The 288358-nt window shown below is 37.9% G+C and overlaps 9 protein-coding genes and 1 pseudogene across 16 annotated transcripts; 4 read left to right on the top strand and 6 right to left on the bottom strand.

Moving 5' to 3' along the window:
• Positions 1 to 5823: 5823 nt before the first annotated feature.
• LOC306870157 (carbonic anhydrase 7-like) lies at positions 5824 to 14318 on the bottom strand (the record flags this gene model as incomplete). The annotated part of the gene is made up of 7 exons (XM_079417265.1): positions 5824 to 5946; positions 7483 to 7638; positions 8221 to 8283; positions 9478 to 9573; positions 9685 to 9803; positions 11766 to 11963; positions 14282 to 14318. 7 exons carry the CDS (start codon positions 14316 to 14318, stop codon positions 5824 to 5826), a joined length of 792 nt encoding a protein of 263 aa, XP_079273391.1.
• A 3657-nt stretch (positions 14319 to 17975) lies between these two features.
• On the top strand, positions 17976 to 39922 carry LOC306870148 (NEDD8-activating enzyme E1 regulatory subunit-like; annotated as a pseudogene). The gene is made up of 18 exons (XR_013785778.1): positions 17976 to 18059; positions 18389 to 18492; positions 18589 to 18649; positions 18779 to 18809; positions 18893 to 18964; positions 19577 to 19656; positions 19832 to 19883; positions 21459 to 21516; positions 21693 to 21806; positions 21938 to 22000; positions 30350 to 30483; positions 33773 to 33848; positions 33939 to 33978; positions 34233 to 34319; positions 34489 to 34581; positions 36521 to 36635; positions 36811 to 36860; positions 39664 to 39922. The product of XR_013785778.1 is annotated as an NEDD8-activating enzyme E1 regulatory subunit-like (transcript).
• Positions 39923 to 68288: 28366 nt separating this feature from the next.
• LOC306865167 (uncharacterized protein) lies at positions 68289 to 73238 on the bottom strand. The gene is made up of 2 exons (XM_079409609.1): positions 73074 to 73238; positions 68289 to 70815 (listed from the first exon to the last, which is right to left on the bottom strand). The coding sequence occupies exon 2, from the start codon at positions 70807 to 70809 to the stop codon at positions 69073 to 69075; it is 1737 nt and encodes a 578-aa protein (XP_079265735.1). The 5' UTR covers positions 70810 to 70815; positions 73074 to 73238; the 3' UTR covers positions 68289 to 69072.
• A 6920-nt stretch (positions 73239 to 80158) lies between these two features.
• Positions 80159 to 114367, top strand: LOC306886392 (cytoplasmic dynein 1 light intermediate chain 2-like). Of its 2 annotated transcripts, none has more exons than XM_079443457.1 (13): positions 80159 to 80334; positions 80941 to 81014; positions 81500 to 81616; positions 81916 to 82146; positions 100503 to 100669; positions 104739 to 104832; positions 105610 to 105745; positions 105873 to 105984; positions 106073 to 106132; positions 106990 to 107031; positions 107276 to 107393; positions 108533 to 108667; positions 111128 to 114367. In XM_079443457.1, exons 1-13 carry the CDS (start codon positions 80240 to 80242, stop codon positions 111142 to 111144), a joined length of 1398 nt encoding a protein of 465 aa, XP_079299583.1. In that variant the 5' UTR covers positions 80159 to 80239; the 3' UTR covers positions 111145 to 114367. The 2 variants fall into 2 exon arrangements, with proteins under 2 accessions (XP_079299583.1, XP_079299582.1); XM_079443456.1 differs by having other exon boundaries at positions 111123 to 114367.
• A 1863-nt stretch (positions 114368 to 116230) lies between these two features.
• On the top strand, positions 116231 to 133848 carry LOC306872075 (CKLF-like MARVEL transmembrane domain-containing protein 4). The gene is made up of 4 exons (XM_079420435.1): positions 116231 to 116931; positions 122845 to 123021; positions 128881 to 128979; positions 131627 to 133848. Exons 1-4 carry the CDS (start codon positions 116746 to 116748, stop codon positions 131789 to 131791), a joined length of 627 nt encoding a protein of 208 aa, XP_079276561.1. The 5' UTR covers positions 116231 to 116745; the 3' UTR covers positions 131792 to 133848.
• A 740-nt stretch (positions 133849 to 134588) lies between these two features.
• On the bottom strand, positions 134589 to 139732 carry LOC306872061 (CKLF-like MARVEL transmembrane domain-containing protein 3). Of its 2 annotated transcripts, XM_079420406.1 has the most exons (7): positions 139667 to 139732; positions 139244 to 139399; positions 139043 to 139138; positions 137004 to 137159; positions 136794 to 136889; positions 136532 to 136646; positions 134589 to 135656 (listed from the first exon to the last, which is right to left on the bottom strand). In XM_079420406.1, exons 1-7 carry the CDS (start codon positions 139724 to 139726, stop codon positions 135634 to 135636), a joined length of 702 nt encoding a protein of 233 aa, XP_079276532.1. In that variant the 5' UTR covers positions 139727 to 139732; the 3' UTR covers positions 134589 to 135633. The 2 variants fall into 2 exon arrangements, with proteins under 2 accessions (XP_079276532.1, XP_079276533.1); XM_079420407.1 differs by lacking the exon at positions 136794 to 136889.
• Positions 139733 to 140168: 436 nt separating this feature from the next.
• On the top strand, positions 140169 to 143589 carry tk2 (thymidine kinase 2). Of its 4 annotated transcripts, none has more exons than XM_079420372.1 (10): positions 140169 to 140420; positions 140630 to 140667; positions 141166 to 141240; positions 141352 to 141405; positions 141523 to 141612; positions 141785 to 141858; positions 142149 to 142237; positions 142355 to 142434; positions 142683 to 142763; positions 142911 to 143589. In XM_079420372.1, exons 1-10 carry the CDS (start codon positions 140270 to 140272, stop codon positions 142986 to 142988), a joined length of 810 nt encoding a protein of 269 aa, XP_079276498.1. In that variant the 5' UTR covers positions 140169 to 140269; the 3' UTR covers positions 142989 to 143589. The 4 variants fall into 4 exon arrangements, with proteins under 4 accessions (XP_079276498.1, XP_079276499.1, XP_079276496.1 ...); XM_079420373.1 differs by having other exon boundaries at positions 142914 to 143588; XM_079420370.1 differs by having other exon boundaries at positions 142901 to 143588.
• On the bottom strand, positions 143339 to 147337 carry LOC306872027 (uncharacterized protein). The gene is made up of 2 exons (XM_079420357.1): positions 146545 to 147337; positions 143339 to 145821 (listed from the first exon to the last, which is right to left on the bottom strand). Exons 1-2 carry the CDS (start codon positions 146878 to 146880, stop codon positions 144568 to 144570), a joined length of 1590 nt encoding a protein of 529 aa, XP_079276483.1. The 5' UTR covers positions 146881 to 147337; the 3' UTR covers positions 143339 to 144567.
• Positions 147338 to 152549: 5212 nt separating this feature from the next.
• On the bottom strand, positions 152550 to 225114 carry LOC306872629 (protein BEAN1-like). Its single transcript, XM_079421279.1, has 6 exons — positions 224748 to 225114; positions 223957 to 224031; positions 217654 to 217782; positions 182075 to 182275; positions 180515 to 180656; positions 152550 to 153846 (listed from the first exon to the last, which is right to left on the bottom strand). Exons 1-6 carry the CDS (start codon positions 224773 to 224775, stop codon positions 153477 to 153479), a joined length of 945 nt encoding a protein of 314 aa, XP_079277405.1. The 5' UTR covers positions 224776 to 225114; the 3' UTR covers positions 152550 to 153476.
• Positions 225115 to 231821: 6707 nt separating this feature from the next.
• LOC306876363 (cadherin-5-like) lies at positions 231822 to 243847 on the bottom strand. Of its 2 annotated transcripts, XM_079427466.1 has the most exons (13): positions 243543 to 243710; positions 240105 to 240329; positions 239637 to 239919; positions 239361 to 239474; positions 238836 to 239006; positions 238558 to 238739; positions 238164 to 238420; positions 237902 to 238038; positions 237086 to 237198; positions 236884 to 236986; positions 235651 to 235893; positions 234327 to 234412; positions 231822 to 234240 (listed from the first exon to the last, which is right to left on the bottom strand). In XM_079427466.1, the coding sequence occupies exons 2-13, from the start codon at positions 240327 to 240329 to the stop codon at positions 234181 to 234183; spliced, it is 1974 nt and encodes a 657-aa protein (XP_079283592.1). In that variant the 5' UTR covers positions 243543 to 243710; the 3' UTR covers positions 231822 to 234180. The 2 variants fall into 2 exon arrangements, with proteins under 2 accessions (XP_079283592.1, XP_079283591.1); XM_079427465.1 differs by having other exon boundaries at positions 231822 to 234412; positions 243543 to 243847.
• Positions 243848 to 288358: the final 44511 nt, after the last annotated feature.

Below are 288358 nucleotides of genomic sequence, written 5' to 3'. Positions count from 1 at the left end.
CCCTCTACTTTTCCTCTCCGCATGCAGATCAGGACGGCTTCTGAGGCCCAGGGTCCAGCGTTACGCGAGGGCCCTGATGCTTGGGGAAGGGATATCTCTTCGCCGATCTGGAACGCTGTCGAAGCCCCGGCTCCGCCTTTTGCGAGAGCTGAGGCTGCTCCGGTTTCTCAGGCTGCTGAGTGGACACTGGCTTGGGGCAGCTTGAAACAGTCGCCGTGCTGGAGCGCTTGGGCAGGAAATGACGCAGCGCTTGCGACGTCTTCTGTGCCTCAGAGAAGTGCTCCGTAAAGCCATCCACAGCTGGACCGAAGAGTCCTTTGAGCGAGACCAGTGAATCAAGGAAGGCCATTTTCTCCGCTTCCTTGCTATCCGTGAGGTTCAACCTTAGGTGGTGCTCCAGCACCATCAGGTTGGCCATGGCCTTGCCCACCACCCTCATCGTCCCACGGCTCTTCGGCGGAAGCAGATGTGCAGCCACCGCCTCCTTGAGAGGGGGGAGCTTGCAATATCCTTCTTCCTCAGCACCATCAATGGTGTTGAGAGCTGCTGGAGTGGAAGGATTTACACGCGCTGAATAAGGGGCTCGCCAGGTTTTAGTGAGCTCCTCGTGGACCTCTGGCATGAAGGGAGCTGGTCGCTGTCGACGGGAAGGCTGGCGGCGGTCCTTGAGGAACCACTCGTCGAGGAGACCGGGGGCGGGCTCTTCCGGGGCCGTCCACGCCAGGTCCAGCTCTTCCACAGCACGCGTGAGGACGCGGATCAGCTCTGAGTCCACTCTAGGCCGCGTAAACTGCGATGGAGGGGGGGAGCTTTGGGCTCTTTGCCAGAACACGCCCACTCATCAGCGTCAGATTCCATCAAGGACATTCTATCATTCTATCTCCTCTTCCTCAGACGCGTCGAAGGAAACCAGGCCACTCGCGAGGGGCTTCTCCTTCCGTGTGAAGCACACTGGCGGTGTGAGGCGTTGCAGGGAGAGCACGGGTGCTGGGCCGACGCAGCAACGCTCGTACCTGAGAGAGAACTTCTGCTGTTCCGCTGCTTCTTCCTAAGAGGAGACAGGGGAACGGAGTGGGGAGGTTCACCCTCGTGGAAAAAGGCAATCCGCGAGCAAAGGCGAGTGCAGCCTCTGCGTGGGCGACACCCAGACATGCAACGCACTTGTTGTGCCAGTCCACGTCGTTCAGGGGGTCCACTCGAGCTACACTCGCGAAGTGGCATTTGTAACAAACGTTAACCAATCTGGCTTCAGTAAAAGAGTAAACAGGAGTTTCCCATTAGCAGTCATCAATGAAATTTGACGACGCAACGGGAGTTCCCTTTCGATAGGGAACCTCTATGACTTTCTTCTACGGAACACAAAAGGAGATATTTTGATTGTTTTGGTGACCATTAGCATACATTGTATGGAGGAGAAAGAAAGAAAGAAAGAAAGAAAGAAAGAAAGAAAGAAAGAAAGAAAGAAAGAAAGAAAGAAAGAAAGAAAGAAAGAAAGAAAGAAAGACAAAAAGAAAAAAAAAAGAAACAAAATGTCTTCCTTATGTTCCACAGAAGAAAGAAAGTCATACATCATTTTTCGGTGATCTATCCCTTTGAATCTCAGTTAGATTGACAAGTCAAGTTACTGATATCACAGTCTTGCACGATCTGTATTCCAGCTGAATAAAACATTTGGTGCTTTGAATAGCTGTGAATAAAAAAAAGAAATCCTATTTTACATTAAATGTCAGTGTATGGTTGTCTGATGGGGTATTCTTAGCTTGTGAGATAAACAGGATCAGGAGCGTGAGGCCGCATCCAAAACAGCATAACATTTCATTAAATTTATTTTCGTGACCATGTCTCTTATTTAACAACTAACAAAGAGCAATAGCTTGGGTTTGTGATTGTATCTACAGCCTTTGGTTTCCCTCGGGCGATATTGGTTATTTCTCAGATTGAGACAGTGGTTGATACTATTATTGATATCCACGCTACCAAAAATATCAGCTTGCATCCATGATATTTATGGCATCCATGCAGTTTACATTACATGACACATTGATTGCAGCCGTATATTTTGTGCTTGCTCAGGTATCCTTGATCTGTACACAGTGGCTATTCTGGGAATTCTATTTCAGCAAATATGTTAAATATATACTAGACATACAGCCTCATTCATTGTTAATGAAGCTGCAAACAGAAACATTTCCATAAATCAGACTGCTCAAATAACAGACAACGGAAGCAACAGAGATATGGCTCCACCTGGGATTACTTAGCAACCAAAAGCATGACATCATCACTTCATGCAAAGAATCAGATAATATGATGTCATCAGGAAATGCATGACCTTGGAGAAAGGAAGTGTGTGATGTTACTGATATTATTAATACAGAATGTATAAGACACAGGTTTGTTGTTATTTTTATTAGTGCAAATGTATAACAAAATATAGTCCACTAATATAACATGTCTTGACTATTAAATAAAAACAATTTGATTGTCTAGGGTGCCTGTTGTAAAAATGAAGTACACAGAAGGCTTCTTATAGCGCATGGCTAAAACCTCTTCACTCTGTAGCTATATGCTGCCATCTGCTGGGTAATGATAATTACACCAACAAAAATGTGGTGTGCAATGTAAAAAATATTTTGTTGTGGAATATGTTTTACAAGAAAATTCTATTTCAATCTTTCTACTTTAAAAATTCATGTTCACTTCAATGTGTTACTTGTCTTTCTTTTTTTTTGCATTTTCTTAGCAAGTTCTGAGTGAAAATGGAATCCTGCCACTGAAAAAAGTTTGTGGCGAAACAGTTTTCACTCAGAAATTGCTAATACATTTGACAAATAATTACAAAGATGCAAGTAACACACTCCAATAATCTTGTAACGTTTTATTGTTTTATAATGTTTTATTTATAACTTAAAGAAAATAATTATTTACAGTGTAGACACACTACAGGAAAATAAGTATTGCGCAAAATGTAAGTGTTTATAACCTTTAATGTAAAATAATTTTTAAAAAGCACAAAACACATGTAGTCTTTTACCTTACAGTTGTAGTTGTTCGTGGTTTACAGTAGCCTATATTCATATAGTTTTTAATAAAGTGTTTTTATGAAATCTATTAGTTCAATTATAACCAATGCTGCACTATAGAACTAAAGGTGAATTCAGTTTAATACAGTGCAAGTAAAAAATAAATAACGTAAAAACAGTGCCTGCTGGAAGCAAAAAACTGCTGATTCTGAATGCTTGCTGTATAGATAACATTATTTTGGCATCATGGAGCCTTTGTTTAAAATATTCTGGTACTGTAACAGAAACTCGTTTCATAAGTGAATATACTGTTTCCTACAACACTTGTCACATGGCATTTACAACTCAGGTGATTGGCTCCAAACAATTGTGTCTGGAGATGAGTAATCATAAGCAGACGTGTCAGCTGAGCAACTGCGCTTGAATGCTAACGGATAGCTTTCTCCAGGTATTATACACCTCATTGACACACTGTCTAAAATGTGTCATTCAAGGAAAGACCTAGAGCAAATGTCAAGACCAACTAATTGCAGCATGCAACATGTTCCAGGCTTTTATTATTGCTCGTGTCTGCTGTGCGTATCACAGCAGCACATGACTAGGCAAACAGTGAGCACCCCTCAGTCCTTATTATCATCTCTGTCCCCCTGTAATGAGCCTTAGCCTGATTACCTGGTGGAACAAGTCTGTGCTATTGAATATTCCACACACTTAGACTGCTCCCTGCAGGAAAATAGTGACTCACAGATCGACAAGGTTAAACATTCTCCAGCCTCTGTCAATTCTAATGGCTGCAAACAGAGGCTGAAAAACTGCTGTTACGGGAAAGGTGTGCTGAGCACACATGCTAGAGCTTTTTGGTGAAAGCTTAAGATCTTATGGGGTGTAAATATATGTAGTGTATAAATATATGTCGGGTGATTTCAGGTCAAGTGGGCCACGTGTAATTTAGATACCTATTTTTTTTTTTTTTTTTTTTTTTATTACTTTTGTTAACTTTAATGTGCAGCTATAATATTTCAATTTGAATATGGTTCATATAAAGTGTTATTTGCATGGTATATACCAATAAACATTTATTATAATGCACTCCAGAAAAAAAATATATATATATTTTCTGGGGGCCATCCCTTATTTATCAAACAATATTCTGCATCTTAATTAAAAACACATGATTTATTAAAACATATTATTAGACAAACATATTTAACAACATATTTAACAAATCCAAAAATATAGAACCTACAGGTTATGAGTAAAATAAATGATGTGTAAATCCTTATCTCAATTCATGTGTGAAATTCCCAACAACTGAACGATCATGTTGTGTTGACATTAAATTTGATTAAATCTGGATATCAGAATTGTCAGAAATCAGAATAATAACAAAATGAACTCTATATGTTAAATATATGACTATAACTCAAGCAACAACAAATAGTTCATATAATAATAAGAACATTTAAATTGTAACGTAAAAAAAACTCTAAACACTTTAAATGAACTTTAATTGTGTCCATATTTTAAAGCTTTATATTCTGCATCTACATTTTGCTCCTCTCATCCTCACTTGAATTTCCTGACTGCAGACTCTTGGGATCTTACCGTGCGCTATATGCAAGGTAAAGTATTGTGTAGAGGAATACAAAATAAATGAATACAAACATGAAGAATGTCTCAAGGCACTTGCTACCTCTTTTCCATTTATTGATTTTTGAAGCAAGCAGCAGGACTGAAAGCTCGTGGAGAAAGAACAGAGAAAGAATCAAAATAATTGTAACTTTATCTGACTGCAGTTCTTTTTAGAAGTAGCAAGCATTTTAATGCACAAATATAGTGACAAATAATGTCAGTAACAAAGACACATGGATTATTAAAATAATTTTATTTTGTACATATTAAACATAAAAACTAAATAGAATATTTATGAAACCATGCCAGCCACCAAACACCCAAAAGTAAATCCTTGCCGTTTCAGCTGGATGTTGTCCAGGAGTCGAGTCTCAATACAGCTCTGACCTGTTAGAGATCTTCCGTAACACTCCTACAGTCATGCCAGAGATTCCATTAGGAACTACATTAATAATAGGAACTGTTTTTTAAAGTGTGAGCAGTGTAATCCATTAGCTATTTCAACCCCCAAACATTACCCTCCTATTACTGTAAGAGCATTTATAAGGCTTCACTGACAGCACAAGAACATTCACTACAGTGACTGCAGCGCAGTGTTTATAAAAGAGTCTGTAAAACCTTACTTCTTGGACTCACAACAATCAGGTAAACTGAAATGCTACCTACTTACATTACTGAGACATTTCCATCTATTCATGCAACTTTGAGTGATAATGGAGTGCCATCCTGCCACCACCAGGTCTGTGTTCCTGGAAGCACCATGAGCCTTACTACGAACAGCTTAAATAACACCACACATGCCCTATATCAAAAGTTAACAAGAGCCTCTGGTGGTGACTAACAGGATAAATTTCAGGATCCTGGATTACTAACCATTTCTTTTAGCAGTGAGAAATCAGACGACAGCCATGCAGCTAATCAGACCCCATCAGCTTGGACCCTTTGAAAGCACAAATATCTCAGCCACCTGCAACAAGGCTCTGTTTGCACAAGCCTGAACAAGGATTCAAAGAGCTCAGTGTCAAAGTCAAACTGTGTTTGAGGTCATTGGCCAAAACCTTTAAGCAGCAGACAGAGAATGACATGTGTGTACAAACCCCACACCCTTATAATTCACGTTTCAACCAATTCTAGAGCAGTCTTGAAATATAGCTATATCACAACCAGGCTACTTAAAAGAGGCCCGCACTGTCCTGCCTTTCAGCGGCTGTGGTGGTCGGAAGTTATTCTCCATGCGCGTTCGGCCGTCTTCTTCCTCTCCGTTAAATAGCAGTGTCCGGAACTTTCCCATCTAAGACCAAAAAGCATGAAAAACAGCATGTGAGACAGAACCTGGCAAAGTGACACGCTGCACTGCACAAGAAATCAACTTTGGTAACAAGTCTTATGTAACAGGCTTGGTTCTCCATGTGAATCTCCTGAGCTTTTTCAACTTATAGTTCATCAATCATTTAAATAAGCTCAAAGTCTTGTGGCCTCATGCCAGACACACTAGGCCGCTGTCACGACTGTGCCACAAACATGCCAAACTGCTCATGCTTATTAAAGTACCATGTGACACTGAAGACTAAAGTAATGGCTACTGAAAATTCAACTTTGGAGTAAATTACATTTTAAAATAAATTAAATTATAGTATGTATGTATGTATGTATGTATATATATATATATATATATATATATAATGTGTATATATATATATATATATATATATATATATATATATATATATATATATATATATATACATATATATTTATATAATAATTTTGATATTATTAGCATAAGATACTTTTTTTTAAGTTTGAAAAATTCTTACTGATGTCAAACTTTTGATAGTGATAGTGCATGTCCTTTGCTTTGAACTGTCATATTACTAGATTTGCATTTCAGATCCATATGTCTCTGTCCATCTGAAAGACTGGACTGTGGATTTGGTCTCCGGCTCTTGTCTAGTCCCTCAGACTTTGTACAAGGAAATTGAATTAAAGCTTCCTTATTATTAAGTGTTGGAAACATTAGTGCTGCTTGAAACTGTGATATATATTTTATATGACAAATTGAAAGTTTAAAAGAACAGCATTTATTTGGAATAAAAATATTTTGTTACATTATAAATGTCTTGCTGTCATCTTTATCCAGTTTAATGTAACTTTGCTGATTAAAAGCTGATAAATAATTTATGTAAGTGTGGTGTATGCAGCACAAATCAGGGGCTACAGTTACCTCTATAGCGCTTTGAATGCACGGTAGGATTTCTGTTGTGTTTAATGTTGTCAAGATGTGCACATTTCGTTTGACTGAAACTAACACTGAGCTGAACCCCTGTCATTACAAAAGGATTCTTTCACAAACAGAGTTTTGAGAGTCACTCAATCAGACACTTTTAAACAGATACTGTACATCTACAGATAACAGCACACACTGGTATTGTGCACATATTTATGTGTTATATGTGTATATGTGCCAGTGAGTGTGTGTGTGTGTATGTATGTGGATATTATATACACACACAAATATATAATCATTATTTATGCAAAATCAGTTACAGAAACCAGACATGCAATCATGTCAGCAGATGAGATCATTTCTGACCATATTCACTGTCACCACCAGCATACTGGGATACTGTGGACTATCCCTAATTTACATCACTACCAATGATTTTGATTCAGCGGGATTGCTTCCCACATCCATCTCCCTCCACAACCATTCATTTTCCTAAACCGACATCTGTCAATAGACTAGATGATGGTCATGACAAACACTAGTAATTCAGTTTTTAAAAATAAGGTTAATAAAGTTAAAGATAACCAAAAAGCAACTCACCTGCTTCTCAGATACATAAATAGGTTCTTTCAGCACAATCCAAGTGACGCTCTCATGCAGTGGGGGAGTCGTGAGAGAGCCTGGGTACGTCCAATACTCAAGACTGTTCGGCAAGAGGCACTTTGGGTTAAAGCCCTTAAAATCAGTAACACTTCCCTACAAGAAAAAAAACAAGCATACAATTATTGACTTGTAATGCAGAGCTTTAGGAAATAAAGATGCTCTAAACAGGGCTGTGACAACAATACACTGAAGAAGACACAAGCCACAATATTGTGATTAGTGACTGACTAATATGTTTTTTTTCCAAAGCCCAATTCTCAATATATTAGTTTTCTACACTACTGAATATTTGGTTAGGGTCTTTGCATAAATTCAACTAAAATGTGAAGCATATAAGAATATTGAAGAAAATTAATTAAATTAAAGAATGTGATTCATTCATAAATGCATAATGGGGGCATGGGGGGGGGGGGGGTCCTGAGAGGTGCTAATTTGAATGCTTAGAACCTGATTAACATATTTCAAGACAAATATTTCCAAATGAAATCACATGCAAAGAGGCATCTGGGGGTTTCCAAATTCAATCAGATGCAAAAAAAGAGGACTAAAGTGCTGCATCCGTTTGGCAAGCTACCTGAAGACCTCCGTTGATTTAATTTAATCATTCATGCATTCTCTCAAAACTAGCGTAAATAAATTCATATTTTCATAAATTTACTACATAAATACACATACCTTGAATTTAACCATATACAAGGCATCTGTTATCTGATGAAGAGCTCTGTGTTCATCACCTATCTGAAACAAAAAATAAAAAACATTATTAGAATAGGTACAATATACACTTTACTGTGGATATTTATCTCTTTCTGTACTTGATTTATCTAATATTAAAAAGTATTATTTTACGGATCTGTTTATTTAAATAAATAACATTTTTTATTTTATTTTCCTCCTAATACAAATCCCATGCTCTTCAACTAATGCTACATTATTTTGTTCTTTATCTTAATAGGAATAGTTTGCCAAAAAATAAATACAAAAAAAAAAAACAACATTTTGAAAATGCACATCCTCAAGCCATCCAAGATAAGTTTGTTTCTTCATCAGTATAGATTTGGAGAAATTTAGCATTACATCATTTGCTCAGGAATGGAAAAACATTGCAATAAGCCACAATTTGTATCATCTAAAATACAGCATGCTTCAAAAGATATTAAAGGGATACACTGTAAAAAAAAAAATAATAATAATTGGCTCAATTTTTTTTTTTTTTTTACAGTGTAGTTGACCCAAAAATGAAAATTCTGTACGTGGATATGTTTTTTACATTATTTACGCTTTGATCTGAATGCAAACTACATATCCACGTATATAAGTTGCATATGTTGTTTACGTATGTGATACTCTCCAAAATGGCGCTATAGGGTGGCGTGGAGGAGACAAATTATTGAATAAAGTAGTTATTTTTGTTTTTCTTGCGCACAATAAGTATTTTCGTAGCTTCGTAAAATTATGGTTGAACCCCTGACGTCACATGGACTATTTTAACGATGTCCTTGCTACGTTGGATTGTATTAGGATCCTTGCTGTCTATGGGAGGGTCAGAGAGCTCTCGGAAGTAATCAAAATATCTTAATTTGTGTTCCGAAGATGAAAGAAGGTCTTACGGGTTTGGAACGACATGAGGGTGAATAATTAATAACAGAATTTTCATTTTTGGGTGAACTGTCCCTTTATCTGACGGACTGGATTACTTATGGCTTATTGTGATGTTTTTATCAGATGTTTGGACTCTCTTTCTGACGGCACCCATTCACTACTGAAAATCCATTGGTAATCAAGTGATGTAATGCTAAATTTGTCCAAATCTGTTCCGATAAAGAAACAGTGCACATCTTGGATGGCCTGAATGTGAGTAAATTTTCAGCAAATTTTCATTTTTGGGTGAACTATTCCTTTAAATGAGTCCTGATTCACACTAAGACTAACTTCCAGAAAGATGCCAAGGACAGCCAGGCCATCAGGTGCTGCTGCTGCCTCACCAAAGGACTTGTACTTTATGGCATTCCAATGAACCAGATGAAGCTGGAGAGAGACAGCGTTCAGGCCAAAAATTGCAACAAAGACAGAGTAAACAAATATAATATACAGTATAGATTTCACAGAGCAGAAAGAGTCCCTGTTCTGCCCCCTCACCTCAGAAGCGTAGGTTTTCCCACCAACCGTGTGTTCAGAGCCACTGCAACCCTTGCATCCCCAGTGGAAGTGAAACTGTTTAAGTCTGTACATGTTTTCCAGAGGACCTCCCCGGATCACTGTCAAAAGGAGCAGTTTAAGGGGCCATTCACATTGAATGTTTTTTTTTGTTTGTTTGTTTTTTTCTTTTAAAAACGCAAAAAAAAACAGGACAGGAATGAAAATCAAATGCAAGGTATAGAGACACAAGCTTCTTTTAACTTGAGTGGCATGTTTTAGAACACTGCGTCATGCGTGAGACACGAGCGCAACAGTCAAACACATCTGTCTAGTATTTTTACATAGAAAAAAAACTATGGAAAAGCAGTGCAAAGGAATGCAAAAACATGTTCTGTGTGAACGCCCCCTGACTTCCATGTAAAGTGAATATCGCCTTTTTTTTTTTAAAGACTCACTCAAAATGCAATGAAGGGTAAACAAAACGAGTATCTGAAAAAGGTGAAAAAGGTGCTTGGTGTTTTGCACACCCAATACGTCTAACCACTATAATTCAGTTCATTGAGTCGGAGCACAAAGTTAAAAAAAAAAAAAAAAAAAAACATCTGTAGCCAAGAGTCTGTCTCCAACCTCTCCTTACTCTATATACACCTCTTATTTTCTTGCTTATTGCCTAGATCTCTTCTTACAGATAGGGATGTTTAAGGGAAACTTTGAAAACTCTCAACAATTTCACAATGACAACTTAAAAGCTTCTCAGATCTTTAAAGGGGACTATTAGACAAAATTCACTTTTATGTTGTTTTTGAACATAATGTGTCCACAGCATGTGTACACAACCTATACTGTGGTAATAATCCATGCACTCTGTTTATTCATTGTAAGCATACATCAGAAACTGGCTCAAAATAAGCTGTTCAGAGCATTTAACAACAGCGTTCAAGTAAGAAATGTATTGAATCAACTACATTTTTTCAATCAAGAACAGTGAGTAATTTTCAGTTTTTCTTTTATTTGATTCATATTAGCAGCAGTAGATACTGTATATAATGCTGCTGTCACTTTAATACACACATCTAATATACACATGTGATTTCTTTCCCAGCTTTGATGTTCACAGACATAACCGACTTTGTGACTTTGCGGTTTTTGACATGTGTGTATCTGAAAGAGTGTAAGCGCAATAAGAAGTGTGCGTGCGCTCAGAAAACCATACATCAGAAATTTAAACTGATATGGCTTTAAAGCACATGCAAATAATGCGCTAACTTTCATGATGACAAAGACGGAAATGTCAAGTGAGAGTGACCACGATTGATCTTTGATAATCAAAACTAAACAGATGTTTTGTTTGTTGTTGCCTGAGTGACCGAGGCATGCGTGGGGAGCTTCGGCTCATTTGCATTAGCTCATTAAACATATGCACGAAAACAGCAAGTTTGCTTCCACTCAAAAATGCTGTTTACAGCATGGAATGACAAATGATCTGTGGGGTATTTTGAGCTGAAACTTTGGTTTGAGGGATTCTGGGGACACCTGAGACTAATATTACATCTTACGTAATAGGTTTCTCTGTAAGGGGGCTCAGACCGCAAATTATCTTCCCTTTTAATGACTGCAGAATGAACAGAGTTACTATTTTTGATGTGAGCAATTTCATATAACAGTCATTACATTCCAGAGCTCAAGTGATAAGAAGAGAACTAAAATTTGTGGGTCATTTGTGCACATTAAGCAGATTTTTTTTCTGTGATTGTTTCTTTATAATCATTTTAATCAAATTCAACCTTAGATTTTGATCAAATATTTCTATTATTAATCTAATGTTTATATTTATCTAATTTCAGCTTCAATTACTGAAAACAATTTTATATATACAACAATTTCACAGCAGCTGTGCACAACACGAGAGCTGTGAGTAGAAGAAGCAGAAATTTGTTGTGTGCAAAAACTCAAATATGAAGAAACAGAACTAAATGTTCCCTGCTCAAAGCTGTGTTCTTCTCTAAACATCAAGAGACCAATCAACCAACCATGACAGTATCATTTTAAAGCAACATTAATGTTATGTCACTGATACCAACCTGATCTCTCATCTGAGTCAGTGAACTCCACTACCACAGAATGGCCATTGTTTGTTATGCTGACAGAGGTGCAGTTGTTGTAAGACAGCGAGATAGGAGACAGTCTGGGATCAAATACAGCATCTGCAGGGACTATATCAATAGGTGATTGGCGGTTACCCTCGGCAATGGGATAGTTTTTGCCCCATTCTGATGGACCTAGAAAAACAATATTAACCAACCAGACATTAATGAATGTAATAACAGTGAATATTTTCAAGTAAACATAACGTACTGTATTGTAACTTGTATTTAATGTAGTTATCCACATTACATTAGATATTGTTTTGTGTGTGTGTGTGTGTGTGTGTATATGTGTTAAAAACTTAAAAAGTAGCTTGAAACAACTTTAAAACTTTATCAGTTTGAATTATTTATTTATTTTTTTGTGAAGAGAAATGTGAATGTAAACTAAAATGCATATTTACCCACTGAAATGATGATGCCATTATGACAATTTTTTGGATTTATGGAATTTGTAACTTTACTGTAAAGGAGGTAAATGTAGTATGGGAACACAACTTAATGGTTTATAAAAACATTAAAAATAAAAATTACAGCAAGGAACTTAACACAGTAATATTAAGTGTCAACAATTCACTGTTAAATATTTTTATGCATTTGACATTTGAGTTGTGCACGTGTAACCCAAAAATATTGCTATGTCTTCCAATGTCTGTCTCAGTGAATCGTAGCAGGGTGCCAGTCTAACCCTGCTACTATCCCATTAAAAGATAACTGGGCTAATCTCGCATTAACAGTGGACCGACCAACCAAATATGCTACACTAAATCTAACGACAGATGACTGGACATATATGATTGAGTACAAGCACAAAAACTAACCCACCGTCTATCTTTATGTTACGGTTTAACTAGGGGATTCAAAATCGTTTGTTAATAATATTAACTGTAGTGATAATGAAGCTTGTTACTAATTTGGCTGGAACACTCATCATGATATTCAAATCAGGTTTCTTCATTTGGTGTGAAGTTATATCTGGATGGCATTTTCCAGTCAAAACTCTAGCTAGCCATTCACACCAAAAACAGAAAACTAAAATGATTAGTGGCCACACCAACAGACAACATTAAAGTATGTTTATTCTAAGTGTGCTGCAGTTTACATTCTGTCAACACAACCAAAATACATGCTATAATGTCTTGATTTTAGCACACATTCTCACCATCTCTAGCTCAAAACAAACTGACGGTTGCAATAACCAGCTGCAGGACTGCAGAGCCTTATATCACAGCAGAGCCAGGCCAGCAATCTGAGACCAGAAGTTATGGTGGAGATTATAGCATCAGACTGCTGGCCTGGCTCTGCTGGCCTGAAACCGAATGGCACTAAAGTTGTCATCTGACAAACTGTTGTCATCAGAGGAATGCCATTCCTAAGAGGAAATCTTTTTTTCTTTTTTTTTCTTTTTTATTAAATATTATTGAATGTTATGAAGACAAACAAATTGTTTTGATGGATTAATTTGCAAGGATTATTCACCACAACACTATTGTGGTGTATTGTCAATCAGTCGGATCGATTTTAAAATAAAAGTGTATGCTAAAATGCATGAATGTCCATGGATTTTGGCTGTCAATCTTTTTATTGTGCATTCATTTGAAAAAAAAATTGATTAAAAGTGATTCCAACAATATATGTCCTTGATGTCGCTGTCGTTCTTGTGGTGAGGACTCCTCTTCTTTTAAGCCCTATCAGACAGAGATTGTTTTTCATGTATTTTCATGTAAAAATGAATTTGCATGGCTTCTCTGTAATAAAACTCATGGATTCAGATGACGATGTATTCACAGAAAGGAGTTAGTTTTGTGATCTGATGATCCCGCAAAAGCGCTTCTCACAAGGCCAATCACAGCATGCTCAACACTTATTTAAATAGGCATATTTTATTTCAAAATATTAATAATAGGCCAAATAATAATAATAATACATAATAATATATTAAAAATGGGCTAATAATCATTTAGAAATTTGTCTGTGGTTCAAATGTATTCTCTCTTGCATTTTATCTCTAAAAAAAAAAATACATTAAAATTAAAATCTAAAAGTTAGCAGAAAGGTTAACATTTACCACCTAATTGGTCGACTATCAAGCTAAAATGATAAGTCGTGCAGTTTATATAAATCTATATAATATATTTTTTTTACTTTTATTGCATACCTGTTGCTGTTAAAATAATGTCCCATTTGAGAAGTTGCACAAATATTTTTATTTCTCAACAGCTTCCTCTCTGAAGTGGAGAGGTGACGTAATATTAGCCTATTCTTGAAAGCAGCTTTTCAGAAATAAGTCTATTAAAAAAAAAAAAATCAAGCATTTTACATTGAAACTCAGCAGTTACTCTACTGTACGGTGCTGTGCAGTGGTCAAAACCGATTTACAAAGATATTTGGGGATTGATGCTTTCTTGTAAACTCAGATTCGGACAGCAATTAAATGACTGCAATTAACTTACCGTTGTCCTCCCCATATCCCCAGCGATGGCCATTCATTGCTCCCTCTTCTTTGAACAGCGGATTAGATGTTGCAAAGAGCGCAGAAGTATCTTGAGTGGTGCAGAGGAGAGTTGTGTGTGGATGGAGTCTAATGACAGAGGTAACAGGTGAATGAAGAGCGCTGTGATTGACTGACAGATGAGCTGATCCGATCAGGCCCCGCCTCCTCTTCTGTGTGTTGAGGAGGACGTCTGTCAGGACCTGTTAAATATTTGAATACCTAACGTACTTTGAATTACTAGTATATAATTGAGCTGTCGACTGCAAATTAATCAATTCATCTGAGATCTGAATCGAAAAACATCGAGGGCGAATTCTATTCAAAAGTGGGCATCACTGTGTCCAGCTTTTTAGCTATTTGGAAGGGCACAGCGCTTTACAAGAGAGCACATTACCATCGTTATATGGTTTTGGACATTTAACACTGATGCTTCATTTTGAGTCTGAATGTTACCTTGATAAATGTTGTGTTACCGCTTCACTTAAGGTGCTTAATGACATTATATGTGACAACAAGGAATATTATGTAGCTGCACTTGTTGATCTGTCAAAGGCTTTTGACTCTGTGGACCATGGGATATTGCTGGATAGGCTAAGAGGTATTGGACTCTCTGAGAGCTGTCTGGCTTGGTTCAAGAGTTACTGTTCTGGTCGTTCACAATCAGTAAGGGTGGCGAGGTTTTGGTCAGATCCACTGCCCCTATTTAACGGGGTCCCACAAGGAAGCATATTGGGGCCTATACTTTTTAATATTTATATTAATGATATTGCTCTTGCTGCAGGTGATTCTCACGTACATTTATATACGCTGATGTCACTATCATTTACACATTCAGTTCTTCCTTGACCTCTGCATTATCTTTATTGCAGGCCAGTTTTACTCGCATCCAGCATGCTTTCTCTAGTCTTCAATTAGTTGTGAATACAAATAAAACAAAATGCATGGTTTTCAACAAAAATCTATTACATGTTGAAAATCTGCCTAAAAATTTTTCATCGGATGGCTCTGAGATCGATTATGTTGAATGCTTCAAATATCTTGGTATCTGGCTTGATAGCAAATTGTCATTTGAAACAAATGTATTGCTCAGAAAGGTTAAATCTCGTATTGGTTTTCTTTATCGTAACACATCTTCTTTCACACATTCTTCAAAACAGCTTTTGGTTAAAATGACAGTGCTTCCAATTTTGGATTATGGTGATGTAGTTTACAGGTCTGCTTCAAAAACTCTCCTTCATAAACTGGATGCTATTTACCATGCTGCAATCCGCTTTGTGACTGGAGCTTCATTTAACACTCACCAATGCCACTTGTATTCTTTATTGAACTGGCCTTCTCTTCATTCTCGTAGACAAATTCATTGGTTTCTGTTCATTTATAAAACTCTTATTGGGAAAACTCCATCATATTTACAGTCACTTCTTAATATTCATAATGCAAGTCATAATCTGCGCTCTAGTAGTTTCATTCATTTTTGCATACCTAAAGTCTGTACCTCCTTTGGTCGTTGCTCTTTTCAGTTTTCTGCTGCATATGATTGGAATCATTTGCAGCAGACATTAAAGCTTTGCTCATTTAACTCGCTTTCTTCCTTTAAAAATTCAATTCAGTCAATAGTACAAGATCAGTGTACTTGTTTTTAGTTATTTATTTGTTGTCATGTCACTGTTTATAACTGTGTTATTTGTAACTCTATTGCATTTTTATTGTATTGCACCTGCTTTTTATGCTGCCTCTTGGCCAGGTCGTCATTATAAATGAGAACTGGTTCTCAACCTGGTTAAATAAAGGTTAATAATAATAATAAATAATTATAACAATATAACTAAATAATTTATTTTGTTAGGCTATTTTTAATAATAATAATAATAATAATACGTGTTGTTTATAAAGGTTTCTGTTGCATAAGCTCTAGGTTTACATAAATCGAAAGCAATTGCCCTAACAGACAATTAACTCACAAAATACCTCTACCGTGAATCATTAACACAAGCACCACATTGTCTGAAAATATCCTCATTGCTATATGATCATTATGTGGTTCAGGGTGATTGCCTGCCCATTCTCATGTCTGATCACTGTCTACTTGAGAACCTGTGACACTCTTTAAAAATTAAGGTGCCTGATAAGGTGCCAAACCTGTACAATGTGAGGCAAATCATCCTGGAAAAATGGGTCAAAATAACAATATATATACATACATGTTATTTTGTTATTATTCAATATTTGTAATGATGCAATAAAAATAAGGTGTTTGAGTCAGAGATGCTGTCTAGGAGGCTTACCTCAGCTCTATAACTGTAATTTCCAAAATTAATAACATCAAAATAGCTAGGCAGCTTTTAGTTTTAGAACCAATGAAAAGTTCACTTCATATGCCACGTCAGAGATTGCCAACAGTACAGTTGTAGAGCTGTCAAAACAAGAATAACAATGCAATGCAACAAAAAATATTATAAATACACTCTTAAAAATAAAAGTGCTTAAAAGGTTCTTCACAGCGATGCCAAGAACCATTTTTGGTTCCACAAAGAACTGTCAAAGGTTCTTTAAAGAACCATCTCTTTCTTACCTTTTTATAATCTGAAGAACATTCGTTCACCACAAAGAACCTTTTGTGAAACAGAAAGGATCTTCAGATGTTAAAGGTTCTTTATGGACCATTTTGACAAAAAAGGTTCTTCTATGGCATCGTGAAGCACCTTTATAGGAGATGCCAGAACAGTTACTGGGGTTGGAGATATTGTATAGCCTACTGTAGCCTATGTACGGTTGCAATTTGTTTAAGTGTAATTATTTATTTATGATATTATAGCACTATATATTTGATGTATTTGGCAGATGCCTTTATCCAACGTGACTTGCATTGCTTTGAAGGTAAACAATTAGGCTAGTCCGTGCATTTAGTGAGACACTGGAGAGAAAAAAAAAACAACAAAAAAACAAAACACTGACAACTGAATAGCCTATTGCTGTTTTGATAAATATAATTAAGAAATATTGCTGGATCCATACAAGCCAGTGGCTTTTTATTTCTTGAAGGCTACGAGGAGGTAAACGTCCTCAGAAGTTGCATGATAAAGTGAAGATTTGAGGACTTGAAGTGTGGAAAAGATACCCAGGGTGAAACTTGTTTTCTTCTTTCTTTCTCTCTCTATTTGTGGCTCTCACAGGGTAAAAAGTTCCTCGACTGATGGTAGCTGACAGCTAGACATTCTCAGCAAGAGGACCAGTAGCACAGATAAACCAGACTGTGATTTATTTTTGTTGTTTTGTGATAGACTGTTGTGATTCTGTGGAAAGATGTGGTGTGATTGACCCTGGTGTCAGCATTAGAGTGAATCTGTGTAAACTGACCCACATTTTGACAGAGACGAGTGTCAGCCATTCATCAACGTTTAGAATGGAAAACAAATGTAATCCTTATTGATATTTTGAATAAACCTCTGCTCACCCTTTTCACCTAGTGGCCTAATTAACAAATCAAATCAACTCAAAGGAGGAAAAAAAAAACGTACAAGTCCCCAATGGACAAATAGCTAAAGCGTCATTCAAGCGGCACAATGGCTCCACCTCTTGGCCAAACGGAAGAATAACAAGTCTGTCTGTATCGAATCTGCGAATGTCAATCTCCGACGAGAGGAACAGCAGCAGCGTGCCGCCCGTCACAGACAGAGACAGAGGGCCATGACAGACCATAAAACGAGCAAAGAGCAGAAGTATGATCGGCAGCTCAGGTACATATCGCTCGGGTTTTACAACAGAATGACGCAGTGTACATGCACAGCGATTCTCCTTCAGCCTTAGGTTTAAGATTTCCAGTTGCATTAACGCTGACATACATCGGTCACAGCAAGAGCTTTAATCACTCCACAGTAACCTCAGATTGATCATGCTTTAATTCAATACACTACAGCAACACAAATCAGTCTAATTTCCATATGCTATTAACAGCCTTACTGATCAGAAACCACTGGATGTATTAATCTGCTTGACTGTTGCCTGTCTGTCTTTGATTGTTATATTATAGGCTGGTCATTTATTGGTTGTTATTTGTTTGTATCAGGTTGTGGGGAGATCATGGACAGGAAGCACTTGAAAATGCCCATGTGTGTCTCATCAACGCCACTGCAACTGGCACTGAAATACTCAAAAACCTTGTGCTGCCAGGTATCAGTATTTCTCTCTGTACACCTCAAAACAAAACACTGAGACATGAATTCATGTAGATTATTGTGTTGACATTATGCTTACTCTGCTTCTTAGGAATTGGAGCCTTTACCATAGTTGATGGGCTCAAAGTGTCAGGGGAGGATGTTGGAAACAAGTCATTGGCCTGCCAATCATTGTCTTGTTTTCTTAAGTCTTAAAGAGATTTTTGGTTATATTGTGATGTATGGATTGCACAATATAGAAAAAGCTTCTGATTCTGGTCATGCTTTGATCTTTTCTGCAGCTTTTTTCTCACCAGCGGCAGTATTGGGAAAGTAAGCACAGAATTGTGTGTCCAACAACTCTGTCCAAACCCAAAGTGTCATATATGCTGAATGATGTTGTGCTTATTTTGCAGAACAGGGCTCAGGCTGCTACTGAACTGCTGCAGGAGCTCAATAGTGACGTGTCTGGAAACTTTGTAGAAGAGGTTTGTGTTAATGTAAACAAAACATATTGTATTTTTACTTTTAATATATACACTGCTGAACAAAACCAGTCATAGGTTTGGACACATCTGCTCAAAACTATGAAATTGAAAGAATAGTAAATATATAGTGACTGAAATGCTTTTATTTTAAGGTTTAAAATATAATATGTAATAATATTTTATGGCTTAAAATTAAAATGTAATTTAAAAGAACAAAATCATACACTACCAAAATATAAAATTAATTAATACTTTTATTCAGCAAGGATGCATTGACATAAATAAGTGACATTAAAGACAGCACAACACTGATAACATAGTTTTCAACAACGATAATAATAAGAAATGTTTCTTGAGCACAATGTCATCATGTGCCATCTCAGGAATAAATTACAATTTAAAGTGTAAAAGTACTAAAATAAAAAAAAGTTTCACAAACCTGTGAACGGTAGTGGGAATATAAGTGCAGTATTAATAACTAATAACAAGCATTTAATCATAAGCCTTTAAATTTAAAGGGATTTAAGATCATGAGCCACACAAATTCAGTCAAATGTGTTCATACCTTTGTAAGGTGGTGTCTTTTCAAGTGTTTTTTTTTTTTATATTCAGAGTCCTGATAAGCTTTTGGACAACGACCCTGAGTTTTTTCACAGATTTAGTCTAGTAATTGGCGTCCAGCTTCCAGAAAGGTATTACTCCTCCTATAATACAAATCTGAATATATTGGTCCTTAATTATTTACATGGATTTCTTAACTGCATTATCAAACTTACATGTTAAATAAAAAGACCTATGTTAATAATTGATTGGTTGAATTGCTGGTTCATTAGCTCAATTTATGTCATTGTATCTTAATTTTGAAAGCACACGTTTGAGGCTGGGTAGTGTGTTATGGGAGGCTGGTGTGCCGTACCTTGTAAAGGTCCTTCTCAAAAAATTAGCATATTGTGATAAAGTTCATTATTTTCTGTATTGTACTGATAAACATTAGACTTTCATATATTTTAGATTCATTACAACACAACTGAAGTAGTTCAAGCCTTTTATTGTTTTAATATTGATGATTTTGGCATACAGCTCATGAAAACCCAAAATTCCTATCTCAAAAAATTAGCATATTTCATCCGACCAATAAAAGAAAAGTGTTTTTAATACAAAAAAAGTCAACCTTCAAATAATTATGTTCAGTTATGCACTCAATACTTGGTCGGGAATCCTTTTGCAGAAATTACTGCTTCAATGCGGCGTGGCATGGAGGCAATCAGCCTGTGGCACTGCTGAGGTGTTATGGAGGCCCAGGATGCTTCGATAGCGGCCTTAAGCTCATCCAGAGTGTTGGGTCTTGCGTCTCTCAACTTTCTCTTCACAATATCCCACAGATTCTCTATGGGGTTCAGGTCAGGAGAGTTGGCAGGCCAATTGAGCACAGTAATACCATGGTCAGTAAACCATTTACCAGTGGTTTTGGCACTGTGAGCAGGTGCCAGGTCGTGCTGAAAAAGGAAATCTTCATCTCCATAAAGCTTTTCAGCAGATGGAAGCATGAAGTGCTCCAAAATCTCCTGATAGCTAGCTGCATTGACCCTGCCCTTGATAAAACACAGTGGACCAACACCAGCATCACTGACTGTGGGTACTTGACACTGGACTTCAGGCATTTTGGCATTTCCCTCTCCCCAGTCTTCCTCCAGACTCTGGCACCTTGATTTCCGAATGACATGCAAAATTTGCTTTCATCCGAAAAAAGTACTTTGGACCACTGAGCAACAGTCCAGTGCTGCTTCTCTGTAGCCCAGGTCAGGCGCTTCTGCCGCTGTTTCTGGTTCAAAAGTGGCTTGACCTGGGGAATGCGGCACCTGTAGCCCATTTCCTGCACACGCCTGTACACGGTGGCTCTGGATGTTTCTACTCCAGACTCAGTCCACTGCTTCCGCAGGTCCCCCAAGGTCTGGAATCGGTCCTTCTCCACAATCTTCCTCAGGGTCCGGTCACCTCTTCTCGTTGTGCTGCGTTTTCTGTCACACTTTTTCCTTCCCACAGACTTCCCACTGAGGTGCCTTGATACAGCACTCTGGGAACAGCCTATTCGTTCAGAAATTTCTTTCTGTGTCTTACCTTCTTGCTTGAGGGTGTCAATGATGGCCTTCTGGACAGCAGTCAGGCCGGCAGTCTTACCCATGATTGCGGTTTTGAGTAATGAACCAGGCTGGGAGTTTTTAAAAGCCTCAGGAATCTTTTGCAGGTGTTTAGAGTTAATTAGTTGATTCAGATGATTAGGTTAATAGCTCGTTTAGAGAACCTTTTCATGATATACTAATTTAGGGTTTTCATGAGCTGTATGCCAAAATCATCAATATTAAAACAATAAAAGGCTTGAACTACTTCAGTTGTGTTGTAATGAATCTAAAATATATGAAAGTCTAATGTTTATCAGTACATTACAGAAAATAATGAACTTTATCACAATATGCTAATTTTTTGAGAAGGACCTGTATGTCGAACATATGGACTTATCGGTTACATGAGACTGATTGTAAAAGAGCACACAGGTAACAATCATTATTTCATGAAGCAAATAATTTTTTGAGAGATTAATTTATTAGCAGTGGGACAGGGCAGTTCATTTGTAATCCAATAACTTTGCTAAAATGTAATTTTGCATATCCTTGACATTTATGTAAATACGTCTTTGTGTGAAAATATCTGTCTGTGTCTTTCACTACAGTGGTCGAATCTCATCCAGACAATGCGTTAGAAGACCTGAGACTAGACCAGCCATTCACAGAGCTCAAACACCACATAGATAGAGTCCTACGACCTGGACAGCATGGAGAAGAAGGTCAGACAAAATGTTGATTACTGATGTCCTTTTTATTGTATGTGACTGACTTGCATGTATTTTGTGTTCACATTTAAATCATTGCAGTTTAAAAAAAAAAAAAAATTTGCATGTATTTTGTTTAATTTTAGGATCACAGTCATACACCATGGATAATTGTGGTGGCCAAATACTTGGAAAAGTGGTATAGTGAGGTAATTTTGGACATATCCTTATGTGCTTTCTAAGTTTGAGCAAGCCAGAGGCGACAGCGGCAAGGAACCAAAACTCCCTCTGTGACAGAATGGAGAAAAAAAAACCTTGAGAGAAACCAGGCTCAGCCAGGGGGCCAGTTCTCCTCTGGCCAGGAGATCATTGTTTACTTATTGTTTTAATTAAAATTTTAAATGTTTAAATGTATTTATTTCTATTTTATATGTTGGAATTTCTAACAATGATAGTATTATGTAGTTAGGTATTTTATTATATTTTTAGGTATTTTCCTTTCTTTTTCTTTTCTTTTTTAGTTTTATTGTATTTAAGTTGAGGTCTTCACTGGGGATATGTCCCCGGGGCTCATCCAGGTGTCCCGGCCTCCGCCGACAATCAGGGAGACATCATCTCCTGGCGCCGATCCACTATTTGATCCGGACATGGACTGAGAAACAGAAAAATATTAGCGTAGATGCCATTCTTCTTACGATGTAATGAGTACATTGTGTGTTATGGGAGGTGTTCCGGGTTCCGGTTGATCTAATTAATGCAGCCTAACAATCCTTTAATGGATTTGAATAATAGAAGTGTATTAGTGTGTTATGTGTAAGCCAGGTTAAAGAGATGGGTCTTTAATCTAGATTTAAACTGACAGAGTGTGTCTGCTTCCCGAACAGTGTTATGTAGATTGTTCCAGCGTTTGGGTGCTAAATAGGAAAAGGATCTGCCGCCCGCGGTCGATTTTAATATTCTAGGTATTATCAAACGGCCAGAGTTTTGAGAACGCAGTGGACGTGGAGGACTATAATGTGATAAGAGCTCGCTCAGGTACTGAGGGGCTAAGCCATTCAGGGCTTTATAAGTAATTAACAAGATTTTAAAATCTATACGATGTTTGATAGGGAGCCAGTCCAGTGTTGACAGAACCGGGCTAGTATGATCATACGTCCTGGTTCTAGTAAGAACTCTAGCTGCTGCATTTTGGACCAGCTGTAGTTTTTTGATCAAGCGTGCAGAACAACCACCCAATAAAGTATTACAATAGTCTAACCTTGAGGTCATAAACTCTTGAATTAGCATTTCTGCATTTGACATTGAGAGCATAGGTTGCAATTTAGATATGTTTTTGAGATTGGGAAAAATGCAGTTTTACAGATGCTAGAAACATGGCTTTCAAATGAAAGATTGCTATCAAACAGCACACTTAGGTTCCTAACTGATGAAGAAGAATCGACAGAGCAGCCGTCAAGTGTTAGATAGTGTTCTAGGTTATTACATGTGGGGTTTTAGGTCCGATAATTAACACCTCTGTTTTTTCAGAATTTAGCAGTAAGCAGTTACTCGTCATCCAGTTTTTTTATATCAACTATGCATTCCGTTAGTTTCTCAATTTGGTGTGTTTCACCGGGCCGCAAAGAAATATAGAGCAGTATCATCAGCATAACAGTGAAAACTAACACCATGTCTCCTGTAGTGTTGTCAAAAATATCGATATTTCGATAAATATCGATACTGAAATATCTGAACGGTACCAATATTAATTTCCCGAAGTATCGATACACCGATACTAGCCGAGCTGTCACTTTCACTTCTCTCCAAAGGCGCGTGGACAAGCACCACACGTGACCGCACTCGTCTCCTTCGCTCTGGTTAAATAGCAAAAGTGAAGTGAATAGAAAGATGACTGCTCTGGTTGTTAAAGAACACAGCAGGAGCGCTATCTGTAGGGATCTATGATCTCCGCGATGCACGGAATCCAGTCATAAACACGGAATTTACAGTTTAACGCGGAATGTCACGGAATTTGTCAAAGTTTGGATGAATTAATCAAAAGTAGGTCATTACACTTAAATCAAATCGCGATATGGACTAGTATCTGTAAATATTAAGCTGCAAAAGTGGATTTAAATATGAATCCTGCATGTTCTGCGCGTCTCTGTGTGAATGTGCTGCACGTGCGGTTGTGTTTACTAATGTGGCGCTCGCGGTGATTTCAGCGTCTGCCGTCTCAATGAGGACATAAATACATCAACAATATCTCCAGAACTGATCTGAAAGGCACTTTACCAGCATTTTACCATTTAATTTGAGTAAAACTAGCGTCATATCATACACACACAGAACTTTAGAAGTATTCACGGCAACCCGTCAAAATAAAAGTTCGGTTTAACTATATTACTATTATTTAGTAGAATGTACATAATACTACTACTTACTACTACTGTTAATTTTTTTAAAGAAATAATCACAAAATATTTAAATTTTAATAGTAAATCCCCTTCATTTGCCAAAAATGTAAATGTTTAATTTTCATTAATTCAAATATAAATTAATTAAAATTGTTTTATGCCTTCATCTGATATCCAGTAAAATTGAAATACACAACACAGACTTTCTGAGGGGGAAAACACATTTCATAAGGCTACTGTAAGAATAAATAACAATAGTTTGTATGCATTCAAATAATAGACATTCTAAAACAGAATTTGGTAACAATAAAACATAAGGTGAGAAAAAAACAAAACATTTCATACAGCCCTAAACGTGTCATTTTTGTTACACTTTTAATAAATTAAATGTTAAATTGTATAATTTTCATGATTTTAATGAATTAGACATGCTTTTAGATTAATAGCATTTAATTTGACCATTAAAAAAAAAAAAAAAAGAGTCCAGAAAAATTCAAACGGGAAAAAACGGAATCCAGAAAAATTCAAATGGAAAAAAAACGGAATCCAGAAAAATTCAAATGGAAAAAATTGAATGTAGAAATAATAAAACGGAATTTGGGGAAAAATAAAACTGATTTCATATGGCCCTATATCTGGAAATATTTTGGTTATGAAGCAAATGAGAATATCAACAAATAGAACTTTGGATTTTAATTAGTACATGTATTAGTAAACGTTAGTTTCAATTAACATTTAACTAAGATTAATAAAAGATTAATAAATAAATCAACAAAGGCAGTACCTCAAGACATTTTTTTGTTCATGTAAAATATACCGCATGTTCTCGACTTGTTACATTTATCTTTAAATTAAAAAAATTACCCCCTTAATATTGTGGCAGTTTTTTTCTCCGTGGTATCGAAAATGGTATCGAATATCGATATTTTTCAAGGTATCGTATCGAAGTTAGAAATTCCAGTATCGTGACAACACTAGTCTCCTGATAATATCTCCCAAGGGTAACATGTAAAGCGTGAAAAGTAATGGCCCTTGTACTGAGCCTTGAGGTACTCCGTACTGCACTTGTGATCGATATGATACCTCTACATTCACTACTACGAATTGATGGCGGTCAGATAAGTACGATTTGAACCATGCTAAGGCACTTCCACTAATGCCAACAAAGTGTTCTAGTCTATTCAAAAGAATGTTGTGGTCGATAGTGTCGAACGCAGGGCTAAGATCCCGTAGCACTAATAAAGAAATACAACCACGATCCGATGATAGAAGCAGTTCATTTGTAACTCTAATGAGAGCAGTCTCAGTACATGATACGGTCTAAATCCTGAATGGAATTCCTCACAGATACCATTTTTCTATAAGAAGGAATATAATTTTGAGGATACTACATTTTCTAGTGTCTTTGACAGAAAAGGGAGATTTGAGATCGGTCTGTAATTAACTAGATCTTTGGGGTCAAGTTGTGTTTTTTTAATGAGAGGCTTAATTACAGCCAATTTGAAGGTTTTGGGGACATATCCTAATGAAAAAGATGAATTAATAATAGCCAAAAGAGGATCTATGACTTCTGGAAGCAGCTCTTTTAGTAGTTTAGATGGAACAGGGTCTAACATACATGTTGTTGGTTTAGATGATTTAACAAGTTTATGCAATTCTTCCTCTTCTATAGTAGAGAATGAGTGAAATTGTTCCTCATGGGATCTATAGTGCACAATCTGATGCGATATTGTAGCTGACGGCTGCATGATTACAATTGTATCTCAGATAGTATCGATCTTGGAAGTAAAGTAGTTCATAAAGTCATTACTGCTGTGCTCTTGGGGAATGCCAACACCTGTTGATGCTTTATTTTTCGTTAATTTAGTGACTGTATTGAATAAATACCGGGGGTTATGTTTGTTTTCTTCTAGAAGAGACGAAAAGTAATCAGATCTAGCAGTTTTTAATGCTTTTCTGTAGGATAGGGTACTTTCCCGCCAAGCTATACAAAATACCTCTAGTTTTGTTTTCCTCCATCTGCGCTCCATTTTCCGGGCTGCTCTCTTTAAGGTGTGAGTGTGCTCATTATACCACGGAGTCGGACTGAATGATCTTCCTTAAGCATAAAGGAGCAGCTGTATCTAAAGTGCTAGAAAAGAGAGAGTCCATAGTTTCTGTTACATCATCAAGTTTTTCTGCACTGTTAGATATGCTGAGGAATTGAGATAAATCAGGAAGATTACTTACAAAGCAGTCTTTTGTGGTAGAGGTGATGGATCTACCATACTTGTAACAAGGAGTAGAATTTACAGTTTTAGCTATATGGAGTTTACACAAGACTAGATAATGATCTGAGATGATATCGATGTGCTGCAGAATTTCAACACCACTAACATCAATTCCATGTGACAGTATTAAATCTAGAGTATGATTTCGACAATGAGTAGGTCCTGAAACATGTTGTCTAACCCCAATAGAGTTCAGAATGTCTATGAATGCTGATCCTAATGCATCTCTTTCATTATCAACATGGATATTAAAATCGCCAACAATTAAGACTTTATCTGCAGCCAGTACTAACTCAGATAGAAAATCAGCAAATTCTTTAATAAAGTCTGTGTGGTGCCCTGGTGGCCTGTATACAGTAGCCAGTACAAACATCACAGGGGATTTATCACTAACACGTGTTTCTCTAGATAATGTTATACGCTGTACCATAACTTCAAATGAGTTATAAAGCCTGCCCTCCGAGAAATACTGAGAATATTGCTATTAATTGTAGCAACACCTCACCCTTTACCTTTCGGACGTGGCTCATTTTTATAGCAGTAATCTTGGGGGTCCTTACTACATTTAAAGTAATGTATTCATCTGGTTTTAGCCATGTTTCTGTCAAACATAGCAAATCTAGATTATTATCATTGATCAAATCATTTACAAAAAGTGCTTTTGTAGAAAGGGACCTGATATTCAATAAGCCAAGCTTTATCAATTGTTTCTCTTTATTGCAAACATTTTTTTTATTTGTTGAACATCAATTAGATTGTTACTCTTAATTTGGTTTGGACGTTTTCTGTATTTTCTAGTTCGGAATAGACACAGTCTCTATAGTGTGATATCTGGGTGAAGGAGTCTCTATGTGCTGAGAATTAACTGACTTCTGTGACATAAGACGGCTAGCAGACGGTCAGTTTAGCCAGTCTGTCTGCTTCCTGACCTGGGCCCCAGTTAGTCAAGTACGAACTCTAAGACTATGTGCCATATTTCTAGAGAGAAGAGCGGCACCACCCCAGGAGGGATGAACACCATCTCTTTTCAACAGGTCAGGTCTGCCCCAAAAACTTGTCCAATTATCTATAAAACCTATGTTATTCTGCAGGCACCACTTAAACATCCAGCCATTGAGTGACGACAGTCTGCTATGAATCTCGTCACCCCGGTAAGCAGGGAGTGGATCAGAGCATATTACAGTGTCTGACATCGTACTTGCAAGTTCACATACCTATTTAAAATTATTTTTAGTGATCTCTGACTGGCGAAGTCGAACATCATTAGCATTAGCGTGAATAACAATCTTACTGAATGTACGTTTAGCATTAGCCAGCACTTTTAAATTTGCCAAGATGTCAGGCGCTCTGACTCCCGGTAAACATTGAACTATGGTGGCTGGTGTCTCTATTTTCACGTTCCGTACAATTAGGGGTGGGCGATATGGAAAAAATATCATATCACGTTTTTTTTTTTTTTTGGAAATTTCACGATTTTATCACGATTCTTTGTCATGTTGGTTTTACTATTTTGGTTTTACAAGTTGTCTGAGCATTACAGCCAAACTAGAAAGACAAAGCCTTTCAAGGTAACAAAAAACAAAACATGGCAGATATTTAGGCCAAAGTAGGCGAAGATAAAAAATCTTTGTCATTATTTGATGTTTCTTATTAAAAAATAAGAACAAAGATACACATTACAAATACACATAATATACAAATAAAACAAACTGCTTTATTTTCAGGTACGATAGGTGTATTTAGCAGGAGCATTCAATGAAATTGAATGAACAAATATAAAAATAAAACACTAGATAGACTGATTCCTAAAGCAACTGTATTAAAGTTTTTCAGTCAAGAATAGGGAGTGATTTTACTCTTTGCGTTTTGTTGTTTTGTTAACGTTAAATGAATAGTTCCCCCAAAAATAAATATTCTGTTATCTGTCTGTCAATTATGTCATAATGTTTTATTTTTATACCATTATTTACTCAAAAGTTGTTTTAAACCTGAATGAGTTTCTTTCTTCTGCTGAACATAAATGCTAATTTGAAGAAGGTGGAAAACCAAACAGTTGCTGGTCCTCAGTGACTTCCATAGGATTTTTCTTTCCTACTATCAACGTCAATGTGGACCAGCAACTGTTTGGTTACCCTCATTCTTCAAAATATCTTCTTTTGGGTTCAGCACAAGAAATTAATAGAGGTTTGGGACAACATGAGAGTGAGTAAATAATGACAGAAATTTAATTTTAGGGTGAACTATCCCTTTAATGACAGTCGACAGCATGTTTAGTGTCCTGTCCCTTTAAGACCTGCATGCATCTAATATACGCATCCGTTTCTCTCTTAACTATTCACTTTCATTTTAGAGATGACCAACTGAGTCTGTGTGTAAACCTTGTGTGTTTTGACAGTATTAGTGCAAAATATAACTTAGTTGAGTAATCAGGCTTTTTAGTATTAAACATTTAACCATCAAGGCTTGTATGCAAATAATGTACTTTTGCGATCGCGAATAAGTGCAGTGTCCTGTCAGAGTAATGGCTACTGATGTATGTCGTGTTGTACAGTATATAGAGACGGAGGCGCCAGAACTGTATTTGACATAATGTGCGCTGTAGCACAATACTACGATATTTCTTCAAAAGCAGATCGTGGAGACATTTTTATCGTCCACGATCAAAAATCATCACATTGCACACCCCTACGTACAATAGAATCGCCAATAACTAGAGCACTTTCATCAGGTTTCTCAGTCGGTGCATCACTGAGTTGGGAGAACCTGTTTGATGTTCTGATCGGAACGGAAGAGCGGTGTTTTGACCCGCGACTATGCCGCCTCACTGTCACCCAGTTGCCCTGGTGCACGAGATGGTTCTCACTGCAGAACACAAGATCTAAGGTGTGTGGTTGGATCTAGATCCAACTCCTCCCACCTTACATTTACCTAAACCTACCCATCTCCACCCCCTGATCCCTAAACCCACCCATCCCCACCCCTAAACCTACCAATCTCCACCCCCTAGATGTAGATCCAACCCCGCCCCCTGGATCATTGTTCTGCAGTGAGGGGCTACTGTGCTGCATGGGCTCTACCGGAACCGAACAATGTACAGGACTCGCTGAGCTAGCCGCATCCAAAGCAGTATCTACAGCCCTCACATCCTTACTATCCTCCGTTAAAGTTTGGATGCGTGTCTCTAGTTCTAAAATCTTCTCTGTCAGCCTAACTATATCCCTGCATTTATCACATGTGATTCCCTCATCGTCGACAGAGAGAGATAAACTATACATGTGACATGAAGTGCAAATAAAAAGAGAAGAAGCCATTACTCACCGTGATAGAGGAATTATTTACTTACCACTGTTGTTTGATGAACTCGTGAGATGAAAAGGAGCGAGAAAAAAGAAAACAATAATGGGCGCGAATAGAAACGCGAGTGGAAACACGAATGACAAGCTAACCGGCTAACGAATGCTAACGCATGGCACACGCGTTGCACTCGTGGTTTTAGATTGAAAGCGAACGATCAAATTAGTCGGATTAGTTTGATAGATAATATCAGAAATATGGAGGAAATTAAGTTATATTTACTTTATATAAGTTATATACACTTTAAACAACAGAGAGTGATAGTAAAATTCAGCAGAAAGTGAAGCTACACGGAGCTACAATCGCAAACCTCTCAGCAAACAAAGTAGTTTACTGCACTTTATTCTTCTAGTTATTTACCCATAGGGTCTAATCAGAATCAGTCTCACACATTCATAGGAAATGGCTTACTTCTGCATTGAAAAAGAGAGAGAATATATATTTTAGCACTTTAAAAAAAAAAAAAGCTAAATATATGTATGACTTTCAATAATATCAGTTTATACATCACCAGTAGATTTAATTTGCTTTATCACAGAGCCCATCCTTCTGGGTGATGGCACAAGGAGTGCGGGACTTTATTTGAAACGAGGGGAACGGAAAGCTACCTGTGCGAGGAACCATCCCAGACATGATTGCGGATTCAGACAAATTCATAAAGTTACAAAACGTGTAAGTATTCAGCGTTCAAATCACAAAGAGTCTAGAAACATTGTATTAGTAGTAATGTGTTTGTTTAATTAGCCTGGTATTGCAAAACACTATTTGTCATGACCAACAGCTGAGGAACATACAGGTACATCTAAAAAATATCGTGAAAAAGTTCATTTTTTCTTGTAACTTATTTTAAAAAGTGAAACTTTCATATATTTTATGTTCATTACATGTAAAGTAAAACACTTCAAAAGTTTTTTTTGTTTGTTTTAATTTTGATGATTAGAGCTTACAGCTCATGAAAGTCGAAAATCAGTATCTCAAAATATTAGAATATTTATATTTGAGTTTCAATTTATGACCATCCCTACAGTATAAATTCCAGGTATCTCTTGTTCTTTGAAGCCACAATAATGGGGAAGACTGCTGACTTGGCAATGATCCAGAAGATGAACATTGACGCCCTCCACAAAGAGGGTAAGTCACAGAGGGTCATTACTGAAAGGTGTGGCTGTTTACAGAGTGCTGTATCAAAGCATATTAAATGCAAAGTTGACTGGAAGGAAGAATTTGGGTAGGAAAAGGTGCACAAGCAACAGGGATGACCTCAAGCTTGAGAATACTGGCAAGCAAAGCTGATTCAAACACTTGGGAGAGCTTCACAAGGAGTGGACTGAAGCTGGAGTCACCACGCTCAGACGTCTTCAGGAAAAGGGCTACCAAGCCACTTCTGAACCAGGGGCCGGATTCACGAAACATTCTTAAGAAGAAATTTCTTCTTAACTGCCATTTTCTTCTTATTTTTTAACTTAAGAAAAAAGTTAAGAATATTTTGTATTCCCAAACATTTTTCTTAAGAATATTCTTATCTTTTTTCTTAAGATTGTTCTTAAGACAAAAATGAAGAAGAATTCAAATTCTTGAAAAGAATCTTCTTAAAAATCATCGTAAATAACTTCTTAAATTTAGGACAGCCCCAGACTTGTCTTAAATCCAAAACAGTAAGAATTATTTAATGAATTTATTGGGTTATTTCAAAATAATTGTTATATTTAAGCCATACAACAACGTTAGCTACATATAGCCTAATACATAGTATGACTATTAATAGCGATGTGCGCGAGTTTTCTGAAGCGACAGCGATGACTGATATTGTAAACAATGATCGGTCATGATTAGCCTGTGTGTGACACTACTTTTTGCTAACTTCAAAACTCAGTAGCAACTCTACAAAAACGAGTAAGATAGGTAACTTTAACTGGACGCTATTATTTTAGCTTATAAATACGACATAATCTTTGCAGTATGCAGCGCATATGACTGTGTAACGCGGACACACATACCGGAAGCGTTCACTCGGATGAGAGCAAAAACACAGCACTACAAAACTGAATGAAACAGATCGCTGCGGCTTGAGACAGGCTGTTCAAAAACATGCCGCATTAAAAATGTAAAGCTGAGCGCCAGTCAAAATCGCGACAAAAAAAGTGTGCGTGCTTACTATGATTATTAGGGTAATCTGCAGGAAGCGCAAAAAGACAAAGAGTTTGGACCAGGGATCCTCAAATCTGGACCATTCCTGCAGAGTTTAGCTCTAACCCTAATCAAACACACCTGAGCTGCTAATCAGAGTCTTCAAGATCATTAGAAAATCACAGCTGGTTGAGTTTGATCAGGGTTGGAGCTAAACTCTGCAGCAGATTGGCCCTCCAGGGTAAGATTTGAGGAAGCCTGGTTTAGACTGTCATTTTCTTCTTAAGAAAAAAAATTAAGATGTTCTTAAGAATATATTTGAGAACTTATTAAGAATATTTCAATAATTGCACTTAAGAACATTCTTACGAACTTCGTATAATTTATCTTAAGAAATTTCTTAACTTATTTCTTAAGAAGATTTTCGTGAATCCGGCCCCAGAGACAACGTCAGAAGCGTCTTACCTGGGCTGTGGAGAAAATGAACTGGACTGTTGCTCAGTGGTTCAAAGTCCTCTTTTCAGATGAAAGTAAATTTTGCATTTCATTTGGAAATCAAGGTCCCAGAGTCTGGAGGAAGAGTGGAGAGGCACAGAATCAATGTTGCTTGAAGTCCAGTGTGAAGTTTCCACAGTCAGTGATGATTTGGGCTGCCATGTCATCTGCTGGTGTTGGTCCACTGTGTTTTCTGAAGTCCACAGTCAACGAAGCCATCTACCAGGAAATTTTAGAACACTTCATGCCTCCTTCTGCTGACAAGCTTTATGGAGATGCTGATTTCATTTTCCAGCAGGAATTGGCACCTGCCCACACTGCCAAAGGTACCAAAAGCTGGTTCAATGACCATGGTGTTACTGTGCTTGATTGGTCAGCAGACTCGCCTGACCTGAACCCCATAGAGAATCTATGAAGTATTGTCAAGAGGAAGATGAGAGACACCAGACCCAACAATGCAGATGACCTGAAGGCCGCTATCAAAGCAACCTGGGCCTCCATTACACCTCAGCAGTGCCACAGACTGATTACCTCCATGCCACGCCGCATTGATGCAGTAATTCATGCAGATGGAGGCCCAACCAAGTATTGAGTGCATAGAAATGAACATACTTTTCAGAAGCCTGACATTTCTGTTTAAAATATCCTTTTTTTTATTGATCTTATGTAATATTCTAATTTTCTGAGATACTGAATTTCGGTTTTCATTATCTGTAAGCCATAATCATCAAAATTTCAAGAAATAAAGGCTTGACATATTTCACTCTATGTGTAATGATTCTATATAATATATGGGTCACTTTCTGAAATGAGTGACAAAACATATTGACCTTTTTCACGATATTCAAATTTTTTGAGATGTACCTGTACATACTCTGACATGTACAGTGACTGTCACACTGCAAAAAAAATAAAATAAACGCTTTTCTTACTTAGATTTGTTTGTCTTGTTTCCAGCCTAGATATCTAAAAAATCTTAAATCAAGAAGGATTTTCTAGACAAGTAAAAATTGTCTTGTTTTCAGAAAAACAAGTCAGTATTATTGTGCTTAAAATGAGCAAAATAATCTTATTTCAAACAGAAAAAAATATTATTTAGCTTACCCCATTGGCAGATTATTATGCTTGTTTCAAGCAAAAAACGAGACAAATAATTTTCTGAAAACAAGACAATTTTTACTTGTGTAGAAAATCCTTCCTGGAGATTTTTTTAGATATCTGGGCTGGAAACAAGACAAAACATCTAAGTAAGTAAAGCATTTTTCGCAGCAATCTGCTGCTTTCTGATGATTCCTGTGTTTTTGGTAAAATAGCATTTGTTTGACACTTTCAATTTCAGCTACAGAGACCAAGCCATGAAAGACGCAGCAGTTGTGTCCAAACATGTTGAAGCACTTTTACAATCAGTTGGAAAGGTATTTACGTAATCAGCCCAGTCTTCTGTTACGACTGCAGTTTATCCCTTTTATTAGCATATTAACATTAATGATCTGTTTACTCCAAAGCCTCCAGAAAGCATCTCTGAACAGGAAATCAAACTTTTCTGTGAGTATTGCATACACACTCCCATAGATCAGAATATATTTTCTGTTTTTAGGCTTTGTCAGGAAACTAGACATTCCAACACTTTGCAAAATCCTGTGATGTTTTGCATCAGTTCACCTATTCCATCAGTTATTTGCATATGTGATGTTCATGGTTCCAGCAATTACTGAAAAATCTGAGCTTTGGGAATAACAGCTGGCTTTCTCCACAAATTATTATAATGCCTATGTTGTGTGGTGTTTTGTGTCCCACAGGTAAAAACGCAGCTTTCCTCAGAGTGATGCGCTGCAGGTCTCTGGCGGACGAATACAGTATGGACACTTTCAATAAAGATGAAATCAGTACGTCTTCTCTGTGGTTCTCTGTCCGCCTGTGGTTTATCTCAGTTTATAAATGTTATGGCCACTGTACAGGATTGTTTAGAAGGATTTACTAACATGGCTCATTGTTGTGTATATCCATGCTTGGGTGTTGCTGTGTGTTTTTAAGCAGTTTTTTCTGTCTCCATAGCATCCTGTATGGACAGCACAGACAGTGAGATGGTCCTGTACCTCATGCTCCGCTCAGTCGATCGCTTCTATCAGCAACACTCACGTTACCCAGGTCAGAAGAGTTATCAAAACAGGCAAGAAATATATAATTGAAAAACTCTCAACCATAGCACAGATTTTAAAATATCCATCTAGTCGCAGATTTTTTTTATGCTCAAAAATCAAGTATTAACTCAACTTGGATTTGTTATAGAAATTTTATTTACAGATACATCTAAAAAAATATGAATATCGTGAAAAAGGTCAATATTTTTTGTCACTCATTTCAGAAAGTGAAACCCATATATTATATAGATTCATTACACATAGAGTGAAATATTTCAAGCCTTTATTTCTTGAAATTTTGATGATTAACAGCTTACAGATAATGAAAACCCAAATTCAGTATCTCAGGAAATTAGAATATTAAATAAGATCAATAAAAAAAGGATATTTTAAACAGAAATGTCAGGCTTCTGAAAAGTATGTTCATTTCTATGCACTCAATACTTGGTTGGGCCTCCATCTGCGTGAATTACTGCATCAATGCGGCGTGGCATGGAGGTAATCAGTCTGTGGCACTGCTCAGGTGTAATGGAGGCCCAGGTTGCTTTGATAGCGGCCTTCAGGTCATCTGCATTGTTGGGTCTGGTGTCTCTCATCTTCCTCTTGACAATACTTCATAGATTCTCTATGGGGTTCAGGTCAGGCGAATTTGCTGGCCAATCAAGCACAGTAACACCATGGTCTTTGAACCAGCTTTTGGTACCTTTGGCTGTGTGGGCAGGTGCCAAGTCCTGCTGGAAAATGAAATCAGCATCTCCATAAAGCTTGTCAGCAGAAGGAGGCATGAAGTGCTCTAAAATTTCCTGGTAGATGGCTGCGTTGACTCTGGACTTCAGAAAACACAGTGGACCAACACCAGCAGATGACATGGCAGCCCAAATCATCACTGACTGTGGAAACTTCACACTGGATTTCAAGCAACATGGATTCTGTGCCTCTCCACTCTTCCTCCAGACTCTGGGACCTTGATTTCCAAATTAAAGGCAAAATTTACTTCCATCTGAAAAGAGGACTTTGGACCACTGAGCAACAGTCCAGTTCTTTTCTCCACAGCCCAGGTAAGACGCTTCTGACGTTGTCTCTGGTTCAGAAGTGGCTTGGTAGCCCTTTTCCTGAAGACGTCTGAGCGTGGTGACTCTTGATGCACTGACTCCATCTTCAGTCCACTCCTTGTGAAGCTCTTCCAAGTGTTTGAATCAGCTTTGCTTGCCAGTATTCTCAAGCTTACGGTCATCCCTGTTGCTTGTGCACCTTTTCCTACCCAAATTCTTCCTTCCAGTCAACTTTGCATTTAATATGCTTTGATACAGCACTCTGTAAACAGCCACACCTTTCAGTAATGACCCTCTGTGACTTACCCTCTTTGTGAAGGGCGTCAATGTTTGTCTTCTGGATCATTGCCAAGTCAGCAGTCTTCCCCATTATTGTGGCTTCAAAGAACAAGAGATACCTGGAATTTATACTGTAGGGATGGTCATAAATTGAAACTCAAATGTAAATATTCTAATATTTTAAGATACTGATTTTTAACTTTCATGAGCTGTAAGCTCTAATCATCAAAATTAAAACTAAAAAACTTTTGAAATGTTTTACTTTACATGTAATGAATCTAAAATATATGAAAGTTTCACTTTTTGAAATAAGTTACAAGAAAAAAATATTTTTTCCCACAATATTCAGATTTTTTTAGATGTACCTGTATTTATTTATTTTAGACATGGTACTATGGTAATGCCAACTTTCTTGGAGTACCATGAAAATATAACTGAATTGGTTCTAAATCAGTTTATTTTAAGTAGTAACATTATTTCACAATATTGCAGTTTCTACTGCATCTATCATAACAGAGTTCTTTCAAAACCATTAAAATGGACACCAAACCTTTACACGATAGTGTATATGAACTCTGTCACTCTGATATTATAGAGTATGACTGTTTTTCTCAGGTGTCTACAATTACCAGGTGGAGGAAGACATTAACAAACTCAAGCTGTGTGTAAACAGTCTTCTACAGGAGTACAGTCTGAACATCAATGTGAAAGATGACTATATCCATGAGTTGTAAGTTTAAGTTCACAGTTAAGCCTGTTTGGTTTGAAGCTGTACAAATGAAATATTTATACTAAAAATGGTTTTGTAATATTGATAATAAAGAAGCACATGTTCTCTTGTGCATCTGGTCCCTCTCTTTATAATCAGATGGTAATAGTGTAAATGTTATTTTCATATCTTCCAGCTGCCGTTATGGAGCTGCTGAGCCACACACAGTCGCAGCTTTTCTGGGAGGTGAGTGTTTATGTACTTATTCAGGATCCTGCAAACACACACCTCATCAACATTCATAATGCATATTGTGACATCTGCTACAATATGGATTTAATATTATAAAGGCAAATCATATTACGGATGTAAATATGGTCTTTCTCATTAACCGTCTTCACTGCTTGCATTACTATATGCATTTTCAATAATCATACAACTGCCGGATAGCACATCACCACAATAAAGGCCAGGTGTAAATGACCAAGACACATTGATTTTGAGTGCATCTGGTGATCGCATCGATGGAACCACATTCGGAGGTGGTCAGGGATGGATTCTGACCACATTCAATAGAGATGTAAATGTGTTTTCGTTATTTGTATACAGCTACTTAAGTGAGGTGCTGCAAATAATCATTAAGCCCTTTCACACATACAGACTTTTCCGGAAAATTACCGGTAAATTGCCATAAAGAGATCATGTGTGAACAGGACCTTTTCAAAAATACCGATAAATTCGTTCCGGTTGTGAGAAGTTGTAACATTACCAGTAAATTGCTGGAATTCTGCTGTGTGTGAACGCAGAAGGAAAATTACCGGTATGAGCACGTACGAGTTCAGAACGCGCTGACGCAAGACGTCTACTCCGGGCCAATCATAACCTTCTGACACAGATGACGCATTCACTCCACACTTTCCCATGTATCCGCCCATGTCCGTCACACAGACCTCTGCATTTGTGCAAACATAACTGTTTTTTTTTTTTTTTTTTTTTTTTTAACTGTTCACATTTACTTAAGAAAAAACCTGGATACTCGCCAGGAAGGCCATTTTTGTGTAATTTTGTGTGTATTTGGCCACTTATGTTCAACAACAAACTACGTAAAATAACTCAATATGATACTCGCTATAGTCGGTTTTGGATGTGACTGTGAGCGCTCAGCCTCTGGAGCGTGCAAGTTTTTGTGACGATGCAACAATGACCCGATTAAGCAAATTACCATTTTGTCAACTGTCCTGAAATGCGAGCGAAAGTCTTGGATCGGTGTGCAGCAGCTCGTTGCAGACGAGATGCGCTGATGTGAAGCAGCTTTGATGGAGTGAAAGAGAGAAGACACGGTCCAGCTGAATCACTCACACTGTCTTCAAATGACTGATTTAATCTGCTAGTTTGTGTGGATTTATTTACTCATATAACCTACTTGCTATCTTGAATAAATGTTTGCAGGAATTTCCCTCATTATAAACTTGAAAGCTGCAGGGATGAGCAAAACTATGTAATATACACACAATCCCCCACGAAATTCTGGACATGATTAATTATAACTCTATTACAGAGATTTGTGAAATAAAATTTCATTATTTAGTCGTTTTTTTTTTTTGTTGTTGTTTTTTTCCAGGCCTGGAAATTGCTGTTTTCAAAATGTAATAAAAGCAATTGATGCACGCTGTTAATCACTTAAGCTGGCCCACCAATGTGATCGGCTGAATGCTCCGTTACCTCTCCCTAATCACATGCCGGATCCATCACCCCGCTTTGTTCCCGGACCTCGCAATTTTCAAATTAAGCACTGGTTTGTAGTCGTCTATTACGAGGTCTCTAGGACAAAAGCAGCTGCATGAATGCAAAAGTTTGTAACAAAAATGAAGCCATCAACAAAAACACTGACCGCGTATACCCCTCCATGTTTACAAATACAAGCGCAGCCATTGGAGGTTAATGATGTCACAATTTACCAGTATTTTGGAATGGATGTGTGAATGGTGCTTTTTCAGAAAAAAGACGGACTGTCATTGCCTGTGTGAACAGCGCATTTTTGAATTTACCGATAAAGTCGTTCCGGTAATTTTACAGCAATTTACTGGTATTTCTGTGTGAAAGGGTCTATTATCTGTTACTCACAGTGGGTTGAAATTTTGTCAGACTTTATTTATTTCCATCTGACATTGATATGATTCATGGTTTTCTGTAGCTGGAGCTCATTTAATCTTGCCAAGTGTTATGCTGTGGGTTATTGGCTTCTTTTTATTTACTATCACAATGTAAAAAACAAAGACATTGGGGTCATGTTATCTGGTCACCTTATTAAATGAACAATAACCTGTGAATTATCCGTTTGAATATATCGTTTCTCTATCCAGATTTCCTTGTACATTTGCATGTAGCCACTGGAAATTTTCTTTTTCTTTTCTTTTCACTTCTAATTCCTATTTAGCAACCTTTACTGTAAGAATCTTAAAGGGATAGTTCACCCAGAACGAGAATACTTTTTGTGTGCAAAGAAAATAAAAATAATGACTTTATTCAACAAATTCTTCCCCACAAAAAGTAATCTCGTAGCTTCATAAAATTAAGATTGAACCACTGATGTCACAAGGACTATTTTAACGATGACCTTAACTACCTGTCTGGGCCTTGAGCGTGTCAGTTGCATTGCTGTCTATGGAGGGTCAGAAAGCTCTCAGATTTCATCAAAAACATCTTAAATTGTGTTTCGAAGATGAACGAAGGTCTTATGGGTTTGGAACAACATGAGGGTGAGTAATTAATGACAGAATTTTAGTTTTGGGTTGAACTATACCTTTAAATAGCGAACGAACATAGGGTTAGGAAAAAAAATCATGAGTTAAAATTAGGGCAAACAATTAGGTTAATTACTGAGAATATGTTTGGTTAAAAGCAGTGTTAACCCTAAATGTATTAAATAACCTAAATGTATTACGTTAATCCCAGTTTCCATTGCCATCTTGATCCAATTTCATATCAAGAAATCAACAACATAATAATGCCAGTTGTAAAGGGGCCCACTGTCTGTCTTCTGTTGCAGGATCAGCAGCTCAAGAAGCCATCAAAATCATCACGCACCAGTTTGTACCTTTCAACAACACGTTCCTCTATAATGCCATGTCACAGACCTCTGCTGCTTTCCAGCTTTAGAGCAGTCGTCTCTTCCAGTTGTTTCCTCATTCCTCTATCAAAGTGTTAGTCTCAAATTGGCACTCAAGTTTACTTACACTGATCAGTGGTGTTGCTTTTTGACAAGACCAGAACTGATGCTGCATACTGAATAAACCATATATCTCCAGAGCTTTTGCATGTGATTTGTGTGTTCTTTTCACAACAGTTTGAATGTATATTCACTCATCGCATTATGAATAGAGATGTTTCTTGAGCAGCAAATCAGCATATTAAAATGATTTCTATAGGATCATGTGACACTGGAGTAATGACTGCTGAAAATTCAGCTATGACATCACAGGAATAAATTAGATTTTGAAATATTTTCAAATAGAAAAAATATTTTTCATTGTAAAAATATAAAATATTATACAATATTACTGTTCTTACTGTATTTTTGTTCAAATTAATGTAGCCTGGGTGAGCATTATTTGTATTAAAAAGTCTTGGAATTTGATTTTAGACAGTTTTATATTTGTATGGTCTCACTATGTGTTCAGCCTGCATTATCTGATATAAACGTGTGACATTTTCACATGGCAAATGGAGAACTACTGTTTATGCATGTCATATAATTTTTCTAAATATGTGCTAAGCTGTATTGTGGTGAGCTGCTGCTGTTTGTTTGAGTAGATTACAGAGTTATTTCCTGTTTTAGGGTGGAGTGCTGTGTTTCTATGGCCAGTCTAAAAGCAGACGGCTCTCTGTGGTTTGAAGAGAATAGATAGGTTTTCCTCATAGGGAGTCTAGACAGAGGAAGGACAAAATCAGTGGCACGTAAACGTGTATTTTTACTCATTCTCAAGCCTCCAAGAACCTACAACTTCCTGAATGACCTACTTTACCCACAGAAATGTTTAGGAAAAGTTCAGATTACTCCCGTCAGTGTGTTTTAGAGCCCAAATACAGTGGAGGGCACCCTCCTCCTTCTGCTGGAGCACATTCTGGCCCATGCTTTTCCTTTTTTGCACATTCCACTGTAAAATAATTCATAACGAGGCTCTCCTTATATTGATCTGTCAAGCAGGACAATGTTAATAAGAAACCAGGCCATGTTGTTCAGTTACTACATTGTTTTCACAGAAGCAGAAAATGTTTAAACGTTATCCTCCTCATGACTAATATATAGATGACTGTTACGAAACTTTCCCTGTGACCCCTGCATGAGGAGTAATGCCTATCTGGGCCGTGTTTATGAAGGATTGCTGGGCTCAGCCTGCAGCTTTTCAAAGCTAATGGAAATTCCCCCAAGGTGATTTACTCCTTCTGGACCGAGAGTGACATTGAAAGCTTGACTATGACTTATGACTTATACAACTAGCAGATTGAAACCATCTCATGGATGCCTTGTTTGGAAATACTGCTTATCTGTTTAATATCCACGTCGTTCAATTTACGTCATGGCATTTAATGTAATGGCAATATCTGCTCAGTTCATGAATTAGATTTTCATTTGAGGTCATACTTGCCAGTGGTATTTTAGTGCTATTATAGTATCCTTTAAAATCGCAAATTAGTTTTTAAGATTTTCAGTTTTAATTTTAATTTTGTGTTTTTAAGTTTTACTACTTTTGTGATCCCATTTTATATTTGATGTCTTTACATTTAGAAATATATAATTCTAAATTTATAAACGTATGTACATAAAAATCGCATTGGATCAAATGATTCATTGAAATTTTAGTAATTTAAAATAGTACACCTAAATATAAAGTGGGTCCAGTGTTATGTACATTTGTTATTTTATTCGTTTTTGGGATTTTTTTCTATATTTCTATAGCTAACGCTTTAATTTTTATTTAAATATTTCAGTACTTAAACTTATTTGTAATTTTTGTTCGCTGCCAAGGCAACTTTTCTCATTTTCCCAAGTTGAAGTTTTTCTTTATATATATAAAAAAAAACAATATTGTTGAATTAAAAAAATAATAATAATCGTCATTTTTTATAAATTACATTTAATTATAAATATAATTATTCCATCTGTGCAATTATAGCTCTGCTTGGCTGTACTGGACTGATAAACATTCAGACATTTATCACATACAGGTAACCTAATATAGCGTCTTTCTGAAACTCAATTCTTGCTGAACATTTCTCCTGATGTCTTCAATGCAGAAAGGAGAATGTCTGGAGTTCAGCATGTCATGCAGCTGCATAAACAAGGCCAGAGAAACAAGTGGAGCAAACCAAACATGGTTTCAATTAGATTAATGCATTAGTTTTGCAATAGATAGTTAACTAATGTTTGTCTTTACTGTTTATATTACTTCAGAGGCTACCAATCACATTTTATGAACTTTTTAAGTTAAATGCACTACAACTACACTATAATAAATAATGGTGACATTGCTGTGCCCTAATTCATCTGCAACGATTACATGGTTGACATAATGTTCTTTTGGAAATCTGCAGTAAAGCACTTTAAGCCTTCACATGAAGCTGTATCGAACCTGGATAGCCATGTCCAGAATCCATTCCCTTTGGCAGAACTGCTGAACAGGGCAGCTCTTCTTCATTAATATGGATGACTGAGGCCAGAAGCATCCAGAGGCGACACACAGTTTCTCATAAACACGCCTGCTCTAGAGATAAAGAGACAGTGATGGAGCAATACTATCACCGCATTCATTCACATACATACTGCATTCTTTCTCTGTCTGCCATGTGAGCGGGAAAGTCCGGTACTAACACAAATAGAGGAATATAATGCTGACAATGTGAGAACAAATTGAATGGTAATCAATTTATGCTTGTGCCAAAATAAAAATCTGAATCTGAGACTTCTTATAAATTGTTTTTGATCATAAATAAGGAGATGCATTTTTGTACTTATAATTATTTGTGCTTTAAACCAAGGCTGTATTTTGTTGATCAAAAATATGTTAAAACCGGTGATATTGTAAAATATTGAATATTGAACATTTGATTGGTTGTATACTTGTATTGTCTTGTTGTGTATAATATAGATTTTCACTGTAAACTGTTTGGTCATCAATATTATTTTACCGTTAATTTGCTATTATCTATTTTTCTTTTTTTATACCATTCCAATTTTTATTTTTATTAAAGTTTTCAAGTGTTTTTTTCTTTGCCTATATATATATATATATATATATATATATATATATATATTAATTTTATTTCAGTTTTAGTTATTATAGTATAAGTTAAAATTAAAATGAGCCAACATTCTTTAATTATTTTAGTTCCCATTTCAGTTTTAGTTTTAACTATAACAACCCTGATGGTCACTTAAACGTTTTACTTTTAAAAACCTTAATTGATTAAATTGACAGTATTTTACTGTAAAATAACTATATTTACAGTTAACCACTTGTTTATTTATTTATTTTTATTATAGCATTTGTACATTGGTACTTTTTTTTTACAGTGTGTGGGATCATGACCTCATGGAGTATAGGACAAGGCACCATGAACAACGCTATATGTGTGTATAACCTCTATACATATATTCAGTAACCTGAATGGTCAACCAAACACTCATATCATATGCATACACATACACTGTGTCTTGGTTCCATTCACACGTGGTCAGGATCTGAGCGGAGGCAGTTGGGTGGTGCATTATCTGCACACACAGGGGGAGACAGTGAACAATAGATGAGCTGGCCATTTTTGCATATACGGTCACACAAAATGTGAAAATCTATGAGCACTGACACAGCACAAGTGCTTCTTTTCTATCCATTTTCTGTGGACTAATTTTCCCATGCTGTTCAGTGAGTGCTCAAAATAAATGAACACAACTGTCCATATGCTGTACCTATATTTATATAAATCAGAACTATGCCTATAAACACTGACAAAGGGCAAAGCAAGGGAGAAAGGTGGGGGTAAGGGGCTGGAAAAAGGCGGGGAGGTTGCTGAAATCTGCTGATTATTATTTTGGATATTTGCTTGGCTGTCTGCCAGCGGTGCGCTATGTCTCTCCATCTCTCCTGGTGTCTGGTGGAGCTGGGATGAATTAATACAGCACAGCCTGAGCAAATCATTCCCTGAACATGCTGAGGCCCTTAAACATGCTATGGTGCTGAATTACAACGATAGTCAGATGGTAAATCCATGACATTTTTATATATTCAATAATACTTGATTACCATACTCTTAATCCAGGGTATTTAAGTAATGCATCAAGGCTTGATGTCAAGACAAATCAAAGCATGGTTATATCACTATAGACTTTTGTGCTCCAAAAGCTTTATGGCAGAATAAGAGTCTTTGAAGAGTCAATTAGCATTCTGTACGGTCACTAAATCAGTGTGCAGACTGGATTTTAAAGAACATGTGCAGTAGGAAGCATGAAGCAGCCTATAGTGTCCTAAAAGTTTGCTTTCAGAGCACACTGGCAATTAATCAGACTGGTAAAAGGGCTGTATTTAAGGACAGAGTGAGGCTCCACAGTGCCTGTGATGAGGTCTTCAGGCTCACCCGTGACAGACAGGCTAGTTTATGGAGTGTTTATGTAACACAGCTGCAGTTACAGACACCCAGGCCCCCTTTCTCAGCTCTTCACTCAGGGTCAGAGGTCGGGAGGCCCCATTTAGATCAATTCAGACTGGAACAGAGGATCACAGTAAGCGATAGCTTGTTCAAAAATCTTCAGTACTGCTATGCAGAGAGATACAACAACTGTGCTGTTATTAGAAGGCCAATATCTAGTAATGACACATGCTGTTGGTTTGCCGCTGGAGGATTTATTACGCTTGTCTGCACAATGGAACAGAATTAGTGCTATACGACTGTCCTTGAAATTGGAGACTATATAAATCTGAAATATTTTCTTCATCTATTTGTCTTATTAGGACTTTTTGTTGGACAGATGAGCATCCTGAGTGTCCTTTACAGTAACTCTTATACATTTACCCCTGTTTATTTGTGTTAAGACTTATGTACAATCTGTTCAGTTGGTGTATTTTGCACTTTTTTTTGCCATAAATTGTGTAACTTATGTACACTACTGTTCAAATCCTTGGGAATGGTCAGATTTTTTTATGTTTTTTTATTTTATTTATTTATTTTATTTTTTTGCTCACCTGTTTGATAAAACAAAATACAGTAAAAAAAAACAGTAATATTGTGAAATATTGTTACCATTTAAAATAACTGTTTTTAATTGAATATATTTTAAAATGTAATTTATTCATGTGATATCAGTTACTCCAGTCTTCATTGTCACATGATCGTCCAGAAATTATTCTAATGTGCTGATATGGTGCTGAAGAAATATTTCATATTATAATCAATATTGAAAACAATTGTGTTGCTTTGATATAGTTAACAAATAAAAAGTTTAAAAGAACAACATTTATTTATAACAGAAATTTATTGTGGCAATATAAATGTATTTACTGTCACTTTTGATTCATTTAATGCATTGAACAAAAGTATTATTTCTTTCTTTTTTCTTTCAAAAAATAAATAAATAAATGATTAAAAAGATACAAATACAAATTTTACTAACCCTAATCTTTTGAATATCTGTTTTTGTTGTCTACGGGCAGTGTTGTAAACAGCAAACTCAAGATTTCCATGCATCATTACACTTGTGTATACAGTGAAGTGACCACAGAAATGTAAAGACCTGGTTTTCCTCTTTATGACTCTCTCACATTCTGATTAATACATTTCCGTGTTCTCGTATATGCTCTGTCTCTCTCTATTATATACATACGGAGCCTCTCCTCAGCCAGTTCCCTGTCTGGCCCCAGGTGCTTCCTCTTATCTCCCCCTCTATGGGACTCTGCTCTAGTGTGTCTTGTTACTCTATTCACACAAACACCATCTCACACTGTGACCAAACATGTATCACACCCATGATCACACCCACCAGAACCCTGTGTTCATTTTATCTGTGTGTGTCTGCAAACACTGTATAAACTGTAATCCCTCCAAAGCAAACTCCAGTTAGACTATGACAGATTTCAGAGTGTGGAGAAACCCTCAGCGTCTCGAAGACCCTCATTCCTCAGAGATGTTATCCGTCTGGCAATATTTATCTTTCTAGAGATTTGAAGATGGAACCACCATAGCTCTAATTTTTACAAAATACTTCCTATTTCCATTAATGCACAATGAGAATTATGAATAAACATGTGTGACCTTCTCTGTGAAACCCAGGCTAAAGTCTCTAAATCTAATTATGAGATAACAAGCATCAAAGTTTGATTTCAACCATTAATTTCACTAAGATGTCAGTTTTTGACATGGTCTTAGTCAATATTAAAGATATCAAGGTTACATTTTCACAGAATGTTAATTACCTTATGAAGGATGATTAAACAGTAAATCACAAAAAATAAATTACTTTAGCTGAGTTTTCACAGCTAGGGTCACATCTGTGCAACTTATATAATGTGCAAAAATGAATTTACATAGTAAAATATTATTCTTGCTGTCTAATCTCGTTGGATTTTGTATTTGTATTTTTGCAGTTTACACTGAGTAGTAATGTAAATACACGGAGAGGGATAATGTTAGCACATTTACATGCACTTAAAAAAAATTAGTCCGAGTAAAAAAATAATTTGTCTCTTTAAAATGTCACATAAAAGCTTAGTTCGACTAACAGACCTATAGACACTGTGCAAGTAAATGACAAATATAAGTACTAATAAGTATAATTACAGAGTATAAAGAGCTTACAAAGGCTCTTATAGTGAAAAATAAACACTAAAATGTATTTGAAATACATTTGCATTGCGCACAAACAGTACTCCAAATAAAGTTGAATTATAATTATTATATCAGTAAGTCTCATGCATTATGTCAGTAAATATAGATAAACTAAACCTATATAATTAGTATGAAATAAATGCATTTGAAATATATTACTTTTTTACTAGGGGCTGCATTTATTTGATCAAAAATACAGTAAAAATATTAATATTGTGAAATAATATTACCATTTAACTATTTTAAATATTATTAACAATATATCTATTTTGATGTATTCTCATGTAAGAATTTGAATTACTTTCATCTGGTTGACGTTTTCGTACTCCAATGTCTAGATATAACTGTTATAAAAACTCTTTTGTTCCTTTGTCTACAAGGCAGTTAAACTCTAATTCAAGGGACACAACTGTGTGATCGTTATTATTGATGTTGATGCTTTGTTATGCAGTTTTTACCTGTAATGCCCAAAACAAATTTCCATCACGAGGGACAAATAATGTAAAGATTGATTGATTGAGATTGATTGATTTAGTTTATGATAATAGATTTTTTTATTCTTCCTCTCATGACAAAGCTGAAGTTTTAGCAGTCGTTATTCCAGTCTTCAGTGTCACATGATCATTCAGAAACCATGATAATATGCTGATTTAGTGCATCGAGAAACATTTATATTATTATCAATGTTGAAAACAGTTGTTCTGCTTAATATTTTTGCTTAATTAAAAAAATAAATAAATAAATAAAACTATTAATGTATTACTGACCAAAACTTTTGAACAGTACTCTATATATATGTATATAAAAATCTGTGGTGTGTGTAAGCATACATGCAAAACATGCAGACACGCTCAGCAGCACACGCACTCTCTAGCTGCCAGTTTTATCACTGTCGCCCATTTTTTTTGCATTCCCTTCCTCTACCATCACTGTTATCTCTTTAAAGTCAAAGGCACACACACACACACACACACACACACACCTGTGCTTAGTCACACACATCCTGTTACTCAAACATGCTGTTTGAATTAATCATTCATAATTCACGTCCTGATAGTGAAGCTGTTTTACTTCATCTTTGAGGCTGAGAGCAGTGTGGAGTGTGGGAGAGTGTGTGTGTGCATTGAGAGGGGTGGGTGTAAGTTATCCAAAGCACAAACCCAGTGACCCATACTGCAGTACGCACCTCCCCACTGGGTGGAAACTTTCTGGAGGCCATGCTGGGAAAACAAGAGCCAGAGATGGAAAAGACTTGAAGAGAGGAGAGCTAGCCCTTTATATTACAAATTCACATACTTTGTCTCATTCTCTTCCCTTCATAAGTGAGGCCTCTTATCTTTACTTAAATAGTCTACGGCCTGGGTCATTGTCAACTGCCAAATTTGATTAAAAGATTTCATCAATCCCAGCTATGCATGGAATTCTTTCTAATAACCAACGGCACATCCTTGAGGAAACACTGAGTTTAACAGTGTGCTTCACTGGAACAGCATCCTCTATCTCTCTCTGAAACTGTCACGCTCTTAAGTGAACTGTTGATGAATATGGAAAGATGTAGAGAATACCACAGATAAGTGGTGCAAACTGCATTTTCGGAGGTCACGGATGGAGCACAGAAAGTTGTTGCTATTCCTTCCTATTCAACTTTGAGAAATCATACCAGCAGTGGCCAAATATTGGCATCAGATAAAGGTAGAAAATTTAGTGCAAAGGTAGAAAATAAAAGAGCGGCCAGAAACAAACAAACAAAATGGGTGATTCTTTTAATTTGAACATATGAGTATATTAATGTCTCAGAAGCAGGTTATGACTGAGCCTGTAGCAAATGGAAACCCTCAGGTTTCATGGCATCTTTACCTCCATAGACTGAATAAGCTTGTGCTCTTCCTGCATTCATGCCATTCCTTCTGCTGATTACACTGCCATGGCTGATTTCACTTTATTAGTTTTTCAGTTACTACAAGGAAGGGCATCATCATACCTAGATCCATATCTAATGAGAGAGAGGCATCTGTAAAAATGTGTTTGGTGCTTTCCTGGTCAAAACTCACATAAGACACTATTGTGTTGTGTTTGCTACACAGTTATTAAGGTGTTTAATTGGTTTTAGCATCTGGGGTGTTCTGGTTAGTTGCTAAATGGCTGCGCATTGTCAAGTTTTTATGATGTTGTAGTCTCTATGACTAAAAAGGGCTCCAGATTGCTACAAAATGGACACAATTAAGAGGTTACTATTTTTGCGACAGTAAAAATGATAAAAAATCTGGTCTCTATTTTTATTTTTTTGTACAGTACATCCAGATAAGTGATTGTGTCATTGTGTTGTGAGCTGAAATGTTTGCTGCAAACACAGTGTGAGCTGATGTCCTATTTGTGAAAAAAATAAATAAATTATGAACCAGGGCTCCATACATATACATATACTTCCTTAAGAGAAAACAGTATTTGAAAAGAGTAGTTTGTCTGAAGTAAGTGAAAACTACTTCTGAAGTGCGCATCTGATGGACACTTTACTATCCCATGAGGCCATGGGAGAGGAGTTGTGAATAGCAGCAAAGTAAGTGTGGCGTACTCACAAGAACCTTATCAGAGAGTGTGCGATTTTGGATAGAGCCTAGTTCTTTTAAATGAGTCAGTCAAAAAGATTTATTAAGTTTACTAGAACACGCTGGCAGGTTAGTTTTAATCAGAGGCCCTGTTTACACCTGGTATTAAATGCTTTTTTGCTTTCCAATCACAAGTGGACAACACTACATACAGGAATAAACGGGGGCTAAAATGTTTTGAGCTTGTCCACTTTCAACCACTTCAAGGTAATCAGGACAGAAGTGGTCAAAAGTGCTCAAAAGAAATGGATTAAAACACCAGGTGCAAAACGGGAAAGTGTCTCCCTTGTCTACTTCTGATACAATCAAACAAAAACTAATCTCAATACAAACCGAATTCCGGAAATGTTGGGACCGTTTTTAAATTTGAATGACATTAAAACTAAACGAATTTCAAATCACATGAGACAATATTTTATTCACAATAGAACATAGATAACATAACAAATGTTTAAACTGAGAAATTTTACAATTTTATACTCAAAATGAGCTCATTTCAAATTTGATGCCTGCTACATTTTTCAAAATAGTTGGGACTGGGGCATGTTTACCATGATGTAGCACAGGGGTAGGCAACGTCGGTCCTGGAGTGCCGATGTCCTTCAGAGTTTAGCTCCAACCCTGAAAAACCTCACCTTCCCGTATAGCCCTAGTAATCCTGAAGGCCTTGATTAGCTTTTTCAGGTGTGTTTGATTAGGGTTGGAGCTAAACTCTACAGGACAGTGGCACTCCAAGACCGACGTTGCCTACCCCTGGTGTAGCATCTCATCTTCTTTTCAAAACAGTTTGAAGACGTATGGGCATCAAGGTTATGAGTTTCTGGAGTTTTGGTGTTGGAATTTGGTTCCTTTCTTGGCTGATATAGGTTTCCAGCTGCTGAAGAGTTTGTGGTCGTCTTTGATGTATTTTTCGTTTAATGTTCTCTATAGGTGAAAGATCTGGACTGTAGGCAGGCCAATTCAGCACCCGCACTCTTCTACTATGAAGCCATGCTGTTGTAATAGCTGCAGTCTGTGGTTTCGCATTGTCCTGCTGAAATAAGTCCTTCCCTGAAATAGACGTAGTCTGGATGGGAGCATGTATTGCTCTGAAACCTTTATATACATTTCAGCATTCATAGTGCCTTCCAAAACATGCAAGCTGCCCATACCGTATGCACTTATGCAGCCCCATACCATCAGAGATGCTGGCTTTTGAACTGAACGCTGATAACACGCTGGAAAGTCTCCCTCCTCTTTAGCCTGGAGGATACGGCGTCCGTGATTTCCAACAAGAATGTCAAATTTGAACTCGTCTGACCATAGGACACTTTTCTACCATTTTAAATGTCATTTTAAATGAGCCTTGGCCCACAGGACACGACAGTGCTTCTGGACAATGTTCACATATGGCTTTCTTTTTGCATGATAGAGCTTTAGTTGGCATCTGCAGATAGCACGGTGGATTGTGTTTACCGACAGTGGTTTCTGGAAATATTCCTGGGCCCATTTAATAATGTCAATGACAGAATCATGCCGATGAGTGATGCAGTGTCATCTGAGGGCCTGAAGACCATGGGCATCCAACAAAGCTCTTCGACCTTGCCCCTTACGCACAGATTTCTCCAGTGTCTCTGAATCTTTTGATGATGTTATGCACTGTAGATGATGAGATTTGCAAAGCCCTTGCAATTTGACGTTGAAGAATGTTGTTTTTAAAGTATTCCACAATCCTTTTACGCACTCTTTCACAGATTGGAGAGCCTTTGTCCTGATGTCAATGAACTTAATTAGTTGCTAGATGTTCTCCCAGCTGAATCTTTTCCAAGTTTCTTGCTTTTTCAGCCCTTTGTTTCCTCCGTGCCAACTTTTTTGAGACCTGTAGCAGGCATCAAAATTGAAATGAGCTCATTTAGTGGATATAAGTGTAAAATTTGTTATGTTCTCTATGTTTTATTGTGAATAAAATATTGGCTCATGTGATTTGAAAGTCTTTTAGTTTTCATTTTATTAAAATTTGAAAAACGTCCCAACATTTCCAGAATTCGGGTTGTACCAGGTGTATACAGGGACAGACTCATCGTTCAATCGATCGTTCAAAGGTATTAGTTCACAACTGACTCCATCACTGAACTGTGAATAATTTTTTGGGTAGGCCTGTCTCATACAAAGTGAACTGGTGAATGTTACTGTGGTGTGTATTTTAGGACTGTGACTGGTTGTGAGACAACATGTAATTAAAGATCAAAGTTTTAAAAATCAAAGTTTTGTTGTAATAAATGGTTTTCTCAAAACATGCCAGTTGTCAGCGCTCTGTGTGAAATTTAGAAAGCTCTAACTACTGATAATTATAGGCTTAAATGAGCCTGCTGTGAACAGAAAGGAGCGCTCAACAGACTATTTTCCATAAGATCTACATTCACTGAAAGCAAATCAGCATTTGTGCAACAATGAAAAAGATTAATCCAGGCTGTTGTATGCGTGTGATGCTGTGTGAACATGTGTGTGTAGATTTGTCAGGATGTCTGGCTGTGCTGTTTTGCATGTGTCAGCAAGCTTGTATACACTCTGCCAGCATAATGCTACAGAGACCCACAATGCAGCAGTAAGCAATTGAAGAGAGGGGGAGGGAACAGAGAGGGGGTGGGGAAGAGACAGGTCAGAACCTTGATTTTTTGTTAAGAGGGTGTAGAGATCTTTCTGTAGTGAATTTCCCCAGCCACAGGAGGGCACCACTTCAGATGTGCCACACAGGTTTGAAAAACAACACACATCCTTGAGCTAAGCAAAACATCCTGAGCATATCAAAAGCTGTTCAGAAAAAAAATACTGTCTTACTGCTTATTTAATAATGTGCATTATACTTTTTTTTTTAAATAGTAAGTGAAACAGTAGGCATACTGCAACAAAGAAACATTTCAAACATTAGTATGCTTAACTGTATGCTATATTGTTGTCACATGGCGATCACAATGCATGTTGGTGCTATTGTGCGCAAAAATGAATTGAATTCAGTTGAATTTGGTAGCAAATTAGTGAATCAGGTAGCGAATTAAGGTAGAAAATAGGATACTTGATTCCAATTGGAATTTGTTTTACTTAAATTCAAGGAAATTCCTTTGATTGCTTGGCAAAGCCTTGTTTGAAAGTTTTGAGCATCTAGAAGTTTGAAAGGCTATTGGAGTGGTTCTGTTTACATCTTATTTTTGTGTGTTTTTAGAATTTTAAATTTTAAAGTTTGTCACATCCTGTTGCTCCTTTGAAAATTTGCTGAAGCCCCTTTATAGGTCTTACAGAAAGCCAGATCTTATTGAAATGATGCCTAGAAATTTGTATTTAATTGATGCGTATATTTAATGTACTTTTGTTTTATGGGCCAGACTGGAAGAAGGGTGTTTTCACACCTGTAAATCGATTGCTTTGTTTCCGAAAAGAGGATTAAAATGATTACAATGTTGCTTTTTATTCTTGGTGCAGTTCGCTTTCACACGGCAAAGTTTCTAAACGGACCAAAATTGTTAATACAAGTCACGTGCGAGTAAATTGTCCTCTCATTGGTCAAAGTTCCACGGAGCTGGAATGACAATGATTAATTTGCAAAGAGAGGCAAACAAACTCTCTCTCTCTCACACACATACATACACACAGGATGGAACGGCAACAGCTTTGATGGCTTATTGTTTTTTTTTTGCTCTGTCAATATATTTATTAATTTATCATTTTGAGCAGGAGTCCAGGATTCGTTGGAAAAACATTGTTAAAATGCACCTATATAAATGTGGTCTCGGACGATTGTTTTGCGTGGATCCGAGCGCGATTGCCGTATTCAAATATGCCCAAACGAACCAAGCTAAGGGGGGAAACGTGCCAGGTTCCGAAACAACGGGCCAGGTGTGAAAGCACCCTTCATTTCCCAGAATGCATTCCTTTGTGAATTTCTTTGATTTAAGTAATTAGTCTTTATTTTTCTTTCTTTCTCATCTTGTTTCATTTTGTCAAAAGTGCTAAAGAACATTTAAGCAAATGTGTTGCATTCCCTCTTTGCAGTCTATTTTGTTGTCCCAACACTAAAGAAAACAAGTGAGAACAGCCTATTGACAGTGATGTGTGGGCAAAACATGAATGAATGAATGATTGTGCTGTAGACATATTGTTCTGCAGACAATATGAAGGCTTTAGCTTTGATGCAGTTTTTTTTAACCATGTTTTAAATGCTGTTCTCGTGGTACAGTTATCTCAGGGTTTGATCACTTTGATGGCCAGAACTAACTGCGTAATGCATGTACTCTATTATGTGCTTTTCTCACTGCCAAAACCACTCTAACACACTCACAGGAAGAGGTCAGTCTGCAGTCAGCTTTGTAATCCTAGACTATAGGGTGGATGAAACAACAGCTTTTTTATTGTATGTTATTGAGGAGATGTTATTGTTGATGTTATCGCTCACCTGCCTTTTTGAAAAATCTCATATTATGCAGTTCATCTGTATAACGTCGATCCAAAGAGCTCTCAGCACAGGAAAAATTATCTCACTGAAGGAAATGGTGTTGTACAGCGTAATGCTATGAGCTGGAGATGACCTGCTTTTACTGACAGCTTTTGGTTTTAAAAGGAGCTCTGAAATTGGGTAGAGGGCTGTTATCAGACGAGATGTCGACTTCCTTCCCACCAGGCAGATAGAGAGACAGACAGAAATGGACCTCTGTTTCACCCCGCTGCATCAGTGCTGTGATTGGCATGCTGCAGGGCCACAAAACGGGGATCAGACAGTGTTATGCAAGTGTTTGGGTGGCTAGATATTAGTGTGTGTGTGTGTGTGTGTGTGTGTGTGTGTGTGTGTGTGTGTGTGTGCAGCAATGTCTGTGTGTCTTGAAGGCAGAAGCACTCTCTCGCTGTGTGGTCGATCTGTCCTTGTTAGTGTTTGTGTAAGCGACAGCCAAAACACTCTGTACCAAAATGTCCATCGTCATCAGCATATAGCCTCTTTTTTTAAATGGTTGGCAAATCCAAAAACAAAATCCATTAAAACATAAATTTTTACCTTCTCTCTTTTACTTCCCAGCATAAATAATATATTATGAAAAGGAAAAGGAAAAAAGGGGGTTATTAGTAGCAGGAGGAAAAAGACTGGGATGTGTGGGCCTGTGTTGCAAGCTGAGGCAGCCTCATGCTTGCTTCTGCTGCTGTAGCTGTAGGCCACTGAAAAATGTTTTCAGACTTTTAGCGGGACATGCTGGAATGAGCTGGTCCAGATTTAGCCATTGTTGCACTACCCTAGCAACTTGTTTTTCAAGCAACCAGCAACAAATGTAGCGATTTTATACAAATTTATTTGGCAGCCTTTAAAAAGCGGTAAAGTGATAAAAGGCATGCATTTTATTTATTTTTTTTATTTTATTTTAAACACGCAAGGAAGAAAAATATTGAAACAACTAGCCAGCCAAGCGGCATATCAGCTGGTAACATTAGACACTCTGGGAGAGGTGCCTAGCAGTACACACTTCACATATGAATTAAGTTGCAGGTTGCACTTGTTTAATAATTGTTTATTTACGATGCGCCTTCATTTTTTGGTTTGTGAATCATTTACTGTGATCAACAGTGAAACTTTCCTGTTGGTTTTATCCACAAAATGATCTTATCTATCCATTTATCGAAATACAATGTGTAAATTAAATACAGGTAAAAATGCTGGTGAAAAATATGAAAAGTTTGAGTAATTCCAGTGTGTATTCTAGGCACTTTGCATGGTTACGTAATGACATTAACATCCAATGATGTTGCGACGTCTTTTAACAACTTTTAGCAACAAATTACCTGCCTTTAGCGATTTTACCTGAAAATTATTTGGCAACACTGGTGGTCTACGCCACTAGCATCTGGAAACAGAGGTGGTCAAGGCTGAGCCGAAGCGGGAAGCGAGTGAGGCTTTGCTGCGGTGAGAACTGGGGCGTAGCCCAGGCTCGTTGAAGGCCTGCTGCTGCGACCCGACGCTCGCGGAGAGCGGAGTCTTGTGTGGGACAATGGTGGTGCCGAGTGAGGCGAGTTCGGGGCATTTCTCGATCTATTGGCCTCCTTGGCAGCTGGAGTGGATTTAGGAGTGAGGTTGGCTGGTTTGCGGGGTGACGAATAGATCGTGCAAATCCACTTTGTTTACTCTCCTCGAGTTCGGTGAGTCGGAATTAATCAGCGTTTGCCTCAGGCTTAAATACGATCCACTTTCCAATCGGAGGAATTGTTGGCACGGATGATATCCGTGCATCCGAATGATACGAGGATGGATGTGACGCCGGTGGAGGCGAGGTTAAGCCTCGGCGTCATGGAGAGTATGTGGCTGGTCAAGCAGAGAGCAGCGAGCAGAGGCCGCAGCGAAGCCTGGAGCTCGGCGGCCGTGTCTGGCAGAGAATGACCGATCATGGGGCCGGCAGATTGGCCGGAGGATCCGAAAAAAATAAATACCCAGTATAAGTCTCGTTGTTTGGATGGGAATAGTTGAGTCTGTGATGTAATGGCAAAAGGTGCAAACCGAATGCTGATTAACCGTCAATGAATAGATGTTTGTCAGCTGTATTTATACCTATGCGTTGATTAACTTGAGTGCGTTCCTCTTGTGTTAATTAGGCTAAGTATCTGACGTGCTCCTCCTGAACTTTGTTAATAAAACATCGTTTAATTTAATTATAACATGTCATTTAATCCAAGTTTCTTTACTGGCCTTTAGAAAAGTATAAAGAGGCCTTTGGCAGAAATCATATGTGGGCTTATAATGGCTTTGCGAGAGCTTAGATTTGAAAACATATGCTAATAAAATTACTTTTTGTCCCTGGCAGCCTCACAAGAAGACGAAACAGGATTACATGTTTAGAGACCACGAAACTAAATTTTTCAGCTTCACGTTTCATTACCTCCTTCTCTAGAAAAACTTTCTGGTCAAAAAATTTTCCACAATCCCTGAGGCTTGAGTTGTTTTCTCAGTTCCAAGAACTGTCCCATATTGAATGACATGTCAAATCTCACCGAGACTTTTGCAATTATTTTAATATATTTGGCAGACACTTTTTGTCCAAAACAAATTACAGTGCATTAAAATTATACAATATATGTGTAATTCTCCAAATTACCACAGTAAATCACTGTCATAGTGAATACCATGCAGTATGTTCTAGTACTATATGCTTTAGGGAGTCTGTGTTGTATTACATTGGGAAGTTACTTGTATCCTTTCATTTCCTTTTTTTTGCTTTTGTTTCCTAATTTTCTTTGTTAAACCGCTCTTAGTCTATGTTTTTTTTTCTCTCTGGGAAGTTTCTTTCTCTTTTTCTTTTGCTTGCAAATGCGGTGTATCATGTTTACATACTTCCCTTATTTTTATATTTGACTAATTACAGAACTGCTGAAAAGCACTACCATGAGCTGTGTATGAGGATGTGCATGTGATAACACACTTCAATCTAATTGCTTTATTGTTAGCACTTATGAACTAATGGCAGGAACTGAGCTGCATCGGAAAGTGTATTTTATCACGGTGTGTGAGGGAAGTTGATTATAAGTCCAGTCTATGTATCCACGTACACTGTACCGTTTAAATGTTTGGGGTCAGATGCGTGTGCATGTTTACTTTACATTTGTTGTGATGAACAAAAAATAATACATTTGACTAGAAGTTCCCCCAGCTAAGGACTTTGTTATACTCAAGATAATGCTGGCAGTCAAACATTCCTTAAAGATCTATTTGATATAATTTTGATAATGTTTTGAGACTCCATACTGACATGGCTCCTGGGGGAAGAATAGGAATATCTCCCTTTTAGCAATTTCAGATGAAACACTGTGGGATCAGTAAATATTTTATACGTTTGAAGAGTGTTTTGCGGGGATTTTTTTACATGAATTGTGTCAAACAAACCAGTAGCAGCAATGAGCCTTTGTGACTTAATGATGGATTTGTTTCTTACAAACACACAGCTTTACACTTCACAAGATGTTAATTGATGGACTGGATTCATGTTGATACTTGTAGATAATTGTGATGCTTTCGATGCTTTTATCATCTGCTTGGACTCTCATTCTGACGGCACCCATTCACAGCAGAAGATCCATTGGTGAGCTAGTGATGTAATGCTAAATTTCTACAAATCTGTTCAGATTAAGCGAAAAACTCATCTACATCTTGGATGGCCTGAGGGTCAGTAAATTTTCAGCAAATTTTCATTTCTGTTCAGAACTGTTCCTTTAAGAGGGTCAAAATGACCCACAAAAGCTGAGGAGGAGTTGACAGGAGACACAGACTGCTGGGTTCCAGTGGTTCTGATGGTATCATCCTGCTCATTGGTTATGGTATCAGGCCAGACCAAAAGATTTCAAACATCCAGCAGCAAACCACACATATCAACCTCACTTCCTCTAGTTTCTCCTCTCATAGTCTGTGTAATGATGTGGTGATAAACGGTTAACTAAATGCTTTTGTGTGTCGCCTCCAGCATTTACATTTGCACTTTAAGTGGTGCACTCAAGATACAAAATGTTCTCTAATCACTCTTTTTGTTCTCTCACTTGTTCTGCTGCTTCTTTTTGTGATGCCCCTGCAGGATTGAGTTTGCAGAAGTCTTGACAGACGTGAATTTTCCTGGTTCCTGGTTCTGATCTATCCTGTGCTTTCTCTTTGCACCTGGGGTCATTGCTGTGAGGACATATGGCTGGGCGGCAGAAGAGGAGGTGAGAAGTGTGTGAGGTTCAGAAAGGAAGAGGGAGTGACAGAGAGAAAGGATTTAATGAGGCCCAACCACCAGACTGGTAATCAGTGATCTCCCTCATAGTGGGCCTTTTTGTTTGAAGCTGCACCACAGGATCTCCCTCCCTAACGTGTCACTTGCCTTCCTCTCCGTTTATTCTCTACTCTCTTGCTCTCTATATCCCATTTCTTCCCTAAACCTCTCCTTCCTCAATGACACTTTCTTTTCCTCTCTTTCAGTCTCAGTTGAAATTATGACACATACTCAATGACATATTCCAAAAATATATATGCTACTGTTCAAAAGTTTGGGGTCAGTATGATTTTCTTATTTTGAAAGAAATTAATACTTTAATTAGGGATAGTTCACTCAAAAATGAAAATTTGATGTTTATCTGCTTACCTCAAGGGCATCCAAGATATAGGTGACTTTGTTTCTTCAGTAGAACACAAATTAAGATTTTTAACTCAAACCGTTGCAGTCTGTCAGTCATACAATGGCAATCAATGGGACTCGCGTTTTTGAGAGAAAAAAAAAAAACATACACAGACAAAACCAAATGAAACCCTGAGGCTCGTGACTATACATTGAGGTTTAAAGACACGAAACGATCTGTCTGTGCAAGAAACTGAACAGTATTTATATCGTTTTTTACCTCTGATCCACCACACTGTCCAAGTGTCCTGAGCGCGTTCATATCAGCTGGTGCGTGACACGTCTTCTTCTTCTTGCTTTATGGTGGATTGCAGACTTATAAGTACATTATCGGCACCTAGCTCTCAAATGGACCATTGACACTCCTAATTAAGATTGTAGATAGGTGGCAGCTTGCAGTAATATAGTAAATATAATATATAATAATAAACTAATAATAATGTGCAATAATATAATAAAAATATTAACAATGATATTATAAAGGCATCATGTTCTAGAATAAAAAATAGCTTTCATGTAGTCATTTTTTGCATTTATTTATTTTTATGATACTTGATTACGATTATCTGTTTTCTTTTCTTTTTGTGCAGACATCCTACTACCAGTTTAAAACCCTCTGCTCTTTGTCTCATATGGCACTTTTGAAATTCACCATTGAACTAGTTTATTTTAGCATCAACAATCTTATCTTTCCTAGCTCAATCTAAATGTGGCAAGAGGAAAAATAAACAGAGTAGCACACAAGACTTCAGTTAGCCTGTGCTTCGTGGAAAAACAAGGCCTGTTTTCTCTCTTGAGACATATTTGCGAGTGTCTGTTTATGTGGAGCATGTGGAGTCTGAAAGACTGTAATCATCTAATGGACTTAAATAACCAGAGGACGTTACAACTCACTCTGAGTTTTGTGAATGTAAATATAAGAGTAATTTATGGCATTTGTTTGCCTGTGTGTGAATACTAACCCTATAGTAAAGAACTGTCACGCTCATTTATACTGATTCAAATCCCTGCTGATGTTACAAACAAACTCGCTTTGAGGGGGTGAGATCTTCAAATCCAGTGTTGTATGGATGGAAAAAATACATTATCATGTTCACAGATAGATGTTGTGTGTACTACAGTTTATTGAGACACAGATAAACATAAGTGCTAAACAATAACTAAACAATACTGTTTCACTTACTGTTGATGCACTGAGCAGCCATTTTGGATTCTGAAGTCAGGGTTGTTTTGGTTCCTCTGAAAATTTTATACGGGGAACTCAGAATTCCTGACTTCAAAGTACAAATGTAACAAAATCTCCCTCTCAAACTACCAAACTAACTACTAAAACCGCTGAAAAAGTGGGCAGGGATTAATGCACTCTATTCCAGATTCAATTTATGGTTGCATCCATTTATTATTATTATGTAATATAATTATGTAAATATCTAATCATAAAATGTGTTCTTAAAATAAAATCTGACAGTGGCATCATAAAAGTAGTTTCTTCATTCTAACATAAATGCATTTTTCAGGCAGTTCCAATGAAGTTTAAGAAAAAACAAATCATCAAGTTGTCTAGTTCCTCCAATTTGCTGTATCTGATAAAAAACAGCCTATATTTGTGAAGTTGATTGAATTGTTGAATTGCTTGAGTGCAGGGTTTACAGTGGTGTACAAGGCTTCTGTTTTACTCAGACTGTGCTAGATGGTGAAACCGATAGTGTTGTTGAACTGTAACATCCCAGCTTTATCATTGTCGGTTTGTGTCTGCGTGTGATTGTTAGCATGTTAGCTCAGAAAGGCTACACTTGTCTTGTCCTAAAGGCCTTTCTCTCTTCCCCACATGTGCTCACACACAAACTCTGTACTCTGTACCTGCATCAATGGCCTTCAGCTTGTGTGTCCAGTGACAGGCTGTGACAGACCATAATAAAGTGCCTCTAACAACCAAAAAGCCCTGCAGAACGACAACATGTGCACACACACACACACACACAGAGCATACAAACAGACATGAACTCTTATCTGCACCAACACACCCTGACACATATTTCTCTCTCACAAACACCCCCCCCTCTCTCTTCCCTCTGTCCCCACTAACGGTCATCTAATTGATAAATAATTCAGTGCGACAGATTCTCTGGCAGCCCTGTCTTAAGCAAGCAAAGCCTCTGATTTAACAGTGTCATCCACATGCTCCCAAAAGCCAAGGTCATCTTTTATAGATTAAAATCGCTGCTGGACAGAATCATGCTGCTGTTCTTTGCTTCATGTTCAGAAAATGGGATTATTGAGTTTGCTCAGATAACATAAAAAATATCAATTGTGAAATATTTGTATGCCTATACACGTAAATATATAAATATATACAGACTTTTCAAGTTGGTGCTGTTGTGCCAGTTTTATGGATTATGGTTAAAGTGAATCTGTATTGGTGAAAAGTTAGTTTCAAATGTAAATGTTGACTGTACTCCATGGCTTGAGTGAACTTGGCACAAATGTCTACCTTAAAGATCTGGACTATAGCTGCTGAGAAGATCTCCAAGTATATTGCACAAAACAATGATTAGGACAACGAATGAATGCCTTAACACTGTATTTTATTTTATATATTTATTTATTTTTCTTTTGCATTCTTTATTGCTGGAATTTATGTTTTATGGTTCCTGTGGCTTTGGTTTCCTGTTAACGTTTCTATCCATTAGGTACCCCATTTTAAAGAGACCGCAAGGGAAGGGTGGGAGCAAAGTTGAATTGATATGATATCATGTTGTTATTCTGATTTGTAAATTGTTGTTAATAATAATAATAATAAAATATAAATGTTGACTGTACAGTGTTTGTGTACAACCCGAATTCCGGAAATGTTGGGACATTTTTTAAAATTTGAATAAAATGAAAACTAAAAAAATTCAAATCACATGAGACAATTTTTATTCACAATAGAACATAGAGAACATAACAAATGTTTAAACCGAGAAATTTTTGCACTTTTATCCACTAAATGAGCTCATTTCAAATTTGATGCCTGCTACGTTTAAAAAAAGTTGGCATGGGGGCAACAAAGGGCTGACAAAGCAAGAAATTTTGAAAATTTTCAGCTGGGAGAACATCTAGCAACTAATTCAGTTAATTGACATCAAGTCTGTAAGATGATTAGCTATAAAAAGGATGTCTCTCAGAAGTAAAGATGGGCAAAGTCTCTCCAATCTGTGAAAGAGTGCGTAAAAAACATTGTGGAATACTTTAAAAACAACGCTCCTCAACGTCAAATTGCAAAGGCTTTGCAAATCTCATCATCTACAGTGCATAACATCATCAAAAGATTCAGAGAAACTGGAGAAATCTGTGCTTAAGGGACAAGGCAGAAGAGCTTTGTTGGATGCTCGTGGTCTTCGGGCCCGCAGATGATACTGCATCACTCATCGGCATGATTCTGTCATTGACATTACTAAATGGGCCCAGGAATACTTCCAGAAACCACTGTCGGTAAACACAATTCACCGTGCTATCTGCAGATGCCAACTAAAGCGCTATCATGCAAAAAGGAAGCCATATGTGAACATGGTCCAGAAGCGCCGTCGTGTCCTGTGGGCCAAGGCTCATTTAAAATGGACTGTTTCAAAGTGGAAAAGTGTCCTATGGTTAGACGAGTTCAAATTTGACATTCTTGTTGGAAATCACGGGCGCCGTGTCCTCCGGGCTAAAGAGAAGCGTTTTATCAACGTTCAGTTCAAAAGCCAGCATCTCTGATGGTAGGTGCATAACTGCATGCAGTATGGGCAGCTTGCATGTTTTGGAAGGCACTATGAATGCTGAAAGGTATATAAAGGTTTTAGAGCAACATATACTCCCCTCCAGATTATGTCTATTTCAGGCCTTGTGTATTTCAGCAGGACAATGCAAAACCACATACTGCAGCTATTACACCAGCATGGTTTTGTAGTAGAAGAGTCCGGGTGCTGAATTGGCCTGCCTACAGTCCAGATCTTTCACCTATAGACAATATTTGCCGCAACATTAAATGAAAAATACATCAAAGACGACCACAAACTCTTCAGAAGCTGGAAACCTATATCAGGCAAGAATGGGACCAAATTCCAACACCAAAACTCCAGGGACTCATTACCTCGATGCCCAGACGTCGTCAAACTGTTTTGAAAAGAAGAGGAGATGCTACACCATGGTAAACATGCCCCCGACCCAACTATTTTGAGACCTGTAGCAGGTATCAAATTTGATATGAGCTCATTTTGTGCATTAAATTTCTCAGTTTAAACATTTGTTATGTTATCTATGTTCTATTGTAAATAAAATATTGGCTCATGTGATTTGAAATTCTTTTAGTTTTCATTTTATTCAAATAAAAAAAAAAAACGTTCCAATATTTCCAGAATTCGGGTTGTACTTTTGCTAAGGAATAACAATAAAGCATGCTAAACAATACTTTTTTGCTGGTTTACAAGGCATCAGGATTGTTCAACATTTCCCAGGAGTCTTTGTGGCAGCACAAGAATGATAAAATACACAAATATTGCAAAAATACACACCGGTTGTGCATCATTTGCTTTTTAATGTGCTGGGTAAGTGCTGAAAATCCCTTCCATCTGTATCAGTAATTGAAAAATTGGATCAATGGTGAATGGACCAAAATCATTCACCATTTCTGAGATTGTAAATATAAACTTTCCAGGAGGACGTAAAGCCAGCAAAAATTGGAGTCTCCACAAAAGATTGCCTTGTGATAAATTGAATTTGTCTGGACACATGATAATCTATTCATTGACAACCCAGTTTATCAGGACATAGTTCTGAGTAACCAGCATGTGAATGTGGTTGTTTTGTTATACTTTTAGAAGAAGTACTTCTGATGAGTGTGCATTGATACTTCCCTCTGATTACATAATGACTGTACTGTAGGTTTCAAATGCATTGTAACCAGCAGACTGTTTTCTACATGGAGGGGCAGGAATGTGAGTTTTCAATAGCTTTCTGTTTTTACCCTGCACACACTGGTGTTTTACTCAAGGTGACTGAGCTCAGCATAGTTTTAATATTTAATCTTAAACACACACACACACACTCACACATGCTGCTTACATACCCAGTGCCACTCCTCACCAGGCTAAGTGAATGAGCAATGTAATTCATCTAACTATGTCAAAGTGCTGATTTTACTTATGACTTTGCAAAAAACTATTTGAGTCAAGGTATCTTTAAACCCTTGTTATTGGGGCATAAGGTAATACTGCTGTGCCCCAGTAAAATATAACTGATAAACCCTTTTTGATTACCATAAACTAACCTGAGAATAATTCTCCCAGATAATATTTCAGCCATTATATCAGCTGATCAGAACTAGCAAAATTCACAAATGAATCCCTCTTCTGATATAATCTTTCAGATGGGATTGTAAATAGGTCCAGAATTGTTCATGATTCAGTTTGATTCATTCAGACAGTTCACTAACGCTGGATCACTTGTAGCAGTTTCTCACACAGTAACAGGACACTTTGTAAAAAAAACAAAAAGGTGGATATTTACAGACAGTCCACTGTGGGAAACAAAACTTGCAAATCATTATTAGTTACATCATGGCTATGTTGTACTGATGGGCCCTTTTAATATTTCTAGGGTTCACAGAAGTTGTCATATTTAGGTAAACTTCAATAGTGGTGAATGCAAACTACAAACTTTTTTTTTTTTTTTTTTGCCTTCCAATTTGCTCTTATAGCAAAATAAAAAATCCATTAGAACATGACTAATGACTTTTCCAAAGAGGAAAAAATAGCGAGAGATTGATTATGGTGCTAAGAAGAGAGAAATATGTCAAATTTGACATCACTCTACCTCGGCCGTTGTACTGGAAACACTCTCACAGCAACTAGTTTTATGAAGTTTTATTTGAAGGTAAATTAACACAAAGTATAGTGTCACTTTTTTTTTTTTTTATGAGAATAATAATAAAAAAATACAAAGAAAGTTTCATCATGTTAATAATTGGAAACACATTGGAAACTCATTCCCTCACTTTAATTCAATTAAATTGTGGCTACAATTGAACTAAAATGAAGGAAGAAATTAAAAAAATGTGGGAATTAATTCTTAATTGCAGGCCACAGTATCTTTTCACTCTCTCTCGCTCTCTTCTGCATGTCATGTGCATGGAAAATATGGGGACAGTTTTTGGATGAGGCTACCTGTTCCCCAGTAAACACTCCTGGATCAAGTAAACATGTCTGTATGCATATCTCCACCTAAAGATTGCCATTTACCCTTATAGCAACTGCCTACTATCTATAATGCCTACAAAGAGGAGTGTAACATCAAACACATTCAGTTTGGATCACTGTGCTGTTCACGGGAAAATGAGCTCTGCTTAGCATGCGGCTTCTGGTTCCTCCTTCCTCTGTTTAATGGTCTAGAATGATTAAGTGTCAGGGTATAAAATTCTCTCTCTCCTAATGGCTGAGGGGAGAAGGAAGAGAGGAAGGGGGTTGGGCAGCACGACAAAGACACATCTTCCCCATAGAGACTCCATGCTGGGGCTGTCACCAGCGCACACACACGCAGAACCCCCACTCGTGCACAGTCTTGCCTTTCGTCACCTCTCAAACATGCGTTTGACTGGGTCTGTTACAAAAGTGTGCTGCAGAGGTTGAATAGACAGCAGGCCAGGCCGGGGGACTGTGCAATCTATATACACGGGGGGAGGGAGGGAGGGAGAGCAAAAGAGGGGAAAGGGTAAGGAGGCAGACCCAGCCCTCTCGGTGGCCATTTAGCTAACTCGTGGATCAATATTGGTTGTAAGTATGACTGAGCTCAGGCTGAAAACCTTCTGCACACCCGCGTATAATGGCAGCTGCACAGATGGGCAGAGCATTGCCAGGCCATGAATCACAAAAAGAGTGAAAGAATAAGAGAGGAGTGGTAAAAACAATGGGAATCCCCCTTGGAGTATTTCAATTTTTTTTAACACTTTCACACTCCCTTTCAAGGATTGAAATTGGTAGTAGAAAGAAGTCAGTTCACTTGGGTGAGACAATCAGTCATTTTCTCCAGCATGTACTGTTGCAAAAGTGGCGTGACCTGGACCGCAGTCAACCGCTGAATTTCTGTAAGGATCAACAGGCCTTTTTGTGGTCATGTGATATGGATTTACTAAGAAACCACACTTTTTTTTTTCATCAACTTCTGGATGCTGCCTTCTGTTCACATTTTTCTCTCTATTTCTTTCTCCTCCCTTTCACAATTTATCAGAGTTCAAATTATTTTTATGGACACTTCCACCAAATTAACATTGCAAACATTGAACAATTCTGAGAAAGCTAAAATAAAAATAAAAATATGTTATGAAACACTTCTGCCAAATAACAACCACATCAGAATATCACACAAAGATATTTTTGCTAGTGCAGTTTGGCACACACAGTAAAATGATCAAATGCTCACTTTGTCAGTTTCGTGTGTTTTCCAGAATAGTCATAAGCTATCTTTAAAAACTTAATGCAACAGATTGTTTATTCGGGATTGTGACATATCTGAGTTAAATGGATTATTGAAAAGAAAAGAAAAAGTAGGGAGGGAAACGAAAATGGATAAGAGTTCTATCTATTGGTTGTTGATTGGATGGAGATAGATCTGAATGTGATTTGCAGCTGATTGTAAGAAAGAGGTGGAGTTTAAACGACTGGAGTAAATGACTGGAGAACTCTTTTTCTGGAGAAAATTGCATTATGAAATTTTGATTAAAAATTACACAAAAATTAATGAAATAAAACACAGATAAATAATTCAAAATAAGATGCATTTCAAAAATAGAATTGAACAGGGTGAATTTCTGTTATATGCTAAGAAAGGAATAATTGACGACGGGCTGTTGAATTATTAGAAAAATAACGCACACCTGAGGTGGTGATGCGGCCATGATGCAAAACTAATTTTGTGGCAAAAACACGAATACAATCTGTCGTTTGTATCCTTATGTTTACTATATTTATTTGTTTGGCCAGTGTCATTGTGGGTTTTGGTTCTTTTGCTGTTTTAGGCTGTAAGGACATTTGAAATAACGCAAATCATTTGGTGAAGTGATATGGACATGTAATGCGGTGCCTGGAACTACGTTCGCTGTGTGTTTCCCTATAAATAATTGCACACCTTAACGTTCGTCAGCCAATCAGATTTAAGCATTCAACGGCCCCGTAGTATAACTTCAATTAATGTTTTTAAATAACATAAAACCTTTAATACATGTGCCAGATTTTATCTATACCATTCTTTAGGATTGTTTAATACAAGGAAGGGGATTTTATATTAAGAGCATCGAAAGTGAAAAATCAAATGTCCTCATGAGTAGAAAGGGACAGGAAAGCACGTCGAGTTTTGTGCCAAGGCACCAGTATAGAACACATAGTGCTGGTGTATCCAGGCACTGCAGCTGCGGCTGCACAAATATGCACTGTGTAGAGAGCCTTTAAATCAAGATGCAAGCAGGGCCTCTCATCTGTTGTGCATGAAAGCTAAGAAAAAGAGAGGAAGAATATGGGAGGAAGGGAGCGAGAGAGAGAGAGTGAGAAAGAGAAAGAAAAAGAGAGAGAGAGAGAAAGCCGAAGGAAGGAAGGAACCTTGCTCCCCAAGCACAGTAAGATGGGATGAGGAAACTGGATACCTTTCATAGCAAATTCCTCACACTGGACCTCTTCCCTTAAATCTGTAAACCAGAGATTTCTTCTTGATGACAAACTATAAGACGCATATAAACCATATAGTGCAAGATATCAAGATAATTTTTCAATTTCAATAAACAAAAAAAAAAAAAAAAACGCACTAAAAAGTTCATTATTTGTAAAAATGTCAGTCTTGAGTGTATAAAATGATATACTTTTTTTTTGTTCCACAAAAGAATAAATATTAAAACGTTTTGGAATGACAAGAGACTGAATAAATTAGGAAAGGATTTTCATTTGTGGGGTACTACCCCTTTACATGTGTAATACCACTGTATAATATGTTTAAATAGCATTTTTCAGAATGTAGCACAAAATACATTCTGTTCATTCTGATTCCACAAAGAGAACAAGTTTAACAGAGACTCTGAAAAACACTGAAGCCAGTGAGTTCATTCCCCCATCCCGTCCCCACCCCCCTCAGCTTTAGAGAACATTCCTTTCATAAATCTGTATGCCTGTGATTTTTTTTTTTTTTTTTTTTTTAAGAAACCCAAGAATTCATGCTTGGTATGTGGAGGGGCTCATTATGGTGACTGTGGAGGGCACTTGGGAACGTAAAGATATTTCCAGCATCATCTCTTGCAAAGCCTTTCTCATGCTAGCCTCTGTTCTCCTCTCATGCTAACAGACACAGACAGTAGTACAAACTTACCGTTTAATCAGTTCTGTGCATTCACACTTAAGCGAGACAGTCTCTCTTTTCTTTTAGAGAGTTGGTGAGAGTAGCACATTTGCAGTACTTGTTTTTTAGTGAGTTTGTTAAGCTCTGTTTCTAATTTGTCCATGTGTTTTCCTTTCTATGTGGGATGTTATGTATGTGTACGTGTAAAAGTGTCTGAAGGCATTATCTTTTTTGTCATGGCCGCTCTCTCCCTCTCTCAGAGCTCCTCCTTTCAAGCAAGAGACATTCCCCAGTCTTGTTCCCCCACTGCAGTCTGCTGCATTGTACAGCAGCACCCACTTGTTATACTGAAACCTCTTTCACCCCTGTGAAGAAGGAAAAATGATTTCCCCTGTTCTACCACATCCTGATTGAGTTAAGCCTTTGAACAGACATTTGTATTCATGGCCATGTTCCATGTTACTCAAAACAACACGTGTCTGATGCCCAGCCCCACAGTACAAATTTACAAAGTCAATGACTCTTGGGACATTGTTGGAATGGTGACCTGCCAGTCAGATCTCTACTACTGCACAAAATGGCTGAAATCAGGCCTTGAACATAACTGTTGCAGCCGTCTACAGTATGCTACTCCTATAGTAATTAAGAGCCAACACTGCACATGCTGAGCACATGCATTTAGAACAAAATGGGTCTGCTCTATTCAGGAGATTGCATCATACATTTATTTGAAATACTCTTTTAATTATTACTCGTTTAAGTGAACAAAGAACATATGCATCTATTCAGCACAACATTCACAAAAATGCAAAAAAGAAAGAACCATTTTTAAGGTTTAACAGAGTGTTTTATTTTCTAAGCCAAGCCATTAAGTTAAAATGAACATTCCCCACTGATTCTCCCAACATGAAAAGTTCAAAATGCTTCATCCTCAAATCTCCGTATTACATGGTGACAGAAATGTGGTCTAAATTAGATTATATACTATTAAATGCTGATCCAATAAACCATTTCAGTATGGAGCAGTCTCACACACAAAAGATGATTCTGTTCATTCAATTCATTTTTACTATTGTAACTGTCCAGCAATAATTAAAAATTCTGCTCATGTCTAATCATCATTTCTCTGGCTTACATATTCAACCAGGCCTGTAAGCTCACTCTTTGCAATGACAGCAGGACATCGCCCACAAAGACTTCAAAGACCAGCCGCTCTCTTTCTCTCTCGCTCTCTCATTCGTTCCCTCCCATTTCCCTTTAGGCTTTTACCCTCACTGTTTCATTCTTCGTTTATCACACTCTTAGCTCTTGGGTGGTTGTATTTCTTTTTGGTTAACCAGAAATTCCTTTGCCTGAGAGAACACAACAGGCATTTTTCACATTTATTTTCAGAAAGCCTGTGTTGTCAGACGATTGTTTCATTTGTTTGTTTGCATCAATATGGGATTCACATTTAAGGTTTGTTTCTCAGATTAAGTCGACAGCTCAGCCGACTCACTGTGGCACTTCTACCATGTCGCCAATCGGAGCTGGAGCCTGAAAGTCAGCAGCCAAACTCAAGTCCTTTTTCAGTTCACAGTCACTTAGCTCTTGAGGGGGTTCTTTGTCCTTCACACCATTTGCACATGCCTCAACCGGGGACTCAAGGACATCAGCAGGGGCTACGTCTGGTGCCTGCTCATGGCATTCCCCGTTTACCTCAGAGGGAGACAAGACAGATTCCTCTGCTGAACCAGCACTCTCGTAGTCTCCATTATTCAGCTTCAGATCTGTGACAGTCGAGGCAGGTTCCTCGAGGCAGAGCTCATTGGTTGACGTTGATTCTAAGATGACGATTGCGGGAATGGACTCCTGTGCACTCTTTTGTTCTGCCACAGGTTCGGATTGTGTTGGCTCTGGGGATGGCTCAGGATTTGCTTGTGTTAGTGTAACCTCAGGGGGTGCAGCAGTTTCAGATTCAGGCTCTGTGACTGGTGTGGGTTCCTCTGGGGAAGGCACAGCCACTTCGACCTCTGCTGCACTCAATGCTTCGGAAACAGGTTCAGGCACTGGGGCAGACTCTGCGACTGGCTCTGGAGCTGCTGCCTCAGTAACAGTCTCTGGTTCTGGCGTGACATTGATGATTTCTGTAATTTCAGTGGACAATTGACTGGTATTTGCAACCTCCTCAACCACTTTCTCTACCACATCCTCTGTGACAGGTTCCACTGGTGAGGCTTCAAGTTTAGGCGATGATACAGGCTCTTCTACCACAGGTGCAGGTTCCTCGAGTGCAGCTGCAGAATCCTTAGCCTCTGGGGCAATTGCATGTTCCTCAGTTACAACTGCTGATTTCTCAGATAGTGTTACAGGTTCCTCTCTTACTGGTGTCTCTGGTGCAGCGGCTGGTTCTTCTGTTGCAGCTATAGGTTTTTCTGCCACTGGTGCCTCTGGTGCAGCTGCTGATTCCTGAGGTGCAGCTTCAGGTTCCTTTGTCACTGGTTCCTCAAGTTCAGCTGCAGGTTCCTTTGTCACTGGTTCCTCGGGTTCAGCTGCAGGTTCCTTTGTCACTGTTTCCTCAGGTTGAGCTGCAGGTTCCTTTGTCACTGGCTTCTCAGGCGCAGCTGCAGGTTCCTTTGTCATTGGTTCCTCAGGTGCAGCTGAAGGGTCCTCTGCTGCTGATGCTTCTGGTGCATCTGCAGGTTCCTTTGTCATTGGTTCCTCAGGTGCAGCTGAAGGGTCCTCTGCTGCTGATGCTTCTGGTGCATCTGCAGGTTCCTTGGGTGCAGATACCTCTGGTGCCGCTGCTGGTGTTTCTACTGTAGCTGCTGGTACCTCTTGTGTTGCAGCTGGTGACTCTACTGCTGTTGCCTCTGATGCAGATACTGGTACCTCTGCTGCTTGTGACTCTGGTACAGCTGCTGGTTTCTCTGGAGCACTTTCTGGTTCATTAGATGCAGCAGTAGATCCCTCTGTTGTAGCCACTGGTTTTTCTGGAGCATCATCATCCTTCTTCACCTCTGCTTGTGCTGCTGATGGAGAGGTGGGCTTCTCAGCTGGTGCTTCAGACTTCACCAATGGCGCTGCTGCATTTACCGCAGCAGCCTCCTGCGGTGTAGCCTCCGACTCAGTCACAGGGGTCTCTGCCTTTTTCTCAGCTGGTTCAACTGCTGCCACAGCACTCTCCTCTTTCTTCTCTTTAGGGTCACTGACATCATATCCCTTCTTCCGTTTGCTTAGCTTGCCTCCCATTATGTTCTGTGGGAACAGAAGAGCATCTTATGTAAGCTACAAACATCACTGCATTTCAATATATTTACATTTATGCTTTTGTCAGATGCTTTTATCCAAAGCAATATCCATTGCATTCCTTCATTATACATTTTTTTTATCAGTTCATAAATTCCCAGGGAATCAAACCCATGGCTTTGTCATTGCTAGTGCCATACTCTATTGTTTGAGCTATGACTGTGCAAAAAGTTGATCTAATACTCCATTGGAAAACATCCAATATTCTTACCACCTCAGTATGGATATGAAACTGTAAAATGTAAAACTGCTCACATAGCCCACCCTTTTTCTCAATTTAAAGGGCATTCACTCGATCATTTCAACCAAATGCAATCTCTGCCAAGGACTTTGAATGCAGTCCAACTTTGCTATGGAGGTGGACGTGGCTTAAGGACAAACGGTGACTGGATGGGAACGTCACTTAGTTTTTATAAATTCGTAAAGATATCATTCAAGAACCCAGTCTTACAGTGTGAAGGCAGCAGGCACTGATTGTATATAATGGGGTAGAAGGATTTGGAAGTGAAACTTTTAACTTCTGAATCCTCAGAAAACTAGACAAAATCAACAAAAACTAGTCAACAGGTATAGTTATGTCAAGTATTGTATTATGTCTGCATTTATTAAATTTTTTATTCTATCAATCTGTGTACAGTTTCACTAAAATAAATAAAAAAGTCATATAAAGTCATTAATTTCTCTTAAAATTTTTTCATGGCTGGTTCTGGTTGGTAAAGCAGCTTGGTTTGGGGATGTGTAAAGATAAGTTTCAGGGGTAAGACTAACATGCTAACATGAACTGAATCACATCTGTCAATGCTAATGATGTTACTTAAATTGTTCTTTTTAAACTCCAATGAAAGGTTTTATTATACAACACTTTTCCTTTTAGAAAAAAAAACAATCTTGTAAATGGCAAGGAACCTAATTTGTTCATTGGAATTGGTTTCAAATACATATGGAATTATGGATGTGTGACGTAGATTAAATGTTTTTTTCTTGCCACTGATATGACACCATTTGCGACCTTTCAAAGACCTGCAGTTGTTGCAGCTCAATTGGATAATATCCTTTAAGCTGCAGCATGGTGGGGTTACAATAGGAGCTGTCCATAGTGCTGCACTGGGGCAAACAAAGACCGGATACGCAGTCATGCCCCAGTCCAACCTGCAGATGAGTCCAACTGCTGAGATGTGCTGCCTATGTCAGCGTTCACTAAAGACAGTTTTTATTACAGCCTCTCACAGCGCTCTGTGCCAGTACACTTCACAGCCTCCATTTTTCCTGCAAATCTTGCTTGAAGAAGTTACTCATTAATATGATGATGTAAAGAAATTTTCTTAATGATGGTCTGAAAGTTATGTCCTTGAAGACCGGAATAGCCAGAGCCAATATGGCAAACCAAGTAGCCTGTAGCCATGTCTGGCTGTAGGTTACAATAAATAAGATGCATAAGATAATAAAAATGTTGCGGAATGTGGTGGAAATATTTCATAAAAACACAAATGTTATTTTGCATTTTAATATATTTACACATTTCCAGTGTACAAGCACACATGATTTAATATATTTTCAAAGACACATAGCCCTACCCCAACACCACCACCCAAACTCCCCCACCCCTTTCCTCATATCGACCAGCTCCTTACGTTTTAATAAGAATTTTTATAAGCGCAAATCAATGCTTCCTATTTCCTTAAATCAATGCTTTCAATAGAAAAGCACCAGTAAAGGGAAATCGAAATACAAAAGGGGTTAAATCTTTAACTGAGTAAGAGCTAGCCTACCTGTAACCCACTGCTTCATTTTGAAATATAAAATAAAATAAGGAAACAGAAGCTTTTATATATGACTTATTCTATACTTTTACTCATATTTTAACCTCCCAGTAGCTACATATCTTATAGGACACAAGTCACAACTTCCCATGATAATATTAATCTTATAAAGATTATAAATGTGACATTTTTAGATTGTCATTCAGACATATCTAGGAAATAAAAAAAAATTCACGTTCAGTTATTGAGTAACAGAGATATGGGATGCTTTTGTTGTACCTTTCCTTTTTTAGTTTCTATGAGTGACATATGAAAATTAGTCCTACTAGAACAAAGAATGGCTCGTGCTGTCTGCGCTCAACTATATCTCCAGCCCCAATAAAACGCTTTTGTCTGGTAAGTGATTTTTACCCATTAATCAAAGATCACTACTAACATTTTACTGACCTGCTTCTCTGCTTCTGTGAAAATCCGTGCGTAAGAGTGCGTTGAATGTACTTTCCTTTCTCCTGTAGTAGTGAATGTGATTCAGTTTGAGCCAGTCCTACTCTCTCCCTGAGGTCCAATCTGCGACTGGGCGTTTTTTCTCTTTTCACCCCTCCTGTTAAACCCACGGTTTGTGAGACATCTGTCGTTATCACAGCCTCTCCTGCCCACTGCCCACAATCCATATACCCTCCCTCTCCTCCTCCCTTCCCTTCCCCCTCACGTTGGGTGCATATTTTACTAGATTAGATGGGCTTTATAATGGGTTTTGGGAATAATACCCCCTTTTCTTTCACTTTTTGAAGTGATCTCTATAGCAACCGTATTCCTTTTGACTTGATGTTGGTGGATTTGCCTTTTTTTCCACCTGCCTGATTGGTTTTCGCATGCATTTCTCTTTATGTGTGTGTGTGTGTGTGTGTGTAAGGACAGGGGTTACAGCAATTCTCCACCCCCATGGCTGAAGGAGAGGAGAATGAAGTGAATTGTAAGCAGGCCCTTTGAATTCAGTTGCACAGTATTGTTTTAACAGTGTAAAGTGTCCACGCACCAATCCAGTCTTAAGCAGATATTCTGTTGAAGGAAGAACAACTCAATGTAATCATGACTTAAACACAAAGTGAAAGATATTTCATTCATCTGTTCTTATCTTGACAACACTGAATGACTCGGATTCTTTGCGTGTCTGCAAACCACCAGAATAATGTTTCTGAATCATATATGTGCCGCAGGTCAAGATAGATGCGAGTCATGAGGTCATTCCTAATATTACATTCCACTTAAAGTGGTCTGACACATGGCACCCTTGTGTAATTTGCCTACTTGGTGTTAATAGTACAAGTAGAGGTGCGATGAGATTTTACTAGGCTCATTTCTTGAGCTCTAGAAATATGTATAAATAATGCAAAATACACTCCACAAACTCTTCTTTTTCACCTTTTATAATAGGCTTTCGATTCAAGAAGTACTCACTGTACTAAATGATAGTGCTCTAATATGATAACTTTGTATCTTATGTGCCCTCCAGCCATTGAATATGTTGAATTTGTCTTTATAAAGACAGGTATTCACTATTAAACTGTTGGGTTACTTTTGGCCTATACTATTAAATCAGACACAGAAATCAGAATATTTTAAATAGGTAAATACAACAAGTAGTTAAAATAGACAGTTTTAACATTAACTTTTAAAGAGCAATCAAGTACATTCGACATCATTGTTATGCAAAAATAAATAAATAAATGAATTAGATATGCTGTTGCGCAAGTGTACAAGAAAGGATGGTCCCATAAAAAACTCACCCTGGGGCAAAACAGACCAGCTGTGTGGATAATTATAAGTCAATCCTTATGTAGACATGCCAATTACATTAATATTTTCTTTTTTTTCATCACAGGCTCATGATTAAATCACACTGAGGGAAGGAATGAACCTGCGTGCCCTTTCATCACTGCTAGACACATGGAATGTGATGAAACATGGTCGTGAGAAACTAGTTTCCTCTCCTTAGTTCTGCATGTTTTACAGCACAGCTTGCATTTTTTGTTGTACTAAATGTCAAGATTAGAAATCAAACAACCTAACTCAGGACTTTACTGTCAGATCATTGAAATAGGAGAGCTTGTGGTCTCATGTGAAAAATGTAAATACATGTTTTATTTCTTGACAGTTTTAATGATCTACATTCATGTCTAAAAATTGTGCGTAATGTTTAGATTTCGGTCGCACAGCTGGCATGTTGGTAATTTGTTAAAATGCCCAGCTATTCTGGGCAGAGAGTTCAAGGTTACTGAGTTCTCAGACTCTGTGTGCTGAAAGGTTTATGATCTGTGAGCTTTATGCCCTAGAGAATGTTTAGCAAGCATATCATATGCGTTTAATCATACGTCTCGTGTCAATAAAACAACAACAAAAACGTTTGCTCAGGATGCAGCTTTCTTTGAGGGAGGAAAGAAGAGAGCAGCCTCTAGTGTTTGAAGAATGATGCAACAGCTCTTTGCATTTTAGACGAAGCCTGTGAATAAGAGGATAAGAATATTTATGAGAAACAGAAAGACAAGAGTAACATTTAAAAATAATGAGTCTCTATGAAAGCTAGATAAAAAAAATAATCAGAATCAGAATGAGCTTTTATTGCCAAGTATGCTTGCGCATACAAGGAATTTGTTTTAGTGTCATAAGCTTCCAGTTCACAGAGACAACAACGACACACAGACAATAAGAATGAGAATAAAAAAAATACACATATATAAATATAAATAAACAAAAAATTAAAAATAATTGAAACATAAATGATTGTATATACAGCAGTGCAATAAATGATAGAATGGGACATAATAGAAGGAGAAGCAGGGATGTACAAGGATGGAGGTGGTAGCAAATAAATATAAGGTTATTGCACATTGTTATTGCATAATGGGGGAGGGGGCATTTAATTGTTCATAAATTGGATTGCCTGGGGGAAGAAACTGTTCTTGTGCCTGGTTGTCCTGGTAATTGTGGCTCTGTAGCGCCGGCCAGATGACAAAATTCAAAAAGGGGATGGCTTGGATGTGAGGGATCCGGAGTGATTTTCTGAGCCCTTTTCCTCACTCTGGATGTATACAGTTCTTGGAGGGTGGGCAGGGGGGCACCGATAATCCGTTCAGCACTCCGAACCGTTCTTTGTAGTCTTCTGATCCCTGATTTTGTAGCTGAGCCAAACTAGACAGTTATTGATGTGCACAGCACAGACTCAATGATGGCTGATTAGAACTGTTTCAGCAGCTCCTGTGGCAGGTTAAACTTCCTCAGCTGGCGAAGGAAGTACAACCTTTTTTGGGCTTTTTTTTATAATGGAGTTGATGTGAGTGTCCCAATTCAATGAGATGATGGATCCCAGGAACTTTAATGTCTCCACTGCAGTTACAGTGCTGTCTATGATGGTGAGTGGAGGGAGTGCAGGGGGGTTTCTCCTGAAGTCCATGATCATCTCCCCTGTTTTTAGCGTGTTGAGCTCCAGGTTGTTTTGACTGCACCAGACAGCCAGCTCTTTAACCTCCTGTCTGTAGTCAGACTCGTCACCGTCCAGGATGAGGCCAATGAGTGTGGTGTCATCTGCGAACTTCAGGACCTTGACAGAGGGGTCTTTAGACGTGCTATCTTTGGTGTACAGAGAGAAGAGCAGTGGGGAGAGAACACAGCCCTGAGGAGCACCAGTGTTGGTGGAGCGGCTGTTTGACATGAATTTCCCAAGTCTCACTAGTTGCTGCCTATCTGTCAGAAAGCTAGTGGTCCACTGACAGATAGAGCTAGGGACAGAGAGCTGGGTTAGTTTGGTCTGGAGGAGTGTAGGGATGATGGTATTGAAGGCCGAACTAAAGTCCACAAACAGGATCCTCACATAAGTCCCTGATTTGTCCAGGTGTTGCAGGATGCAATGCAGTCCCATGTTGACTGCATCATCCACGGATCTGTTTGCTCGGTAAGTAAACTGCAGGGGCTCCAGTAAGGGTCCAGTGATGTCCTTCAAATAAGCCAGAACAAGTTTTTCAAATGACTTCATGACGACAGACGTTAGAGCCACGGGTCTGTAGTCATTAAGTCCTGTTATCTTGGGTTTCTTTGGAACAGGGATGACGGTGGAGCGTTTGAAGCAGGATGGGACTTCACACAACTCCAGTAATCTGTTGAAGATCTGTGTGAAGATGGAGGCCAGCTGGTCAGCACAGGTTTTCAAGCAGGCTGGTGTCACACCATCTGGGCCTGGTGCCTTCCTTCTCTTGTTCCTCCTGAAGACCTGGCGCACATCTTCTTCACTGATCTGAAGTACAGGAGTGGGGGAGAGAGGGGTTGCAGGAGGTGTTAACGGTTGTGAAGAGAGATGGTCAGGACGGGTGTGGGGGGTTTCAAATCTACAATAAAACTCATTCAGATCCTCAGCAAGTTGTTGATTCACCTCAGTTCTGGGGGATGGTAAATAAACTTGATGATCTGAGTTTAAAATATGTTTAACTGCAGTGATAAGAGGAGCTAAATTCAGGTTATTACAGTTATAAGAATAGTTCACATAACTGAAAATGTGCTCACCCTCAGGCCATCCGAGATGTAGATGATTTTGTTTTTTTTTCATTAGAATAGATTTAAAATTCAGCATTACGTCACTTGCTCACAAGACGTCACAGAAGCAATTGTTTTAACTTGAAAACATCTTAAAAATGGACTAGTTTCTAACGAACTAGCAGATTTTTGCTTCACATGATGTTAATAGATGGACTGGAGTTATGTAGGATACTTGTGGATTATTGTGATGTTTTACAAGCTGTTTGGACACTCACTTTGACGGCACCCATTCGCTGCAGAGGATCCATTGGTGAGCAAGCGATTCAATGCTAAATTTCTCCAAATCTGTTCTGATGCTGAAACAAACTCATCTGCTGTACATCTTGGATGGCCTGAGGGTAAATGTTGAGCAAATATACATTTTTGGGTAACCTGTTCCTTTAACTAAAACGTCAAGGTGTACGTGAAGATAAAGGCATGATTCAATTATTAATTAAACTTCCATGGGCCACGTACACACTTCAAGTTTCAGGAGTGACAACCGCATTTAAATGCGGGAGTGAATTAAATTATCGGTCCATGTGTGTACAGAACAGCACTCACTCCAGTATTTGTAACCATAGCAACATACTGTCATCTTGCAGAGTGAGTAAAAGTTTAGCCGTTTGTTATGTTTGCCATTTTTTGACTAAAGACTCTTTTTGTCTGTCGATTTTAACTAAACTACCGCTGATAGACATGCTGTGTGTTGTTTATGCTCGGGAGGCTGCTTTAGAGAGCGCTGTCTTGCAATGTTGCCATGTCCTCATATTTACAAGTACTTCCAGGCATGTTGTTTGGTCTTATCTCATAAAGATAGGCACTTTATGAAGTTAATAAAGTGGTCTGTCACGGATATGAGATATATGATTTTTTTGGTGTTGTAAAACAAAGCATTTGGGTGTTTTTGTGGGGTTTTTTTGTGCTTGTCCTTGTTTGTTGTCGTTTTTTTCTATGAAGATCTGGAAACACTGACACTTTACAGCAGGGCTCATGAGCGCAGCTAGCCCCGTGCTAAGTTAAGACTTCTACTAAAAGAGTCTTTAGTCAAAAAATGGCACACATAACAAACGGCTAAACTTTTTCTCACTCTGCAAGATGACAGTATGTTGCTACTGGAGTGAGTGCTGTTCTGTACCCACATGGACCGATAATTTACAGGATTCACTCCCGCATTTAAATGCGGTTGTCACTCCTGAAACTTGCAGTGTGTATGTGGCCCACCTGTATTTTTCGGGAGTTAATCACTCCCGTATTTTAGTTAATTATGTGTGTACACAACGCAATTAAAGAGTAAAAGGTGAACTGACAACTGAATTTAGCTGCAGTGTGTACGTGGCCCATGTTTTCGACAGAGGTCACCTCTTTTTCACTCCTCGTGTCAGTAAAAGAACGTGTTTTAAGACAGCAGGGTGTTCATGGCTAAAGAATAAAAGGAAGAAGGTTACGTTACAGGCCTCTATATATGAGTCAAGGTTTTGACATGATAATTCTCTCAGGAGACCCCCAGTCTTACCCCTCCGCTCCTGCCAGTAAAGCAGTTTCAGTTTGCCCGGCCATATGGAGCAGCCTGAGGGAATAGCCTCTAGACATAATTGTGGCAGTGCCTCAGCTGTCATGCCTCCTCCACAACACTGTATTTGAGTAGGTGGACCACATCTCCTTCATTATCTCAGCACCTATAAGCACACATCCACTTTTTATTCTCTATTTACCTTCTTTATTTTAGTTAGTCCTTGATTATATTTTATATTATATATTTAATATTTATATAGCCTGTTTTAATCAGGTCACGACATCAAGGTTGAATCATTTCTATATATGGTGTGATGCGCACCTTTTATATACATTCATCTACTAATGGTATTTTGTTTAGTCCTGAGACACTTAAAAAGAAACAAGATGACAAAAACTATTTTACAATTAAATTTACAACTCTTTTAGAACTAAATAGATTCATGTGATGACCCAAAAAATATATGCTATTTTTAAAAAATACAATGCCCTTTTTTCCAAGTGTTTACAAAGTTACCAGCAGATGTCGTCACTGCACTTTCTGATAAAGACCTTTTCTCTTCTTCTCACTAGCAAACTTAACCTGGATTAACCTTCCTGAGTAACTATTAAAACTCAGCTCTTGTTCTCCATTATGTTTTATTTTAATGAAAAAAAAATATTATTCTAAAAAAATATATATTATTCTTTTTTTCCCCCATGGCTTGTTTAGGATTAATGCTAAGCATTTTATAAATGCATAGATTTACAAACTTAAAATGCATTTCATAAAAAAAAAATTGAAATTAATTTCATTTAATAATACAGATTTGTAATAATTCAGATTAAAACAGATTTTTTGTTTTTTAAATGAAATTTGAACATTTTATTTCATTGTGTTCGTGGTACTAAAAACTATTTGTCATTTATAGCGTAGTACATTGAAGACTGGCAAAAAAAAAAAAAAGGACTTGAAGATGAGTTGAGAGTTCACCACACATATATTATGCATATATTCCACAGACAGATTCCTGAAGGTTCACCTGAAGCAGATCTCCCTGCAGCCACATGTTGACCAGAGCAAAGCAGCCAGTCACATGCGCGCGGCAAAGTCTGAAATGACATCATTCAAGCCAACGCGGATAGTGGTGCCTATTCAAATGCCTGATCATAATTACACACAGCTGGGCGAAAACGGTCATATGATTTCATGTCTCCTCCATGGTATTTTAGACAAACAAACTAATATATATGAGTTCTGAGGAACTATTCCCGCTCTTTCACGGGATTTTGTTAAGTTGTCTTTCTGTGTGATAATTTAAGACTCGTACTACGATAAAGGCGTTGTTCATGAAATGTGGTCACGCTGTCTCTGCTTTGAAACTTTTATTATACATTCTGTCATGTGCCTAATTAATATTCATGACCCAACCTAGCGTCTGCGCTAACTGGGAGCACCACACAGTACGTATTTAATATTCATAAGACAGGCCTTCGCCGTAGTAGGACAGGTCCTCAGTGTGCGCCTCCCTTTGTGCCTCTCTCCACTCAAGATGGCTCCCGTTTTAGAGAAGAAGCTACTGGGCGCAGCCGGGACAGGCGACACTATGGAAAACAGCAACGAGGATGATGAAGGACAAAACCTTTGGTACGCCCGCACCCTCAAAGTGTCCAGGGGTGCAGCGGAGTTTGCAGGGAGTTAGTTTATTTGACAGTTGAAGTAGTGCTTTGTCACCAGCCGGGTGCTGCCCAGTTCAGACGCCGGTCCCGGATGAGTCCTAAACACTTCGCATAAACTTGTAGCAAAGTCTGAGTCAGGCTAGATCAGACCTTTACAACGAGCGAAATAATAATGAAAGTCCTCGGAGGCGTTAGGATGCTCGTGTCATGCTAACTGGTGTGACTAGCATTTAAAACTCTACGGTTTATGTTGAGTTCAAGTCGTTTCTGAAGAAGCTTTGCTTCTCTTATTTTCTATATGTTCAAATGGTGATTTTTCTTTTTTATTATGATAACGTTAAGTGTCAGGAAAGTGACTCCTGATGTCTGTTTCTGATGGGATGTAACGGTTGACTGGTGAGAGGTTCCTTGTGGTAACGGCCTTTTCCGGATGTTTTGGTAGCATCATAGTAACGTTACATAGTTAAGTTACAGTTATCTGCCGTCAGGACTAACCATCAAACTACTAGTTACCGTATTAAACCATGCTTGTGAGTGTTATGAAGGCGAATTCATTTGTTGTTTTGTTCTTCAGGTCTTCGATCCTCAGTGAAGTTTCCACTCGCTCCAGCTCTAAATTGCCTTCTGGGAAAAATATACTGCTTTTTGGTATTTGCCCTTTTTTCAATTTGATTTTTAATCCCAATTCATGCCTTATTAAAAGTTTTGCTTACAAATGTTGACAAACACATCACTCATTCAAGTGAAACAACCTTTAAATACAGATTAGGAAGCTGATATTGAAGGTTATTTAACAAAATAATGAAAATTCTGTCATTTAATCACCTTCATATTGTTCCAAACACACATGGTTTTTTTCTTCTGCGGAAACAAATATGAAGAATGCTGGTAAACAAACTGTTTTGGTTACCTTTTACTTGTATTGTATGGACAAAAATTATTTTCTGAGGTGTTCTGCTTAAGAAAGAAAGTCGTACATGTTTGGGATGTTTTGAGGGTGAGATCACAGAATTTTCATTTTTGGGTAAACTATCCTTTTAAATTTGTCCCAGTCATAAACTGAGATAATTTTCTTTATCTAAACACTTATGTCATGTTTATTAAAAGTGATGTGATTTCTGCTGATGTTTTAGGGGAGGATGGTTCAGGAAAGACAACACTCGTGTCAAAACTTCAAGGAGCCGAGCACAATAAGAAAGGTAGAGGGCTGGAATACTTGTACCTGAATGTCCAGGATGAAGACCGAGATGGTGAGTGTTTATACTGGGTAAAAGTAGGTGATAAAAGATCAAAAGGATTTGTGAACTAGGTCTCTCGTGATGATAACGCTTGTTGGTTTCCATAGCTGTGATTAACCATTTAACTGCCTGTTGTTTTTTTAAGTCATTTATTTACACTGAATATGAAATGTATGATGCTTTGTAAACAAAATTCTATGAAAAATTACATGATAAATAATTGTTTTAAATAGGTTTTTTTTATTCTCTTTTAGTCTGTGGAAAATGCAGTTTATTCCGTTTTTTTAATTTACAATTCACAAATCTTCCAGATTTGACTCGCTGCAGCGTGTGGATCCTGGATGGAGACCTGTACCACAAAGGCTTGCTGAAGTTTGCAGTGACTGCAGAGTTGCTAAAGGACAGTCTAGCGGTGTTCGTGGTGGACATGTCACGGCCGTGGACCATCATGGAGTCATTGCAGAAGTGGATGAGTGTGCTGCGTGAACACGTGGACAAATTGAAGATCGCACCTGAGGAAATCAAAGAGATGGAGCAGAGTAGTAAGTGCTGTTTGTATTTTTACTATTAGGATGTAGTAGACCAACATCTTGGTCTTAACTTGCACGGGATGTTCAAATTCAAGTGTGATTGTGGGTGATAGCATGTACATGAAGTCTGTCTTACTGCTAGACATCTTATTTGACTTTCTTGTGCATACCATATCAACCCATGTCAGGCAAATGGGAACATGGATGTTGATATGACTCGCTATTTTTTTTGTCAGTCAGTTTTCTAATATTGCTTTCTGCAGTGAGAATTGTTCCTTCTTTGGTTGGTTTTGATCATATGTTAAATGTTGAGATTCAGTAGCAAACCGTGACACTGCTACATTTACATATTGACTTCGGGAGAAGCATTAGCAGCAGAGTAGATTAAATAACAGATTTTGATGCAGTAGTAAATACACAAATTAATTCCTTGGAACACATCAGTTGCGGAAATGGAGGTTTTTGGTTGTTGTTTTTTTTTTTTTTATATATAGTGCAGACTGATAATGTTTCAGTGCCTAAACGACAACATTTTCCATTGTGAATTCAGTATAGGGGATGCTAGTTAGAAAGCCATGTGAATTAATCTTGATCTAAAGTGGGGATCTTGAGGTATTCTTCTTTTATTAAAGTAGTTTTATGTTGTTATTGAGTCCTAATCCACTTTTATTATGAAAGTTACTTGGACCGGCTGCACTGGATGATGATTTATTGACAGTCTGGATATGAGGCACTCTTTGTGCTTTGAATTTGCATGATACATGTTATTAGACTCTTGCTGTTACCACTTCTCTAGTGTTAGTTACAGTGTTTTCATGTTTTCAAAAATCCTTGTAGTTAGATGATACAGAATGGTTCAAAAGTTTGGGGATGGCAAGACTTTCTTTTTTTAATGCTTTAGAAATCATCCTCATGTTCATCAAAGCTGCATTTGTTTGATCAAAAATACAGTAAAAACTGAAATATTGCAATATGAAGTAACTGTTTCTATTTTAATATATTGTAAAATGTCACTTATTTCTGTGGTGGCAAAACGTAACATTTCTTGTCAATGTTGAAAACATCTTAATATTTTTGTGTAAACGATAATACACTTTTTTTATATATATATATAAAACTGTTGTAAAACTTTTGCTTTTGGTCCATTTAAAGTTTCCTTGCTTAATAATAATTTAAATAAATTAAACTTCTGAACACAAGTGTTCAGGTATTGAAGTTAATATTTAGATTTAAGTTTAAAACTCAGTTATTATAAATTATTATTATTAAAGTTATTATAAATGATTTGTTGAAAAATAATGTTAATGTTATGACAAATGATTCGATGACTTCAGACGTTTTACTGTGTGAAGAAGACATAAAGCTGCTCCAGTAGCGTTTGTGAAGTCTGAATGTTTCTGCACTGTGATGTGAGAGGCAGAGTGCTCAAACATGAAGTGAGAGGCTATTTCTGAGGATGACTGTATCTGCGTGTGCCCTATAAACGGGGCTGTGAGAGCAGAATGGGGAAGTGGCTTGGCAATGGTATTGTTTTTTTAGCTTGTGTATGAAATATTGAGACCAGTGGTTTTACAGCACATCTGAACGGTTACCTGAATTGCTAGCTTTGTATGTCATATGTGACCATCTTATTGTATGGCATTCATCCTTCAATTCCATTTTTTTCATTCATAATATTATTAAAGATCTATGTTTCCGTTATTTAAATAAATTGCAATTTAAAATAATTTTTAACAGAAAATTGTTTTACGTTGTAGTAATATTTCATACTATTACTGTTCTTAGTGTATAAATAAATGCATTTTTTTTTCCAAGATCACATGTTGGATGTGTTGAATTGGTATCCAAACACACTAAACCTCAAGCCGCCCATAGCTTTGTAAAACTGACCCGCCCTGTACAAGAGCCGTTGCTTCCTTAAGCACAGCTGAGATCAACATTGGAAACACAAGCAGGCAGCCTCCTCTCACTCTTTACATCTGACTGCACTCAGTGATGTCAGCATATGGCAAGCCGGCTTAGCATTTAATCTATAAACCGTACTAGTATCTATTTTCATGTTACTAGTGCTTATTTTTTAGATACTAGTATCTTTTCCATTAAGTACTAGAACTTATTCATTAGCTACTAGTGCTTATTCATTAGCTACTAGTGCTTATTCATTAGCTACTAGTACTTATTCATTAGCTACTAGTGCTTATTCTTTAGGTACTAGTGCTTATTCATTAGGTACTAGTACTTATTCATTAGCTACTAGTACTTATTCATTAGCTACTAGTGCTTATTCATTAGCTACTAGTGCTTATTCATTAGGTACTAGTACTTATTCATTAGCTACTAGTGCTTATTAATTAGGTACTAGTACTTATTCATTAGCTACTAGTGCTTATTCATTAGACCTTAACTTTTGCTATTTAACCAGAGTGAAGGAGACGAGTGCGGTCACGTGTGGTGCTTGTCCACGCGCCTTTGGAGAGAAGTGAAAGTGACAGCTCGGCTAGTATCGGTGTATCGATACTTCGGGAAATTAATATTGGTACCGTTCAGATATTTCAGTATCGATATTTATCGAAATATCGATATTTTTGACAACACTAGTGCAAGTTATGAGGTAGATGGGGAGAGACTAGCTCAGTGCAAATGACTGTACATACAATTTAGGTTGCAAGGAAATATAAACAGAAGGTGCATTATAAAGAGAGGTATGTAAGTAGCATATGTTTATATATGGCCAATGACCTTCACGGCATCCGGAGGTAGAAATGTGCAAGGGAATGTGCAAATATCAGAAATGTGCAAAAAAGCAGGAAATAAAAGAACATTGTGAGTGAGGAGTGCAGACAGGTTGTTGAACAGTGCAGTGTTTGTGGTAAATGTCTTTGATGGAGGGTAGCACGACACCAGTGGTGTATTGGGCAGTTTTCACCACCCGCTGGAGGGCTTTCTGGTCCAAAACAGTGCAGTTGCCATACCACACTGCGATGCAGTTTGTGAGTATGCTTTCAACAGTGCAATGGTAAAAGTTCAGCAGGATGTGGGGGGACAGGTGAGCTTCCCTTAATTTCCTAAGGAAGTAAAGGCGCTGTCGTGCCTTTTTGATCAGGGTGGAGGTATTGAGGGTCCAGGAGAGATCCTCAGAGAGATGGACACCAAGGAACTTGAAGCTCGCCATGCGCTCCACTTCGGCCCCATCATTGTAGATGGGAGTGTGTGTGTGGTCCTTCTTAGTCCGCCGGTGGTCTACAATCAGCTCTTTGGTCTTCTGGGTGTTGAGTGCAAGGTTGTTGTTGGCACACCGCATTGCTAGATGCTGGACCTCATCCCTGTAGGCCGTCTCATCGTTGTCGCTGATCAGGCCTACCACCGTGGTGTCATCTGCAAACTTGATTATGGAGTTAGAGCCATATACAGGTATGCAGTCGTGGCTGAAAAGCGAGAGGAGGATTGGGCTCAGCACACAGCCCTGTGGTACCCCAGTGTTTAGGGTGAGGACGGAGGAGGTATGGTTATTGATCCTAACAGACTGTGGTCTGTTGGTGAGAAAGTCCAGGTTCCAGTTACAGTGGTAACACTGGTGCTACAGACACTGAATGTTTTTAACATTAATGTTCTGTACAGGGCACATAAAATCCGAACCTTATGGTTTTCAGACAAACATTTTCTTTATTTGGAAAAAAAGGCCAAACATTATTAATAAAAATTAAAAAAACTGGTTTTCTGTATGTGTAGGGCTGCACGATTTGGTCAACAAATTAGTTTTTATATACCAATAAATAAAAACATTAAACAAAATAAGGAATATTACTTTTGTAATAACACTATTTCACTATAATATACAAAACTGAGTATTTAAGTATAAATATAATAATAAATATAGCTGCAAGAAAAGGGAAAAACAATTACTTCTCTACACTGAAGAAAAACGTAAGGATATGTTTACCTCAAAGTTCTTAATTATTTTAGCTATTTTTACTCGTTATTTTGTGAGCAATAACTAATACTCAATTCATGTAATTTCTTCTCATTTATACTCTTCGCCAGAGGGCGCCCTCACGCAGAAACTCCACTAGTGAGACTCACTTCCAGGAAATATGGACAAAAGACATTCAGCATTCGCTGTTTATGTAGCCTAGTAGCTAACATGCAGATAGATGTTTTAATGATGAAGCATAAAGAAAATAAACAATGATTGCGACAATATATGGTTGTATCTGTGTTCTTCAAGCCATCTCGGGTATTTTTATAAGAATAAAGTGTTTAAACATACGACAGCCTTTATCACTGTATATAATATAAAGTGGCATGATTTCTGCTTCATTCTGTTTAATGAAACCATGTCAGATCACAAAAGGAACTTATTTCAAACGCTCGATGATGTTATGATGTGAATTTGGAGTAAAAACATGTCAATATACTTTTGTTGGACAACAGGTTTGTAATCTTTTCTTTGTGTTTTTATGGTAACCAATTAGCAAGGTAGGCTAACATACAAAGCCAGTTAGCCCTACTTAACAATCAAATTAATTCAGCGTATGAATGTATTGTATTACCATGTGGACTCTGATTGGACGGTTGAGAGGTACTCATGTTTATGTAATGACTTGTTTGAATTAAGATATCTCCAAATACATTCTTACTAGTTCTTTATGAGGTTGAAGATATCTCCAAATGAACAGGTACTAGTAGTTATTCTGTTTTAGATATCATCTTTTGATTTCTGACTAGTAATTATTGCAATAGTGACTAGTATCTATTTAAATATTACTAGTAAGCATTCATTAGATACTAGTACTTATGTTTTAGATACTGGTACTTATTCATTAGATACTAGTACCTATTTAATAGATACTAGTAGTTATTCATTAGGTACTAGTACTTATTTATTAGACACTAGTATCTTTTGTGATTACTACTAGTAACAATTCTTATCTTACTAGTCAGATCTGCTTTTTTACTCGTCTTATGTTATGACTAGTCCAAATGGCTACAGTAGAGTTCAATGAAAAAATGTACTAGTAAGATAAAAATTCTTACTAGTAACATTTTGAATAAGTACTAGTATCTAATAAATGTGTACTAGTACCTAATGAATAAGTACTAGTACCTAATGAATAAGTACTAGTACCTAATGAATAAGTACTAGTACCTAATGAATGTTGTCTAGTACCTAATGAATGTTGTCTAGTACCTAATGAATGTTGTCTAGTACCTAATGAATGTTGTCTAGTACCTAATGAATGTGTACTAGTACCTAATGAATGTGTACTAGTACCTAATGAATGTGTACTAGTACCTAATGAATAACTACTAGTACCTAATGAATAACTACTAGTACCTAATGAATAACCACTAATACCTAATGAATAACTACTAGTACATAAAAATTAAGTACTAGTCACTAGTGGAATACTTACTAGTCAAAACTGAATAGTTGATATCTCAATGACGGATCCCCATAGAAGTCAATGGCAAAAATTTAAAAATTGTTACTAGTACTTATTTCAATAGTGACTAGTAACTATTATATTTTTACTAGTATCTAATGAATAAGTACTAGTATCTAATGAATAAGTACTAGTATCTAATGAATAAGTACTAGTATCTAATGAATAAGTACTAGTATCTAATGAATAAGTACTAGTATCTAATAAATAAATACTAGTATCTAATAAATAAGTACTAGTATCTAATAAATAAGTACTAGTATTTAATCAATAAGTACTAGTACCTAATAAATAAGTACTAGTATCTAATGAATACGTACTAGTACCTAATAAATAAGCACTAGTATCTAATGAAAACGTACTAGTATCTACTGATTAAGTACTAGTATCTAATGAATAAGTACTAGTATCTTTACAAAAGACACTAGTAGCTAAAGAATAAGCACTAGTAGCTAATGAATAAGTACTAGTACTTAATGGAAAATATACTAGTATCTAAAAAATAAGTACTAGTAGCATGAAAATAGATACTAGTACGGCTTATAGATTAAATGCTAAGATGGCTTGCCATAGTCAGCACTTTATGTACCTCTATTACAAGACGTTGCATCATGGTCTGCTCAGTTAGACCTTCCTGACATTCGACTCGTTGCTCTAAACATGGAATGAGCACAGCTGAAACATAACATCTCACAGCTCTTAGTCAGCCAACACACTAACTGAATGTTTATTTTAAGTGTAGAGATGACTGGATGTACTTTGGAAATCCTTTTTAGTATTGTTCAAAGGCAAAATGTGGCCAGGTATCTGCTTTTTACAAAAACAGCACTTTTTAATTGGTATTAACTTTTTTTTTTTTTTTTTGGCATCATGATTTTTAGATGCACTTGGCACTCTGATAGCTTCATACCTGATGCATACTGGACGTGTGTATTCTGTTGATTGTCCCCACCCTTGTTTGTGGAAGCTGGTCAAAGTCGACAGTAGAAAGTGATTGTAAACTGGTTCTTCATTTGATTGAGGTTATTACAGTACAGTGTTTCCCACACATAGACGAATCTGTGGCGGTGCGCCACAGATTAAATTCCGACCGCCACAGATTCAACACCGAAAAAAAAAAAAAAATCAATACCGACCGTCACATATTGCGTTTCGTTATTCTTTTGTACGCTATTTAAAACACGCAGCGAATTCGTTCAACTGCATTTCCTTTCCCTGCTCTCTCTTCATCTCTCTGTCACTCACGCGTCTCCCTCACACACACACACACACACACACACACACACACGCACACACACAGCCCCTCCCCTCCATGCACACCACATCTGTCTGGATCATCTGTGGAGAGAAGACGGCTGGCGAAAGGTTGGTATCTCGTGAACACTTTTAACACACAATCACAGATTAAAAAGTGCTATAAAATATTTTATATTCTGAATACAACAGTTTCAGTGTGTTGATGTTACTGTAAGTCCCGACCCTTAGCAAACGCGATTGTGCCTTCTTTAGAAAGTTAACTAGTCGCAAGTTTGCGGTAAAATGTAGGCTAGCCTAGTTGGGTTGTCGAGGTCAAAACACTATATGTAGCAGCTGTGAATCAAATAAACGTATTATAAATTATGTCGTTTCTTTACTCTTACACCGAATGTTTGCTGCTTCAATCCAGATGAGTATTGAAAAGTATTTTCCGCGACTCAAAAAGGCACGTGTTGAGGATGAGGACCATCCTGAACCGGAGGTATCAGTCTGAAACAGAGCTTAGTCTGACCAGTGTAATTAGTTATGTTATTGTTTACAATATTTTCAGGCTTCAACTAGTGCTGCTCAAGCAGAAAGACAAGGTCAGGGAGAGAAAGAAATAGATTTGTTAGGCATTGAAGAAAGAGGAGGAGAGAATTAATGTAATAAAGTTCTGTGTAACCAATTATTAACAGTTTTTTTTAATTATTAACCTTTAGGAATTAGGAAATCCCTTTAGGGGATCCAATCGTATCTCCTATCCAATCGTTCTTTTCATCTGCAACCCCCCCCCCCGGACAAACATCTAACCCCCCCCCCGGGCTGACCAGCACACATTGCCTACGGTAGAGCCCTGCACGGGCCTAAAATTTAGGCCCTAGCCTAAACGCTCAGGCCGTAGCCCGGCCCACGTCCGACAGCTTATCAGAATTACCGACCCGAGCCTGTCTTTTTTTTTCCCCTTCTAAAACAGTTTATACAAAACTGAACTATATTAACAGCCGAAACAGTAGTGTGTAATGGCAAAATTATTATATTTTGTTTTGTTTTTTATTAATTTAATTTAGAAAAACGTTTGGAGCATTTTTGTTTGTTAAATAGCCTATACGTTTTTGTTTTTTTAAAGTAACGACCAAGCGGCCAGCGGCATGAGCTGATCATAGCCTATGTTTGATCAATTTAGCCTTCTCATATCATCTCGACTTGCCTAAAATAAAATCTATAGATATACTAAAACAGTTCAAGTATATAACAATGTTTAAACGTTAAACCTGCGCTATAATAATAATGTGCGCAGCCTAAGTTTGTGCGGAGAGTGGAAGCTAAAGCGTGCTCTGCAGGACATGGAGGCACCAGTGCAAACACTTCAGTGGGAATTAATTAAAATAATACTAATTTTACAATTATTATTAGTAATACATAATTTGGACCTGTAAAGGGTCTACTTGTATTTGTGTGCACTCACAATACCAACAAAATGTAGTTATTTTATAAAACAAAGAAAACAAACATGATGCGCTTTCTGCCGTCTCGTCTTGAACAGGAGTGCTTCACAAAAATGAACCGAAGCGGAGCGAATACATGCCTCACAGACATGATAAATATATCTATAGAAAGCTTTAAATTATTACTTACGAAATAAAAAAATCAAAAACAAAAACTCATATTATAATCTTAATCATAATCAATAAAGATGCATTTCTCTCTAAAGGCGCGTCTAATGAGGAGACGGCGAGTCAGGATCAGCAACTTCATCCTTGCGACACAGACTCAGAACATTAGTTTATTAGTAAATAATTCAAATATCTCCTTACTATTTCCCGCAGACACATTCATGGTTATGTTTGCTGGGGTTTTGCAGCAAGCTTTAGCCTATTGTGTGCATTTGAACGCAGAACTATTCCGCTGCGCTGAAGTCACCTGCTGCTGCTGCTGCTGCGGGACACTAAACACCATCGAGCTGCTCTCAGTCGCGGCAGCATGGTCTCGTGTTTCTTCCACCAGCGCGGCAATTTTTCATAACTAATCGATAGATGTCTACAATATAAAAATAACGAGAAACCCAAAACAGGCCCGAGGCCCGGCCCGCATCTGAACTATGACGTGGAAATTGGCCCGAAGCCCGGCCCTACAGGCATAAAAAAGTCGGGGCCCATCGGGCCCGAGCCGAAATGCAGGGCTCTACCCTACAGAATTAAAACTCTTTAGTGACCTGGGGGAAGCCGCCACTGCACGTGCAATTACTGTTGACTCTGTCACACACAGAACGCGTCATTCTGTACGTGCATTCTCAGTTTAAATGCAGCGATCCAAAACAGTGAATCTAATCACCACGTGCTTGAGTTATTAAAGTTGATTAGATTTATTAATGTTTTGAAAAGCGTGGAAGAGAGCTTGCGCTGTTCCTCAGGAGCATATCTGTGTATTCGCTCCTAGATGGAACAGAGCACGGACATGTAAAGTCATCTTTTAGCTGAATGTATGCGCCTAAACGGTCTAATACACACACAAAAAAAAAGTGTCAAAATGAGGCGCTTAGTGATTATTCACATAAACACTCGTCGGTTATATAAATGAATGTAAACAGATGAGAATGAAAACACGTGTGTAACAGTAAATTGTATCCGTGCGGCTCTTTAATCAAACAACAAAAGACAAGAGAAAATCACTCACTGCTCTTCACAGAAGGTTTTTTTGTAGCTTTAATAAGAAACAAAGGAATTTAAATTCTTACAGTCAAGACTATGCTGTTTTATTTTACATTTGATTACTCAATTTCTACAGTAGGCTGTTAACTGAATATTTAGACTTGCATTCAAATTTTCTTTTGCTTATATGGCTCACTAATAATCGTGTTAAATAATCGTGATTACAATATTGACCAAAATAATCGTGATTATGATTTTTGTCATAATCGAGCAGTCCTAATTTAAAGCCATTATCGGCCGATTCCGATACTGGTCCAATAATATTGTGCATCCCTATCAAAAAGCATTCGTTACACAGTTGTTTATTGGTTTTCTGGAAATGCACCAGATTATCTTGATCTCCGGCTCTTGTGGAAACATGCATCACTCCACATCACAGGGTGTGGGTAATTGAGTGTGATTTATAACCAGTTAAAAGAGGGATTCATGAGTAATTACTTTTGTTTCTGATTATACTCTACTATTCAAAAATTTTGAGTTGGATTCTGTTTTGAGAAAAGTTTTGAGAATATTTATTTTAAATAAATATTTTTTTGCTGACTAAGGCTGCATTTATTTGATCAAAAATCCAGTAAAAACTAACATTTTTACAAATTTAAAGGTTTTTATTTTAAAGGGGTAATCAGATGCAAAATTCACTTCAAGTTGTTTGAACATAAATGTGTGTTGGAAGTGTGTGTACACATCCATCCTATAATGATAAAAATCCACCCAGTGTTTTTTTTTTTTAAATCCCTATTTTAAAATCCCCTTTCTCAAATCAGGCTGTTCTGAGAGCCCTGTCAGAATGATGTAGTTCTGTACAGACCGCTCCCACGAGAGTTGATTGACAAGTCCGTCTTACCTTAGACCCGCCCTGAGTGAGCTCTCATCAGTCCGTCATTGTGTCGACTCCAGTGCAGGGGAAGACAAGATGTCTCCGATTAAATGATTGAGGTGCTTTGTTGTTGGATGTAATAATGAATATAGCAGTCGTTATTTACTCCCGACATCTGAGCCGCTGAAGACGCAGAGGATTAATGTTACTTTCGCTTTGAAGTGAATGCGCCGATCCCCAATCAGCCTAAATGCGTCTGTTCGCGTGAATCGTTTGTGATCCAGCTTCACCTACAGGAGAAGTGAGTATAAGGGTTTTTTATTAATCTTTGCAAATCACCTTTCCTAATAATGTGCTAGTTAGCCAGTTTCTGTAGTTTACGGCTGTAGTTTACAGTACTGCTAGTCACCCCATGGAAGAGTGGGGCAGGGTCAGCGGAGTCATTAGCATTTAAAGCAACATGGTCTATAATGGCTAAAAACAGAGCTGATTTTAACTGGTTTAAAAAGGTGTTTTTTACACTACCATTGAGAAATTTTAACCAAAGTATGTTATAGACTTTTTTAATTAAGACCCTAAATAATCATATCAACTTGTGCAAAATGGGCATCCGATGACCCCTTTAATGGAATTTTGAAATGTAATTTTCTCCTCTGATAGTAAAGCTAAATTATTGAAGCAGCCAGTACTCCAGTCTTCAGTCTCAGTTTAATGTGTCCTTGCGGAGTATTTCTTTAAAAAAAAAAGAACATCACTGACCTCTAACTTTTTAACATTAATGTATTTTGTATTAATGTATAAATCTACTTTTAAGATAGTTGTGGTCTGTTATTCCAGCAGCCCTGGAGCTGTTGTTCTTTTAATAGTACGTTGAAGGAAGTTGTGCAGCTTGCCTGGTTTCTGGTCATCTGGAGCTGCATTCTTAAGGTTCCTGAGGAAGTTTCTCCCCCTTTCCCTCCCTCAGCACCTCCTGAATATACCACCAATTAAAGGCCATTCCAACCACCCACTTCCGCGTATCACCATCATGCCCAACTCCAAATACTCCTGTGTATTAGCCCAGCAGTGAATAGCATTGTTTTTGGTTGCATTTGCATGTTCTGTAGTGCTGTGAGAGGATGAGGGCTTGTACAGGGATCAGACAGGGTCTTAAGAATGTGCTATCAGCTCTGTTCACATCTGAGCTGCTCTTCCACAGGCCTCAGCTGCTCAGGTGTGTCCAGAACAAGTCATGATTTCAGGCGGGTTAAGTTACACAACAGATAATAAACTGTTGGGTTAAAATCATGCTACAAATTCTTGTTTATGCTAAGATTTATTTATTGTTTTTGTAATGAGAATCTTTTTTTCCTGCTTTGTTTTTGGTACAAACTGTCTGTCTTATGTAATCTGACTTGAATGTCCTAATTCTGTGGATGTTCTTTATACTTGTATGGATTTTTGTTGGTGAAGGCTATTTATGTCTTAAAGTGATAGTTGAAATTTGTTAATTTATTCAATCTCATGTTGTTCACGTCAAATGTATGTGTGTTTTTATATATGCATATGTGTTTGTGTGTGTGTGATATATATCATACGTACACGCACACGTACACAGTTTGCCACTCAAAAGTTTGGCTCATTAAGGTTTATGTTTTTTAAGGGAGTTTCTTCTGCTCATCAAGGCTGTATCTGTTTGATCAAAAATACAGAATAAAACCTAGTTTGTGAAATATTATTGCAATTTAAAATAACAGTTTTCTATTGTAATATACTTTAAAATATAATTTATTTATGGGATCAAAGCTGAATTTTCAGCATCATTGCTCCAGTCTTCAGTGTCACATGATCCTTCAGGAATCATTCTAATATGCTGATTTATAATCAATGTTGGAAACCGTTGTGCTGCTTCATATTTTTTTTGGGGACCTCTGTAGGGCTGTAATCAACCAAAGAAAATCTTGGTCGACTGAAGTCCTGAAACTTTCGACTAAAAATGGACTAAAAATGACGTTGTGGAAAAAAAAAAAACGTACGTTACATTAATTAGATACGCACTGTGCTCAGTACTTGGTAGCCTTGTTGTCTGCCTAAATTAATTATAAATAAACATAAAAAACTAATAGGCTATTTGCAGTATGTTAAATAGTTTTTGACCTAATTATTTTGCACTGAAATTAGTCTGACACACGAGTCTGTCGTCTCTGACAGCGGTGCATCACGTGCACCTGCACAATATCATAGCCTGTGATTTCTGAAAACAGTACTATGTTGTCAACTAGTGATATCACACGAACTTTTGAGGAATGTGCAACATAATTTAGAAAATTATTTTTGTCATATGTTATAAGTATAACTGTCAGACACTATCATTTCAGCCGCTCTGCGCAGCTCGCACAGAGCGAGGCTGAACATAAGAGCTCAGCTTCGCGGCTGAGACACGAATAGACTTAAAGCTTTTACTCTTAATAAACACAAAAGGCGCGTCCACTTTAATAAAAAAAGAATATTTATTAAACAAACAAGAGCAGAAACCAAATAAAGTGCATAACTGAAAAATAAAGCATCTTAGGCTCAAAACTAACACAAACAGTGGGCACAGCGCAATTGCGCATTCCAAATAAAAAATACAAAAAATAAAAAAAGTGCCCAAATCCAATAAATAATACTAGAAATAAAATTGCAGTTTGCACAATAATAAAAGGGAACCATAAAAGTAAAGTAGGCTACTACAACATGTTAATCATCCAAATTTTAAACGAAACCAAATAAAGTGAATACAACAACAAGGTAGCTGCACTCAGAACAAATGCAAAAATAAATACATCAAATGCCCAAATCCACAAGTATTTAAAATTAATAAATGTGCAAAATTATAAAATGTTATTAATGTCCAAAACGAAATAAAGTGCAAAAAATAAATAAAGCATAGGCTCAAAACTAAAACAAACAGTGTGCACAGCGCAATTGCGCGTTAGGCTACAACAAATAAAAATATATTGCCCAAATCCAATAATACTTTAAATAAATGTGCAAAATTATAACATTTGATTAATGTCCAAAACGAAATAATGTAAAAACAATTAAATAAACAAATGGCTACATACTCACAGAGAGTACAATCAGTCTCCATTTCACACTTTTTTGTGTTGTGTGCGAGAAACACAAGCATATCCACGTTCTTTGGAAGGAGACAGCTTCTTGCTTTATTGACAATAAATCCTGCCTTGGAGAAAATGCGTTCAGAAGGCGTGGATGTTGCAGGGATACAGAGCAGTCGCTTTGCAACTCGGGCCAGGTTCGGGTATCTGTCTTGGTTTTTTTTTCCACCACCCCAATGGTCCGGAGTCGATTTTGGTTCTGTCCTGAAGATAGTTTTTCACTTCTTCTGTCACTGCTCTTCTCCCACCTGATTCTCTAGAAACCAGATCGCCCTCATCTTCGCACAACAGCATAGCAATCTCCTTCTCTTTGTCGTTTTTCTGCTTTTTTGACACATGTTGCTCCTCACTTCCAGGTTCGCCTGTGCTGAGTGCGCTCAGTCGTTCTGCCAGCTGTGCAACTACTGTATAGGCCTCGTCTCGTTTGGCATCATCCAGAAAAGACAGCTGCTTAAAACGAGGGTCTACTACTGCAGCTGTGATGTATACACTGTTAGTCATCATCATTCGGTTTTTAAACTCCCACCTACTGTCAATTTCTTCGACCAGCTTGCTTTTCATTTTTTTGGCAATGGGGCTATCATCATCCGCGATGGCTAGGTGACGTTTCTTCAAGTTTGCCAGCATGGGTACTGTTGCAGACAGGGACGCGTTGTCCTCTTCAGACAGCAGCTCAGTCAGGGTTGTCATCGGTTTCAGCACATTTTTAATGTCCTCTATCGCAATCCAGTGTGCTGTGGTAAGGTCCAGTGTACTGCTGTCGCTCTTCTTAGTAAAGTTTGGGTCAGACAGCACTGCGGTAATGGGCCAGCGTTGCTCCAGCAGTCGCTCCAACATCGAAAATGTTGAGTTCCAACGTGTAGACACATCCTGAATTAGTTCATGCTGAGGGACATTTTGCTGTTCCTGCTTCTGTTTTAGCCCAGTTTTTGCTTTGTGCCCCTTTTTGAAATGTCCCACCAGATGACGTGATGCAGCCACGGCACGACAAATTGGATCTTGTTTGAGTGCAGAGTTAATGCAGAGCTGCAAAGTGTGCCCGGCGCAACTGACACCCTGCATCTCTGGCCATTTATGTGATTCCTTTAGTGTTTCCACACAGAGTGCCATATTAGCCGCATTGTCACATACAACAGAAACTCTCTTTGGTTCTTGAATTCTAAAGGTATCAGCAACTTCAGATAGTCGCGCAGCAATGTTTATTCCCATGTGTGCCTCTTCTATTTGTTTTGTCTCAAGCACAAGACTTTGTGCTTTCCAGTCTCCATCAATGAAATGGGCAGTCACTGTCATATAGGACTCCATTCTAAGAGATGTCCACATATCTGTGGTCAAGCTCAGTGCCTCGCTGTGTTGTATTAACTCGGAAACTTTCTCTTTGAGTCCCTCATATTTTGCGGTTACTGCATGCATGATTGTGTGGCGTGCTGGCACTGTATATCCAGGTTCCAAAACTTTTAACAAGTTCTTAAAACCTTGGCCCTCCACAACAGCAATGGGCCTCATATCCTGAGCAATAAAGTTAACAATTCCTTCCGTGATATTATTTTTCCGTTTGGATGATAAAGGAGGCTTAAAATCCAGCGTGGTCTGGGTTTGTCTGGGGGATTCTACCGTCATTACGGATGTGTGCGCCTGCAGTTATAAAACGATTATTACACTAAAATATTGAAATATGCCAATTCTGATATGTTCATGTAGCCTACTCAAAAACAGACAGGGCAACCTAACGCAGACAAGTTAGCTTACCGCTTTCAGATGATGCGTCATGTTTGTCGTCGAGCTGTGGAAGGCAAACTGTTGCTTGCAAACTTTGCATTCAAGCTTTTTCCCGTTATTAAGTTTAACAAAATGCTGCCACACTGATGATTTTTTTTTGTTGTTGACATGTTAGAATAGGACTGATGTATATTGATATGTGTTCCAAACCGCTGAGTCCACTAGCTTATTATTAAATAAATAATATTCAGCATCAAACCTTCTAAAGCCTACTTATCTGTCTCTCTTCTCCAGTGGGTTGGGCTAATCCAAAAAAAGTGAAAACAATGGGGGTGTTCTGAAAACAGACTGTTACCTGTGAAACAGGGGTGCTCTGAAAACACCCCCATTAGCAATTAGTGCTTTCCACCTGATGAAATGAGCGCGGCCAAACTGATGAAATGAGTGCGGCAAAAAATCGACCAATCAGAATTTTGGTCGAACCAGACCGTATCGACCAATTAATCGACTGGGACGTTACAGCCCTAGACCTCTGATATTTGTTTTTTTTGTAGGATTCTCTGATTAATAAAAAGTAAAAAGAACAGCATTTATTTAAAGGGGGCATTAACACACACGGTTTCACCCAATCTCATGTTAATCTTGAGTACCTATAGAGTAGTACTGGATCCTTCATATCTCCAAAAAGTCTTTAGTTTTATCATATTTATAAAAAGATACAGCTTTACGATTCTCTCTGCTGTGGGTGGAGCTAAAGAGTGACGAGCACTTGAGCGCCGATCGCGAACAAAACACAGACATTTGATGCCGTTTCACTTACCATCTGCAGTTCTGAATCATGACCAGGATCTTTTATAGCTGGGACTACTTCATCTTTCAGTATCAAACGATGCACAAATCCAGCGTGGATCTGGGCTTTGTTTAGAAAACCTTCGTCAACAAACACGCTTGTGAAACTCCATTGCTGCCCTGGAAAAACAAACTGCATCCACTGTTTACGTAACGCTGGGTTCTTTTGGGAAGCTGAACAAGGTTATCTTTCCCTTACAACCAAAAATACTTCTTTAGAGACATTCTTCCCAAGCGAGTCCCGTGCAGTGCTGCCGGATGAAGCGCGTTGATGGGAGGAATGTCCATATAAGGAGTTCCACCCTCGTTTACGTCAGCAAGAGCAATGATTGAAACAAACTTTCCGAAATTTGTAGGACCCCGGAAGGAAGACTTATGGCACAGAAATACTCCGTCATACTTCCAAATCGTTTTTTGAAACTTTGGCCATGCTTAGCATGAGAATCCAACTCTTTAACAGTGTAAATAACTCTGAATGCACGAAACAGCATTGTGCCCCCCCTTTACCATATACAATGCTATTCAAAAGTTTGGGGTCAGTAATTAAAAAAAAAAATACTGAACAAATTATGTTCTTTTTAAATTTGTATTCATCAAAGAATCAAAGAAAAAAAGTATCACAGGTTCCAAAAAACAATATTATGCAGCACAACAGTTTCAACACTCATAATAAATCAGTATATTAGACTGATTTCTGAAGGATCATGTGACACTGAAGACTGGAGTAATGATGCTGAACATTCAGCGCAGAATTAAATTCTGTTTTAAAGTATATTAAAATAAGAAACTAATATTTGAAATTGCAATAAGATTTCACAATATTACTGTTTTTTTTTTCTATATTTTTGATCGAATAAATACAGTTTTGATGAGCAGAAGAGGCTCCCTTAAAAAAACATTACAAATCTTACTGATCCCAAACTTTTGAGCAGCAGTGTATACAGTGCCTATAGAAAGTCTTTATACCCCTTTATTTTTTTCAGGGTTTCCTTTTTAATAAATTTGCAAAGTTATGATAAATTCGGTTTTTGCTTTGTCATTATGGTGAGTCTGGTGTAGATTTATGTGGGGAAAAAAGTAATTTAAAGCAGTTTAACATAATAATGCAACATAATAAAGTGTGAAAACGATGAATGGGAATGAAGACTTTCTATAGACACTGTATATACATGGATTTCATGTACTTCAAGTGTGCTTGCTTGAACAAACCTCAATGGTTCTTACTTGTTAAGCATGGGTAGAGCTTCCCTTTTTATGAAGTTACCTATTACTTTCAAACATCACTAATTTGTTTTTGAAGAAAACTTACTGTAAATATATCACAACTTTGTTTTTGATAAGTAATATGCATTGCTAAGTACTAGGGCTGCACGATTTTGAGAAAAAACCTAATTGCGGTTTTTCTGACAAATATTGCGATTGCGATTTTTAGATTTTTGCGTTCGATACTTTTAAGTGCATAAAACCCAAAATTATGAATAAAATGTTGTTACTTTTACGACACAGAGGGTTAAATAAACTACATACATAGTGATTGAGGTAATGAGATTGTTTGATGCTTCGTGATTATTAAATACCTGAACCTAAATACCAAAGAATAAGAAGACATAATGGAAATTAACTTAACCACTTGGTCATTTGTTTTTAAATTGTCGACATATTTTACATTTAGCACTCTTTTGCTCCACGTCGTTCTTCGCGAATCCAAAATAAGTCCAAACAGCTGAAGTACCACCCTTCTTGTTAACCAAGTGCTCCCCCGCTTCCTCTCCCGTCACCGAAGAAGTGCCTTCGGCCAGTTACAAGCTTTTTCTATTGGCACAATTTGAGGTACACGTTGTGTGTTAGCTGCTTTGCTGCTGACAGAAAGGCGGTGCACTGCATACAACCTTGTTTCCATTGCCATTTCTAATTGGCCAGCAAGCCAGGAACGCGAGATTCAACCATTTTGATTGGCTAATAGGTTTGTCACTCAAATGTCAGAGGCGGGGGAAAAAACCTCAGACTCCTGAGGTTAGGTTATTGCGGGAGTTAAAACCTCAATATCGATGCGATAAAGGTTAATTGTGCAGCCCTACTAAGTACTTCATTTGGACAACTTTAAAGGCGATTTTCTGAATATTTAGATTTTTTTGCACCCTCAATTCCAGATGTTCAAATAGTTGTATCTCGACCAAATATTGTCTGATCCTAACAAACCAAACATCAATGGAAAACTTATTTATTCAGCTTCCAGATGATGTATAAATCTCAATTTCGAAAAATTTACACAAGACTGGTTTTGTGGTCCAGGGTCACATATGGTTTGTTTAATGCAAACAGTAATGTGTAATGTAATGGTTTGATACTTTTGTTACTGTCGTCAACTGTATGACGTAGCAGCTGAAACTGTTTACTGTAAATATGCTACTGTACGTTTGACCCTGTTTGTGTCTTGTTCTTTTCTCTGCAGTGGTTAAGGCCTTTCAGGAGTATGTAGAACCAGAGGAATCCACGCCAGCCTCACCCCAGAGACGAGCTCCAGCAGCTGGGGGAGAAGATGAGAGTGTGCTGCTGCCCCTGGGAGACAACGTCCTCACACACAACCTGGGCATTCCAGTGCTCATAGTTTGCACAAAGGTAGCTGAAAGTGATAAAATCATTTGACCTGTCATATTGGGTCCTTACCTTAATAAAAGTTTGGTCAGCATATTTGAGATCACCATAGTGAATGTAGTACATATTCCATTACAATCACATTATTAAAGCATGCTTTTTAAGCAGGTCTCAGGAATTGTGCATGTATAAACAATACTATAAAAGTTTGGGGTCAGTAAGATTAATGTTTTCGATTGAATCTATTATGTTCACCAAGGAAAAATGTATTTGATGAAAAAATACAGTAAAACAGTACAAAATACAGGAATGCTGTGAAGTAGCATTGCACTTTAAAATTAATACCATTATATTTTAAAATGTAATGGCAAAGCTGAATTTTCAGCGGCCATCACTCCAGTCTTCAGTGTCACATGATTGTTCAGAAAATGTTGATTTGGTGCTCAAGAAACAATTCTAATGTTTAATTAATTTCTTTTCTAAGGAAACCATGATACTTTGATTCATCATTCTTTGATAAATGGAAAGTTCAAAAGAACAGCATTTATTTGAAATAAATTGTTGTAACATTACACATCTTTACGGTTAAATTTTCATAAATTTTATGAATTATTCTGTCCTGTGTATAAACAGATGTACAATTTGTGAAATTTGAGGGGATATTTTGAGTTGTTTTGCTCTGTGTTTAGGGATTGGGTGTGTTTTTTCTGATGCATCCTTGAGTGTCTTTAGCTGGATGAAAAGCTCTCTTTATGAAGTCTCAGTAGCCCGCAGGTCCAGAGCTGCATACGCACCATGCCCCCCTCACATGCTCTTTCGGATCAGAACACGCTCAATGATCTTTTCTATTGTTAGCCTCCCTCCAGCCCCGGGTGCATGAAAGACAACCCGTTTTAAAATGAGGTAGTTTAGGTCTGAGAGTAAAATGTTCACTCTTTGTTCTGTTCAACGTCAGGAGGCAAAGTGATCAAACAGCCTCACCCTGGGATAGAGGAGAATAGAGCCTTATTGAATTTCAGGAAGCAGTTTCAGTTTACTTGAAAGCACAAAATTCGCTCTTATCAATATGCATTAGTATCATCACTACTGATCTGCAAACAGCAGCAATTCACTGGCATGCTACGAAACCTTTTAAAGGGATAGTTCACATACAACAAAGATGGCGCCGCTGATGGCAGCTATTGTGCATTGCTCTCCAGTGTTTGTACTGTTTTTGTTTGTTTTTCATGTTTTTTGTTTTTAAATACGATCAGTTTTACCAGGGATGACCTACTGAACATTTGGCAGAACACACCACAAAATGTTTTACTGGATTTAGATTTTTCGGACGTTTTGCTGGACGTTGTAGTTGGCAGAGCCGTAGCCCTGGTCAAGCGCTACAGGAGGCACAGGCGGGGGAAGAGAGCCGGCACGCTTGTGAAGCTTCGTCAGCGCGGATTTCGAATGCCGTTGCCTAGCATCCATCTGACTAATCTCCGCTCTCTACCCAACAAAACGGACGAACTCCTTCTGCTCTCCCGGACAAACAAGGATTTTTCTAACTCTGCTGCTCTGTGTTTCATGGAAACCTGGCTAAATGGTGACATCTGCCTAACTTCACGCTGATCAGAGCAGATCGGGACAAGGAATCAACGGGGAAATCACGCGGCGGCGGGACATGCTTTTACATCAATGAGAGGTGGTGTACAGATGTAACTGTGTTAAAGAAGATGTGCTGTTCTGATCTAGAAACGCTCTTCATTAACTGCAAGCCTTCTATTCGCCGCGGGAGTTCTGCTCGTTCATTCTCGTGAGTTTCTACATTCCACCGCAAGCGCACGTGAGCACAGCTTTACAGAAACTCGCTGATCTGATCACAGACACAGAACAACAACACCCAGACTCTGTTTTAATCATTGTCGGGGACTTTAATAAAGCAAATCTCTCCCGCGAACTGCCAAAATACAGACAGCACATCACATGTCCCACCACAGACAGTAATATATTGGATCACTGTTACACAACAATAAAGGGCGCATATCACTCGGTTCCACGAGCAGCTTTAGGACTCTCTGATCACTGGTTCATCTTATTCCGACCTACAGGCAGAAACTTAAATCTGCAAAGCCTGTATTAAGATCTGTTAAAAGATGGACTAATGAAACAGAGCGGGATTTACAAGCCTGTTTCTCTCTCACTGATTGGTCTGTTTTTGAAGCCGCTGCCATCGATCTGGACGAGCTCACAGAGACTGAAACATCATATATCAGTTTCTGTGAGGAAATGTGCATTCCTATCAGGACTCATCTAATCTACAGCAATGACAAACCATGGTTCACTGCCAAACTCAGACAGCTCCGTCAGGCCAAAGAAGATGCTCACAGAAAAGGGGATAAAGTCTTGTACAAACAGGCCAAATACACACTGGAAAAGGAGATCAGAGTGGCAAAGAGGAATTATTCTGTCAAGCTAAGGAAAAAATTATCTTCCAGTGATCCTGGTTCAGTGTGAAAAGGAATGAAGGATATCACCAGTTACAAGTCACCATTACCCCAGCGCTCTGGAGAATCAACACCTGGCAGACAACTTGAACGACTTTTGTCATTTTGAAAAATCACCCCACACCCGCCCTGAACACCTCTCCACACAACCATTAACACCTCCAGCAACCCTCCTCTCCCCCACACGTACAATTCAAATCAGCGAGGAAGATGTGTGCCAGGTCTTCAGAAAGAACAAAAGAAGGAAAGCACCAGGCCCAGACGGTGTGTCACCAGCCTGTCTGAAAATCAGAGAAACCCCCCTGCTCTCCCCCCACTCACCATCATGAACAGCACTGTGACTGCAGTGGAGTCATTCAGATTCCTGGGCACCACCATCTCCCAGGACCTGAAGTGGGAGATACACATAGACTCCATTGTCAGAAAGGCCCAGCAGAGGTTGTACTTCCTTCGCCAGCTGAGAAAGTTTAACCTGCCACAGGACTTGCTGAAACAGTTCTACTCTGCCATCATTGAATCCATCCTCTGCACTTCAATAACTGTCTGGTTCAGCTCAGCTACTAAATCTGACCTCAGAAGACTACGGAGAGTAGTCCGGACTGCTGAGTGAATCATTGGTACAACCCTCCCCACTCTCCAAGAACTGTACTTATCCAGAGTGAGCAAAAAGGCTGGTAAAATCACTCTGGACCCCTCACATCCAGCACACTCCCTCTTTGAACCGTTACCGTCTGGTCGACGCTACAGAGCTCTGAGAACCAGAACGACCAGACACAAGAACAGTTTCTTCCCTCAGGCAATCCATCTTATGAACACTCAACAATAAATGTGGAACACACAACTATAATACATTATCCATTTACCACATTCACTTATTTTATTTTTATTTTCTCATTTCTAATTTGCACATACTTGAGCTGTACATAAATAGTTGTCTATATTATAAATTGTGTCTTTGCTGCTTTGTACATTGCCTATTTGTATATTATTCTTTTATTATCTGTGTCCTGTGCTGTTGCTGTCTTTCTGTTGCACTGTAGAGCTTCTGTCACTATAACAAATTCCTTGGCCAATAAAGCTCATTCTGATTCTGAAAACGTAAATTGTCATCATTTACTTACCCTCATACTCATCCAAACCTGTATGACTTTCTTGCTTTTGCATAACGTGAGAAGATTTTTCAATGGATGTTGAGGTTCAAACAACATTGGACCACATTACCTTTCTTTGTATGGTCAAGATTAAAAACAGAACACTAAGACATTGTATGATATCAATATTAGGTTTAGTTTACTCCAGGAATATATATTGCCATTGATTTATCACATTTGTTTTAAGTGTTAAAGACAGGATGTTTTTAGTATATCCTGTGGTTCAGTACAAGGTCAGCGGTATCTGTGACTTGCAGAGATGAGTTTGCTTTTGCGATGGCTAAGAATCATCTGTCCAAGATATTTTTGTCATGGCAGCCTCCTAGATTAAGCAGCCTAGTTGGCACCTCCTGTTCCTGCCAAAACGATTATGGCTGTCTGTCATTTAAAAGCGGGATATCAATGATTTTAAATGTATGGTTCACCCAAAAATCTGTCTCTATATCTGTCTCTGTGTTTTAGTGTGATGCTGTCAGTGTACTGGAGAAGGAGCACGACTACAAGGAGGAGCATTTTGACTTCATTCAGTCACACATCCGGCGGTTCTGTCTACAGTGTATCCTATTCACTCACTCTCAGCATTTGTGCTGTTGTAATATTTCTAATTTTTCTATGCAGTAAACTTTAAAGAAACATTTTGTTAAATTTATGGTTATAAATGGCAGCTGTGGTTTCAGAAACTCACCATAATATTTCAGGTATTTTGAGATTGTATAATTGGTGACTTGTATATTTTGCAACACATGACTGTATATTTTAGTAAGTGATATAATTTAAATATACCAATCTACTTGAACTACCAAAATCTGCTTTTTACCTTTAAAATGTTCTGGTAACCACCATAATAATACAGGTGGTAAAACAGAAAGTCACATGATGAAACAGCGTTCATTTTAAGTGACCTATCCATAAAACATAGCCAGTAATTGTGAAAAAACGGTGCACCGGGACATATAAAGATAAAACACTATCATGGTAACACATGATGCTAAAATAATGCAATAAACATTAACTCAGAAACAGAAAATGTAACACAAAACACCCTAACGCACATGACTTGCATTAGAAATTAGGACAAACCAAATTATTTACATGGAATATAATCATATGTGATGTCATGCAGGGACTTCTGGGAATGTTCTTTTACTGTTTTTCATCATAAATCATACAGCAGTTCATTGTTTTTATTTGCATAAAACATTTATTACAGTAAAATTGCAATTAATGCAATTTTTAACCATTTACAGTTTTTCTCCATATATATATATATATCCCTGTTAAAAATTACAAGCATTTTTTTTACAGTATACACATCCTTAATCAAATCTCACAGATGGAGCTGGTTTGATTTACACTTCAGTCAAAGAGGAGAAGAACCTGGACCTTCTCTACAAATACATGGTGCACAAAATATATGACTTCCAGTTTACTACGCCTGCCTTAGTAGTGGAGAAGGACGCTGTGTTCATGTGAGATCTCCAAAATCCCCTAAAACTGTTGCATTTCTTATCTCTTTATGTGAGAATCTATATCGTATTCAATTTGGTGTCAGTCTGTCAAACTGGTTTCTTTATAAACATTTTTATCTCTGCATAGTCCTTCTGGATGGGACAATGACAAGAAAATTGCCATCTTGCACGAAAACTTCACAACGGTTCGACCTGAAGATCCCTTTGAGGACTTTATAACGAAACCTCCTGTACGAAAGGTGAGAAAAGAACCTAGTAATTTAATCTTTACCTTAATCTGCTTGTACGTATATAACACATGCCTATTTGTCCCTTGTGTTTCTAAAGTTGGTGCATGACAAGGAAATCAGTGCAGAGGATGAGCAGGTCTTCCTCATGAAGCAGCAGGTATGTTTGGTCTACAAGAAAACAGATTGCAGATTTAATATCAGATTTCTTCATTCAGTGCTGAGGTTACACATTTGAAAGGCAGCCGAAATTAAGTGACCTCCTCTCTGACGTCGACATGCATCCCTCACTAAGCTCTCCCGCTGTCCCTCATTAGTTTGATTAGATACAGTGAAACCCTTTTGACTTGTTTATTTTCCCTTGTGCTTCCAGAGGTGTCTGACCATTTAGATTCAAGATTTTTTTTTATTTGTCACATACACAATTATACAGAGTATAACCAGCAGTGAAATGTAGGGAACTGATGAAGCCAGCCTTGTTTTCATTAACTGACCCAGGATTGATATGCAGTATAACTGTTTACATACACAATATTTGGTCATTTAAATTTTTTTTTTTTTGAGAATGGTCTTTAACACACTATTAGGCTCTATGTGCGCTGTCACCTCTGTTGATATTGTCTTTTTTTTAATGAAAAAAATTACTGTGTGACATTCCATACAAAACAATGTGTTGTCTTTCAGCTAGATGAACAGCAATATTATAGAATATCATTACAATTTAAAATAATTGTTTTCTATATTTAATTTTTTTCCCCTTAAACAGAACGGTCAATTGAACAGAATTTATTTGAAATTGAAGTCTTATGTAACTTTATACATGTATTTAGTTCCACTTTTAATCAATCCGATGCATCATTGCTTATTACATTATAAAAATTCTTAAGAAGTGACTGGCCCCAAGTTTTTAAATAATAGTCTACATAGTTAAAAAAATAATAAAATAGCTTTTGTTATGACCATTTCACACAGCACAGCAATGTTTCAGCTCTCTTTTCTTCTGTCACTTTATTACAGTCACTGTTAGCCAAGCAGCCGGCCACACCAACAAGAGGAACAGTAAGTGTGACTTCAGACACCACACACATCTCACAATTTTAAGTGTGATACTATTATGCTGCTGTGAGGATTCTGTGATAAAGTTGTGATACTAATGTTTTATAATTTTACAAAAGCTACTCAATTTATCTTTTTTAATCAAATTTCATTTCAGATTCCTTTTTATTGGTAATTTCATGTAGTGGGAAATATAAGTCTGATGAATTGTGTCTAACACCTATTTTTTGTGTGTGTGTGTGCATAGGAGTCTCCTGCGCGGACTGCATCTGGTTCACCCCGGCCGACAGGCCGGACAGGGCCCACCAATGTGGCTAGTGTCTCACCCATGACTGCTGTCAAGAAACCAGACCCCAACATGAAAGGTAAGATATCTCACCTCGCAAGATTACACGCACCACTTGATGCAGAACTTAAATGAAGCTTTGTGATCTCATGGCTCTCTATTCTTCAGACTGGCACAAATAGCTCATGATAGCTCAAGCGAAAACACAGAGTTTTTTCTGAGAGTGTTAATATGAGCACTTTGTTCTCTCTGTTTCTCTCCATGTTCTTTTGTTTTCTTCCACACTCATCTCATTTTGCTGGTTCATTCCTGTGCCTTTGCCTCACAGTCTAACCTCTTTAAAACACTGCCCTCATGAGGAGAATGTAGGAATAATTCCCTAAACTGTATATTCCCGTGCATTCCAGTTGATGTGGGGGAAAAATGAAATTTTCCGATCATTAAGCTCAGCTGGTCAGCATGTTTCAAACCAGCAGGAATGGATTTCTGTCACTTTAATATAATCAACTTTAATTGAATTCTTAAACCTTCCCACCCTGTAAGGTAGCAGGTATTATATTTCACATTTGTGACCCTGGACCACAAAACCAGTAATAAGTAGCACGGGTATATTTGTAGCAATAGCCAACAATAATTTTATAGGTCAGAATTATACATTTTTCTTTCTTGTTCCATGAAGATATTTTGTAAATTTCCAACCGTAAATTTATCAAAACTTAATTTTTGATTTCTTAGCAGTGCATATTACTACTTGATTTGGACAACTTTAAAGGCGATTTTCTCAATATTTTGATGTTTTTTGCTCCCTCAGATTCCAGATTTTCAAATAGTTGTATCTCAGCCAAATATTGCCCTATCCTAACAAACCATACATGAATGAATGAATGAATGAATGAATGATTCATTCATTCATTCATGTATGTTATTTCAGTGGAAAGCTTATTTATTCAGGTTGATGTATAAATTCAGATCATGTATAAATCTCAGTAAAACAAAACCCTTATGACTGGTTTTGTGGTCCAGGGTCACATTTAAGTATTTAAGTTTTCACCAGTTTTCAGTTAATAGCCATACTAAGCTTTTTTAATATTGTAGTGGTGGTTATTGTGAATCTGGATATATGTTTTGTTTGCTTTTGGAGACCACACGGGGTAAATGAATATCAGTTGGGTATCCCCATTGTCACCTGAGGTCATTGCTTAATTTGTGTGTTTATAGGAGCAGCAGCAAATGAGGGAGTGCTGGCCAACTTCTTCAACAGTCTGCTGAGTAAAAAGACGGGTGTGCCGGGCAGTCCTGGGTCACCAGGGGCAGCAGCAGGAACGGGCGTACAAGGCTCTGCCAAGAAAACAGGTACATTCTTCCTTTTCCAGCCTCAACCCTAGGAACAAGTGAATCTCAAAAAAAAAAAAAACTGCCATATTTCACCCCAAAATCATAAGGGAAAAAATTTAATTTTGCATAATGTAAGTCTTGAATTACTACAATATTGTATTGCAGTGCTTATGTTTTAAGCAATTAGAGTTTGGGAAAATGTTCTTAATTTTTGAAAATAATGAAAAGTTGCAAACAATCCTTATTGTTCTAAAATTGGCCTCAGTTTCTTAAAGCATGTCCGATTTGCATGACATTTGATGTGCACCATCTTAAGATACTCCTGACAAATATTTATTAAAATTTTAATCTTATTTTTATCTTTAAAGAATTTTAATTACTTTTATCATTTTGGAGAGAGAGGCTAGTGTCTTTGTGAGTGTGGCCTGTAGTGACTAATTGGCCGGTATCTTTTGAATGCCATGTCTTAACTTCAAAACTTGGTACACATGGACAACAGAACATTGAGGATTTTTTTTTTTTTTTTTTTTTATCTCCCCTGTGATTTTTGGTTGAATTAAAACCTGTGCAGTCATTTGAGATTCACTTGATCACCTTTTATCATAATGTTTTTTGTTCCTCCTGGACAATGCTGTTTTTTGGAGTTTTGCCTTTACAGCAGAGAGAGTATCCAGGAGTGACGCCACCATGGATGGTGATATCTCATACTTACTGGCTTTCATACCTAGAATGATGTCACATTCATACCAACTGCACTTTTTATTTTTTATATTTTGTTTCAGTTGTCTATATATATATATATATATATATATATATATATATATATAGAGCTAATATATTAACACATTTCTTTGTTCATTACCTGCTGTTATGGCCCCATTGTGCTCGGATAAAGAACCGCATGCATTTTTTTTTTTTTTTTTTTTTTTTTTTTTCGTATTCTTCTCATTAAGTTTGCATTTGTGTAGCCACACAGCATGCTGCTTTTGAATGCATACCAGCATGCAGCACTCATCCACATCCACCGAACTGGTTCACACATAACCATAACCAACTGGGGTGGAACGATACATGTATTTGTACCGAACCATCACTGTACGGACATCTCGGTTGAGGCCTTACAACGCAAACAGGCAATTCACTCAATCCAGAAGGGGGGCGCCCGCAGTAATGCAACTCTGTTTGATAACCGCCAGCAGAAGAACAGCGAATGCCATGAGTTGCTCACTTGAAAACAAAGCCCTCAGACAGTGGCCATGTGCTGATTCTGAACGTGTCTCTAGACTGACAAAGGAGTATACTAAAGGCTTGTGCACTCAACTGTTTGCGAAATGGAGCTCTGTGCTCGTGTATCCTACCTCTCTCATTCGCCACAAATCCAAATATTCCATAATATTTCTATATTTTTCATGTTGCCTCTGTAAAAAGCATAATAAAGTTCATAAGTGCTTTGTTTACAGCAGAAACCAAGGAAACGCTTTAAGGGCCACCTGCTGGTAGAGAGTGAATCTGCGTCTCATTCAGCTCATCTGCTGTTTCTGTTTCATGCAGATATTTGTTATGTATAGTTTCACAAAACTGAAGTCAGACCATTCTGTTTTTGCTTCAAATTTTACAATATAATTATATAATATAATTGCTTCGAAATTATACAATATAATTTAGATTAAAAACTGTTCATGTTGCATGTATGCAGCATCTTTGTTTGGATCATGATTAAAATGCAGTGGTTGCCTCTAATTTTAAATGGAAAGAGCACAGAACAAAGCCTTATTTTGTTTAGGCCTGTATGAAGAGATTTATTTGATTTGGAGCTTTAGTTTTGTTATTTACATTTACATTATATTTACATTTGTTATTTAGCAGAGGCTTTAATCCAAAGCGACTTATAAATGAGGAGAATAGAAGCAATCAAAACCAACAAAAGAGCAATAATATGCAAGTGCTATATTAGTATATTATTATTGTGTTATATTTCAATTTCATAATAATAAAGAACACATTTAATTTGTCTTAAATCTTATTTTGGAAAAAAAATAATTGTGAATCGTGAGTTGAGTGAATCGTTACATCCCTAGTTTAAACTTTAAACACTTATTGTTTTATTAATAATGCATCACTGTATAAAAGATCTGCTTTTATTTGTGTACACTCACAATGAAAACAAAATAGATTTTAAATATATAACAATGTAATAATATGTAGTATTTACACATCTTGGTGGATTTTTTTATTTATTTGCACTACTGTCTGTTCAAAATAAATGAAAAGAAACCGAGCATAGTAGATTTAATTTTATTTTTTTCCCTGTTTTACTGAAATTGTATCGAACCGTGACCCCCGAACCGAGGTACGAACCGAACAGTGACATCTGTACCGTTCCACCCCTAAGAACCAACCTGTGTTATTTTCATATACAACACAGAAACTACAGGAGATTACTCTGTGTTTTCTTTCTCTTCTTTCTTCCAAGGGCAGAAGCCGGGTTTGACTGACGTCCAGGCGGAACTGGACCGAATGACTCATAAACCCGACTCAACAGTAACGGCCAACAACACCCCTGCGACAGAGAATGAGGCATGAGATCGCCAACAGCATTGTCCACTCTGGAAATCAACATGTAATGACATAAAGGAGAAAAAAAAAGCTATTCATGACCAAAATTCCCCCCACCTTGTGTGTCAATCAGCAAACAGACCGCGGTTTTCTGAAAGTGTTGGGATTCTGTCAGATGTATAGGCTCTGATGTTGTGGGGGAAAGAGAGGTAGATATTTGAAAAGATGCAACTGCTTTTCTTTGTTTTCATTTCCAGACCCCTTTCTATGTATGTTTGTTTGTTTATTTGTGGTGATTAATTTTTGGTGTGGCATAGGGCAGGTCAGGTAATGGGTGCTCTGTCCTTAAGGAGGCAGTCAAACCTCTGAAGTGCGGGACCTTGCTTAGCTTGGGGATCCTTTAACGGCACCCATTCCCCTCCTCCTGACAAAAGCAGAAACACACTGTTGCAAGTGTTGCAATCTGCTACAACTACTGCTAAAAGCCTAAATATATTCATTGAAAACAAGAAATACTTGCAAAAAGTATATAGTGTGTACAAACAGTTAGATTTATGCTGATGTATTTATAAAAAAAGAAAGCAAATCAAGCTTTTATTTTCTCTGTTTTATCAGTGAGACGTTAAGCTTCACTTAACATGTTTAACATCACTGATGTCATGACACTAATGACAAATACCCATTGGCCTTCAGCATACAAGAATGGCATACGCTGCCACACCACCTCTTTGAATTATGTAAATATGCGCTAAATATTTGCTATACAAGCTTTGATTTGATTTTGTATCAAATTGAATTGTTTTAACAATTTATGAAGAACTATTTCAGATGAAACAAGCATTGATGAGTATCAGGCTGAGCTTTTTCTTTTGGCTATGGTTGTTTTTGGAGGAGAGGGGCAGGGCAGCATCTTTCTTAGTATAACTCCCAAGTGCCTGTGTCATAGTGGAGGTGCTTGTCTCCGAAAGAGGAATTGCACTGTAGTATTAACAGTCAACTTTATTTTTATTTTTGGTCCAGTTTCATTTAATTTATTTTTGTTTGTTTTATTTTGGGAATGCATGTCTGTGGTCATTGCTTTTTTTGCTACAATTACACATTTTGCTTACTTCAGTGGCCTAGATCTTTTTTTGCTGCCCTAGGGAGCTTGCCTTTCTTTTTGTGAATGTCAGCGTCCAAATAAAACGTGTTTAGCGGGACATTTCATCCCAACTGGAAATTGTGGCTTAAACCACTAGCGCCATTCCCATGTGGCCAAGTGATAGACTGTAAGTCGTGTCTTTTGTTAGTCCTTACAAATGAGATCTCAGATTTTTTTTTGTTATATGTTACCTGAAGACTGTAAAGTGATTAACGTAAAACATTCCCGATTTCTGTAGATGACCCTGTAGGCGACGCATGTTTGTTTCGTGTGCCCTGCCTCAGTGCCCACTGGAAGTGACGACTTTGCCTTCAGAGTAGCGTTCACTGTTGTCACTCCACATGCTCTGGCCTTGTTTGTCTTCATAGTAAATTTCTCAACATTTTCTTCCACTACTGATACTGTATCATACTCCTGTTTCAAGCTAGATGTTTTCAGATTTCCTTTTTTTTTTTTTTTTTTTTTTTTTGGTCGCTGAAAATGAAACCAAGTTATTTGGTTTAGTTTGACAAATCCATCCACAAACATGTAATGTTTTTTCTAAAGTTTTTAACCTTAGTGTTGTAGTGGAGAAACTGTAAATGGAGCAGCTAAAGTGGCTTTTAAATGATCATTACATTTTCAGATGAAAAAGGAAAACGCAGAGAATTGGAATCTGGAACCAAAGATGTAGAATCCACGTTATGTCCATGTCGAGTAGCTGCCCTAAATTCCTCCCAGGTGGCCGCTCTTGGCTGAGCCTGGAGAAGCCATCATTCCAAAACTGATCCTCTGCTTATACTGTGGTGGTCTATGTTCAATGTCTGATTTTATTTTATTTTTTTTCAATAAGAGCTTGAAGTCTTTGTCCTTTTTTTTTTATCTCTTCAAGGGAATAGACCACGAGACGTGTAGCGTTTACTGTTGTTTTGCATGAATTTGTGTTAGGAATATGATAAGAAAGATCTAATACCAAACTAGAGATAAGGAACCCGAATGAAATTTACATTTATGCTGCATAATATTGCTTAACGGTTTCCATTTACGATGGGCAGGGCTAAAGCATTTGCTGACATTCAAGCACAACATTAAGTCTGGACTATATACCTCTTGTTTTAGTGGTTAAGGTTTTTCATCTATTCAGATTGTGTAAGAACTAATTGGGGCTGCCACTAATGAAGCCTTTGATCACATATAACATTCTACCTGCTTTCAAAACCGCTCATATAACCTTAAATGCACTTCAATATTTCATTGCATCCTCTGCATTTGATGTCTGATTGAAATCTCACCGTTTAATTATCACTGACACATTCCTGAACATAACTTATTTTCCCCTCAAAAACGGAGTTTAATATTATTTCATGGCAGTGTAACATTTACTAGAAATGAAGAACTGTTAATTCATCTTAGTTAAATGATCAAAAGTAACACATTGTTAGTTATTTAAAGTTTGACAGTTACTGATTTTAATAGTAGCTTGGTGCAAATGTAAACAACTTAATGGACTAAGAAACTGAAAAACGAACAAGCTGGTCCTGAGATGCCTGAAGTACTTGAAAAAGCTTAATAACTCAGAACCCATCTGTTTCCCCAAAGGAGATATACAACGGATAAAAGGTCTAAGGATGTCCACCAAAAGAAACAAGTTCACTTGGCTTCAGCTTCATTGATTTCCTTCCCTCGGTTGGGGATGATTGCAATTATATAACAAACAGCACATTTTATCTATATTTCGTCCAGACTAGGATGAAAGTTGACAGCTTTGTTCTGTATAATCTTTCTAATATGCACTTACCCCTGTAAAGAAAGAAAATGTTGAGAAAATGCTCTAGCTTCCAAAATTTGTATACAGGAATTGAAAGACCTTTCTATTCACACAAAGGACTGTGTTTGTGTGCTATACCTTAAAGTGAGTCTGATTGTATGGCTTTAACTTGATGCAGTATGTGGCCATGTGAAAACTTGCTTTTAATGCAAACAAAGATAAGGAAACGTCTTTTTTTCAGTCCTGTCTTAAATAAAATACAAATCCAGACTATAACTATCTTGTGATTTATTATTTTCTTTTCTTTCTTTTTTTTTTTCTTGTCATGTCAGCTGATTTTTACAACATGCACATATTTTTTAGAAGACCACATTACAGTAGCCTACTTCAGACTTACATATACTTAATTTAATACTGATCTTTTGGTGTGTGGTTTAAGAGTTTGCTACAGTTTTCAGATGGTTGCATGATTTTGGGAACCAAACCAGTTGGGGGCAGTGCTGATCTCCCATCTCTAGCCATTATTTTTAGAAAAGTTAAATGAAAATGTGTACATGCATGTATTTGAATATGTAATCTGTAACAGAGTGTGTGTATAATGTGGTTATTATTAGTGTGTATATATTAGTATTTTATTTATACATATTAGTATAGGCAGTATGTATACTATTGTGAGAACCAAAAATATATGACGGCATAGCATTTACAGTATTCCTAAATCAGTCTACAAGTGGCTTACTAATTGTATAAAGCTGATAGAAAGTACAAGGACAAAGTACTTAAGTACCAATATAGGCTGTGCACTAGAGCTTGGAACCGGTGGCAAGCTGAATTAACATTTATTCATTTAACTAGTTTATTTTGTTACAAGTACGTTTTATCATGTATTATATATATGATAAAACGTTATCATTGCGACTTTTTATCTCTCAATTCTGACTTTTTTTCTCATAATTCCGTGATACAAACTTTCAATTCTTTTTTCTCAGAATTGTGATATAAATTGCGAGTTAAAAAGTCTAAATTGTGATATATAAATTCTCAAGTCTGAAAAATTTTTCATTTCCAAAAAAAAGTAGTAAACCCAGTATAAATCTGAAATGTTTTACATTTTTCTAGAAATTGGCATATAAAATCAACAAATTTGGCATAAATCTGAAAATTTCCACTCATAAATGAAGGACTGGTACTGGAGCACAAATGCAACAAGGATGTTCACTCACACAGACACAGAGACAGACAGGTGTTACATAGGTGACCAGGGCATTTTTTAGATTTTGGCAATATAGATAAATAGATAAATGCATAACAATGTGAGGGGGTAGACATAACACAAACACACACTCACACAGAGAGAGAGAGAGAGACATTTCTGCAAATTTATGTAACAAAATTTGCAAAAGCAGACAATTCAAAAGACAACATCAAATTCTAACCTTTGACAAAATATAGATTTTTAATATATTTTAGAATGTTTAAATATATATTCACAAAATATATATAAAGTTGCGAGAAGTTGAAACGTGAAGAAAAATTGACTTGAAACTTAACTGAAAATGAATGAGTCCCTATGGACCTCTGCTGGATATATGTGGTCATTGCACTTTCTGTAATTCCTAAAGTTTTTCCTCTAACCTGCAGATGGCAGTATTCTATCCCTAACACATGGGCCAATACCTAGAAACCTTTTATGTTTAATTTAGGTCATCATTTAAGTGATTTTTTTCATAAAAAAAATAATTTTTCATAAGCCAATTTATGGCATAGTTGAGTAATTGTGCAGTAAATAGGTAAAGAAATACCAAATATCCACAAAAACATAGCATAAATGCATAGTTGAGAAGTAAATAAAAAATATATATATTTTATTATATAAAAAAATATATATTTCCTTATGCAATTGCTCTGTAAAAGTTTGGGGTCCATATGACTCCGAAGAACCTAAGAGTAAAGTCAACTTGGGCGATTAAAAGTTTAAAAATATTTATTCAATAGCGGAAACGGGCTTCCATAAATATACAAGTAATACAGCTTGAATAGTTTGAATTTGAACATATAATAGTAAACAGCATCCCCATATAATTCATTGTCAAAATTTCAACATGAAGGAATAAATGTTAATCCGGCTTGCCATAGCGACACAATAAACTGCTCTGTCGTTTGATGAACCCTATATTGCGATCTTCACCTGCATAAGGGAAGACGAGGACCCAAAGCTTGACGTTTAGAAGTTTTGTGCTTTTGCTTTTCTAAAATCAGTCGTCAAGACTTCACATAAAAGCGTCTATCCTCGCAGGAATGTAGTTTGAGGGCGGAGACTCGCAGCAACATTACATTCTGCATCCAGAAACTGAAATATGGGCTCTGCCATGAGAACAGCCGTGATCATTCGAGAGAGAGCAGCACTGCTCCCAACAGGATCCGAGCACAGCGCGACGAGATGACGGAGAGGTGGATGTAGTGTTTGGGCTCGGTGTCTGTAGATCATACACACGGCTGGAGTTTACGGTGATCGTTTTGTAACGAGGGTTGTTCTTTGTTGAAACATTGTTTTCTGCCTGGCTGCTTTCAGAGGACCAGGGTACCGCTGTTCATTTCAGCCCCGAACCAGCTCTTATATCTGGGCGGGACGTGGAGATAAAAGAGTGCAGCATGAGGAATAACGAGGAGACTGAGGGCTTTGATGGCGAGGCCTCCAACACCTCGATGATTTCAGGAGCCAATAGCCCGTATCAGCCGACCACCGAGCCCGTGCACCCCAGAAACGTGTTCAGGGCCATCAGGTGTGACCTGGACTATATCAAATCACATTTCGGTATTTTAAAAGTTATCGAAGTGGTAAGTTCAAATAGTCCCAGTGTTTCTCTATTCCATGATTAACAAGTTGTATTAGCAACACTTTTAGAGTCAGTAAGGTGACGTCCATCATCATCAACAGTCATCTTTCTTTCTTTCTTTCTTTCTTTCTTTCTTTCTTTCTTTCTTTCTTTCTTTCTTTCTTTCTTTCTTTCTTTCTTTCAGTTAGGTTGTATTGGTGTGAGAAAGACACTTGTCCCATTTTGTGAGCAAGACAGCAGAAGTCATGTCTTCATCAACAGTGTCATCGTTTGTGATTCTTCAATAGTTTTAAGTTTAATTTATTTATTTTTCATTTAGATGCTTCTTCCTGATGACATTCTTTTCATATTAGATCGTATTAGTGCAAGCAAGACAAATTTCCATTTTTGTATTATTATTATTATTATAAGTCATTATATTCAAGGCAAGACAGATGTCTCCATCATCCAAACAGTGGCCTCAAAAAAGCCTTTTCCAGAATTTCCACACAAGATAACAGATCTGCTTTTCACATATTTCAGTTAGATATTCACTCCTGATTACATTCTTCTCATATTGGATTAGTGCGAGGAGAGCAGATTTCCTCTTTTTGGGGTTTTTAAATCAAAATATTTCCTGTTGGATACATGCCGATAGGCATCAAAACCAGTGACGGAGGGGAATGTTGCCTGGAGTCTGAATGAATTGAGTCGCTGGTCAAACTCACAGAAGAGCTTTTTTCGCCTGTGAACCTCTGCCAGATGTTGAAAAAGGAGTGGGAAGTGTAAGGAGAGAGAAAAAAATGATGGCTCTGTTGTTCTGCTGCCTCAGCAAAAGCAAAGCATCTCAGATCGGGCCCTCATGGTGATGCACAGTTAAGAAACTGCATGTACAGGGGAAAACAGAGTGAAACTAAGGAAGTCATTAGGTGAAACAAGGGCTTGTGTACACTGCCAAAGGAAACAACCTGTGTGCCAAGTACAGAAGATAGCTTGTCTGCTCAAAGATTGCATAATGGATCAAGTTTTTCTGCTTTTATGTGCGTCTCAGGGCAGATGATTCTACATCCACAATTTAATTGGATTTATTAAGTAATAATACTTGGGAGCACACACAGTAGCTGAGACAGAGGACATATAGAGTAGATGCAACACTTTTATCTTCATGAATGTAATGTGTGGTTTTCTATCTATGCTGTTTTGTGTGGATCCACAAGCTTCATGTGCCTGTGGAGTCAAATTACAGGCAGGCATGATGAGTAGTATAGTAAAGATCTGTTCATTGCTGACCAGAAACCTTTATATCTTTTTGACTCTTATGTGATAGACTGCAGCTCATCAAAGATTAGCAAAAATAAGTTAACGAACAAGCCTCTAGTTTGTTTGATCATGTGAAACCTATGAGCTGTTACTTTCTTTAGGTGGATAATACAGTTTGGGGCGTTTTGTTTTGCAGTAATGAGCAGGTTAGTGAGAGGGGATGAATAAAATTTAAATACTGAACTAAAACTAAACAGGATATTCAGAAAGTTTCCCACATAACTTTTAAATTGCAGCATTCCAGTGATATTCCTTGGGGTGTTTTGAGCTGCGACCATAAAATCTGAGACTTGTTTGAATATGTGATCAATCATTCCTCAAAAAAGAGATTTCATATTACCCATAAGAGAAAGGCTGTATTAAGCTCTGCTAGTTAAGAGTTTAGTTGGTTTTGTCACATTATCATGTTTTTGTTAGGGATTCATTCGGGTCCTGACTCCCGTGTCACTGGATATGTCCTCATTCTGTCCTGCTAACAATCTGAGTACTTACTGTAGATTGTTTGGAATGTTTTTTGGGGAAAAAAAGAGTAAATTTATCTGTAGCACAGGACTTTTCACATGGCTGCATGTTTCCTGCTGTTGACCTGCCAAGGATATTCAGCCACGGCTGTTTCTCCATGTACTGGCCAATGATTTACCTAAGGCCCTCGTGGGATAAGGAGGAGTCTTTTTGACTGTTTAATCTTTGCAAAGTTTTTTTTGTCCATCTGCAGATGTGACCTTGGCTAATATCGGATCACCCCATTCCATTCACAGATGAAACAAACATAGTCATTCCTGTTGGGATTCAACAAAAATATCATTCTTATCTTAGGGGGAGTTTCTTAGTGTTTACATAACGTGCTTTTGCAAATCTTGACAGAACAGATTGTACAAGGTGTAAACTGGCTAAAAACATTTTAATTCAGATAAATATCTATAAAATAAAATATGTATAACTATATAACTATTGTAAGTAAAAACTGTACACCACCATTCAAAAGCTGTGTAAAATATTTAGATGTTTCTGAAAGTCTCTTATGCTTACCAAGACTGCATTTGTTTGCTAAAATAATATTAAGATTAGTAATATTTAAAAATATCATTACAGTGTAAATGTTTCTATTTTAATATATTTTTTCTGTGATGGCAAAGCTGAATTTTCAGCATCATTAATCCAGTCTTTAGTGTCACATGATCCTCCAGAAATCTGCTGATATGGTGCTTAATAAACATTCCTTATTAAGAAACATTATTATCAATGTTTTTATTTTTTTGGAAATGATTTTTGGAAACTTTTCCTACATTTCTAAAATAATTTTCACGATTATTTGATTAATAGAAACTTCAAACGAACAGCATTTATTATAAATATAAAACATTTGTAATCTTATGTGTTTACTATCACTTTTGGTCAATTTAATGCATCCTTGATAAACATTTTTTTTTTTTAAGAATCGTACTGACCCAAAACGTTTGAATGGTATATAAGTAAAAAATCTAGGTATACAAGATGACCTTGCTGATCAAGTTAGTTGCCACTAGTCATTCCTAAATTGAATACTTTGAAATGTTCTTGGCTAGAGATACTTTATATGGCTTCCTTTCTAAAACCAGTTTGACCAGGAAGCACCCTGTCAATTAGCTTCAGACCTGAAGGGCAAAACTATTGACCTTTAAACTGTCTATGCTAAGTAGAGTTCTAAGAATGAAGCCACCAGATCCAGATGATTCCACCTTATGTTATTCGGATTTAGTTTAGTTCATTATAGATGTTTTTGGTGCAGTCTCAGGCAATGAAGTAGCATCATAAATGTGTCATTTTACCTTAAAGGATAGTTTTTCAAGGTATGTTTTGATAAGGGCCGTTAAATATAATGAAAGAGCTCTCTCTGTAATGTAGCAAGTTTATGGACTTAACAGATGTTTTTTGCCTCTCCACTCCCTCTCAAAAAACTTATGTAATGTGGAGAGCTTGCTTGTCTGCAAACATCTCCAAGGTTAAGGAATAGTGCTTTAAATTTTGTGCAAAGAGCAGTTCCTTTCAGGCGAGGAAAAGACTGTTGGGTGGGAGGAAGGCTCATTTCAGTTTAAAGTGGAGCACTTGGAACACAATGCAAGCTGTCAGCCTCCGACCATTAATGTTCTGGGCACAACAGATGGCGTGTGTAAAAACTGGGGATTTGACTCCATGTGGCCATTGCTACAAGGAACTTGCTGATTGCCTAAGGTAGGGGGCTCTGAAGGATGGCAGAACGAGGGTGGGGAGTAACATATAGTCATTACTTAAAATATTGGGCTTTCTGTATGCCGGACACCTGCTGCCTTGTGGACACGGGCCATGCTGCGTTTATCAAGAGCAATGACCTCATCTCATATCTTTTGGATGGGGCATGACGGCCAACTGAAGTGATGCTGGCTCTGCTGGCACTATGACAGGAACGTCTTGCTGTGAGCCGCCATTTATCTTTAGTTCACACTTCCTTAATGTGTTCAGTGCAAATAAGCCGAATGAGATAGAGAAGGGTTTGCATTGTGTTAGTAGGACAATAAGCTTACATGAGCTCAGCCTTCATTTGAAATTCTGTGGAAAAATTAAAAGATGTTGTAGCTAATAAGATGTGTTGCCAAGTCTAAGATTGGGGAGTATTAAGGCTTCAAACGAAGTTCGTTCTTCGTTTGGGGGCAAAAAGAACTTCGAAATGGCTGAGCGACGGTATACTGTTTTCGAACATTCCAACACCCCTGCGCTGCTGGAGGCGGGGTGTAGATTAACGCAAACGTGTTGCGACGCTCGCAACGATGCAATGAAGGTGTATCTAGGTTTTTTATTAAACTGGATAAATTATTACACGCTTTTAAGTTTTATGTGTTGTCGTAATTTGATAAAAACAAAGGTTTATTATTGTATGTTTTTTTGGCATTTCATTTACTGTATACCATTTAAATTCACTTATTGAAAGAGCAGCAGCAGTATGGTGTAACATTTATTTGAAACGCATGTATTTGGTACTTGCTACCTTATATCTTTACTCTTTCATTTCATTCTTTTCATGGCTTTGGAAAACTTGCATCTGATGTCGCTTTTTGCATAACTCTGGGTTGACAACACCAATTTCTTTTTAGGAATTAAATACTTTCTCTGAATGTTTAAAGTCTCTCTGCGAGCAGTCGTACAGGTGCGGATATATTTGTGGCAGCTCAAAAATTATATTTTGAATAAACACTGTTCTTTTGAACTTTTTATTTATCAAAGAATCCTGAAAAAATTATCACAGGTCCCCGAAAAATATTAAGCAGCACAACTGTTTCCAACATTGATTATAAATCAGCATATTAGAGTGATTCATATATAAATATATAGCATTTGTGCTCATAGACACTCAAAAAATTCAATGTATAATATATGCATTTTGGCTAATTTGTTAAAAAAAGGAAAGTCTTAAGCCTTTTTGCATGGTAGATCAGGTGATTTCTGCCATTGAAAATCTTTAATGCATCTCTTCAGGTCTCATACAGTAACTGCAGTCATGCTGGCTGATGTTCAATCTGCATTTCAAATGCACAGCATGAGCTTAGAAAAAATAATGGAGAATTTTGTTGGGTCTTATTTTCTTTTATTGTCAGACAAGTTGCTTGTGTGGCCCTGAAGATTCAATATTTTAGCCCACAAGTTAAAAATCTTTTTTGGCCCCTAATAAATGGCACCCTAAGTCCTTTACAGTCCAAACATAATGCATAAACTGTTAAATAGCAGACCCAACCATCAAGTTCATTCCAGTGTGGACTTCACAAAAGGTGCATTGGAGCTTCATTTTGAGCATCTTTTAATCCTAATGGACAAATTGGAATCTCTATAGTGCCATGGTCCAGCGGATGTTTTGCTTTTATTTTTTAGCATCAGGAAAATCTGAATTTGTTGGCCAACTATCTCTGTCATTCCATTAGCAAGCCCACATCCAGTTCTTTATTCATCACAGAAATCATTCATTTCACAGGGAGGTTTCCACATTGTGCTTCCATTCCTAGATGTGTGCAACATATTATTTAGCGTCTGCCGTGTGACAGCATCCGGTCCGGGCCAGCTGGAAATGCTGGGCCCCTGTGTAGATGTTGGAATGTTTTGTGGCAGAGGTTCTGTCTCCCCTGTTGGAGCGGGCCAACCTGTAATCTGTCTGAGGTTTTGTGCTGGAGAGTCAAGACTGCATAACACCTAAATAGCACGTTAACCTCAGAATTCTTCCCATGCTGTGGTCTACTGACGAATGCAGCAGGAAAACATCAGTGAACCCTCTGCGACTTCGGTAGGGTTCAACATACTCCGCAAGGCCCTGTTATGACCATGTGGAAAACGCATTACAAAGTAAACCATGAATGTAGATGAGTCATTTATACCTTGAAACAGCTTTTCGAGAAATACTTTCTTGTGGTTTTTTACTGCTCTACACAAAGGACTGCATTGTATTATGTTGTTGTCTTAAATCAGACACCGTGATTTGCACGTGAGTTTTACACAGTCAGCATCAGATGTTACTTAAATTTTCAGCTCGATAAAATAAAGTGAGTTGTTTACTGCTGGGACAAATGCTTCATGTTTTGTTTTAAAAGAGTCGGTTTACTCCTTTCTGTTGCAGGTCCTGGCTCTCATCTCTTTCATCTTCATTGAGACCATAATGATGTGCTCGCCCTGTGCCGGTGTCTACCTCTTTGAGTTTGTCAGCTGCAGTGCCTTCGTTGTCACAGGCGTCTTGCTCCTCATCTTCAGCCTGAATCTGCACACCAAAGTGCCCCATATCAACTGGAATCTAACAGTATGTAGTTCTTATCAAGATCCACACAACCTTATAAAATCCTTCACAACTTTAGACTTTTAAATGGATATTTTGCCCCCATTTTTTTTTTTGCAATTTATTCACCCTCATTTAATTCCAAACTTGTATGACTCATTTTAAATTAATTTATAGTGCTTATTTAATTGTGCTTTCTGTCATTTTCTGATGTGTATTTAGCTGAGCATTGAGAGGAAGTGTTTGCCTAGAAGATATTTTTGCAGTGTAACTATTTTTCCTTCAATTCATTTTTAATGGCATAATATTTTAAGAGGCAGTTGTGATGATAGATTATCAAGGCAGAAGTTATTTGTGACGATCAGCTGTTTACATAAATGGAAGAAGTTTTTTGTTGCCAAGACATGCCAATAACTCTCGCCTTTTTCGAAAGTAAGCCGCTCTCTTGCGTCCAATGCTGCTGAGGAGGGGGTTCATATATTGCTCAGAATGGAGCTTGTGTGCTCACAGCTCTCATTAAACCCGCTTCTAGCAAACATGAATGGATGCTCTTGGGAGATGAATTTACTGATTCACTGAAAGATTAATAAGGCATGGTTCCCTTTGTCTCCCTGCCTATACACACACACACTCACACACAAAGCTCAGCATAATTGGACCTCAGTGCTGTGGATCTATTACAGACCTGATGATGGAAAAGGCTGTAGAGTTTTATTTCCAGAGCTGTGCATGAACCAAGAAAAGTAACAGCAACTCAAATCCAACCATAACTACTGCGTTGCATTATGGTATACTGAAGAATATGTGCTTAACCTAACCTCACATAGACAACAAGGACGTGCTTCTGCCATTATATGTTCAAATTTCAGTGTTTTATTACACCCAGATGTAGATAGAGAAAATTGGACCCTTTTTACAAACTGGTGTAAAAAGGTCATATGTATATGCATTTAACCTCAATTATACATGTATAAAGAAAGCTTGGAGCATCACATTTTGATTTAGGACAAGGCCTTTACTCTAAGTGCTTTTTTGTTTTGGCTTTTTGCCACTTTTATAGAAGTGCTTTTTAAAAATTGCTTCTTTTTTTCTCTGTTTCTCCTCTTCTCTAGTTGCTTCCTAATCTAGTTATCCACTAACCTGCCAACGTGCCATTATATATTACGGAAATTGTTTTGGCTCATAGACAAATTGCTTTTGTTCCTCCTTTGTAAGTCACTTTGGATAATTTCATTTATTTTATTAAGGATAGAATTTCATTTATTTAGTTTTATTTTCAGTGGATAAATGGCAGGAAATGGTGGGGGAAGAAAATGAAATGAGATCAGGAAATGATGAGAGCTGAATTCAGACTTGCTGTAAATACCTCACACGAGCATCAGAGCTCAACTTGCTAGATCACATACAGTAAACCACATTTTGGCTGATGGGAGAGATGTTAAACAGGGTTTTCGGTGCGTGTGAGTGTGTGTGCTTTTGTGTATTTTGAATACTGACGAGTTGGGTTTTTCTTGGTATTGCTATGGCTCATTGGAAGATCTATGATCTTCAGGATCATTTCAGCTGTGGTGGGGCTGAGGTTTTGAACTGAGCATCATCTCCTGCCAGTCAGACCCCATGGGCCCTGGCCTCCCATTTATTCTGGAATGGATGCATTGGGACGGGGGTTTGTTCAGCAACAGCTTGGCTTGCCTCCCCTCATTCGTGTTTGTATCTCCAGCTTGCGTAACTTCACTGCTGTGCTTCAGGAACTTTCACATAACGCAAAAGTAAGCTGTATTTTTGGTCCTGTAATTGTGGCCTCTGTCTCAGTAGAGGGCTTTTTCATTTTGAGATAAAATCCTCCCTAACCCAGCAGCAATTAAACTTCTCTCTATAAAGAGCAGAAATTTGGATGGTAGAACTTTAAATCAGTCTTAAAATCAGATGTTTGTGCTAAATCCATTCTTATCTTCTAAAGTTGATTTAGTTTAAATGGCTGCACATTGGAGCATATACACACAAAACTAGCTGGTAGTTTCTTGTGGCTGTTGGTTCTTGTGGTGGACGGTCTGTCTATTGTACAGCACCCCCTATTCCCTTGATTGCATTGATGGTGTGATCCAGTGCCAGGCTCAAAGGGGGCTAGCATAGTGACTGACATTATTGAAAGTGATAGGTCAGTAGAATGAGCGCATTCAGTTCGCGGTGGTACGCTGGCACCATTGTACCCATTAACAAACCATCTCCAACCACACACACATACATATACACATAAGCATGGCCAGTGTTCATTGAGCTCCACCAAAAATAGACAGGGCATTTTAATAGAAAATGAGGAGAGATTTGACTTTGTGAGGTGACAGGATAATGATTGGTTTTACATTGTGTGCTTAATGGAATGGCACTCTGAGACATGAGAAGCTTTGCAGTGAGCCTATGATTATGTGTCATCACTGTATACAAGCAAGAGGCCAATTGCGAGATGGGTAAAGATGCATTAAAAATGTGTAATTTGGAAATCTGACTGATAAAGACTAAATTATTGTTATTGAACTATGTAAATGTACTATAATTTTTATGTTTTCTCATGTTTTAATATTATCAGAATGATTTCCTATCTAGAACCACCTTTTATAGCCTAGTGATGGGCCTGTTGGAGGATGAAGGTTAATAGTGTACCGTGCTGTCTGTCCACACACACACACACACACACACACACACACAGACAGAGCATCCAAGAGCACCAGCACACCAGTAGAAGGTCCAGGAAAAGCTTTTAGCAGCTTCATTTAAAGCTAAAGTCTCGCTGTTGAGGCGAATAAAGAGATATGACTGAATGTTCAGGATTCTGGTTATTTTACCCAGCAAATCTGGAATGAAAATAGTTTTTGTTTTTTCTTTTTTTTAACATTTCCAAGATCTATGAGCCTCCTGTTGCCTAAAGCAGTGTGTAACTCCGTATTCACGCACCACTGAGAATATTTGGCACAGGCTATATACTGCTAAGACCGCACCTAACTCATGCATATATACATTTTTTACATTGATTCTTTTTTTTTTTTTTGCATCAGTTTGCAAAATGAACTTGGTTAAGTGCTCTGTCCCTCATTAACTCATCGTAATGTGTATGTATATATATGTTAAAAAAAAACTTTATTTTCTTTCTTTCTGTAAATATATTTAAAAATCTAATTTATGCCTGTCATGGCATAAATTACTTTGTGATCTTTCTTCTAATCCTTCATAAATCAAGAAACATTTCTTATTATTATAGATGTTGAAAACAGTTGTTCTGCTTAATATTTTTGTGGAAAACTTGATTAATTTCTTTCAGGATTCTAGCATTAGTTTGACATTCTTTTGTATCATTATACATATCTATTATTATATGTGACCCTGGACCACAAACGCAGTCTTAAGTCGCTGGGGTATATTTGTAGCAATAGCCAAAAATACATTGTATGGGTCAGAAAAATCATTAGGATATTAAGTAAAGATCATGCTCCATGAAGATATTTTGTAAATTTCCTACCATAAATATATTAAAACTTAATTTTTGATTAGTAATATGCATTGCTAAGAACTTAGTTTGGACAACTTTAAAGGCGATATATCAATATTTTTTTTTTTTTGCACCCTCAGATTCCAGATTTTCAAATAGTTGTATCTTGGATTCTTGGCCAAATATTGTCCTATCCTAACAAAACATACATCAATGGAAAACGTATTTATTCAGATGATGTATAAATTTATTCAGATAAATGTATTATTATTTATTAAGGTGATGTATAAATCTCAATAAAAAAAAAGACCCTTATAACTGGTTTTGTGGCCCAGGGTCACACATTAAAAATGCAAATCAATTTAATTCATCCTTGCTTACAATGTTCCAGTTATATTATAAACGGGTCTATTTCAAGTACAGATATCTTCAGTCCTCTGTTAACAACGTGGAGGGCCGCAGTGGCTGTTAAATACATCAGAGATCTGAACCCAGTGTGAACACTACATTTCCCAGTTCCCTGCCAACACACACACACACACACACTACTGAAAGTACATTTTAAGATAACTCATGACTGCTTTTTCTTGTGTTCATATTAGGTTACCTGCATTAAATGCTTAATCATGTTTGTAAACTTCCATCAAGCTAGTAATGTATATTTCTAACTAAATAATTCTGAGGGCTTGGTACTTTTGTTCCACCTCAGGCTTATGCTTTTTGTTCTTACGCTTAGAATGTTATATTTTAAACACATCAGCAGTTTTTAGCATTAAGTGTGTTTCAGTTTGGTTTGGCTTGCATTTGATCCATCTGTTGAAGTATGTGTGAAGGCAAAGGCTGGTTTGGCACATGTTTGAATGATTGAGACCGCATCCTGGTTTTGGCACATAGTTAGTGTTCTATATTGCGTGTGAGATGGGCATGGGTTCGCTTGAGTGAGTGTGGATGAGAGAGAGCGAGAAAGAGTATCATGTGAGACAGTGTGTGCAGTCACTCCCATCATGCATTTTGTCACGCTGAAGTGCTTATTGGCTGCACACATACGAACCACCCAGCTTTATCCCTTCTCTCCTCTAAGAGGTTTTAAGGATAAAGAGACATAAAATGAGACTTTAATGTTATGCAGTGTGAGGAATCTGTATGTTACTTAAATTTTTTTATAATAATATAAAAAATAATGTATATGTATGTTAATTATTTGTGTATTATATGTGTATATTTGTGTGTGTGTGTGTGTGTGTCAACTTTTCTGCCTGTCAAACTGCATCACTGCAGTCAGCATAACCACACCTCACTGTTAGCTCCTTCTTGTTTTGACTCTTTGATCATTAAAGGGTCTACTTATAGTTTGATCAACTCTAAACTTGTGAATGTGTAAATGTTTCTGTTGATATGACTTCCCTTATGGAAATATTATTATTTAATGAGCTAGCCTCTGAGCACATACACACTGCATATAATAGTTGTCCCTCCTTCTCTCTTTGTAGACATCATCTGTTATTTGTAGGAGATTTGTCTCTCTTCTCCTGGAACAAAACATGGCAATGAAAGAATATGTGCTGCTTGTGTGTGTTATTGTGTGTGGAGAGATGTGTAATTAGTTTTTTTTCAGCAGCCATTACTCCAGCCTTCAGTGTCACATGATCCTTCAGAAATCATTCTAATATGCTGATTTGGTGATCAAACACTTATCAATCTTGAAAATAGATATGCAGCTTAATATTTTTGTGATAAAATCCACAGCCATATCACCCTGCAGCCCAAGACCGGTTGCCCACTGAAGCTAAGCAGGGTTGAGCCTGGTCAGTGCCTGGATGGGAGACCTCCGGGGAAAAACTAGGTTGCTGTTGGAAGAGGTGTTAGTGAGGCCAGCAGGGGGTGCTCACCCTGTGGTCTGTGTGGGTCCTAACGCCCCAGTGTACTGACGGGGACACTATACTGTCAAAAAGCACCGTCTTTCGGATGAGATGTTATACCGAGGTCCTGACTCTCTGTGGTCATTAAAAATCCCATGGCACTTCTCGTAAAGAGTAGGGGTGTACCCCCGGTGTCCTGGCCAAATTCCCTCTACTGGCCCTTGTCTATCATGACCTCCTAATAATCCCCATACACTTGATTGGCTCAATGACTCTCTCTCCTCTCCACCTGTATCTGGTGTGTGGTGAGCGCACTGGCGCCGTTGTACCGTGGCTGCCGTCGCATCATCCAAGTGGATGCTGCACACTGGTGGTGGTTGAGGAGAGACCCCCCCCCCACATGATTGTAAAGCGTGAAGCGTAAAGGGTGTACAGCTATACACAATAAAGCGCTATATAAATGCATCATTCATTCATTCATATTTTTGTTATAAACAAACTTTTTTCAGTATGCTTTAATTCTCTCTTTCTCTCTTGCAGGATCTGATCAACACTGCCACCAGCACCTTGTTCTTCTTTCTGGCATCAGTGATTTTGGCAGCTCTCAACCATCAAACTGGAGCAGAGATTGCAGCTGTGGTATCTATCCCCTTACTCAGCTCTTTATTTCATGAATTCTGTCGCTGTGATTGTGGGTGAATTCAAATGTTTAGTCATTTCTCAAGTATTTGAAGTGGGCCCTAATCTTCTGGGGCTCTGCTGCCCTCAAGTGGCTGAAATAGAGTAAGCACAGTCATTCGTGGAGAGAGTCCTGGACAGGAAGTTCTGAGCAGTCAGCGTCACCATCAAGCTAAATGTTTTACATGTTTTTCTTTAGTTCTTTGATTTTTTTTTAAGCCTGAAAATCGAATTGCTTCCTCTTTTCCTCTTTCACCATCCCACTTCTTTTCTTGTGTTTCTATTTCAAAATTCACAATGTGTCAAGTTTTTACTCATTACAAATTCCTACAGAATTTAGTTACACTAACCTCATGCTTGTTTATAAAATATTTTAGCCTATTTGATTGTTTTAGCTGTCAGTAATGCACTCAGCTCTGTTTAAGTCAATTTCACAGAGTTATTGGGAGACTTTTTCCACCTCAGAGTATAAAATTAATAAAAGATAAATAATCATGAGATAAAGTTTTTAAATTAGAAATGTGAGATACAATGTAGCAGGTGGGAGATTTAAAATCATAGTTACCTTTGATTTTTGTTTTACTATGATGCTGGAAACAGGCCATAAATATAATCTATAATCCCCCAAAATCAGCACAGAAAATGGCAAAAAAAAAAAAGGTCCATTGACTCCATCTGGGCCTGTTCATTACAGTGTGTTATAACTGAAGCCACTATAAACATCTCATATGCACATACCTTTCTAGTTAGTTTGTCTGTTTTGGTTGAGGCTGCTGACCTCTTGGGACCGTGAGGAGGTTTGTTGTAGATGGCTCAGTGAAGAGAAGTAATTCCCAATATTGATACAGGATCAGGTTCTCTTACTGAGATCCTGACCTTTATGATTTTAGAATGATCTGAGATCAGCGAATTATCCACCAACACCTTGGAAGTCAAAGGCTGGGGATTTGGGCTAAGAGTTTTATGATACAGATGTTCTCAGCAGGAAACCACTTTAACACCCGGGGATTTTTCTGAACCACAGGACACGGCAAAATTCCTTCAGTCCTTCACGGCCTGCCAGAGAGATGGAGTATTTCTGTTATATATTGCAATTTACTAAAAACATACCAATATTATTTAGATTTATAGTAGATTTAATGTTATATGTACATCACTTAAATAAATAGTTTACCCAAAAATGAAAATTTGCTGAAAAATTACTCGCCCTCAGGTCATCTATGATAAGATTAGAAACTTTCTCATCACTTGCATATCAATGGATCCTCTGTAGTAAATGGGTGCCGTTAAAATGAGAGTCCAAACAGCTGATAAAAACATTACAATAATCCACAAGTAATCAGCATGACTCCAGTCCATCAGTTAACATCTTCTAAAGTGAAAAGCTGCATGTTTGTAAGAAACAAATCCATCAATAAGGCTTTTTAACTTTAAACCGTTGCTTCTGGCAAAAGTCAATTATTCATAATAATGCTTTCTCCAGCGAAAAAGTCCATCACCTGTTTTCCTCTTACATCAAAATCTACTGACATATTTGTTTAGAACTGCTTGGGACTTTTGGTTTTGGCTTATAAATGGTGCGTTATCTGTGCATATTTACTTCAGATTCAGATGAGACAACTTCTTCACTGAAGAAAGCAATATTATATGTAGAGGATTTGTATTTTAACCAAAAGCAACAGTTAAAAACATGTTAATGATGGATTTGTTTATTACAAACACACAGCTTTTCACTTAACAAGGCATTAATTGATGAACTGGAGTCGTGTGGATTACTGTGATGTTTTTATCAGCTGTTAAGACACTTATTCTGACGGCACCCATTCACTTCAGACGATTCGTTGGTGAGCAAGTGATGTAAAATGTCTCCAAATCTGTTCCGATGAAGAAACAAACTCATCTACATTTAGGATGGCCTTAGGGCCTAAAATGTTCATTTTTGGGTGAAATTTTCCTTTAAACCTTCATACACTGAACAAAATTATAAACGCAGCACTTTTGTTTTTGCCCCCATTTTTCATGAGCTGAACTCAAAGATCTAAGACTTTTTCTATGTACACAAAAGGCCTATTTCTCTCAAATATTGTTCACAAATCTGTCTAAATCTGTGTTAGTGAGCAGTTCTCCTTTGCCGATATAATCCATCCACCCACACATATCAAGATGCTGATGAGACAGCATGATTATTGCACAGGTGTGCCTTAGGCTGGCCACAATAAAAGGCCACTCTAAAATGTGCAGTTTTACTGTAATGGGGGGTCCGAAAACCAGTCAGTATCACCATTTGCCTCACGCAATAATAACCTGTGCAATAATCATGCTATCTAATCAGCATCTTGATATGCCACACCTGTGAGGTGGATGGATTATATCGGCAAAGGAGAACTGCTCACTAACACAGATTTAGACAGATTTGTGAACAATATTTGAGAGAAATAGGCCTTTTGTGTACATAGAAAAAGTCTTAGATCTTTGAGTTCAGCTCATGAAAAATGGGGGCAAAAACAAAAGTGCTGCGTTTATAATTTTGTTCAGTGTAATTCAAAGATGAAAACTTCCCCTTCGGTTTTCTTGAGTATAAATAGTTGTTTTGTGTGTGTATATCCAGATTTCCGGGTTCCTGGTGATGGGTGTGTATGGTCTGAACACATTTTTGGCAGTACGGAGATGGCGTCTCGGGGACTCGCGAGATGGACCCCTGCAGACCAGCGAGTACATTCGTGCTCGCACAGCCTCACGGGGAGAGGTGGAGTCACAGCCTGAGCTACAGTAAGGCACACAGGCAGACCAATGAAGACTTTGACATGCAAAGCCCCGTCCACATTCCTGTCACAGTGTGCTCTTTCATATCCTTGTGATGGGAGCCTGATGAGCGCTTACAAACAAACAATTGCGTGAACAGTCTAAAATGGAACAAACCTCTGGCATCTTCATCAGCCTCAGGCCAGCGTCTTTTGACTTTATATTTAAATACTGTATATTTCTGTTAATTAAGGGCTTTACCTTATAATGATCTGGATAATTATTGACTGAAACTGACTCCACTGTGCTCCTAAACTCCCAGCGGGTAAAGATTTTAATAACGCCTGCAATAAAATTGACGAATCCTGTCAGTCGCCCATTTTAAACCCCCTTATATTTAGCTCTGCATTCTATTTAGAATGCAACTATGCCTAAAATGTCTTATCAAGGATCAAAAATAACTATACAGAATGGAATAATGGAAATTGAATGGTTGCTAAATTGACTGATGTAAGTGATCTTTCTGACTGAAGTGTGTAATGGGAATGGGAGAGTTTATGAGCAAAAAAAAAAATAATGTTTTCTCTTTGCCATTGTGTTCCTGTATCAAACACATCTAGTAAACTGCCGTTGCATTGGGCTGTTTTCTGAGAGATGGAGTGACTAGATGTTATGAGCATCAGTATTTATTTTAATGTTAATTATTTTTTGTAATACCACAGCTTTGGTAGCTATATTGTATCAAGTGTAGAATTTCACCTCGTGAATGTGACCCTGCATTGCAAGAGACAGAAACAGTTTTCAGACTGTCTGTGTGGGTGAAGGGAGGAGATTTTATGAAGATTTTGGAGGCTAATCTTTAGATGATACAAATTAGTTACTAAAAAAATTGTGCATAGTCTGTTGGTCATTTCTGTTGTTTGTAATATTTTCTCTACTCCACTGTGTACTCCAACCCTGTCCAGTTATCTGTATATGTTGATTTAAGCAAGGGTAGAGTTTTTGAAGAAGGTGTATATATTACGTATCTGTGTGTGACATTTTACATTTCTGAAGGTTTCCTATTTGTATGAATTCTGACACTAATGGACTGTATTTGAAGGAACAAGTGTACTTCAGTACATATGAATGCATTAGCAAAACTGTGTTTTGCTAATCTTTTTTTTTTTTTCTGTGTGCCTTAACCGTAGAGGCTTTATTAGTCAAAACTCTTGGACACTAATGTTACGACAACATTAGCAGAATAACTGCTTCATGGGGTGTGAAATTCAAACATTATATTTGCACTCTCTGATGAACCGATCTGTGGTAAGATCATCTGTTTTCTGAAGTGCTTTGTTGACCTTCTAATGGTTCTTTTTAAAAAGAGTATCATAGAATGACATCGGGGGGAAATTAAATGTCGTTTACCACAGATTTTAAGGCATAGTGCAATTGTACATGATTTTTTTCACTAGAAAATGCTCATTTGTAATATTCGTTTGTATATTCATACTTATGTCTTATTTTAAGGTTCTTAAATGAAGTCACTTTTATGTTTTGGAATAAGACCAATGTTGAAATGAAGTCATTATGAGGTGTGGATTCACATTATAGACATTGAGCAACACTGTGTGTGCGCTTGAAAATGTTAAAAGACAATCACAAGAATGATTTCTGTCTTAATGAAGGACTCTGATTATTTGTCCTATTTTGAAAGCAATACTGTGTGCTTATGCTTTAATAATGTGTAAGAGCTTTCACTGTGCTTTGACTCTGTGCTAAACTTCTTATTGGAAGATTTTAGCATCAAAATAATTCCTGATTTTGACCTTAAGGTTTGAACTGTTTTCAACTCGCAAATCATCGAAGTGTTTCAAAAGAAACTAAGTTGACATTTTGAGGGAGTCAAATTTTGAAAATGATTGTACTGTTTCTTGCTGACATTTCTCATATTCAAGAAAGCAGTTTTATTCCATGTAACAGTGCTATAAATGTGTATTTTTGTATTTATAGAGTTGTGCATAGACTTGCTAATTGTTTAAGAATATTTGTGATGGCAATCTTTTCCTCAAATAAATGGATTTGGATGGACGATCTGTAAATGGGAAAAAGCCTTACTGTGGTACAGGAATCATTGCATTTACAATCGCTAAGACCTATTTCTCAATACTTGTCACTTTTTGAAAACTCGTCATGCAGTGAACACAACAGAAGTCTACAGTATGTGGGCTAAACTGTGGATCATTTTCCACGGCTTTGGCACAAAATACATTCAGTGGCTGCATATTTCCATTTACTCGAATTCCTCTCTCACTCAGAAACAACAGCTACCAGCATTCTATGTACCTACAGGGCCACTTGCATGTTTACGTCTTTCTTTTGTGTTACATTTAAGTTTAAAATCATAATTACTGAATAAGATTCTACAGTAATACCATATTGAAATATATTCCAAATTTAAAAAGATGAAATACTGTCAACACAGTTGTAGCTGAACACATACACAGGTCTTTCAGTTGAAATGTTATCTATACAAATGGGTGCAACTTAGGAATAATTGGATAATGTAACATATATTGCAGTGACTTCTAAACAGTCTGTCATCCTTGTTTTGTAATGTTAAAAAAGAAAAATGCATTGATACTTGAACGAGTTGATTTAAAAAAACAGTTTGTTCGTTTTAACACATTCTGGTTGTGAAATTAACTGCTGTGTCAAACTGAAAGTTGAGAACGGTGACGAGTTTTGAAAAGTGACCTTGAAGAAGTGTGGCGAAATGTGTCCCAGCGATTGTAAAACACTGTCAATTCAAACCTACGGAAATACACTGCATATCACTAATATCGCATTTTGCAAAATTACTTTATTTGCTAAAAATAAACAAATACTAACAAAATTGCAACCAAATTATTTATTGATGTGGCAATCTGACAGTGCATGTTTCCAAAAGAGTCCTTAAAGCATATCCACTCTTCCTAGAAACACTAGAAAGTGGTTTACACGTGGTTACATGCAGCATGCCTGAGAATACTATAGTAAACCAGGAGAAGCTCCTGAATGCACTGCTGAAGCTCATGATTATAATACAGGTTCAGTAGCAGAGCAGTGGCACTGTAAGAATAATACATCTCTAGGTGAGCATGATAAGACAAATCCTGCCTTTTTTCAGTACTTTGGCAAGACATTGGTTTTACTTCAGCATTAAAAGACTAACACCAATGTGTAGACCTGTGGAAATAAGACAGGTGACTGTGGCCAGCCAACCACCTGCTAATTTCATACATGATGTAAACTTATTTTGTTGCTACTAAACATTAAAACATATTATTATTATTCCCAATACAGGGCTTTATCACCAAGTCTTGCGTCGTTTTTAAAAAAAAGACAATTTAAGAGAACATATTTTGGGAAAATATTATCTCAGTTCTAATTAGTAAACATACACACACACAGCTACCAAAACAGAAAAAAGACTCATACATACTATAAAATCTGAACTGAAAGTGACCGACCACACACACACACACACAATAAGTACACCTAAGCTGTAAGAGGCAGTACAAAAACATCATAAATAGTACAATACTGCCCTTTCTTCCAAAAACAGTCAACAAGCTTGACTGATGTGAAGCTACGTCACTGGAATAATTCACTGCTTTGGGAAAATCAAATGAGAGAGGCTTAGATTGCATGGACGCATGTATATATAAAGATTACTGGAAACTATAGCTTCTATTCTGTGATGTAACATTTGAATAGACTGCTTAATTCTACTCGCAAAAAACATATACCCAAAATTTCAAACAAACAATATAAGGTTATACCAAAGTCTGTTTTGGTTATCAGGCACCGTAGTGGTCACACATCAGGTTTTTGGACACAATCACAGCTTTAGTCAGAGTCAGAGTCATCATCTGTGAGGAAGAAGAATGTGTTATTCTGGAAGAAAGAGTCTCGGAATAACGACAGGAAAGAGAAAAAACAAAATGGGGAATTCCCAGTGAAAATAATCTGCCATAGAAGTTTAATGCATGTGACTCTGCATAACAGTTGCTAGAACAGTTTACTTATGGTGAAAGTTAATTCATACATTTAAATGATACCAAAGACTATAAAACTGACTTTGATGATACTCCAGGAGTTCTGCCTGGTCACTCACAGTAAGTAGAATAAAAGCTACACTGTGGAAAACTATTTATGAAGTTATGAAACCACACTTCCTAAGAAACCACTTCACCTTTCACTTTCTAGTCTCACTAATAGTTTTGATGCTTTAGTTTGATGTGGAAAGCTTCATGCATGTATCCTGTGAATGAAACTCCAGCAGAGAAACAAAAAGAGTAAGTTTGGAATTGTAAAATATAACAATTTAAAATAACTGTTTTATATTTTAATATAGGCTACTTTAAAATATGTATTCTGTGATGGCAAAGCTTAATTGTCAGCAGTCATTCCTCCAGTCTTAAGTGTCATTCTGATATGCTGATTTGACACTGAAGAAGCTTTTTGTTTTATTACCAATGTTAAAAACAGATGATGCTTAATATTTTTTGTGGAAACTGCCATATAACGTTTTGATGAATAGAACATTCAAAAGAACAGCATTTATTTGAAATAGAAATCTTTTTGTAAAAATATAAATGTCTTTATGGTCACGTCACATTTACTGTCAATTTATTTCATCCTTATTGAATAAAAGTATTCATTTCTTTAAAAAAATACAAATAAATTCTTACTGACTTTTGAATGGTAGTGCTAATAAGTGTAAATAAGAACCCAGTATTGATACCTTGTGTGTTTGGTGGTTCTTCACTGGAATCACCTCCCTTGAGGAAGTTGGCCAGTTCATTAAAGATGAAGTAAAAGTCCAGCGCGAAGAATATTGTGGTAATGAAGCCAAAGACCTAACACGTGAAAGAGAAGGAAAAACAGAGACACATGAAACCAGTGCAAACATCACACAAGTCACATGTTGTATAACTAAAAAATGAACTGTGCTGTCACTGATAGTGCCGATAAAAGAGAATTTGACTGAGCTGATGTGAGCCTACCCCAGCGGCCTTTGAGGCTCCATCCACATATTTTGACACAGCCATTATAGAGATGATGAAAAAGACGATGGAAGCACTGACACAGCGCAGGAAGTCCTTGATGAAACGGTGATTTGGAAAAAAGGACAGAACTCGTATTCATGGACAAATGTTATTATCTGATGCTCTATGAAGTTCCAGCACAGCGATTTTGTAGGTCACAAAACTTACCACGAGGGGCCAGTGAAAGCCCTTAAATCTCTCATTGAACTTTGTAGAATAAGCAAACAGCAAGAAGAGGGCAGCCAAGAACTCTATTAAGGGAGCTGTGACGAAGGCAGCTGCTGTTGAAGCAGCAAAGCACACAAAACTGATGAACGACATCACCTGAGGGGACAGGATACATTTTTTTGTTAATTATTATTCTTCATTATTTTGTTCATTGCTGAAAGTTAGTGACAGGGTGAGTGCGCCAGACCTTTTAAAGAGCTATTTGCATTTCATGCCAACATTAAGTTTGATGCTTTTGACTTTTTTGGAAACTTGCATTGACAGAAGAAACTGGCTATTTATTTGTCTAAACTGTAATTATACACTGCCTTTCTCTCTCTCTCTCTCTCTCTCTCTCTCTCTCTCTCTCTCTCTGTGTGTGTGTGAAAAACTATGAGGGGTAAGAAAACCACTACTAGCCTTGATAAAAACTCCCCCTTCAGAAGAATGAGGAAAGTTTGACCTATAGCTGCAGAAAACAGCTCATTTACCCATTTATTTAACAAAGAAGCGAAAACTTTTCAGACAAAATGCCATCAAAGAATAAATAAACAGATCGATAAGAAAATGAAACTAAAATCAGAAGAATAATGTTGCACTTCAGTTCAAATACACGATTTGATCCTTTTAAAGTGTTTCATTTTTATTTTTGCTGAAGTAGCTGCATCCAAATACCAAAAAACAAAACAAAACAAAAACGCGCAACAATAACATTTAGCTGATATAACATAAAAATTACTTATAAGGCCTAGTATTATGGATACTCAACATGGCAAAAGTCGAAAAGCATACCACTTCACCGAGCAACAGTAGTCCTTTTCGGGAGGTGATGAATTCTTTACTCGGGAGAAGAGAACAGATGGTTTTCTCCGGAGCCTCGATGTCCCCCATGATCTCTTCTGTTCCGGAATAAAGTTCACTGAGATGCTCTTATCTCCACTGTGAATCAGCTACTCTTCGCAAATCGGCATAACTTTCCATGGCGTGGAAACGGAAATAATGAAACGGAGCACACAAAAGAGCAACATCTGCATTCCCGAAATCTGGAGACCGTTAATAATAAGTGAACAGAGCATGTGGGCGATACATCTCGACAGATTTAGTCCGCTCTTTGAAGCCCCTTTTATCGTTCAAAATCACAGAATTAAGGTTTCTGATACTTCGTAACTTTGTTGTTCATAATAACAGATAATAACGTTTTCAGAGTGTATTTTAAAGTCTACCATGAAAAAAAAAATATTTGAGATCAGGGAAAAGTCATGAATGCCATAAATTGTATGCACTCGATGTAATTGTTTGGGTTATATTTTTTAATGCATCACATAGCCTATTGTGTTTGAACATGGTTTAAATACATTGTTTATTCTGGGGTCAAATCAACCCCAAATTAGTAGGATAACAACAAGCTTTCAGACAAAGCGCTATATTTTACTTTGTGAAATAAGAAAACAAAATCAGTCACTGTTAATGTTGAGACAATAATGATCCTCAATTTATGGAGGAATTTATTTTGAGTGGTGATGATTTGTGGATAGGTTTCATCTTTTTGCACAATTACATGTATCCAAATATCTTCATTTCCGAAATCTGGAGATATCTGCATAACTGAACAGGTTGATCTCTCACAGGACAGAGTGGCAACCCCTTTCATTAAAAATCAAATGCATTATTATAGATATACCGGAAAGTATTTTACAATCTTGTTTTGGTTATTAAAAAAAGGTCTGTTAGTAAAATGAGAGAGCAGAGCTTTAAGTTGTCCCTGTTTGGGCTTCTGTGGTGGTTGGTTTGTTGAATGTGATTTTTTTGAAAAGGATATAACCATCCAAGGACCACAAGGCTGCAGCCACAAAGCCCACGATCTGTCAACCAAAATACTCCATAGTGAGAAACGTTCACGAGGATGGAATAGGTTTGAAAAAGTATGAAAGATTTAAGGCCTGCATAGTGCTTAAAAAGAGAAAGAGAGAGTTGCAGAAATGAAGGATATACATTCTCACCCCTCCGCTCAGAGTGCCCTTCACTGTGTATGTGGAAACTGCAACCAGGCTAAGAATACACATCAGTGTAGCTGCAAAGAATGAGTTGAACACGTCCTGTAAGAGCAACAGGGCATTAACAGTTGCAGGTATTGGTGGTGTTATACAGAGTTCTCTGAGCAATAGTGCATCGATTCAATCAAGCACATTAGATTCTCTTACAATAAGGGGCCAGAAGAAGAAAGTGAACATCGTGTTGAGTTTCAGTAGGTAGAGCAGAAGAAAACCAAGTGTGATGAAAAACTCCATGCATGTTGCTGCAATGTAGGCCGGCCTAGATGCCACTGCATAACATACAAAAGCCACAAAAACACACACCTGAAAATAAAAATAAAGATGATTTTTTAAATGGAATATTTAGTAAGAATTTTAATAAGATGACCAGATGTCACTTGACTGAACTGTGTAATGTTATTTTAGTTACCAGGTCTACATTGTTTGCCTTTTTAACAATGTTTTATTCAAAATATCAACCCCATGCCATTGCTATTTAAATAAGTAAGTGACTGCCAGTGATTGAGCTTTTCCCATCAACAATATCAACAATAACAATACTATCATGTTAAATTTGTATAAAAGTCTCACCATTTCTGATATTTTCAGTAGACCTTTTGTCGACTTCAACAAAGCCAGATCAACTTCCATTGTGGCATTAATCTTTGTATAAAATAAAATATGATGTTATTTCCTGAATGAGTGTTTCCTTTTAGTCTCAGGAAATGACTAAATGCCCTTTTCTTGGCAGTTGGACTCAAGATCTGAGATAGCATCATGTTTCAACAAGATACAAACAAACAGGTTTCCGAAAAAGGTCAACTAACTGCTTGCTGTAGGCATGTGTCAGTGCCAGACTGCCTTGTTGTTGCAATATATTTACTTTAAAAACGATAGAAATTGCACACACTATAATGGATTAGAATAATAATATTCCCCTATACATTTCTGCGTAATAATAATAATAATAAAATCAATAATAAAAAAAAAAATAATAATAATAATAACAATGCAGGCTTATCTCGAAATAATAACATCATTGTACATCTTACGAATATTTTAGCGACGAGTTAAAAATTGTGGCTTTTATTTTGACATGTTTTGGTCGGTCACTAGTGTGGCTCGTTTTGCGCATCTTGAGTTCATCACACAAATGCTTGTATGTAGCTACTAGACGTCGATAAAACATGCGAGATGGCTGTTAACGTCTTAAAAGAGTTTTGTCGTGTTGTCTTACCTCTGTATTCACACAAATCTTTGTCAACAAATGTGCTTGTCCGACAAACACCTTCACTGGGAAAGCATTTACCCGGAATTTCGCGGAGCAGCACATCTGTGAATCACCGTAAGTCCTGCTTATTTTATTTGTAATGTGTCTCGTTCCGTTCGTATTTTCTTCAGCTTTTCCCTAACCGAGTTATAGTATGCTCAGTCAGCTTTGCATTAACAGCACTGGCATGAGCTCAAGTTGCCTTGTGCATCCCCGATACTTTGACTGTTGTAGATCTGCTGCTGAATCCGAGAAAGGTTTCATGATGTTGTTTCCTTCTCAAGGGAAACTGGCTAGAAACGGCGAGGAGAAGAAATCTGTGGTGAGTTACACACTACTGCATGTATCTGGATCAATAGATCCTCTTATCTGAAGGCTGAGAAGACAGTGAACATAATATGTGACCCTGGACCACAGAACCAGTCATAAGGGGCAATTATCTGAACGCTTTCCATTGATGTATGGTTTGTTAGGATAAGACAATATTTGACCGAGATACAACTATTTGAAAATCTGGAATCTTGAGGATTTACAAAAAAATCAAAATATTGAGAAAATCGTTCTTAACAATGCAAAAAGTTCTTAACAATGCATATTACTAATCAAAAATTAAGTTTTGATATATTTACGGTAGGAAATTTACAAAATATATTCATGGAACAGAGAAAAATCAACAATTTTGACCCATACAATGTATTTTTGGTTATTGCTACAAATATACCTCAGCGACTTAAGACTGGTTGTGTGGTCCAGGGTCAGATGTTGTGTAATGTGTGTATGGGTTGTTGTTGTTTTGAAAGTTGCATCCACTTTTGTTCAGATTTGGATAGAGGGAAATATTGCAAGTGGAAAGACAACATGCCTGGAATACTTCAGCAAAACCAGTGACATTGAGGTAATGTAGTAAATGTGTAATGAATAATACTTCTCACAGTGAATACCTGAAATTCACTCCCACAATTCTTATGTATTTCTTTATTCAATAGACAACTGTCTTGTGTTGTAGGTGCTACCAGAGCCAGTGTCTAAATGGAGGAATGTGCAAGGATGCAATCCATTGGTAGGGATCAAGTAGCACATCATTATGAATATAATGAGCTTTTTCTTTCCGATCCTTCTTGTTTTAAATTTTATTTCATATTGGATTATTATATAAATGTATTTTATTCTGCCACAGGGATTGATGTACCAGGACCCATCTAGATGGGGACTCACTCTTCAGACATATGTCCAACTGACAATGCTGGATCGGCATGTCATACCAATGGCATGTATAAGTCCTCTTTCACTTCCCTATAGTCAGTTTAGTTGAGTTGCTTTTCATGTATTACTTTCTGTTCTGCAGTACAGAAACTAGCCTCCGCCTTCTGTGTGAACAGAGGAAATGGAATGTGAATCACGACTGCAATAACCTGTTGTTTTTCTTTTTGTCACCACAGTCAGCACCAATCAGAATGATGGAAAGATCTATTTACAGTGCAAAGTACATTTTTGTGGAAAATCTTTATAAAAGGTACATTTTCTTATAAAGCTTTTCTTATAAAAATGGGTAATACTTTATTTTGGTGTCCTTCTTACACATTAGATGTACTTATTATAGTAATAACAGTAAATGATGCATAATTACATGCAACTAACCCTAACCCTACAGGTTGTTAATTAATATTGCTTAGTATTGTTTTGTTACACTATATCAAAGACACCATAAAATAAAGTGTAACCACAAAGTGTACTGATCATTAAATGTGTACTAATATTAATTAATGTGAACTAATATTGAGTATTATTTTATTTGGTTGACAGTGGAAAGATGCCCGAGGTGGACTTTGCTGTTTTAAGTGAATGGTTTGAGTGGATCATAAAGAATATTGCTATTCCTGTGGACCTTATTGGTAGGGCAAATGTATCTATATAAGCATGTTGCTTGTTAGATGTATTAATGGCAAATAAATGTTGTTGTGTAATGTTTCTAACACATTTTATGCATGTTCTCATTGGGTTTTATACAGTTTATCTACAGACCTCTCCACAGACCTGCTACGAAAGACTAAATCAGAGGTGCAGAGAGGAAGAGAAGGTTATTCCACTGGTGAGCTGTTGTTGAGTTATAAGTGATACCCTGTGCATGCAAAACAGAACTGAAATGCAACAAACCTGAAACATCTCTGCTGTCAATGGTGGAAGAGCAAATGGCAGCCACATTTGAAGTTTAAAACTTAAGTTTTAGCTTAGAGATGACTTCACTTTTCATGTTATCAGAAGGCTAGATTACAAACATTACTCTTTTTTTTCATATATTTCGAAAGAGATAACACTTTATCTGTTTTTACCTTTTAGGAATACATAGAATCAATCCATAATCTCTATGAGGACTGGCTCATTCATCACAAGTCATTTGAGGTTCCTGCTCCAATTCTGGTCAGTTTCTGCCGATAGTCATTGGTTAAAAAGCCTGCAACATGATATCTCTTGTGACATATTGTATAATCACCTGTTGATGAGCTGTTCCATGCACTACATCTTGGAGTAATTTGTGCCTTCGCTTTGATGGGCAGGTAATCCCAGCAGATCATGATCTTAAGAAGATGCTGCATCAGTATGAGGAGAACAGAGAGAAGATACTTATGGCACATTGCTGAGTAAATGATCAGAGACAACGATTATCATACCAAGCTATATGTATTTCAGCTCTCAAAAGACAGATGAAGCAAGCACTTTTTTTTAACTTGAAACTGGGTTTACAAACATTCCTCCTGCAGTGGACAGTTGATTTACATAGTAGGGTTTGTAAATTAGTTCCTATGATTGGTATTTTATTTAAATGCTGACTTTTATGATTAATATTATGTATTTGCATTTGCAGTCTTTGTAAACTAGTTTAACAAGAGACATAGTCTTTTTGATTTTTAGTCTTGTTTATGGAATCATTCCATATTATCTAAAACTGCTGCACTTGGAAACATTTCCATTTTTTTCTTTCTTTTTTTTTTTTTATGTCTGTGGACATTTTAAATTCAGAATGTCAATTCCAGACCGTGCAAATATAATGTTTGTGATTTAGTCTTGCATTTTAAGACTTAAAGGTTCTTTTATTTTCATGAGTTGTTCATCCTCCCACTTGCAGACAGCGTTACTATCAAATACAAGTACCGTGGTCAGTTTATGCTACCGAAGGTGTTACTGTGACCAATGTAATTTCTACTGCATAAGGCATTGTTTTAAATAAACTGAAAAAATTATTTGAAATTTTTGATTTTATTACATTGTAATTTACAGTCACATAATTATATGACGTGCTGCACTGTAGCCTCAGTAGTATGGCACGATAAGTACATTTTTTTTTTGCACCTTGTTACTTTAAATAACGGGTAGTATAATATAGATGCCCTAGGGGCCTCATTTATAAAATGTTGTATAGAAACCTACATTTGATCTAAGATTATTTCTCAAATGTGCGTACGTGCGATTCACACAATTCACAAATTATCTTGAATTTAGTTTTTCTGTCTTGTAGACACCCTCTAATTAATGTCATTAGCATATTAAAGTGCACCAGTCAACATCTAAATCCTTTACTTGAGAATGGTCAGCGACAAGAATTTTTTTTATTTCCAAATACCTGCATTAATTTTGCTACGAGAAAAAAATATTTGTACACCTGCTTAGAACCTGGCGTGGCACTAAGCCCCTTTCCATGTGAAAGACCTTTTTTTTTTTAAATGTTAACGTTGAGATGAATTTTACCACTAAGATCAAATCTGTGCATATGCATGTTTTATAAATGAAGCCCCAAACACCATTTTGTAACACTTATATTACCCCATTAATACAAGGTTACACATCCCAGCAGAAACAAATGTTCCATTAAGACAAGTGCACATTTATCTGTCTACATTTCATAAGGCACAGTACCTAGAAAATCAAGCTCTAATAATCATTTTGACCCAAGCAGATTCATGAAAGTTATAGCAGCAAAAACCTTCATTCACTTCAAAAAAGCTATGATAGAAGTTAAAAAGTCAAAGGGCACAGCCATTCTTACTGTCACCTTCATAAACTCTAAGATACCATTCGAAATCAGGGCTTCATTAACAAGAAACTCTCTATCAATGAAAATGCTTTGCACATCATGACTAGCACAAATACATTTTTGGAGCACTGCCACACTCAAGACCACTTTAAAATCTCTACCATGGATAAGGAAGAAACAGGAATACTGTTTCTAAATCACCACGTATGTTTGGACTAGGTCGTCCTCTGGTTGCTGAGGTGAGGGACTCTTGTGTCCGTTTGAGCCCTCATTAGCAGTCTGACTGTGGTCAGTCGGTGGTCCAAACACTGGTGTACACACGCTCAGTGCACTGTGGATGTAGATTGACTGAGGAGGCTCTCTAATGAGGTTGTCCTGTGCAAGAGTGCCATCAGACCCAGCACAGCTCCCACAACCTGTGATGTTGCAGACAGGCTCCTGGGATGGGCTGCACAGGATGGGCAGGCTCATGCCATCTGGCGATTTTGTGGGTGGAGCTGTGATGACGTCATTGGGTCCACTGCATGGCTGGGCCTGTGCGGTCTCCTCTATGGGGTATTTAAGAGGTTCATGTGCACTGAGTTCCTTCATCTGCATTTTCTCCATTTGCTCAGTGAGCTCAGCCAAGCAGTCTTCCGTCGAGCCTTCACGGCTGCGTCCTTGCAACAGCTTCTCAACTTGAAGAACCAATGGTTTGTCATCTGAGGGTTGGGCTTCTACAAGTGCATTTGCGATGTGTAGTTTTCTTTGGCCTGGCGTGGTCTCAGCGTGTATGGCTATAGACTGGGGGCCACTCATGTCAGCACTGGCCTCGTAGAACAGGCCTGCATTGTGGCCCCTGGATCCAGCCCACTCCTGGGCCCTGAGAGGCTGCATAGATCTTTGAGACTTTTGGAAAATGGGCTTTTGTCGGATGGCCAGGTCTGGGTAGTTCTTCCGCATTTCTAAGATAGACTTGTCATCAGTCATAAATGAATTGGAGGGTCTTTCAACATCAGAGATAGAAGCATCTTGAGACTTATCGACTTCCTGATCAAGAAGGTTATGACTTTTAAGTGACTCCTGTCGCTCCTCTTCCTCTGGGTTTACCAGAGAGCCACCTTCAACATGCCCATCATCCTTAAAAACATCCTCATTTAGATTACAGATGTCATTGATAGGTTCTGAAACTACTTCTCCAGCACTGAAGGTCAGAGGAGCAGCTCTCATTCGGATGATCTCCAGACATTCCACATGTGATCTCTGGTTCATGAGCTCCAGAAGATGCTCACACTCTAACCGGGCAAGGAAAAGGTCAAATCCCATACTCTTGGCCTTGTCTGGATCAAAACTGTCTGACAGTCTATACTCAGTGTCTGTTTCCACGGAGTATCCAATAATCTGAAGAATACTTCTGGCAAAAGGCAATACTGGCTTGATGTAATAGACAAAGTGTCCTGTAAATGTCTGAGAAGAAGGGAAAAACAGCCCTCATTAATTGTATATTATTAAATTGTATAGTATTTAAGAATGTTTCATGTTTCTTTTTTCACTTGTAAAATAATTAAACCTTGTGCTGTAATGTGGTACTGTATTGCAACCAATTATTACAGCTTTATTACAGTTCTGCTGAGATTAACAGTACATCACTCAAAGAATCTTAGCAAAGTTTTATATATATATATATATAAAAACCCTTCTAAAACCAGAAAACAGATCAGGATAAACAGGTTAGGAGACCAGTGAAAAAGGGCTGGTTTACACTGTTTTTAGCATAATCAGCTCATCAAAAATCAAAAGTCGTTACGTATTAACTTAATACTTAGGTGTTAAAAATAATTGTGCTTGGGGGTCTTTCAGACCTCAAACAGAACATGTGTATTAAAGGAAATCAGAGACATCACCACTGCTTATAATAATAATAATAATAATCTTGAATTAACCATCCTAAACTAGTTTGCTGGTTTTATGTGGCCTTCCAGTGTCTTGTTGATGGTCTAGTTAATCTCACAGCTGGTCTGACCAAATGAAAAGTTCCCCAAACCCTTCTAAAACCATAAAACAGACCAGTCTGACCAGGGCAGGAGACCAGATAAGAACACAAACCATCTGAGGCCTGAGGTTAACTTCCTATTATCATCAGCTGGGAGAGCAGAGAGGACAGACCTATCAATAGCGGATTTTATTTACCTTTACGGTTTTAATCTCTTTCTTCCACGGAAACAAAAACAGGTTGACACAGAACATCTCCAGCAGCCCAGCAGCTTTTTTGAAGTCGTGTACTCGTCTGTGGCAGTCTCTGTACTGCGCGCACTTATAGAGAGTCTGATAGAAGTCCAGCGCTTCGAGTCTCTTGCGCGGCTCTTCCTCCGCGAGCAGCAGCACGCGTCCGGCTTCATCTGTCACCTGTGTCTCTGAGCACACGGTCAGATTGCCTTCGCAACTAACTTTCTCGTAGTACTGTACATACTTAACGAACACGTCTTTTCGCGAAACAGGCGTTTGATCGTCGACGCTGTTGGTCATGGTTGTGACAGAAAGTGATCAAGTTGATCAACTCTCATATGAGGAAGCGAAAGTAGACAGTACATGCAGATGAGGAGTGATGATGAATATGCAGGTAGCGCAAGCGACGCCGACACGGAAGAACCTCAAATATACGTCTTCTTCTTGTAGTTTAAGAACCGACCGGGATTACCTTAATAAAAGGCTTACATGTCCATACATATCTTGACCAATATGCGAAACGGTCCTGAAGGCATCAGCGACGTAACATCGATCTCATATCATTCATCTCAGCCTCAAGAGACACCTGAAATGCATATACAATGTACATTTATAACTACACTTAATTACACCAAGAGGTTTTGTCCATGATTTGTCCGAGAAACGGTTGCTGGTATATCTACATGTCTCCCTTGTTATTCTTCCTTCGAATGAAGGCAATATTACTGGCATCTAGCACTGAAAATAAGTCATTCTCATGATTTATCCAGAGGATGGCGATGTAATCACAAAATCGATGCTTACGCACGTCAAACTCGTTTTTGAGTCATGTCAGAAAGGAAAATACCTGATGGGGGAAATCCAGCTTTTAAACTAGATAACATGTGGAATATTTGAAGTATTCTTGTGTAAATACGTGGCATATGAAATGGTACATATTTATACCATAATATCAAAATACCTTAGTATTACCATCTGATAACGGCCCTAACCATGTTTTTTTGTTTGTTTTTTATCAGTGTGTAATAAAGGAAATGGGTTATGGTCATGTGCATGCTGCTGTCATGACTGATCTCTTACAGCCTAATACACGAGGCGCGAGACTGACAAGCGGTTCTTCTGAACTATAACTTCTATTCATTAGAGAATACTAAAAAAAAAAAAAAAAAAAAAACAGGGGATTGCAGGTAAAATGGGCCACTTTTTGTAAATCGTGTAATTTAGATACCCAGCTGTTTTTTAATTTTTTAATTTATTACTTTTGTTAACTTTACAGTCCAGCTATAATATTTAAATTTGAATATGGATCATGTAAAGTGTTATTTGCATGGTATAACATATACCATAAACATTTATAGATCATGCACTCCAGAAAAAAAAAAATATATATATATATATTAGGTAAAGTACCATTCCTTATATATCAAAAATTATTCTGCTCCTAATTAAAAACACATGGTTTATTAACACATATTATCAAACAAACATATTTTACAACATATTTAACAAATCCAAAAATATATAACCTACAGGTTCCGAGTAAAATAAATCATGTGTAAATCCTTATCAATTCATGTGTGAAATTCCAAACAACTGAACGATCATGTTGTGTTGACATTACGTTTTTATTAAATGTGAATATCAGAACTTTCAGAAATCAGAATAATAACAAAATGAACTCTATATGTTAAAAGTGTGACTATAACACAAGCAACAACAAATAGTCTATAAATAATAATAGGAACTTTTAAAATGGTAACTATATGTGACCCTGGACCACAAAACCAGTGATAAGGGTATTTTTTTTAAATTGAGATTTATACATAATCTGTAAACTGAATTGATGTATGGTTTGTTAGGATCAGACAATATTTGGTCGAGATACAACTATTTGGAAATCTGGAATCTGAGGGTGCAAAAAAATCAAGATATTGAGAAAATCGCCTTTAACGTTGTCCAAAGTAAGTCTGTAAGTTTTTAGCAATGCATATTACTAATCAAAAATTAAGTTTTGATATATTTACGGTAGGAAATTGACAAATTATCTTCATGGAACATGATCTTTACTTAATATCCTAATGATTTTTGGCATAAAAGAAAAATTGATAATTTTGACCCATACAATGTATTGTTGGCTATTGCTACAAATATAGTCGTGCAACTTAAGACTGGTTTTGTGGTCCAGGGTCACATTTGTAAAAATGTTTTTCAGTCTATGTTCTCTAAACACTTTAAATGTACTTTAATTGTGTCCATATTTTAAAGCTTTATATTCTGCATCTACATTTTGCTCCTCTCATCCTTTCTTCATTCCACAGATTGAACTGAATGCCTCGACTTACCTGAATCCCACTGGCCCACTTTATCTAACACATTCAGACAAAGTGGCCCAGCAATATTTAAACACCTTACAAAAAACGAACTAATTTTTAAACAAATTCTTTGCATTTTATTCCCCGTTAACTGTGGAAACAAAAACAGCAAGAACTGTCCCAATAATATTTGTTTCCATTTAGAGAGCAACCTTATAATTTAGAAAGGACATGTTTGAATGGTAGAGTAACATAGTGAGTCTGTTCGGAATAGAACAATATCAATAGATATACCATGAACTCAATATCACATGACACATGAAAAAATGTATCCTGAATATAGACATATCCATATTACAGCATCATAAAATGCACAAAAGCACTTTTGTCACTAAATAAAGAGTTGCTGGTTGTAGAGAATAACAGGAACTGTTTCAATGTAAAATTGGAGGAATCGATTCTCAGAATCTCACTTATGTTACCTTATCTGGCCTGAAAATAGTCAGATGGTAAAATTCACATTAATTACAAGTGTCTCAATCATGTATAAACGAACCTTAAATGGTTGGACTTGTATTTCTGTACTGTAATTAGTGTGACAGAGTTGTGTGTATCACCATGCGTGTTAGCTCTGGATGAAATGAGCATTCCTCTGGTATAGTTTAATAGAAGTGGAGCTCTGGGATAAGAGGCTAATTAAGGGCAGAGCTATGGCACAGGCCATCTGTTCAGGATGCTTTCTTTGAGCCCACCACAAACAGGCAGGAGAGAGATGAACATCCATATCAGAGCTAGCGAGAGGCTCGTAATGCATTATGAATGACAGGAGTCAATGAGCAAAATGGTTCAGGAAATATTCTGTCCATCTGGAAGCCTTTAGTGTACAATCAACATCTGTTACTAAACTGCACAACATTCTCTGAAACTTGCCAGCAGTAACTGAGCACAACAAAATCCTACATTGGTATTTTACTGAATTCAATATATATACGAGTCAGTTTTTCGAAACGTATTTCAACAAAGGATTAAATGGACATCTTGATAGATAGAAGTTTTGTGTTTTTTTTTATTCAGAGGATACAGTGGTAAAGGAATAAAGACTCTAATACAAAACATACATCAATATCTGCAGCTCTATGAAACAGCATTATCACGTTGGACAACTGACCACAACATAGTGACAGAGAAATAACACATTTGAGATGTATTCATTAAATGTAAGTCAACATTTACAATGGGTTTCGATGCTAAGGTGCTATTCTGGAGCAAGAAACATATCCATGTGGTCTAATGAAACTGCTGAAACAGATTAGCATACAAATGTAAGCCAGTTTAAAGTGATTTTCCTGAACGTCAGCTCACTAGATGCAGCTTAAATACACAAAACCCTAAAACCGACAGAAAATAAATACTATGTGACCAATGGGAAATAGATCTTCATTGAGAATTTAGCAATATTCCTTTAAATCTGTACTGTATGTGTTTATATTATCTTTATGCACACAGAGTTGCTACAGCCTTGCTAACAAGTGTGAATTAAAGGAATAGTTTATCTCAAAAATGAAAAACTGCGGAAAATATACTCAAATTCACCGACATATTGGATGGCCTTATACTTTATCAGAACAGATTTGAAGAAATTCAGCATTCAATGAACAATAATCAAGTCGATCGACCTTTAGAAGCAAAAAGCGGCGTGTTTGTAATAAACAAATCCATCTTTAAAACGTTTTTAACTTACATTTATTCATTTAGCTGACGCTTTTATCCAAAGCGACTTACAATTGCTATATATGTCAGATGTCGCACGCCTCTGGAGCAACTAGGGGGTTAAGTGTCTTGCTCAGGGACACATTGGTGTCTCACAGTGGATTCGAACCCGGGTCTCTCACACCAAAGGCATGTGTCTTATCCACTGCGCCATCACCACCACCAACTTCAAACTCTTCTGACTAAAATATGAGTCAACTATCCATAATATTGCACTCAGTGAAAAAGTAGTCTCGTCTGCACTGTTTACAAATGGAAACAAACCTAAATATTTGGTTTGTAAAAGGACTTCGGGGATGGACTTTTTCAGCGTTATTATGGATTCTAAATTAAGGCAGATTTAGAGATAAAAATGCCTTAATGATGAATTTGTTCCTTACAAACATGCTTTTCACTTCATAATATTGTTAATTGATGGACTGGAGACATGTTGATTACTTCTGGATTATTGTGATGTTTTAATCAGCTGTTTGGACTTTCATTCTGATGGCACCCATTCACTGCTGAGGATCCATTGGTAATCAAGCAATGCAATGCGAAATTTCTTCACATCTGTTCCGATGAAGAAACAAACTCTATCTACATCTCTGGATGGCATAAGGGTACATTCTCTGCAAATTTTCATATTTGGGTGAACTATTCCATTAGACTCAAGGGTTTACAGACACAGTATTATTATTACAGTGTGGTGGAAACAGCTAATACACCTCTACTCATTACATCATAGAACATCTGGACCATTTCTTCATCTAAGGTGTTGACCGATACAGCTCACGCATTTACAGAGCTATATGAGCAAAAACGAGACAGGCTCGACATCTACAAAATGACCTTGCAATGCTACTTCAGATGTGTTGTTATAAAAGTAGCCTTTCTTCATAGGTGATGAGTATAAACTTTTAAACTAAACATTGGTGGAAGTCAAAAGTACTATGAGAGTCCAAAGTTGACATCCATTCAAACTACAATAAATAAATAATAGTGGGCCATTTAATATTCATTTCTGCTTTGAGCTGCTTTTCACTACACAAGAAACGCATTCATGCATCAAATTCAATTTAAAGATCCCTTACAGACCCTGTTTTCTGTAGGTATTTACTTTCGTGCTGAGGGAACGTGGCGAGAATAGAGGTGAGGTGTCATGCAGTGTCATTTCTGGGCAGCTTTTAAATATATAAATAAATATATGTATATATGTGTGTTTTGAAATGAAATTTTCTTCACTTTAGCATGTTAATCTAACAGTCATGGTGATTAATAGGCACATTGTATATTAGAAACATGCATGTGGCGAAGCCATGGTGTTACAATGAATAAAGTGGGCAATGTCAGAACAAAAACAGGAACAAATCTGATACATACATGTTTTGGAAGCACAGAATGTGTCCAGCAAGAAATATCTATCATAATGACATCGATGCTACAACAGGTTTGCAACTGAGCTACTTACCAGTCTCAGCTCTTATGTTCTAATGTACACAGCATCAGTGCAGTTAAAAGAACAATTGTTTTACACCCTTTGGCAAAGTGTTCCCTAAATCCCTTTCTAACTATAGTTTGTATTGTCATATGCATTGATATCACTTATCACACATCTGCTGTTCACCTAATACGATCTTCAGATGCATTTGAGACTTTAGGAAAACAGTAGTCTCTGCAAACAGAAGGATATATAAATAAATCACAGTGATCTGTGAAATAGATGTAGAAGCCTCTCCTTTGTCCAAGACAATATTCACAAGATGTTAATTGATGGACTAGAGTCACATTGATTACTTTTGTAATCTTTTCTTGTGATATTTTTACCAGCTGTTTGGACTCTCATTCTGACGGCACCCATTCATTGGTGAGCAAGTGATTGTAATTTTTAAGTATATTTAAATTTTTGAATGAACTATTCCTTTAAGATTATGTTAATATAACAAAATTTAAATCATATTAAGACTTATCAGGAACCTTGGTTTAGGCCCCTAGTGGGCCCTGGCCCTCTGGTTGAGAACCACTGATGTAAAGGAGAAAAGAAATGAAATAATGTGTAAAAAGTATGGATTAAATGCATATTGATTTTCTGATGACATTCAAATTTTCTATTAAAGGTAATTTCTCATCTTTGCTAGTTATTCTATTTATTAAATTTACAAAATATCATCTTAAAAAAACTTTCAGTTTACAAAAAGTAAATATAGCAGTCAACATTTGAAATGGATCGAAAAAGTTCATCAAAGTTGTCCTAAGACACATTTTGGTTTTAGGACAAACTTTGATGAAAGGTTTTGATCCACCTCAAATGTTGACTAGTGTAGTTAAAACCAACCCCCAAATTAAAATAAATAAACAAAAAAACAAACAGAAAAGTTGTAATAGACCTGTTGGACATGCACAGTCACTCATGCAGGAACACACATTTTCACTCTAAAAAGAAAGACAAATTTCTATTCCTATTTAAATTACGGTCCCAGGTTTATTAAGAGGCTTTCTGCTCTTTTCTGACGTCCAGAAGGGCACATTTCAATGGTTGTTGAAATTGGTGTTTGTGATATTTAAATCATCTATCAGTCTACCAGTACGCATAGACATCTAATTACACCATAAGCAAAAGACAAGGTGAGGTGACGCACAAAAAAGTGGTCGATAGCCCTGTGCTCTCATGGCGGCTCCCGCTGTGTCACAGAAAACAGAAGGTGCAGTGTCTGTGTCGGCTGAAGTGAGAGGTAATTGTGGGCTCCAGCAGGTGTCAGTTTCAGCTCTCGACTCAGAAGACCCCAGCCACACAATAGAGTCCCTCTCAAAGCTGGTGCACAGGAGAGGCCCGGATTACAGGATCCTGTGGGAAACGCTGTCCTGAGGACTGCTGTCTGCTGTAGTGTGTTTGAGCAGATCCAGGGGCATCAGAGGAAGAGGCTGGTTTTGTTCACTCACTACTGCCTCGTATGGGGGCGCCTCATCTAAAGGTAAGGCTGACAAAGAGATGGAAGCGATTGGCTGGTGCCTGAAGTCCTGTAGTCTGGTTGGGTAATGGGAAGAGCCACTTGCTGACACCCAAGACGCACCAGCAAGCAGATCCTCCATCTCTCTGTGACGATGTGGGGCGGGATGCTCCCAGCACGGGTCTGTGAGGGAGTAGGGGGGCGGATCGTCCGTTGGAACATATATCTGCGTCCCTTGTCCCACACACTCATCATAACTGAAAGAAAAGACCATTTTGCAATAAATATTATTATATATACACATCTGATTTCAAATAACATCTCAACAATATTATGTAATTGATGTATATATCAATATACTTTACTACAGTCAAAAATTTGATAAAATGCTTTTTTAGGGAAGCACATAGTATGTCCTGTATACATGGTATACTAACCACTAGAGGGCAGAAAATGTATTTATGCTAAGAACCCTGAAATATGATTATCTCCTTACTAAATACCTATATTCTGTATGGGAAAATTATATGGTTTGATATTATAAAGTCAACGTGGTGTTTCCAGAATTAAACAATTGACTTTTAAACTGAATAAAGTCGAAATACTACAAGAATAAAGTCGAAATATTACGAGAATAAAGTCGAAATACTACGAGAATAAAATATTCTCGTAGTATTTCAACTTTATTCTCGTAATATTTCGACTTTATTCTCGTAGTATTTCGACTTTATTCTCGTAGTATTTCGACTTTATTCACGTAGTATTTCGACTTTATTCTTGAATCATTTCGACTTTATTCTCGTAATATTTTGACTTTATCTCGTAATATTTCGACTTTATTCTCGTAATATTTTGACTTTATCTCGTAATATTTCGACTTTATTCTCGTAATATTTCGACTTTATTCTCGTAATATTTCGACTTGATTCTCGTAACATTTCGACTTGATTCTCGTAGTATTTCGACTTTATTCTCGTAGTATTTTGACTTTATTCTCAAATCATTTCAACTTTATTGTCGTAGTATTTCGACTTTATTCTTGAATCATTTCAACTTTATTCTCGTAATATTTCGACTTTATTCTCGTAGTATTTCGACTTTATCTCGTAGTATTTCGACTTTATTCTCGTAGTATTTCGACTTTATTCTTGAATCATTTCGACTTTATTCTCGAATCATTTCGACTTTATTCTCGTAGTATTTCGATTTTATTCTCGTAGTATTTCGACTTTATTCTTGAATCATTTCGACTTTATTCTCGTAATATTTCGACTTTATTCTCGAATCGTTTAGACTTTATTCTCGTAGTATTTGACTTTATTCTTGAATCATTTCAACTTTATTCTCGTAGTATTTCGACTTTATTCTCGTAGTATTTCGACTTTATTCTCGTAGTATTTCGACTTTATTCATGTAGTATTTCAACTTTATTCTTCAATCATTTCGACTTTATTCTCGTAATGTTTCGACTTTATTCTCGAATCATTTAGACTTTATTCTCGTAGTATTTCGACTTTATTCTTGTAGTATTTCGACTTTATTCTCGTAATATTTCAACTTTATTCTCGTAGTATTTTGACTTTATTCTTGAATCATTTCGACTTTATTCTCGTAATATTTCGACTTTATTCTCGTAATATTTCAACTTTATTCTCGTAGTATTTCGACTTTATTCTTGTAGTATTTCGACTTTATTCTCGTAATATTTCAACTTTATTCTCGTAGTATTTTGACTTTATTCTCGTAGTATTTCGACTTTATTCTCGTAATATTTCAACTTTATTCTCGTAGTATTTCGACTTTATTCTCGTAGTATTTCGACTTTATTCTCGTAATATTTCAGCTTTATTCTCGTAATATTTCAACTTTATTCTCGTAGTATTTCGACTTTATTCTTGTAGTATTTCGACTTTATTCTCGTAGTATTTCAACTTTATTCTCGTAGTATTTCGACTTTATTCTTGTAGTATTTCGACTTTATTCTCGTAATATTTCAACTTTATTCTCGTAGTATTTCGACTTTATTCTCATAGTATTTCGACTTTATTCTCGTAGTATTTTGACTTTATTCTTGAATCATTTCGACTTTATTCTCGTAATATTTAGACTATTCTCGTAGTATTTCAACTTTATTCTCGTAATATTTCGACTTTATTCTCGTAGTATTTCGACTTTATTCACGAAACATTTCGACTTTATTCTCTTTATTCTCATAATATTTTAACTTTATTCTTGAAATATTTTGACTTTATTCTCGTAATCTTATTTTTTAACGTGGCACTAAAACACCATTGTATAAAATACACTGTAGGATATAAAAAATAACTTGCTGTCAATAGAACAAAATATTGTGATTAATCTTATGATTTGTCATGATAGGTCAAGTTATACTTCATCCTTTTCTTAGCACTCAGCAGCTGCAATGATGCACAAATAACATTCAAGCAATGATATATGACACACAAAATATAAATTAAACAATGTATGTATTAAGATTAAATTCTCATGTTGTGCATAGCTACCTTTCAAAAAATGTATATATCGTGAAAAACTGCATTTTTTTTGTAAATTATTTCACAAAGTGAAACCTTCATATATATTTTAGTAAATAAATAAATAAATAAAACGTTTTCACCATATTCAAATTTTCTGAGATGCACCTGTACATAGTGAGAATATTTTTCATATGCTTTTATAACATCTGAATGCCAGACCCTCAGTATTACTGACATTTGATTCTCTTTTTGTTCCTTCCCACCACACCAAATTGCCAATTTCAGTTTCTCTGTGCGATATCCTGCTGCACGGCAAACAAAGCTCCAGTGAAGCACATCAGATTTAAAGCCTGATGTGTCCATCCAAGAGAAAAGCAAACAAAAAGAGAGACAAAGGGAGTGAAATGGCCTACTTGTTTGTGTGAAAATGCGTTATGTGTGTGTGTGTGTGTGTGTGTGTGTGAGGTGAGCTACATTAACCAGGTTCATGGGCGCTTCCAGTAAAGTGAAACAGTCTTATGCCTCTGACCTCAGCGTGAGCAGACCACAGAGTGCTAGAAAGAGTAAGAGCGAATAGCAGCAGGGTAATTGGATCTCGGTATGGTTAACCATATCAGACTGTCAGTGAGAGCGGAAACGGGATGCTAGAATTGGTTTAAGCTGCCACCCCAGGCTTACACATGAGAGATGAACACAGAGAGAGGGCTTTGTGGTGGGCACAAAGGTCTCTGTTATATACACATATTTTTTGTCTACATACAAAAGATGTAAAGATGGGTTACAAAGATTAAAAAAAAAATAATAATACTGTTATTTAGCAAGGATGCATTAAATGGATAAAAAAATACAGTTAATATATTTGTAATGATAAAAAATATTTCAGTTTCAAATAATTCATCAAAGAATCCTTAAAAATATGTTTCTACAACAAAATTAAACTGTTTTCAAAATTGATAAGTAAATGTTTCTTGAGCAGCAAATCAGCATATTAGAATGATTTCTGAAGAATTGTGACACTGAAGATTCAGCTTTACCGTCACATTCTAAAACATTAATTAAAATATAAGACATTTATTTTAAATTGTAGTCGTTTTCACAATTATTATGTTTTTTCTTCTTCTGTGTTTTTGATTAAATGAATGCCGCGTTTGTGAGCATAAGAGGCTTCTTTAAAAAACATTGATGACCCTAAAACTCCACTTCATAATTTTCCAGAACTGACTGGAATCCAATATTTATTGACTACAAAATTCATACAGTACCTAATTTTTCTAACACAACCCAAATGTTGACAATTTAAGGTACATGCTTTCAAAATGGTCACTATTGTATGAAAAGGAGCAACATAGAGAAAAAAAAGCAGCACTGCTTTGGAACAAAGTTTTTTTTTATAAATATGAATTATAAATATATTACTTGTAAATATATATATATATATTGGTATTTGCTCCTGATATTTCATTTATGGGCATCTTGTGGGTCATTCTCTCATGGAATGATTTGTTGAATTAAGCTGCCATTTGTGGAGGTGAATTATTTCTGATGCTTCTACAATCGTTGGCTATATAATAAACTGATCTATCAGCAGCAGCTGTATCGAAGAGTCTCCCATATACTCAGAGATCCACTCCCTCACCTCCTCCGTCAGGCTTCAGTGAAGTGATGAGGGCTAATTAACACACCACCTGCTCAACTGGAGGTGATGATACCAGGGAAAATGGCTAAGCATGACTGAGACCCATTAAAGGAGTGAGTAAACACCAAGAAAGTGGTTCAGATAAAATCAGTCTAGTTTCATTCTCCTAACGTTTCTCTGTCTGCTCTTGTTTCTCTTCTCGTGTCATGGTGGTAATCATACCATATCATGAGCACGAAAAACGCCTCTTCATATGGACTCTGAATAACAAGATCTGTGAAGGGGGTCATTCTTTATTTTTGCCTCTGCATCTCTAGTTGGCTGAGATTAGAGACTGCTGATACATCAAGCAGTTGAAGTTATCAACCAAAAATAGATGTTAACAGATACATTTGTTTAAATGTTACAATTATTAGTAGTGCATACTAGCAAAAAATGTCAACATGTCAAGGGTTCAAATTTATATAATTTATAAAATAAAATAAAGTAAATGTATGTCAGTGTAGCAGATTGCAATTAATGTAGACAATGTAGAGTCACAAAATGTTTAAGTGAAATTATATCCTACAAATGTTATATATTAGTGCTGTCAAACGATTAATCGCATCAAAATGAAAAGTTTTTGTTTACATAATATATGTGTGTGTACTGTGTATATTTATTGTATACTGTATATGAATACAAAAACCTGCATTTATATATTTAAGAAAATGTTTATATATTAAATATATTTATATATAATATAAATATATAAATGTATATACATGTAAATATTTAAAAAATATATACTGTATGTGTGTGTATTGTGAGACGTGTCCTGGGCACCTATCAGCGTCGCCCTGGAAACAGAGAAGAATCACCTGCACGCAATCACCGCGGGCTGATCGGACCCAGCTGACGCTACTCAGGAGAGGGCTACAAAAGCTGGGACACAACAGAGCTCGGGGAGCAACGACTCCAGAAGGCAGCCACCTAATGTGTTTCTGTGTTTTCCAGAGAGCAGTTGACCGATCAGCCCGCCACACGAGCACTGGACACCGAACCCACTGCACGCAGCCGGCCGGCGAAGAGGATCACGCACCACGGAAGAATCAGCACGGACACGTTGGCACCTTCACCTCACTTTATTGGTTTAATAAACACACCCTCCGGGGTCTTATTTGCACAGCAACCTGTCGTGTGATTCTTCAGCCCGCCACACTGGTGGAGAATGCGGGCATATTGCTGAAGGATCACCGACAACCCACAATCACTGTCCCCTCATATTTCTTTCCTTGTTTTCTGTTCCATGGATTTCCCAACAGGCGGCGTCTCCTCCCCAGCCATGGAGGAACTCTTGAAACACCTCACGGAGATAAGCATAAGGCAACAACAGATCGTCGAGCACATGGCCACCCGGCAAGGAGAAACGGAGCGTGAGGTCGCCGCACTCCGCTTCGCGGCCGCTCAGCGGGTTCCGCTACCAGACCCCCGCGTGCGTGCAACCCAGCTCTTGCCGAAGAGGACCATCCACGACGACATCGAGCACTATCTGAGCATGTTCGAGTCCATCGCCACACGGGAGGATTGGCCACGAGAAGACTGGGCTCAGATACTGGCACCACTACTCACTGGGGAACCTCAGCAGGCATATTTTTCCCTGTCCGCAAATCAAGCAGGCTCATATGATGAACTCCGTAAGGACATCCTGGCCCGTGTAGGTCTGTCCCCCATCGCCGCGGCCCAACTTTTCAGAGCATGGGAGTATAATGGCCGATTACCAGCCCGCGCCCAGGCAGCCGAGCTCACCCGTCTCGCACATCATTGGTTGCTCGCCGGGAACCCTACTGCGGCCCAAGTAGCGGAGCGTGTCGTCGTGGACCGGTACCTGCACGCACTTCCACGACCCCTTCGGCAGGCCGTTGGTATGCGGAACCCGCAGTCCATAGGAGGTCTGGTGGAAGCCATAGAGCTGGCCGAGGCGACCCAACGACGAGAGGCTGGGGAGCGAGCTCCGCCGTTTCCCCGGAGGGTGTTCCAGGAGCGACGCGCGCCAGAGGGCACCCAGCGCACAGCCAACAGGCCTGCAGTTCCCGGCAGGCAAGATGAGCAGATGCCGATGGAACCACCACGCTCGCCCACTCGTGCCTGGCTGGCAGGCTGTGTGCTTCACCAAGAGCCACCACGAGCGGCGCCTCAGGCCCAAGTGACCATCAATGGCCGGCCATATCCAGCCCTCCTCGATTCTGGCAGTGCGGTGAGTCTGGTCCAAGCCTCGTTGTTTCCCCCGCGGATAGGAGTCAAGGCTCGCCTGCCCCTCACGTGTGTTCATGGTGACACCCGCGATGTGCCAACTCGACAGGTCACGATCTCCGCAAGCCCGGGCACCTGGCCCCTGGAAGTAGGGGTAGTAAAGGATCTGCCGGTCCCAGTGCTTTTGGGGAGAGATTGGCCGGGATTTGAGGAACTTCTCGCCGAGGTAACACAGCCTGCCAGCCCTGCCGGGAACTGCCGAAAACGAAAGAAACCCCGCCGAGGTCCCCGACGGCGCACCGCTCTCCTAGCCTCAGACAGCGCCAGAGATGGTGAGTCCCCCTCCCATAATTCTAACCTTTTTTATGATGTCTTTCAGCAGGTTAGGGGAGGGGGAGACTTTGCAAAGGAGCAGCTTGGGGACGATCGGCTGAAGAATTGCTGGATGCAAGTGAGAGTGGTTGAGGGAAAGGACGTCCAACCGCCACCACATCCAACTCCTCACTTTGTTGTCCAAAACGGCCTGTTGTACTGTGTCGCTCAGCGGAGAGGGGAGGAAGTAAAACTGTTGGTGGTGCCCCGCTCCAAAACAGAGACCATCCTGGAGCTTGCCCATTCTCATCCCATGGCAGGGCACTTGGGGGCCCACAACACAGCTCAACGCATCCGAGACAGATTTCACTGGCCCGGGCTGGATGCGGAAGTCAAGCGGTTTTGCCAGGCATGCCCGGAGTGCCAGAGGACGTCGCCACAAACACCTCCCCCATCTCCGCTGGTTCCGCTTCCCATCATCGAGGTGCCCTTTGAGCGGATAGGAATGGATCTGGTGGGGCCGCTGCCAAAGTCTGCCCGGGGACATGAACACATATTAGTCATTGTGGATTATGCCACCCGGTACCCTGAAGCCATCCCCCTGCGGAAAGCCACATCCAAGGCCATCGCCCAGGAGCTTTTCCTGCTGTGTAACCGGGTCGGCATACCCCGAGAGATACTGACCGACCAGGGCACCCCCTTCATGTCCCGGACGATGGCTGACCTCTGCCGCCTCCTGCAGATAAAACAGCTCCGTACCACCGTCTACCACCCTCAGACCGATGGGCTGGTCGAACGATTCAACAAGACGTTGAAGCAGATGCTCCGTCGTGTGGCTGCGGACGACCATCGGGATTGGGACCAAATGCTGCCGTACGTCCTGTTCGGCATCCGGGAAGTCCCCCAGGCCTCCACCGGGTTTACTCCATTTGAACTTCTGTTCGGGCGACAGCCCCGTGGCCTGCTCGATGTCGCCAAAGAGGCCTGGGAGCAGCAGCCAGCCGCCCATCGGTCCATGATCGAGCACGTGAGAATGATGAGGGAAAGGGTAGACCGTGTCATGCCACTCGTCCGGGAGCATCTGGTCGCTGCCCAAGAGGCGCAACGTCGTCACTACGACCGGGCGGCCCAACCACGGGAGTTTCAACCAGGTGACTATGTCTTGGTTCTCGTCCCCACAGCCAATTCTTAGCCAAGTGGCAGGGCCCCTACATCATCACCGAAAAAGTGGGGCCCGTAACCTATCGGGAACGCCAACCTGGACGGAGAAAGGAGACTCAACTGTATCACATCAACCTGTTGAAGCGTTGGGAGGGGACGAGAACCCAGGTGGCAGCCTTGGCCACCGCGTCTCCCGTGGTTGTCGACGTCAGCCCCCACCTGTCAGCCGCCCAGAAGACGTAGCTCCAACATCTGGTCGGTCAGTTCTCTGATGTGTTCTCCCCACTCCCTGGGCGGACACAGGTCCTCCAACATGACGTCCGCACACCACCAGGGACTATGGTGCGCCAGCGGCCCTACAGAATCCCAGAGGCCCGGCGACACGCTGTGGAGGAGGAGGTCCAGGAGATGCTGAAGTTAGGTGTCATCGAGCCCTCCCGCAGTCCCTGGTCCAGTCCGATAGTCATGGTCCCAAAACCGGACGGCACCCTCCGGTTCTGTAACGACTTCCGCCGCCTAAACCAGGTCTCCGAGTTTGATGGATACCCGATGCCGCGAGTCGACGAGCTGCTGGAGCGGCTGGGGAGAGCCCGGTTCATACCGACGCTCGACCTCACCAAGGGCTACTGGCAGGTACCATTAACAGAGACTGCAAAGCCGAAGACCGCCTTCTCCACCCCCAGTGGCCACTGGCAGTACCGGGTTCTCCCCTTCAGGCTGCACGGGGCTCCAGCTACTTTCCAGCGGATGATGGACATCCTGCTGAGGCCCCATCAGCCGTACGCAGCCGCCTACATCGATGATGTCGTCATCCACTCGGAGACCTGGGAGGACCACCTGGAGCGGCTCCGGAGGGTGCTTCTTGAGCTGCGGCGGGCTGGGCTCACCGCCAACCCCAAGAAATGCCACCTCGCCCTACCTGAAGCAAAATATCTTGGATTCCAGGTGGGCCGAGGTTTGATCCGTCCGCAGGAAAAGGTGGCAGCGATCCTCTCAGCACCGAGGCCCACCTCGAAGAAACAGGTACGGGCCTTTTTTGGGTTGGCTGATTATTAGAGATGTTTTATCCCTAACTTCTCCTCCTTAGCGACTGCCCTGACAGACCTGACCAAGAAGGGACAGCCGGAGAAGGTGAGGTGGGGACCCAAGGAGGAGGAAGCGTTCAACAGGGTGAAGGCAGCGCTCACCTCTGAGCCTGTACTGCGTGCTCCTGACTTTAACTGTCCCTTCTTGTTGCAGACGGACGCATCCGACACCGGGTTGGGAGCCGTGTCGTCCCAGGTGCAGGACGGTGAGGAACACCCGGTGGTCTACATCAGCCGGAAGCTGTCCACCACTGAACAACGGTATGCCGCGGTAGAGAAGGAGGCGTTGGCCGTCAAGTGGGCAGTCCTGGAGCTGAAATACTACCTCCTGGGCCGTAAGTTCACGCTTCTCACCGATCATGCCCCGCTACAGTGGATGGCCCGAGCGAAGGACACCAACGCTCGCGTGACCCGATGGTTCCTGGCGCTCCAGGACTTCCACTTTGACGTTGGCGACATTGCCGCCAACGCGGACGGTCTCTCCCGCCTGTGGGCAGCTTTCGCAGGTCTGTCAGGGTCTTTCCCTCCTCCAGCCCCCACCTCCCCCCTCGCTCGGGGGACCAGGACGACGCTTAGGGGAGGGAGTGTGAGACGTGTCCGGGCACCTATCAGCGTCGCCCTGGAAACAGAGAAGAATCACCTGCACGCAATCACCGCGGGCTGATCGGACCCAGCTGACGCTACTCAGGAGAGGGCTACAAAAGCTGGGACACAACAGAGCTCGGGGAGCAACGACTCCAGAAGGCAGCCACCTAATGTGTTTCTGTGTTTTCCAGAGAGCAGTTGACCGATCAGCCCGCCACCCGAGCACTGGACACCGAACCCACTACACGCAGCCGGCCGGCGAAGAGGATCACGCACCACGGAAGAATCAGCACGGACACGTTGGCACCTTCACCTCACTTTATTGGTTTAATAAACACACCCTCCGGGGTCTTATTTGCACAGCAACCTGTCGTGTGATTCTTCAGCCCGCCACAGTATTTAAATAAAAATAATAAATATATACAGCACACCTACATGTATTCTGTAAACAAAAACTTTTATTTTGGATGCGATTAATCGTTTGACAGTCTATATATATTTATTTAGAGTGGTGGCCAAAATTGTAAGAACACCTGACAGATCTGAAAATATTGACCTTTTTTGCCACCAGAACATGATTTCATTTCATAATGTTCATGAAACATGCAGATGGTTACTCTAAGCAGAACAAATATTAGATGAAGTGAGTCGTACTGTTTTATTTTATTTTTTTTATCCACTTTTAACTTTAATATTTTGTATGTCTACCTTTTGCAGCAATTACAGCAGCACATCTCTGGCATAGTGTCAATATATTTCCTAAGAACTTCAACACTAATGCTATACATCCCATGCCTTCTACAACTCAAGCCAAAGGCTTTCCTTTGAATGTACAATAGATCTGTCCAGTTTATTTTCCTGCTCTCCACAAATTTGCTCAATGGGGTTGAGGTCCAGACTTTGAGGGGGCCAGTCCATCATTTTCAATGTTCCAGCAGATTCCTTCCATCGCAGGTAGTTCTGGCAATAGCTCATTTTATGGGTATATATTTGCTTAGTGCTTTATGTGGAAGCCCATTTCTGTCACAGAAGGAAAAAAATGTGATATATTTATGACTATTTCTTTGTGGTGAAAATGAGCTTCCATAGCTTTAGTATTTTTATATTTCTATACCTAAAGTGATTTGAGGTTTAAAACAACTTTTGACATTTAATTAGTATTTTTTGTTAAAAATAAATCGTTATTTTTTTTGTGAGTGCAAGAAAATTTGCACGTCAACACACACATCAACTCAACATACCAATCCAGATATCAGCACAGGTGGAGACCACCGCAAACAGGACTCCGTGCCTGGACACTTCACACCAACACCATAAGCAGGTCAACCAGTATTGACAGCTTGGCTGAGTGCTGATAACCCCACAATGCTCTGGCACATGTCCCTGAGAATACTGCACTCAGATATACTATGGCACCACTATGTCTAAGAATTACACACTTCAGCAGTCTCTCCATCTAAACTTGGCAATGATGGCCAATGACTACATCCTTTGGACTGTATACAAATGCATTATGCAGTCTTTTCATTAGGTTGCACCTTATATTGTGTTACATTATAAGATTGATTCACAGACATACACAAAGCCAAACAGAAACTCCCCCTGCAGTGTAGCATTCTGAGTCCACTTCAACCCATATACTAAGTTAAACAAAACCACTTGTAATTTGTAATTCACTAAATTGTCATGGCAGACACCCAAATCCACTATAATTTTATAATTAATACTGTTTTTGTGTCATGAAATTAGTTTTTTTTGTTGTTGTTTTTTTGTAAGAATGTACTTGTTTAAACTTCAAATATGCAGTTTGTTAATAAAGATAACATCTATTTGAAAATTTGCTTCGGTGTTTTCGGAGACATGAGCTCCAGGGCGTCAGCGGCTGTTTAGTGCTCATAAACCCACCGAGAGCGCCTTACCTTTGCCAGATCTTCTGGAATTTGCCACTGGCTTTGATGTCTCTATGGTGTCTAAGAATGAAATATAATTCGTTTTGGGTAAATCTCGCGGGTAGTCTATTTGTTCCAGAGCAAATCGTTTTGGCTGAGGGCAAAATCCCTCTAGCAACTTTTATGATGGCTGTTGTTGTTTATTAAATAGTATTATTATTCAATAAGTAATATCTTATATAATATATATATTATATAATAGTAGTATTTAATAATAGTGTTTAGTATTGGGAAATGGTGCGTGTTCGTGATGGTGATTTTAGTTACATTGTTCCACTATTAGATGGCGACAAGTGACTGTTTTTTTATGAGTGAACCAGCACTAAATACTTTTATATTGAAAGAGGCTGAAACACTGTTCTAAACAAGGAAGTTATTTTTAGTTTTAACAACATGATTGTACCAGGAGAAAAGGGCAAACAACTGAAGCAGAAACAACAGAATTATCAGTTAGAATCAGGGATAATTACTTTTCACAAGGGATGTACAGGCAATTCTGTCAGCATTATCACCATTTCTGTCTAAAATGGAAATATTTAAATTTCTTCAAACAGTTATTAAAACACCTTTAGTTGTATTGTCAGTCGTAGCAAAAGAGACCACCTCGTAATATTTATTATTGCATCAATGAACTTCATCCATCCAAAAATGAGCTTTCTGGATCAAAGCAATGTCAACCTATTTTCGTCGTAAGAGTTGTAAAAAACTTGTACGTTTATGGGGGCCATTTAAACCATTGACATTACAACTTATTATATTAATTTCAGTTATTACTATCAAACAAATAAGTGAACTGAACAAATGAAAGAAAGTTTTGCCACTGCAAATTAACTCAAGTCTGCCTTTAAAAACCCATTAACATAAAGAAAACCCACCCCATAAAACTTTTACAGACTGGGGTGAAAACCCCAGCCTGCCGCCCTCCCGTCTTAATCAGTGACAGTAGCATGACAGCCAGAACAATTCTTTAGAACACCGCCATTAGCCCTATTATAAGAGAACAGAATAACTTTGAATTCACACGAGTGATAAAGAATGTATACTGTATGTATGAGAGCTGGACAGCACAGGCTTTGAGGCAGGCTGGAGAGACACCGTCTGGGCCTTTGGCTTTCCTTATCTTCTGTTTCCTGAAGACTTTGCTTACATCTTCTTCACAGATCTTGATTACAGGCTGAGAAACAGTAGGGGGGAGGGAGGGGGAAGGTGTTGATGGCTGTGTTGTGAGACGGTCAGTGGGTGTAGGGTGTCAGACCAGGCTTTTGTATTTCAAATCTGCAATAAAACTTGTTCAAGTCTTCAGCCAGTTGTTGATTGGCCTCGGTGCTGGAGGGAGGGGTCTTGTAACTGGGGATGGCTTTCAGGCCTTTCCACATTGATGTGGAGTCGTTGCTTGAAAGTGGGGTTAAAAAAAAGAAAAAGAGTATGTGTACTTTCCATAACGAGGAAACGAACATAAATAATTGTATCATGTACATTGAAAACTGTACATTAGTGATACCAAGTTTCCTAGCTTACATGAAGAACTGCCAGTAGCCGATTGATACATGAAGTTCTAGATCAGTAAATCAGAAGTCGAGTCACTCGGTATTATCAAACCCTTATGCCACGTCCATCCCAGGAGAATGAGGAGCGGGAATGGAGCTCAGGAATTGACGCGCTTTGTCCAGTGAGCGCATTAGTTTGGTCTCGCCGTGTTTCATGACGATCTTCAGAGTAGCAGGATACTGAAGAAAGGTCTGCAGACCTACCTTTTTCAATTCATTCCGTATTGCACTGAAGGAGCTCCGCTTCTTTGCCGTCGCGGGAGAGAAGTCGGGGAAGAAGCTCAACATCGCACCATCACCCGCTTTCACAGGACCGTGGCGTCTTGCTTCATTAAGAATCAAATTCCTGTCATTGTAGCATAACAGTTTGAAGAGAAACACTCGAGGTTTGGAATGATCCGTTGAAGCTCTGGAGTAAACTCGTTCGATCTCGATATCTCTGCCCGCAAGTGATGTGATCAAAATCGCCAGTGACCGTTTCAGAAAGCCAATCGGGTCATCCTTCTCGGCCCCTTCAGGTAGTCCCAGTAGGCGGAGATTACTGCATCTGCTGCGGTCTTGTAAATCAGTCACCTGCTGCTCGAGGGCATCCAGACGGCCAGTGTGTTCGCCGATCACTTTTTTTCTGCTCTCTCTGTTCCCCGATTAAAAAGTCAACTTTAGAGCATATATTCTGGATTGTAGTCACGTGAGAGGTAAATTCGGTGCGCATTGCTGCTAATTCAGCCTTCAAAATGCCCTCAAATCGCTTTATAGTGACCGCCATATTGTCTTCAATGTCGGCTCAGCCCACCGTGGCTGTTGCTTTTGTTTTCTTCTTAATTAGCAAGGATGATGGTGTGACATCTCCAGACCAAGTACAACCGAAAAAACTACCCCAAATGTAAAAGAAGACGAACAACAGTAAAAGACGGTAATATACACGGAGCTCAGCTAATGTGCGAGTTGGCTCATGAAAGCGTCACGTGATCCCCTAGTTTGCACAAGGTTTTTAAAGACACTCCGTTGTTGCTTCTTTTACACACTCTTGCCGTCGAACTGTTGTATAAAGGCAATATCACACTCGCAGCCATGTGATATGGCTGTATATTGGCACACTGGTATTACCTACAGCAGAATCACAGCCGTACCGATATACAGTCATATCGCACTTCTACTCGTGTGATATTGCTCATATGAACTTTAGCTCCATTGATTGGATGGAGGCAGATCTGAATGTAAGATTGCAGTCAATTGTAAGAAACTTGCAGGGTTTAAGTGAACTAAATATTTGAAAAAAGTCTGGCAGACGTTACCAGAGAGAAATCTTACATTTCACATAAAGATATGCATGAGTGAACTTTTCATAATAAGATCCATAACAAGGATTTAAAAAAAAAAAAGACAGGGTGGATTTTACCTCCATGGTGACTTGAAAAAAACTGATTGATTCTGATCAGGTCATGCTGGATCAGGTCTAAGGGTTTGATTTATAGATACGGTGACCATACGGGCCATTTTTACGGGACGCGTCCTTGCCAGGATTTCTATATTGCCTAAATATCCAGATTTTGGCTGTTTGCACTGTGCAGGTCGATTGTTGTGTGACGTTCATGAGATATGCTATAGAGAGCAGAGCAGACGGCTCCTTATGCTTTCAAATCGCTCTTGCGCATACCTTGGTGTCTTTTGTGATCGGTGCGCAGTGACGCTTCTAGTTAAACGACAAACACGTGCACATATTTGCATCGCTTTGATCATTCTCTGTAGATCTCACCATAGCAGGGCTATGATTGGTAGATTATGTACAATACCTGCATGTTATTGGTCAAACTATTTTGGATGTTTTAAGTAATATTAAAATCCTGGCCAGGACGTGTCCCGTATGAACAGCACATATGGCCACCCTATTTATAGGCTTGGTTCAAGATTCAACTTTAATTTCCATGTCGACCTCTACTCTTACAGCCTGATACAGTTGTGCTCATTTAAAGGTTCACAACACCTGCTGTGTCACCTGTAATCAATATGAATAAGACGTCTGTTGTTACCCTGGTTACCCTCAGCGGTGTGTTCCCCTGCTCCTCATACATAAATAATGACTCTGATCGAGAATCCTCCATGTACGAGTGTGCGCGTGAGGTGCTATTAAGATGAAAGCACATTCAAAATGTCGACGCCTGCCCTGTGATGAATCACAGGAAAAGAATATAAAAGCTAATTTGGCTTTTTGTCAGTGATAAGAAGATATAGCACAGAGATCTGTTAGGGCTTTCTATATCCCTCCGTGTGAGTGTTACATAAAGCTGTTCGCTCTCTTCAGAACAAGGTGAGAACTGTTTTGCACCATCCTGCTTCCTCTGTTAAGGAGCCAGGCTCCTCAGGGACCCCTCCACACACACTTATTGAGATGCCACCTCAACTGACAATAATTCATTAATCAGGCTATGCAAATGTCACAGCCCAGTCATGGCTGTGACTCTAATTTCATCTATCCATATCCATAAATAATAAACATCCGGCATTTGCTTTAATGCCCCCCCCCCCCCCCCACAATTGTTGTTCCCAAGAACAAATATGAGCATCAGTTGTTTTTGCACCTTGGGCTAATGAAGCTCCCACTTCCCCAGAGAGTATGAAGAACAACACCTGCGGATGACAGGAAAATAGTATACAGTCTCTGTCATTCCACACCCAATCTTTAAAATAAATTTGTATAATAAAATAGCTAAAATTTAAATGTAAAAATAAATGTCACAAACAGAGCCAGGACAAACAGGTAAGTAGTAAAAAGGTGAGAGAAGCAGGTGAGTGACTTGAAGCAATGTCCAATACTGAGTGTCACGGCAGGGAACTGAATAGAGTCTCTTTGTGGGAAGTCGTGGCCTAATGGTTAGAGAGTCGGACTGCTCCGGGTGTATGTTCACGATGTGTGTGTTCACTGCTGTGTGTGTGCACTTTGGATGGGTTAAATGCAGAGCACGAATTCTGAGTATGGGTCACCATACTTGGCTGTATGTCACGTCACTTTCACTTTCACAGGATACTTGGAGATCGTGAGCCCTGGAGTACAGGAGTCAACGCTGGAGGATCGTAGGAGAAGTTCTGGGAAACAACAAGGTAAGTAATTCACAGGATAGTGCGAATGGAGTCTGGTAACTGTTCAGGGTAGTGAACCGTAGACCGGACGATGAGTGTCAGAGAGAAGCACTACCCCCTCCTCCAGGGGCGGTTCCAGACTAGGGCTGGGTATCGAGTTCGATACTTTTTAGGCACAGACCAAATTACCTCGATACCACCGAGTATCGAAAAACGTCTTGTCGTTCGGTACCAAATTTCGATACCTAAGGGGTTAAGCTCATCACCGTCAGTGAGCCAATAAGCCTGCAGCACTAGGTGTGTTTGACTAGAAGTTGCGTGGCGTTGATAGATCAGTGTTTGACATCCGCGAGAGCAATTCGAAAGCGTACGGAGCAGTCTGCTCTCTATATCGCGCAGTTTGTTTATTATACATAGACTGAAGCGTCTGCCGCCTAACTTAATGAGGACATAAACACATGAACAACATCTCCAGAAGTGCTGTGAGAGTCAATTAATGAGCATTTTACCGTTTGATTTGAGTAAAACTAACGTCATATCATATACACACAGAACTGTAAAGGTATTCCAGGCAACCCGTCAAAATAAAAGTTCGGTTTCACTTGGAAGACACTGCGGCAGAAATATATTAATATTGTTCAGCGGACAGTACATACTGCTACTATTAAAATTATTAAAACTTTATTATTATTTTTTTTAGTAATGATCACACAACAGTTATTCCATTTTTATTTTATTTTAACAGTAAACCCCCTTTGTTTGCCAAAATAAACTTCGATTTTCAATAATTTAAAAGAAAAATGAAATTAATGTTCATTTAATGTTCTTCATTTGAAAACCAGATACAGAACACAGAATTTCTGAGGAAAAATAAAGCATTTCATTAGGCTATTTTAAGAATAAATTTAAATAAACTAAGTTGTTTTTATGCATTCAAATAATTATACATACTACACCAGAATTTAATAACAATAAAACATATGGTGAAAGAAAATAAAACACCCACTTATGAAAGTGGATGAAGATTTTACATTTCTTGAAGTCTTTAACAACCTAGAAATGATGATGTGTTTTAAAATGAACACGCACTAATGTAAACGTAGCCTAACAGATGTGTAAACTGAAAACAATTTGAACTTTATTAAAATTATTTATTTATTGTGTTGGCTATATTTTGTTCCTTTGTGCAGTGGCTCAGGAAATGAGGCTTTGAGTCTATAAATATCAACATTAAAAAATAGTTTTTTGAGATAATGTAATCTTATTAAAACTGATTTCATAAAACTGGTATCGAAAAAAGTATCGTTCAGGAACCGGTGTCGAACTCAAGGTATCGTATCGGTATCGAAAATTTTTGAACGATACCCAGCCCTATTCCAGACACCCTCATGCGGCGACGGGTGCGACCACGGCCTCTGTGTGCGGGACGATCAGGGTGGACGTGATGAAATTCCTGTAGTAACATTGGATTGAGGATATCGTCCCGGGCCACTCAGGATTGCTCTTCTGGTCCGTAGCCCTCCCAATCCACAAGATACTCCAGCCGGCCACCCCGTCGCCACGAGTCCATGATGTTTCGGTCCTGGTACACGGATGGCTAATCCAGAATCTCTGGAGCAGGAGGCTCATCCGGCTCATGTTGATCTGGAGTGGAAGAGCATGGTTGAAATAGGGAAACGTGGAATGTGGGGTGAATTAGATACTTGGGTGGTAGTTGGAGCTGGTAGGTGACCTCGTTGATCTGCCTCTGGATCATGAACGGACCAATATAGCGGGGACTCAGCTTCTTGCAGGGCAGGCGGAGTCGCAGTTCCCGCGTGGACAACCATACCCGGTCTCCAGGGTGGTAGATGGGAGTTGGGGCACTTCGGGCATCCGCAAAGCTCTTATGTCTCCGCATTGCCCGCTCGAGGTGGATGTGAGCTGAGTCCCACACTCTCCCGCTCGCCCGGAACCAGTAGTCTACAGCTGGAAACTTCGACGGCTCTCCCGTCCACGGGAAGAGCGGGGGTTGGTAGCCGAGTATGCACTGAAACAGCGTGAGGCCAGTGGTGTTCTGTCGGTGGGAATTCTGTGCATACTCAGCCCACGGGAGGAAGCGGCTCCAGCTGTACTGATCTTCCTGGCAGTATGCCCGGCGGTACCGTCCGAGTTCCTGGATCTTCCGCTCAGCCTGGCCGTTCATCTGCGGATGGGAACTGGAGGACAAGCTCACCGTGACTCCTAGCAGGCGAAAGAAGGCTTTCCACACATGGGAGATGAACTGTGGACCACGATCTGAGACAATATCCTCTGGTACTCCGAAGTTCATGAAGACATGGTGGAATAGCTGTTCAGCTGTCTCCAGGGCCGTAGGCAGTCCACGGAGGGGAATTAACTTGTATGCCTTCGAGAAGCGGTCCACTGCCACTAGTATACAGGTGTGACCTTCAGATTCAGGTAGGTCCGAAATAAATTCCCATGTGTGACCAGGGTCGATGAGGAATGGGGAGAGGTACGAGCTTGCCCACCGGAAGGTGACGAGGAGTCGAAGACATGGCACAGACTGAGCAACTGCGGACGTACCTGTTGATGTCACGGGACATACTGGACCACCAATACTGAGCTTGGAGGAGCGAGAGGGTCCGTTGGCTGCCTGGATGTCCAGAGCCCGGTAAATCATGAACAGAGCCCAGAAGGGATTGCCGTTAGGATGATGGGACGAAAGTCCTCCCTTCTGGGCCTCCCAGCAGAGTGGGTTCAGTAAGAGTGGCGGTTCTGATGTCCTTGTCGATGTCCCAGACGATGGGGTTGACAATGAGGGCTGGAGGGAGAATCTCTTACTGATAATAAACGTTTGAATGACAGCATCAAAAAATGTCTGAAATGAAAAAATATTAAGCAGCACAACTTTTTTCGACATTAAACATAATAAATGCTTCTTTAGCACCAAATTAGCCCATTAAAATGATTTCTGAAGAATCACGTGAAGAATCATAGCTTTGCCATCATAGGAATAAATTACAACATTTTAAAATATATTAAAATACAAAAGTTATTTTAAATTGTAATAACATTTCACAATATAACAGTTTGTACTGTACTTTTGATCAAACAAATGCAGCCTTGGCAATTTTAAAAGATTTGGATTCAGTTCTAACGGCAGTGCAGAGAACGAGTGAGCATGATCACCCCTTCCTCTTTATTACTAGGCTTTATTTTTTTATTTTTTTTACACAAAATATACATGAATGAACATCTCACCTCTCACGTAATCGCACAATTCAACTGCAGAAAGACATGTTTAAAACAGCTTGTAAACAAAATGTCACATAGCATTTCATTTACCTCAGACAAGTCATCAGTGTCCACAGCTCCTTATTTGCTAGATAAATTAAGTCTAGTGAAGAGCATTTTGTTAAATATTCGACTATACTTAATTTTACTTGACCTGTTTAAAGGTAAAAAAAGAGCAATTTGTTCCGTAAACCATTGTTAAATTAAAACAAAAAAAGCAATTTGTTTAGTTTTTTTCCTCCTGCTGTACCGAAACCATACCATACTTGTGTACTGTTACACCCCTAATAGATTACACTGTATCTATATCTATCTATCTATCTATCTATCTATCTATCTATCTATATATATATATATATATATATATATATATATATACACACACACAGTATATCCACACACACACAAATACATTGCAGAGTGTATGCGTGTTTCTGGGATCTGCCTAGCTTTCTCCAGCTCTGCGGAAGTGGCACTTCACGGGCTCCCCAGGTGAGCAGTTCCCAGGTGCCATCTGTGGCCATAGCCCCTCCCTGCCAGTCCCACAGAGACACAAGCACAGCCACACAAACACACTGCCATTTTGTAGAAATGGGCTTGCACTTACACCCACTGCGCTAATAGCTCCTCATTCCAAAGTCCTGAAGACATCAAAGAACAGCATAGCAGTGGACTCCAAGTTAGAGTCCACATATGTGCATGTAGAATAAACTGGCAGGTTCCCAAATGTGGCATGTGGAAATGCCTAGGTAGCCCAGTCCCTCCGCAGCATAATGGTCCTATGCCAGTCCACATATACACACACAGACAATTGGCTTCCTGTACGAACACATTTTTTGTAGCTATGTTGCTTTAACTGTGAAGACGGAGAGCCCCGAGTTTGTAATAGGGTGGGCTGCAATGTGCCAGTGGTGATAAATGCACATTATGATGTGACTGGTGGCTCGTCTCCTCTGATCTGAAGAGTGATTCCGCTCCTGCTCATTTCTGGCACAGATGAATGAAGGCCAGCAGAGAGCCAGGCAGTGATGGAGAGCTCCGTTCAGCTTCAGTGTCTTAGCAGCTGTAACACCTCCTCCTCTTTCAAAACACTCCAAATTCACAGATATCATACAAAACACTACAGAACATAGAACACTGGAATTGAAGTCTTACAATGAAAGAAGCCCCCTCTATAAAAGTAGCAAAATCACATTTTAAGCAAAGCATTATCACACAAGCAAGGGTGCTGTAGTTGCAAAAATCAGCATGGCTGTAATTCAGCCACAGGTAATCCACAGCCACATGGCGGAGCTAGGGTAGGCCACCCCACTCACAACTGCTACTTCTGTCTATTTTCTCTTGACAAGAATTACGTTTATTTAAAGGCAGAACATCTTTACGAGCCCATCAAAATGGGAGACTTGCGAGCTGTTATACTGTGCTCATAGCATGTGCTCTGTATTATATTAAAGTGCTAACTACGAGTATGCAATGTCATAGTTATGTCATCAGTCATGTCATGAAGTTACCAAAAAGGCAATTTATGTTGCCTTAAAACTGTGCATGTAAGTATTTGTTATATATGAGTCACTTAAGAGCAAATACAGTGGTTTTCCAAACTGTCCTGGAGCAGCCCAGCACTGTCTCCCTCATCTAACACACCAGATTCAACTTGTCAGCTCATTAGTAGAGACTTTAAGACCTGTAGTGGGTCAGAAAAGGTAAAGAGTTGTGGGAAATACGATGCGCCACGTTCAACAGCGGCAGCTCTTAAAGCAGCCAAAATAACCTAATAACCAGCTGCTGTGATGTCTGTTCATCAAAGAGTAAAAAAGAGGAAATCAATAACATTTGTAGATTTAAGGATTCATCTATATTTAATTTAGAATTTAGTGTTTGATAGCTTTATTTCATTTCAGGATATATCCTACTTGCTGAAAGGCACAGGTAGCTAAATATGACATTCAACATAATGGGTTTATGTAGTGATTGTTTTAAGTTCACTTAAATTAGAAGTTGTTATTTTTTAGAAGTTGTTATGGCTATAGTCAATGGGTAAAATAAGGAAAAAGAAAACTTCCTAGAGACATCAATAGTGTTGGAATCAGCGATACTCACCTTCAGTAATAAAAAAGATGCCATTAAACAAATATTTAAAATATACTGTATTTGTGTTGCTTCTACATTCATTTGAAGATTGAATTTGAAATTAGTGCAATATAAATGTATATTTAAAAACTTTAATGTTAGGTGGGATTAAGCACAATTAAATTTAATAAAAAAATGTGCTTTTTAAAAAAAAAAAAAAATGTAGTAAAAATACAGCAGTAGTAAAAATACTAATATTTTAAACTTATAACTACAAACCATCGGCCAGAAGCAAAGTTTTTAAAAATCTTTGTGGTGAGCTAAGGAAAGATTAGTCAGATATATCTGGGACGGCATGAGGGTGAATAAATGATGAGAGAATTAAAATTTTTCAGTGGAGTATCCCTTTAACACTACATGCCTGTGAGCAACACACAGTAGCTGTGTACCTGAATAAATTATAGTTGTTGAACTAATGAGTTGAACGGCCGATTCAATAACTCATTCATTAAGGTTCACTTGTTTCAATCATGAATGAATCAGTGTTGTCTTTGTTGAATGATTGATTCAATGACTCGCTCAACAAATTGGCCAATGAATGATTTAATGGATTTATATGAGAGCTAGTGAAAAATCCCCAACGCTAACACATAAACTGACACAAACACAGACAAACAAATAATCTATACTCTTGAAACTCTGCTTGGCCAATCAGATTGGAGGACTGGAACTAATTGCACAACAGGGTCACAGGAAGATGTTTTGGGTTGGGGGTACTGAAGCGGCTTACGTACAATATTACGCACAATGTCAAAAGTGTACAGAATAGTGATAAGTCTGATATCGTACTAATTCACAATGTCTATCAAGAAATAAGTGAGGGAATAAACAATAATGAACAATTAAAAATATATATTTTTACTGATTTTAAATGTACCCTCATAATTTCTTCATAGAAATGTGTTTCCAATCCTGTAAAAACAGGGGGGGGGGGGGGCTGCAACACCCCTGTACTTCTCATGCCTCTGCTGTAGAATAATAAGATAGTTTGTTTCCATAAACATTGTTTCATTGGATGAAGACTTTTCAATGCAGAACAAAATATGTTCAAGTGTGTGTAGTGGTAATCTTCCATCATCTTACCGCATCCTCTCACAGAGGTGTGTGGGTATGGACTGCTGGTCTCTAATTAAATTGCGTATCTGGACTGAGGGTTGGATATCTCTCCCAAACAGAATTACACACTATTCAGTAATTCTTAATAGGCCTCCAGGCCAGCACTAATATTCTATATCAGTCATAATTTGCTTTTTAATAGGAGGAGGCCCTGCTCTTTCAGGTAGCTCTTGCTCCCAGGGAGAGGTAATTTCACCCTGTTCAAAAGCCCCTTCACAGAGCTTCACCAGAGGGCTCTGCCAGCCTAATGGAACTGTCATAGAGATGTAAATAACATTGGCACTCTGTGAAACAAGCCATGAAGGGCAGGCAAGTTGAGCACAAGCATGACCCTAACTAAACCTTTCCTCTCTGATATTTAACACACACACACACACACACACACACACAGACAGTCACATGCTTAACAATTTAGAAATTTGTTATGCAACCAAGGAAGCACTTAAGTATTGAGAAAATGATAAATAACTTAACTAGACAGAATCACTTTGAAAGCAGATTAACTGACTCAGCAGTCAGGTCAACCAGAAGTGATTGTTCTGCATGAAGTCACAAGTCAACCTTGACTTTAGTCAAAGTTCGAGTCAACGTCTTTGACAGTGGCACGCAACAGTTTTTATTTAGAGCAGGGGCACATTTACACGCAATGCATTCAATAATGTTTAAAGTATATATCCGGGCAGTGTTTTAAATTTAAAGGGGGATAAGAGGGCAAAATGGGCGGGTTGTGACATCAAACTCATGAATATTAATTAGCTAATGCTTAAATCGCAAGGTATTTTTCCTAGACTGTCTGTTCAGCCATGTAACCTAATATTCATGAGCTCAGCCTTCACCTTGGGTCCATTCATAAAAATTTGGTTCATGTATGCTTAAATTGTACAACCTTGTAGATACGCTGTCAAGGTATGAGTAACTTCAGATAAATTTTACATTTGCTCATATATTTAAACACTAACATAACTGATTTTGATAAGTAGTCAAAATGATGATGGGCTAATCTGGTCTGTAGTTCATATATGAAACCTACAGTATAAAAACTGAAATTTGAAATTTTCAAAAATGAAAATTCTGTCATCATTTATTCACCCTCCAGTAGTTCCAAACCTGTATGAATTTCTTTGTTCTGCCGAACACAAAAGAAGATATTTTGAAGAAAGTTTGTAACCAGGCTGTTTTGGGGCACCATTGACTTCCATAGTAGGAAAAAAAAAATGCTATGGGAGTCAATGGTGCCCCATAACTGCTCTGTTTCCTACATTCTTCAGAATATCTTCCTTTGTGTTCAGCAGAACAAAGACAGGTTTGGATTGGAACTACTGGAGGGTAAATGATGACAGAATTTTCATTTTTGGGTGAACTGTCCCTTTAAATCTAGTCTTCTTACATTACATCTTTTCACTAACATATTGCACTTTTCATAAAACCTGAACTCATATGAAAGGTTACTTTGGCATGTTAAATAAATGGGTGTAGAAGAGCACATTTGACTTTTTTTAAATGTGTATAGGAGATTATGATCCACACTCACGAGAACAGTTTTCTTCTTATGTTTTATTTTACATTCATTGCTGATGGGAAAAGACACAAACGTTTCGGCTAAAAGCCTTACTAAGAAGGCTACAAAGCTACAGTACTGTTAAAAGTTTTAGGCACTTGTGTAAAAATGTTGTAAAATGAGCATGCTGTCAAAATTAATGTCATAAATAGATTTTGTTTATCAATTAACTTCTATTAACTAAATTAAATCAACATTTAGTGAGACTTTCCTTTGTGTTTAAAGCAGCTTTTTCCCTAGGTGCACTTGTGCATAGTTTTTCAGGTAGCTTTGCAGGTAGGTTTCTTGAAGCATTTTGGAGACGTTGCCACAGTTCTTCTGGATTTAGTCTGTCTCTGTTTGTTCTGTTTCTTCATGTCATTCCAGACAGACTGATGATCAGATCAGATCTCTGTGTGGAGCACTGGCTGTTTTCAGACTCCTTGTGCAAACAAAATTCTCCCTGGATTATTACAATTAATGGCAAAACGAATGTTTAGAAATGTAAACTGATATTTCCTACTGACACACTACAGCAAAATATATAAATAACAGACTTAAACCCATTTTTCAGCTGGTGAAAATACTAGTGTTCTAATAATTTTGGTCACCACCAGGGCCGTATTATCCATAGACGGGATTGGGCGAGTGCCCTGGAGCACCAGCCAATAGGGGGGCACCAAATGATTAAGATAATGACTAGACCTTTAAAAATATTTTTCATATTTTGTATATATATATTACTTTGCTGGAAGAGATGCAGATGCATAGAAAATAAACAGTTAATGATCAAATATATTCATATAGAATATAAAATATATGCATATAAAAATTGTGATTGGGTCAGGTCACAGTGTATTTGCCACCTCCCCCCAGTCAGAGTTGAGCATATTAAATTGACAAATGGATAGGCAGCATCAGATTAGAGGTTGTGCGAAACGTAAATTTAAAAAAGAGAAAATATCACGACACATAGCCAGGGCTCTACAGTGCAACTGAAAAGTACTGCGTGCGACTATCAAAAAATATTTAGGAGCAACCTGTGCGACTAACCCGATCAGAATAGGCTTTTTGTGTTTATGTTCAGGGGAGCTTCAAAGATTTCTACTTGCGTGTTTTTGCAGTGTTGAGTAATGTATCGCAGACATATGTTGATTCCTTGAATGCAATGTTAATCAGAATCCACTCACTGCTCAAAATACTGGAGTTTTGTTCATTGCTGAGTTATGCAAGTTCACACGCACTTCAAATGTGGTCACCCTAGGGCACTACACTGTGTTAATCCGGGCCTAGCCACCACTGTATCTTTGTTTGAGTAGGCTAAAGGTGAGAGTTCATGCAATACATTCCACAATCGCAATAACGTCATAAGGGGTATTTGAGTTCTAATATCATCGATTTTTTAAAGGAATTCATTACTTCTCCATCAGAAGCTATACATTCCAAAATCCCTATGACCTCCTAATTTTTGAATGTTCCTAATACCTTCATAATAACTTTAAATTATACACTTCTGTTATGAAGTCATAAAAATATCATATAAAGTCTATCCCAAAGGAGGTTATAATGGTTTTAGAGTTTGCTTAAAATAAAATAATATAATTTATAGACCCCAAATGGATAGATTATAGTATACAGAGTATAGTTATAATGACTCCAGGATGTACAGATATCCCTGAGGTCATAATTTTGAAATGTATCGCCTCAGCTAATGATTTGGTATTGATTTTGTAATGCATTACAAGGTTATGAAGTTCCTTAGTTTACGCACGCAATCAAATTGCTTTTGCAGTGCTCTTATGAGGAATACATGCTAAAAACAGCAATGGCTATCTGAGCTGCTTCCAAAATGTTAGGATCCGGTTTTGAAATCCACCTTAAAATCATAGTTTTGCAATGAGATCTTATAAACAAAAAAACTCTCACTCTGAGACATCCCTCTGTGACGGGCTCCCCTACCCGAGGAGTATTTTATGGGTCGCTGTGTGAAGGCAGGCAGGATAAACGGCAAGGAAGGGAACTGACAGATTCTTTGAAGATGCCAATTAGACAAGCTGCCATTTAGATCAAACACACAAAGCTTTTTCAGTGCAAAGCCATGGCATTTATCAGCAATCTCTGCTTGTTAGGAGAACTGAAAAGTTGAAGGTGTCCAACCTTCCTAACAGGATAAGGGAGGACTGCGAAAGGTGAAACCTTCTGAACAGAAAAGAAGAAAAGGACTGAGAGCTGAAAAGAGTGAATACCCACTGGTCCATCTGGTTTTCTGCAAACTCTTTCTATTTGTGACCATTTCTTTCTCTTATTCCAACTCTAGTTTTAGCTAACATATATACATAAATTTTGTGTCAACACAGAGTAATTCTGCTTTTCCCAGACACCAGAACTAATCTGACTAGAACAGCTTTCATTATTTTCAAACAGACCCTTCAAGAATCAATGTCTGAACCTGATAAGATGGGTGCAAGTTACACTTCAAGTCAGTTTAAAAGAGAAATGAGTGAAATATAGTTGACATATGGCAAATTATTCTGGACTATTCTATCTTTAGCATCTCTATCTGGCTTTTAATGTGATTATCAGCTCATGCTACGCTGAGGCCTTTAAAGACTGACTGTGAAAAGGATGACGGAATGGAATCCATTAAAGAGGAAGTGTGCCTTCTCTGTCACAGCCGATAGAGTGATCTCATTACCGATTACACACACACGTTCCCTCCTCTACCTTCCACTGTACATACAATATATGTTCACATAGACTCAATTCAGAGGTAAAATTTGACTCACTGAGGTGGGGAGTCTTGGTACATGACATTGACTTGAGACAGCGTCTCCACATAGGAGTCAAAGTCAAATGCAGGGGGAAAGTCCTCAACACAAGTGGACCTCAGCTCTCCAATGGAGCCACCATATGAGAGGCCATCTGGAGCTGTAGAAACAACAGCAACAAAACATGATCATTTCTGTTTCTCGTATTACAAGTTTGAGAATGTTACATATTGAGAGTGACACCTTCATACATTGCATATTTATTTATATCCAAACAATTATTGTCATGTTCATAAAAGGAATGGTACGTCCAAATTGTATTCTGTGATCATCTACTCATGTCTTCCAAACCCTTAAGACTTTTGTTTCCTCACAACACAGATTTTATGATAATATATATTTTTAATGAAACCTAAGATATTTTGGTCCATACACTGAAAATCCATTTGCTTGCTTGACACATGAGAACCACGGACGTTTCATACATTTGATCTTCAGTATACCATATTTAATGAGCTCTATGAATGTGTGTTGATCATTAATAAAATCTGTTCATTATATAAAGTAATCATGTCTCTTTATAAAGCCTAAACCACTATGGATTACCTTTATTCCTATAATCTGCTCTCATACCTCTTTATGAACTTTCTGAACCATGAACATTTTGGGTGACTTTCAATGGAGGGACAGGAACCTCAGAAATGTAAAATAAAAATATCTGTCATTTGGGTTTCAAATATAAACTCTTATGGGTTTGGATTGGCATGTGCGTGAGTAAATTATGACAGTGTGAACTATTCCTTTAAAGCGTTGTGCTTATACTGGCAATAAAATGTGTATAAAAGTGTGATTATGACAAAAAAAACATTATATTTCCTTAATTCAAGAGATTCAAGAGTTCTATTTGTCACATACACGATTATACAGAGTATAACCAGCAGTGAAATGTAATGACCGATACACAAATACATCAAGGTAAAGGAACATATGTATGTGCCTCATAATCTGTAAAGATCAGACTCAAATGAGCAAGGATAAAAATAAAGATACAGTGTTTTCATAGTACAATGAAAAATTGTACAGTTGAAAAATTAATTTTTCATGATATGACCTCATTAAAAATGCATAAATGTCACTGCATAAGACAAACTAAGTGACATTTAAAGAAAGATGGCACAAACTGAACAAAACTGAACAAAAATGGTTCAAAACTTTAAAACACAGTGAAACATGACCATGGTTCATGATAAAGTACACCAGAGGTTACTCTGCTAGGACACACAAAGTTCAAAGTAAACCTAAACCTTCATATTTTTGCAGTTTATAGTTTACAGGCAATGCCAAATTGCAGAGAGGGGGTCATGTTGACCATATCACTAACTACAAGGCTACCTTGGACGAGGCTAACTGATAGAAGCATTAGGGCTATTCAAACATTGGCCTTCATTCCCTGAACTCCCAAACAAAGGCTGAATGCATGGAAGGGCTGCCACACTCATTGTGCCACACAGAAACTACAAACAAAAGCCATGGTGTGAATTTGATATGTTGTGGAGCCCATGAAGTTAGACCACTGACCGTAGCTGGTACGCAGGTGGGGGTTGCGCAGGCGGCTGTCTTTGCGCAGACTGCCCACAATGATGGTGACGCAGGAGAGGAAGAGCACCAGGCCGATGACGATGCCAGCCACCACCAGAGGGGACACCAGCAGGCTGGCTTCATTACCCCCTTCTTGGCAGTCTGGGTATTCATGAGCATGACTGCTCTGGTTTGAGCTCACTGTATAGAGGAGATGGTAGATGTGTGGAAGATCCACAGAATGATGAAGATAGGAAGATAGAAAGAAAAAAGGGAAATAGGAGACAAAGATGAGATGGGTGGTCAGTTTTTTAAGCACTTTCAATCATTTACAGTGTAGCAGGTGTTACATAATACACAAAAGAGACATTTTCTTCATTCCCACACAGATAGAGAGATCATACTGGTGTGGGATTATGTCAGTTAATACATAATAGCCCTGCTCAGAGACACACACTCACACTCGCAAACCTACCTCTCTGAGGACCGCAGATCATGAACGCTCCCCAGACTTTCATCCCTCAGTGGATTAGATTCTCAAGTCTGCAGCGTTTAAATTTTAATCCTGACCCGTTTTAATTTTTAAATATGCGGGGTGGAAGACTTTCGTGTGAGCTCGCGAGAAGCCCAACTCCAGCCATTAGCTCCTCTCTGACTTCTTTCACCCTTTCCATTAGGTCCAGAGAGAAACCAACATAAGCCACACGCACTCTCACACATACGCGCATAGGCTACAGATACAGACAGATTCAATAAAGCCTATTGGGAAAGATGATGATATTAACACTCTGTGGGCTTGATGCCTCCAGGCCTTCCTGGAGATAAACAAGACAGAAATCAAATCAATGTATCTGTGGGGCCAGCACAGTGCTTCAATTGTATCCATATTTATTCTGAGGACAAAGGGAACATCAGGAAGTGTTCAATGTGATGTGATAATTCTCTTAAACTCCATAAGCTGCAGATGGAGTTTAACAACAACAACAACAACAATAAATGTTAAAGTAATTTAATTATTAGTTACTGCAGGTTAATAAAAATATGTGGTCACAGACTGTTTAAAATATCCCCTTGTGTGCTAAACAAAAATCATACCACTCAACTAACTTCCATAAGTGTGTCATTCACATCCCTGTCAATGTATGCAATGTGTGTGTGATATTTATGTAGATTATCTATTATTTTTGTAATTAATGGTTGATCGCATAGCTGCTCACAATATGAGAGAAAAAAAATTATAATTTACTTCCTGTCTGGAATGATTGAGCAAAACATCATACCTTCCTGATATCAAATTATGCCACAGTCTGTTCAAAATACTGGAAAGACTCAACACAAAATAATCACAAGACCTTCTCGACATCAACAGTTTTACCATCACATGTGCTTTCTCACAAAAGCAGGTAAGCAAGAGCAATAAAGAAAGTAACATAAAAGTGTGCTGTCACTTGACAGTTTGCTTTTTTGAACTTCAGTCAGTACTGATAGCAATTATGAATATTAATAGATTTGAAAATCGATGAAGTTCCTGGTTCCTTTTCAAAATAGTGTGTAGTTTCGGTTTAAAACATATTGAAAACAGATTTTTAAATATTGCGCTCAGAGAATATCAGCTGTGCTGTGAAGCACATATTTGGCAAACAAACTGAGGTGATAAATGTTGGTCTGTTGTTAAGCTTTGATGGTGGAATACTGAAATACACTGTTGTTAAAATACCTCAAAGCTCCTGTGACTCTTCAGAAATATGCTGTGAGAAACCTGTTTGTGTAACAGACTCCATTAATTATTATCAGTTCACAAACCTCACAATTAATTAAGCAAAGCAATACAGCAATTAAGTAGTGCTGTCAGTCAAGTAGTCATTAAAATGCACATTCAAAGACGCATTTAGAAAATTACACAACCGTTAAAAAGTTTGGGGTCAGTAAATTATATTAAATATTTTCAGCAAGGTTGCTCAATATTGTTCAAAATTGAAAGAACATTTAAAACAACTGTAATGTTACAAAAGTTTTCTATTTCAAATAAATGCTGTTATTTTGAACTGTTCAAAGAATGCAGTTTTTCACACGAATATTAAGAAATTTCCAACACTGATAATAAACATATTTCTTGAGCATCAAATCAGCATATTAGAATGATTTCTGAAGGACACTGAAAACTGGGTGATGCTGAAATTTCAGCCATCACAGGAATAAGTTACATTTTAAAACATTTTAAAATAGAAAACAGTTATTCTAAATTGTAAAAATATTTCACAATATTAGTTTTTAATGTATTTTTGATCAAATAAATGCAGCCTTGGCAAGCATAAGAGACATCTTACAAAAACATTGAAAAGGTTTATCAACCCCACCAACTTTTGAATGGTAATGTGCATTTACTACAGACTTTTTGTATAGACCTGGTTCGAGATGGCACCGCAGATGGCAGCTACTGTGCATTGCTCTTCAGTGTTTGTACTGTTTTTGTTTGTTTTTCCTGTTTTTTGTTACTCAAATACCATCAGTTTTACCAGGGATGACCTGCTGAACATTCGGCAGAAAACACCACAAAATCCTTTACCGGATTTTGACTACTCTGACGTTTTCCTGGACATTGTAGTTGGCGTAGCTATGGCCAGACGCGCAGACGGGGAAAGCGAGCCGGCGCGCTCATGAAGCTTCGTCAGCGCGGATTTCGAATGCCATTGCCTAGCATCCACCAGGCGAATCTCCGCTCTCTACCCAACAAAACGGACAAACTTCTTCTGCTCTCCCGGACAAACAAGGATTTTTCTAACTCTGCTGCTCTGTGTTTCACGGAAACCTGGCTAAATGGCGACATACCGGACAGTGCACAACATCTGTCTAACTTCACGCTGATCAGAGCAGATCGGTACACGTAAAAGCACGTCCCGCCGTTGATTCCCCCGTTGATTCCATCAATGAGAGGTGGTGTACAGATGTAACTGTGTTAAAGAAGATGTGCTGTTCTGATCTAGAAACGCTCTTCATTAACCGCAAGCCGTTCTATTCGCCGCGGGAGTTCTGCTCGTTCATTCTCGTGAGTGTCTACATTCCACCGCAAGCGCAAGTGAGCACAGCTCTACAGAAACTCGCTGATCTGATCACAGAGAGTGAGCAACAACACCCAGACTCTGTTTTAATCATTCTCGGGGACTTTAATAAAGCAAATCTCTCCCGCGAACTGCCAAAATACAGACAGCACATCACATGTCCCACCAGAGACAGTAATATATTGGATCACTGTTACACAGCAATAAAGGATGCATATCACTCGGTTCCACGAGCAGCTTTAGGACTCTCTGATCACTGTTTGGTTCATCTTATTCCGACCTACAGGCAGAAACTTAAATCTGCAAAGCCTGTATTAAGATCTGTTAAAAGATGGACTAATGAAACAGAGCGGGATTTACAAGCCTGTTTCTCTCTCACTGATTGGACTGTTTTTGAAAATGCTGCCATCGATCTGGACGAGCTCACAGAGACTGTAACATATTATATCAGTTTCTGTGAGGATATGTACATTCCTAACAGGACTCATCTAATCTACAACAATGACAAACCATGGTTCACTGCAAAACTCAGACAGCTCCATCAGGCCACAGAAGATGCTTACAGAAAGGGGGATAAAGTCCTGTATAAACAGGCCAAATACACACTGGAAAAGGAGATTACAGTGGCAAAGAGGAATTATTCTGACAAGCTCAGGAAAAAATTATCTTCCAGTGATCCTGCTTCAGTGTGGATAGGAATGAAGGATATCACAAGTTACAAGACACCATCCCCCAGCACTTTGGAGAATCAACAACTGGCAGACGATTTGAATGACTTTTACTCTAGGTTTGAAAAAAACACCCTACACCCGCCCTGAACACCTCTCCAAACAACCATTAACACCGGACTTGCTGAAACAGTTCTACTCTGCCATCATTGAATGCATCCTCTGCATTTCAATAACTGTCTGGTTCAGTTCAGCTACCAAATCTGACCTCAGAAGACTACGGAGAGTAGTCCGGACTGCTGAGCGAATCATTGGTGCTGTTACAGAGGAGGTTCCTGTGCCGCCTCCCTCGCACCACCAGAGGGAGCCATCGCCTGAGTATTAGTTTTGATTCGGACTCCATTTCCCATAATGCCTCATACCTGGGACTGATTGCACTCACACACCTGCATCTCATTAACACACACACATATAAGCTGCCATATCACATAGACACTCCGCGAAGTCTTGATTTGCCCCGGCTGTCATTTCTGAGCGTTATTTCCCATGTTTGTTTTCTGTGAGTTTTGACCTTGGACTGTTTACCGTTATTGATTGTTTGCTGCCTGCCCTGACATGGATTGTAATTCGGATTCTGATTCTTGCTGCCTGCCCCGATCTTCTGCCTGTATTCACAACTCTGGCTGTATCCGAAATCGCCCCCTATACCCTCAAATAGTGCACTATTTGAGGGGACGGCCATTTTAAGTGGTGTTCGAAACCTTAGTGGATGTTCTCGAGTGCACTCATTCAATCCCACAATGCTCCGCAAAAACGAGTGTACAAGCGATGTACACTCAACGGCTAGAGAATCCCCAGAATGCACTGCGAGAGTCGCGCGCTGAGTGAATTCCCGCGTCTCACCAGAAGATGGCGCCCGCAGCTGAATCATCCATTCATTGATTTTAGAAGCGCTCGTCCACGGCGTAATACAGTGGAATACAACAAAGGTACACAATTAATTGTAAATTGACTATTAGGGTTTATACATAATTTCCGTGACAGAGTTCAAGATAAATCCTTCAATCTTACTATTGGAGCTGCCTGTTTCAAATGATTATTTAACAGGAAGCAAACTATGCAAAAGCGGCAGTCCTTCCGGTGCACTTAGTGTCCGAATTCACTCACTCGTTTTCATTCACTCCTTCAAGTGAACTATATGAGTGGACTAATGTAGGGAATAGTGAATGAGGGTATAGGGGGCGATTTCGGATACAGCCTCTGTCTCTGCCTCGCCTACATTGCTCAGTTTGCTGTTGATTGACCCTGCTTGTTTGACTATCCCGAATAAAGAGCTGCAAATGGATCTAACTCCGTCTGGTCCTTCGCAACAGGTGCAACCCTCCCCAGTCTCCAAGAACTGTACTTATCCAGAGTGAGCAAAAGGGCTGGTAAAATCACTCTGGACCCCTCACATCCAGCACACTCCCTCTTTGAACCGTTACCGTCTTGTCGACGCTACAGAGCTCTGAGAACCAGAATGACCAGACACAGAAACAGTTTCTTCCCTCAGGCAATCCATCTCATGAACACTTGTCAATAAAACGTGGAACACACAACTCTTTTTTATTTATCTAATTTGTTTTCAAACTTGCACATATCAGACTTGTACACCATAATTGTCTATATTATATATTGTGTTTTTGCTGTATTGTACATTGCCTATTTGGATATTTTTATATTATTCTTTATTAATATAAGATATTATATAATATAATATAATCTGTGTCCTGTCCTGTTGCGGTCTTTCTGTTGCACTGTGGAGCTTCTGTCACTATAACAAATTCCTCGTATGTGTAAACATACTTGGCCAATAAAGCTCATTCTGATTCTGATTCTTAAACCTAACCCTAAAATTATTTTTGTAGAAGTGAATATATAATTAATTTGGTGTGTGGTACCTTTTTTAAAAAACAAGTGCCCTCCCCACTTTTTAGCATTTGCTCAACTTTGCATTCAACTCATTCATTCATCTATGCATTTAGATCTGATTTATTAGCATTACTGTGTGCTAATACGTTGGTGGTCAGTGCTGGGGCTGGCAATGAGGTCTCTAAAGACCATATGATTGCATCTCCAGGACTACAGCAGCATGGCAACCTCCAGGCATCCAGATGGAGTATGCTAACATGTCTGCGTGCCCTCTCCCTCGAAATGTGACATTATGAGCCGAATGCAACTGAGATTGCATTTGGGAGATCAATTCACTCCAGTTAGACTGAATTCAGCATAAGTGTGTGGCTTATGTAAGTTGTCATGTCCTTCTACTGTCCTTCCCTCTAGTCCTTGCATCCTTGTCCTGTCTAAAAAAAAAACACACAAAAAGAACACATGGTTTTATGCTGAAGGTCACAGCAGCCCAACTCTATTGCATAATCACAACTTATGCTTTTTCTGCCCTTCTTCAGCCTCTCCATCACACACACACACACACACACACACACACACACAACAACAACAACAACATTCACACTTTTACAATTCTTCTCTCGTTTGTCTTGTCACTCTTCCCACTGGGAACAATCCAATTCTGTGCCACAGATTTCTATAACTGCAGCCCACATTTTGTGTTCAACATTAGGCACTTTCTCACACTCTCATTTTCAGTTCTACACTGACAAAATACTAATCTTAAACTACACTGCATGTTTGTCTTTTTGTTGTAATAAATATCTAAACTTTTTTTCATTTTTTGTAAATTTACTTGATAGTTAGAAAGAGAGAAAAAAAAAGGCCAATGGAACAAAATACACTATTCAAAGTACGTTCGGTAGCACTTTAGTATAGAGACCAATTCTCACTATTAACTAGTTGCTTATTAGCATGCCTATTAACATATTGGCTGTTTATTAGTGCTTATAAAGCACATATTCTGCAGGACCATATTCTACATCCCTAATCCTACCCAATACCTAAACTTAACAACTATCTTACTAACTATTAATAATTAATAAATTAGGAGTTTGGGGTTTGCTAATAGCAAAAATTCAGCCTTAAAATAAAGTATGACCACACATTCTCTCAATACAAGTCTTAAAAGTGTCAAACCAAACAGTTGACGGTATAGCCATTCCATTGACTTCAATAATATTTTTTTATTTTTGTGTCCATACAACAAAAGTCAATGGCTACATTCAACTGTTTGGTTAACAGTTTTCTTCAAAATATATTCCTTTGCACTCAACAGAACAAAGAAACCCTTACAGGTTTGGAACAACAGGAGGTTGAGTAAAAGAAGTAAAAAAACCTAACTTTCAAAACTCAAGTCTATTAAAACTAAACTGAAAAAGGCTTGTTCTAAAATGATTTTATTCTGTTATCAGATACACATATTTACATCCCGATGGCAAAGCTTATGTGTATTAATCTAGGCCTACATGAATAAGAACTGAAACCCCAGACTAGCTATAAACTGCTCAAATAATCCAGTATTATACGTGAGTCTTCACTGCAAAATGCTAAAGGCTCTTCCAGCATGCGAGGCAACAATATGCTCAGTGCTGAAACTGTACTTGGACCTACGCTCCTGCTACTCTGCACCACTCTGCTCACGTGGGCAGTGTTAATAACCTGTTCATATGGACACAGGAATAAATACACACTGTTTATGTGCAGCTTTGCAGTGCAGTGTGAAAATGTTGAAGGGTCAAGGAGCGGGTGGAAAATGTTTATATAAAACAGCTTTTTATACAGGATATGGGGTATGACTATATTTATGTAACATGGTCCTTTAAAAAGACTTGCATCAGAACACTAACATATAAAAGCACTGTAGACAGCAGTCATGTTAGGGTAAAATGAGGTTGCTAGGAAGCAAGAAAGAAATAGGTATACACAGTTAAACATGTACTTGAGATTATAAATAATTTCTGGCTGATGATTGGAGTCTCAAAACCTCGCTCTTGATGGATTTATATTAGTTCAGGAATTGATCAGCTTCTCAGTGTGATTACTGTACACATAAATAAACAGCACTTGCAGCAGCATTTACAGAAACACAAGCATTTCATTTAGATCTCTCAGCAACAAGGATGAAAAGTGTGTGAAGAGAAGGTCACTCCTCCCTACACATCCAGCAGCACACAAGACACACACACACACACACACAGATATACAGAGAAGCTTCTAGGGAGCTGATTTTAATAAACACAAGTCCTGATTTGTTTCACTGAATAATAAATGACTTCCAAGAAGAGCACAAATGGTTCTATGAATCAAATGTGATGAATCTAAATTGACTTTCTGATGATTCTCACAACCACAGCTCAATATTAGCATAAGAAAATATATACAGTATATACAGTTTTTTCCCATTTAAACCTGTAAATAAACAATGTTTTAGAATTATGAAAAAAAAAAGAAAATTATAATGTGCGACGATTAAGAGATTCTGCACACAGTATATATTGAGTGTAAGTAATCTGCTGACATTGATCATGTGAACTCTTTGTACAGATGGTCAGATGTTCTTGCATTTATTAAAGCTCAAGACACTAGTGATGGGTTGTTCTTGAACGATTCGTTCATTTTTGAACAAATCTTTAATATGACTCGGGAAGAACGAGTCGTCTCGGGGAGTGATTCGTTCAGTCGCGCATGTGCAACATCCTATAGGTTCTGCACTGAATTAGTTCACCTGTCTCGAGTCTTCGGGTTTTTCGAGTCGTTCATCCATCACGTGACAGCCTCATAAGCTAAACCTATGCAGTCAGAGCCGGAAAGAGAATTGATTAGTTCATCTCTCGAGTCTTTGGGTTTGAGTCGTTCGTTCATCATGTGACAGCCCCATAAGCTAAACCTATGCAGTTTGAGGGGAAAAGACTTAATAATAATAATAATAAAAATAATAATAATAATAACCAACTCTTTAGTTTATTACCTTTGTTACCACATTCAGTGTTATGGAAAAGAACCATCATGACAGAAATTTACACATTTATAAACTGTAAGAAATAAAAATCTACAATTTGAGACCAGAAATGCATCATGTAGCTGTAAGAGTAAATAATAATAACTATGCAGCCGTTTGTAAGGAAGGTTGTAAATTAACTAATTTCTCTATCCAATGCTGTCACATCACGTGACAAAAGAATGAACGACTTAAACCCGAAGACTCGAGAGATGAACTAATCAATTCTCTTTCCGGCTCTGACTGCATTGGTTAAAGGGGTCCTATTATGCTCTTTTCCAAAGTCTTGATTTTGTTTTGGGGGTGTACTAGAACATGCTCTCATGATTGGTGGTTCGAAAATCGCATTATTTTTCACATAATTTACATTATTACAATACCTTTCTCCCAAGCCTGGCACAAATGACTCGATTAGTTCCGGGTTTGATGATGGCCCGCCTTCCGAAAAACTAAATGTGTTGTGATTGGTTAGCTGTCCCAGTGCATTGTGATTGGCGAACATCTTAGACGGTGTTTCAGTATTGCCCCGGCCCTTGCCAGAACAGCAAGTTTGTCAATATTGTCATATCAATTCAGACCCCGAGAATATTGAACAAGAGGATCGTGCAGAACCTTTGCATGCACGGATATTGCAAGACATATTAAAGTGGTAATGTTATTAAAAACTAAATATCTCCCTTTGGAGTGGACTTTGAGATTTGTAACTTTGTAGATCGTTTTATGCCCAAACATACACACTACACACTGACTAAAATTCAAAAAGTGAAAAAGCATAATAGGACCCCTTTAAGTTTATGGGGTTGTAACGTGATGAACGAACGACTCAAACCCAAAGACAAGGTCAGATAAGAGGTGAGGTGAGCTAATCATAGACTAAAGACCCAGGTAAACAATTAATTATTTTGTTTTCTGTTTCTTATACCATTATAGTTTTGTATTGTTTGTAGTTAGATCAACGTTTGCATAAGTAGTAGATGTGTTAGGGAAGTAGCACGTAACATTTTAATTATATTTTGCTGAAATTAACAAAATGACTCGAAAAAAGATTCGTTCATTTTGCTGAGTCAGTAAAATGATCCGAACTTCCCATCACTACAAGACACTCTTTGGATCATCTTAAATCAAGCTGAACATGATTATCAGGTTTAACACAAACTTGTGAAGTTCATGTGGCTTAAGTGCTGCTGTAATTAAACTAAAATGAAGACAAACCGAATACTAAAACAACCTGATTTTGTTCTTTCAATTCAAATTGATTCATAATGTAGATAATTAAAAATGTTCTATTAAGTTACAATTTCAGATTCTCCACTCTTTGTACCACTAAAGCAAATATTCTGTAATCTGTTACATACATATCTAAGTAAAGCATTGTGTTGTTGCTTAGTTATGCCTGGATTACACTTGCAGGAAGAATACCCGTATGGCTCACTACGTCACAGAGTTGAGTGCAAAACCAAGTTTAGAAGACACTGCAGTCCTGTATATGTAATGCTACTGTTTTGGAGCAAAACACAGGCAGGATGTAAACTAAGCAGGTGAAACTGTCAGGATGTCTTGGTCAAAGCATCTGTAAATATCATTGTGATGATTTGGCCTTCTAAGAGTATATATATCTGCCATAATACGACTTGATGGGTTGCTACTCTCTGCAACGATGTGAGGTGACAGCGATTTTAGAGACTAAAATATCACAGAAACAGAAAAATGAAAAATAAGCAAGCTTTGTATCCTAGCTTTCTATCCATCAAAGAATCCTAATAAATAATTGTGGTTTCCAATATATTACTATATTATACAGTAAAAATGTTACACTGGGGACTGCTGCTGAAAATTCAGCTTTGAAATCACAGGAATAAATTACATTTTGAAATATAGCTGCAAGCAGCAATCACACACTACAGAATCAAGCATCAGACCAACTGCAGCAATGAGTAATTGAAGCCAATTTAAGATATTTTAGTGAAAAATGGCTGAAAAATCATAAAAACAATCACTAATATGATTTAATAGCTTATCACTTTTGACCAATAGGTAGCGCTGTTACCAAATTGATGTGGCACGGTCTGAGTGAGGTGACAATGGCACATACAAAGTTTGGTGTCAATATGTCAAAGCTTTGCAGAGATACAGCCTCAGATGCAGTTTGGCATCATTACAGCAAATTTGTTGATGTGTTAAACAAAAAACATGTCAACACAAAATCCATAACTTTTTGCCAGTATGGTCTGAAGATGAGTCAAGTTTGGTGAAAATCAGACCAATGGTCTAGGAGGAGTTTGAAAAAGTAGATTATCAACATAAATTAAAATGACGGACAAGAAGTTTGACTGACTATGGCAAAATTGGTATCTATGTTCTCGGCATGATCCAAAGAATATATTGAGACCATTACAATATATATTCATTACAATAGGTCAACTGAATCAAATGTTATTAGCATTTTTTTTTATTTATTTATAAGGTTGTGCTGCCCCCAAACTTTTGAGTTCTGTCAGGGCATGGCGCCGAAGACACATACCAAGTTTCATAAGGATACGGCAATATTGTAAAATATTGCATTTTATTCCAAAATTCAAAATGGCCGACGCCCCAAAATGGCTGACATGGGAAAATGGGATATTGTTTCTCTTCGTATGCTGCACGGAATCTAAAGAAACAAGTCATTTTTGGCCAAACCATTCAGAAGTTATAAGCAAAAATAGCCATTTTCATATCTCCTGACCAGTAGGTGGCACAGGGCCTGTGCAGTTGCCTCAGGTCATAGTTGTTATAACACACACTATGGCTGTATCGAAATCGCCCCCTATACCCTCATTCACTATTCCCTACATTAGTCCACTCATATAGTTCACTTGAAGGAGTGAATGAAAACGAGTGAGTGAATTCGACACTAAGTGCACCGGAAGGACTGCTGCTTTTGCATAGTTTGCTTCCTGTTAAATAATCATTTGAAACGGGCAGCTCCAATAGTAAGATTGAAGGATTTATCTTGAACTCTGTCACGGAAATTATGTATAAACCCTAATAGTCAATTTACAATTAATTTTGTACCTTTGTTGTATTCCACTGTATTACGCCGTGGACGAGCGCTTCTAAAATCGATGAATGGATGATTCAGCTGCGGGCGCCATCTTCTGGTGAGACGCGGGAATTCACTCGGCGCGCGACTCTCGCAGTGCATTCTGGGGATTCTCTAGCCGTTGAGTGCACATCGCTTGTACACTCGTTTTTGCGGTGCATTGTGGGATTGAATGAGTGCACTCGAGAACATCCACTAAGGTTTCGAACACCACTTAAAATGGCCGTCCCCTCAAATAGTGCACTATTTGAGGGTATAGGGGGCGATTTCGGATACAGCCTATGTTTGGTCTCAATATGCCAAACCGCTGTGGAGATACAGCGTCACATCCATTTTTGTGACCTTTTCATTGAATTCATTCACACGTTATTTGAGAACAGTTTCACTAATCAACTTGAATTTGCCAGCATGGTTTTAATATAATTTATAACTTTTTGCCAGCATGGTCAAAAGGTGATTTGAGCCAATTTTGGTGAAAATCAGACAAACCGTCTCAGATGAGTTTGAAAAAGTAGGGTTTTCGAACTATTTAAAATAGTGAAACTAGACCTTACAAATTTTCCTTCTAGACCTTATGGTTCAAAAGTTATTAGCATAAACATGAGTGAAAACTGACAAGTGGTAGTGCTAGAGAGTCAGAGACTCCAAACTTGTTTTGGTTAATGTTGAGTGTGTCCTCTATCGGTGTTCAAAATTGCATAACTTTCCGGCAAGCGGTTCTGTGGGCTGCCATAGAGTCAAGAGTCGAGGAAAGAAACAGAAAAAGAAGAAGAAGAACGCCAAGGGATACAATAGGTGTCTACGCTCCTTCAGTGCTTGGATATTAAAATAGAAAAAAAATATATTTTACAGTATTTCACAATATGCATTTTTTGATCAAACAAATGCAATTATTTTTTACCTATAAAACATTTTAATGGTTAAAAAACAGAAGCATATACCAATCCAGAGGCAGTAAGACCTCTGAAATGTCATGTATAAATGGACAAGTACCTCATAAGTACACTTGTAAATGTGCTTCACACCTACAAGACAAACTTGCCTCATACAAGCTTCTCCTGAGCCTCATGAGAAATGCCATATGTTAGAGGCGTTAAAAGTTGACATAACCTTTTACTCATTTCCACTTCTGGGTCCTGGGAGATCCAGCTGGGAAGGACGTGACTGATAGTGCAAGCCTAGGCACATCCTTCAATCTCTCCAGTTGACCCAGATAACACAGACCATGAGCTGCACTGATTCTAAACGCTCAAGTAATGTGAAAAAAAAAAACATATTAGATAATTATAGCTCACTTCTGCACTCTAGCCAGTTACTTTCAGCTAACGCGAGCAGTGATACTATTTATTATTGTCAAATTTATTGTAACATTTAGCGGAAATGCAGTATAGAATTAGCTTATAGTTAGAATAATCAAGTTTTTAGGGAAAGAAATGGAAAGAGAGGAGTTCAAAAATGTCTTTCTAACATCACAGATCTTCTGCACAGTAGACAAAGACCTGATGAGATAAGACACAGAAAAGAGCCCTTAGTGACAAGGTCACAGTATGGACAGATGTGTTGTCAAGAGCACACAATCTATTCTCATAAAGCTGGAGAGGACTGCTCCAATGAACAGCTATTGATCCAGGCTTTTGGCGTTTTGTTTCCTTTTAAATCAAGAGGATTTCATGTTTTGAAGCCTCAGTGCTTTCATCTTTCCAGCAACCCATTTCAAATGAGACAAGCACTTGCACTTAAACAATCAAGGATTAAATAAAGATCATTCACTCTAACTGTGGATATTACTGCTGTAATTAATATATGGAATGATAATTATCATGGTGCTTATAAAGTGCACTGAAATAACCAACAGAGAAATCAAATCAAACAGTAATAAAAACTAATAAAATTGCAAAAATGCAACCAATTATGTCATAATGAAATAATGAGGCTAAAATTAGAAACAAAGTAAGGCAAATTAATGCAACGGATGATTTAGTCTCGTGTATATTAATGTCTTTTTAATCTCTATACAGTGGTGTGAAAAAGTGTTGGCCCCCTTTCTGATTTTTTTTTTGCATCTTTGTCACACTTTAATGTTTCAGATCATCAAACAAATTTAAATATTAATCAAAGATAACACAAGTAAACACAACATGCAGTTTTTGAATGAAGTTTTTTATTATGAAGGGAAAACAAAATCCAAACCCACATGGCCCTGTGTGAAAAACTGTTTTCCCCCTAAACCTAATAACTGTTTGGGCCAACCTTAGCAGCAACAACTGCAAACAAGCGTTTGCGATAACTTGCAATGAGTCTGTTACAGCGCTGTGGAGGAATTTTGGCCCACTCGTCTTGGCAGAATTGTTATAATTCAGCCACATTGGAGGGTTTGAGCATGAACCGCCTTTATAAGGTCATGCCACAGCATCGAGAGGTGGATTTGCTGGTGTGTTTTGGATCATTGTCCTGCTGCAGAACCCAAGTTCGCTTCAGCTTGAGGTCACGAACAGATGGCCGGACATTGTCCTTCAGGATTTTTTGGTAGACAGCTGAATTCATGGTTCCATTTATCACAGCAAGTCTTCCAGGTCCTGAAGCAGCAAAACAGCCCCAGACCATCACACTACCACCACCATATTTTACTGTTGGTATGATGTTCTTTTTCTGAAATGCTGTGTTACTTTTACGCCAGATGTAATGGGACACACACCTTCCAAAAAGTTCAACTTTTGTCTCGTCAGTCCACAGAGTATTTTCCCAAAAGTCTTGGGGATCATCAAGATGTTTTCTGACAAAACTGAGACGAGCCTTTATGTTCTTTTTGCTCAGCAGTGGTTTTCGTCTTGGAAATGGCCATGCAGGCCATTTTTGCCCAGTCTCTTTCTTATGGTGGAGTCATGAACACTGACCTTAACTGAGGCAAGTGAGGCCTGCAGTTCTTTAGATGTTGTTGTGGTGTCTTTTGTGACCTCTTGGATGAGTCGTCGCTGCACTCTTGGGGTAATTTTGGTCGGCCACCCACTCCTGGGAAGGTTCACCACTGTTCCATGTTTTCTCCATTTGTGGATAATGGCTCTCACTGTGGTTCACTGGAGTCCCAAAGCTTTAGAAATAGCTTTATATCCAGACTGATAGATCTCAATTACTTTCTTTCTCATTTGTTCCTGAATTTCTTTGGATCTCAACATGATGTGTAGCTTTTGAGGATCTTTTGGTCTACTTCACTTTGTCAGGCAGGTCCTATTTAAGTGATTTCTTGATTGCGAACAGGTGTGGCAGTAACCAGGCCTGGGTGTGGCTTGAGAAGCTGAACTCAGGTGTGATAAACCACAGTTATGTTTTAACAGGGGGGAGGGGGCAAACACTTTTTCACACAGTGCCATGTGGGTTTGGATTTTGTTTTCCCTTCATAAAAAAAAACCTTAATTTAAAAACTGCATGTTGTGTTTACTTGTGTTATCTTTGATTAATATTTAACCTTGTTTGATGATCTGAAACATTAAATTGTGACAAACATGCAAAAAATTAACACATCAGGAAGGGGGCCAACACTTTTTCACACCACTGTATATCTGAATAAATCTCACTAACAACAGTTTGTTATTTCCCCCATAAGGAGTGTAACCTCTAACCCCAACTGTTCAGAGGCCTTTGGGATGTCTGCAGTAGTGCTGAACTGTCACTTTGCTTAATTCAGGACGTCACAGTGTTGATTTAGCAGAGGCAGTGCAGCTTCCGAATATTGAGCAAACGTCAGCTCTGATCCAAGATCAGCACTGTGGAAAGCGTTAAGCAGTCATGTCAAATGAGCCACTGAGCGAGGGGAAGCAAGGAGAGCCATCAACACAAAAACCTCCTGTTCCCTCATGCCAAGGGCAAGTCCAGGCATAGACTTGAGAAGTAAGGAACAGTTCACCGCTGCCCCGCAAAATGAAAATTTGTTCATTATTTGTTCATATTTTCACCATTCAAAATCTGTTTTTTTTTTTTTTTTTTAAACAAGATTTTCTTAAATACTACTTTCATTTACAAAAATGCACTATAAGTCTTCTGGAGTCATATGATAGCTTTGTGTGATGAATCAGAATTGTCGTCATTAACATGAAAAGAGAATCCCTCTCTTGGTGTTTTCGAATGCTATTTTCCTTCAAACTGGCACCATACGCTTAGATATGACACAAAAACCAGTGGGATTTGGAATGGATGGCAAACCTGCTGCCTAGACTGGGGCTGATTTGTGAGATTCAGTTGAGAGAAAAATGCTCCCTTCATAAAGCGATCATGTGGTTTCAGAAGACTTGTAATACAGTGCATGAGTCATTTGCACCGTGTATACTATTTTGTTCACACTTATTATATTTTATCTAAAAAATAAATTCTGTCACCACTTTCTGTCCTTCACGTCAATCTAATCCTGTATAACGGTTCTTCTGCATAACATTTTTCTGACCCTATAATACAAATTGAATGCTCTTCTTTTGTCATTCAGAAAATAAAAAATGGACATTAAGTTAAGTAAATGATGACAGAATTTTCATTTTGGATAAACTATCCCTTTTAGCTTGACGGACATGATGTGGACATGTTAGGAAACAAATTTGCATAAAATAAATATTCCAAAATTATCTTGCATAAAAAATAACAGCATACAGGTTTGGAATGACACAAGGGCGAGAACATTTTGGCTGAATTATTCCTGGATTAAGGAAACGACTGCAGGTAACCACTTTTTATAGGGTAGCTAAACATCATATTAATATGCAATTAATCATGATTAATTACAGAAAAATGTGTGATTAATTAGTTCACATTTTTCATCTATTGAAAGCACTAATAACAACCAATCATAGCTATCAGTGTTGTTCCTACTTGTATAAATCATATAATTTACAATGCTGCATTCATAGTATTTGTACATGGTATTGGCATCCTAACAAGCATATTATTCATACTCAACAACACCTAGCAAAACCTAAAACAACCAACATTACAATTTCACAATCTTTTGATCTATGTTCATAACACTGCTGTATTTCCTCTAAACTGTGTGCACACCCACACAACGGTTTGGATGAGCTGTTCTAGCACAGCTGGCGTAATGCATTCATAATATTTCCCCTGCAGGGCCTTTAATGTGAGTGTGTGCGTGTGCGCGGCTAAGCAGAAGAGTCAGCGGTGATCCTGCGGGCCTGTAACGGATGCTGGCTGTTTGCTGTGTGACGGATGGGGGATAATGGATCTGATTGTGGCAATGATGTTTGCTCCCGTCCGCAGCCTGTGCTGAAGGCGGTCTCTAGGAACACTGTGTCACTGTCAGGCCCTGTTTGATGAGGTTTGTTACTGGGCAGTCTGTCTGTCAGCACGCTGGGCTCACTCTAACCACCCCAAATCAACCAAACAGAGCTGTGGGCTTCATCAGCTCAAGGTCAATCTCTACTCAGCACCATCTGACTCGGACTGGACAACAGCTGCTGACCGGACAGCAAGAATGTATACAGCAGAGGGGCAGTGAACACACAAATACAATACCGCAAAATATGAAATCACACTGGCAAAATGCATGAACACATTAGAGTAAACATAAATGGGAGGAGACTGGGGGACATAAGCTGCAACACTTGTGTCTAACTGTTTACATCTCTAGGAGATCTGGTCATAAATCTGTCAAACTTTAAAAGCAGATTTCAGGAAATGATGTTAAATAAAATTGTTCCAATACCAGAGTTGAGGTAACATGTAACAATAGGTATTTTCACACTGCAATGTGAAACTCACTCGTTCTAAACCCTGCTTTTAACCCTGGGTATGCCACAGCAGGTCAGTTGGATCTAGGTAATGTACATTTCACACTTGTAATTTAGAAGCGGGGTTAGCACCTCTTATCACCCACTTTTGCAGTGCACTTATATGCAGTTGGCAATTTAAAATAAAAGGATGTGAAGTGCTAAAGCCTTTATGTAAACAAATCGAGCGCTGTGTTCATCTAATCAATGACACGGACACTGCACATAATGTTAACCCAGGTTCAGGAATATACAGCATGAAATGTCAGTTTATGAATACCCAGGATTAATTGTAAACCCCATGTAAATTATGAACAGTGTGAAACGTGAAACAAAAAACTCAGGATCCCTGTTACCCGGGATGTGTGTGTGGATATTTAGATATGCTCTACCGTTGCTAAATTTGGGATCAGTAGTTTTTTTTTATTGTTAATGTTTCTGTAAAAAAGTATTTCATGCTCACCAATTCTGCAATAATTTGATCATAAAAACACAAACTGTAAAATTATTAAATATTACTACAATATATTATGATATTATTATTATTACAATTTAAAATAACAGTTTTCTATTTTAATATATTTAAACATTTATTGTATTGCTAAGATGGCAAAGTTGAATTTTCAGCATCATTACTCCAGTCTTCAGTGTCACATGATCCTTCAGAAATAATCCTATGCTGATTTGGTGCCCAATAAATATATCTTATTATTATCAATGTTGAAAACAGTTGTGCTGCTGTCTAATATTTTTTTGTGGAAACCATTATTATTTCATGAATAGAAATATAATTTATTTGTTTAAATATAGAAACAAAACACATGGAAGTCAAGTGACGTGCTCATGAACCTAGTCGCACTTGAGTAGAGCTCCGTACGTTTGGCCTCTTTTTGCAGTTTCTTTTTCTGTTTTATTTTAAGTTTTATTCAATAATACTTTCACTGATGGCATACAATTGGAAACAGCAGGAGTTGTCTCCGTCGGCTTCTCTGATTAAGAAGATGATGGACAAGATGGGAACACTGTTACACACTTTGAGGACATTCTAAGAACCGAGTTGACGGCGATGCGGAACGAGTTTGCTTCTCACATGTCAGATGTTCAGTCGCTATGCTCTAAACTGGATCTTCTTATAGGGGAGATGAGAGAACAAAATTAATTTGTTGCAGATCACGATAGGTGAGTAGCCGCGCTCGAGCAACAGATTGTGGACTTACAGGATCGCAATAGGTGCAGCAATCTGCGTCTGGTCGGATTGCCTGAAGGTTCCGAAAAGGACGACCCTATGGGCTTTTTGAAAAAATGCCAAGCAATTCCTCCATACTATCAAAGGCCAGTCTAAAACATTGCTTTTGGTTTGCACGTCTTGTCCAAAGGGGGAAAAAGAATGCAACATGCTACAGTGAGTTTTTCTAATGGAGATTCAGAGCCATTAATTTCTGGTATAATGGAACAGAAAGAGCCTGCTGTACAGTGCACAGTGGAGCCTGTAGTGAATTGGATGTGGGTCAGAGAAATTCAGAATATCTAGGTCATACCGAATCGTACAGAGGCTAATGCTTTCTCTCATTCTGGCTCACCTATTAATAAAGCCCATAGGGGAGACACATATTTCAGTTCTGCCTGTGACGCTCCATATTCACAAATCACAATCTCATTATTTAGCCAGACAACAAAGCTCAACTGTGCAGTGAGGAGGTAAATCACAGGGAATAGCTATTATATACTGTCTACTCCCCAAGTTATTCATCTGATGTTGATGAGAGCTGAATAAACATATGTATGCAGTTCTGTTCTGGACATTAAAGGCATAGTTCACCCAGAAACAAAAATGATGTCAGGTCATTCCAAACCTGTATGAATTTCTTACTTCTGCATAAACACAAAAGACGATATTTTTAAGGATACCGGTAACAGTTTTGGTCAACACTGACTTCCACTAATTTTAAGAAATAATTGCTTTTCAAGCATGTGAAGCTCCTGTAATTTGCATTTAGACACACCTGTGGCAAGTAACAGGTGTGGACAATATAGTAATCACACTTGCAACCAGTTAAAATGGAGAAAAGTTGACTCAACCTTTATGTTGTGTGTCACACTGGGCATGGAGAAAAGAAAGAAGTGTAAAGAGTTGCCTGTGGATTTGAGAGAAAATATTGTGGAAAAACATGGACAATCTCAAGGCTACAAGTCCATCTCCAGAGATCTTAATGTTCCTGCGTTCACTATGCACAATATCATCAAGAGGTTACAGCCCATGGCATTGTAGCAAACCTGCCTGGAAGTGGACGGAAGAGCAAAATTTATATAAAAATTACAACAAAGGATTGTTCGAATGGTGGATAAAGAACCACGATTAACTTCTAAACAAATTCAAGCTGATCAGCAGACACAGGGTACAACAGTGTCAGCTCGCACTATCCGTCGCCATCTTAATGAAAAGAGACGCTATGGTAGGAGACCCAGGAGGACACCACTGCTGACACAAAGGCATTAAAAAGCAATACTGGAGTTTGACAAAACTTATGTGACAAAACCACAATCCTTCTGGGAGAACGTACCGTGGACAGAGGAGACAAAAGTAGAGCTTTTTGGTAAAGGACATCATGGCACTGTTTACAGAAAAAAAAAATGAGGCCTTCAAAGAAAAAAGAACACAGTCCCTACAGTCAAACATGGTTGAGGTTCAAAGATGTTTTGGGGTTGCTTTGCTGCTTCTGGCACTGGATGCCTTGACTGTGTGAACGGTATCATGAAATCTGATGATTACCAAAGAACGTAGTGGCCCGTGTCAGAAAGCTGCGTCTCCACCAGAGGTCATGGGTCTTCCAGCAGGACAATGACCCGAAACACACTTCAAAAAGCACTCAGAAATGGTTCCAAACTAAGCGCTGGAGAGTTCTGAAATGGCCAGCAATGAGCAGTTTGGAGAAGGCATCCTTCAAATCTGAAAGACCTGGAGCAGTTTGCAAAAGAAGAGTGGTCCAAAATTCCAGTAGAGAGGTGCAAGAAACTCATTCTTGGTTACAGGAAGCGATTGATTTCAGTTATTTTTTTCCAAAGGGGGTGCTACCAAATATTAAGTTAAGGGTGCCAATAATTTTGTCCAGTGCATTTTTGGGGTTCTATGTGGAATTGTATCAGATTTTAATGTTCTTCTTGGTTGGACCCCCTTTTGCCTTCAGAACTACCTTAATTCTTCATGGCAAAGATTCAACAAGGTGTTGGAAACATTTCTCAGATATTTTGGTCCATATTGACATGATAGCATCACGCAGTTGCTGCAGATTTGTCGGCTGCACATCCATGATGCGAATCCCACGTTCCACCACATCCCAAAGGTGCTCTATTGGATTGAGATCTGGTGACTGTGGAGGCCATTTGAGTAAAGTGAACTCATTGTCATGTTCAAGAAACCAGTCTGAGATTATTTGAGCTATGTGACATGGTGCATTATCCTGCTGGAAGTAGCCATCAGAAGATGGGTACACTGTAGTCATAAAGGGATAGACATTCAACAATACTCAGGTAGGCTGTGGCGTTTAAACGATGATCAATTGGTACTAAGGGGCCCAAAGTGTGCCAAGAAAATCTCCCCCACACCATTACACCACCACCACCAGCCTGAAGTGTTGAGACAAGGCAGGATGGATCCATGCTTTCATGTTCTTTACGCCAAATTCTGACCCTACCATCTGAATGTCGCAGCAGAAATCGAAACTCATCAGACCAGGCAACATTTTTCCAATCTTATATTGTCCAATTTTGGTGAGCCTGTGCGAATTGTAGCCTCGGTTTCCTGTTCTTAGGTGACAGGAGCGGCACCCGGTGTGGTCTTCTGCTGCTGTTGCCCATCTGCTTGAGGGTTCGACGTGTTGTGTGTTCAGAGATGGTATTCTGCATACCTTGGTTGTAACGAGTGGTCATTTGAGTTACTGTTGCCTTTCTATCATCTCTAACCAGTCTACCCATTCTCCTCTGACCTCTGACTTCAACAAGGCATTTTCGTTCACACAACTGCCGCTCACTGGATATTTTCTCTTTTTCGGACCATTCTCTGTAAACCCTAGAGATCATTGTGCGTGAAAATCCCAGTAGATCAGCAGCTTTTGAAATAGTCAGACCAGCCCGTCTGGCACCAAACATTATTCCACGTTCAAAGTCACTTAAATCCCCTTTCTTCCCCATTCTGATGCTCGGTTTGAACTTCAGCAAGTCATCTTCACCACATCTAGATGCCTAAATGCATTGAGTTGCTGCCATGTGATTGGCTGATTAGCAATTTGTGTTACCAAGCAATTGAACAGGTGTACCTAATAAAGTGGCTGGAGAGTGTGTGTGTGTGTGTGTGTGTGTGTGTGCATATATTCATGAGACCAAACAAACCAATGTTTAGAAGCAGCTGGGACAGACATTAAAGTTTAAACATTTAACATTTATAATTACATCACCTGTAATAGCTGAATATACATGAAGAAGAACATAATAAATATAATAAATTACAAACATAACAAAACATAATAAATTAATAATTTGATAAGAGAAACATTACTTTATCTAAAATAGATTGCTATAGTTTCCTCCAGCTATTGCACTGCAGTATGAATATAATTTAGTGGTTTTTGCATAGCCAGTGTGTATGAGCCAAAGACATCTGCATCCATCTGCTATGCTGTCAAGGGAGCTGTCAGATGGATTTGGTAAATAGAGAAAGAATACAGCAAGTCATTGTCAAAATCTTCCCGTTCGACTGTCTAATCCAAGAAGACTTTAAGTGAGAGTGCAACTATCTGCTTTTATGTTACTGAACCTTATAATGAATCGGTGAGATGTTTGTAAAACCCAAACCTTTCAAAATATCAGAAGACGTGAAGAACAGTACTACATTACACCGTAGGGTGCCTATTGTTTTTGCTATGTTTACAATAGCATACTTCCATAAGACTCTGCTGTGTGCAGTATATGGACACTCTATGTGGTATGTAAATGTTCTGCATGTATGACCTAGTGAAATGTAAATATACTAAAATGTATTTGAAATGCTACAGTATACATCAAATATATTTACAAATGTATGTGCTTAATAAAAATACCCTTCAATTGCACCTTTAGTTTACAAAACTGGTATACTTAAAGTCTGCTAAATTGAAACATTTTTTTACTTAATTCACTTTAATTGTGCGAAAGTAGTGCTGAGTAATAAATTAAAGATATACTGAAGTATATTTGATTGTGCTAAAGTGGAACTATTACAAGTATACTTCAGGTACACTTAAAATATCTTGCATTTAAAGACCGATATTATTCAAAGATCATAGAATCCTCATCAATAGTGAGATTAAAACACATTTTGGGCTTAATATTATGTGCTTTGTGCACACGTAGTACTCCAAATAATGTTTAATTATAATTTTTTATATATCAGTAAGTTTCAAGAGATATGTCAGTAAATATGTTAATAGATTTGAACTATACTTAATATGAAATAAATGTATTTTAAATATATTACTTTTTACGAGGGTGAAATACGTGGCTGAATGCCAAACTAAATGACAAAATGTGTATTTCTTTCACAAGTGATGGTACAATATAATACAATAATAATATAATACTTTGTAAGATTTCACAAAAAGATACATTTTTTTTTAAATGCAAGATTACCTTATTTCCAGAAATATAGGTATGTTTGCATGGTTATTCTCCTACCTTTCTGAGTTAAAACAAAACAAAACAAAAGGCTCTTTCAATAAGATTCAGTTGCCAGAGAGCCTAAAAATCCAGCACTTCTCAATTCAAGCTGAAAATTTGGGTTTTGAAGGGGTGATTGACTCGCAGTGGTTGAGATATATATATAAAAAAATGATGACACTGGTTCCCTGGATTCTCATCTCTAAGACAGTTTCGTGTCATGGAAGGGCAACCATTTAAAGACACCATTGCCATGTCATTTAACCCAGATTACAGGGCACAATGGCGATAAACCTGTGTGCTTTGGATACCACATATCCCAAGCAAGTTAAACTAAAGGGGGATTAACAGTGGAAATCTGTATTATCTAGACCTCGAGGGTTTTAGTGGGCCAGGGCATGCAATAGCAGGACCCATTTCCACAGGATTTGGCAGCTTTGATCCCACTCTCGCCGTTATGGCTGGCAGCCTGAGCCCATGGGATGAGGCAATGGCCCTGTGACTTAATCTAGTTTAAGTGCCACCCATGAACCACTTCAACATGTCTCACTCAATCAACAAGCATCCACCCATTGATTTCCCTTTTCAAACCTGAATAGAGATCACCTAAAAAACACAGACAAAGATTCTCACTTTAGGATAATAATACGGACTGCCAGGCACAGATGGAAAGCGCTGCGGGCTGGATTCATTGTGCTGCTGTTGAGTAATGCTGGATGCTGGAACTGCAGCTGTTGCTGAGATGCTACTCAAAGAGCACAACTAAAAATGGGGCATCTTATTTTAGTTTTTACACCTTTTTGTATGGCCCAATAAACTAAATATATATGACAATCTCTGATATTTAAAATTACATGAACAATTCTAAAAAGCACAGTATATTATGACCAACAATATCAGACAATATTAGCAGATTTTTACATCGTCTATATCGGTCGGATTAATCCAATATTGAAAACTGAATAAAATGGCTTTTTTTTCTTCTTCATATATTTCTACGGAGCCCAGCATGTGATGTGGGACTAAACACATTTATTATTAACCCAAATAAAGAATTTAGTCTCTCAATTTAGTCAATCTTGGCCACTATGTAATAATTTATTTTCCTTCACATTTTTTAGTGGCCATGATTTGCTAAAACAAGGGATCAAACTCTTAATTTACAGCCTAAAACAAAGGAATGAATGAATTCATGGCCACAATAAATATATTTGTCGTCTTCATGTCTTGTTTAGGGCTCCGTAGTCATCTTTTCTACTGTATCTAATAATGTTTCAATGCTTAATTCCACTTTAATATGGTAAAATTCTAGACTTTTGGAAATATTATGAACATGAAAATAATTGATAATTTCTTATACATTCACAAACTTGATGAAGATCTATGCTAACTTTGTGAACTGCTTTATAAAATAAGAAGTGAATTAGTCCCAAACAGGGCTCGACAGCTTATGTCCGACAGCTTATCAGAATTACTGACCCGAGCCTGTCCCCCCCCCCCCAAAAACGGTTCATGTTTCAGCTATTAAAATAGTTCGTAATTGCAAAGTGTTTATATTTCATTTTGTTTTTCTTATTAAGTTCATTTAGAAAAACGTTTGGAGCATGTTTTGTCCATTAAATAAGTTTTTTTCTTTCTTAAAGTAACGACCAAGCGGCCAGTGGCAGACCGGCAGGCATGTTTGATCAATTTAGCCTCCTCAAATCATCACGACTTGCCTAAAATAAAATCTATAGATATACTAAAACAGTTCAAGCATATAACAATGTTTAAACGTTAAACCTAGCTAAATGTGCGCTGCATCCAGTAGTTTGTGCGGAGAGAGGAAGTTAAAGCGCAGGACATGGAGGCACCAGCGCAATCAATTGCAATTTTTTTCAATGGAAACAACTTATGCCGTAATTTTTGCTCATAAAGGTCAGAGTAATACATCATTCGGAACTGTAAAGAGACTACTTTTATTTGTGTGCATTCACAATGTCAACAAAACGTCGTGCTTTTATCTTTAACAGCTAGGAGCTCTTCACAAAAATGAACCGAAAGACAGCGAATACATGCCTCACAGACATGATAAATATATCTATAGAAAGCTTTAAATGACTATTTAACGAAATGCATAAAAACGAAAACAAAAACTCTTTAATATAATCATTATCCGTGCAGATGCACTTCTCTCTAAAGGCGCGTCTAATGAGGAGATGGCGAATCCTTACTATTTCCCCCAGACACCTTCATGGTAATTACTTTTGCTGGGGCTTTACTGCAAGCTTTATTGCGTGTATTTGAACGCAGATCTCTTCAGCTGTGCTGACGGCTCGCTGCTGCGGGACACTAAACACCATCCAGCCGCTCTTGACAGTCGCGGCAGCACGGACTCGTGTTGTTTCCACCAGCGCGGCATTTTTCATCTTTATATTTTAGACATCCATCAATTATTGATAAGGAGAAGCCTAAAACAGGCCCGAGGACCGGCCCGCGTCTGAACTATGACGTGAATATTGATCCAAAGGCCGGCCCTAGGGGCGTAAAAAAGTCGGAGCTCAACTTTAAATTAAATTAAAAAAAAATGAAAATTGGGCTAAAAGTGTGTTGTAACGCAAGCGTTACTGAACATATACCAAGTAAAATATTACTGAAAATTGATTAGTAATGCCTTACACTGCGTTACAGCAAAAAGTAATCTAATGCATTACTCCCAACACTGGTTATTAACCACCCAGGCAAATTTGAATGCTAAAAAAAAAAAGTAAATAAAATAAGCTATCAAAATCTTGAAAAAATAATCAGTATTCTCTGCTCTCAAATGCTGGGGGCGTGTCTGCTGGCGGCACTGAAACCACGCCCACTCGGAGGACGCATCCTTCTAAATGAGACACATCTTTAAAGGTGATCTCGGAAAATGCTAATTTTAGCCTGATAGCACTGAAAGCGAACGTCCCACCCTCCGAGCAATCGCCGTCCAAAGTCACACTCCTTGAACGCACATTCGCTCAAAGAGCAGAATACCAGAGACAACATTAAATTACTACAATAGGCCTTTATCACAGCCCGCGTGTCGTCACATCCGGCTCCGATTAGTAGCATAAAGGAATTTCTGTCTGCCTGCGTCAATGGACAGACGCCAGTTTTGTGAAGAAAATTAAACTAATTTAGTTTAGTTGAACAGTGACGCAATGTTAAAACTGCGTATTTATACCGATTCCAGGCCATGTATCATGTCATCCTTCATTTTAATGTGTAACATGAGCCTGCATCTGTATCTGAGCGACGCGACTGTCAGTGCTGCCAGATTAATGAAGAACATGCAGCTCAAGTTACTGCCAGAGGAATACTCGGACTGATTTAATTTTATTTTGAATATTATTTTGTTTATTTTTGAACTATATTTACTGTGATTAACCTCCCGCTCTTGTTCAAAGTATAAAGATATTAAATCGTTGCACGCAATCACAAAGAATAACTCGATTAAGATAATCAAACTTATTTTTAATTATCGTCTATGGGCTGGAAACATTTCTTTAATTAAACAACTTCAATTTGATGCAATTACAGAGGATTGCATCATAAAGTCAGCGCGTGAAAAAATGAGAACATTATGTTTAATACAAGTTTGCCCTAAACCTTTAATTTAATCCTCATATACAGCCTTTAGTCATAATTAATGTTTTAAGCTTTGGCTAAATCTAATGCTTATTAATGTGATATGTTGTTTGTATAGTTTTCTCGCTGTTCTGTAATGAAATAAGGTGATCAGACAGTGAAAAATTGCCTATACACATACAGTATGGCTCGCGCGCTCCTGTTTAAGTCAGGAAATACACATTGGGATATCATGACAACACATTCCTTCATAATACTCATACTCAATTAATTGTTGTAAACTGAGATTGGTGTCTTTAGAAGACATATATGTACTGAATTCTACATAAATAATCCACAACAATGCCGTGCTATGGGCCCAGCCATTGATAGAGCCTGCAGCGCAAGTTCTTTTACGCTACTATTTGAATCTTCTGCTTCTCGAACGCGGAAGTGTGATAAAGGACTATAGGCTACATCAACGGTTCCCAATTACAGCCATCATGCCCTCCCCGCTCTGCACATTTCATATCTTATCACGTCCGATGGTTGTTCTATTTGACCGCAAGTCATTAAGTGCCCTGCGAAGTGGACATCACCAGATGTCATATAAGCTGCTTTATCAGGCATTTTATAGGCAAGATGAAATGAAAATGCCAACGACACTTTTCTAAGGACAGTCAGTTCCCTTCAGAGACATATTCACATAAAGACAACTGCACCGTGTTTTGACTTTGAAATATGCAGCGCTCATTTATTCAATGACATCATTGCCTTTTGAAGTTTAATCCAGCCATATCGCGATTCTTGTCTTCAGTCCCCAACTGTAAGACCTCTTGAAATTGTAATTAAGAATTTTCTTATACCATTTAACGTATTTAAAACTTTTTATGGCCTTAAATTTTATACAAGTAAATTGAGAGTTTTAAGGACCCGTGGGAGCCCTGTATTTAAGGTAGCCCGACTGGAAAACGCAATAGCCCCGGGACGTCGGGCTAGCGATTTTGCGAGCCCTGCCAAAGCAGTAGAAGGATTTTACAGCAGTAACAATCTAAGGATCCAGCAGCAATGGTAAAAAATTGTAAAAAAAACCTCATAAGCATTACCATCATGCTAACTCCCACTTCATTCCTCTCACTCTCGTATAAAGCTCATATGCATATAGATTCAGGGCTCTTGCAAGGTTGCTTCTTTCCAAGACTGAAATTGTTAGTCATGCCATAACGATGCAATCTTCCATCATTTTTTTTTTAAATACATGCATAAAATGGCTCGATTTTGCCTCATGGCTGGAGCTGGAGGATATGGTTTGATAAAATTGATGTACACTAAAATATGAGCAAGCCGCTTGAGTACTTAGAACAGTTCCAGGCTCATTGTCCATGCCAAGTGCTATTTGTCTCAAGTTACAAATTTTGTAGGAATAACAGTCGCCACAGATAATATTTCAGAGAGGGCAAGATTATATTTTTAATAGGAACAGAATTCATATCTTGTGCTTTGAAAATATACAGTTAAATGCACCTAAGGATCACAAGTGAGTTAACTTTGACTGCAAATTAATATCAGTAGAGGAGAGAGCAGTGATGGACTAATATTGTTTTAATGTGGACCACTGACATTGATAGCTGTGCAAAAGCAAGGATGTATGTCAGCGTGGGTACTCTTCCTCAGGGAGGGCTGTAATAAAGCTCATTCTGATAACCCAAAATTCAGAGCCGCCCGTTGCTCATCTAATTGGAAGCGTTTATGAGAGCAGCAGCAGGAGAGGCCTTCTCTCTTGCTCTGGAATTAAAATGCTAATGCACTCGAAACAAACAAAACAAAGCCTTTCTACATCTGGGATTTGCATGAACTTGAAAGTAGCCATGAAAGTCAATACCAGAGGACAGCAAGTTTGAAGGAGCATTTAGCCAGCGTACAATACATGAAAGGAAGAGAAGCAACCATGCGTGTTTGAATCTAGAGACTGATGCAACAACAAAGGCAACATTTTCTACCACATTGAATCTTGCTTTCTCCTCGTCTTTGCTGCCGCTTCTTTTAGCCTCCCTCTGGGATAACTGTAGGAGGGCGAGTGTTTATGAGTGGGCTGTAGTAGCAATAATGGTGGATGTTGTCTGTGCCAATGATGCAGGGAGAGGGATGGGTGTGCTATTCCACACGCACAGCAGGGGCATCCCCAGTGGGCTAGAGCCAGCGTCACCAACCTGGCTGCAACACAAAGATCTAACCAGCTGAGACAGTGCCTGATGGAAGGTCACATCAGGAAGAGAGGAAAAGGCAGCGCAGCAGGCAACCTGCTGATCAATACTAACGCTTTAATTGGTCAAAGTAATATGAAAAATGAACCAGGTAATATACAGTAAATAGAAAATATGGACCTGGAATGCTTTCTGATTGAGACGCACAGAAGCTGCTATGATTATGTGTTAACCAAATTCTTCAAACACACAACAAGTGATTGTGGGAAATAAAATTTGGTTCTTCCAAACCTATACAGTATGACTTTCTTTCTTGAAAAATCTCCTTCGCAAAAGGTGAATTTTTATCAATACACAATACAATATAAAATATAAATGTCAAAACATTAAATATACAAAATAATAATAATAATAATATATACATTTAATATATTTTAAAATGTGTGTATATATAAAGCATAAGCTTTATTAGCCAAGTATGTTTACACATACAAGAAATTTGTTGTAGTGACAGAAGCTCCACAGTGCAACAGAAAGACAGCAACAGGACAGGACACAGATAATAAATGAATAATATCCAAATATCCAAATAGGCAATGTAAGAAACAGCAAAAACACAATATATATAATTATTGTATTTACAGGTCTGATATGTGCAAATTTGAAATGTGAAAAAATAAAAATAAGTGTGGTGGATAAATAATGTATAATAGTTGTGCGTTCCGCGTTTATTGTCAAGTGTTCATGAGACTGTGTCTGTTTCTGTGTCTGGTCGTTCTGGTGCTCAGAGCTCTGTAATGTCGACCAGACAGTAACAGTTCAAAGAGGGAGTGTGCTGGATGTGAGGGGTCCAGAGTGATTTTGCCAGCCCTTTTGTTCACTCTGGGTAAGAACAGTTCTTGGAGAGTGGGGAGGGTTGTACCAATGATTCGCTCAGCAGTCCGGACTACTCTCCGTAGTCTTCTGAGGTCAGATTTGGTAGCTGAACTGAACCAGACAGTTATTGAAGTGCAGAGGATGGATTCAATGATGGCAGAGTAGAACTGTTTCAGCAAGTCCTGTGGCAGGTTGAACTTTCTCAGCTGGTGAAGGAAGTACAACCTCTGCTGGGCCTTTTTGACAATAGAGTCAACGTGATTGTCCCACTTCAGGTCCTGAGAAATTGTGGTGCCCAGGAATCTGAATGACTCCACTGCAGTCACAGTGCTGTTCATGATGGTGGGTCGGGGGAGAGCAGGGGGGTTTCTCCTGAAGTCCAAGATCATTTCCACAGTTTTGAGCGTGTTAAGCTCCAGGTTGTTAAGACTGCACCATGCAGCCAGCTCCTTAACCTCCCGTCTGTAAGCAGACTTGTCACCGTCCTGGATGAGGCCGATCAGTGTGGTGTCATCTGCAAACTTCAGGAGCTTGACAGAGGGGTCTTTAGAAGTGCAGTCGTTGGTGTAGAGGGAGAAGAGCAGTGGGGAGAGAACGCAGCCCTGAGGAGCTCCAGTGCTGATGCTATGAGTGCTGGATGTGGATTTACCAAGCTTTACTAGCTGCTGTCTGTCTGTCAGGAGGCTGTTGATCCACTGGCAGACGGAGATGGGGACGGAGAGCTGTGGCAGTTTATTCTGAAGGGTGTCTGTGATGATGGTGTTAAAAGCGGAGCTGAAGTCCACAAACAGGATCCTCACATAAGTCCCTGGTCTATCCAGATGCTGCAGGGTGAAGTGCAGTCCCATATTGACAGCATCATCCACAGACCTGTTTGCTCTGTAGGCAAACTGCAGGGGGTCCAGTGGAGGCCTTCAGATAAGCCTAAACCAGTCTTTCAAATGATTTCATGGCCACAGACGTTAGAGCCACAGGTCTGTAGTTATTAAGTCCAGTAATTTTGGGTTTCTTTGGGACGGGGATGATGGTGGAGCGTTTGAAGCATGAGGGGACTTCAAACAGCTCCAGTGATCTGTTGAAGATCTGTGTGACAGCAGCACAGATTTTTAGGGAGGCTGGTGACACACCGTCTGGGCCTGGTGCTTTCCTTCTTTTGTTCTTTCTGAAGACCTGGCATACTTTAACTTCACTTAACTGAATTGTAGGTGTGGGGGAGAGGGGGGTTTCTGGAGGTGTGAATGGTTGTGTGGAGAGGTGTTCAGGGCGGGTGTAGGGTGTTTTGTCAAACCTACAGTAGAACTCATTCAGGTCGTCTGCTAGTTGTTGATTCTCCAAAGTGCTGGGGGATGGTGTCTTGTAACTGGTGATATCTTTCATACCTTTCCACACTGAAGCAGGATCACTGGAAGATAATTTGTTCCTTAGCTTGTCAGAATAATTCCTCTTTGCCACTCTGATCTCCTATATGTATGATCTCCTATATATATATATATATATATATATTAGGGCCGGGACTTTAACACGTTAATTTAGATTAATTAATTACACAAAAATAACGCGTTAAATTTTTTTAACGCATTTTAATCGCACTTATTTTTGCACCGCGGAACGTTTCTCACTGGATGAGTTTCGGCGGACCGATTATACTGGAGCACCAACTAGCGCAAAGAACGGACTTGCGTTCTCGTGGAGAGACCCATAGACCGGTCTTGCCAAGCTTCCTTGGAAGAACGAACTCGGAAGGACGCGAGAACACAGAACGCACACTTATGAGAATTGAGATGTACTGCATTCCTGCTTAACTGACCGCATAGTTTCAGCATAAGAAACGGCCAATGAACAATAAATATTACAAAATTTCATAACTTATTAAAACATTTCATACTATTATAGATATTACTTTCATATAATTGTATTGTTTTATTTTACAGTGTTATATGTTTTACTGTTAAGATTCATTTTAATATGCCAATAAAAATGCAGACTTTCTCCGGGTCTTATAACTTTATTAAAATTAACCAAAACAAAATGATAAATGTTTACTTTCTACTTGAAGAGCCGTTAAGTATTTGTGAGAGCAACTTTAAAGCTTACAGGCTTCCGTACACCGGCCACCCACAGCGTTTTCTGGGATTTCTAACGGCTCGATTCTCTCAAGTCTGCACTCGATGCATCCTCAGTTTCAAGAACATATCCGGGCACTTTCATGCATCCTCTGTACTCTCGTTCTTGAGAATTGGAACTGAACTTCGACGGTTAATGATGACGTAGAACGAGAACACAAGGACGCAAGATCGCTGAAGAACGCATATTGAGAAACAGCCAAAAACAAACCACAGTGAACATGGACAAAGAAGCTGATGAGACCGCTTTGGTTGGCCCTGTGGATGGGAAATTTAAAAATCCATATAAAAAAACTTACTTCTCACTGTTCTCAGGTCAAATATTTATATGCGATTAAAATGCGATTAATTTCGATTAATTAATTACAAAGCCTCTAATTAATTAGATTAATTTTTTTAATCGAGTCCCGGCCCTAATATATATATATATATATATATATATATATATATATATATATATATATATATATATATATATATGTGTGTGTGCGTGTGTGTGTTAGTGTGTGTACTGTATATGTTTTTCAGCATGTATTACATTGATCAAAAGTGGCAGTAAAGATATTTATAATGTTATACTGTATAGGATTTCTATTTAAAATAAATAAGTTCATAATACATTGATAACAATAACATTGATAATAATAATAAACATTTCTTGAACACCAAATCAGCATATTAGAATGATTTCTGAAGGATCATGTGACACCGAAGACTATAGTAATGATGCTGAAAATTCAGCTATCAAAGGAATGAATAACATTTTAAAAGATATTAAAATAGTAAACAGTTATTTGAAATTGTAATAATATTTTACAATATTACTGTTTTACTTTATCTTTGATAAAATAAATGAAGTCTTGGTGAGCATCCGAGATATCTTTCAAAAACATTAACAAATCTTACCAATGCCAAACTTTATAATACACAAGTTGCATGGGCTACTTTTATGATCTTTTATAGTGCTTCTTTGTCCTTTGGTCCTTGACAGCCAAAACGATGTAGCCTTTTATCGGTATTTATTTCTTGTTATTTTCTTCCGCTGCGCAGGCTGGGAGCCAGGGAAAAAGCTGGCTGCAGGGACCACAGGGCTACCGTGACATTTAAAGTGTTGGATAGAAGAGCAATGTATCACGTATCAGAGCGAATTGAGGGGAGTGACTAGAAAGCACTACTTTATGTGAGTGCATTTTTAAGGACACAGAGTCCTGCTACCTGCAGGCTTCTGCATTGTACATCAGAATTTAATATCTGGGCAATGCAGCACGGAACATTCATACAGTACATTTCAATATTTTAAGGTACAACAGGCTCTCTTCATACACACACCACCTCATGAAAATTCACTCTGAAAGAGTGGTGTGTGTTCATCATGTTAATGAATTCATGTAGTTCAATGAATACATGCATTCATACATTTCAATAGAAATTGCTTATATTTCAATATTATCTTATCCACTGCAGTACATGGTTTGTCACAGAGCATCATTCCCTACTTATTTCTGTGCATATTTCCTAACAAACACAACGCAACAACAAACAAGATGCAACAATTCTCAAAGAGTGCATTAGTGCCTGCCCACATTTTCCATAGGGATTAAAAAAAAAAAAAAAAAACTAAAACAAACAAGCTATGAGGAGAATCACATCACAGTTTCTTATTTGAAGCAAAAAGAGCATTTGAAAATTGGACAAAATTAAACTTTTTTTTGATTGTACACAGTTAATTGTGTGTAGGGAAAAATACCATCCAAAACAATGTGAATGACAATCAAATTAAAATCATTGGAGAAATATAAAACTATTCATTTAAAGTTATTGATTATATCTATAGAAACAATATACACTGCCGTTCAAACGTTTGGGATCTGTCTTTTTTTTTTTTTTTAAGAATTTAAAGAAATGAATACTTCTATTTAGCAATACTTCTATTTTTTGTGTTAAATTTATAAAAAGTGATAGCAAAAACATACTGTTAGAAAAGACTTCTATTTTGAATATTCTTTTTAACTTTTTATTCATCAAAGAATCCTGAAAAGTGTCAGAGGTTCCAAAACTTTACATCACAGGAATAAATTATATTTTTAAATTATAATGAAGTGTAGTATAGAAAACTGTTGTTTTACATTGTAATAATATTTCACAATATTACTGCTTTTTCTCTATTTTTGATCAAATAAATATAGCCTTAATGAGCAAAATATACTTCTTATTTAAAATAAAGATACATTATTATTTTTGTATATCTTCTATATAAAGTTTATTGCAAAATATGCATATACAGTGTATATATATATATATATATATATATATATATATATATATATATACACATACATACTGTATATATATAGTATTTTGACAGCATAGCGAGACCAACTCAAATTACGTCATTTCCTTTTAGCACAATTTGCTAACCGTGACACTCTGATTGGTGATAATTTTGTACAGCAGTATGTGTAATGTAGTTTTTCACAACAAATTCAGCTTGAAATAAAAAATGAAATAATGCGAACTGTATAGCATATACCATCAATTAACAGTAGGTTTGTCTTTATAGGTTTATTTAAGGTTGTTCAAGTCTGTGAGTTTAAACAAAATGCAATGGCCGTGTTATTTTGCTACATGTTCAAAGCCTTGTGACATCATAAGTTTAAGTGGATACATTTTTTTCTGTCTGTAAACAGTTTAGCCAAAGGTCAGTCCGAATTAGCAATGCCCTAAATGCGCTAAGGCTGAGGACGCTACCTGTCTTACAAAGGCGTTTAAAAGAAGACGGTGGCCTCTTAGCGAACAAAATTATATGTAAGTGAAAGAACAGTAACATAAATCACAAGCATTGCCTTTGGTTTCACAGTACTGGCCTTGTATAATAATTACAGTAATAACAAAAGATGAGATTCTGATTTAAAATTTGCCAGGAAAAGAAGTAACTGCAGTCCCCTAGGCACGTATTAACATTCAGAAACCATTTTACTCATATTGAATGGACCAGCAAAACTAATTTCTTATTGGATTTGTTTGCACAGGGTAGGGTAGAGAACTATCCCTGATGGCTGATAACCTGCCTTTATGTAATTTAGCGAGGAGATGATTCTCAGTCAGATATAAGTATGAAAACATTTAAATTCTCCTTCTTAGATGACATTTATGGCACTCTCTGCATGGTAGTTTACATGCTTTATAGGTTGTTGTGCTGTAACTCTTGAGCTCATTTAGGCTGCCAGGCAAAGTGAGGAGAAAAAGGGCTCCCTTTAAAACAAGTCAGTGTCAAGATAGAGCAGTTGAATCACAACTTGGAGCCGCGTTACCATGGTTTCTGTCTCGACCCCCAACTATCTGCCTACAGTTTGGTTTGTTTGTTTATTCCTCAGGATATAACTGGTATCAACATTACAAATGTGTGAAACCTCTGTTCTATAAATCTGTGTAAAAATTGTGGTCTATAACTCAATGATATGCTCACCAGCAATGGGTGAGATACAAATCACGGACTGGAAAAGACAGTAAAGGATGACAGACATCTCCACTCTCTGAAAACATTGCAAATTTACAGAATACTGAAAATTGGACATTTTGCTTACCTGAACAAATCAGTTTCATCAACATGTACTCCCTGCCACAGTCTTTCCTATAGTAACATCTTAAACGATCCACCAAGCAGGTTCCAATTCTGACCTTCTCCTTTTTGCAAAGAAGGATGATGTTCTCATCTGCAGGAATGAGAGAGAGATCAATGGGGAGAAAGAGTAAGAAAGCGACAGCCACCCAGATGTTTAAAAGCCCTGTGGATACATCTCACCCAGTGACCACCCACCTTATTTCAATCAAACGACCACAGACTCTTCACATTATTTATGACAAGTTCATCATTCCAAGTCAAAACATTTCAAGTCAGTTTTGAGGACATTTATCCAGACTGGTACACCAATTAACTATCTTTGACACTTCAGCTTGTGTACTAAAGCACCTCTCAAGTCGTATTTACTACTGGGAAATTCTGAGATTATTTTGATACCAGAGTTTCCGAGTTAGGTGAGTCATAAACTTGTTCCCCTTTGGGGTCTAAGGGAATTTTGGAGCCCTTGAGATGTTTTGACATGCCTTGATATTTGTGCATATTTCAGCTACTTATACTATTGACCAACGTTATTTTTTTTTTTATTCAGCACAAACTTTGCTACAATATTATGTGACCAAGATGGATATACATGTTTGCATTTTTTAGAAAAAAAATATTATGCGTGGTTAGTAAGTTTTGGGGAAAAAATGTAGCTGAAATAAGGCCATAAAACCCACACTAAATAGTCCTGAATAAGACTTTTGAGTAATCTTGTAGGCTAGAATTCATTAGAATGCAAATCATTCTGCTTACTCGTTCACAGAAAACAACATATTGATTTAAATTTTTAAAGACATGTTTTGTGATCGATAGCCTATATGCGAGGGAGTAGTAATGACTTTGAATATTAAGTGATTCTCACCCTAGAGACAAAGGGCCCTCCCCTAATGGTCCCTAATAGCCCATCCGTGTAACTGTGATTTTGAGGCAGGTAAGACAGAATGTGAAGAGATCGAAAAAATTGTTTTTTTTAATTATTTGTATTTTATTTACAACACAGTATAATCAAAACATACATAATGAAGGTCAAAGACACATTATTGTGCACACTGATCTAACCACAGAGATGTGAACAGAAAGTCTCATTCCTGCAACAGATTCTGTTCAACAAGTGAAACAAGTAAATCATACATGATATTTAAGTGTGTTAAAGTGTTTCTGCTATGTTTCTGCTACTTTCCATGGATTCAAGAAGAAGAAAAAAACAATCAGTAGTCAAGGATCTTGTTTTACCATAGAATATCAGTGTAGTTGAACTAGGGGTGGGCGATATGGGAAAAATATCATATCACGATTTTTTATAGAAATATCACGATTCACGATTTTTATCCCGATTCTTTGTTAGTTTTACTATTTTGGTTTTACAAGTTGTCTGAGCATTACAGCCAAACTAGAAAGACAAAGATGCATGGCAGATATTTAGGCCAAAGTGGGTGAAGATAAAAAATCTTTGTCATTATTTTATTTTTCTTATTAAAAAATAAGAACAAAGATACACATTACAAATACACATAATATACAAATAAAACAAACAGTGCTTTATTTCCAGGTACAATAGGTGTATTTAGCAGAGCATTCAATGAAATTGAATGAACAAATATAAAAATAAAACACTAGATAGACTGATTCCTAAAGCAACTGTATTAAAGTGTTTCAGTCAAGAATAGTGAGTGATTTTTCTCTTTGTGTTTTGTTGTTTTGTTAACGTTAAATGAATAGTTCCCCCACAAATTAATATTCTGTCATCTGTCTGTCAATTCTGTCATAATGTTGTATTTTTATATCATCATTTACTCAAAAGTTGTTTTAAACCTGAATGAGTTTCTTTCTTGTGCTGAACATTTATAAATGATATTTTGAAGAAGGTGGAAAACCAATCAGTTGCTGGTCCTCAGTGACTTCCATAGGATTTTTCTTTCCTACTATCAAAGTCAATGTAGACCAGCAACTGTTTGGTTTTCCACTGAGTAAATAATGACAGAAATTCAATTTTAGGGTGAACTATCCCTTTAATGACAGTGGACAGCATGTTTAGTGTCCTGTCCCTTTAAGAGCTGCACGCATCTAATATACAGACACGCATCCGTTTCTCTCTTAACTATTTACTTTCATTTTAGAGATAACCAACTGAGTCTGTATGTAAACCTTGTGTGTTTTGACAGTATTAGCGCAAAAGATAAGTTAGTTGAGTAATCAGGCGCTGTTAGACAGGCGTTTTAGTGCGCGTGCTTCAGGTGTATGGGCTCAGAACAAGCGCACGCCAGACCAGCGCGCGAATGAAACATTTAACCAGCAAGGCTTGTGTGCAAATAATGTAGTTTTGCGATCGTGAATAAGTGCAGTGTCCTGTCAGAGTAACTCTACTGCTGTATGTCGTGTTGTACAGTATATAGAGACGGAGACCAGAACTGTATTTGATATAATGTGCGCGGTAGCGCGATACTACGATATTTCTTCAAAAGCAGATCGTGGAGACATTTTTATCGTCCACGATCAAAAATCGTCATATCGCACACCCCTAAGTTGAACATCTGATGTTGGTGCAGCGGAAGGAAAACAGTTTGAAGAAAGTCATCAGGATTCATCTGTGTTGAAGGTATCTGATTCAATAAAATACAAACAACCAAAAAAAAAAAAAAAAAATTGTGAGCATGTTAATATCAGGAGCATCTGTATATATATATATATATATATATATATATATATATATATATATATATATATATATATATATATATATATATATATGCACGTTATTAAAATCTATTTTTGAACAGAGTAGGCTATTAATAATAAACATGTTCTAAACATACTTAGACTCGTAGCGTTCATCATGTTACAGTATACACTCATATTACTTTTATTGTTTTATATAGAGCATGAAAACATCATCGTGCCGTAAGAAATTTAAATACAGTGAATTGCCCATCATATTCAAAATGTTTTACTTGATTTCAAACACTGTAGTCAGGAATTATAGTTTGGGAAAAACTCAACTATGATTGTGGTCATATAGCCTAGTATGTATGATTTTATAGTAGTCTATGTTATGATTCTGTATAGACTCACGCATGCTTTGTACTATAAAAGGATGTACTTTGTACTATAAAAAAAAGTTTTTTATATCTGAGAAACAAATTATTATTGTTTAACACGCTATTAAATCTATTTGTGAACAGAGTATTAATAATAAACATGGTCTAAACATTCTTAGATGCTTAGCATTCATCATGTTGTCGTTTGGGAAAAAACCAACTAAACATGTTCAAGTTTATGTCACAATAACATGTTAACTAATGCAAAAAAGAAACATTACTTACTCATCAGATCGATCTTCTCTTCTGGATGAACTCTTATTCTTATTTTGAGGGAAATCCAGCCTTCACTCAGCGCATCTTCTTGCAGAAACTAACAGTAGCCGTGATGAACGACCTCCTCACTCTTTGTTTGTGTTGGGCGTCTCACGTGGATATTTACATATGAACGGCGCGAGCCGCAAGGGGGCGGGATCGCATTAGAGATAATGAGACTTAACATCATGTTGGTTTCATATGGAATACTTCATCAAATGTTTGTTTTCAATAAGACTTCATTTAAAATTAGACACTTCAAGCTTTCTATAGATATAACTCCCATGCCTGTGTGCTGAGTTTTCGTTGAGTTACAGTCATTTTAGTGACGTGTTTCAAAAAGCAGTTCGCAGAGATGGAGAAGACAAAGATCACACCCAGTTTGTTTTCTTTTTTTTTCCAAAACAAGTTGTTGTAGTAATTGTGAGTGTACACACAAAAAAGTAGACACTTAAGTTTCAATTGATGTATAACACTTATTTATGAGACCAATATCAGCAGAGTATTTTTGTGTCTTTTGCACTGATAAGAAAAAAAATTAGCTCATCTCGGCCAGACCGTCGAGAAACATGGTGGAGGGGACAACCATTGCTGCTGCCAATGCTGATCTTTAGTATTTATAGGCTATATATGAACAATCATTTGAAGCATATTGTATGTTTTATAAACAGTGAAATAGGCATTTATGTACAAGTTCATCTCAAAAAATGTGAATATCATGAAAAAGGTCAATATTTTTTGTCACTCATTTCAGAAAGTTAAACCCATATATTATATAGAATCATTACACATAGAGTGAAATATTTCAAGCCTTTCTTTCTTGAAATTTTGATGATTAATGGCTTACAGATAATGAAAACCCAAAATTCAGTATCTCAGAAAATTAGAATATTTCATAAGTTCAATAAAAAAAGGAAATTTTAAACAGAAATGTCAGGCTTCTGAAAAGTATGTTCATTTCTATGAACTTAATACTTGGTTGGGCCTCCTTTTGCATGATTTACTGCATCAATGCGGCGTGGCATGGAGGTAATCAGCTTGTGGCACTGCTCAGGTGTAATGGAAGCCCAGGTTGCTTTGATAGCGGCCTTCAGGTCATCTGCATTGTTGGGTCTGGTGTCTCTCATCTTCCTCTTGACAATACCTCATAGATTCTCTATGGGGTTCAGGTCAGGCGAATTTGCTGGCCAATCAAGCACAGTAACACCATGGTCATTGAACCAGCTTTTGGTACCTTTGGCAGTGTGGGCAGGTGCCAATTCCTGCTGGAAAATGAAATCAGCATCTCCATAAAGCTTGTCAGCAGAAGGAGGCATGAAGTGCTCTAAAATTTCCTGGTAGATGGCTGCATTGACTGTGGACTTCAGAAAACACAGTGGACCAACACCAGCAGATGACATGGCAGCCCAAATCATCACTGACTGTGGAAACTTCACACTGGACTTCAAGCAACATGGATTCTGTGCCTCTCCACTCTTCCTCCAGACTCTGGGACCTTGATTTCCAAATGAAATGCAAAGTTTACTTTCATCTGAAAAGAGGACTTTGGACCACTGAGCAACTGTCCAGTTAATTTTCTCCACAGCCCAGGTAAGACGCTTCTGACGTTGTCTCTGGTTCAGAAGTGGCTTGGTAGCCCTTTTCCTGAAGACGTCTGAGCGTGGTGACTCCAGCTTCAGTCCACTCCTTGTGAAGCTCTCCCAAGTGTTTGAATCAGCTTTGCTTGACAGTATTCTCAAGCTTACGGTCATCCCTGTTGCTTGTGCACCTTTTCCTACCCAAATTCTTCCTTCCAGTCAACTTTGCATTTAATATGCTTTGATACAGCACTCTGTAAACAGCCACCCCTTTCAGTAATACCCTCTGTGACTTACCCTCTTTGTGGAGGGCGTCAATGTTCGTTTTCTGGATCATTGCAAAGTCAGCAGTCTTCCCCATTATTGTGGTTTCAAAAGAACAAGAGATACACAGAATTTATACTGTAGGGATGGTCATTAATTGAAATTCAAATGTAAATATTCTAATATTTTGAGATACTGATTTTTGACTTTCATGAGCTGTAAGCTCTAATCATCAAAATTAAAACTAAAAAAACTTTTGAAATGTTTTACTTTACATGTAATGAATCTAAAATATATGAAAGTTTCACTTTTTGAAATAAGTTACAAGAAAAACAAATTAACATTTTCACAATATTCTAAATTTTTTAGATGTACCTGTATATGATTTTCAACCAGTGGGATACTACATTTTATTCTTTCCGACAACAATGGACTTGAATGCTACAATCTTGTAATCACGAAAGGGGGAAATAGGAATTATTCGATAGCATGTGAAGGCAGCATTAGTCTGACTACAAGACAAACACATAATTTCACATTTGAAAGATCATACGTTTTATTTTTGTATTTTCTGCAAGTTGATAATGAGAAAATCTGAACTGAGTTGTAAAGGGTTTGATTGATCTGAAAAGTGTTATTTAACAAGTGCAAAGAACAGCATCTTTATCATCTACAACTTGATGATAAATGACAATGACTTCAAAGTCAATACTCTGGGTTATTTATCTTATGTAATGTAGCATAATTTACCAAAGCTCATTAGCCAGGCTACTGGTGATATATTTACTTTATGCATTTGACCATATTAAATACTTTTCAAAAACAACACATCTGTAGAATGAAAATGGAATTTAAACTTTAAACTTATTCTTGTTTTCTTGTTCTGGCTAATTCTAACATTAACTAGCATATTCATGAACACAACATAAGGATTAAAATGGAACATATAATAATCTAATGGCATTCATAAAGCACACTATCCTCCAGATAACCTAAGAACTCTCTGCCTAATTATTCAGTACACACAAGTGTATTTGAAAAAACATGCAAACAAACAAAACAAAAAGTACTCACATGCTTTGGTGTAATTCTTGCCACCCTTGATTATATCTGAAGAAGTGAAAACAAGATGACAGTGCAGGAGTAGAACTAGAATTGGAAAAAAAGGGACACTGAGAGAAAGCAAGAGGGGGCAATTGTTTCATATCATTCTTATAAGGTATAGTTTTATTTTAATTCTACATCCCTGCTTGCAGGGTTGATGCTGATCTCATTGGATCTTGGTATCTCAGGTGTGTGTGCAGGTGATATCATTCAGAATCAAGGGAGTCCAACTGAGAGCAACAAGCTACCATGCAGCCTAGCTAATAATTCAACAAAATATGAGTGGTACACAGTGATCTTTATGTTACTATTACATTATTAAGTTATGGAAATTCACAACTCGCAGACAGACAGACAGACAATAGATAGATACGCTCAAAAGCACTACACACAATAATTTGAACTTTTAATTTAAATACTAATAAAGGTCTGTTTTTTATGATAAAACAATCAGTTGTAAAGCTATTATACCAGTTGCATATTACGTGAAAAACAAAAGACGAAGAATTACTAAAAACATGCATTTGTTAGCTACCATTAAAATGCTTTGATTATCCTAATCAGTTTGATTCAATCTTTTAATATATTGATGAAACAGTTAATTGTGTCCCCACATTTAGCAAGTTTTAGCTTACTGGCAAAATATTTTAGTGTCTATTTCAGTGTAAACAGACCAGAGTCTGTGAAACAGAGTAAAGCGAGAACATTCTGTGAAGACTGTATGACTTTAAGGTAAGGAACAGGTGAAGTAACCTACTTACCCGCTCGCAGAGAAGAAAATAGCCCCATGCAACTTGAACGTCAGTGTTTCTCGGATTGCTCTAAAAAGCCCATATGGACTCAGAGCTGCAGCTGAATTTTTCTCTGCTAACCTCCTCAGACATGTTTAACCACAATCCCGCAAATTCAGCTCCTCGACATGTTTAAATGTCTTGCGCGGTCGTGTTATCTATGCATGCATGTGACACCGATCATCACAGCCTAGCCGACATCAAATCACCTGACAGAGCTGCGCAAACGCCTCCGAATCCAAAACCATTTCTTACTTGATCACGGCACTTTCATTACGTGACTGTAAAAAATCACAGTAAACAACTGATGTATCTGTATCCTCGCCACCTCACGGCTGAGTCTCCCGGCACTTCATAAGGCTTTCTGAATAAAGAAATGAGGGCAGGTGATGCTGTGCCATTATACAGATTGAGAAAGAGAGAGAGAGAACACTGCACTCGCGACAGACGAATAGTAGCCTACTGGGAGAGTAAATAATATATTTCAGCATAAATAGAGAGAAAAAACATAACCTTATAGTTAATTTGTACAGTAAAATGCCATTAAATAAATGGACCAACTGTCATCAGCCTAAGGTCTCTGTAACTCTCAAAACGCCACTGTAACATGGATCTGTCTAAATTCCAAAATAACAGAACATTAAACACCATCTTCTTTCTTATTTTGTTCAAAAACACATACAGTGCCTCATTCTTCAACATTACATTTAGCCTACTCTTCCCATCCAGTCACATGCAAAACATGCTGTTAATTAGAAATCCCCTGGCCATAATGGCAATAAAACCCAGCACTGAGGCCTACATGACATCTCTTCCCTCGTTTTAGTAAAATCATGGCCACAATTCAAATGAATTAACATGACCACTAATTAATAAGTTGTGGACAAAAATCGCCACACAGTCTATTATTTATTTTTTCCACATGTCATGTCCTGGACATACAACACAACTTGTGAATAAACACTGTTATACACATTAATATTGAAGCTTATTTCCAAGCAAATTGCACACAATGACATTATGACAAAATGTTCAAGACTTGTGCTGCTTATTTCAGTTACATAATTGGGGGAAAAAAGCACAAATGACATACATATATCTTGATGATTTTTTTTTACACTATTGTGTAAAAATCAGTTTTACATGAACCAACTACTTGTGTCTTCAGAAAACAAGACTGTATAAATAGCAATGGATGGCAGGTATTGGCCCTTGCATGAATGTGATGGATGAATGTAAAAGAGCTTCACATGGGATTTTAGTACCCAGAGGAAAGAGGAAAGACAGCATACTGTGATCTGATACAACAGTGGCTGTATAGCTGTCAGTGTAACTTAACTGTGGCTTACATGCAACTCAGGAAAGCCCCTTCACTTTACTTGTCTTTTTGCAGATGTTAAATCTCAGAAGAGGTATAGTATAGCAGGTCAGCATTTTCTAAGTGCAAATGTGAATCACTTTCTCACACAAGTACAAGATCACACCTTTGGGATTTGAGAATGCAACAGCTCAGCAGATATAAAAGGGAACAGAATGTGCATAGGCCATTAGATGAATTGCCATTGCTTGTTTCAAATCTCAACAGCCCCTCGCTTTTGGCATGAGCCGTGCTGCGCCATACATCACTTGCTTTACATAATTTACTGAAAAGACTTTTGTTATTATTATCATACTTAAAATGTATAAGCATTTTATAAAGTTCTGCATATTTGTATTTCAGAGCTGTATATGTATTTGTGGTCACCTTGGCCACACACAGTCCAAAAAAAAATAAAAATGCACAAAATTAAATAATTTGCATGGTTATCGCTATGTTACCAATTGCAATTTCCAGAGTGGCTTCTGTATTTTCTAGTACAGTGGTTTTCCGTCCTGGCTGTTGACCCACAGAACTGTACATGACTCAGTTCAGTTCATGGAACTCTCACCTACCGAGTCGATGATCAAAATCAGGTGTATTAAATAAGGAAAACATGTCAAATGTGCAGTGCTGTGGGTCCCCAGAATCAGGGTTGAAATTCACTGTTTTAGGGCAGCCACTTTAAAATTGCATGTCTGCATAGTGAGGATAATGGTCTGCCTTGAGTGTGAGAATGGTTCTCAGTTTCAGTAAACCAGCTGTTTAGTTGGTATACATAACTTTTATATTTAAATATTTCTCACATGATGAACCACTAGTGCAAAGATCTCCAACCCTGCTCCTGGAGAGCTACTGTCCTGCAGACTTCAGCTCCAACCCTGCTGCAAAATACCTGTCTGTAATTATCAAGTAGCCCTGAACACCTTGATTAGCTGGTTCAGGTGTGTTTGATTGGGGTTGGAGCTGAAATCTTCCAGATGGTAGCTCTCCAGGAGCAGGATTGGAGACCCCTGCACTAGTGCATTTAGAAACTCAGAAGACATGGATTTGAATTAGGCTGAAGAGTTTTTCTGAAGAATCTTTTAAGGCTAATTTACACTATCACTGGATTACAGTGCATCACTTGTCAGAAATTCCAAGATCTGACAAACGGCGATTCAACATGTTTAAATTAGTGAAAACAAGCACTGACCAGTGCAACAGATGCAAACAACATACACACTGTCTGTATCTGTCAATGCAGTGTTCTATTTCTATTCTATCTACTAGCTGTTCTTTCCTGTTTTTTCTCTCTCACTATTAGCAAATTACTTATTTATTGGCCATTTATTAAAGCACATATTAATGCCTTATTCTGCATGATTGTATTTTAAATCCCTTAATCCAAATCCAAACCCATACCTAAACTTAACAACATTACTAACTTTAAGCAGCAAATTAGGAGTTTATTGAGGGAAACCTCCTTTTTAATAGTGAATATGTTCCTGATTCTAAAGTGTTACCAAAAAAACCTGACCTTCTAACAGAAAAACACTCTATTTATTTCTGTTCTATTCTGTTCTTGTTTTCTTTTTATTTATTAAAGAACAACAACAACAAAAATGACCCTTTGACACTAGTGTTTTCTATTTTTACTATTCTACAGATGTTTCCTTTGTATTTATTATAAAATAAATAATAATAATAACTTGCTATGTGTACCGCATTAGACTATCTGGGACGTGTCACAGTGCTTATACATATTATTGTTCTTCCGAGAAGTCAAAAGTGTCCCACATTGCCCTAATTCACTCTAATAGGCTACAGTGGACATTACATTTTTTGCCTTATATGCTCATTTACACTTTCTTTCTTTCATATTGTTCCTACGTTTCTGGTTGCCGAGGGCTGTATAATACATGAAGTATGACTCAATATGAGGGTGATGAGATCTCAGTGACTACACTTAAAAAAAAAAAAAAAAAGTTCTTCATCAGTCTTTCCTTTAATATCCAAGGAACCTTTCCACTGCCCAAAAGGTTCTTTATAATTATTCTTTTAAGAATTATTCACTGAAACGTTCCTTGGGGAACCCCAATATATATTGCTGTGAAAAGCCTCTTTTGGAACCTTTATTTTTAAGTGTAGCTAACAAGTGTATATTTCTGCTTCAAATTCCCATTATTGCTGCTGCTGCTGCTGCTACTAAAAAGACCAAAGATCATGATCCACATGAGACAGATAGACACATATGCAGGTGTCCCCCGGTGTGTCTGTGCGAAAGAGAGTGTGAGTGTGTAACATGTACATGACATAAGCCAAGGAAGACATCTGATTGAACTCTCTGTGAGGGCATTAGAGTGGAAGGTACATCGTGGCTTGCTGAGAAAGGGAGAGGGAGGGAGAGAGAGGAAATGTGACGGGGACAAGTGTTTCTGAATGGGATTATATAACATGCTTGTTCTGGAATCTTTAGTGGAGCCAATATAGCCCATTATTCATTATTGTAAGAAGAGGTGTGCTCATTAAAAATACACTCTGAGAAAGAGAAGATATATGACAAAGGTTAAAAAAGGTGAAGGGATTTCCTTGGATTTGCTGACCTTTCCAAATCCTCACTTTTCCTTCTAACTTTTCTGTTTCTTAAAGGCATTAAATAGAATCCATTTATTTTCCAAAGTAATTTATCTGTGTTTATGAAATGGAGGAGACAAGGGCCGATGGAACGTGCTTAAAGATTGTACTGATCTCAGATGGGTCTGAGTGTACTGTAAATGAGTAAAAAAAGTCATATTGTGCTTTCTACTTTAATATATTGTAAAAATATAATTTATTCCTGTCATAGCAAAGCTGAATTTTTAACAAGCACTCTTCAGTGTCACATGACCCTTCAGTAATTATTCTAATCGTTGCCTTGGAATTATAAGGTCCTATCTGACATTTTTGTCAAAAATGGAGTTATTCACATTATTTACATTATGTGATGTTTCTTTTGTAAGCTGTATACATTTTGGGCCTTTTTTTAGAAAACAAAAAGGGTTCTATCTATAGAAGTCTATGGAACGCAAAAACTTTGAAGCTCAATATCTCAAAACCGCTCACAATGCAGATAGAACCTTATAATTACAAGGTGGCGTAATACTGTATGCTGATTTGGTGCTAATTTCTTATTCTTATAAATATAGAAAACAGTTGTGGTGTTTAGAATTATTATTTGTGAAGATCATAGTAAGAAAGGTGAATAGAAATAATAGAAAGGTAAAATAACAGCATTTATTTGAAATAGGAATAGTCTTTACTGTCACGTTTGATCAATCTACTGCATCATAATAAAAATATAAATTATTTATAATAAAACTAAACATTTTATTGACCTAAAAGTTTTCAACAATCCTGAATCTGCACGCAAGTAAAACTGTAAGAAGCAAAATAAAATAGTTGATGCCTTAATGTGTTTTCAGATTTTTGTTTCCCTGAAAACTAAATATATGGCTGCAGATCACAAATCTTCACCAAATAAAAAAAATAAAATAAATATGGCAATGTAAAAAGAGTCCTGATGCTCTTTGTTTTTTGTATTCAAGCTGTTCAAAACAGGCCAGCCTTCATCATCCCTTCACTGTAGTGATATTGTGCTGTCCTCTTGTGTTCACATTGTCAAATTACAATTGATTTCTCATTACGAATCCTCATTTTTCCCCCCCCAAAATAATAAAGCAATCGATAAATGATTAAATAAATACTGCCTTCATATATTTGATCATATCTGCACTTTTTCAAAAGACTACAGTGGAAATGGGGATTTACTGTACTATCATGAATGGGTTTTCCTGGTGGAATTTCTCCTAATAAATTACAGTTATTTGATGCAAACAAATAAATAAATAAATACGTAGCCTACTTTTTATTCAGCAAGGACACATTCAACAAACCAAAAGTGACAGTTAAGACATTGTTACAGAATAATTATCTTTCAATTAAATGTTGTTCTTTTAAACTTTCTGTTCATTAAAGAATCCTGAAAATAAATGTATCTCGGTTTCCACTAAAATATTAAGCAGCACAAGTGGTTTTGACGATCAAAATTCAACAAACAATACCCCGTAATGACTACGTGAAAGAAGTTTGTTTGAAATCTTTGCAAATTTATAAAAAAATAAAAACCGAAAAAATACACAGCCTTTGCTCAATACTTTGTTGAAGCACTTTTGGCACCAATTACAGCCTAAAATCTTTTTGGGTATGATGCAACAAGCTTTGATTATCGTCGTTTTGCAATTATCTGCAATATATATATAATATATTTCTCTTTGCCACACCTCAAGCTCTGTCAGGTTGGATGGGGTAGACGCACATTTTCAGGTTTCTCCAGAAATGTTTGATTGGGTTCAATCTCAGGCTGTGGCTGGGCCACTCAAGGACATTCACACAGTTGCCTATAAGCCACTGTTGCTGTGTGCTTGGGGTCATTGTCCTGTTGCCCAGTCTGAGGTTCTGAATGCTCTGGACTAGGTTTTCATTAAGGCTATCTCTGTATTTTGGTGGATTGAGGTTTTTTTCTACTCTGATGTGTCCCCTAGTCCCTGCCGCTGAAAAACAGCCCCATAGCATTAGTGCTACCAGCACACTTTACTTTTAGGATGGTACTCTGTAGGTGATGAGCAGAGCTGGTTTCCTCAAACATGATGCTTGGAATTGAGGTTCATCAGACCAGAGAATCTCGTTTCTCAGAGTCTGAGGGTCCTTCAGGTATTTATTTTTTTGCAAATTCCAAGTGTGTTTTCATGTGTCTTCACTGAGGAGAGGACTGAGTTTGGCCACATCACCATAAAGCCCAGATCGGCGGAGTGTTGCAGCGATGTTTATCCTTCTGTAGGTTTCTCCTCCACATGTGATCATGGAGCTCAACTAGAGTGACCATCAGGTTCTTGGTCACCAGTTTAGAGTCTAGACAATCCCTTCTCCATCATTTGCTCAGTTTGGCCAGGAGGCCAGCTTCAGAAAATAATGAATTTAATCCATTTTGGAATAAGGCTGTAAAACATAAACTGTGGAAAAAAGTGAAGCACTGTGAATACTTTTTGGATGCACTGTAGATAGATGAAAAAAAAAGTAAAAAAAAAAAAAAAGTTGAATGTATACCTCTTAAAAAATAAATGCAGACTTGGCGAAAATAAAACACATTTTCCAAAGAAGAACTCTTGAACAGTAGTGCAACTAGGGCTACGGAAGATAGTAATAGTGGGTTATACGAGACAGCATGGGTTATACAATAAAATGGTGATGAGTCACATTAGAGTGTGATTTATTTCGATGAATATGGATTTGATGATTTTTCCTCTATTATATGGCATTATCTCTGTGTTCATTGTAAGAAAGCTATTACGTTGTATATACTATGAACGGCTGAGTCTGCAGCCTCAGGAAGTCGCAGCTGGGTGTCTCACAGATGTGTTAGGCGTGACATCACTGTGGAATTTCCGCTAACGTGCCGCTATCTGTGTGATCTGTTTGTCTGTGCGATAAACAACAGACATTGTGAACTTCACCGAAAAGGCACCCTCTGTTACTCATACAACATCGGTTTATTGAGACACACTCACACACACACTGTTCAGCAGAAGACAATTTGTCATTAAACTTTTTTTCACAAATTTGTTTTTCTACAATGTATTGTATATTAAGGACACTTAAACAAACTATTTAATGGAAGTTTATTGTTCAAATACAAAATTGGCAGTTTCAAAACAGAAAACAAAAATAATATTTTTAACAATAGCAACAATAGAAAAAAGGCACATATTTTTGTCCCTCTTAACACACACAAGAACCATATAGGCCTACTGAAATGTTTAATCTGACTACCCAACACTGACATCTACTGGACCTTCCCAACAAATCCCAGACACTTTTTCAAAGCATACATACCTACAGGAAATATGATAACAATAATGAACAATCAAGTGAAAGCCATTTCAATTACGGTTCCAGTTTTTCTTCAACTTTCATGGTTTAACTTGAGATATATGATGGATCATTTCCATCATGAGATGATGTGCAGTCAATCTGATTTGAATTTACTGTAATATCCTTTGCCCAGTAGTTACATACTCTAGTGACTGAACATCTAATTCTACAACCAGAATAACGACCAGAAATGTTTCTACAATAATTAAAGAAAAAGATGAAAACCGACTAATTGTATGGTGGAAAAGAAAAAGAAACATTCAAGAGCAGCACCGTTTGTCTTGAAGGACAATGCCTTTGTGTCCAAGACAGCTTGATTTATATTGTTCTTTAACATTTTCCTCCTCTCCTACGTTTTCTTTCTTTATCCCTCCAAGACGAGAAAACAGGAAAAAGGTTTCAATCTGTTCCTTCACTTAAAAGATAAGGGAACAGGAAGTGCGTTTCCTTGTGCTCACACAGACAGGAAGTTGACATTTCAGTGACAGAGCTGCTCATGTTAAACAAGACAGGAGAAGAGTGCTTGGCGTGTAATTCCCTACAGGAAAGGGAGAAGGTGGCTTCCACATATTGTGCCCGTGGTTAATGGGGAAACAGGGTAGAGTTTGTGAGGTAAATATTTAAGGTATAAAGATGGTTTACAATTTTTTTTTTTTTTTTCAATGAAAGGAGATCCTCTTGTCTATTTAGTCTTGAATGAAAGGCAAACAATATTGTCAAGACACTGGCTGGCCTGCTACATATTTTGGTTTTAACTATCATCAAAATATTTAACAAGTTCAATAGCGATGTTATATATATATATATATAGCCATACTTATGATTCACTTGGTAATACAGTTATTCAGACCACTTGTCACATTTCAACAGGCATACAACTCACTGCATGTTTCCTGAGACGTCTGCAATTGCCTGCAATTGGTGGACCTTTGAGATTTGGGCTTTACTCATAACAATCGATGTGCTGATGATTCCTGTCAAATAAACTTGGAGTAGCCTTTAATTCTTTCAAAGTACAGTTATCACCACTTCCTTTGTTGCTCCCATGGCAATACAGTAGTTTTCCTGATGAGAAGAGTCTGCTGAACAATGCTGGCTCTGCAATTATACCGACTATGAATCCAGAAAACACTTGTATACTTAGAAAAACAAATCATAAACTGGCACACTGAGGATTTTTATAGGAATACAAGATGCAAAAAAACTATGTAAAAAATATTAAGGACAACACAATCTCATTGCTACTTGTAACTATTAAGTTTGGTTACAAATTCATATTATTTGTATCATCTCAGTTTTATGTTACTGGTTAGGTTTAGGGATGGGTAATATCTTCGTATTTTCGTACAAATCTAATCATACAAATTCATACGAATTCACCAAGTTGCCAAAACATAAAATGATGTTTTCCCATGAGATTGGGTTGAGTAATACAATACACGCAAAAAGGAAAAAAAATTATAAAAATCCTTCACAAAATGAACACAGATATTTTGTTAAAATGAAATCAGATTTGCTGTAAGGATAAACCAGAGTTTGTCCAACCAGTGTCCAATGCTGTTTTATACAAAACCCACCTGGACAAAACCAGTCAAAACCGAAAACAGAGAGAAAAAACCAAGGCAAGTTTTCCTACTAACTTACACTTATTCTGTGAAAATTACAAATACAGTAGTGCTCATCATAATGTCATAATAATGCATGAAGGAAACAAGTATTGTACTTGTTAATCCCTTTTTTAAAGGGGCCCTTACAAAAAGTCCCATGAAGAAAAGATAGTCTCCATCGTGCTGATGTGTCCTCCTAGGACGATGGCTACCTGTTAACCCTGGCCTTCAGTAGGATCAGTCAGAGCTATCAGAGTCCGAGCCGTCTACTCCATAGAGCTGAGCCAGGGTTCTGAAGCGAGGTCCCCACTCATACAAGAAGTCGTAGTCCAGATTGGACCCACTGGAGGATGAGTCCAAAGAGCTGAGGGAACCAGCCAGGGATTCAGATCCCTCATAGCCGTAGATGTGTAAAGTATCATAGGGAATCCCGTCACGGTCATGGTCAGCCTCATCCTTCTTCACCTCGATCATCATGGCCATGTCACCCTTACAAGTAGAGGGTTTCTTCACCACAGCGTACAGTGAAGGCCCTGTGCCGGGCCGAAAGCTGCTGTCGTGACAAGCAGAGGACAGGATGGATACGTCATAACCATTTGTGTCCATTTCTCCACCGCCTTCCTCGTCATATCTCACCAGCTGCTCGTGGATCTCGCCAGAAGACTTGGTAACCAAAACTTCCTTCTGATAGCGCTTCCGCAACACAATGAGGATGACGATGACTAAGAAGATGAAAGAAATAGACACAATATCAACATTATTTCTCTTTCTTTCTTTCTTTCTTTCTTTCTTTCTTTCTTTCTTTCTTTCTTTCTTTCTTTCTTTCTTTCTTTCTTTCTTTCTTTCTTCAATCATTTTAACATCTTGGTCTATTTCTGTATTGTAAACTCATTATAAATTTTGATTGACAACACAAGTTTCAAACAGCATTCATTCGTCTATAAATAAACAAACAAACGAAACGAACATAAGGTGGTGTTGAAAAGGAAGTCTCTTATTATCACGGGGGTCTGTGAACTTCAGAATATTTCAACACTTCTCGTCTGTCTGATGGTGTGACTGCAGATCAGTGGCTTGTCTTAATTGTCATCACTCTTGCCTTGTTTCTCACATGCAAGTGTAACAGACGTAGGCAAGTGTGCTGGTGTGTGTAAACCTCACTCCCCTGATCTCAAAAAGAGGCGCTCTGGCGACTGACGCTAGAGGCCGTGGCCTTTAGCCTCCTCGTTAGAGCGCCCGCCTCCCGCGCCAGAGACCGCGGTTCGAATCCCGCTCGGAGCGAGGTGAAGTAGAACCGGTTACACAAGTGCAAACCTCAACTTTGAAAAAGGTGTAGACACGCAAGCAAAATGTCATCTCACACTTTCAGGAAAAATAGGTAGTCTGTCACTGGAGGTGGTACCTTTTTAAAATTTTACTCTTAGTATGTTAGGTGAAGTAATAATACAATTTAAGGTACTAATATACACCCTAATGTGGTAAATAAGGCAATAATATGTACTGGGTAGTGGGTACTGCCCCTGTGACAGCCCTTGCATCTTTTTTCTCATCACACTAACTAACAATGACCATTAAAATATGGAGCTAAGCGACTCTTACATGCTCTTATTTACAGTGTTCAGTACCTGGGTTATTTATACAACAAGACCACTTAAAGGATCTTAAGATGGTGAATAAAATATACAGAGTCTCCACTTGGGAAATTACAGAGAAAAGCCTTTCCTCAAAGAAAGGATTTAAAATGTTCACATGTATCATTAATATAACCATGCTCCTGTCAGGTCATGAATCCTGCATAATCTGTTTTGCTGGGCTTGATAAAATGTTGTTAAAAAAATGTGTTTCTTTTTTATTTCTTAAAAAAAGGAAAACACTAAGGGAGGAGTCTTTGGCCTTGCATGGATATCTTTGTAATAGAAAGAAGAAAAACAAGTGAGATGAGAGATGCGTTTAAATGTACCCAGGATGGTGACGATGCAGAGAAGAATGGCTAAGAGGGCGCTGACGCTCACTCCGGTCCGGGCGTAGGACATACAGTACTCCACCTGTCGATCCGCCTGGCACGTGCACACTTTAATCTGGAGTTGGTGAATGCTCTTCTGTTCTGGTGTCCCTCCATCAGTGATTTCGATTTCTAGCACATGTTCCACTGAGTGCTCTGTACTGAAACCACCTTGCTTCAGCTTAATGCTCGCAGTGTTATCTACAACAAATGTAAATAATTGAAGACATGCATTCATTAATTTCGCTCTTTTTCAGGCGAAATGACTGACTGTGTATGCCACAGGTGCAACCTAACAATTTTCATCAGCAGTGCTATTGTTGTCATTGGACTCTGCTTTTGTTTTGTGTTGAGGCTTGGAGGGAAATGTTGCTGAGATTCTTGTGACACTTCAATGCAACCAGGCCTAAGAATATCCCATTTCACACAATAGTAGGAAGAGTAAATCTTCACTTTGACATTCGTGTGGCCTAAATTGAAATGCTCATCTAGCACATTTTGAGGAAAGTCAGTTGCAATTGTAAAAAGCAACATTCTGTTGTCGCTTGAATACATGGCTAGAAATAAAATAAATGTAATTATTTTATAGATAACACTTATGAATTAAAACATGTTTGGGGATTTTTTGTTTTGTTTTGTTTTTGAAAGTAGCCACCAAGACTACATTTATTTATCATTTTAATAAGCTTATATATGATTTTTATTAAAAAGAAAAGACATTTATTTTCATTCCAGTCTGTGCACCTTAACAAACTACTTTGCTTTCCTGTTTCAGCCAGTTTAAAATGGTAAACCGTCATATTAGTTCATTGTACAGCTGTGAGGGAAGAAACCACAGTGTTCTGAAAATGTTCCTCAGTCTGGCACATTTAGAACATCATTGTGCATGGCTGCTGCTTTTAGAAAGCTTGTACCTAATGCATTTTACAGTATTTTGGTGGGATTCGTCCTATTCCTTTTATGCCTGATTACTCTAGGAATAAGCAGCAGTTAGTTTGCTGTGGAGTAGACAGAGAACTAAGAATAAAGCAGTCTTAATATCATTCATGAAATTGTACCTGTGCTGAAACTAGATCTTTTAAATTAAACGACTTTACAAACATTATGCTATATCTATAATGGTAGAGTGGCTGAATAAAGTTGATTAGAACCACTCTGTTGACCAACTGTAGTGAACATTAATTAACTCACCTCCGTTATCATAAAGGGAAAAGTTCAAGGTCCCTTTTTTCAGATTGAAACTGAACCTGCCTGAATTTTCATCTTTGTCGTAGGCACCAACAGTCCCAATGATCTGCAAGAGGGTAATAAATGAAGGATTATAAAAAATACATAGCTAAAGGAAAATCATTATAAATTTGTTCATGTGAAATGTATTCAAGCGACTCCTTACTGTTCCAGGTTCATCCCTCTCACAAACATACACATTGCTCCTGTTAGTTAGTTCTGGTTTGTTGTCATTAATGTCAAGAACCTTCAGATTAACCAGCGCATAGGACTTTAGACCTGAGGATTCAGAGATAAACACCCCCCCCCACACACACAAGTTTACTAATGATCTTGATCATAATAATGATGATCATACTAATGATAATGATGCTTATTATATTTAATTTAGTCAAACCTACTATTATTAAAAAAATATTTGTCTGTGAATATTGCTGTTACGTGGCTGGGGTTATTTGTTTAATATGTAAAGACGTTTTTGCTACAATATTAATTTCTAATTAAATCAAATTACTCTTGCAAATACACATAATTAACACAGCAAAACAAAACAGTTCCCAAAAGTCACATTCTGATGGATTTGTTGAACCAAATCTTTGATTAACAGATAATTTAGCCAGAGCTAATTCAGTGAGCTTGTGATCCCTCCAGAATATAAATAAGACTAAAATCAGCACATATTTTGGAAACACAAATACTAAAGGTTTAGACACACTTAGCTGTATTAATGATCCTCATGGTGGTAAATACATTTTTATCTAAAAGCTTAAGTTAAAATTCTTCATTTTTTTATTGCAAATAAATTAATAGTGCTTAATATGAATATAAAAACTACTAATTCCTTGAAAATGAATTCACAAAATTCACACATTTGTTTAATCACACTTCAGTATTTTATAAAATGTGGGAAAAATGAAGGTGTGTCCAAACGTTTGACTGGTAGTGTAAATGGTTAAGATTTGAAAGCTTGTTTATATCTTACCATTTGGCACATCCTCCTGTGCTGTAACCTGGAATGTGTGGGAGGATTTGTCCTCTCGGTCTAGTTCCTTCTTTAAGGATAGATATCCTTGTACAGTATCCACAGCTACAGGAGAGTTTGAGTCTTCAATTGAGTACCTAGAGTGATCAAATGTCAACATTAGATGAAACCATTTTGATCTGTTTACACTATAATGTTTATGACAGTACAGCAAAACACAGAAGGCATTCTTTTTTTATGAATAAAAAATCTCAGTTTATACCGTATTTTGTAACCGTTTTTATCTGGATCCTTTGCTGAAACAGCTCCAATGATTGGAGTCTTGAACGGGCCCTCGTAGATGCTGAACTTGTATTCGGTTTGGCTGAAAACAGGTGGTTCGTCAACATCAATTACAGTGATGAAAACTTGGGCTCTCGTCTGCAGGTTGGGTCCTTGGTTATCTGGTGATTTAGACACTGTGTGCTCTAACACGTTTACAGTAAAATAATGCATCTTCTCCATTTCATAGTTGAGAGGCTGTGAGTGATTAGGGGAAAAAAAAATAATAAGTTGATACAATGTCAACTTAAATTGATATCATTAAAAGCACTGCTTAGTCTTAAAAATTCAAGTTGCCTTGAAGCTTGTTTAGTAGTGAAGCTTGAAATGCTTACCACTTTGAGGCTAAGAATTCCATCTTTCTCATTATTTAGTTTAATGCCAAACATTCCATCAAATTTATCTTGTATAGTAAAAGAAGGATCTTTGTTTTGTATCTCGTCTTTGTCCTCCACTCCTAATATTCCAATTTTATGTCCAGGTTTGCTGTCTTCTTTTACATTAAAATGGTATTTTCCTTAGGAGAAAAAAAGATTTAAAAAAAAAAAATAGTCTAGTCTAGCATGCAGTGTGTCTTTGTAAAACTTAGTTTCAGCTTTTACAGTAAAATTACCTGTTTTGAAGGTGGCAATGTTGTCATTTACATCATTAATGTTGATAGTCACAATTGTAGTAGCAGAATTCCCAGTATTACTAACGTCTGGCATGTCTTTGGCTTGTATAGCAATTAGATACTGACTCTGTTTCTCTCGGTCAAGGCTGCTTGTCATTGTTCTGATTTCACCTAAAGACAAAACAAACAAAGATATTAATAAAGTTACACAATGTTTCCATTTTTCATTCTTGCTTTTGAATTTTCTATTAATCAAGGAATACTGGAAAAATGTATCATGCTTTCCACTAAATTATTACGCAGCAAAACTGTTTTCAACACTGATAATAATACAAAATACATTTTTGAGAATCAAATCAGGATATTAAAATGATTGCTGAAGGATCATGTGACACTGAAGACTACAGTAATGGCTGCTGAAAATTAAGCTAAAACAACAAAAAAATGACTTTCAATTGTAAGACTATTTGCATGCATAGATAGATAGATAGAACTTTTATGACCTCAAAGTTTCTAATTGCAAACCTTTATTGTTGATGTTGAAGAGATCTGTCCCATTCAGCAATTTGTACCCAATCATTCCGTTTTGAGTGGTGGGATCATCAGCATCAGTTGCTTTTACTGTCATTACTATAGATCCTAGAAATATAGTGTGTACAAAAAATTAATCATAAAATGACATAATGCTTTACAAACAAACAAAATCCACATTTCATAAATCCATCAAGGTGTACTACATAATAGTTCTTCAGTCCTACTTGTGAAACTGTCCACACATGGACATCATGGCCACCCTGTTACCTTCATTAGAAGATTCATTGATGGATCCAGAGATGTCAGGTGGAAACACAGGGCTATTGTCATTAATATCCATGACCACTATTATAAATGTATCCTTCTTGTCAAGCTGTTTTTTGGTTTTAAAGTCGATGAGTGAAGCTGTCAGATTGTAGACACTTTTCTTCTCCCGGTCCAACTTCATATTGACAACGATATCCCCATTGTCATTTACAGTAAAAATGGAATCAGCACCTTCTCCTGAGAGAATATATCTTGCAGATGCATCGAAAAATGTATTCTCCAGCTAAAAAGAGAAAGGATTGGGGGGAAAAGTATAGAAATAAAAGCAAGCATTACAACAAACATTACAATAATCCAAAGATTTTGTTCATTATATCTAAATTGACATAGTAATTTCTCAGAGGACTCTACTTGAAGTATTTGAAGTAGCACTATATACATACTTTCATTAAATTGATCATTGTTTACCTTTCCAATTTTTTCAGGTGGGTTTTTTGGAGGCATTTCCTCATTAACATAAAGTTTATCCCATTTCCAGTCTCTCTTATGCCTTTGAAGCACTCTGCTTGGCATGGATGGCGTTTTCAGAGCTTGGTGGACATCAGCTCCCATGCTGAGGGTACATAAAATGACCAGGACACCTGCCCAAAAGCTAGGCTCAGTCATCTGCCTGCAGGCAGACTGTTTCATCATCTGTACACCATGTGAATGGAACAAACAAGCAAATATATATAATATATATATAGACACATTAATTCATGCCTTTCAATATGTTTTTTCAGCCTTACAGACCTCAGTATGTTTAATGTTGGAAAGAAAGAAAGAAAGAAAGAAAGAAAGAAAGAAAGAAAGAAAGAAAGAAAGTCAATTGTCATCTCTGACTTTGAAATCCCTTCATTAAATTGTCTGTCTCATTAGGGTTTCTCCTGTGGCACAAACTTTCGACTGTATTCTTCTGAATGATGGGAAACAGCTCACTGTAACTGTGTGACACTGTTAAAGCCAAATAATACATTCCCTAGCCTTCTACATTCCCATCCCAGATAACACGCTTTAGCTTGATGGGCCATTCTTATGTTAGACTCATTGAGATGATATTAAGATGAGGTGGATTATACTTCTTAAGTGTTCCCAAATTGCTAAATCTTTGCTATAGGGCCTCATAAAGTCTTCCACTCAAAATGATTACTTTCACATAAGCTATAAAACAATGGATTCAGAAATGTATTGGCAGCACATAAGATACTATGCTAGCTTTGGTTTGAGCTCATTTCTACTCTGATAGAAGTATCTGATCAGCAGTGTTCCGTGAGTGCTGATATTTGATGTAACAGCACCTCCTCACCTGGCTGTGTTTGTTCCTCTAAATTGCAACTCTTGATTCTGTTTGGCTTCTTTTTGTTTTTGATGCAAACTACCCATATTATATTTGAATTGCTGGTTACTAAATATTAACTTCTTGATAATTCAGTCAGCAACTCTGCTCATGTATAATGGAAAATTCAAAATAAGTAATTATAATTCTAAAGTCCCCTTTCCTCTCTCTTTTGTCCTTTCTATTATATATATATATATATGGGTCAATGACGTGATGCCTAAATCTTCTGTCCGATTGCATTTTTTTCAGTTAAAAATTGGTTTAAATGCATAAAATGATGCCACATATAGGACGTACCTCTCCCACATATGTACCAACTTTAATTTTTCAAAACATATTAGTTATTTGTAATTATTCTGTTATTAAAAGCATCAAAACACCATGTAGTGCGACCGTCCGGCCATTACTTTTGTTTTGGAAACATCTTTGAAATTACCCTAAACTTATTCAGATTAATTATTAACTGCACTATTTGGCATGTTTTCCAAAGTGTTTTGTAATCCTGTATAAAATTGCAAAGCATTTGTATTTATATTTCCATCATAATATTCAAACAAACTTTGTCCGATAATCTCCATTTTATGAAATATCATGTGGTGCGACCATCAATAAACTACCATTTTGGTACTTTTATGTTGAAATCCATTCAAAGATAAGACTTTGCATCATATAACAATTTGCCACGTACCCATAGAAGCATCAAGCTGGTTTGTAACTCTTTCAAATTTGGAAAAAAATAACCTTGTTAATGGCTGGTATGTAGTTAACACATTTGGATATCATGTGGTATGACCTCAGAAAAACAATGAATATTAAGTTATTTCTACAAGCATTAATTTTTATCATAAATTTCATAGTGGCCTTTCATGGCAAGCTAGCTTGTTTTGTTTAGGTGGCTAATTCTGTGCTTGTAAATTTTCACTGAATTTGAAAATATCATGTGGTGTGACCAAATATCATGTGGTGCGACCACTGCAGAGTGTTTTCCATTATAGATATATGTCCCAGATTCACAGTTTTTGTGCTTTTATATTCAGTTTTATGCAATTTACAGAAAAAATATGTCTGCTAACTACAATTAAGAAGGCAACTCTGAAATTATACAACAAAATGAGATCATTATGTACAAAAACTCAAAAGAAATGCAAATACTTTGTTTCTAAAGACTTCAGTTACTGAGAACATCTAAAAAATTGTTAAGCATGTTAATATAAATCATGGTCACACCATATGGCATTTTTCAAGGCTATGGATGATTCATCTAGATGAAAAAATCACTTCACTTCACACTAAAATCACTTCATTTAAAATTTTTCTATGAATATGTGTACACAACCTTCTTAATGTTTTAATAACTACAAAATATATTATTATTTTTTGTATTTTAAAATTTGCCTGTCGAAAATCCTTATACGTCAATGACCCATATATATATATATATATATATATATATATATATATAATGAGAGCAGATAATTTCCATTCAAACAAGTCTAATGTAAACCATCAAATATTTATCTTTATCCGTTCCCACTCATCTCTCTCAGCAAAAAAAAAAAAAAAAAAGAGAAACACTTTTTTTTACTGACGAGTGTTCAATACAAATTGTTTTCAACATTTGACATTATTGAAAAGAACACCATTTCCACAACAATTGTTGTTTCAACCAGCTATTTGAAAGGCTTTGTGTATGTGTGTATGTCTATGTGTGGGTTTCAGATTAAAATAGGTTTAATCATGGAGCAGCTTCCAGCAATCTGCAGTCTGCCTACTCTCTCCTCTAGGAAATTCAGCCTGACATACATCAACTCTCCCCTCCTTTCTATCACACACAAGTGCCAGCAACCTGTTAAAGGTGTCACTCTCTGAAGTTCATGCACTGCACCTGTTCTCACCTCTGACTCATCTGGTACACCTCTCTTCATTTAGATTCTAAGTATATGTGTTGCATAATGTCAAGCTCACGGCTGGTATGTTTTATATTATTTACAGCCTGAACTGTGATGTTTTACATAACCTTTAATAATTAACAGCACCAACTTTCATTCTTTGTATGATGAGCACTGATTTCTGCATCTCTTAAAACATTATTCCTACAGTGGCATATGGGATGAGACATTAAGAATAACCTGTAACTGCTGTGCTGTTTCAAGAAAAAAGCAGGACAGATGGTGCACAGATTTATAATAGTTTCTTTGTTCGTAAGTAAAATGTTACATCCACATAAGTTCAACGTCTTCCCATGGGTAATCAGTGTTCCTTGGAAATTTCCTTCCTATTAGTCCAGGAAGCATCATTCAAATCAGACTTTCAAGATTTTTGGTGAGAAATGTTACAATACACATTAAAATTGAATTAAAACCAAAATAGAACATACACAGATACAGTATCTATTATACAGATATACAAAATAAGTAAATATTTCAACTGAACTTCAAAGCCTCAACAAAATTAAACACACCCACACACATACACACACAGATACATAAATATATATGACAAACATTTAAAAAAACATATATCATCACCTTCCAGAGTTTTTGTCCCTTCAACGGTCTTCCTCGATATGAAAATCCCTTCAGTAAATAAGGTGTATTATATCCTCCTCAGACTCAGGTCAGTGGTGTCTGTTTCCAGCAGCATGTGAACCTGTCTGAGCTCCCACAGAGCTGCTCACTGGACAATCAGGCCACTCCAGTGGCAAAAGTGATCAGCCCAGCCCAGCAGTTCCTCTGGCCGCTTCCTGTTATTGTCCCTGCCTCTTCGGTCCAGCTCCAAACCCCTCTCTGGAAAATCAGATAAGATTCACAGCCCCCTGACCACCAGTAGCTCTGAGAGGCAAGCGGAGAATTACACCGCTGAATGAGAGAAAGAGAGAGAGAGAGAGCAAAAGAGACGGGGAGCGATTGCGACTGGGAGAAAGAGACTGAGGGGGCCGGAGGTGGGAGATCATTAAGTTCCAGCTCGCTCCCTTAAAGAGGAGAGGATAGCAAAAGTGATTTATTATTCAAAGCTATAGAATAAAGAGCACGATAAACAGGTTAACGGAGTTAAAGTAATCCTGAGAGATTTTCCTCAGATTGGTATTACATTTTACAGAGACTGTGACTGTCACATCTGCCTCTGTGATCTTGTCTAAACTAGTAAGTGAGAAACGGGCGGGTGGAGGGATCTAGTCGTGCGTTCAGATTAGGTTGAGTTTAGGGACCGGGACTTGGGGCGGATGTATGTATCTGTCAGAAGTGCTTAGTGTTGTGCCCCATCGATCTAAGTGGAGAGAGTCAGTTTAGTAGGATTAGTTGCATGGAATGACCGAGCCGTTTTGACAGGGGACCTAAGATAAATACCCCAGGGTGCTTAGACAGAGAGGCAATTGCTGAAGTGCAGCCCTGCTTGACATTTGCTTTCGTTTATTTGTCTGCCCCTTGTCTTTTGTGAGGATATTGTTATTTCTTTGAATATGTCTACTGGCCTTCACTTTGAAAGACGTGGCTGACAGATTCTCACGCCAGGCCTCTGGTAACAAAATAAATTGGTCTGACCATTGATCCTTTTTTAGCCCTCGCTCAGAACGCCCTGCAGAACTTTTGTTCAAATTTGGCTGAATTTAATCTTCTTCCTAGCTTTGAAGAGTATTACTTGACCTAATTTTTTAAACTAACACATGAAAAAAACAAAAAACAAATCTGATTGCGACAAGGGGAAGAAATGTTAACGTTTCATATTGTGTTCTTGAAATGGTACTTAGGAATGTATGACATATAATTATACAGTATAAAAGATAATTGTTTGGAGACTGAGTCAAGAATTGTATGCTTAGTAGATCAAGGTCAACTCTCTCCACAAACTTTAAACTATTTTTTACAGTATTTTTCTCATTGTAGACATACAGTGCTACTGTACAATGCATATGGCTGAGGTGTCAGGTCTATTTCTAAACAAGAAATAAAACCTCAAGTTACTGTATATGGAGCAATCATTTCATGAGTTTCATTATCCATTAAAAATAATAATACTGGTAATAATTAGCCCAGTGATGGATTGCCACCTGTCCAGGATGCACCAGCACCCCCTTAAACCCTACAAAGGAAAAGCTGATGTGGAATATACAGGGGTGGACTGGGACAAAATTTCAGGCAGGGAAATCTCACACTCATCCAGACCATCCCATAAACACACAACAAAATTTGAAACCATGGACAACAATGATTTTTGTATGACCATCATCATCATCACATAAAAAAGTTTAAATCCTTAGACTGAGGCCGTGCAAAATAATTCAAGTTTATCACTTGAACTTCCATTTTCCTTTTTAGTCTCTTCATTTTCCCTGACATCTCTCTGTCCCTTATGTGTTTACTTTTTTCACTCATTTTTTTCATCAACACATCTCCACCTTGTTGCAAAACAACCACCTCATTATAATTTGTTTGCACATAGTATAAAAATAAGTATTACATTAGGACCATTTGTTATTGTTTTAACTTACATAAATGTCAAAATTGGTACAATAATAGCTACATCCTGAATATATCTTTATAGAAAAAATATTAACACTGAACATGTTTTTGCATTATGATGGGCCATGTTTTGTCCTAAGGAAAATTAACCATGTTATTATTAGGCCTATGGTAAAAGTAACCATGTTTTTTTTTTTGGCAGAGTGATTACTAATGGTATAACCAGAGTTTTACTACAAATATCATGATGAACTATATAGTGTAAAACCATTGTTAATTTGTGGTTACCATGGTTTAACTATAGTAACCATGTTAATTTTCGTTGTGTTGTTTTCTGCCTTAGCTCCGTCTAAACCTGTACAATAGTCTATTTACAGATGTAAATAAAAGGTGTCAGCACTTGAAGTCCTGAACAGGACAGCTTTGCTTCTCTGCTCCACCTGGTCGCTTCCACTCCAGTCTCAGGCTGTGTCCAAATTCAGGGTCTGCATCCTCCTTAGGATCCTTCCTACCCGGTTGAAGGAGGAGGGATCCTCCGACGTCCGCAAAACCCGGAAGTTGGTGTTTGTGAATTTGGACAGCCTACCCTTCTTTCAGTTCCCTCCCTTACCCGTTGCTCATATCCTGTCGCCTATAAGCAACCGTGACAGCGCCAAGCAAGAAGCGGGAAAATGGACAAACAAAGAGTTATTCTCCTCATTTTAATTCTTTTGGAAGAAATAAAGCAATTAAATAAATTAAATACTTTCTTTGCTCGTTGTCGGAGAGTTTTTTATATCAGACTACAAGACAGTTTTTAAGTATTCTACTAATTTCTCCTACAAATTCATTGAGCCGAAGCATAAACTTTAGCTTGTTTTGTCAGAGAAACTCCTCTCCCACTCCACTACCGCTCGCTTCGTCCGCCATTACGCTCTGCCGAAAAGAATTATGGGATAGGTAGGACGCGAAAGGATCCACCACACCCATCCTTCCAATTCGGGGAAAAGGAGGACGTATTTGTGGGCCGCATTTGAAGGATCCTACGAATTTGGACAGCCTTCGTCGCGGCGCTGTGACGTAACATCCTTCAAATGAGTACTCCGAAGGATGCAGACCCTGAATTTGGACATAAGGCGTTTCTCAATGTCAAGGAAGGATCCTCGGAAGCCAGAATTTCGAGGATGCTACGTCATCGACATCCGTCGAAGGACTGTTCCAATGTCGAGGATCCTCGGAATTTCAACCAAGGACTGAGTCCTTCGTTCGAAAAATATCCCATACACAGGAAAGGATGCATAAGTGTAGCCTTCGCGCTCTTCGCGCGCTAAAATCACCCACAATCCTATGCGCGCAGCTTTGCTATCTTGCTCAAAAATTCAAAATGTTGGACGTTAGCGGAGTCGGAGCGCCAACGGGGCAATATGCGTTCAAATGTAACTTAAGTATATTTACAAATTACTTAAAAAACATTTCTGGCGGATGCGCGGAGCGTGCGCGAGGCGAATCGCGAAGCCAGTCAAGACTAACCAATTCATGATTTATTATTTTAATTAGTTTATTATTATTATTATTATTATTATTGAATGGTGAATACGGAAATAATCACTACATACATTCGGCAGGCAACAAAAACAACAACAACAACAAAAATATGTAGGGCAGCGGGCCAAATTGTCTGCCAAGCCACCAATCCACCCCTGGGAATATATATAAAGAGTTCAGATGCAAAAGCCTCTAAGTGCCATCTGAAATTTTCTTCTAAAATGAGCATTTTCATCAGGCTCCTTTATTTATGTTGAGCTATTTCACTTTAATTGCATAGAAAAAGACCTATACATTGCCATTAGAGTAAAATTACTGAACCTATACATAGGAACCTGATAAAAATGCTAATTTTAGAAGAAAATTTCAGACGGCACAGAGGCTTTTGCATCTGAACTCTTCACATATATATATATATATATATATATATATATATATATATATATATATACACAGGTATATATACATACACACACACGCACACAAACACGAGGGATTTGTTGTGACTTCATTAAAACTTACTGTACCTTCTTCAAAATAAAATGTATTTCTAAAAATATAATTATTAAAGTAAATTCTTCAGATGTTTCTGAATACAAAAAATAGAATTTATATAATGATGTTATTTAATATAATTATATATGAATTTAATAATTTTCACTTATTTAAAATGTCTATAATAATAATAACAATTATTATTATTATTATTTTACCATAAGAGTTTATTTATAATTATTTATTAGTACTTATAGTTTAATCTTTTTAATATTTTATTTTTTAGAAGAAACATTTAAATATTTAAAAAACATATTTGTTTGCTAAGGCATACAATGTATGTTGACACATTCTTACATTTTTAATTTCTTTAGTAATGAGTTTTGTGCTTTTATTTATTTGGTGGTAAAGCACACTGGACAACCTGGGTTGTAATTAACGGTGCAATTCAAATAAAATTGAAATTGCCATTGCCATTAAATGTCTTCCTGAGGAAATGAAAATCTCTTGTACCTTTGGGCAAAAATAACATTTTGACTTAAATGGGCAAACGTATTTAAAAACTGCTTCTGTGGATTCCTCATTTCAGAAGTTAGTATTGGTGTACTTTATGCTCCTCATCGTCATCTGAGACCTCTCTTTATGCCTCCTACAGGCACAAACGTGGTGTTTAACCCTGCCGCTGTCCAGCAGACATTATCTGCACCATCACCCACCAGACCGCATGAGGCAGTGGATGCCTTGTGAAGTGTGTGCTTTAAAAATAGCAGGGTTCTTGTCTTCTCTCATTTGCCTTGGGTGAGCAGCCAAGCGCATGGATCCCTCAGAGAAAGCTGATGTACGGCATGTTTGAGGCGTTTGGACCGATCTTAACGAGACATTAATGTTCACTTAACGTGATCCTAAATCCACCCTGGGGCATGGTCTGGATGGAATAACTTGTTTGAATCGCCCTCCTTCCACTTTAGTCTTACTGAAAATGGCCGCTTTAAAGAAACCAGACTTTCATATTAAGCACAAATGATTTGTTGCTCCATTGGGGATGAAGCAATGAAAGCGTAAAAGTCTGTAATTTTTTAGCTTTGGTAACATGTCTCAGAATAATTGTGTTACGGTCATACCAGTGAAAATTAGTTTCAATAATGAAACATAAAGAACCCCTTCAAAAGCTAATGAGAAGTGCCTGAGGAATATGCATCGAATGCATCCTGCTGTTTGCAAGGCTTCAGCTAAATTATGCAGCATGAATACAAGAATACAATAGTATCAAGACATATTCATGCTAAGAATGTTTCTGCTTTTGCTGCCGTCTGAAGTTTAAATATGGCTTTTGGTTTTTTTTAGATTTGGGAAAAGTTCCATTCACATTGTTGTGATATTGGTTTCACAGATTCCAAACCTTTTGCCTAATTCAATCACAAAGAAATAAATACACTGAAATATCGAAGCCAGCAGCTAATTTACTTTTCAGGAAGCATATAAATGCTAATTTTATCACCTCATTCAACCAGGCGGCTAGACTAACAGAGCCAGCGCTTGCAATGCAGCTTCCAACAGCCAGTTAGCGCATTATTTTTGATGTTAAGATGTGTGAAGAGACGACCCGGAGCAGAGAGCTACAAAATAAGAATGCAGATGCAGTTGTAAGAGAAAACAGACCGGGGCAATACTTTCATGTCGCTTTCCTTGCACTCACATGTTGAATTCATTAATTCCCAGAACATATTCCCTTCAGGTTTAAGCACTTGAGAGAGTCAAAATTGCCAGAGAGTTTCATCATGGACCTACTTGCCCTTCATACCTTTTTCAATAACAAACGGGGGAAGCATATTCAAAGAGGGTAATCACAACATAGGGATTGCTTCATAGCGGGAAGGCAGAAAATACATGCGATTTTGTAAATATTATTTCAAAAGCAACATGGTTCAAAAGCAACATATTCACAAAATATTAATTGTACTTTGTAACATCCCAATCAAAATCTAACAACTACGGTGAAAGATCGAAAGCTTCCGTGCATTCCTCCATGACTGTGTTCGGGTGTGAGATTCACAAAGGGAGGGCTGTTGAGGGCGACATCGGTGACATGCTAGGGGAATTAATCACGCAGAATGAATCACGATACATTTTTATCTTTGATGTCACAACCCCATGTATGGTATACAGAGTATCACGCCCACCGTGATTAGTAATACCAGCTTCAAAGTCTCTGTTCTCCCCTCCTACACCTTTCCAAAACTGAGATGTCTGCTAATCCCATCACTTCAGTCCTAATCAAGCAGCTCCAGCCCTGCAGTAATTTCCGCAACGCCAGCCCCGGCTTCCTCCCAGATCCAAACTAATCTTCGGCTCATGTCCTGTGTTTGAACCTTCAGAAACAGAGGCTCGGACCAGCACCCCTGAACTTTTAATCGCTGATTTGTGCTTTGCTAACCGATTACGCACACATGCTGAAACGTGCTGTCAAAGGGCAGGGATGTCGCAACTGAAAGCACATCTTGGTGTTCATTTGCAGGTAATTGGGGACGATGATGAAAAACAATTACTGTGAAAGGTTATTTTCTCATAACACTGGTTTCGCTGAGAGGCTAAAGCTATTTGGATTGAAGCACACATCTCTCACACAGAGACTAATTTTGTCAAGTCTCCGGAGTGTAACCATTTCAGCGTGAGCAGAGACAAACGTTCTGAACTGGCCAGCTGTGTTGGATCCATGGGATTTCCATTCTGTCAACAGGAAGCTTAAGGTTAGGGGCTTAACCTGTGAACTGTCGGTTCCACTTTTTGAGTATAGGCCTGAAAATGACATTTCCAACTTAAATTGTTATAAAATTTGAATGGTTTGGAGCAGATACTTAAGGTCGGTCTCTTTTTAAAGAAGACACTTAGCAGATTATTGTAGATGTGAAAAAAGTATATTACAAAAAAAGTTATGGAAGTTTTAGTTTATGGAAATATAAAATGTAAAAATTAAAATATTTATATTTTATATAAAATATATATTTTACAAAACATGTTTTACTCTAAAACTTGACATGGACATGAATGGCTGATTTTTCATGATTTTATATATGTATCACTATTTCAAAGTAAAGGTCTGATGAGTACTCTTCTTACAAATTAATAAATTACGGTTGCTCTGTAAAATATTTCAAAAATCAGTCACCATATATGAAAACTAGAGTCTTTAAGCTTTCAAACGATATATAGTTTGTCAAGATTGCTTTAGGTTCAGACTAAGATATTACTGTTTAAAACATGTAAAACGTGACAGTTAAAAGGTTAAATGGGGATGTTGCTACTGTTTCAAAAGGAGGAAGTGAATAGACCTAAGGCTGAATGATGCATTCCTTAGCTAGAAGAGAAACATAACTCCAGTTCACTGGGGACTTTGAGCTATGTCTAGGCTTCTTTTTTTTTTTGCACCTTCATATCCACTGGACGAAAGCAGTGTGTCTGCCGCGCCACACGGATGCACTGTTTTCATTCAATTCAAAGCGTAAACAAATGTAGAAGATGTCTGACCCGATTAATCCCATTCAAACCTATGGACAGCGCGGAGCTGTTTGGAACTATTGAGAGCTCCATGAACCACGTGACCGCGCGGCGGCGAGACCAAAGCGTGTCGCAACTCTGTTTCTCAACGACTCTGGCCTTGACGATGAGGAGGTTTCAAATCACTGCAGCTGCCTCTACAATTAAATAACGAACTCGCTCAAACATGTATGGCTGTATAAATCCAATTAAGCTACTAGAGGTAGTATCAGTAGCATCCATTCAGGTTGTAGCAGTATTTGACAGAGAGACTGCCACTTTCCCGCGAGTGGGCGTGGTTTCAGCGCAGACAGCGGACACGCCCCCAGCGTTTGAGAGCAGAGTCCTGCTTATTTTTCAAAGATTTAGATAACTTATTTTAGTTACTTGGCTATGAGGCGCCACGTAGGATTTAAATCAAACTTCGCTTATCAATACATACATAAAACACGTGCATATACACCTATATACATGTATACTATTGGATGTTCAATATATATATATGAAATACACGTGCACACTAATATGAAATCCATACCAATACATATTATGTTAGTAATGAATGCATATACACTTGTGAATAACTTGCATATACATATAAACTTGATCCATGGATACACCTGTAGACTCTGGCTAATACATACAAACACGATCCATACACCCACAACGACACACGCACATACATATAAACTCGATGCATGCATATACACCTGAGTGTTTATAGGTGTGTCTGCATGCAGCGAGTTTATATGTATGTGCGAGTGTTTATAGGTGTATATGCATGCAGCGAGTTTATATGTATGTGCGAGTGTTTATAGGTGTGTATGCATGCAGTGAGTTTATAATAATGTGCGAGTGTTTATAGGTGTGTATGCATGCAGTGAGTTTATATGTATGTGCGAGTGTTTATAGGTGTATATGCATGCAGCGAGTTTATATGTATGTGCGAGTGTTTATAGGTGTATATGCATGCATCGAGTTTATATGTATGTGCGAGTGTGTATGCATGCAGCGAGTTTATATGTATGTGCGAGTGTTTATAGGTGTGTATGCATGCAGTGAGTTTATATGTATGTGCGAGTGTTTATAGTGCAGCGAGTTTATATGTATGTGCGAGTGTTTATAGGTGTATATGCATGCAGTGAGTTTATATGTATGTGCGAGTGTTTATAGGTGTATATGCATGCAGTGAGTTTATATGTATGTGCGAGTGTTTATAGGTGTATATGCATGCAGTAAGTTTATATGTATGTGCGAGTGTTTATAGGTGTATATACATGCAGCGAGTTTATATGTATGTGCGAGTGTTTATAGGTGTATATGCATGCAGTGAGTTTATATGTATGTGCGAGTGTTTATAGTGCAGCGAGTTTATATGTATGTGCGAGTGTTTATAGTGCAGCGAGTTTATATGTATGTGCGAGTGTTTATAGGTGTATATGCATGCAGCGAGTTTATATGTATGTGCGAGTGTTTATAGTACAGCGAGTTTATATGTATGTGCGAGTGTTTATAGTACAGCGAGTTTATATGTATGTGCGAGTGTTTATAGTACAGCGAGTTTATATGTATGTGCGAGTGTTTATAGGTGTGTATGCATGCAGCGAGTTTATATGTATGTGCGAGTGTTTATAGGTGTATATGCATGCAGTGAGTTTATATGTATGTGCGAGTGTTTATAGTGCAGCGAGTTTATATGTATGTGCGAGTGTTTATAGTGCAGCGAGTTTATATGTATGTGCGAGTGTTTATAGTGCAGCGAGTTTATATGTATGTGCGAGTGTTTATAGTGCAGCGAGTTTATATGTATGTGCGAGTGTTTATAGGTGTGAGAGATGATTAGACAGCTTCTTTTCTTTCTCTTTCTTCTTTATCCCCTGTATGCCCTGTTTATCTGCTTATGCTTTCACTGGTGGCTTTAGTATAATCTTTAGCCTTAAGAACCAATTTAGTGGCCCAGTCGCTCAAAACACTGTGTTCAGGAACTTCCATCTGGGCGATGGGTGATAGGGGGTCATGTTGTTGGACAACACCCCACCCCCTTGCCAATGCAAATCCGCACTCTTTCTGATTTTCTTTCTCTCTAAGCCAACCGACCTCGTTGTTACAAATGACAAAGTTGTCTTTATATTCTCAGGTCTTCTGCTGCTATGAGGAAGATCACAAAAGACAGTTGAATAACATCTGCGACTCAAACCAGATTGATATTTTCTCTACATATTTGTTCCTTCTTCACACTGTTTAGAGAAAAGTGTGATTTCTGCCTTTCAGAAGAAGGCGAATGACCCGGTGGAAAATGCGAACTGAGAGTACACACTTCACATGGCTGTATTTCCTGAAAATGTTCTCAGGACTCAGTGCTTACTAATGCCGCATTGAGGAAGCTGCTGCTGAAGGGCCCCATTTGCCGCTACACTGAGAACTGAGTCAGTGCAATCCAGCAAGAGAGAGTAATACTGCTCTGAAAGCCTCTGTAACCCTGAGTCACAGCAGGTTGTTTTCTGAGGGAGAGTAATTTGTATGGAGCGCCTTGCCTTATAAAAGATGGACAGGATTGGCTCAGATATCCATTAGAGAGGACTTTCTAAGCCTGTTATTAGAGGAGAGAAGAGGGATCTATTGAACGATATCAGGGAGATTTTGAGTTTTTAGTGAGATTTGAAAGCCACCCCCCTTCCCACACCTTAGCGATTTGCATTCTCTTTTGTGGTATTATCAGGGACATTATTACATTTTCCCAGGATTTCTGTCGTGAGACGGTCTAGGCGTTTGGGCTTCTCTGGGAGTTGGAACTTCATTTTGGTCATTAAAATTGGCTAAACATTGCGTCTGACAGAATGAATGATCTAAAATATCTATTTAAGTCTTTTAGTCACTCGTACAATTGACATGACAGAGTGGGTAAACAGGCACAAGAGCTATATTCCTGCATATGCTGTTTGAGCGGCATAGATTTAGAGTGCCGTCATCCAAACAGGCTTTTGGGTTTGTTATACCGCTGCAGGCTAAGTCTTAACTGAAGCATAATTAATGAATAAAGTTCACTCCCACATATTATGGATTATCTCTAAATATATATCACTAATTGGTTTTTTACATTACACTACAGTTGACTGTTATTAGCTCATATGCTTAGTTGTCTTTTTGAAATAGAGAGCGTAACCATTTCAGCTGTGCTGAAACCTCGTCAACAGATTATTAATGGTATGAATGGAATCACAGTTCCTGTGTTATTTTCAGTGAGAACATGTAACTTTATTCTTCGTCGTCACCTTTGCCTATGAAAATTGAAGAATTTGAATTTGAACATTTTTGAATATGAAATATGTATATATTTAAAATACCAAATCTTAGCAGCAAATCAACATATTAGAATGATTTCTGAAGGATCATATGACACTGAATGACTGCTTAAAATGTTGCTGTCACAGATATAAATGGCATCTTACAATATATTCAAATAGAACAGTTACTTTAAATCGTAATAATATTTCACAATATTATTGTTTGCAGTTTTGGTGAGCATAAGAGACATCTTTCAAAAAAAAAAAAAATCCTTCTATCTTTGAAACAATACTGTATATTGTGTATTAAAATTTATATAATTTATATATACAGTATATTTATATATACAGTATATTAAAAAAGATAATATACATTTATTTCTAATTTTGGTCATGATTTTGAATTTGGGTCTTGCAAGTGAGACTGCGAGACAGAAGGAGTGTTTGTGGTGTTGTATGTGGGGGGAATTAGGGCATAGCACTCCAGCCCGTTTATCCAGTCACCATGAAGTTACAGCCATGCAAAACAAAAGCTCATAAATTATGCATGCCAAACATAGAAATAAAATTAAAAGCACTTTCTCAATGTCTGTGCTCAATGTCTGTCCTTGAATATAAAATATATCTGAAGGATGGTCTTATCAGAATCGTATAAAAATGCTAAACAATAGCAAATCTATAGAGTATATAAGAAATAATAATCAGTTTAAAAAGAAAAAGTATTCAATCTTTTTCTATAGCATGCCTTGACTTCAGAAGCACTGGATGAATAGATGGATGTAAGGCTGCTTGATTCAAATGTACAGTACTGTATCTCTGATATTATAATCATCTCAATCGACTCTTCTCTAGGTGTGACATTAGAATGGGTTACGTTCCTAACAATGGTATAAACTCCACTGCTGGAGAGAAAGGGATTCTGGAGAACAGAAGTCAAAACAAATGAGAACTCAAAAACAAGTGTATTGACATGGCAATGCAAAGTGCCAGATTATCAAGGTTAAAAATCTAATCCCTTTATGTTTTTCATCTCTTGATTGCTTCACCAAAGCCACTTTCCTTCACTTGGCAGAGTACACACCTTGCGACCTGCTTTTAGTCCAGATTAAGAGAAACCCTAATCCCATTCAGAGGATCTGATTAAACCGCTGCTTCGAGAAGTCCATTCACGCCCTATTATTTTATCTCTTTCTACCCCCATATTACTAACACAGAAAATAATTGTATTTTTTTGGCATTATCTTTTCTTTGAGAGAGAAAAGACCAAGGCCGTTTCCTCCGAGGAGGCAACAGAGGCAGTGCTTCCTCAAAACATCGGATGAGAGAAAAAAAAAAAAAAAGAGTAGTACAAAAATAAAACAATGCAAATATTACAAAATATAACATTTAACAAGTGCATAAATAATTACATTTTCTAAAGAAAACTGACACTAGCAGGTTATTTACAGTGGGAGTCCGCATCTCTCTCGCCTCCCCTGAGCCCACTGAGTTTTAACAGACCCCCTAAAAGGGTCTGTAAAGGGTTTGGCGGTGGGTTATTGAGAATGAATGGGGGGGGAAGTCACGTGAGAGGAGGATATGACTGGTTATGATTGGTTCATGCGATAAATCCCGCCTCTTGTCAGTCTGAATGAACAATATGTAAGCAATAAGGTACGAGAGGGCGTGCTGTATAGTGTATACCGCCTCGAATATCTTATTGCTTTTATAACATGGTTATCACACAATGAAAAATATTAAAACCAAAAATGCATGTACTGATACATTACACAGAAAACTAATAAATACAGTAATATTCCCTCCTCACTTCGGAAACTGTGAGCTTCCACACAGAAACGCGCACGTCAACGTTTATCCTGCAGGAGAAGAGTTTTTTTTGACAGGGGAAGGGCATGGTCTCAAAAATTAAAGATGAATGATGCAAAACAACACCAGCAGGGGTCACTCATGCTTCATTAAACAAATAACAAGCAGTTAATTTTGCTGAAATACATAATACAAGGAACAGTTTTGACACTATGCAAAAGATTGTTTATGTTGCTAAGAGTGGTTGCTAAGGTTGTTGCGCAGTGATACACAGAACTGTGCTTTATCGTGAATAAAACCAAAGTCTTTTTAAGGCAAGTCATGTCACTCGGTGGCCATCTTTGAAATGCAAGTGCAGCTCCTATCTCTTTGAATGGGGAAACATTAAATTCTCCAAAACTGGTCACCAAGCTTACGGTTAAATTTCATATTTGAAATCACCATTGAAATCTGACAACAACTGTATCATAAATGTTGTTTATTTAGCTCAAATAGTCTTATTCTATAGTCTATAAAACACAGCTGATGACCAGTCAGAATTGAAGACTGGAACTAACCGTTTTATAAAATGGTGTTAATTAATTTAATTTAATTTAATTAACATCTAATTGAAAAAAAGTATGTAAACAAGTCAAATACTTGGAAATAAGGCTTGAAATGGCCTGAAAACACGATATGTGGGAGTATTCAGTGAGCAATAACCTATTTAAAGTATTTACTGAGCTTTGATGACTGATGATTCGAAAAAATTCAAAAACTGTTAAAAGTTAACTGTTAAAAATAATATCATAAACTCATATATAAAATATATTGTTCAAATTATTTTTTAAAATAATTTTTATTTATTTATTTAAAATTTATTTTACTGATAGTGCAAGTAATGTTTATTTAACTAAGAAAATGTGACTGGGACATGAACCACTGTTCACACCACTTCTTTTTTTTTTTAACTAATTAATTCTCTGACATCCAACTGACAATTACTTTGAATGTAATCTAAGAGGAAGAGGAAGAGGCAAGCGAATAATCCACAGAGAGATGATAATCCAGGCACGGTACAAACAGAGTTTAAACAACAAGATGAGAGAGCAATCTAGGACAGGCAGGCGATCAGGAAACAGACAATCAGGCAAAACTAGACGTGACTAAACTGGACAAGAGCAAGGAACTAGGAGCTAGACAAACTCGATATCATTGCGAGAGCGATAAACACAGACAATACTTAGTGATTTGAGAAGAATCTAAGTGGGTGTTATATAGTGTGTGTAATTGACTGCAGGTGAGCGTGTGATTAGTGAAATGGCATGTGGGAAATGTAGTCCGAGGTAACATGAAACAGTCTGTGTAGCGTGAGAGTCAATATATTGGAAGGGCAACCTCTGGTGGCAATCGAACGGAAGGCACAGGCGGGACAATTATGTAGCTATTATAAAAAATATATAAACATTCAAAATATAAATAAAATTCCAAATTTGAAATGATAATAATAATAATAAATAAATACAGTAACACTTCAACTTTATATCCATTTCAACCAGTTTTATAACTACAGAATTTTCCACCACTAAAGAGTATGTTTATCTGTTTTTCTTTTTCTTTTTTTCTTTCTTGTTTATCTGATGACTAACAGATGACTCAGCTCAAGGAATCAAGGGGTCAAGATTTGGCTGGTTAACATGGCCCCGTTAGCCCCTGCTGGTAGATGCCGTGACTAAACCATCTGCTTCCACAAGTAACTTTATTCACTGACGTGAACATCATTCAGATGTAGCCATGTACTCTGGACGGCTGATTTCAAATCTCATATTTCTGAGTATCTTGTGTCGGCAGAGCAACAGCCAATAATGACACTATTGTGTTCTGTAGAGCTGCTTGCAATAGAAATGAAATCCTTTTGAAACATTAACGCTGCTATTTTCTTGTACACTGCTGCAGCTGCTTTAAAACAATCTGCACTGTGTAAAGTGCTATATAAATAAACGTGACTTGAACATTTTAATGAATTTCTCCAGGTTTTTCATACCTTTTAGCAAGGAATCACGAATCAAGGAAGAAAGGCGAGGGTGTCTGAGATTCCCGAGAGCTTTTATAGCTCTGTATCGTCATCTTGTGGACAAACGCGATTCTGCCGCTTGTATTAGAGCATGTTCTCACATGACAGAGGAGGAGAGTGCTGGAAATTTGAAATGCTGTAATTTACTTGTAAACTAATAATCAAAGACCTTTTCAAGAAAGACAGTGATTAGCCTGCAAGTGACTATATGTCTTCATCAAGGCTTCTCTGTCAGTTTAATTTCCATGGCCCTCATTGGAGCATCACCAAATGGCATTGGCTGCCATATTTGAAGAGGCAGTGAGCTATTCTGTGTAATTATCACTGATGTGTATGCTTGCGGTGGAGTGGCTCATTCTAAACTTGGACAACATTCAGAGACAGTTATCTGCACAAGCTCTGGGATATCACACAGACATATGCAGATACACAGGCATGGACACGTTCACACACAAAACACCCACCCACACAGAGGAGGCAGAGGATGTTAGATTAACTGACAAACACCATACTGTTTTTTTTTTTTTTTTTCCCGAAATATTTTTTGCCATCTCTCTGTGCGATGCAGCTTTGATAGTTGCTGTAATATTTGTAAATTTATTTTACATGTTAAATGCAGATATGGCAGTGCACGCAATACCTCCCGTGCATATGCCCACAACTATCATTCAAAGAATTGTTGGATAAAAGAATCCTACTAAAAGATATCATGGTTTACATTAAACAAAAATATTCTCAACATTCTCTGACTATTATGCACACAGTAGAACATTCCTGTCACTTGTTTAGTTCAGTTGTTTTGCCTTTTCCCACAGTGTGTTTTTGCTGTGTTCAAAAAGATCCACAAATGCCACTTTATTGGATACTACTCAAGTCTGTCATAAGTAAATCGCATTCCCAACTATATGGTAAAACATAGAGATTTAGCATCACTAATATCTGCCATAATTATTATTTTTTTTATGATTTTAGACATATTCAAAGAGTCAGAAGACAAAATATGAGGTTCACTTTGAAATTACTATTACTATTTTTAAATCTCTGTAACCCCAAACATAAAAACAATAAAGTCAAGCTCAAAAGAAACATGAGGGGTAACTGTATAATTCATCAAGAAACATCCAACTTCACTATATTCGTAAAAAGGCCCTAGTGCCCTTCACAGAATTGCATTGTGAGATCATATTGCATCACGAGCAGCATCAAGGCCAGAGGACGACTCACACTTGAAAAGGACTCCACAAAGACCTAATTAATTTAATAAAAATAAAGTTGAACTAAAATAAGCCCAGTAATTTCAAAGTAAACATGTTAATGTCAATTGTGCTTTTGGAGGAATCACTATAATTCATAAAAGAGACCTAGCAGCAAGTATGATCAATACCTTCAAAGTTATGTTAGGTTACGTTCATCCCTACAGACTTTTTATCACAGAATTATGAACCACTCAATGACAAAAGATAATTAAAAACAAAGGCTGTTTATTTATGTGAACAGCTAGCATAATGACTCACAAAATCATTAAAAAGCATTTGCTAAATTACAAATAATGAAGCAACGTCTTTAAGACAGATGTGGTGACTGTGGGGGAAGTGAAGTCATGGCTGTCAGATATTTCTAATCTCCTATTTCTAATCTAAAGTTTGCAGAAGAACCATGTTGAGCATCTAAATCTGTCTTTTTGTATTTATCTAAAGTGTAAACTACTCATCACTTGTAAATGTGTTACACACCTGTTACAAATGATCTATAGGTGTATACAAGACATTTACAAAGCTTTCTGCGTCCCCTAATCTAAAGTGTAAACTACTCATCAGTTGTAAATATTTTACAAACCTTCCGGTGACAGGTTGTTTGTGTGTGTATATATATTTACGCACACACAACTGGAAACCATAATGTTTGTAAAACATTTACAACTGATGAGTAGTTTACACTTTAGATTAGGGGATGCAGAAAGCTTTGTAAATTATTTATAATGTTTATTGAGATAATAGTACAATGTTGACATTTCAATGATTTATAAGTGATTAATAATATATTAACTAGTAACTATTAACCATTAAGGATATGTTTGATTGTTTCATGATGCTATTTTTAAAGATAACTTATGACAGATTTATAAATCGTTAGCACATTACTTAATCATTTGTGAATGTATAGTCATGTTTTGTAAATGATTAGTTCATCATCATCTAATCACTTGTAAATAATTTATAACTTAATCTACAAAACATAGATACAAATATTAACATATCACTTATTAATCCCCTATGAACGCATAATCATGTTTTGTAAATTATTAGTTCATCATTAGCTAATGACTTGTAAATTAATTAACAAAACATACACAAATTGTTAGCATAACACTTATTAATCGCTTATGAATGTTTTGTAAATGATTAGTTCATCATTAACTAATCACTTATAAATGACTTATAATGCACATTATTATTAAGTGTTACCCTTGATGTGATTTATTGGATTTCATTGGATTGTTGTGTACACATCACCAGAGATTTTGTTGTGAGGATGAGGCGACAAGAATGTTTTTGATTATGAGGGCACATGAATTGACAAATTAATGTTGCAGAATCAGAATCCGAATCAGCTATATTGCCAGGTTCCTATAAATCATTTATAATAAATCCTGCAATACGGCATAAAAAAATAAGAATTGTCCATTTTGATTTCATAGTGACTTCAAACGTATCTTTTCTGCACTTATGTATTCAACTCAGATTCCCTCCAAGTTTTTTATTTTTAATTTTTATCTTCCTCTCTAATTCTCTGTCAGAGATGTATTTTTGTGTTTGTCCACTGTGCTGTTTTGATGTTATGATGCATGTAGTTATCTGTCAGTGACAGCCGGTGGGACGTGTTTACTCATGTCTGTACCTACACTCTTTGTCATTAAAGAAGACATGCTAATGAAACTCTGGGTCTTCACTGCTGCCAACTCCACTGATATGCTCCCAAAAGAAGGGAGCCCATATGAAAGAATATTTTGTAAAATATGTCAAAAAATTAAAGGAGGCAAGTTTGTAGAACAGATGTCTGCAAGAATAAGACATCTAGAAGATGATGAAGATAAAGATCTGGCTGCTTTCCACAGCATACATGTAAATGCACGAAACCCTTCCACTGTTGTTACATTCACACAGCAGCTGAATAACGTTATCAGTGTCCTTCAGTTTTTTTATGGTCTTTATGTATGGAATTGTAACTACATCTTTTTTGTCATGCCATTGAATGATATGTCATGTATTAGACCTATATGTGAAGAACTTCTGTCAAGTATTATACAAACTATTTATGAAAGAAAGCTTGAAAAATAGCATGCCTTTAAGTCTTTGGAAATACAAGATTGAACTGTCACTTCCATCTGTTCACCACCAGAGGTCACCCGCTCACCACATGGGCTATTGCACTACACTACACTACTGGCACTTCACCATTGGACTACAGTTCCCATCATCCATTGCACTGACGACACACACAGCTGATTTCACTAATCACACAATCACACACACTTTATAAGCCTTGGACTTCCTCTCTGTCATCACCGAGTATTGTATAGTGTATATCACTCTCCAAGCGATAGCTACTCTACGGAGCCCACTCAGTTATCATAGCCTTGCCTTGTGTGTTTTCTAGTGTTTTGATTCTTGCCTGTGTTTCCTGGATTTACCCCTTTGCCTTGCCATTCGGACTCGGTTTGCACCTCTCTTGGACTACTGCTCGTGTACCTGGATTATCTCTCTTCCTTGCCCTGTTGGATATTGTTCGCTGACCGTCGACCCACGCTTGCCCTAGGATTACTCTTTGTCTTGCCTGTGTTGTTCCTGTTTGCCAATGTTTGACCCATGCTTGTGTGATGACTACGCATGTTAATAAAGCCTCGCAAATGGATCCGCACGTCTCATGTCTTGTTCGCCCCGTAATAGGAACAGGAAGAAAATGGAACTGGAACCACACGAGTGACGCTTACTGCAAGCGACAAATTATTAGTGAACCAATTAATAATTTATTCCACCGATTCGTACAAAACCTTGGGACGCAGCATCTTTATGAGAGGGTCATCGAATCATTCACTTGTTCAACAACACTTTACACTGACAACAATGAATTGCACAGCCTACAACTCTATCTTCTTCAACCATATCTCTGTATGGCAGAAACAAATAGAGTATTATGAGCAGTATGTGACTGATTCACTGATTTTTTAAATTGATTCATTCAAAACACTGATTATTTACTCCCGGAGAAAGAAAAGAGCTGATATCTCTGATTTGTTTGGGACAATTTTTGTTGTTGAAGCAAAAATAGACAACTGGGAATAATTGTGCCTAAAATGTTAGTTCGTATTACCACCTTCTTTTTTCAATTGTTGTAGTTATTAAATCACATTCCCTACGGCCTAATCTTGTTGATGTTCAGAGCTGTGCTTGCTCATGATTGCAAGGGTGATTTCAAAAGTACAGAAATAAATTAAACGCCATCAGTGTGGTCAAAATGCTTGTATTTATATGATCACATAGCTTTACCCACAAAGCAATTACTTTTTTCACATTTACAGATGGTTAAGTCTATTCTGTTTTGCACTAGCTGGATACTTCAGCTGTAGACCTATTTTCCATCAAGAAGACGTCCATTTAACGAGCGTGCAATAAGTTATAGGCTGATTATTGTAATTAAGTTATAATAAGTTATAATTAAGTTCTACCTTAAAAATTGGACGATTTTAGTTTCATAACCAATGCGTGAGTAACAAATAAACACAATATTCGCTAGATTGCGTGTCTGTTTTCTGGATGCGTGCATCATGAGACCAATTAAAATAAAGACTGGAGCGAGTTATATAAATACTACATTAATTGTGTAATTAAGTTAATATCTTACCTGATTCCACTAGTCGGCGAAGTGTGTAAATCCACGATGACCAGACAGCCTGGGGAAATTATGGTATGTAGGCTGTTCAAGAAAGGTAAAAATATACGAGAAGCGCTGTGGGAAAAAATTAACATGTCACAATACACATATTAACCATTTATATATATATATATATATATATATAAATAATATAGGTTACACTTTATTTCGATAGCCCACTTTAGACATTCTACTAACTATAAGTAACTTTGTAACTACGTCAAATAATTCTCATTAATTTGCAACTACATGTCTACTAACTCTCAGTCGGGTAGGTTTAGGGTTGGTAGAATAAGTTGAAATATACTTGCAAAGTTTCTCATAGTCAGTATGTTGTATGTTGTGAACCCATCAAAATAAAGTGTTAGAAGTTATTAAGCAGGCAGTCTACTAATACTCTAATGACTGCTAGTTGACATGTAGTTGCAAAGTTACTTACTGTTAGTAGAATGTCTAAAGTGGACTATCGAAAAAGTGTTACCATAATATATAAGAACATAAATTTCTCAGATGGACCCCTTGAAACACACTGACCTTCTCAAATAAAACAATACAGTCTCTACCATTAATTTTAAAGTTTTTTTTTTATAATCGTTTACACTCTCATGTACTGATCTGATCTGATAAAGATCCATCATTACACTGTGATTTTAATTGTAAATGTTCAAGCATGATTTCCACTGTAACTCCCAAAACAAGTAGCCTAATAGTAATTTTGAAGAACAAATGTTAAGGCTATCAGATGGAGCAGCATAGAGACTTTAATTTGGCACAAGAGGCATCAGTTGGATGCTCATAGCATGACGCTACAATAAGAGGCTTTCCTTTACTCTGCGGCCTAACATTCAATCAGACTGCATATCTGAATCCAGCTGATATTTCTCCAGAACAATGAATGAACTCTCTTTAAATCCCCATGAACACAAGCACCATGAGAAGGAGGTTAATCATGGTCACTAACCATGCTGTGCATTGTCCAGAGGACAAGGTTGTTTGATTGTCTTCAGTATGCAGTGTTTCCTTATCTCAGAAATACATGAGCCTGGCGAAACCATTCGTGTGCAGCTGACTGAGATGCACTTTGTACTAAATCTACAAATAGCAGCCAGAAGAAGAAAACATATGCTGTCTCTTGTGTTAAGGAGATGGTGATAACCATCTTTGGTGAGCATAAGAAGTAATGTTGCATTCTAGAGATGCCGGAGACTGTTTGATGATTCCAGATGCAGGTCTGTTTTATCAGGTCTATCGGCGTGAACGCAATATTGAACTTTAATGTGAAAGAGATGAAAATGTGAAAAATGCCTTTTGCGAAGATGACATCCACATGACAGACATGTTAGCACGTACATTTGTTGGTCTCAGAACATCATCTTGAATCCTGTCAAGGTTTTCCTCAGAATTTGTCATGTCTTCCTTGATTACTTGGATCATTTGTAGTTTGTAGACAACACAGCATGACCAGTCAATTACAATTTAATTTCAATCAAAACAGCAACGCCTGTTTTTACATGTTTCTATTAAAGCGAACAGCTGTAGTTTCTGGAACACAATAGTGGGCAAATTTGCTAATAGGCATCCCACTGCTTACAGACGCGTGTTTAAGCAGTGTCAAGAGAAAGTAAAAGGTATGTGCTATGGCAAACATGCCTTCGATTGCGAACAAACGCTTAACTCAAAACATTTGGAAATCCAAACAACATCCTCGCTCTGTGTTCTACATGGTTGCCTACGTCTTTTCCGTAGGGTTTTTCAATAATGCATATCTGAAGCCAACAGGTGTTAGATGAGAAAGCAGCATGATTCAGCTGCACTAGCTGATGTATTCTTTTTAACATGCTACCTTGTTACAAACAGCGTCCACTAGGTCTTGATATAAAAGAAGTTGCTTTGTTTCTGAAGTCATAAAATGAAGTGAACACTCCTCTGTTTGAGATAATATCCGTGTGCTTTTAAAGCAGACAATGTTGATGTCTCGTAGTAAGCGCTGCAGATACAAGCTGTTCCCAATTAACCGATTGAACATTTAATCCAGCAGGCCTCCTATCCCTGAGCTGGGTGGGAGGGCCCCTTTCCCAGCATGCATTCTTCCAGATAAGCAGAGATGGAGATGCAAAGCTGCCTAATATAATTGCATATTAGCTGGCTCAGGCCTGAGCTCCCAGTGGGGCTGTTAATTTATCGCAACCAATTTAAATTCCTGCCACTTTCTAATAGCACTAATGAAAGGCCTCTCCCTGCACTAAGAGAAAATTTGAGCTTTCTCATTCAGGCACAAGGTGCATTAAACTCAACTAAATGCATAGAAAGCAAGCGGGAACAAATCTGAGGCAAATGTTTACCATATGTCACCCAGGCCCTAATTAGTGCAAGCAGAACATTGGACAAAAGAGTAAAGAGGAACATGTAAGTTTGTTGGAGTGCAGCACACAAGGGTGCCCTCACTGGGATTCAATTTAGAGGCATAATGTGCACAATTAAGCACTTTTAAGTCTCCTTTGTGGCATGTTGCAGCTCTTCAGAGGGCTATAAATAGAGATCTTTCAGAAAATTGGTCGCAACAGCATGTTTGCTGGAGATGCGTGTGTCAGCATGAGCTCTCATCAACATCGTGTGGCTAACTGAAGGTGGCAGGCTTCACCTTTAAAATGTTTTGTTTCTGTTGCTTACAAAACCGAACGGATGATTCCAGAAAGAAAAGTTCTCATCATATAAAAAGTGAGATTTATGTGCTCCGTTTAAAACCTGGAGTATTTATCTTTTGCTGTGCCTGCTTTCAGACATTTTAGTGTCCTGAGAGGGCAGTATGGGTGTAAAATGGCAGAGAAGGGGTGACGTAAAGGTCTTCAAAAAAGACTCTGCACCTACAGAATGTTCTCCATTTAGATTGAAATAAGAAATAGAGGTGAGAAAATCAATGAATCTAGTCTGGACTTGTCAGTCTCACTAAAAAGAATGAAGACATGCTCTTCAGTCGTTTTCTTGCAACACAGAAAAACAGAGCAGGCTCCCTGGAGACCGGCTTCATGCAGAGACCTAATAGTGTCAGAGAAAAATAGCAGTCACTGACTATTGCTTGTTGATTTATTCTATGTGATCATCGCTCCTGTAATCATAATTGGATTTTATGAAGCAAATGAAGCTTGATGAAAATAACGAATGAAAGACAAGACCTTTTGAGTTGAGGCTGAGATGTTGTAAGTGGTACTTTGAGATGTATCAGGCTAAAACCAAACTCATTTAACAAAGCTTAGTATTAAATGGTAGATCGGTTAGCACAGACCTCTTGATGAAGTTGTCAAGCTAACCATGATTTCTTGAGCTTCGAAATAGGTTTTCTGGTAAATCTGATCAATACTTAACTGTATCTAGGCACATGCTTTATATTTATCGCTTAAGTTACTCAGACATCTATGAAGATGGCTCCTCCTCCGGTGAGTGGATTGTACTGTTTGCATTCGCTTCATATCCCCCTTCCATGCGAAGGCTTCTGGGAAGGGGCACAGCGAAAGTGCTTAGTTTCCATTCTCGTTATTAGGAAGGCAGGGGGAGATGATATATCACAGGCACTTACCCAGTTAATCTAACAAATGAAATGGCATTGGGCTGTGGACAATGACTGTTTAATGGAAGTGGCCCTCAGTCTAACACCAAGCTGAGGAGACATTACGCCATGAGATTAAATCTGTAGTGAGGCCTTTCATGCAGATGCAGCTGTCCTTGATAACGCAGCAACTCTTATGAGAAGAAAGAAACAAATGTGGAGTAAAGTATATACTGAAAATTATGTGCTCAGACCTTTTTATGGAAGTCAGACTGTGAGTCAGTCACCTGTCTGTGCAACTTAGCATCATCATTTGCACTTTTGTAGTCTCACCTTTACATGTGAATACTGGTGCCAAGTTAACTTTGATGACCCCCACTGATAAAGACGGCTTTTAGTTTCAGCCTCAGGGCGTTATGTCCATGGACTGTTGGCTAAATGTCTGATCCATAAGGTAAACAAAATGGGAAATGTTTTGGGAGTTTCAGCGTTGTCATCTGATTGGTTCTACAGTAATTCTACAGGAATTCCAAAAGATGTGTGTGCTGCTTTCATTAATGGTTCATTACCTGCCTTGAAACAAAGCCATCGTGATGCCAAACCCCCTCATGGAAGAAGAAAGCCGTTGTGTGTGCAACCATAGTCCATTTCGGATGGTGATTGTTTTTCATGTGGATGTCTGTAAAAATAAATGATGCCACCTCAGTGATAAAACTCATGCATTCAGATGATGATTTATTCACAGTGGAGGAGCTGTGGTCCTACGAACTTGGAAACGTGCTGCTGTGGGCAGTAGCATGATTGTCTTCTGTAAATACAATGTCATATGCTTGGAATAATCAACAGATGCCTCTGCAAAGTGCATTTAAAATGTTCATTAGCTCTAGCATTCTGCTGCCTAAAACCAGACACAGTTGAAATAGTGCGGTAAGATAACATTTATTTGAATGAATTATAGCATTTATTTCAATTAATTATCGAGGGAGAGAGAGAGAGAGAGAGAGAGAGAGAGGACAGTTGTTTGTGTGTTACCTGTGTCTGCGCGTCGCTCTACGAACAATTAATTAGGCTACTTCAAAAACAGCGATTTTACCACCTCGATGTTGATGAATACTGTACAATGTAGTGATCTAGTATCTAGGCTATTTTATTAATAAGAATCGCGGGGAAGCGTTGGCAACAAGTTAATGTGTGTGCGCAGCGCAATCTGCGATCTCTCTCTCTCTATGTTTGTGTGTGTGTGTTCGTTTGTGTGCATCAATTAAAGCAGCACATTAATATGGAACGGTGATTAAACTGACTTGGAACTATCTGTGCATTAAACGGTTTTAATGCATACCTGCCAGCCATTCAGAATCCAGCATTCATACATACCATGGAATAATAAGAATAACTTTATATTTATATAATCTCATTATAATTAATACGTAGCCTATATCTCAATATATATTTATATATCTCATTATCGCATTAAGAGGGTTCATGTAAACAGTGGCGCCTCCAGAAATTTTTCATAGGGGTGGCCAGATGGGGCCACTTAAAATCTTGGGGTGGCACACCAAAACTATAAACCATAATTTCAGAATTTTATTCTACTGTTGTAGTAAACCGGCCTGTAGAAAACTATCAGAACGATTTAAGGAAACTCCTACTGATATACTTTGGTTTATTGTGTTATATTTAATGTTACTAATGATATAATTTGCATAGACTAATAACAGTACAGTTAACATTTTGAGTTGCACAACAATTATTTTTATTTTGCAATTATATTTGGCATAAGGTGTACATTTATTGCAAACAAAACAGTTACTGGGGAAAAGCAGATACTGGCAGATACAAATAAAAGCAAGGACAGAAACAATCACATCTTTGCTTTATGTAACAGGACTTTCCCAACAGGGATCAATAGTCTGATTCTGATTACCAGGCTATACAGTATGTGTAAGAAACATTTATATCTTTGCTTAATGTAAAACAAAAATAATTATTACTGTTACAAAAAGAACTTCCCAACAGGGATCAGTAGTCTCTGATTCTGATTCTACTTCTCTTCTTTCTTAAATTGTTGACCGATGGGCACGCGCTGAGCTGTTGCTGTCTGAGCGCGCAACAGCGGCATGGACGGAGGGGCGGGGGAGAGGGCTTTGGCTACTGTGTGCGATCGAAGGTCTAGAGCGGCTTGCCTGCGCAATAGGAATGAAATGCATAACTGATGCTACTAAAATTTATACTGGCCAGTGGGGTGGCCAGTGGGGTGGCCAGGAGTCGGCCAGGGGTGGCCGCACCCCCTGGTGGCGCCATTGCATGTAAATGCACTATTCAGGCATACGTTAATCGCAGTATTGCCGCTCTGACCAAAGTGCTCATGTGCTTGTGACATAAATAAATGATGTGACACGGACCTGTAGGCCTATGCAGATTATAAACGATGCCAGGGAAGAAAGCATCGCATTTCTGGGGAAAACAAAACTCGCTGCCACCAGTCTCTCTGTTCCTTACACTCATCCAGAAACGGCGAGTAGAACACAACGACAGCGTAGGCAAACAAATTGCCATCACATTTCCATGGCGCCGAAACTGTCAGGAATACAACCATACAAAATTAACCACAATTCTTAGCGAATAATAAGAATATGGAAATTGCATGTAAACGGGAGTGAAGAGCTGTGCTCTTGACATGTAAACATCATAATAAGATTAAGTCCTTACTCTGATTATTGGAAATAATCGCATTATTCGTGCACATGTAAACGTAGTCAATGATTGACTGGTTGTCTTACTGTTGGATAGTACCCTTTTTTGTGTGTTTTTAAGAGATCAGCAGCCTGTTTTTAAGAGCTCTGGAACAAAACAGTTAGCCTTTCCACCTGCCCGGCTCTTAATTTTAATGAGGGTTAATGATTTGACTATGCAAGGAGAAGTGAAGTGAGAAAAACTATGACCCGTTGTGGAGAACCTGGATTAAAATACAATTAAGCTAAGCTCTCCACAATGGGCCTGGACCTCACAGAGTCACGTAGCGTTCAAAGAGACGATCCTAGAACAAGCTCTTGGAAATTTAAAGCAGCATATTTTAACCTTGGACACTCTTCACTCACGTAAGAAGTGACCTGAACCAAATCTATTTTCTGGGTTCTTAAAGGGATAGTGCACCCGAAAATGAAAATTCAGCCATCGTGGCTCTACACAAACGTACGTTCACACACAAAAGAATGCATTGTAGAGCTTGCTATACAGAAGTGCCAATTCAGTGTAATTCCCATTGATCTGCTTCTTTTGATTGGATTCAGATTCATTATTCCTACATAAGAATGCATTTCTTTTGGCATGATGCTGCAGATTCAACAGAAAAGTGCTGCATAAAACACTGATAAAGAAAACCTACTAACCTTACGAAATTGTTAAGGACAGTACCAATGCGTTTTCACTTAGCCACTGAAAACAGACATTGAAGTCTTGCAAATGTAAAAATCACGACTGTTCAAATGAAAACTGTGATTAATTAGGAAATCAAATTTTTTTGCCCGATGCTAATATCATCACTGCTCTTTTTCATATAATGAAGGGGTCTGGGCTGTCAAACTACAAAATAAAACATCTTCATAAAAGTAGTCCATATGACTTGTGTCCTAAATCCCAAATATTCTGAAACCAGATCTTTGTGTGGGTAACAGACCAGTTATTCAATTGAATATTACCAACATGAAGTTATTGTTCAATGGTAAATGGTCATAACTTAAAATAACTGCAAAAACAGGACATTGATGCCAAACACCATTGGTTCTCATGCATCCAACATCAGATAATACAGTGCATCTGATCTAATTACAATACATTTGATTTAAGAGCTACGCTGGAGTTGTCACACATCTTTTGGCTTCATAAGACTTGAAATAGAGTGACATGGACCACTTTTATAATACTTCTATGCTGCTTTTTAGTTATTTTGGAATTTAACAGCCCCAGTCCCCTTTCACTTCCAATGGAAAAGAGTGGCTATAACATTCTTTAAAATTGCACGTTTTGTGCTCAACAGAAGGAAGTAAGTCATATTGGTTTGAAATGACATGAGGAGTATGTAAATGGTGACACGGTTTTCATTTTTGGGTGAACTATTCCTTTAATTCAACATCGTTAGCTATTGATTTTGCCAGACTAAGAATCAAACCTTGCTGAGTCCAAAGAGGAAGAGAGGAGCCGGGCCTCATGTTGATCACTCTGAAGTCTGTTCCTCCAGGGTTTGCGATAACAGATTCTGTTCCCCCAACATCACACACAGGGGGCCTGAAAGGAGAAAACAAACATGCAGTTTCCTCTTCAATGCGGTAGTCTAAATCGCAGTCACCTCACTAATTTGTCTAAATTTACTCAGTTATCAATAATACAACGTGAGTGAGGCTTACTAAAAAAGTCTCTGTGGTTTTTAATTGCCATTCATTCATAGATCGATTTCAATTCAAAGTGGGAATCATTTAAAATTTAATTACTTGTGAGGCTTGAGGGAGAAAAAATGGTGACTTCACTTGGATGATGCAAAAGGATGAAATACATTATCTGGTTTGTGAAAGAAAGATCACTGAGAAGATTATTTTCAAAAAGAGAAATTTCTACTTATGTATCCATTCCAATTTTCTCATCAACCAGAATTTTTGATCATGATTCATAATCAATGATACGTCTATACCTAAAGAGTCTTGATTTTTCAATTAGAGATGTTGTTCTTGTAGAAAACATTAGCAGTGGAGGAAAACTGAGGAGCAATCTAATTGTAAGAAAGAGATTGGCATAGCAACAATACTGCATTCAACAACTTGATATAATGTGGTGTGTGTTGCTATGCTAGGATGCTAATTCTGCAAGAAAACACATGGTTCTTTGTTTAGTCAGGCACTAATGAATCCTCCTGCTGTCTCTCCATCTTGATAGAAGAGCTGTTGATACGGTGGGATATCTGTCGTAGACACAGCAACCTCCCCGGAGGAAACTGTGTGGGACCCTCCTCGCAAAAGTGTCCCTCCGGTACTTATCAAAGTTCCCGTTGAAAGGCTGTCCCCTGCTGTGCTCAAGCTCTCCCCAAGCTCAGTCTGGGGCCCAACTCACCCAGCAGGCCCTTTTTCTGAGTCTTCTCTCTGATAAAGGTCTGACTTGTTTACCAAGTCAGCCGAGTCGGGCGGCTACACGCTGAGCTCCCTCAACCACAGCGCCCTCTTCTTCCACCAAAAAGCCACAATGAGAAGATGAAGGACAAGAGAAAGCCAAAGCTTTAATGAGGAGAGTGGAGCAGATAGCCAGAATGCTGCACAGGGAATAAATGCAGCAATAGATAAATAAATAATCATAGTTGGTGCAGCCAAGCGTAACGAGTGTTATGCCTGTTCCCTTGAGAGACACAAGGATTCAAGGTTGTATATGCACAACATATATGTTGGGTTGTGGAGTGGACCTATCACCTGTGGAGATGTGTGCAGAGACCATCAGAATTTCTGTGCGAGCCAGATGATTAAAAGTGTCTCACTGGAGATCTGCACCAGTATTCATCAAAGACAGCCAACCAACCCATGATAGCCATGACACTCTTTTCAAATGGTCCTGACACAACAGGATATTAAAGCAGGTTTTAGTGAGATAGTTTAGTGAGGTTTTCAGTGCCATATGTTTTTGATGTATAGACCAGTTGCTTTTCAAATAATCATTACCCATCAGTCTGATGGACTAAGTTGTAAATCTGTCATTGTCTATTCAGTCATGCTTGATTTAATTTCTGTGATTATTGTATAGATGTATTCCATATCATCCTGATATAGCAAATATAATAATGTTTTATCAATAATTATATAATATTTATTCTTATGTAATATACATCATTGAAAATCTTTTTTTTTAGATGTCACCTAAAGACACTTAATTCTAGGACACATGATATATGTAATATTCAAATGTTCAGATGTTTTAAATATCATTATGAAATTAATGTTTTTTTCTAATACACATTGGCCACAATTATCGGCACCCTTTTATTCAATACTTTTTATAAAATACATTTTCCAGTTTATCAGATCTAAATGTTCTCCTATAATGCCTGATGAGGTTAGAGAACACCTGACAAGAGATCAGACACCAGTCCTTCATCCATAATCACTCCAGACCCTTTAGATTTTGGTGCTTCTCTTCAATTCACCTCACTTATTTTCTACAGGGTTCAGGTCAGAGGACTGGAACGGCCATAGCAGAAGCTTGGTTTTGTGCTCCGTGACCCATTTTTGTGTTGTTTTTGAGGTTTGTGTTTGGATTATTGTACGGTTGGAAGATCCAAACATGGCCCATTATAAAATTTCTAACAGAGTCAGTCACTTATTAATTTTTATCTGTTGGTATTTGATAGAATCCATGATGGCATGTGTCTGAACAAGATGTCCAGGACCTCCAGCAGAAATATAGGCCCACAACATCAAAAATACAGCAGTATATTACAGCAGTATATTTCATTGTACACATGGGGTACTTTTTATCCCTGTGTTCACCAAACCCATCTTGGGTGTTTGCTGCTAAAAAGCTAATTTTTTAGTTTAATCTGACCATAGAAGCCAATCCCATTTGAAGTTCCAGTCGTGTCTGATAACTGAATATGCTGGAGATTGTTTTTGGATGAGCTAGGATAATTTTTCTTGAAACCCTCCCAAACAACATGTGGTGATGTAGGTGCTGTTTGACATTTTTTTTAAAGGTTTTCTGACCCCAAGACTCAACTGTTTTCTACAATTCTCCAGCTGTGGTCCTTGGAGAGTCTTTAGCCACTCAAACTCTCCTTCTCACCGTGCATTAGGACAATATAGACACACATCCTCTTCCAGACAAATGTTCTGTAACATTTTCTGTTGACTGGAAATTCTTAATTATTGCCCTGATGGTGGAAATGGACATTTTCACTGCTCTAGCTCTTTTCTTAAAGCCACTTCACTGATTTGATAAGCTCAATTATCTTTTGCTGCACATCAGAAATATATTTTTTGGTTTTTCTCATTGTGATGGATGATTAAAGGAATTTGGGCTTCAGAAATATTTTACTCATAAGAATTTCTAAGGGTGCCGATAATTGTGTCCAACGTGTATTTGAGACAAAAAAACATTTATTTCATAATGATATTTTCCCCCAATTTAAAATTCTTATTATCCAATGAAAGGTTAGATTTTTTTTTTTAAATAAAAGATCAGCAATGCAGATTAATTCTCACAGCCTTCTTTGATCATATTTACCAAGGGTGCTGATATTTTTGGCCATGACTGTATACCTATATATATATATATATATACCTATATATATATATATATATGTATATATATATATATATATATATATATATATATATAACAACAGATTTGTTGGACATATGAGTTGGACATATGATACGACTGAAGTGGATAAAGATTCTTGTGGCATTATTTATATTTTAGTACAATATATTTTAGAATACCCCGTACCAAACCCTTTTCTTTGGTCCTCACTGATACACTCTACATAACCTTACTTGTTATTTTTCTCTCTAATTTTCTCCTATATTCAGTATAAAAGCCTTGACTAACAGCTAGCCTGATTTTCCTCCCGTACAGACGCTTCCTGTAGTCTGTGATCTTAAGATCTGCATAATGCATTTCTATGTTTGGCAGGTGGAGGTGTGGGATGGTGTCCTCCTCTTCAAAACTAGGCTTAACGTCCAAATCTTCTCTCATAAGATTCAGCAGCCTTTGCAGTGGTGATCTGTGGTGATGTACGCTGCCATTCCGGGAGGTAAATATAGGCTGTGTTGAATCACACTGGCATGTACGAGGTGTGACATTTACGAGTGCTGAGAGAGTCGCAAGAGCCCTGGCTGCGAGACAGCTGGAAATCAGTGCCAGCATGCAAAACCTAATAACAACACTGATATTTACTCTCTCTCTTCTGCTCTCCCCCTCTGTCTGAGTGTCTCCTCTCTCCGATTCCTTTGATTTTCACTTTTCCTCATGGGGGCAGCACATCTCCACATTTGATGGGATCTGATAATCCTCTCATGCCCCCCACATAGACATTCACTTCATTCTTATTTTCCTTTTCCCCCCTGCATCTTCTCTCTATACTCTTCTGAAATCTTTTATTTTTTTCCCTTTTGTCAGGGGCCACCATGAGTCAAGCTCCACTGCTTTACCAATTCCATCAAAAGGCTAATCAACAATCTTGGAGTGGGGCAGTTCTCAGAACAGTCATTCTTTCTGTGCCCAACCGGCAATCCAGCAAAAGCAAGCAAGCGCTGCAGTAATAGACCTTGAATTACAATTAATCCTGCCTGGCTCGATTTGCCAATAGTAATTCCAGTGCTGCAAGAGCGGGACCGGGTTCGAGCTCGGCTGGAGACTGCAGGGGTGGAGAAACGAGACAACTAGAGTGAGAGAGAAAGAGAATGAATGATTTAGAGCCATGTTACCTGTCACTCAGGCAAAAATTACAGCTCTTTTACAGCCTCGGCAGAAGACCGGGCCATTAGTCTTTCAGGTGCTTATTTTACATTTGTCACCGTGTATAGCCCAGCACCCATAAAACACCATTTTTTCAGAGTCCATTTTGAGAATCTCTGCATTGCCTGTGCTGTAGTATACAGTAAGTTGTTTGATGTGCAGGCCAAGGCAGAGGGAAGATGAGGAGGGTAATGGGAAAGCTCTGAGCAGCAGGTTGGTTTCCTGCCAGGAGTCTGCTGAAGTGCCCAAGGTGCTCTCTGGTATTTAGATTAGGAAGCAAAGAGGGATTTCATTAGTTGTTTATCTAGAGTCTGTGAATATGTTATGCTGCTTGTGAGGAATAACCGCACATGTGCTCAAATGAAGTTCAATGTGTGCACACTCACACATAGAAATAGGGATTTTCTTGCACAGCTGGGGAGCAACCTGCATTTCTCCCCACCTGCTCTCTCGTTTTCTTTCTCACTATACCCAGAGCCCCATTTCACGAGGACTCAGTCAGCAGTGACAGACAGTAGCAGTCAGCAGGCAGATGTCATCCTGTCCAAGGGCAAACCATTGTGCCATCCTCACAAGCCCGGCATTAGCACTCGGTTTGTGCCATTTAAAGGGATAGTTGAAAATTATGTCACTATTTTCTTACCATCATGTCATTCCAAATGCTTAAGACGTTTGTTCAAAACATATTACCTTCAAAACACATATTATGATCTTTTTATGACACCAGAAATATTTCTGTCCCTCCATTAAAATTGCTCCAACACAACTTTGAAGCTTCAAAAAGTAAAAAAAAAAAAAAGAGATCCCAAAATATATCTGTAGTTCAGTCATGAAACTCTGTGACAGTACCCAATCAGACTTCTTAGTAACATAATCATTTATTCCATTCCCTAGCCAGCGATCATCCTACAACGCAATAAGAAAAATCTTGTTTACCCTCCTACTCCCCAGCTCCACCTGTACAGATCTGTACAGATCAGACAGGTCATCTCTATTTTTATTTTTTATTTTTTAATCCTTATTATGTATTTATGTTACTTTAAATAAGCTGAACAAATCCTTATATTTGCTAAGCAGCACAAGCATGCAAACATCCATGCCAATAAATGCTGGTTAGAAATCAGTCAGATAATTGTCATGACTGAAATCCATATTAATCTGAAGATACGATAGCTTTATGTGATGAAAATAATTAGTTTAAGCTTTTATTCAGATATAAACTTGGTAACACTTTTTTAACGATCAATTCTCACTATTAACTAGTTGTTTATTAGCATACATTTTACAGCATATTGGCTGTTTATAGTACATATAAAGCACATATTAATGCCTTATTCTGCATGGCCATATTTTAGATCCCTTAATCTACCCCACACATAAATTTACCAACTACCTTATATTAATAGGAGGCAAATTAGGAGTTTATTGAGAGAAAACTCTTAATAGTTAATAGTGAATTTATATTCCATATTCTAAAGTGTAAGCATAAATGGGGATGAACACATACACAGAACATGTTAAATATGGTAAATGAAGCTTAAACGTGCTTGCTTGACACACAAGAACCAATGAGATTTGTTCTCACAGAAGCAAGTATATGCTTGTACAGTTGGTAAACATAAGCCCAGTTGTACAAGCATGTATCTGCTTCATCTGTGAGAACAAATCTCATTGGTATATAACATATTGCTCCATGTTGATGCATTGTTACATGCAAAAAGGCAATATTTAATCAAGCAATTGTGTCTTTTCAGAAACTGCTTGATTCATATATTCTTTAATGTGTGACTTTCAATGGATTGACAAAAATGTTGAGAGAATGTTAAAAATGTGTTTGTTTGTATTCTGAAGATCAGCAATGCTCAACAGGCATGGGCGTAAGTAAATGACAGAATTTTCTTTTTTTCCCTGAACTATTCCCTTAAATGGGATGAAATGGTACTGTCAAGTCTTTTCTTTTATCAGAGTAGTTATTCAATTGTCAGGTTAACTGTGTAGGAACTATTTTTATGTAAAGACATGCTGGAGTGGTCTGAAGTGCCAAGAGACAAGGGCATATTTCAAATCTAAACCCTTTTGCTCTTTTTTTCAATTTCCTTGCCTCCGACTCACTGTCTGTCCCTCACATTTACAGCTCTAGATTCAAAAACAACTTTATAATGGTTCATTTTAGGCTGTGGAGAATGTACAAGCAGTTTTTTTGTCTAGCTCTTTTGAAGAGAGATTTTTTTAAGAACTGCCACAAAAGACTCAAATGCTTTTTTTTGTTAGTCATTGAGGCTTTTGTAAAAGGAAATATAGTCCCTCTCCAGACACAGCCAATGTTTAATCATGTGGTATGAATTAAAAGATCCTTTTTGATCCTTTCGTCTCGATTCTCTAAATAGCTGTTTCACATACACGTGGAAAAAATTGTACATAAAGCCAAATGTGTAAGACAGCTGCTGTGCTGGACAGACACTGATAGAGATGTTTCAGATGTCATTTCAGTGCACACAATTATAGCTGTACAAACACACAGGCACTCTCATATAGTCAGTCTGCCATTAGTAGGCCAACATGGCATCTACAAAGCGCTAATGGAATCAATAAAGTGATGGCAGCCGGTGGAACATGCTTGACTTGCTTTGATTACCAATAGCATGAAACCTGTCACATCATGCATAGCTCGTTTCTAACATGTTTGCTTGTCTGCTCTTCTGTTGGTTCAACAGAGTTTATGATGATGGCGTGCAACCAAATTGGCTTTAGTTTTACTTAGCAACAGACATCGTTCATCACAAAGATTGTAGGCTTTCTCATATAAATAAAAAAATAAAAAAATGATCTTTTGATTTTTTTTATATTTTGAAAGAAGAAGCAAAATGTTTAATGTACTGTAAAATCAACTTACACTTTTTTTGTAGAGGATCAAAATTTAAGAGTCTGTAAGTCTGTAAGAGTCTGTACTCATAATTTTAGACTCATTAAAACAGTAAATACCACAGAAAAGGCTTTAATTACATCTAGGCCTATTAAAAAAAAAAATAATGTTTTTAGAGACATTAGGTCTTGTGTTATTTTTAAAGTTTGAACTGTAAAATGTCTCAGTAATAACCTGAATAGAGAATGTAAACGACAAGTCTCTAGTCAATTGCTTTTGGCCACCTTTGCAATATTCAAAACTGAATTGGGAAAGTTTTTTTTTTTTTGAAGAAGAAGCCGAATTGAATTTAAATTAATTAAGATTCATATGGTATAAGACATAAAAGTGTAATTTTTAACAAACTTTGTTGATTTGATAGCCTTGTTTGAAAATTGCTAAATTTTAAAGGCCAAAGGCCTCACAGACAGACAAATTTAACACATAATTTTACAGAATGCAGTTATCTGTTGAATTTCACTTCCTAGTCCAACTTCCTATGGGTTGTGGCCATTTCAATTCAGATTCTCACTCATGAGCTGAAAGGGAGCCAATTCTTAAGTTTGTAATTTTATCCAAGCCTGTGATACTGCATAAATAGTTATGTTAATACATGCTGGCAGATGGGGTTGATGAGTTATTTAAGTCTGGATGTTTTAAAATATGTATTTTCTCTGTGATGTCAGTAATCAAAAGCCTCGAGTCATGCAGTTGTAAAAACATTCCAACCCAATCCCATAAAGCTTGTCAAACTGACTCTACACTAATATATTTTTTTTGGAAATGGCTGTCTGTAGGTCCAAAATACTTTTCAGCAGATTGATATTTGTCTGTAGTCCATCAACTTATATCTGTATTGACTTGCGCTGCTGCTGTTGACTGATTATCTCTCGAGCAGTGGCAGAGTAGAGCAGAGGTCTAATAGGAAAATAATCACAAAAAATCTGTCATCTCTACAGGCCTGAGCAGTTGAAATTTAAATCAGTACAATCATCTCTTAAAGGCAATGTTAAGACTGAATTGCATTTACACTTTATTTTGTGTTATTCATTTTATTTTAATTTATTGTCAGTGTCCTCAGTTCACCTAAAAACATCAGAGTACGTGTACGTGCTAATGTCTGGATCTAGTTTCCTGTCTTTGTATTCTCCTTGGTCTGGTGATGCACCTGACTGCCACCTAAAAGGTCAGGCATCCATGCACTGTGCAGGGCAAAGCCACACTCATCCCTCTGCTCCTCCCAATCAGCCACCCCTCCGTCCCCTGGGTGACTTTCAGCGGTGAGCACATGAAAGCACTCCATGCAGTGACTCTAGCCTGTGATCGTACACTCTAAACATCACAGAGAACCATGAGAGCTATGTTTGTATATGTAGTCTATATCAATTTTACATTTGTTGTACATCCAGTCTCAAAGAGTTTATATCATGTGGCATTGTTTTACACCAGATAACTTTTAGAATACATGTCATGTCTGCTGAAAATGTAAAACAAAACAAACAAACAAATTTATATATATATATAAATATATATTTGTAATTAGTCACTTTCCAAAATAGGGAAAACATTAATATTTGTAGTAAATATAAAATATAAAAATACATAATTAAAAAGAAAAAAAAAAATATACATATATATATATATATTTTTTTTTTTTAAATAAAAAAACAAAAACAAATTAACACTAGAACCGCCAGAGGTCGCTGTATACCTAAAAGCGCCAGCGGGTAAATTTTACCCACACGCATGGTAACTGTTTTTATATGGCTAAAGAACATATTATTTAATTGTATTATGCCACTGTCTTCACAAAGACATGTCTAGAGTCATGAAATGATTATGTCTAGTCGTAAACTATATTTTTACCCTGTTGTTTTATGTTCAAGACTTTTTAATGCAGCCTACACTAATCCATTATGGTCAGTAAGCTAAAAAAAAAAAAAAAAAAAAAAAAGCCTGCTCTGAAAACGAAAATTAGGAGGTTGTAAATATTTGGGTGGTGTAATATTATAATACAATGTCATTAATCAATATATTAGGATAACCCATGTTATTTAAATTACTTATTATTATTTATTAATATGATTTACTTATTAATAGACAATAATGAGCAATAATAATTCACCAAACTGTATAGGATGATGGTATGACAAATTCATGCGCACAGCTTCACCTAGGCCCAATTATTAATTTGTTTTGTTATATCATTTATAATTTGAATAAGAGAACAACACCAATAAACTTCGGGTAATCAAAATAAAATGTTTTATTCATTACATCATAGATCGGATTTTAATTTTTTTTTCTTCGGGAAATGGCCAGACTAGAATAAATAGCAACACAGTAGCGAACAATAAAATATGGCAGGACAAAAATGAAATAATAAAACCAAAGCTTGACCAATTATGAGTAACGCTAGGCTAAAACATGTAAAGATGATGTCTTCATCACTGTCAGATGAGCCGTCAGACGCTAACTCGACCCAGGACGCATAACTTACCATCAGACTCTCTCATGGCATTTAGTGTTTCTAATACCTACCTTCCATAAATCGCCTTCTTTTAGCCATTTTGACTTTATTTATGAAACTGATAACCGCTAAATCATTGAGTGAAAGGCGTTGCCTAGAAATGTACAATGTTAAAACATAAGCGACAAGAAAATGACAGCGTGAAAATACATGCATTATATAGCGGGTAAATTTGACCGCTTACAGGTATAAATGCTCAGTTTTTTTATCTGGTTTTATCTAATTAATTTTTAACAACATTGGATTGTAAATTACATAATTTTAGTAAACGTCAGTGAAAGGGAGTCTTGAATGTTGTGTTGGAAATTTGTTATGTACATTTGAAAAACGGTTCTAGTGTTAATATGTAATTTATTCATGTGATATCAAAGATGAATTTTCAGCAGCCATTACTCCGGGCTTCATTGTAAGATTCACCTTTAGAAATGATTCTAATATGCAGATTTTTTAAATTATTATAATTGTTGAAAAACAGTTGTTCTTAATATTTTTGTGGAAACTGTGATACATATTTTTTTCAAGATTATTTAATTAATAATAATAATAATAATAATAAAAAAATAAAAAGAACAACATTTATTTAAATACATTTATCACATGCTTGCTGAATAAATTTGATTAGAAAATAACTTTGCTTACAGCGGTGTTGGGGGTTGGCTGAGGATGCGGAGTGCAGTCGGAGCTGGACTTTGTAGCAAACTTACATTAGAACACGAAACTCCACGGAAAGAAAAGAAACTAAAGTAAAAGAATAAAAATAAAAGGATGTAACGAGACTAGGTTGGTTTTCTTTCCATCGCGGTAGCAGCTGGCATGTGGGCCAGAGCACGCTCAAAGAGCAGCACGCGGTGGCAAAAGTGAAGCACAAAGGGTGTAAGAGAGAGAGGTTTTGAAAAGAGAGTTAAAAGATGGTGTCCTGAGCTTTTAAACTCGGCTTTCAGACCGTCCCATCTGGACGTCTTGACCAATTAGATACTGTCCTTGCTTGGGGTATTGCTTTGTTCCTCGACCCCCTTAATAAATCAACTTGTTATCTGTTCAGTCAGAGGTCCGAACTTTACAGGCTCTTGCAAAGTATACTTTTAACATCGATTTCTATAACAAGACTATGATACATTTGACAAAGAATTGATTGGAAGAAACATTTAAAGCATGAATTTTCAAACTCATACATATCAAACATGCATTTGAATCCTTCAGCTATTCAATAATGATTAAAAAGACATACATACTATTTGATTAAAACATGATATGTGGGTTACAAACATAATATGGGGTTCTGCATAAAAATGTCCTTTTGGGATGATTTTATGGGCATATGAAAAAGAAAGTCTTTGTGTAGTTCTAAGGAGAACGAAGACATGTTCTTTAGACAAAGGAATTTTGGTTTGGTCTGTTTTCTATGTGTGGAGACCTACCCAAGAGAGTCTGTAGCTCGTGATTTTCTATCACAGGTTTACATGTGACCATCAGTCTTGATTACTTGCAACACATTTGACAGTCTCCTTCTTGAATTGGAATTATTAATAAGTGTTCTTTTGTCTCAACGTTGCAAGCTGTTTTGTGAAAGAGGCTTGCTAGTTAATTTGCTTCAAACTAGCTGGTGGTCGGATCTGGACAGATTTATGACATCCTGTTTCTTGGAGCCTCTCTGAATTCCAGCTCCTCAGGTTTCAATGTTCTGATCGCCTCTTCGCCTGATTCAGTCTCTGATATCTTACAATACTGTGCATTGTTATACATGATATTTTGTGGGAAATAATTATAAATGAATTTAAAATGCTTAACAATGAACTGATTAGTGTTATAAGATTCAAGATTCAAGATTTTTATTTGTCACATACACAATTATACAGAGTATAACCAGCAGTGAAATGTAGGTCAGGTCCGCTCCAAGGACAGTGCAATTATAAAGTATACAAATATTAAGAGAAGAAAAGTAGAAAAAATAAAATAAAATGAAATAAAATAAAGATAAAAAATATAAATCTAAATATAAATATAAATGTGCAGGTCAGTATGTTGTTGACTTAGATAATAATAAGAGGAATGTGCAAAAAGTTGTACAGGGTATGTAAATAGCAGCAATATGAGGTAGAAAAAATTCTGAAGCTTATTGATATAGTGACATTTACATGGAGTCATGTGATGTTATGACACAGAGTTAGAGTTTAAGAGCCTGATGGCCTGGGGGAAGAAGTTTCTTCTAAGTCTCTCAGTTTTTGCCATCAGGCTACGGAAGCGCTTACCAGATGGAAGCAAAGTGAATAGATGGTTACCAGGGTGATTAGAGTCCTTGATGATTTTAACAGCTCTACTTTTGCAGCGTTTGAGGTAGATGTCCGGCAGAGAGGGGAGAGCAGACCCTGAGATGCGCTCAGCTAAGCGCACAACTCTCTGTAGTGCTTTGGAGTCCTGATTGGGGCTGTTTCCATACCACACTGAAAGGCACTGAGTCAATACACTTTTTATGGTCCCTGAATAGAAAGTTTTCAGGATTGCTGGTGAGACCCTGAATTTCCTCAGCTGTCGCAGATGGTACAGTCTTTGCCTGCCTTTCTTAACCTGTGTTTGGATGTGTGTAGTCCAAGTCAGGTTCTCGGAGATGTTTACACCGAGGTACTTGAAATTGCTCACCCTCTCCACAGGGGTCCCACTGATCATAAGAGGAGTGTAGGGCTGCTGCTGTCTCTTCCTAAAGTCCATGATCAGCTCTTTAGTTTTGCTCACATTCAGAGAGAGACAGTTGTCCTGGCACCATGATGTGAGTCTATCTACCTCATCCAAGTATGCGGTCTCATCATTGTTGGAGATGAGGCCCAGAACCACAGTATCATCAGCGAATTTGATAATAGATGTGGAGCTGTGAGAGGATACGCAGTCATGCGTGTAGAGAGAGTAGAGCAGGGGACTCAGGACACAGCCCTGTGGGGCTCCTACGTTGAGGGTGATGGAGTTTGAGGTGAACTGGCCAACTTTCACCACTTGAGGTCTGCCGGTGAAGAAGTCTTGAATCCAGTCACAGAGTGAGGAGTTTAGGCCGAGGTCTGTGAGTTTAGATGCCAGCTTGATGGGGACTATAGTGTTGAAAGCTGAGCTATTGTCAATGAATAGCAGCCTTACATAATACCCATTGTTGCTGTCCAAGTGTGTGAGGGAAGAGTGGAGGACGTGAGAGATGGCATCGTCAGTGGATCTATTTGGGCGATAGGCAAACTGGAGAGGGTCCAAAGTATCAGGTATGGAGGAGCAGATGTGGCTCTTTACAAGTCTCTCAAAAACCTTCATGACTATAGATGTGAGGGCAACTGGGCGATAGTCATTCAGGCAAGAGGGTTTATTGTTCTTTGGCACAGGGATAATGACAGATTTTTTAAATGCGGTGGGAACCACGGAGGTAGCAAGGGACTCATTAAAGATAGACGTGAACAAACCAGCGAGCTGATCGGCGCAGGACCTCAGAATACGGCCGGTTATCCCGTCAGGTTCGGCTGCTTTCCTGACGTTCACTTTCTTTAGCGCCCTCCGAACCTCATCCTCCGACACGGTGATTACAGGATCATCGCTGCTCTGCCTGCTGCTTCCTGATGCGCTGGTCGGCAGAGACGTGCCGCCGCCGTTGCAATCGAAGCGGCCGAAGAAGGTGTTTAACTCGTCAGCCAGCAACGGATCTGCTCTCACCTCCGCGGAGGATTTGTTTCCAAAGGCACAGATGGTCCTCAGTCCCTGCCACATCCGTCGAGAGTCATTGAGCTGGAAATGAGACTCAATTCTCTCTCTGTATCTGTGTTTAGCGGCTTTTACTACGCGTCGGAGAGCATAGCACGATGCTTTGTACTCGCTCATATTCCCGTTCAGAAGAGCCTCATTGTAAGCGGCAGTGCGTGTGTTAACCGCAGCACGGATTGTACTGTCCACCCACGGTTTCTGGTTGGAGAATGTCCTTATCATTATTGTTTCTGTAGCTTGCTCGGTTAGCGTGTTTACAAAGCTTAATGCTACATCCGTGAACTCGCTGACGTCAGAAGAACTCGCCCGGAACATGTCCCAGTCGACGTCATCAAGAGCCGCCTGCAGCATAGCCTCTGAGTGGGAGGACCAGCGCGTCACTACTCTCTGCACCGGAGGATCCTGAACGAGCCTTTGTTTGTATCCCGGTGTTAGAAAAATGGCGGCATGGTCCGATTTGCCAAAAGCCGGTAGTGAGCGGGCTTTGTAGGCATTCTTGAACTGAGTGTAGCAGTGATCCAGTGTGTTTGGTCCTCTAGTTGGACAGGATACGTGTTGATGAAAGTTCGGCATGACCTGCTTGAGGTTGGCTTTGTTAAAGTCCCCCGCGATGATGAAGGCAGCGTCAGGATGTTTGTTGATGTAGCCGCTGAGCACATCGTGAAGCTTAGACAAAGCCAAGCCGGTGTACGCCTGTGGTGGAATGTACACAGCAGTAACAATGATCGATGAAAACTCCCGGGGCAGATAAAATGGGGCGAGCAGATGAGGCGAGCAGAAACGCGACAGAATGGAGATATTCCTGGGATCACACCATTTCTTGTTAATCATGAAACACACTACTCCACCCCTGGATTTACCGGCCTCTGCTGTTCTGTCCATCCGAAAAACAGAGAAGTTCTCACTTGGCATTACAGCAGTGTCCGGGACCATGGACGAAAGCCACGTTTCTGACAAACAAAGGATGTTGCAGTCCCTTATGTCCCGTTGGAAACTAATCCTGGCTCTAAGATCGTCCATCTTATTTTCCAAGGATTGGACATTTGCGAGCAGAATGCTCGGGAGAGGAGGACAGTGAGCCCTTTTCCGGAGTCTATCTCGAATCCCAGCGCGTTTCCCGCGGTGTTTCTTGATATACCCCCTCGGGGGTATATTGTTCGTCTCCACGTTCCGAAGAATCTCCAGAGGCCATGAAGGATTCCTGGATAAAGTGTCCTGAAACAGGTTGGTGTAGCGGTTTCCAATGTCCAAAAGTGTTTCTATGTTGTAGGTGAGCAGTGCCGACGTGGAATGTGTAAAAAGAGAAAGTAAAAGTAAGTAAAAAAGTAAATTAAAGAAAAATCTCAGCGGAGCGGCCTGAACGGCATCCGAACACAGCGGCGCCATTTTGTTTTAATGTATTCATTGTGGTTACAATTATTCATGAGATTGTACAATGCATTATAAGGTGAATTGAAAGGTATAATTAATGAATTAAAACTACTTTTATAATGCATTATACATAAAGGCTTTATGTAAAGTGTTACCAAAAAATCTTATTTGAACAGTAGTGTATTTATATGGTCAAAAAATGTGCACACAGGAATGCACTCACATTCACAGCTTATACATGATGTTAGTCAATAAGAGAGTATCTCCACAACATTTGATGTAGGAGCAATATGTATCAGTATTGAACCCACATCTGGGTGAAATATGTCCCTTTCTACAGAACATATTAATGTCATTCTACAGAACATGCTGGTGAGACAGTCACCACGGAGCTTCAGCATCTCTTTGATGCAAGGGTTCAATAAGAGATAATTGCAGCAGCCATAGTGAACTCACTGTTTCTGGCTTCCAGTGCTGCTCAGTCTCAGCTCACCGGCAGCCTGCTGCAGTGACAACAGCTTATCTGCTTGTGCTTTGAGTGGTTGGTAGGGGAAGAGGTTACAGTGAGGTTCACTTTATCAGCGTTCTGCCCATCCTGTCACTTGAGACGTGTCAAGTTCAAGTTCAAGTTTATTTGTATAGCGCTTTTTACAATACAAATTGTTGCAAAGCAGCTCTACAGGAAATTAAGTTTCCACAATATATTTATATATTGCAGAACCTTAATATATTTAACTTATGGCAAAATTTGGTAATTCTGTATGTTGTCTGAGCATTGGCATCCTCTGAGGTCCTCTGAGGGGTTGGCATTATCTTTTCTCAGGTGTTTGGTCATCTCAGATCATTTAAGGGTTGGATCCAGACTGAAGCTTCTGTAATTCCTAGTTACCACTGGATGTTAATCCCGTGACAGAAACAGAGAAACAAATAGAGACGTAATTAGCATAGCTTCTGTTCCATCTAAGCAAAAATGATATATTCAACCCAAGCTAAAGAATAATAATAATGTACATTTGATCAGATATAACTGCAGTACAAGATTATAAGATGCATTATGTGAATGCTTGGTTAAAGAGATGTGTCTTTAATCTAGATTTAAACAGAGAGAGTGTGTCTGAACCCCGAACGTTATCAGGAAGGCTATTCCTGAGTTTGGGAGCCAAATGTGAAAAAGCTCCACCTCCTTTAGTACTACCAAAAGTCCAGAGTTTTGCGACCTTAGGGAGCGGGTTGGATTGTAGCGTGGTAGAAGACGAGTTAGGTATGCAGGAGCTAAACCATTTAGGGCCTTATAGGCAAGTAATAATATTTTGTAAATGATACAGAATTTAATAGGTAGCCAGTGCAGAGACTGTAAAATTGGGGTAATATGATCATATTTTCTTGACCTGGTAAGAACTCTAGCCGCTGCATTTTGGACTATCTGTAGCTTGTTTATTGAAGATGCAGGACAACCACCTAGCAGTGCATTACAATAGTCCAGTCTAGAGGTCATGAATGCATGAACTAGCTTTTCTGCATCAGAAACAGGTAGCATGTTTCGAAGCTTGGCAATGTTTCTAAGATGGAAGAATGCTGTTTTTATAACATGGGAAATATGATTTTCAAAGGACAAGTTGCTGTCTAATATAACACCCAGATTTTTTACTTTAAAGGACGTAACAGTACATCCGTCTAGTTGCAAATTGTAATCCAAGAGATTCTGTGTACTGTTTTTTGGTCCAATAAGTAATATCTCTATTTTATCTGAATTTATTAGGAGGAAATTATTGGTCATCCAATCTTTAACATTTTTTACACAATCTATTAGCTTAGATAGTTGAGAAGTTTCATCTGGTCTTATTGAGATATATAGTTGAGTATCATCAGCATAACAATGAAAACTAATCCCGTATTTTCTAATAATATTACCAAGGGGCAACATGTATATTGAAAATAGCAGAGGACCTAGGACAGATCCTTGTGGTACTCCATACTTTACTGGTGATAATTGAGATGACTCTCCATTTAAATGATCAAAGTGGTAGCGATCGGACAGGTAGGATCTAAACCATCTTAACGCCTGCCCTTGAATAGTTTTGTAATCGATCTATGAGTGTGTCATGGTCTATAGTGTCGAACGCAGCACTAAGATCAAGTAATACTAGCAATGAGATGCAGCCTTGGTCTGAAGCAAGAAGCAAGTCATTTGTAATTTTAACAAGTGCAGTTTCTGTGCTATGGTGAGGCCTGAAACCTGACTGAAATTCTTAATAGAGATAATTTTTTGCAAGTAGGAACACAATTGAGCAGACACAACTTTTTCAAAAATTTTAGACATAAACGGAAGATTTGAAATGGGTCTGTAATTTGCCAGTTCATTAGAATCTAGTTGTGGTTTCTTAATAAGAGGCTTAATAACCGCCAGCTTGAATGGTTTTGGGACGTGACCTAAAGATAATGATGAGTTAATAATATTGAGAAGCGGTTCTTCTGCTACAGGTAACAACTCTTTCAGTAGTTTAGTGGGTACAGGATCTAATAAACACGTTGTTGGTTTAAATGCACTGATAAGTTTATTTAGCTCTTCCTGTCCTATAGTTGTAGAGCACTGCAGTTTTTCTTTGGGTGCGATGAATGAAGCTGAAATACTAGAAGCAGTAGAATCTACATTTGATATTGTATTGCTGATGTTATCTATTTTATCA

This window comes from Barbus barbus (genome assembly GCF_936440315.1).
Source record: "Barbus barbus genome assembly, chromosome: 1".
NCBI classification, from domain to species: domain Eukaryota; kingdom Metazoa; phylum Chordata; class Actinopteri; order Cypriniformes; family Cyprinidae; genus Barbus; species Barbus barbus.
The sequence above is the reverse complement of the archived record's forward strand: the minus strand, read 5'-3'. Positions and strand labels throughout refer to the sequence as shown.

Excerpts from the sequence above, each read along its gene's own strand:
- LOC306876363 (XM_079427465.1), bottom strand. The coding sequence starts at position 240,329 with ATGATGAAACAGTCTGCCTGCAGGCAGATGACTGAGCCTAGCTTTTGG. Across the intron at positions 236,987-237,085 it reads AGAGGGATGAACCTGGAACA|ATCATTGGGACTGTTGGTGC; the intron begins GTAAGGAGTCGC and ends ACCCTCTTGCAG. Across the intron at positions 234,413-235,650 it reads CTGCATCGTCACCATCCTGG|TCATCGTCATCCTCATTGTG; the intron begins GTACATTTAAAC and ends TCATCTTCTTAG.
- LOC306865167 (XM_079409609.1), bottom strand. The coding sequence starts at position 70,809 with ATGGGAGGCAAGCTAAGCAAACGGAAGAAGGGATATGATGTCAGTGAC.
- LOC306872061 (XM_079420406.1), bottom strand. The coding sequence starts at position 139,726 with ATGGAAGTTGATCTGGCTTTGTTGAAGTCGACAAAAGGTCTACTGAAA. Across the intron at positions 139,139-139,243 it reads TCTTCTTCTGGCCCCTTATT|GACGTGTTCAACTCATTCTT; the intron begins GTAAGAGAATCT and ends TTGCTCTTACAG. Across the intron at positions 137,160-139,042 it reads AGGGCACTCTGAGCGGAGGG|GTGATGTCGTTCATCAGTTT; the intron begins GTGAGAATGTAT and ends CTGTCCCCTCAG.
- LOC306886392 (XM_079443456.1), top strand. The coding sequence starts at position 80,240 with ATGGCTCCCGTTTTAGAGAAGAAGCTACTGGGCGCAGCCGGGACAGGC. Across the intron at positions 105,746-105,872 it reads GAGAAGGACGCTGTGTTCAT|TCCTTCTGGATGGGACAATG; the intron begins GTGAGATCTCCA and ends ATCTCTGCATAG. Across the intron at positions 106,133-106,989 it reads TCTTCCTCATGAAGCAGCAG|TCACTGTTAGCCAAGCAGCC; the intron begins GTATGTTTGGTC and ends ACTTTATTACAG.
- tk2 (XM_079420370.1), top strand. The coding sequence starts at position 140,270 with ATGGCTGTTAACGTCTTAAAAGAGTTTTGTCGTGTTGTCTTACCTCTG. Across the intron at positions 140,421-140,629 it reads CAGCACATCTGTGAATCACC|GGAAACTGGCTAGAAACGGC; the intron begins GTAAGTCCTGCT and ends TTCCTTCTCAAG. Across the intron at positions 141,406-141,522 it reads TGCAAGGATGCAATCCATTG|GGATTGATGTACCAGGACCC; the intron begins GTAGGGATCAAG and ends ATTCTGCCACAG.
- LOC306872629 (XM_079421279.1), bottom strand. The coding sequence starts at position 224,775 with ATGGGGCTATTTTCTTCTCTGCGAGCGG. Across the intron at positions 224,032-224,747 it reads ATTTTCTTCTCTGCGAGCGG|TTCTACTCCTGCACTGTCAT; the intron begins GTAAGTAGGTTA and ends TTCCAATTCTAG. Across the intron at positions 153,847-180,514 it reads TACCAAGACTCCCCACCTCA|TTATGATGAGTGTGTGGGAC; the intron begins GTGAGTCAAATT and ends CTTTTCTTTCAG.
- LOC306872075 (XM_079420435.1), top strand. The coding sequence starts at position 116,746 with ATGAGGAATAACGAGGAGACTGAGGGCTTTGATGGCGAGGCCTCCAAC. Across the intron at positions 116,932-122,844 it reads TTTTAAAAGTTATCGAAGTG|GTCCTGGCTCTCATCTCTTT; the intron begins GTAAGTTCAAAT and ends TTTCTGTTGCAG. Across the intron at positions 128,980-131,626 it reads GAGCAGAGATTGCAGCTGTG|ATTTCCGGGTTCCTGGTGAT; the intron begins GTATCTATCCCC and ends GTGTATATCCAG.
- LOC306872027 (XM_079420357.1), bottom strand. The coding sequence starts at position 146,880 with ATGACCAACAGCGTCGACGATCAAACGCCTGTTTCGCGAAAAGACGTG. Across the intron at positions 145,822-146,544 it reads AAGAGATTAAAACCGTAAAG|ACATTTACAGGACACTTTGT; the intron begins GTAAATAAAATC and ends CCTTCTTCTCAG.